General features: G+C 37.3%; 13 protein-coding genes, 1 long non-coding RNA gene and 1 other non-coding gene across 27 annotated transcripts; 11 read left to right on the top strand and 4 right to left on the bottom strand.

Moving 5' to 3' along the window:
• Window positions 1–570: 570 nt before the first annotated feature.
• Window positions 571–5,800, top strand: LOC113115154 (zona pellucida-like domain-containing protein 1). Its single transcript, XM_026282485.1, has 10 exons — window positions 571–676; window positions 1,861–2,081; window positions 2,686–2,867; window positions 2,988–3,060; window positions 3,775–3,872; window positions 4,057–4,137; window positions 4,359–4,530; window positions 4,626–4,731; window positions 5,205–5,234; window positions 5,478–5,800. The coding sequence occupies exons 1-10, from the start codon at window positions 571–573 to the stop codon at window positions 5,609–5,611; spliced, it is 1,203 nt and encodes a 400-aa protein (XP_026138270.1). The 3' UTR covers window positions 5,612–5,800.
• Window positions 5,801–8,148: 2,348 nt separating this feature from the next.
• LOC113115153 (zona pellucida-like domain-containing protein 1) lies at window positions 8,149–12,161 on the top strand. The gene is made up of 10 exons (XM_026282483.1): window positions 8,149–8,316; window positions 8,428–8,648; window positions 8,924–9,108; window positions 9,760–9,832; window positions 9,932–10,029; window positions 10,108–10,188; window positions 10,744–10,912; window positions 11,028–11,136; window positions 11,237–11,257; window positions 11,345–12,161. Exons 1-10 carry the CDS (start codon window positions 8,223–8,225, stop codon window positions 11,482–11,484), a joined length of 1,191 nt encoding a protein of 396 aa, XP_026138268.1. The 5' UTR covers window positions 8,149–8,222; the 3' UTR covers window positions 11,485–12,161.
• Window positions 12,162–23,220: 11,059 nt separating this feature from the next.
• Window positions 23,221–42,138, top strand: alcamb (activated leukocyte cell adhesion molecule b). Of its 2 annotated transcripts, none has more exons than XM_026282481.1 (16): window positions 23,221–23,427; window positions 34,509–34,615; window positions 34,905–35,109; window positions 35,334–35,398; window positions 35,603–35,690; window positions 36,028–36,201; window positions 36,740–36,864; window positions 36,957–37,086; window positions 37,164–37,276; window positions 37,353–37,479; window positions 37,634–37,752; window positions 39,062–39,191; window positions 40,188–40,217; window positions 40,467–40,584; window positions 40,717–40,830; window positions 40,919–42,138. In XM_026282481.1, the coding sequence occupies exons 1-15, from the start codon at window positions 23,373–23,375 to the stop codon at window positions 40,808–40,810; spliced, it is 1,680 nt and encodes a 559-aa protein (XP_026138266.1). In that variant the 5' UTR covers window positions 23,221–23,372; the 3' UTR covers window positions 40,811–40,830; window positions 40,919–42,138. The 2 variants fall into 2 exon arrangements, with proteins under 2 accessions (XP_026138266.1, XP_026138267.1); XM_026282482.1 differs by having other exon boundaries at window positions 23,222–23,427; window positions 40,470–40,584.
• Window positions 42,139–43,912: 1,774 nt separating this feature from the next.
• dyrk1ab (dual-specificity tyrosine-(Y)-phosphorylation regulated kinase 1A, b) lies at window positions 43,913–55,969 on the top strand. 2 transcript variants are annotated; one of them, XM_026282480.1, is made up of 11 exons: window positions 43,913–44,627; window positions 48,732–48,928; window positions 49,129–49,221; window positions 49,462–49,650; window positions 49,854–50,001; window positions 50,094–50,380; window positions 50,481–50,627; window positions 52,365–52,505; window positions 52,604–52,907; window positions 53,017–53,141; window positions 53,228–55,969. In XM_026282480.1, the coding sequence occupies exons 2-11, from the start codon at window positions 48,809–48,811 to the stop codon at window positions 53,816–53,818; spliced, it is 2,145 nt and encodes a 714-aa protein (XP_026138265.1). In that variant the 5' UTR covers window positions 43,913–44,627; window positions 48,732–48,808; the 3' UTR covers window positions 53,819–55,969. The 2 variants fall into 2 exon arrangements, with proteins under 2 accessions (XP_026138265.1, XP_026138264.1); XM_026282479.1 differs by lacking the exon at window positions 43,913–44,627 and adding an exon at window positions 44,667–45,283 and having other exon boundaries at window positions 53,228–53,818.
• A 1,144-nt stretch (window positions 55,970–57,113) lies between these two features.
• On the top strand, window positions 57,114–57,185 carry trnap-cgg (transfer RNA proline (anticodon CGG)). Its single transcript has one exon. It is a non-coding gene; the product is annotated as a tRNA-Pro (tRNA).
• Window positions 57,186–59,002: 1,817 nt separating this feature from the next.
• Window positions 59,003–63,294, top strand: LOC113115150 (52 kDa repressor of the inhibitor of the protein kinase-like). Its single transcript, XM_026282478.1, has 5 exons — window positions 59,003–59,268; window positions 59,798–59,918; window positions 60,064–60,171; window positions 60,785–60,821; window positions 61,098–63,294. The coding sequence occupies exons 1-5, from the start codon at window positions 59,180–59,182 to the stop codon at window positions 62,984–62,986; spliced, it is 2,244 nt and encodes a 747-aa protein (XP_026138263.1). The 5' UTR covers window positions 59,003–59,179; the 3' UTR covers window positions 62,987–63,294.
• Window positions 63,295–65,292: 1,998 nt separating this feature from the next.
• On the top strand, window positions 65,293–72,170 carry LOC113115149 (microtubule-associated protein 6-like). 2 transcript variants are annotated; one of them, XM_026282477.1, is made up of 4 exons: window positions 65,293–66,522; window positions 67,675–67,891; window positions 69,220–69,259; window positions 70,702–70,815. In XM_026282477.1, exons 1-3 carry the CDS (start codon window positions 65,807–65,809, stop codon window positions 69,253–69,255), a joined length of 969 nt encoding a protein of 322 aa, XP_026138262.1. In that variant the 5' UTR covers window positions 65,293–65,806; the 3' UTR covers window positions 69,256–69,259; window positions 70,702–70,815. The 2 variants fall into 2 exon arrangements, with proteins under 2 accessions (XP_026138262.1, XP_026138261.1); XM_026282476.1 differs by lacking the exon at window positions 69,220–69,259 and having other exon boundaries at window positions 65,300–66,522; window positions 70,702–72,170.
• A 1,566-nt stretch (window positions 72,171–73,736) lies between these two features.
• On the top strand, window positions 73,737–78,409 carry LOC113115148 (histone H4 transcription factor-like). 2 transcript variants are annotated; one of them, XM_026282474.1, is made up of 10 exons: window positions 73,737–74,028; window positions 74,272–74,428; window positions 74,538–74,764; window positions 75,363–75,474; window positions 75,555–75,707; window positions 75,831–75,905; window positions 76,572–76,692; window positions 76,788–76,926; window positions 77,584–77,708; window positions 77,797–78,409. In XM_026282474.1, exons 2-10 carry the CDS (start codon window positions 74,278–74,280, stop codon window positions 78,203–78,205), a joined length of 1,512 nt encoding a protein of 503 aa, XP_026138259.1. In that variant the 5' UTR covers window positions 73,737–74,028; window positions 74,272–74,277; the 3' UTR covers window positions 78,206–78,409. The 2 variants fall into 2 exon arrangements, with proteins under 2 accessions (XP_026138259.1, XP_026138258.1); XM_026282473.1 differs by having other exon boundaries at window positions 77,581–77,708; window positions 77,797–78,408.
• Window positions 78,410–78,684: 275 nt separating this feature from the next.
• On the bottom strand, window positions 78,685–99,729 carry LOC113115147 (autism susceptibility gene 2 protein homolog). Of its 6 annotated transcripts, none has more exons than XM_026282471.1 (14): window positions 91,352–91,881; window positions 90,957–90,993; window positions 83,882–84,181; window positions 83,605–83,798; window positions 83,433–83,477; window positions 82,603–82,698; window positions 82,154–82,225; window positions 81,978–82,007; window positions 81,810–81,881; window positions 81,565–81,700; window positions 81,022–81,102; window positions 80,847–80,930; window positions 80,541–80,751; window positions 78,685–79,952 (listed from the first exon to the last, which is right to left on the bottom strand). In XM_026282471.1, the coding sequence occupies exons 3-14, from the start codon at window positions 83,976–83,978 to the stop codon at window positions 78,842–78,844; spliced, it is 2,229 nt and encodes a 742-aa protein (XP_026138256.1). In that variant the 5' UTR covers window positions 83,979–84,181; window positions 90,957–90,993; window positions 91,352–91,881; the 3' UTR covers window positions 78,685–78,841. The 6 variants fall into 6 exon arrangements, with proteins under 6 accessions (XP_026138256.1, XP_026138257.1, XP_026138252.1 ...); XM_026282467.1 differs by having other exon boundaries at window positions 78,688–79,952; window positions 83,584–83,798; window positions 91,352–91,822; XM_026282472.1 differs by lacking the exon at window positions 81,978–82,007 and having other exon boundaries at window positions 78,686–79,952; window positions 83,584–83,798; window positions 91,352–91,848.
• An 11,162-nt stretch (window positions 99,730–110,891) lies between these two features.
• On the bottom strand, window positions 110,892–135,720 carry LOC113115146 (mediator of RNA polymerase II transcription subunit 13-like). Of its 2 annotated transcripts, XM_026282465.1 has the most exons (30): window positions 135,008–135,716; window positions 132,454–132,688; window positions 131,179–131,347; window positions 128,068–128,213; window positions 125,061–125,258; window positions 124,793–124,984; window positions 124,219–124,378; window positions 123,993–124,100; window positions 123,193–123,897; window positions 122,017–122,233; window positions 121,895–121,925; window positions 121,681–121,802; window positions 121,300–121,384; window positions 120,477–120,670; window positions 120,187–120,386; window positions 118,443–119,347; window positions 116,893–117,060; window positions 116,589–116,812; window positions 116,131–116,320; window positions 115,729–116,053; window positions 115,431–115,647; window positions 115,159–115,350; window positions 114,098–114,321; window positions 113,865–114,007; window positions 113,626–113,784; window positions 113,349–113,492; window positions 113,098–113,258; window positions 112,487–112,651; window positions 112,245–112,345; window positions 110,892–111,720 (listed from the first exon to the last, which is right to left on the bottom strand). In XM_026282465.1, the coding sequence occupies exons 1-30, from the start codon at window positions 135,074–135,076 to the stop codon at window positions 111,588–111,590; spliced, it is 6,282 nt and encodes a 2,093-aa protein (XP_026138250.1). In that variant the 5' UTR covers window positions 135,077–135,716; the 3' UTR covers window positions 110,892–111,587. The 2 variants fall into 2 exon arrangements, with proteins under 2 accessions (XP_026138250.1, XP_026138249.1); XM_026282464.1 differs by having other exon boundaries at window positions 113,098–113,492; window positions 135,008–135,720.
• Window positions 135,721–137,946: 2,226 nt separating this feature from the next.
• LOC113115143 (tumor necrosis factor alpha-induced protein 2-like) lies at window positions 137,947–167,664 on the bottom strand. Of its 2 annotated transcripts, none has more exons than XM_026282461.1 (13): window positions 167,378–167,664; window positions 156,650–157,132; window positions 156,070–156,278; window positions 147,800–148,454; window positions 146,502–146,616; window positions 145,954–146,064; window positions 145,356–145,456; window positions 144,221–144,334; window positions 144,000–144,135; window positions 143,409–143,531; window positions 142,901–143,056; window positions 141,027–141,148; window positions 137,947–139,695 (listed from the first exon to the last, which is right to left on the bottom strand). In XM_026282461.1, the coding sequence occupies exons 2-13, from the start codon at window positions 157,108–157,110 to the stop codon at window positions 139,416–139,418; spliced, it is 2,583 nt and encodes an 860-aa protein (XP_026138246.1). In that variant the 5' UTR covers window positions 157,111–157,132; window positions 167,378–167,664; the 3' UTR covers window positions 137,947–139,415. The 2 variants fall into 2 exon arrangements, with proteins under 2 accessions (XP_026138246.1, XP_026138245.1); XM_026282460.1 differs by lacking the exon at window positions 167,378–167,664 and adding an exon at window positions 163,260–163,398.
• Window positions 167,665–168,790: 1,126 nt separating this feature from the next.
• Window positions 168,791–191,819, bottom strand: LOC113115144 (protein phosphatase 1 regulatory subunit 14A-like). Its single transcript, XM_026282463.1, has 4 exons — window positions 191,510–191,819; window positions 171,074–171,154; window positions 170,732–170,764; window positions 168,791–170,117 (listed from the first exon to the last, which is right to left on the bottom strand). The coding sequence occupies exons 1-4, from the start codon at window positions 191,738–191,740 to the stop codon at window positions 169,983–169,985; spliced, it is 480 nt and encodes a 159-aa protein (XP_026138248.1). The 5' UTR covers window positions 191,741–191,819; the 3' UTR covers window positions 168,791–169,982.
• Window positions 172,414–185,138, top strand: LOC113115145 (uncharacterized). Its single transcript, XR_003293836.1, has 5 exons — window positions 172,414–172,654; window positions 173,310–173,364; window positions 173,488–173,527; window positions 173,931–174,029; window positions 184,411–185,138. It is a non-coding gene; the product is annotated as an uncharacterized LOC113115145 (long non-coding RNA).
• Window positions 191,820–195,396: 3,577 nt separating the features above from the next.
• On the top strand, window positions 195,397–201,010 carry LOC113115142 (kunitz-type protease inhibitor 2-like). The gene is made up of 5 exons (XM_026282459.1): window positions 195,397–195,926; window positions 197,146–197,316; window positions 199,512–199,568; window positions 199,704–199,874; window positions 200,183–201,010. The coding sequence occupies exons 1-5, from the start codon at window positions 195,530–195,532 to the stop codon at window positions 200,356–200,358; spliced, it is 972 nt and encodes a 323-aa protein (XP_026138244.1). The 5' UTR covers window positions 195,397–195,529; the 3' UTR covers window positions 200,359–201,010.
• Window positions 201,011–218,027: 17,017 nt separating this feature from the next.
• On the top strand, window positions 218,028–259,194 carry LOC113115141 (uncharacterized). 2 transcript variants are annotated; one of them, XM_026282456.1, is made up of 20 exons: window positions 218,028–218,599; window positions 231,375–231,452; window positions 236,101–236,507; window positions 242,671–242,771; window positions 247,899–247,965; window positions 249,096–249,142; window positions 250,518–250,668; window positions 250,859–250,990; window positions 251,096–251,278; window positions 251,414–251,506; window positions 251,627–251,713; window positions 251,878–251,911; window positions 252,010–252,102; window positions 252,194–252,292; window positions 252,591–252,629; window positions 252,829–252,839; window positions 253,049–253,291; window positions 253,485–255,012; window positions 255,108–256,179; window positions 256,310–259,194. In XM_026282456.1, the coding sequence occupies exons 2-20, from the start codon at window positions 231,404–231,406 to the stop codon at window positions 258,189–258,191; spliced, it is 6,318 nt and encodes a 2,105-aa protein (XP_026138241.1). In that variant the 5' UTR covers window positions 218,028–218,599; window positions 231,375–231,403; the 3' UTR covers window positions 258,192–259,194. The 2 variants fall into 2 exon arrangements, with proteins under 2 accessions (XP_026138241.1, XP_026138243.1); XM_026282458.1 differs by lacking the exons at window positions 218,028–218,599; window positions 231,375–231,452 and adding an exon at window positions 232,842–233,409.
• Window positions 259,195–264,515: the final 5,321 nt, after the last annotated feature.

Genomic DNA, 264,515 nt, shown 5'->3' with positions numbered 1-264,515 from the left:
CACATTGACAATAGCAGCACACTCACTATCAACCCTGATGGACTGACTGAGAGAATAGGCCCTTTAGTCACTTCAGCTGCCGATGAAAACATAATTTCTGCCTTCAAGTCCCACACTGAGCTCAGACATTATTGAGCGATGACAGAGGCAGACCAAGCCATGAGGAGACGAGTGGGAAATCGTAAAAGCTGCTCATGTTTCTGGCTCCATAAAAAAGATTTGTTCAGCGCATTGAGATTGTGATGGATTTTCCCATGTTGTCCAGGACAGCTCTTTTTGTTTAAGACGTCTGATAATGGCTCATTGTTTTGGCCGCTGCAGAGGCCCGTGGTGCGGGTGGCCCTGTGCAGATGCCAGGCTGCCCATTCACTCAGCGACAGCGGGTAGAAACACATGGAGCACAGCACACCTGCAACAGGAGACTGAGGTAAGAGACTCAATCAACACTTTATGCTATTATACTGCCATGTTGTTAAGTCAAAAAGGTTACTTTTATGCCAGTCATTGTTTGAATTTAGATTTTTTTTAAATGGCAAAAATGTGTGTTCTCCTTGCTTTCCAGGTGTTGAAATGGAGTGGATGTGTGTTCCTCTTGTGCTTTTCTGTGGGATTCATTTAGCTTTTACACAGTTCAGTGGATTCAACTGTGATCCAAGCCACCACAGCAGATTCCCTGGTAAGAACAGCCAAATAAACAATGCAGTTCAAAAGTCGGCTAGATTTGTGTGTGTGTGTGTGTGTGTGTGTGTGTGTGCTCTTGTTTTTGTGACATATCAGGACACAACTGTGTATAATGACATGAGTATGACACAGGTATTACAAGGAGAGGGTGACTTATGAGGACATAACCCGTGCCCCCTATTTTCAAAATACTTATAAATCTTACAGAATGAGTTTTTTTGAGAAAGTAAAAATGCACAAAGTTTCCTGTGATGGTTAGGGTTAAGTGTAGGTTTGGTGTAGGGTCATAGAATATACAGTTTGTACAGTATAAAAACCATTACGCCTATGAGATGAACCCACTTTTCACAAAAACAAACGTGTGTGTGTTCACGTGTGTTTGTTTGTTTGTTTGTTTTGAAAGAAATTAATACTCTATTCAGTAAAGACACAGTAGGTTGATCAAAAGTAATAGTAAAGACACAATGTTAAAACAAATTCTATTTCAAATAAATGCTGTTCTTTAAAAAAAAATATTTTACAAATAATCAAATAATTTTTTATTTCTAAATATATGTACTAGAAAAATCAGCATATTAGAAAGATTTCTGAAAGATCATGTGACACTGAAGACTGGTGTTATGATGCTGTAATGTATTTTAATTACAAACAGCCTTCTTGAGCATAAGAGACTTCTTTGAAAAACATAAAAAATCTTTTTTTAATAAAAACTTTTTTTAATATAACTATGTAGGATAATGAAAATATTATATATAGTGGGGTCCAAAAGTTGAAAATCTGGAATTTACAACATAATTTAAATGTTGTTCAATTAAATGTAAGAATATTGAAAAATGTATAACAAGTAACTGTTATGAAGTAAATGATCAAGTAGTATCTCCAGCTCCAAAAGATCAGATACATTCTTTCTTTTGGAGTTTATGGAACGCAAGTGCTGTTGTCATTAAAAAAAAACATTCTGAAATTCATAATTCATATTTCATTTCAGCTTTGCACTTATATTGTCACACTGATAATATAATTTGCAACAGAAAATGTGTAAAAAAAAAAATAATAAATAAAAAGCTTTTTGGACGGTATTCTATTATAAGCCTATGTTTGGTAATGAATGCTGTCTCCAATTGCAACACATATTATAAGCGTTTCATTTACTCATTTACAATTATTTTTTTCCTGAAGGTGAGAGAGATATCAGTGTATACTGTGGCGTTCAGACAATAACACTAAAGATTAACCTGTGTCCTGTGCTGTACTCTGGATACAACGATGCTGACTTGGCACTGAACAGTCGTCATGAAGATGCCCAATGCCGAGGCTTCATTAACAACAACACTTTCCCCACAGCTGTGCTCTTCAGTATCAGCCTGAGCACACTGGAGGCCTGTGGAAACACACTGGAGGTGATGGATACATTCACTTACAAGTACTATGGTATCCGTTTTGGTTTTGGTTTTGGTAAATGAGTTTGCTTTTTCACTGCAGATTTAGCATTAAATAATTTGTTAATCAGATGGATCCTCTGCATTGAATGGGTGCCGTCAGAACGAAAGTCCAAACAGCTGATAAAGCATCACAATAATCCACAAGTAATCCACACAACACTAGTCCATCAATTAATGTCTTGTGAAGTAATTGAAAGCCGATGTCCAGATTCTAAATTTTTAACTTTAAACCATTCTTTCCATTGCTAAAATAACAATCCATCATTTATAATTAGTGAAAAATGTCCATTCCCTGTTGTCCGCTAACATCAAAATCTATGGGCATATTTTTGTGGATTATTGTGATGTGTTTATTAAATGTTTGGGCTCTCATTCTGACGGCACCCATTCACTGCAGAGGTGAGCAAACCAAATCTGTTATGACAGCAAACAAACTCATCTACATTTTGGATGGCAAATTTCAATTTTGGCTGAACTTCCATTATGTAACATAACTGATATGTAATTCTAAAGAACAAATTTGATTATATGAATTTTTAAAAAACTTTGTTTCTCTAATCAGGTTTCTACATCTCAAGGCTTTAATGCTTATGGGAATATCTCCATGGTACGGATGGGGAATATTTCAGGCTACATTGACACCCTAGACCCTCCAACTGTTATCAGCTACCTGCCAGGTCTGGTGTATAAATTCAGCTGTAGTTATCCTCTGGAGTACCTGCTCAATAGCAGCCAGCTGGCAGCGTGAGTGTAATAACATACAACTACAACTCTGCATTCATCAGAATAATCTGTCCTATGCTTATATGTTCTGCTGTGAATACAGTCATAATGTCTTCAATTAATCTCATTCTTCTTTACCAGATCGTCTGCTGCAATATCAGTGAAAGACAACAATGGCACTTTCCTGAGCACTCTCAGTCTAGTGCTTTACAATGTGAGTGATCTCTGTAGTTCATCAAATAAAATGCATTATGGATGTGTAGAAATAAAAAAGTTTCTGAACCACGTTTTTATTACATGTTAATTTGTATTACATATTAATATTAATTAATATTAATATATATTAATTATTAATATATGAACATATTAATATTACATATTAATTTGCAAAGTTCGTAGGTTAGATTAAACTTTATTTTCAGGTGTCATTGTTACAGTGTAACTATATTTTTAAGTACTGAGTAATATTAATGAACTTCACGTATTTACTATATGGTTTGGTTAGGGTTAGGATTAGGGTTTTCCTTAGGGTTACTTGCATGTAATTATGCATAATTTTTTGTTATTATAATAGTAAGTTCATGTAATGTGTAACATGGACACATTAAAATAAAGGGTAACAGCAAGTTACATATAATAAAATTAAAATGAAAATATAAATTTATTTAAAAATGTGCAGCTAAATATACATCAAAATGTATATTTTAGGAATATTCTTAATCCTTTTTAAATCTTAATGGTTGTAAACTTTGAAATGTCATTATATAAAAATGCATTATTATTATTACTATTATTAGAAATTTGTTTGGGAATTTTATTTGGTTTGTAAATAATTTATTAATAATTTCATATTTCATATTTACTCCAAAAAAAAACTAAAATTGACCACCTTTATAGTAGCTAATTTTCTTTGTTTCATATTTTACAGGACTCAACTTTCAGTCAGCAGCTCTCTATACCAATGTCCGGCCTGTCCTTGAAAACTCGTGTGTTTGCTGCAGTTAGGGCTACAAATCTGGACAGGAGGTAAGGGTTATATCGTACTGAGGAATATGTTTATATATATATTCTAAAGTCATTATAATTTCACTACTAGTATAAACTCATTACTAGTCGTGGGTAAATACTTTTTCGAGGCCCTGTTATCTAAGCCCCTGTTGTTGTTGTTTGACTCCCATTATTAGCAGAAATGACTGTGTTTTCCCCACAGGTGGAACGTTCTGATGGATCACTGTTACACCACCCCCTCTGGGAACCCTAATGATGGGATACGCTACGATCTTTTCTTTGGGTAACTTAGTATTTTCTGAAATTATGTGCACATTAGCTCGGTGAGTCCTCATTACCTGCTCAACTATACAATGCAAAAAGGCCTTTTAGAGGACATTCTGTGTGTGTGTGTGTGTGTGTGTGTACATGGTTGCAGTTGTGTCTGGCTGTAGATAATCAATTTATCTGATTTCAGCAAATTTCGAGTTTAAAGAGGCTTTATTTTTGTGTCGGTTTAAATAGGTGCTACAAGGATCCACAGACAACTGTATTTGAGACCGGAAAAAGTCAAACTGGCCGCTTTGCGTTTGAGGTTTTCCGTTTTGTGAAACATAAGAACCAAAAGATGTCCACCGTCTTTCTGCACTGTATTACAAAGCTGTGTCGAGTTGATGACTGCGCAATGCTAATGCCGGTAAACAGTATAATGCTGAAGTATTTTTGGGTTTATCCAGTATTTTATGTGTAGTAACTGAACGAGTGCACTGACTGTAATATCATTCATGGCAGATCTGTGGAAAGCGCAGGAGGAGAGACACTGTGGAGGAACATGTTGTCTCAGGTTCATCCTCAGGGGATGCCGTCATAACCGCAGGGCCCATAATCACTAGGAGCGGTGAGAGCCATCCTCAACTTTTTAATCCAACTTTCACAAGTTGTTGCACAGAGTTTTGGTTGTTAAGTAAATTGAATTATTAACAGTATAAAAGTAAAATCTACTTAATCGTTAAGACATTGTACTGAATAAAATCAACAAGTGAACATAAATTCAAACATTTCAAAAGCAAACCATAAAACCAGACAAACATATTAATATTATTAAATTATTAATGCACCTGTGCATGCATGGGAACACAAACACTGTAATGTTAAGTAGATTCAATATATTTTTATACCTTTGAAATTGACTTTTATTGCTGTAAGAATAAAATTCTTGTAGTTTTGTAAATTTGTACATGCATTTGAATTGAGAACAAATGTAGAATTTGCTTTAAGCTTGAGATGCAATTGTTGTAGTTAAATGTCGAAAGTATTAAACCATGCAACCATTTATCACAAAAACCTCTACATCTTGCTTGTTTTCTGCAGATGAATCTCCAACCAACAACTCACAACTTGGTAAAATATTTCTTTAAGTAGCCTGCTTTTTTGTTTTTATCACCCCACCCCACCGTGTCCATTCTGTGAGACATCAGCTCCGTTTTCACTGAAACAATGGACTCTATGTCAGGTTCTGCAGATGAGATCCATGACAACTGTGGTACCCATTTACAGAGCTATGTCTGATTTTGACCCCACTCAACTCCATTCATCCCCACAACCTCTGCTGACCCCCGTTCACCCCTCTCTGTGCCCCTGCAGTGAGCGGATCCTCGCAGCATCTGAATGCTGTAACCAGTGCCTTGATATCAGGTGTGGCTGTGCTGGGTGTGACGAGCCTGGGCCTCTTCATCCTCTCCCTCAGGCTGCTCAGGAAGCCCAGCCCTTCAGTCTAACAGGAGTCTGGAAGCCCAGCTTCAGATGACCATGACGTCCAAATCCAGAGTGCACTGAAATACGTCAAACAATATTTGGTCACTGCTCTCACATTTGTACACAAAATTGCCATTGAGCAGCTTTGTCAAATGAGTTTTCCCTTTTGAACTATATGAATCTAATAGTGCCTTTTAAAATACCTCAGTTTGTTAACCGCATCAGGGTCTGTGATCCTACAGTATGTGTCTTGAAATTAAATGTAGATTGTTCACATATAGATTGCAGATGATTAGCCTTATGGATTATTGTTGATCTTTTAAATATATATATATATATATATATATATATATATATATATATATATATATATATATATATATATATATATATATATATATATATATATATATATATATATATATATATATATGTGTGTGTGTGTGTGTGTGTGTGTGTGTGTTTGTGTGTGTGTGTGTGTGTGTGTGTGTGTGTATGTGTGTGTGTGTGTGTGTGTGTGTGTACATGTTTTTGTGAAACATCAGGACACAACTTATATGTATAACAACTGTATAATGACATGGGTATGATACAGGTATTACAAGGAGAGGGTGACTAATGAGGACATAACCCATGTCCCCATTTTTCAAAACACTTATAAATCATAGAGAATGAGTTTTTTTGAGAAAGTAAAATTGCACAACGTTTCCTGTGAGGGTTAGGGTTAGGTGTAGGGTTGGTGTAGGGCTATAGAATATACAGTTTGTACAGTATAAAAACCATTACGCCTATGGGATATCCCCACTTTTCACAAAAACAAACCTGTGTGTGTGTGTGTGTGTGTGTGTGTGTGTGTGTGTGTGTGTGAAGAATAAGTGATGAAAAAATATTCCTAGTTAAATAGTAGTTGGCAGCAAAAGATTGAATACCACAGAAAAAAACTACACAAATAATATATATATTTAGTAGTTTTTGATTATTTTCTATTGTATTAAACAGCATTACACAGATGCTGTTAACCTAGACAATTTTTCTTAATTGTTTTTAATTTGCATGATAAAATAGTTTAAAATCTAAATGAAATATATTTAGATGCACATTCATGGTGTTATTACATTGAATAACTGAATAATTTTTTTATTCAGATTGTAAATATGTATAACCTGATGTTTTTCCCGAACAGATTTTGACATCTGCACATAATGGACATTTTTAAAGTGTTTTTATATAAAAATGTATTCAAACTGATGTCTCATTTCACTACTTATTGCTAATTTGTATACCAGATTTATCTAAAATCACACTCTTTTTTTATTCAGCCACAAGAAATGACATTGAAAACACAACACAGAGACCACTGCAGATCTTCACAATCTGCATCCTTTCTCTACGTAATCCCAGAATAATGCAGGTTTTGCAGGGAGCAAAAAGCTAGAAAAATCTGATGCAATGTTTGTTTATCTCCCTTTCGTTTCTTATGTCTTTGTTCTTATGCGTGTCTCTTGCGAAGATATTTCACTGAATGCGTCATGGCCAGCATCATATTATGATGAGGTTTGTAACTTTTTCAATGGTTTTGTGTCCTTGTCAATAGAGGAAGGCCAACACCCTACACTCTGATTTGACCCTAATTAGAAAAGTGTCGTCCTTCCCAGGTATCTCAGCTGACAGGTTCATGTTACAATTCCATTGGTGTTTTCTGTGCAGTGGTCCCTCATTTTCACAGATTTCACATCATTCGCTGTTGATAAGAAGAAAGGAAGAATCCAAAACTCTAGCATTTTTATGCAACCTTACTATTCGAAAAGCTTCAGAATTACTAAAGTGTTGTTAGTCCCAAAGTGATAGTTCACCCAAAAAAATGAATAATTTGCCATTATCTTCTCATCCTTATGTCGTTCCAAACCTTAAATGAATTTCTTTCTTCTATAAAACAGTGTCAACTGTTTTTTGAAAATGTAATGAAAGTCAGTGGAGTCCAGTGTTGTTTTAGATGCTATTGCATTTTAAGACATTTTTCAAAATAGCTTTTGTGTTCCACAACGAACCCCTTCAAGAAATCCCTTTGACCATCATCATCACATCAATAAAGCAGGTGTGTACAAACCGTGGGATTTCAAGCTGTGACCATCACGATTTTAAGGTAACAAACCTTCTTAAAGGCATGCAAGGTCAGAGGTCGGACCTGTTAGACTAATAGGTCCAAACAGAAGATGGGACCTCCCATATATTGTGTACTTCTACAATAGAGTTTGTTCTTACTTTATTAAATTACAAGACAGTGGTCATTGTTTATGGTCTAACTTTAAAGGTGAGGTGTTAAGTTTCAAGGTTTGCCTCAAGGTAATGGTACCTTATCCACAAAAGTGAATTGTTCTTAAAAACCCGAGCAACCATACTGAATGACAAATGACCTTGTTTTGGCCCAATCCTGCGGAAGTCCTCTATAACTAACATCTCCTACTCACACATGCATATATAAATAACAGACAGAAGCAGATCAGAGTTAATCCAGCAGTGACTTTGAGAAGATAAAGGATCTTTGACAGCAAGGATAACTTTGAGATCTTCTCTGGGGTGCTGAGATTCATTTAACAGTCATTTTTGGACATTGATGAAGAGCAGATAGCTGACATGGTTCTACTCAGCCTCTTGATTTTGGGTGCGCTGGTTAAAGGCCACCTGGCTCTTACTGCAAGTGATTGTGGGACTTCCTTCAGGCGTCCAGGTAGGCCTGTTGTACTGCATGGCTTTGTCTCCAATTATTAGCCTATTTAAAACTAAAACAATGAATCAGTTTTAAAGGAAAGACATCAGGGAGCTTGTTTTTGTGTTACAGCGTACACAGACATTGCAGTGTATTGCGGGACCCAGTCTATAAATCTGGCCATCCAGGTTTGCCCGGTCATTTACACTGGATATAACGAGAGCCTGTTGATTCTGAATCAAGTCAGAAATGATCCGTTGTGTCGCGGCACGATGGACTCGACAGTCAATCCTCCAGTCGTGCGCTTCAGCTTCCCACTAACACAATTAGACGCCTGCGGCAGCATCTTCCGCGTAAGTACTACTGCATTTCAAACCACATTCACACTGAATGAGTATTCTCTAAGTAAAATCAAGAATCTTGAGCTTTGGCCTGCTAGAAATGCACCAAGCCAGCAAACTAGCGAGGTTACCAACAGGGGTCAATGTTACTCAACATGTTGAAAAGTAGGTATTTACAAAAAAAATAATAATAATAAAATAAAAAGGTTAATTCCCCCCATTTGCCCTGTATTTTGTACGCTCTCTCTTTAAGTCCATTTCATTTCATTCATTGTCTTAATTTGTAGACCACCAGCGCTCCAGGGACAGGGATCTTCTCGGACTTCTCTAACATCCAGACAGTGAATGTCAGTGGGGTGGTCAGATCTATTGACCCCACAATAGGAACAGTGACCTACAACGCCGAGCTGAGCTATTTTTACTCCTGTGCATATCCTCTCCAGTACCTGATCAACAATACAAAAGTTGATGTGTAAGCACATTTAACTCTCTTAATAGATGATTTCTACTGAAACGATAATAATAATCAAACAATCTTAAACCAGCCTGGTCTTAGTGTCTCAGTCTAGTCAGAGTTTTAGGGAACTTTTGGACTGGTCCATGTTCTGGCTTACCGTTTTGAATCAACGAGAATGAATTTAATTGGAAAAAAATGAGTGTAAAGACATACGATTTCTATCAAATGCTTTTCTTTTGAACTTTCTAGTCATCAAAAAATCCGGTATGAAAAATCTCATTTCCAGAAAAACTTTAAACTGTTTTCACTGATGATGAATTCCATTACTTTAGCACCAAATCAGTGTATTAGAATAATTTCTGAAGGATCATGTGACACTGAAGACTGGAGCAATGATGCTGAAAATACAGCTTTGCCAAAACAGGAATAAATGCAATTGTAAACTATATCAATTGTGAACAATTTTCACTAGCCTATTAGTCACTATTTTACTGTATTTTTGATGACATAAATCCAGCTTTGGTGAGCATAAGAGACTATTTAAATATGAACAAAACAGTAGTTTGAACACTAGTGGAGAGTGAGCAGCTTGTTGACATTCTTAGCTAGTGAATAATTATTTCCTGTGCATCATTTGAAATCTCTAACCTTTGCCTCCCTCTTCAGGTCATCCTCCTCCATTGCAGTGATTGACAACAATGGTAGCTTCATCAGCACTTTAAGCATGCAGCTCTTCAAAGTAAATACACGACTAATGAAAAAAGTTTCGAAAATCTATAGCTTTTTCTATGCTGTGCCATACTGTGTCCAAGACTTCATATTTGACCTGTGTCTCTAGGATATAAACTACACAACTCCACTCGTCATCCCTGCTCTTGGTGTAGAGCTCAGAACCAGAATCTACGTGCAAGTCATCGCAGCAAACTTGACTTCACAGTGAGTAACATTTGATGTTTCTTCTAAGATATGCCTCCATTAGTTAAAGTAGAAACTGACTGATTGTGTCCTCTACAGGTATCGTGTTCTGCTGGATCGATGCTATGCCTCCATCTCAGCCTTACCCTCAAATTCAACCTTTTTCAATCTCTTTGTCCCGTAAGTCTAAAAAAAAGTGGGGAAAGTCATGTTAAAAATAACATTTATAATGTAATCTAATTTATTTTATATTTTACTTATTTATATATTTAAATTTAATTAATAATTAATATAATTAATATAGCTTATCTAATATAATAAAAAAAGAAGAATATATTGGAATAAGAAAGGTTATTTTCAAAACAAAGCCATGCAATTCGTCAGTTAATTTATTCTATATTTACTGTATTTATACTGAGAATAATAAATAAGAAATATAACAAAGTAAATCATTTTAAAGAATATTTCATCAATTGAATTATTTTTTTTATCTGTACAATTATTTTCAATACACATAAGTAAACCATGGAAATGAATTGGTTGTCTCATTTTTTTATTATTATTATTCTTACAAAATAACAAAAATGTAATTCAAATGAAAATGTTATCATTTAAATTTTAACTTTTGAATTTGTTGTTTTAGAGTCTCTACAGAATTATTTTTGTAAACTCAACAAAGCCATGGCAACTCATTTGGTCGTACTTAAAAATTCTCCTTCTCTTCTTTTCTTACAGGTGCTCTCAGGATCAGTTTACCACCATGTCTGAGAATGGAAACAGTCAGAAGGCTCGCTTTAGCTTCCCGGCCTTCCGCTTTACTGAGCAGCAGAACCAGACCATTTCCACCTACTACCTTCACTGCATCACCAGGCTGTGTGAAACCAGCAGCTGCGCACAGTTCAAGGTAACACACACTTTCAAACCGGCCTATCAGACTACAAGGATCAGGGTCTTGACTGAATGAGCAGATAAACGTGCCCTGCTTTATTGTTTAACCCTCATCCGTTTTCAATGCTCAGCAATGCACCAGGAGGAGAAGACGGGAAACACAGACAATGCAAATTAAAGATGGAGTCTCAGACACCACCCGCATCTCCTCAGGACCTATTAGGATTAGAGCAGAAACCCGTATGGCTCTTTCCATCTCACTATCCTTCTCATAATATAGAAACATTTCGAGACACATAAATGTAGCTAAATAATAACTGCATATTGTTCTTTCTTTCAGCTCTCAGCACTAAGGAAGAAGGTAAGCGTCCCTCATCAATGTGATTTATTCACAGTAGAATGCCAGAAGATTTGGTAATAACATGCTGTCCCTTGTATCCCTGTACAGCCGTGAGCAGCCCACAGAAGGACAGTGGTAATGGGGCGTCTACAGGACTGGGCATCGCTCTGGCCGTCCTCGTCATTGTGGGCACCATTGCTGCCCTCATGGCCGTGTCCTTTTACCGAAGACTTAAGATGCTGCGTTAGCTTGCTGTGATCCTATGGCTCTTTTTGTGAACAACAGCACTGGTGAAGATGGGAACTGGGGATCCATTTTATTAATATATGAATTTTTCAATTAAAAAGCTTTGTCGGCATAGAAGACAACACGATTGTCATTTGAAATGCAAATATTGCAACCAAAAATATATGTTATAATATCTTATACACTTAAGGCACAAATATTTAAATGCACACCATTTTATCTTATAAGCAAACATGTACAGAGTGCATTTGGTATGAGAAAGAGGATTACAAAGGGAGCAATGCTTGTGTATCGACAGTGGTTTTAAAAGGATATTTGTGCAGATAAAACATTTTATCTATTTAAAACTGCTTTGCAATCTGTCGTAATGGATTCTTGCTCAAGCTGTGCCACATTAAAGCAGGATTTAAGGCTTTAGGATTGACAGCTTTTAAAGAACATTTAAAAAAGTTGTTAAAGCTGCATGAAGAGCCTGGCTTTGATTTAGCGAGCTTGAGTCTTATTAATGAGGAATGAATCTTTCATTTTGGAAAAGTGATTGTAAGAATGCCTATTTTAATTCAGATGCTTCAGCATATGCAATATATGATAAATTTAGAAAGGTGTTTGTTTATTGAAACTTTTTTTTTGGAGTTTGTACTTTTGTTGCATGCAATGTCATTAATAAAGGCTTGTAGGATTGTGAGAACTGTCTCAGTCACCACTAGGGGGAGCGTCACCATTGTTTGAAAAAGACACATTAGCTAGAATAATGTTTTAGTCGTCTTACAAAAGTGTTTCTTTATGGCTGTCTTACAGTTCATTTTACAACGCACTGTTTTGGGAGATTTTTTATGGATTTATTGCTGCCCCACTTCAAAGAGTCAAAACAAAAGTGGAGTCTCAAAAAGTAGCCTACATTATCTTTTATGTACATATAGGGCCGACATACTTTCTATAATTTCGTTTCTGAATGTTTCAGTAGGTTACACGGTATTCAAAAAATTTATTCTTCTGTTATCCTTATTTTGGATACATTATTTTCAACGTGGAACAACGGTGCCACATTTTAAACATTCTCACGCCAAACGTCTATTTTCTCACGCAGTTAAATATAAAAAATCATCTCGGAGCAAAGAAGCTGATAACGCACCAACATACGAATCAAGATGAATCCTACGATAAGATAAGAAGTCTCATCAGCTCTGTCACGGATGTAAGCCTTTTCTGTGAATGTGAGACACAGTAAACTATTTGCATTTCAAACTAATGTTTTTATGAATACGACAATTAATTAAAAGTAATAACATTAGCTACAACGAAAACAACTAGAAGCTAATGACACCGGAAGCCTCGCACATTCAAACAAATCCCCTTATTAAGCATAACAAAAAGTAAATAAAGGTGAATAATCTTTAGAGTCTATGGATGAATAGCCTACAACTCACAAGATATGTTACTAACAACAACAACAGTATTACGAGTAAGCCTAAATAACTATGGTAAACTACTAATCAAGAAAATAATAAACAATGAGCCAGGACATTTACAATAAATTTCACTTTAATTTAAATACAATTTAAGTTTAAAATAAGTTAAATCATTGCGGTGGAGAATTGTAGTAGCCTATGCTAACAATAGGAGCCTAATACAAGGCTAAAAACTTGTATAATTTATTAATTGATTATAGAACTGCATTTTGCAAATAAATACAAAATGTCAAGAGTATAGGCATAGGGTATTGCAGCGTTTAGATAAACTGTGCTAGGGTCTGTCAAAATGATTATGGTAGACCCTCAGATTATATGTAGGATATTGAGTAACATAACTAAAATCTCTTCATCTTATTTTCAGTTCTTATTACAAATTTGACAATATTTATGCAACTGGAAAATGCTTGGGTGATTTCCTTTTCAGATTATTGTGTTAGCGAGGAGTATTGTTTGATAATTGGTGCCTGTGTAAGCATAGCACTGGCTTCAGATGAAAGCACTTTAGCCATATCCTAATGCAGTTGAATCATATGTCCTGCTGTGTTGTACCAGTACACAAACTCTCTATTCACTCTGAATAAACAGGTAAATTAGCCTAATGTTTGTTCATATCATGCAGCATATCCCCTCAAATTAATTCACAGTTAGTACAGTCAGATATATTAGAGTGATATTAAGGATGTCTTAATATAATGTCAGAGCTAATGCAAATTAAAAATTTACATGCTGCTAACTAGGTCATGATAAATACATAGAAAAATGACTTTCATTATATGGTGATGAGGACATTAATACAATATGAGGAGGGACAGTCACAGTGGGATATGAGAAGTAAATATGCCAGCCCTACAGTGGGTAAATCTCAAATTTTATGTGAGGTTGTCATGAGGAGCAATACCTGAGAAACGATCTCATCTGGTGAGATGAGGCCATGCAGAGGATCTTCAGAGGATGCGGGCGACCTTATTAGTTAGAGAGAACGATGACTTCATTTCAATTGCAACTCAATGTGCTAATTGCAATGGCAAAAGTAACATGTGAGCGGTGATTTATTGTGTCGTAATGGAATTCTCTATGATGCAATTTCATGTAATGTTAAATTGCATGGCAGGGTTAAGCTAATTAATGGAGAAGATATATTTAAAATAGACAAGTAGTGTCATTTTGGGAGATGGAGTTTGCAAGAAATTACCAGACAGGAAAGGAATCATGAAACATTGATGCACTGTACCATATCTAGACAGATGGGCCTTTCTGCCTCTGTCTGTCTCTGGAGACTGTGGGTAAAACATTAGCAGTGAATGAAACACTCAGTCTATTAGATACTGTGCAATATTGCTATGATGTTGGTTTAAGCTTGTTTTTTATTTATTTTTATTTTTTTTTGCAAGATAATGGCAATTGTTTTGTTATGAGTATGAAGAAATCATAAAAAATCAGCTGCTGGAAAATTAACTCATATTGTTTAACCAAACAAAAAATTAAGGGCCAAATCCCCAGACGAAGAGCCCTAGACTAAATAACAATGTGAATTGTGAATGAAGAGTACCCTCTAAAAACAGCCTTTAATTTAAAATCTGTTTGAGAAACCAGTGCTGATGGTATCAAAAGTTTACCGGCTCTTAAAACACTTGGATGTTTTTTTAACCATTTTTTCTTACCATACCATATACCAACATAGTTTTTGCTTTATATTTTGAGAGAACAGCAGCTTTAAATTTTGTTGTTGTCATGACAGAGCATATTGTTTATCATTTTTAATTTCATATTTCTATTCATTTGTTCAAGTTCTTGAGTGCATATACATATAAACATACATATATATATATATATATATATATATATATATATATATATATATATATATATATATATATATATATATATATATATATATATATATATATATATATATATATATATATAATGTCAGACCTAAAACATTAATTGTTCACTACATGTGATCAGTAAGATTTTTTTTTTCTGCATTTATTTGATTAAAATATATTGTAATATTGTGAGATATATTAAGAATTTAATAAAAAAAAACTGTTTACTATTTTAATGTTTTATGAGTATTAAATATATGCCAGTCTTATGTGTCACATGATGAATCAGAAATCATTATAATACGCTGATTTGTTGCTAATTTATTATTATCATCAATGTTGAAAACAGTTGTGCTGCCTCGTAATATTGTGGAAAGAATTATACCATTTTTTCAGAAATATAATTCTATAATAGTATAAAGTTTAAAAACTGCATTTATTTGAAATTAAAATATTTTGTAACATTATAAATGACATTACTGTCACTTTTGATCTATTTAATCCATCCATGCCGAACAAAAAACATTAATTCCCTTGTGAAAAAATACAATCTTACTCACCCCAATCTTTTTTAATGGTAGTATAATTTCAGCAATTGTAATATTTATGTAATGCATTTATGTGACTCTGCATGTGTATAAAAATATACCTTTTCATGGAGAAAGACTTTTTAAAACATTAAAAATTAACCAGGTTTTTTTTCTAATCAAACGTCTTTTTTAAGTATTGCAGTTACAAATAGATAATGCAAAACAACTGAGAAGAATAAATATTCAAAGCTAAGAAAAACTGGTTTTCATCAAGGAGTTGTGTAACTCTATAGACACTCCCATGATTGAAACATGAAATCATGTTTATCGTTAGTGTAGAAATGGGTCTTTAGACAGGAAATGCCACACCGACTTTTCGGCAATCAGCCTTTTTCTTTTGTTTTGATCTTAGATTCCTCTGATTTTGGACACCATCAGGGTGTAGCTTCAGCAGGACAAACTGGACCAGTGGAATGCAGTGCCATTTACACCCCCTGACCCAGATGTACAGGAGAGACCAGGACAGAAGCGCCAGACCATGCATGCAGTATAGGGATGGGACGGTTGAGTGCATCCAGCAAGACCCCCTGTTGAGAGCAGACCAGCTCCGGACACACGTCTCCCGACCTGCTCCAGCTGTAGAGGAGCTGCACATCTTTCATAATTCATTACAGAGACCCGAGACACAATGCAGCTGCCAGCAGCCTGTGCTATGATGTAAAAAGTGCTGCATTATGCATAGGATATGTTATGTTCTCTGCTTCAGACCGAGCGAAGGTCTGGCCTCTGAATCACTGAGTGATTGGGAAAGAGGGCAAATGTCAATTTGTATTGTGGTGACCCAGATGATTTGTGAAAATGCTCCTTACACATAACACGTCATGTCAGCATAAAACTGTATGCTGAATGAGATTTAACCAAATGGATAAAACTTAAAAGCTCTTGATGTGTTGGAGAAAACAAATGTTTAAATAAAAATGATGTCATCATTTAATTTCATGGTGTTCTTAACTTTGACTTTAAAGGAATAGTTCACCCCCCCAAAAATAAAAGTATATTTGTAATATTTGTTTGTTTCTTCATAGGACCAGATTTGGAGAAATTTAGCATGACATCTCTTGCTCACCAATGGATCATCTTGCAGTGAATGGGTGCCGTCAGAATGCTTTTTTAGCAATTTGTACAACTCCATTCCATCAATTAATGTCTTGTGAAGTGAAAAGCTGCATATTTGTAATAAATTAATCCATCATTATGGCGTTTTAACATTAAACCATCATGAAAAGGTCCACCGACATACGTTTATGTTTATAACTGATTTTCACTTGAACGGTCACTTGATCTGTGCAGATTTCTCTCCTGATTCACTTTTTCACTTGGGAAAGCTATATATGAACTCATTTAAAGTCAAAATAACTTATTGATGTATTTGTTTGTTACGAACATCCAGCTTTTCATAAGATGTTAATTGGTTGACTGGAGTGGTGTTGATTACTTGTGGATTACTATGATGTTTTTATCAGCTGTTTGCACTCTCATTCTGACGGCACCCATTCACTGCAGATGATACATTGGTGAGCAACTGAGTACATTTGAGTGAACTCTGATTAATTTGTTTTAGACGAAAGGTTAGAGATGCTTCACATCTGAAATTGTATTAATTTGCATCATTTATACTGCTATTTCCTTACCATAAAGCTGCTTTGAAACAACCTGCATTGCTATATAATGACAGACTGTACATTTCTGAACAAATCTAAACGTAGAACTGTCTTCATGCAAATGTGGCCTACACCCAGCTGACCTCTTTTTAATGGAACATCACATTTTTCGTACATTAAATTAGTCACAATGCTCAAACAGATACATGTTTCTAAGCAGTAACTCATGCAGTCATTGTGAGTCACTCAATACAAGTCTTACCGGTTCACAAAGCGGCTTAGACATTCTTTTATTGTGAAGACTGAAGGGATCTGAGCACTTTGAGTCAGAGACAACCTCTTCATTAAAGATTTATAGCCTCAAGAGACGCAAAGACATTTCAGTTCAGAATACAAACACCAGTATTGTCCAGGGTATTCAGTAAGAATATATGCTCCATATTACTGAGTTTCTTTCAGATGCTGTAGGTTTCCCTCTGTTTGTAGTTTCAAAGATTTAGATACATATACATTCTGCAAGAGGAAATTGTCTGTCTGGATGGACATATGCAAGCTATCTAATAATGATGATGTTTGTAAGAGACTCTCTGAGTGTTTCGTGACTGACAAGTGACAATTGTGATGATGTCTGGGCAGATCTTTTTGGCTGCGGATGTGTTTGGGGTTTGGAAATATGGAGTGGTTTGACCCCGCTTGGAATGTGACCATGTCTGAAAAGCGCAAAGTGATGTTTTTTTGTCTGAAAATCTGCCGAAGGGCTTGTGAAATTCAGTCAATGGCATGACAGGATCTCAAACAGACTTCCATAGTTCCACAACAGAGACGTGCAAAGATTTACAAACCCAACAGGACCAAACATGCTCGGCAGAACTAACATCTGCATCTTCCTTTAATCTTTACTACATTTTTCATGCTATGCTTCCTACCAAGTTGAATGCAGTGTTATTTCTATACTCTTTTATATTTTTATTAATATTGTATATTACATAATGTGACATGTTTCACTATAATAATACAATAATTTGAATTCGCTTTTAATTTTATTTAAATATTTATAGCTTTAATTTATTTCCCGTTATTTTAGGCAACACTTCTAATTTTTCTGTTAAGTTTTTCATCCAATAAATTTATAGTTTCTTTTTTTTTCAGTAAATAACTGTGTATTGTACATCCTCAGATCCTCCACAGTCTCCGCTCTGCTCAGTTTGTGTCTCACTGCAACTTAAAGCATAAAGCAAATTCCAGTCTTATCATAAAGAGTAAAAATGTAGCCTTTAACCTCTTATCATTTTTCATATTTTTTTGACTTTGTTCTGCATCTTGCTAATTGAACGGGAGGAAACTCATAGCATTCATATTTTCTAAGAAATTCTTAAACCTCCCACCATGATGAAATCCATGCCATTAAACAGGAACAACATGCTCTTTAACAAGTAGCTTCTTCGCTTCCTCTGTAGATGCTCGTTTTATTTGTGTTATGACTAAAGCTACTTAATAATGCATTTCAGGCCTTTTTATCTTGGTTTTCAGTGCTTTGCATTTATTGTGGTAAAATGCATGTGGGATAATGGGTATTGCACCCTCTCCCAACAGTAATAGTGTTTTCTGCTTGTTTTTATTAGCTTAGCCACACCCTGTTATTGTCCTATGAGCCTCTAAATGGTGGTTAAACATTTCATTACAAAGTAGTATAACTACTAAGGTTCTCATGTCTAGATCTTTGTGATCAGTGGGCTTGTTGTCTCTTTTGTGTAGGTCTTGGTTTCCGTCACTAAAAAAGTGGATGCTAATCAAAGAACAACAACAACAACGACAGCCTCCAACTGAGACTGCTTTGCATTATTGTTTATTTGGGCCTCGGCCTGTTTTTTTGTCAGATATCTTGATCTCGGTTTCAGATATTAGGTCTTTGTCTGGACGTCTGGTCTTGGTTTGACAGACTCCAGGATTCCAGTTATCAGGAAACCAGAGCATCTCAAATCTCTCGCATGCTTTGATGTACAAAAAGAGTGATAAACATTATCCAGAGTAAATGTGTGGGATCAAGGACACTGATATGTCATCCGAGGTTTTCATTGGAATGATTCAAAAATGGGCTTTAGTGGCTCTGGAGAGTGTTATGAAATGAGTCTGGGTTTTTAAAAAAGGACCAAACTGTGCAGAGATTCAGCACTCCCCTCACACAATGCCTTTGAGGTTTTCTCACAAAATCTGGCTTTTAAAAAAGATAACCTTTTACCTGCAGCTAAACTTGGTTGAAGAAGAAATAGTTAGATATAGGGGGGAAGGGGATAGGACGATTCTAAGGGCCCGATGTTGAAACACAATATCTACTGAAGCGGAGCCCCCCGGGAACGTGATTTATTGAGATGAACGGGGAACGCGATCTCTATGTAGGTTAATATTATGACTAGTCAAGATTATACTACAAGTGGATGATGACTTTCTAGCATCAGAACATCAAAGAAATCAAAGCTTCTCTACATGTGGTCTGCCTCTTAGGTCCTTTTAGAAGTTATCAAATATTTACATGCCCATACCATCATAATCCTCTCATAAAAGGCTCTCATCTATTACTTCACCACAAAAAAACAATAAAAACACGAATTCTTTACCCTTTAGCATTTCACAAAAGGAGTGCAAACTGTTTTATGTTACATCATATCATTCAACCTTTTTTAAAATTCTTAAGAAATGATAAATGACCTCATGAATGTAGTGCAAGTAGAGGTTCAATAAAAAGCCCTTCTTCATTGAAAATGTTATAATGGCACAGTTTGATATGCTACAATCTTTATAGGAGAGAAGAAAGGGGGAAAGGGAACCCTGGGGAAAAGTGGGGTTATAAACTCATATATAGAGCATGAGAAAGTGGGGGCTCTCAGCTGACGCTTTGTGTTAATGGACGCTTTGCATTTGCCGGGTCATGCTAAAGCTCTCACAACTTGCGAGATGGTCCACAACCATTACGGACCACAAATTGATTAATTCCTGTAAGCATTAGGAAGCTTAAATGCCTTCAGTTACTGAAAATGGCACACAATTACTGGCCCTCCTTTACCTTCCTTATGAGTTCTAAAGTCAATACTGTATAATTCACACACTCTCCCTAATGGTGGTTCAGACACATTCATGCATTTGCTTTAGATAACCTCACTCAAGTTATGAAGCCATGTACAGTCCGACCCGATTGTTCCAGGTTGAGTTTCCTCCTTCCTCTTTGAAACACCAAAATATTTTGTAAGCAATATGTTGAAAAATGTCATTGCTAAAAGGAGCATGTGCTCATGTGAGACACATTATTCAAAGCCTGAGGCTGAGAGTCATTCTCGCTGGCTCTCTTTCTGAAAAACACAGAAACTGGAAGACGGCCCAAGGCTGTCGGCTCTAATCTTTGAGATTTGTACATCACCTGGACCAGATCTCGTGCTGGATCAGTCCCTCAGAGCTCACAGCACAACAGCAAGAAATAAAAACAGAACAATTCAACAGCTTATTGCACAGAAGTCATTTTATAAAACTGCCACAGGAACCTGTCATTTTTCCTTTCTTTGAAATAATGTGATTATTTTAAGCTCTCCAATTCTTCAAACCACATTGAAATAAGGAGAAAAAAGAACCAAAAACTCCCTGCCCCAAAGAAAGAGGGGTAAGTAACCTTCATTCTGACTCTCTTTTTTGTTTTGTTTTAACATGTCTCTGCCTCAAAGGAGGAACGATTATCTGACCATAAAGACGATCTGTTTCACTTTTCAGGGCCTGTGAGGTCATTTTCATTTTCTGCAGGATGATGTAATGATCACGTACTGGTTACACCTGAATAGTGTCACAAAAACCTCAGTTTGAATATCCCTCCCTTTATAAACAAGCTCATAAACAGGGTTTTGAAGGCCTGATTTAAGTAAATAAGTAAATCAATAAATAAAGGACATCGTTTCTAAAGATTCATTATTTGAGTTCCTTTTCATTTGGGTAAAATCATCAATTTATTTAATTAATTTAATAAAAATACAATTATCAAAATTGTAAATAAAATATATAAATTAATATGCAAAAAATAAAAAAATATTTGTTCACAAAATAAATTCTTAAATAAAATCAAATAGTCTTCGCAACACTGTGCTATTAAAAGCAAATGTAAAAGACCAAGCCAGTCTTCTGTGTTCTCACTGCCAAGCACAGCTGAACTAATGAAGCATTCATGCATTTGGGTCTGGCTATTGACTGACACTGAGCAGGTCATGAAGGGCACCCACACCTCCCACAGATCTGTAGATTACGTCAGGGTCAAAGTGTCATCCTCCACTCTCGGCCCCCTCCCTCCAATGCATTCAATATAATGAGGCTCTCATTCACACTCTTTGGAACGGGCGAATGTCCTTTGAACATATTGGAGGAGAGCATCCCTCTATCTCACTTTTAATTGCAGATGATCTTATTTAAAGCTCACACATTTTTTTGCCATCTAATTGTTGTTGGTTTGTACTAATTTGAAGCAAACGCTCCTCGTCAGCTTTATTCACCCTATCTGAGGTGTCACCCATCTTTGTGATGACTGTTTCGGGCTTTGTTTGTCTAATGCAAAATTTCATGGGTTTGTTCATTTGCTTCAGGCAAATCTTTACCTTGCAGAAGTTCATGCTCGTAAACTATGCTTTTGACATCAAAATCTAACTTTAATATCAGATGAATGCATGCAATAAAAAAATTCCTATTAGTAAGGGACCTACTATATTAGTGATAAAACTAACCAGTAAAACACTTAAGGATGTTAATGAAAAAATAGTGCCCTGTTTATGAACTCTGTCTGAGCTGTCATAGGCTCTCCTTTCTCCTTTCTCTTTTCTCTGAGAGAGAATCATCATGGTTTGCCTTTGTTCTTCATGCATTCAGTCTCGTATCTATCAGGCGGGCCATTAGGAGGTGTGAGGAAGTACAATACAAACCGAATGAGATGAGGGAACACCCCACCCCGTGAGCCCACCTGCCACTGAGTTGTGTGTGTGTGTGTGTGTGTGTGTGTGTGTGTGTGTGTGGAGGGGGATGTCAAATAATTGGGGCAATAAAATGAAAAAGAGGAGAAAAACTGGCTTGGTGGCTAACAGGGAGGAAGAATAATGGAGGGAGAAAGATGCAAATGATTCAGGTCTCTTCATGTACCAGGTTCAGATTTGATAAGGCTTTGAAAGAGATTCTCTTATCTAAAGACTCTTTCATTACCAGTTTAACCTGTTTGACTCATTTTATGTTTTGCTCATGATTTGATTAATTAAACAGTACGCATATAGCTAATATTATTGGTTCAGCCTCATAGGCACACAAAACTGTGAGGTGTAAAAAGCATGTCAAGACATGTGAAGCCATTGGAAATGATGTTACACTTGTTGGTTTGTCACCTACAAAGTAATAAATAACACCTGCCTAATAAGGAATGTTCTTAGAATCTCGACTTGTTATGAACAAATGTTCAGAGTTACCTGTTCTTTAATCTTATTATAATGCAAAATTATCAAATATGATGTTCTCTTAACATCTGCATAACCATAAAATAATAAAAATAAATAAATAGATAATAAATATATATATATATAAAGAGAGAGAGAGAGAGAGAGAGAGAGAGAGAGAGAGAGAGAGTTTTAAAGACTTCAGATAAAATTAAGAAATAATTGTTTTCAGAACTTTTTGATTTCAAAACATTTCTGTTAAAAGCTGTATACTGACTGTTTCAACAAATAAAACTAATAGTAGCTACTCAGGTATTGCTTAAAAATCCTTAGACTAATGTTTTTCAGCCAATCTGTCTCCACGATTTCCATTGTTTGAGCCAATATTCAAATTTTCACAGTCAGTTTGAAGAATTGCTGGGTGTGGAAAGAAAATTGCTGTTGGATGGCAAATTACTTTTACATGTTTTAAGTCAACATTTTGGCCAATTATATTGCGAGTTTAGTGTTTGAATTAGGTTAAATAAATCTATATAATGTTGCAGCCACCTTGTTAGTTTTTCTCCCTGTAATTAGTATTTATTTTTCCAAGCTGGATTTCATATGAAATCCACGTTGTCTTCCAGGACATCCAAATCAAACATTACGAAAACGATACTGTATAGTAAAGTAGAACCGCAGAGGATCCCAGATAAGATAAGGGATGTGTCATCAAATGTTTTCTAGTAGGTTAAATTAGTTTAAGATTTAACACGGCGCAGGGGAGGGGCTTGAGAACAGACCTATAACCGCCCTGCAGGTCTACAACAGATGTAACACGTGGGGAACAACCTAAAAAGTTTGAATTTACTGACGCATGCTGCGTGCGTTGTGCTTTCCAGAACATTATCCAGCAAGGACGTGCTAACGCAAGGATATTATTTCTCTAGATTGAGAGACCCAGACTGCCGAATCATGTACCGGATCGCCCTTTTAACGTGTCTGCTCACCGTATCACTGATGAATCAAGGTAACAGAAAATTACATTTCTATTTTCTTTTTTTTATTTTATTTTAGAACGTTCGTTATTTTAGAACGTCTCTTCTGACATTTACAACGCGATAGACCAATGAAAGAACTGAGCAGTGTTACTTTTATAATCTGAGAATGATCAAACATGTTAATAAATTATATATAAATTATTTTAAACAAAAAACTCCTGCCACAGTCTCACTCGGAATTCTTTCCAAAGCCTTTAATTTGATGCTGTTATATTATTCAATCTTTATCAGGAACAAAATATAAATTAACGACGGTTTTCTCCGTATAAAAGTAACATTTATTTTTCAGAAACGCTCTCTTTGTCCCCGCCCCTTTCCTTTGACTACCTTTTCCTTGCACCTGTTTCGCTAGTGATTTTTTTTTAATTATTATTATTATTATATGTCGTACATGTTCAACCTTGATACTTTTGTTGTTAAAAGTAATTAATAATCGTTTTGAGGCTGTATCTTCATGCTTCTTTGTATATATATATTGTGTGTCTCTCTATGAGGTGATTTGAAATGCTGAGGCGATATGGTTTTCATAGCGCTTTATCGGAGCTTAAGTAGCACATTCAGGTAATGAAATAAAGGACACAAAAGCCCGTCTGGTAAACATCTGTTATTGGAAGGCACCAGCCAGTCTGTCAATGCAACTTTAAAAGAGACGCATTCACCTTTTGAGCCGGAAGACCAAAAGTATAATGATAGTGTGATGTGCTGAAAGATTGTTGGGTTTGAAGTCAAACTTAAACGTTGTTGTGATTAGTGACTGTCTTTGTCTTGTCCTCAGCTGTGAGAGACAAAGAGTGTGATTCTTTAAACCACTAGTGGACAAGTTTGATTTTATTAATTAAAATAAAAAGTAGCTTATTTAAAAATATTTAAACGTTGTATTAATGTTCAATGCAACTAGTTTACTATCGTTCTAATGAGTCAGTTTTGATGGGCTATAATGGTTATCCTGAAACATTCTTAGAAGATCACGTTGTTTAATTTATGCCTGTGTTTGTTTTCTAGATTGGCTTGAGAGCCAAACTGAGTTTACAGCTAGTAGTTTAGTGGGCATCTGTTTTTTGTTCTCTCAACACCCCTCCCCCAAAACACACCATCTGCAATGTCACACCCAGTATTACTAGTTTAGCTGGTGGGCTTCTTTCTGTTTTCTGCAAAAAACAAACAAACAAAAAAAATCACCCTTTTCCGCCTGAGAAATCTGCGCTTCAGTTGATGACCATTGTTTTGATTACAAATTTTGCCGTTAATGCTGGTCTGCATTTATTTATAGTGAGAAACTTGTCGCCATGCAACTTTTCATTTTTTGCTTTTGTTTCCCAGAAGTAATTTGCATATTGTCATTATTGTGAAATGTGCCATTGCTTGTTCCCTCCTTTATAGGAATATGCAAAAGTGACAATTTTACCCTGATTTCATAAATCTGGTTTGTAATTATGATAGGCTAATGGTATTGCTAACGGAGTAAATTTAGATTATGTAAAGAGATTTTCATTCGTGTTTTAGATATTTATTCAAAGGTGAATCATCCACTTAGATTTACATGTCTGCCCTGTTTTACCATCCAAATCTATTTTAAAGTCCCATTATAAAAGAAAGCAAATATAGCTCAACAAAAGACTGTTTGCTTAGATTAGAGGAACAGATTTGATTCATATGAGTCATCCATTCAGATATTTATTAATAGGCTTCCTTCAGTGAAAGGAATAATGTGGAAATAGAAATACTATTGTTGTCCTCTAGCTTCTCTCCTTTACCACAGAAGCACCTGTATTTCACAGTGGCCTTCATAGGAACAAGTTTATCTGTCATCAGGCAAGACAAAAGAGCAATTGTCTTCTCTAAAGAAGGGAGACACATTGTTTTACAACAGGATAGGAGTGTGTGCTTAGCAGTGGCTCTCAATAGACTTGCAGAAATGCGTCTATTGAGATGCATGAAGTCCCCCATGGCTCCCCGTAACCTCCAGTGCACTTGCTTGGCTCCACCCTGAATTTTGGGACAAAAAGTCAGGTGGTTTCGCTCTTGTTATTCGGCTTCTCCAAGACCTCCTCTGGACCCCCGCTGTCTGTATTGTTCAGCAGGTTTTCTTTAACTAATGCATTTATGATTGCGACATCTCCCACGGACTCTTCTCCATTTGTAATGAAATTCAGCTGTATACTCCCCATCGAGAAGCTGTTATCTCGTCCGACTCCTTTGCATGCCCTTCAGTTGAAAAAAAGACTTTGGGTTACCATATGAATTACTGCAGCGCATACTTCTGTTCCCATCACGCATTTCAATAGCACCAGTGAGACTGAAGTTTTCAATTGTATGTACTGCAAGAGATGTGTGTCCAACCCTGGTGAGGTTGATGATGTGACTGCATTTGATTTGCAAATACTCCTGCCTCTGTCTGCTGTCTACAACCTGAAAACTAATATTTTGAGTTTGAGTAATTTTGTTAGAGAAATTTTTTTGCAGTGCTTTGTTTTGATAGTAGCAGCTGAGAGGAAGCATCTGTACTGTATATGTTCAATTGAAGGCTCTTAATCCCACACTGTTTGCGCCGGGACTCAGGAAATGAAACCAGCCATTACAATAAAGCCGCCGCCTCACCCCCTCCTCTCCCGCCTTCTCCCCCCCTTTCTCTTTCTTTCTTTATCTTGGGTAAGGTGAGGCCAGAGGCAGAATTCTAAATCATTTTTACTCCTGCCCCCTTACTTCTGCTTGTTTCTCCATGTGCACTCCCTTAAGGCTTAACCTGAAGGATTATTGCAGTCGTATTGAGATGTTTATTTTCCATTGCACAATGGAGTTCTCTGATCAGCGGTGGTTTCAGCCACATGTTCCACACTGTTTTTGGTTGCATTTCTCACCAGTGATGTTTGCACACAGGTGCTCAATCAATTATATGGAACCAGATCTAAAAGCAATTAAACATGCTGAGTAATCAGTCAACCTCTTGTTTGATTCTTTCAAATCAAGTCAAATCAAGTTGTGATACTATTGTAAAATTCCAGAAATGTTATGAAGCACCCAGAGGAGAGCAAGCACAGGTTTTTAGAGCTGCTTCAAACAAGCAGACACGGGTGCTATGTTGAGCAGCAGAAGAATGCAGGTCAGAGTATTTTTTTTTTTAAACATTGTTGTCATAAATGTGACATTGTGGTTAAGTCACATTGTGGGTCTTATTTTATCTTCCTTAGCTGGATGCTTTGACAGTAGGTCTTCAGCAACAAGAAATACCTCAGAGTTCATACCTCACATGCAGACATCCTGTGCATTAAGTTGTTTATTTTAGTCTATAGCGGTCTCTTTAGTTTCTGACACTGGAATTTGACAGCCTTTATGGAAGCTAGACCTTCTACAAAGACTTCAAAAGAAGTTATGACAGAGGTCCTGTAGAAACACAGTAGGGTATTTCTTTATTGCATGCTATCACAGTGAAAATGGAGATTGTATGCATTGAGGTATATTCACTTGTGTTTCTGTTTGCAATGATCGCCTGGCTTTATTTTTTGGCCCTTGTGATCTGTGAGATTGCATTTTATCAGATTTGTACCAGTTTATCATCAAGTGGACCGTTTGAATGTGATTTCCTGATTATAAGTCTATTTATCAGTTAAAAAGCAGTTTGTCAAGAGCAGGAGTACTTTTGTACAGTATATCAGCGTGAGCATCAGTTGATGCCAGTAAGCCGTTAAGGTTTAAAACCATGTTTTAGTTTTCCGCCCAAATACCTCTATAAAGTCAACATGGGATGTCAACATATTTACTTGCTTATCTAAAGATTTCTGGTCTTATTGTGAATGATTTGGTGCATGTTATTCCAAAGAAAAAGTCTGTTTGCATTTTATAATATTGTATTTACTAACTTTCTTCCTTATGAAACAACTTCATATATCTGATGATGTCACAGATTGAATATATTGATCAGATTATGTGCAGTAGAAACTAATTAATCCTAAATCTGGGCGAATTCTGACTAATCCCAAACCAGAGCAGAATCTGATAAATATTTATCAGAGAAGAATAGGATTAATCCAAAATCTGATTTGAATCTGATAAATCTTTAATCAGAGCAGAATCTGATTAATAGTGAATCTAAGATTAATATAATAAATCTCGAGTCAGATTTTTTTTTTTAATTACTGATTAACATGGCAGATAACAGCAGCTCTTTTTTTTTTTTTTTTTTTTTTTTTTTTACACCAATATATTACTACTTACAGAACTCAGGTGATTTTTCAAACTTTTGGTAGGCCAGTTTCAATTCTCATATCTGGTACACTGGCTTTGTCTTGTCCTCACTCAATTTAAAGTGCAACACAGCTGAGGTCTTCAGCATTTTTGTCTTCTCTTCCAGATGAACTGAATCATGACGTTCACCGATAGTGGAAAAGCGTTCAGCCCAAATGGTTCTCTTTGCTTAACCGTTCCATTCAGTCAGCATGTATATGGTTTAATGGTTTGGAATGCAATACAAATGTGTCAGTCATTGCCTTGGTAATTCAGGTGTAAAAGAAACAGCGGTATGGACAATGATCAGTTATTCCTGATTTTGGGACTCCATTGAAAAATGTAAAATTGAATGCCAACCCACCGAATGAAAATTCGAATAATTGAATATTCTGATCCAGCCCTTATCTGAGCAAATTCTGATCAATCCTAAATCAGTGCAGAATCGGATTCCAAAAGTAAAGCAGGTTACAATTTGCACTGAATTTAAAAACAAACATCTTCCAGTTCAAAAGTCAGTTGTTTAATGACCCCCACTATAACGTGACACGTGATAACTCGTGCTTATAGTAAAAAAGGCTGGTGCTTTGATTGTGTTTCATTGGAAATGTTTCCTTTTCACCGCACTTCGGTCTCTTTCCCATAATCCTTTGACGACATAACTTTGAAGTTGGCTTTAAAAAAGGAGAATAAACTTATCTTTGGTTTTCTTTCTTTTGTGGGAAGTTTGATGTCATCTGCTTTGAGCTGGCAAGCCTGCACAAGTCACAGTGAAACACAACCGCACCTGTCCCAGATGTCTGTGCTCTCTGTCAACATGAGAGCCAGACCTGGTGGCTTAATTAGGGTATTGTGGCTTCCAGTTCTCGAGAATGCGGGTCAAAGTTATACGTTGTGGATGTGAACGTGGATGACTTTCATCTAAACTGAAAAAAATAAATAAAAATACTGCTCTTTCTGGTTGTCCATCAACAAATACCATAATTCCATTCAAGTAATGGTTTAAAATGTCCCTTTTATTAAGTTCATTCAAAGTCTACAGCATATAAATTGCATTTAAGCTCTATTTTTCAGGTAGATTTCTGCAGATGTAGGCCCCTAGGCTGTAGGGATCATGAAGCAGGAGATGGTTAAAAGCCCTTGTGACCTTTTTTACAGACCTGGCCAGTCCCTGAACTAACAACTGGAATGTGAAACAGATCTGCTCTTTTGTATCACAGTGGAGAGAGAGAGGAAAAAAAGAGAGAACCGGCTCATTAGTAGTGACATACTATCATGTCAGAGATTTTTAAACCCGACATAATTCATGAGAGTTAATCACTCCGATAGAAAAGGCCTTGAGCTCGTACTCCCTAAGTTCGGTCTATTTTTTGTTTCGCTTCCTGCAGATGGGAGTTAACCATTGCATGGCACACACCCTCCAGCCGTGCTTTCTGAAATCAATATTTGCTCTGCTTTTGTTTACACAGCCAAAGGTGGTCTGTATACAGGGCTGAATTGTTATGGGCCCTCTAACAACGTGGGAGGCGGCCCTTTCAGAGCCCAGCCCAGAGAAAGAGCTTATTTAACTCAATACAAGCTTGCTGACCTCTGTGTTTTGGCACCAAATTTGATTGGTATCTCAGTGGGTGCAAGCAAACGCTGGTGCTATGAGCACAAGGGGCCCAACAGGATCCTGTGGAATGCAAATGCCTGGAGCCCCGAGGCATCTGGGAGCAGGGAGACTGGTTTTGGTAGAGATAAAGGCACTGTCTCTGTCTATGAGCCACCTCACTGACTCGTAAAATGCTTTGAGAATATATGTTCAACAGAACGACTTTGATGTTAGGAATGTTGTTAATCAAAGGCCACACAAGGTTTTTGAGTCTAATTGCTTGAACATAAATTGGAAAGATCCAAAGTCAGGACTCTTTGACTGCCACAACGTGCTCATTAGTTTTAGATTTGAAAGTGTCTGTTCATTTTACACAGTGTATCATGCATATCTAACTACGTTTATGCCTTGGTTAACTGATAACCTGGATTAACTTAAGGACTTGGTGCAACAGATGTGACCTATATTTCATAATTGTTACCAGGTTGTAAGTCAACAATGTGACACTTTCTTATTTGTGCCGTCTATAATTTATTCAAAAATACACGAATGCAGTTCACATACATAAGCATGTTTTAATATAATATCTAAATTAAAATTAATTAAAACATTTTTTGGGGGCATAAAGTTAAAAGGTTTTGATGTCGTACTTTGTTGTTTTCAGAACTTTTTTGGAGAAAAATTAAACTGATTACTGAATTAAGTATTATTTATTTAAAATATTATTTAAAGTCATGTGATCTAACCAATATGCAGAATTGAGGAGAGAAAAAAAAAAAACAAGAAATCATATCAGATAATTGACCTTTCTTATGAGAAGCTAAGGTTAATTCTTTCTGATTGTAAATTAATATAATATTTTAAAAGTAAAAAAAAAACAGTAAAAATAATTGTGCCTTAACATGTATTCAAGAACGTTGTTAAATTGTTTTTTTTTACTTGATGATTACATCACATGACATTTTGGATTTTTTTTTTTTTTGGAAAGCAACACAAAAACAAAAAATATATTTTTAAGAACTTTGCATTATTTAAAATATTTTTCCTTTTCTTTATTATTATTATAGGCATTTAGTTTCTGCAGCAGCAGCAGAATGAACAGTCTGTCATAACCTTCAGCTAGTAAATTGATTTTGGGGTTAATGGACCTCCACGGATGCTGCTTGACTGTATGTTGTTAATAGTTCTCTATTTAGTTTAATAGCTGCTCACGAATAGGGGGTCGTCTGTGAATCTTCTGGGTCAGTATTGAATCTGCTATGATCTGCTGTCAGACACAGACATTCTTTAAGGTCCCCAGGAGCCCCTGCAATCAAATACATAATTTAGAACTTAATGATTTCTGAGTGCACTTATCACTTATGAGTCCAACCTGCTTGCTGAGTTTTGTTTTGAGAGCAATTTCAGGCCCATCATAGACTTAATTTATGGCATTTTCAAGGAAGCCTAATGGCGCTTGCATGTTGGAGTGAGTAAAGGAGGACATTTGGTGTAATAAAGCAGGCTCCAAATCAATTCCTGGGATGTCTCTGTTTCCGGGATATTCACCATGATGGTGGACTGTCCTTATCGGACACAGTCACTTGCCCTACTCATCCTCAGGTTAATGGTTTGCGAACATCCTCTCAGCATGTGAGAGACGTTTTGAAGCAATTCACCCATTTTACTCTTTTGAGCCTTCTGTGGCCTTAAGTTTGTCTGCTAAAAAAGTAAGTTATTGAATGATAATGTAAGGTTCATAAGTCTGAAGTAGTGGTCGACTATGTGTGTTTTTGACTGCCGATATCTTGGAAAGCAGGGGGGCTGATAGCCGATATAATGCCGATGTGATTTATTTTATTTTTTTTACATTTATTATTCACAGTTTAAAAGAGTTCAATTCACACGGACCGACCGTCACACAGAAAACACGTGATCATGCTATACACATACACACTTCACAAGATCTCACAGCTGGATTCGAATAAGTTCGCAACGTTTGTGAAATGAAATGTTCATTAGTCATTCAAAAATTTGTTTAAATTATATAAATGCGTATTTGCTTAATGTTGAAGGCAATCAAGAAAGTATTATAATGTTTGCTTTTCTATTACTAATAGGACTAACATAAAAGCAGTCTTTATAATACTTTCTGTATACATTAATTCCTTTGTTTAAACGTTCTATCTGATTATTAGACAGACGTTGACGACAAAATAAAAGTCCCGCCTCGAACACATCGGCCAAGCAGAAAAATGTATCAGCTATTAACCCAAATATCGGCCGATATATCGGTCAACCACTAGTCTGAATCCACTATTAAATTAGTTGCACTTTAATTATATTTTTTCTCATCATAAATTTTACACGTTTAGCTATATTGTTTTATTATTATTTAATAGATTTTTTCCTTAAATTATATTTTCAGCGGAACAATCTCAATTTCAGTTTGTTTTTACATTATCAAAGCCCTAAGACTTTTACAGGTTTAAATTAGATTTTAATTTTTCTATTGTCAGTATTGTGGTCTCAGCCCAACAAAAGACCATCAGCACTGTTTCACTACAGAGCACTGAACTCAAGAGTGTGAAAACAATTGAAAGCTCTGTAGTCCATATGCTTTCAGCAAACGATCTGGTAGCTCGCCGCAGGGCAGGCTGTAGGACGTGATGTTTCCCATCAAGAGTTTCCAGTAAAGAGTTTTAACAGGTGCCTGAAGAAGCTTCTGCAGCAGCACCTGTTCAGGAAACAGAGAGAAGATTCATGAGGGGGTTGGGAGGGCAGTGTCATTTGTTTATTTCACCTGGTGCTGGTTTGGAAGCTCTGAGGGCTCTCTGACACCCGATCCTTTTCTCTTTTAGTATGTCAGCCAGCATCCGTTTGCTTTTTTTGCTACTACTAATGCTCCAGTATCACCAGCAAGACAACATGTTATAAATCATGTGAGAAACAGACAGCTGCTAAACAGAAATCTTATGGGGTAGATCCTCCAGTTGGGTCCAGATATATTCTATTAAATTAAGGAATAATATACAGCCAGTTGGTCACAAAATTATTGTTCAGAAGGCTCTAGTTATATTCTGAAGGTGTTTATTTTTGGTGTTAATGGTCACATATGGTACATTTTTCTCTCCAAATATGGCTACTTGCCAAATAAAAAAAATATATAAATGGAATTTTTTTTTTCTCAATTTATTTTGTGGTTCAAGTGTTACCACTATAGCTGCAGAAATTTTAGTGCAAAATATTTCAAACTGATCTGTCTACTAAATGAAGGTTGTTATTGTGAATGCTTCATCTGTCTTTTTATTATTATTATTTTTTTATATTATTTAGTTTTCCCTATAATTTTTATAATAATGATCAATGTTGTTAGCATGTATGTTAACTTCGAAAATAACAGTCCGGGTGATGTGAAGTAGATTAGTAGTATATCAGTTATTATTCTTTTGAGCTTGTATGTTTTCCTTTTTGTAAATGTGTGAGTTCAGTTTTATGACAGGTAAAGGGCTATTAGTAGGACCACGTGTCACTGAACAATGAGACAGAAATTTATCTTAGCATAATAATGAAGCTAATACCTGTGTGAGCTTTGGCTATAAGCACATTACGTTCTCTCCCAGTGGGCTCATCTGACCCTTAATAACACTGTACACTGAGAAGTGTTTTTAGAATTCATTTTGTTTTTCTGGACACGAGATAGATTACCTATAAAGAAAGAAGTTGCTACAGATTAATTTGGGTTTTACAAACAAACTATAAAAGAGAAATTAAACTGTTGTACTCTGCAGTAATGATAAAAAAAATCTGAGAAGTGAAATCACTCAACTAAAACTGAAATAAAATTAAAGAAAGCTAGTATTAATTTAAAAAAAAAAAGAAATTGCTAAAACTTAAAATGAATCCTGAAAATATAACGGCTACTTCAAAATATGATTAAATACTGTAATAGTATATTAAAAGTAAAATAACTTTTTGGAGATAGTTTATGCAAACAAAATGCTAGAGTGAAACTGAATAAACAAGCTTTCCATTGATGCATGGTTTGTTAGTATAGGACACTATTTGGCCGAGATACAACTATTTCAAAATCTGGAATCTGAGGGTGCAAAAAAATCTAAATATTGAGAAAATCGCCTTTAAAGTTGTCCAAATGAGGTTCTTGGCAATGCATATTACTAATTAAAAATTAAGTTTTGATATGTTTACAGTATGAAATTAAAAAATGTATTTTGAAGAACATGATTTTTATTTAATATCCTTTTGTTTTTGGGCATAAAAGAAAAAAATATATAATTTTGACCCATACAATGTTTTTTTTTGGCCTTTGTTACAAATTTACCCCAGTGACTTAAGACTGGTTTTGTGGTCCAGGGTCACTAATAATCACTTTTAGCAGTGCCAACTAATTCTTTTTTCCCCATTAAACCACAGATTCCTGGTTTTAAATCAGAAATGAGTTGGTTCAGTCAAGCAATAATGTTTTTTTTTTATATACGTTTTCGTGGAATTTTATCAAAAGTCTGTGGTTTTTGTCTCCGTCTTATCTTGCACTACTATTTTCAGTTGACAGTTATCCGTTCCAACTGTTGACGTTCTTTCTCAGAAGTACAGTTGTGAAACAACAACCAGTTTAACTGGCTTCGGTGTTTGTCTAGAAATTGGATTCAGAGCCTTTTTCCAATTTTAAAATATTTAGTTTCAGGTGAAGCTCACTTCAAATTTATGTGTAATAAAAAACCAAATGAATCATGATTGAAATCATGAAAGTAGCTTTGGCATCAAAAATTAGAATTTGTACCTTTTTTAGTTTTTTTTTTTTTTCTCCCTGAATGCACCTATTAGAAATTTAGATTTTAAAGAATGAAAGTTTTTAAGCTTCATTACCTGTCTGTATCATTAAATTGTATCACAAATACTATATTTCTTTTAGTACTGTATTTAGTGACTGTTTGTCAGTGAAGTACAGACCCTGTGAGTGAGTGCTTTGAAAATTTGATTATCAAATCAGCCAGGCAGAATTGATGATTCAAATAATATTAAAATATTGAGGGTCAGAATAAAAAGCTTCTCCAAACACCCTCTCAAGTTTCAATCAAAAAATGTAAATGCAAAAATCAAACCTATAAAAATATGACAATGTGAGTGTACATGTTTACTTCATGCCTTGTCTTCTTACTATGTATCTTATGTTAACTTTACAGGATGTTTTCACAAACACATTGTATTAACATGTCTTTTTATTGTGCGTTTTAGTGAGTGGTTTGGAAACGGTCACCGGCAAGTATGGAGACATCGTTGAAATCCCATGCAACAACGGCCGTGTCGTGGAAACGGAAGTCACATTTGTTAAATGGAAATATGTAAGTTTGAGATTCGCTAATTTTGTCATTTTGAAGTCACAGTGTGTCATTTTTCCAGATTCTTAAAAACAAATAGCAACTATTTCCAAACAGGTTTCCCTAATACTACTGCCACTTCACCTACTGCTATTGTTCAGACAAACTACTCCAATTCCTAGCTACATTTATTCTGTTGGCTAAACCGTCCTGCAAGCACTAAAGAACCACAGTGTTTACACCTAAACAGGAATGTCAGCGTATGAATGGTGTACTTGTACCATTCTCTATCAAACATTTTTTTGCTCACTAGGACAAAGATGGCAACATCTTGGTGAAACATCGGGATCAGAATGCCACTGTTTCCAGCGACGTGAACTACAAGGAGAGAGTCGGTATCAAAAAAGATTTCAGCCTCTTCATCACACAAGTGTCCATGGCCGATCAGAGAACCTTCACCTGCATGGTGGTGGGGACTGCAGACATTTTAGAGTATCCTGTTCAACTGGCTGTTTACAGTGAGTATCATACACCGTAGCACTGACCAGAAATCCAGAATGCTTTAATATTTCTAAAGACAATAATTCTAATAACTGTACTTAAACGGTAAAGTATTTTTTAATTGCTTTGACACAATCTGTATTGTTAAAAGCACAACCTACAGATGACTGGACTAGACTTAAAATGATATATTGGATGCTTTTATGAACTACTGTCCAACAAATGTTACTTTTGTTTGCAGAGGTTCCATCACAACCTCAGATTACAAACCTGACGACTGTGATGGCAATCGGCAAATTAACTACGGTAGGTTGTGTAATCAAGTCCACAGATTACAAAATAGTTTATGGTTTATATATCACAAGCACTATAAACTCAGTTAGAACACAAATATATCAACTTATTACAATCTGAACTATATATGATATAAAATGATTAATTCTTTAATATTTGCATTAATAACCAATTTTCTTGTTCGTAACTGTAGTGTTTTGATTTTTGTCTCATCAGTTGGCGCAGTGTCGTTCTGAAGGTGCCAATCCAGCTGCTAACATCACATGGTTCAAGAATAAAACTCCTCTTATGACTGACGGAGCAGGTAGAGTAAAATACGGCGGAAATGAGTTATTCACTCAAATATTTGCCAAAATTTACACAATTATCACTTCATTCGAAACCTATATGGCACAAAAAGGAGAACATTTGAAGACTATTTTCAATGCTCTTTTCCATGCAAAAACAATAAATGGTAATGACACTTTTAAACTTTCAAAAAGATGAAAAACACCATATTAATATCATAAAACTGGTATAGAACTTGCTCCAATGAGAGAAGAAAGTCATATGGGTTTGCAACATGAGAGTTAGTTTCAAATGATCAAAGAGTACTATATTTTGTTTGTCTTTTATTAATGTGTGTCTTTTTTTTCTTACAGCCATTAAAATCACCACAAATGTGGTTGTTGATAAAGAGACAGGACTGTCCACGACATCTTCTACCCTGGAGTACACAGCAGTGAAGGGAGACATTGACGCCAAGTTCACCTGTCAGGTTCAACACATCAAGTCTGCTAACGTGGATTCCTCACCTCTTGTCTTCACTGTGAACTGTAAGTTCTTCTTATACTGCCATACAAAGTTTTGCCTATTATTATTCCTATATGGTCCATTTTAGCAAGTTTTTAATCTTAATGCTGCTACATTTTCTTCCATAATTCAGTCCAAACAGTGTCGTTGAGCGCAAATGCATTCAAAACTGAAGTGGTTAATTGTCTAATGTTGAGCATAATTCACAGGACTATTCAGAATAACTCGCTTTCCATCTGAAGTAGCAATGAGAAAGAGGCCTTGTCAGAATCAAATGGCTCGTTGAATTTCGTCCAGATAAGATATGTAATTTGGCCTTGCTGGAGCAGGGCGTTTAGATGCTGAATGGGGTTTTGTCTTGCCTCTGGCTGTTATAGTGAAGGTACTAGCCCCACTGCCAACTCTCGAAAGCATTTCTCACCACTAGAGCACTCTCAAAGCCTCAACTCTTGAGCTGAAGGGCCTCTTGTGGCTCATCAGGAGCTTTGCTGAAGTGCTCTTATCTGCATGGGCTCTGGTAGGGCTTGCCCTCCTTGCTTTAAACATACCCTCTCTTCACAGACCCTACCGAGAAGGTCAATCTCCAAGTGGTGTCCCAGGGTCCTTTTAAGGAAGGAGACAACGTGACCCTCAAATGCACAGCAGATGGGAACCCTCCACCTTCTAGCTACAACTTCTACATCAATGTAAGTCTGCTCTGCAACTCTCCATTCCTTTAGCATAAGTCAGAAAATCGAAGGCTGCTTTTCTACTTAAACCACCTTTTTTATATCTGTAGGGAGAGAAAAAGACCGTGAACTCCAACACGTACACCTTGACCAACGTCACTCGGGAGAACACTGGAGAATACAAATGCTCACTAGTGGACCATGAGGATATTGTATCTTCTGTAGCCATCACAGTTGAATGTAAGGAAATACTTCTGCTGCAGTCTGTTGTTTGACCTCTTTTGGATTGACTAACATCTCTTTTTCTTTCCTCAAAGATCTTGATGTGGCCTTAAGTAGCACTGGGAAAATTGTTAAGAAACTTGGTGAGAGCCTTGAGATGACTGTAGATGTTAAAGCTTCAGGAACAACAGAAGTTTCTTGGAAGAAGGTAGAAAATGCCTCAAAAACAAAATAAATGCCTTTTGTTAATTTTTGGTTATTTAAATGCTGAAACTCTCTTTTAGGGCAATGCCAAGCTGAATAGCCTGCCCAAGTTTGACAACTTGATGTACTCGGACTCTGGCGTGTATGAGTGTGTTGCTTCTATGGCTGACCTCAAGAAAACTCTTACATTTGAATTGGTAGTTGAAGGTAAGTTTGCAGTGCTCTTCGTATTTGATTTTAATTAAAGTTTAACTGTTTTTACGATTGAACACAGTCCAAAAAGACCAAACCACTGTAAATCAGAAAAATGCCTTTGGAAAAGGTTTAGTTTTGATGGCTGATTGCAGAAGTGTTTTTGCAGGTTCTCCAGTCATTAAGAACCTGATCAAGGAGCGCGGTTTGGGCATGACCAAGGTCCTGAAATGTGTGGCTGAAGGCTTTCCAAAACCCACAGTACAGTGGAGTGTCAACGGCTCAAATGTAAGTCGAAATGATCGTGCACGTCATTCTTATGAAGATTTTTCAGTGCCTGTTTTTTAATGTTTTATATGCTCATCAATGCTATATTTATTTGATTAAAAAAAGGAATTATGTGGAATATAATTTTACAATTTAAAATAACCATTTTCTGTTTTGAAATGTAAAAAAAACTAAATTTTCTTAATTTTAAAACGTCATTCCCCAGTGTCATTTTTTTCAGAAATCACTCTCAAGTATGGTGATTCAGTGCTCAAGAAACTTTTCTTATCAATGTTGAAAACAGTTGTGATACTTCATATTTTTTGTAGAAACTGACATAATTTTGTCATTTTCACTTTTGAGTAAAAGTGATGCAACCCCCCCCCCCCCAAAATAAATAAATACCAACCACACACTTTTGAACACTAGTGTTTCTTTTGGTTGGTTTTCAAATGAATTTTTAACCAATTTTTGATATTTTGATTTATATATTATAATTAAAAAAAAAAAATATATATATATATATATATATATGTGTGTGTGTATATATGTGTGTGTGTGTGTGTGTATGTATGTGTATATATATATATATATATATATATATATATATATATATATATATATATATATATATATATATATATATATATAAAATCTAATTCAATAGTTAATTCTAATTAACACAATTAAATGTTTTAGAATTGGTCAGATCACCTAATAAAATGCTAAATGTTTTTCAGTTAATATCACAAGGGGACAAGGAAAAATATAATTTTTTTTTTTTTAATGGAGTGATGCTGAGATGAAGGTAGTAAAAGAACCTGAAAGGGTAAAACTCTTTTATATCGAACAAGCCAGCAGCACATTTGAGCTGATAAAGATGTTCTCACAGCGACAACATGCATGTAGGTCGTTAAACAAAGCAGTTCTAGTACCCATTATCATGAAGCACTAGGATGAGGTCACTATTCAAACACATAAGATGACTAGTGTGCCTGAGTGGGTGTGTACAGAGGAAGCTATTACAAATGATGAGGCTTTTACATACTTCGTGTATCATGTGGCTTTGTATTGGTACAAATTGAGCTGTCAGTGCAACTCGTCAGATGTCAGAAGTGCATTACCTCATTGCCTGTGTCTCTTTGTCTAAGCACATGTCTCCTGAAAGAGACTCTACTTGTGCACATAGCAATAGCGCTCTCTAGTGGTGCTTATGATCTTTTACAAAAACGCTTGTATTCAGTCAGCATATACCACATTATAATAGCCATGAATACAGTAATGTTTAAGTGTGATGTCATTTATTGGATGTCACATGCTGTAATTGCAGGATGAGAGTGTTTCTGAGCCTGGCAAAGTCACATACAGCCTCACTATCGCTCCAAACGACAATCTCACTGTGTCCTGCACGGTCTCTAATGTCTTGGGCTCTGACATTAAGAGCATTAACGTGTCCTCACGTAAGTGTAACCTCTTTCCACTCTCTTATCTGACTTCTGAACCCTTATGCATCACAGGATTTCTCTGTAAAGTTGTTTAGAAGCTAATAACAAAATCATTAAGACAAAACTTTTAAAGAACTAAATGTTTGCAGTTGCAAATGTGCTTAGCATCTGAAAAGATGAATTTATTAAATTCAAGTCCATCCCACAAAAATCATGTTTATTTGTTTTAAACTTTACTTTTCATCAAAACTAATCATGCTAACACTTCACAATAAGGTCATGTTAGTTCATGCATTAACTAAAATTACTCATTGTTTTTTAACAGTATTTACTCTTGTTTATGATTGTTAAAATACTGTTCATTGTTAATGTTAGCAACACACATTTAGTACATGTAAAATAATAATAAAAACTACTTTTTAAATAATTTTAGAATTTGTAATGTTAAAAGTAGTAATGTTAAAATTAATTTTAAGATTAATAAATGCTTTTTTTATTGCTATTTCATGTTAACTGTTAAACGAATTCTAAATTGTTAGTATAATAACTATAATAATACAGTAGCTTTTATGTGTTGGCCTTTAAATGTAATTAACTTTTTTTCTAAGAAATAATTATAAGTTTTGTCTTAAGTGATTTGGTTGATGTTAACTTTTAAAAACTCTTGTATCTTTATCTGAGCTCCCCTTTCCTTCTCTTGTTCTGTTCTGTTTGTCGGGATGCTGGTCTGTTCTCTGACTAACACATGCTTTCACTCTACATGACTGAAATCTTTCAGCTAACCCGGGACAAACGTGTTTCATTATAAAACCAAGCACGACTGTAAGCCTCTGGATTCCTGTATTTACATGCATTGCTGTTTCATATAGGGGTTATTTGAGAGAAAGTAAAAATGAACATGCAAATGCATATACATGTATATAATTTCTCCAGTTCTGTATGCAATGGGCTTTTCATTCCATGAGAATTTAAAGCAAATGGAACTTAATGTAATTTTATATCTGATTACAGTTGTTGAGGACGTGAAAATGGACAAACAAGGTAAGACTCTTGAGTTGTTATCTACGATCAGGTCTGGTCTTTGCACAGGAAGAGAGCATATGCCAAAACTCAGTGCCTTTTTATTCATCAATTTAATGAATGCTTTTTGAGTGTACACTAAAAAACACTCAAAGAAAGTGGCTGAGATGCCCAGCATCCTGACAAAGGATAGGCCCTGAGGGTCTCATTTGCTTTTGTTTAGTTTATTGAATGGTTTATGTTCTGAATGTTGTATCTGTGTTTCTCAAGCAGATCAGAAGGATGAGTACAGTGACCAGACGGTAATGGCTGTTGGCATCGTTGTTGGTCTGATGCTGGCGGTTCTGGCGATAGGGGTGGCCTACTGGCTGTATATGAAGAAATTCAGGTACTACTTAATATCCACTTCTCGTGAAACAGTGAAGTGAAGCATTCATCACGTTTTGCACATTTGCGCTGTGCTTATGCAATTCGGATTTGTTCAAAGTGGAATATTATGTAACCCTTAATCTGGATGTAGGGAAGGATCCTGGAAAACTGGAGAAAAGGAGGATGGATCTGCGGAAGAGAGTAAGAAGCTGGAGGAGAATCAAAGCCAAAAAGCTGATGTGTAATATCAAAGGAGCCGATCAGGGTGAGTCAAGATTTCTGAAACTAGCTTAATTCTTGTGAATAGTGTTTTTATATTTATTATGTACTGTCTGTATCTTGTCTTTCCTTAGGATTCATTTGAATGCAATCCCTTTTTCCACAAGAGAAGGAGTGAAAAATTGGAAAAATCTGTGAAAAAAAAAAAAATAATAATCAGAAGCTGTAATGGAGGACCCGAGTAGCTGTGTCAGTTACATCTCCACCATCTCCGTCTGTAACGTGTCTGTGCCTCCCCTATGCTGGGGATTTAATGAATAATGTAAAGTATGTGAATCTTTCGCATTGAGGATCAAGCCTGTTCAAAACCCTTTGTCTGTAAAGTGTTTGGATTTCATGTTTGAAGCCCTACTGTGTTTTGTTTTATTTTTACGTCCCAGCCATTTAGTTGATGCAAATTTGTGTTTGCAGTTTCACACGGTAGACACACTGAGGCCTTTAGTATCTGTATGGGACTTTCCCTTTAGAATTACATGTAGTACCTAATCTGTGGCATGATATGAAGCATGATAGTCACTCTAATACTGAGCACTTGGCTAGTTTTCAGGTTTTAACAAGTCTGTAAGCAAAATTTCATCCCCGTATTATACTTGTTGGGATTTTGAAGACCATTATTTACCAATATTTAGATTTTATATGCAGTTTAATAAAGACTATGACCTACAATTTGAAGTTAAAATATCTAAACCGTATAACCGACATAATGTGTAATTTCTGAATTAAGAAATTAATGCAGGGACCAATGCTTGTTTAATGAAAACCATGCCCTTTGCTTGGATCGTTTACCATTTAAACCATTTAAAATTTGGTTGCCTTTTTTCAGGAAAGTGAAAAGCAGCTCTCAATGTATACTGACACTCACTCATTTCTCAGATTATCGCCCGCTTCTGTATGTTCTTTGATGTTTCATTGTTTCGCCGCAGGATTGTATGTGATCTGGTTTAAGCATTGCTTGTAAATATGGTATACAATTTCTTTTTATTGTTTTAATGTTCTATTTATATTGTTGAGGCTTAGCTTAAATGCCAGTGTTTTGACATTACGTTAGCTAGTTTTAGTACATTTTCCTGAAAATATACCTCTTGCTGTTGAACGGTTTGGTACAATTGATGGTGTTTACTTGCAGCTTTCAGTTTAATGCATCGTGGTTGCTGCATCTCCACACTTGAGTGCATATTACCTGCATTTCATCCACTGTCAAGACCAAAGAGGTTGAATGTGGTCGTGCAAGTATTGTACATACTGACCATTGTTTTGTACTCTTTGTTCAAATAAAACGTACATTTTTAGGAAAGAGTTGGGTTTTTTTTTTTTTTTTCTCACAGTTATGCTGTAATTTTACAATGTTTAAAAAGTTGCTTATGCTCATGAAAAGCTGTATTTATTTGATCAAGAATGCGGTAAAAAGATAAGAATATTGTGAAATGTATGGTTTTCTATTTTATTTTCAAATATTATTTATTCTTGCCATGCAAAGCTGATTTTTCAACATCATTAGTCCAGTCTTCAGTGTCACATGATCCTTTAGAAATCATTCCAATCTGATTTGATCTCTTATTATCCATTTTGAACAGAATTTTTTTGCTGTTTTACGTTCAGATTTACCTTGATACATTTTTTTTCTTCTGATTTTTAAGATGAAATGAAAGTTAAAAAAAAACAGCATTTATTGGAAAACAAAAATGTTTTGTAACATAAATGTCTTTATTGTAAGTTTTGATTCAATATTTATCCGGTAATTTCACAACTGCAATTTTTACAGCATTAGGTTATGGCTGCTCAGCTGTCACACATCACATCAACATTTCCCAAAGCAAGTCACTAACTTTAAAAAGGTCTCAGACAAGGTACTTTAAAAGTAAAATGACAATAAAAATATAATTGATAGAGATTGTAAAAATTGGCCAATAGAAAATATTTAAAATCAGTAAAGGTTTTTAATGTCAAAGCATTCATGATTGTATTCATCCACAAATGTAGATGTCTTTGGAAAAATTACAAGTAGTGAAAGTACTAATTATTAAAATATGAGTAAATTCCCTGCCTAAATGTATTGTACAGTGTTACAAAATTCATACGTCCTCTTTAAAAATAAAGAAAAAATTGGCTATTTGGTTGAAGTAATCGAAATGATTGGGAAGCTAGAAAGAACTGTCCCATACCTTCAGGAACAGACACATCCCATAATAATGCTCCCAAAAGCATCGGAGATAATCCAAACTTCTGAAAAGTTAAGGTATTTTGACATTGTCGTAAGGATGATTTGATGGCTCACAGTAAACAAGCTGGTAAAGTTCACCGTAAACGGTACTGTATCAAATATAAATGTTAGCATGATAGGAATGTACTCCAATAGTTAGCACATATTAAGTCTCCTGGCTACAGCTGTTTTTATTCCTCAGATGTTGCTGTCCATGGTGCTGCAATGGCCAACTCCAGATTCACATACTGAAACTGTTATACAGGTTTGATAAAAACTAAATCAACATTAATATTACATTATTATCACAATCAAGCACATTTTGTCAGATAATCACATGGCTGTAAAAAATGATAAGCCTAACCAATGGTAAATAAGCACACAACAAATCACATTAACCCTAGAAAGTCAGTTTGTAATCCTACATAACGTTTTAATAAACGTTTAATATCATAAAACCAGATAAACCTGATAAAACCCAATTTATAACAATAAACTCGCAATGTCTTCTAGTGTTTTAAAATATGACTTATCCTAAGACCTTATATCATTTGTTATACATTTTTTATTTAGCATATGCAGCATATTTGAGCTAAAACAGACTTGTGTATACATCATTATTGTGTAAACACCGCGTTTTGCATAATATAGTTGATTGTCCACAAACTACGCGTCAGCTGTCAATACATAGTAAAAAGCAGCCCAGTGTTGTTTGAAATAGTTCAGCATTTTGCAAAATGCTTAATTTATTGTTTGTGTAAAGTTCCTTTTACTTGATTGACACATGGCGTGCAACAACCTTTACTGCCCCCCCCCCCCCTTTTGAATCGTCATTTGAACATCCGGGTACTCGGGTGCTTGATTGACAGTTGCCATAGCAACAGCCCAGGCTGTCGCCATTTTGTCAGTTGCTTTTTTAATCTTTCAAATGTTTTCGCTTCCCGCCGGAATAATGCAGTCACGCGCTCGTAACAGTGACAGTTTTGGAAAGGCTTCACCAACCGCGTGGGACTGAAAACGACACCGGGACAAAGAGTCGGAATGTCCGGACTATATTTACTGGGCTAGTAGTCCGTGTCTCGGGCCGGTCCGCTGCGCAGGTTTGGATCGCGCGCCATTTTGTGAAAACTGACAGAAAAGCTTAACGGTTTTTGTTCACCTTTTCACATAGCGCTTTCCATGATATATGCATGGCGTTGGTGTTTTTGTGACTAATTTTGCTTTTGAAAACAATTAATTCGCGTCTCCGCCTCTACATAAGCGAATGATCTTGATTGTGCGTTTCCGAGCGCTAACGTTAGCTGGTTAGCCGCGTTCGTTAAAGTCACTGAGAAAGAGCGCTAACTAGCCGCTAGCCATCAAATCGTCACTTACAAACCATGATAAATATACAAATGAGATCTGACATGGGCAAAAACGCATCGGAAAGACGCTGTTTTACCTGTCAGTCGAAATAGGAAGGCATTTAGCCCCGTCTGGCTCAATATATTAGGGGTGTCTCATCGGAAGCAGCGTAGAGAAACTGGATCAATCGCCTCACTTTACTGTATCTGGGACTTTAAATGAAGATCACACCATCAAAGGTGAGTATTTTAGATTTGTAGAGGTCTAAGTGAATCTTCTGGCCTTTGTTGGTTTGTTTACAACCCGCTTGTTTGGTAGAAGCTACAGGCTAGCTTGATTTGGCCTAACGTTAGATGGCTAGCCGATTAATAACTTCACTCACGTTAGTTAGCGATCTTTGTTCATGCACCAGATAGCTCATCCAATCACCAGTGTCTGCTTTTACACGTCCAAGCCCGACTAGTGAGCATTTGTTAAGGTTTTAGGACAGCCTGTTCGTCGTTTAACAGGTAAGTTAACCCCGTGTAGCTTCGCTAGGTCAGACTGCCAGAGTGTATGTGGGGCTTGCTCAGCCTACGATTTTATATATAACTTAACTATCCGCAGAAAGTCTGCCAGCTGGTGATTACAGAAGTGTATCATCACATCACTGTGATGGGAGTGTTTGGATGATGATGATGATGAAGCCCCATGACTAGCGTGTTGTCAGTTAGCCATCAGGCTGGTTTCCTGTCGGGGGAGGGGGGCTGACATTAGCCAGGGATGTGATGCCTAACCATAGTTATCCAGCAAACATTGCTCTGTCATGTAGTACGGGTTTAGACTTTAGCGTGACGATGGAGACGTTAAACGAGTCCGATCGAGCCCGATGAATGGCTAAGCCATCTAGAGAGAGGTAAGGTCCGCGTTACCTGTCACTGTCACTCAGTTTAACTCTGGTTAGTTTGCTCAGTGTTCAATGGTTTCTCTCAAGTTATTAATAGATAATAGGAAGGAATGGATGGTACGCTGTTTAGAATTATTTTTGTTAATCTGTGTAAGACAAGGCTTTCGTCTTCTTCAGATGGATGATGGTGTCTGACCAGGTAAATACAGGACAGGTTGTACGATTCGCCTCAGTGTCACCTGAAGGTTCAGCTTTGGGGATGCTGTATAAGTTACATAATAAAAGTACAGCTGTTACAGATGCGTTATGCACAGAGAAATGTCTCGTCAAAAATAGGGTCGTGGTTTGCTGCTTCTGTTTGCCTGAGGTTAACTTTAATCTGGAAGTTCATAGGTAGATCTGTGTCAAATGCCATCTTTTTTTGTCCATCACTTCCTCCCACAGCAGTCTAAAAGTGGGATTGACAGGTGTCCTAATTCAACAAGGGCTAAAGTATTTGTTCTTTCCTGTGAAGCTGTCTATTAGTTATGTGTAAAAACCTTATTACAGTCACCCTAGAAGAATAAGTCTGCTGGATATGCAGGAATGGGCCTACATGCACAAGAGGACCAGGATCTGTACTGTATCCCTTTTCTCTCCATCTTATTGCCATTGTTTTGGAGTTTCAGTGGTGCTGAAATCCTTCTGATCTCCTGTAGTATTATTTCAGGGCTTGCTTTTTTATTAGCTGTTTACAAATGAGATTAATTGTAACTTTATGTAACCTAGGGAAACTTTAATGGGGGGAAGTTTTATTTATTCAACACTTAAGTATGTTTGTTTGGCTCAAGCAAAGGTCTGTAGTAGTTGTGAACTTTGGCTTACTTGTAGAAATATGAATTCAGTGTAACCCACGTTTTAAAAAAGCAATCGGAAAATAAAGTACGAACGCATGCTTTACATGCTCAGTTTTGAAATGAGTTGTAATTTCTATAAATTGTTCCTCTTTTATTGTGATGTTTTTTTTTATTATCACAGTTTATTTGCAGCCTTTCTATTCATGCAAGGAAAGTTTAAAATGTGGGAAGATAAGTTAGTTAACACTTATTGCAAGTGAATCAAACATTTTACAGCTAATTAAGATGAAATTAAATGATACTGGAAATCATACATCCAGGTTAGCTGTTTGCATCTGTTCTTGTTTTGAAGCAGAACTGTTGTGCAGTTACTTCCGGTCTTACTTTATTGATTCCTGCGGTAATATTAGTAAATTTGTAAAATGACGGTTTAAGTTGTTCATTGTTTATCATGTCTGCATTTAGTCACTTTGACATTAGTTTGAATATTTAGTGGGTAGCAAAAAAAACAAGATTAAATTTTTTTTTTTTTTTTGTCTTAATCATAACTTGTGTGAAGTTTGTCTCTGTCTGCTGTACCTACTTTTTGTTCTTGTGCTCCACATCAAATAAGTGTAATAATTTCTGGGACATGTAACACATTTTAACTTTGTATTTTGAGAAGGTGTCACTGGCCATCTTAAAAGTCATAAATTACGTGGCGCTGACCCACTATTACACTATAAGTAAGGACCAGTTGTGTTACAGAGCTTTATTGTCAATTGGAAAATGTTTGATGGAAAGCCATAATTGTTCTTGTTGCATGTGCATTCAACATAAGAAGGCCATTTAATAATCACAGTCCCTTACTGTACTGTAGTCAAGGGAATTTATTTCATGTTATTGCATTAATATTTAACTGGCCTAACAATAACCAGACATGCCATGAAATAAAAGTAATTGAAAAGGATCAATTAAATGTCAAAAGCACCTGAGCATAATTTATTATTATTATTTTGTTATTACAAAGCATATATAACTAGGTCTTGTTAGTGCTATTAAAAGCAAATCTTATAATTAATTTATTGACATTATTTAAACTTGATTTCATCCCTTGACACAGGATAATCACATGTCAATAAACAGAAAAATTATTATATTGTATTTCTTGTTTTTTTTTTTTTTTTTGTTTAATCAGATTCAGAAATAAAATGTCAATCTGAGTAGTACTCATGTAAAATGAGTGACAGAATAATGAAATGCACCTCAGAGGGTTTTATTTAATGTTTATATTTGCAGGGCCTTGTTCACATATTTTGTGTTACCAACTTTATAATTTTTAATACAGGCCTATTAATTCATATTTATTTTTCTGAGTTATAAAAGATGCTTATAAATCACTAAAACAGAACTCTAAATGCAGTAAGAGCATCTTCTGTGGTGCAGAATGCAATGTTTTTTGTTTGTACTGTGACATACTTCAGTTTATCTCTTGGTGAACTGCATGCAGTTCTTTACAACATGAATCATCAAGCCGATATTGAGAAATATGCCTTGGTAAAACATAAATACAATGTGCATCTCAATGATGTATCACTGCACATTTTAAAAATAAAAATATAGGCAATTTAAAATGTTTATGTTGGTAAATAAATGTAAAAGTGTTATTTCATAGGCTTTTGTCCTGAAAATCGTTTGAGATGGTTGTGTTTGAGGCAGTAGAAGTGTTTCCATCCTCTGATATTTTGTGGATCACATGAATTCTTTGCCCTGCCTTAGTTAGGTCAGCTGAATCATTCTCCGCTCCTACACCATGAGTGGGGTCTGAGCTGCTATTTTGCTGTCAGGCTCCAATGTGGTGGATGCTTCATCTAAGTGTGCCAAAGTTCAATTTTATTTCTTGTTTATTTCTTGTTTTCTTATTGGAAAATGGGAGCAGCTCTGCCCTGGCAACAAAAGTAGGCTATTTGCATACTCTTCTGTGATTGGCTTGAACATTGATGGGCTTGCCAAATCACACTGTATCTTCTTGGTGATAGGCTATGCTAATTAGGTGCTGTTGCTGGGATTCTGAATAGTGGTGGGATTCTGTGTGGCTGTGGTGCATTGTGTTGCCTGGCAAGAGATGCTGATATATGAGCAAGCTTCTTATAATTATCGCAATTTACAGCTAAAAAAGGACAGATTTCTGACCAAAAATTTTGTACTTGAGATTAAATTTGCACTGTAGTCTTTTTTTCTTTTTATTTAGAAATTGAGAAGAGATTTTTTTTCTTTTTTTTTTTTTTCTGTACAGTTATATTAAATAATTGTCTTTTTTTATTGCTGTGCTTTAATTGTTATTGCCTTTATTTTTGTGGCTTTCCTTTTACAGGGATGTGTTTTGCTATATTCTGAGAAAGATTAATAACAATTAATAATTTGTACATATGTATATATTCACTTTATATCCAGTTGTGTTTAAGTTCTTGTGCTACAAGCCTATGCTTAATTTTTGTTACATAAAAATCTCAGAGATGGTTTTTCTTTCCTAAAACAGAGAAGATGTATAGTCTTAATAATCTGAAAGAGGTTTGCGGTTCAAAAGATCACATGGAGAATTTTGTTATAACACGCACTAATTTAGCTTAAATTTCCTCTAGGGGGAGAGACCTCAGCATGCAAACCCTCGTCTGTCCGGCTTGCACCCTCTCTTTCTTTCCATGCTACTGGTCTTCAGATGGCTGCTCCCATGCCTCATTCGCACCAGCAGTACAGTGACTGTCACCAGCAGAGTACAGACCAGTCTGTCACTGTACTGCCATACAGTGATCAGACACAAGCACTCACTGCCAGCCAGGTACTGGATGCTCTGCTCCTGTTTATGCACTTAGTTTTTTGCATTGTGAATAAACGTGGATGAAGCACGCTCAGTTATTGCACTTTGTGAAATGAATACTTCCTGTTACTTTTCACTTAGACTTTGGATTATTTTACCTCTTAGTCAAAAGTATGTGAATTTGTAAAAAGGTCCATTTGTTTCCCCTTCTTTTATTGCAGAGGCACATGCCCCAATGCTTTCGTGACCCTACTTTAGCTCCTTTAAGGAAGCTCTCCATAGACCTGATCAAAACCTACAAACACATCAATGAGGTAAAATTTCTTGATTTTAATGCTATCCTCATATCTATATTATGTTCCTTGCCATAGTACAGCATAAAATAAAGCTAAAAAAATTGTAGTAAAGTACTAAATTATCATATTAGATCATAAGTATCTGTTCCTCTGGAAAGTCTTTTAGGAAGTTTTCACACCAAGTTATAAGCACAACAATGCACAAGGATTTTTGAATTGAGACAAATGCTGTGAAACTTACTTGATCTCCTGTATTAGGTGTATTATGCAAAAAAGAAAAGACGGCATCAACAAGGTCAAGGTGAGGACTCCAGCCACAAGAAAGAAAGGAAAGTCTTCAATGATGGCTACGATGATGAGAACTACGACTACATTGTCAAGAATGGGGAAAAATGGATGGACCGCTATGAAATTGACTCTTTAATTGGAAAAGGGTCATTTGGCCAGGTATAATATCTAGAGTTTTCTTCAATTGTTTAAGATTTATTTTTGAAAAATTATTGTTGGCTAAATAATTATTTTGGGCTTTGAACGCAAAATCCATGGCTGTCAAAATGATGCACGGTGTAATTGCAATTTCAAAGCAGTTTTAATATCTTATAAGGAAGCAAAAGTATTGTCTTAAGTGAATGTAATTGGCACTTTTTTAGGTTGTAAAAGCTTACGACCGAGCTGAGCAAGAGTGGGTAGCTATTAAGATTATCAAGAACAAGAAGGCCTTTCTGAATCAAGCTCAAATTGAAGTACGGCTTCTCGAGCTCATGAACAAACATGACACAGAGATGAAATACTATATAGGTAAGCAGACATTCTTTGATATAATTTCAAAATCTTTGCATACAGTGCATTTCATTTTAAATATATAAATCTAAATGCATTTCTTTTCTCAGTACACTTGAAACGGCATTTCATGTTCCGGAATCATCTTTGCTTAGTATTTGAAATGTTGTCATACAACCTGTATGACTTGTTACGGAATACGAACTTCAGAGGTGTCTCTTTAAATCTGACACGGAAGTTTGCCCAGCAGTTGTGTACAGCACTACTGTTTCTCGCTACACCTGAGCTCAGCATCATCCACTGTGACCTAAAGCCAGAGAACATCCTGCTATGTAACCCCAAGAGAAGTGCCATCAAAATAGTGGACTTTGGGAGTTCCTGCCAACTGGGACAAAGGGTATTGTAAACAGACTTATTTTTTTTGAATGTGCGGAAAGTGTGGAGATTGTCACAGAATGCTTAGAGTAATTGATTACATATTCCTCCTCCTCCATCAGATATATCAGTACATCCAGAGTCGATTCTACCGCTCCCCTGAAGTGTTACTGGGAATGCCATATGACTTGGCCATAGACATGTGGTCTCTGGGATGTATTCTGGTGGAAATGCATACAGGAGAGCCTCTATTTAGTGGAGCCAATGAGGTAATGAGCTGTTGGTATTAATATTATTAATGATGATTATTATTAGAATAAAATAATTTTCTCGTGTCCTTAAACACAGTGAATACAAAGTTTAATGATTGACAACTACAATGATATGTGTGAATGAATCCCCTAAATTATTGTTAAATGTGTGTACAGAATACAGGAGTTGGATTCTACATAACTAAAACTCACTGTTATAGTGTAAAAAAACAAACGGTCACACTTTATTTTAAGGTCCAATTCTTGCTACTAACAAACCATTTACTATGACATTTCCCTCAAGCTGCAACTTTTCTTCTTATTTATAGCTAGTAAGATAGTTGTTTAGGTGTTGGGTAGGATTAGGGATGTAGAATATGTGCTTTTTAAATACTAGTGCTGGGCAATGATTAATCGTATTCAAAATAAAAGTTTTTGTGTGCATAATGTGTGTTTACTTGTGTGTTTATGTATATTTAAAGAAACACATACAGTATATATTTAGAAAATGTTCTTGTATGTATATACATGCATGTCTGTGTATTTATATATAAATAATACATATACACTAGGGGTGTAACGGTACGCAAAAATCACGGTTCGGTACGTACCTCGGTTTTAAAGTCACGGTTCAGTTCATTTTCGGTACAGTAAGGGTAAGAAATGCAAACATTAAACTGCAGGTTGTTTATTACTATACACTTTTTTTTTTTTAATACTTTTTAATAAAATATATATAAAATAAAAAAAGAATAAGAAATAAAATACTGCTGCAGAGTTCTCCACTAAATAAAATACTCTGTCTTAACTCTCAAACAAATATATAATAAAATATAATGAAAAATATAAATAAATAACTATGATTACAGTGCAGCATTACCAATCCCAACCGCCGACAGACCAGGCTCTTGTCTTCATGACAACAATATCTATACTTCATGTTGAGCATAAATATAAAGCCTACTGATAAAGGACACCGTCAACAGTATTGACGGCAAAATAGATTGTTTGACAGGTGCAATATTTGAAAATCGATAATTATTAATTTATTTTTTAAATTACATTTATATCTGAATTTATGTCAACCTATAGACTTTCAAACATCAAAGTGTCATGAATTAATATGTATTTGTGTACAAAATGACATATAAACATATTTTCCTATTCTATTTTGCCTGGAAAAACTTTCAACATGATTGCGTGTCGCGTGAAAAATAGGAGTTGGTTCTATTTCTAGTGTGCACGCATTTTTCCGCGTGGCTCGCGTGTCACGCAGGCAGTCTGCAAGCTAAAACCTGTTAACATGGGAGTAGAATTAAAAACGGTCACGCCATGAGACGCTTGTGCCAAACATCCAGTGTGTCGCCGGCCTTATTAGAATCAGCTGCAGGGCGGGATTTGCGCTGAACGCGGAGACTTCCGCCACTTAATATGTTCGTTTGGAAACGCGAAAATGTACTTATTTTCCGCACACAAAATATTGCATTCCGTCATTCGGTACACACGTGCACTGTACCGAAAGCCCTGTACCGAAACGGTCCGGTACAAATACACGTACCGTTACACCCCTAATATACACAGTACACACACATATAATATGTACACAAAAACTGGATGCGATTTAATTGTTGCCCAGCACTAATAAAGTATTAATAAACAACATGTATATTATAAATAGGCATGCCAGTAAGCAACTAGTTAATAGTGAAAAAAGTGTTGATTGACAAACTAATTATGTAATTGAAACCCTATCAGGTGGACCAAATGAACAAAATTGTTGAAGTACTTGGGATCCCACCCAATCATATTATGGACCTAGCACCAAAAGCCAGGAAGTTCTTTGAGAAGTTGTCAGATGGGACATGGAGTATTAAGAAGACCAAAGATGGAAAAAGGGTACATGTTACTAATGACAATCTTAGTAGTGTGCGATTGTTGTTTGTTGCAATGCTTGTTAATGTTGCTAGAATGTCTTTCTGTATTTCTGTGAGCAGTACAAACCTCCGGCCTCTCGAAAGCTCCATGTCATATTGGGAGTTGAATGTGGTGGACCAGGCGGTCGACGGTCGGGAGAATCCGGCCACGCAGTTGCTGACTACTTGAAGTTCAAGGACCTCATTCTCAGAATGCTGGACTACGACCCCAAGACGAGAATTCAGCCCTACTATGCCCTCCAGCACAGTTTCTTCAAGAAGACGACGGATGAGGGAACCAATACGAGCAGTAGTGTGTCAACAAGTCCTGCACTTGAGCAGTCACAGTCATCAGGGACCACTTCTAGTACATCCTCAAGCTCAGGTTCTACTATGATTTCATCTGTTCTGGTCTCTAAGCTCTTGGTTGTAACTGACTTGATAGTAGTGTGTTTCTCGATAAAGCTTAACGCAGTTCATTTCCTCTGCTTCAGGAGGATCGTCTGGAACAAGCACCAGTGGCAGAGCAAGATCTGATCCAACTCACCACCATCGGCACAGCGGCGGGCATTTCAGCACAGCCATGCCAGCCATAGACTGTGACAACCTTTGCCCACAGGTGAGCCCACCTGGTTGATCTGGTCAAGAAAAGCAATTCAAAGTTTGGCCTTCATGACTGAACAATGTTTTTCCTTGTTTGTGCAGGCGAGACAGCCTTATCATCCACCAGTAGTATGGCCTGGAATAGTAGGACCAGAACCTGTCACTGTAGAGACTCATCCAGTCCAGGAAACCACTTTTCATGTGCCTCCCCAGCACCCCAAGGCATTGCACCCCCATCACCACCATCATCACCACGGACAGGTCATAGCAACGCGACCACGGCCGCGACTCTACAAATCGCCCACCAACAGCGCCTCCACCCAGGATTCCATGGAGGTGGTGCACGGTCATCTGTCCATGACATCCCTGTCTTCCTCGGCATCCTCTTCCTCCACATCTTCCTCTTCCACAGGAAACCAAGGCAACCAGGCTTACCAGCTCCGCCAGCTTCCTGCCAACACCCTGGACTTTAGCCAAAATGGAAGTTTGAGTATGAGCATGGGTTTGGGTGCCTTCTCAAATCCTCGCCAAGAGACTGGTATGGCTGGACATCCCACGTACCCCGTTGCCACAAACACAGGAACTGGTCACTTTATAGCAGAGGGACACCTGGGCATGAGACAAGGCATCGATAGGGAAGATTCTCCGATGACTGGAGTCTGTGTTCAGCAGAGCTCGATGGCCAGCTCGTGACTTTAGCTGAAATGGGTTTGTTTTTCTGTGTGAATCTTGTTTTTGTTTTTGTTTTGTTCCGTTTCCCCAACCCCCCTTTTATGGTGGTGTTTTCATTTCCTCCTGTTTTTTTCAAAAGGTGCATAGAGAATAAAAGCTGCTCACTTCTGAGGGGAGATATCACTGAACCGCTACAAATTGAAGAGTATTTAAAAAAGTATAAATGTATTTCCATCATTTTTACATTGTCGATTTCTAGATAAGTTTAATGATACTGCAAATACCCATAGTGAATCTGAGACATCCATCTGACGATTCACTCACCTGCATACAGTACTTATTTACCATCTGTTACACCGGAAACTAGGAGATTTGTTTTTATTTGTCCCTTTTTCCTTCAATACAGTGAGCATTTCAGAGCTGTGAGCTGTCGTACAGCTTTTTATATGTAAAGCAATGCAAAACATTTGTTTAGTTCAAACAAGTGAAACATTGGACATTATAATTTGGCTGGTCGTTCTTTCATTTACCCTTTAATCGAAACTTCTCTAAAGAGCTGTGTGTTTAAACCTGTAGCGTGTCAAGGAAGCAGTACTTGCAGTGATATTTCGTGTTGTCGGTATCGTGTAACTCTTGGAGAGGGGGCACATAGCTGTGGAGCGGTGGTGAACGCTGGCCTAGCGGCGAGGAGGAGCTGGGGGTAGACAGGCAGGTGCAGTACTCTTCAGGCCTGGAGTCCTCCAGACAGGACGGCTTCGACTACATACAGCAGCTGAGGAGCGATGAGGGGGGGACAGATCTGGATCCAGGTGGATCTGAGGCTGTCGTCGAGAACCCTTTGGCCTTATGACTTTTGGACCTTGACTGAAAAGGAACTGGACTTTATCATTAAATAGAGATGATGGCTGTCCTCTATTTTTTAACATTTAAAGAGTCCGTAATTGGTTAGGGAAGGTGAATGAGAATGGTTATACAGAGGCCTTTATTTAGCAAAGATTCTCATTTAAGGGACTCCGAATTGCAGGGTCTTGCTCAAACGTCCCTAACATGACTTCCTAAAATAGCCGAAGTGGGATTTCACATAGAAGGTATTCATTCCCATTGATTGGCTTTCTTTCTTTTATTTTCTTCTTTATTTCCCGTCAAGCATGTAGTTCCCATTGAAAAATAACTGCATAAATTTGCCTCTTTGTGTTGAACACAGAAGATATGTAATGAGATTTATGTGACTGCCTTTTTTCTCCTCTTGAATTATGCTGTGAATTTTACACATACTACTTTTTCTTCTTTATTGACCGTCTTTCTTTCATTTGATATACCAAAGCAGTTGTTTTTTATAGCACTAGGTGTCTGTAAGAAATAATGTAGCAGTTCACCACTTCAACCCAAGGTTCATCTAAATCCATTTTAGTCTGTATCCTCGTATCTCAAACTGGAACTTTTGCTGAACTTCATGTTTTAATGGTAACGAAAACTGAAATTGGTTTAATATATGGATAAACCTCCCTGATTTGTTACCTTTTTCATTTGTTTCATCCGGTCAAAGGGAGGGAAGGGACACTGACAGTTACTCTGCAGGCTACAGAGTATCTGAGAGATCACAAATTATTCTGAGGAGAGAAAAGTGTTTTGTTTTTTATTTACCTGGTCTATCAGTCAGTGATGCTGCCTTTTATACCTAATTTGATGAACATGCTAATTTCTACCTTTTTAAATCTAAGTGGCTACTTAAATGTATTTATTCAGGCAGTCTTCTGTAGCTACTATGACCTCTGAGTCTGAGTTTGTTATCAAGTGATTGGTTGGATGTTTGCCTCAGATGTGCTATTCAAAGGGAAACTAGAGGTGACGCGCTGCCACACAGACACTGGGCACATGCATGTCGGTCTGGAGAGGATAAGTGTTTATAGTCACTATTCAGTCACGTTAAGGATAGCTGTGCTTACTCCCCCCACCACCACCTAGCTTCTCACTTTAGGTCTCGTTATCTTCGAAGGAACCCTGTTTGCTGCTTCTCTCGATCTAGCTGTTCTTCACAGACAGTGGGACACTATCCTGCCAGAAAGTGTGTGGTGTTCACATATGAAGATTTTCCTTTCGCAAAGACATCTCTTTGAGCCAGAATCATGTTTGGCATAACTACAGATCTCACAACGGCTAGTGGTAATCGGGGAAAAAAAGGTTTACCTGAATGTTAGCTTGATTTCAAATTGTTTATATATATATATATATATATATATATATATATATATATATATATATATATATATATATATATATATATATATATATATATATATATATAACATTCGAGTGCAGTTTGCTGACGTTGACAAACATTCCAAAAATTCCCAATCTAAAAATTACTGAAACTTTTAAAGAGTGCACCTGTTTCAGCTGTCACTAAATGAGACCTGATTTAGTGCAGTTTTCATGAAATGCAGCCCCTTTTTAATAGTTGAAATAGAATTTATGTATATATTTATATTTTTTTAAATAAAGGAAGTATAGAACTCACCACATTGCTCCTGCTGGTATGTCAATTACATTGCCATGTGTTTGCTTACCTGTTTATTTTATTATTATTTTTTAAATCCTTCTTGTTTCACTTGGTCATTGTACCAAATTGGTTTTAGTAAGAGGCATTTGCCATCACCAGGACAACATTAAAGGTAGGGCTTATAACTTGTACCGAAAGAATCTTTTCACAGGGTATGACGCATGTATGTCCACACTTTTTCTAATGCTCATGGTTTGCTAGGTCTGTTGCTAACTTGCTACCCCTTTCTCTTAAATGCATTATAGGTAAATGTCACTGATACACAAGATCATGGCTTTTAATTCAACATTCTTCTGCCTTTTGGATTGATTTTTATGTTTCTTTTCAGATTTTCTTGACCCTTTTCATGCAACATGCACTATATAATTGAACAGCATGGGGAAAGGATAAGTGTCCACAGATTGTAAGATCGTCAAGACTTTGCTGTGTATATGAAAATGCCCTTTGTATTATAATCAAACAGTCTTATGTATGATATATAAAAAATAACTTAATTGAAGCGTTCTTGGCTTTTTTTCTTCTTTTATTCCCTGGCTTGTTGCTTTAACACTACATCGGTCAAATTTAGAGGACTGTCTGTAACCAGTAACGTTAGTTCTTACAAGAACTTTACAAACGTGTTAAATGAGGCTTTTTATAGATGATCGAATAATGCATATAAATGAATAAAGGTTCCCTTAAGTAAGTAAAATTAGATCATAATAATTAAACACTGTATAACAGTTTATGAGGCGGTATTTCCGCCACGTGGTGCGCGGCTCGTTGGTCTAGGGGTATGATTCTCGCTTCGGGTGCGAGAGGTCCCGGGTTCAAATCCCGGACGAGCCCACACTTTTCATTACAGATTTTATATTTTTAAAACTCGCATCGTTCAATGTAAATCTTCCGTGCTGACTTCTGGACAGAATATATACTAATACATACTGATTACTAGTTAAACGAAAAAATGCAGTTTTCATTTTCTATAGCAGAAATTCCATTGGGGTATTTTTTTTTTCTCTAAAATTTGGTAATCTGTGATTTTAACATTTTATATGATCATATACTCCAACGACTATACGCGTGTTATATACCTGTTAGACTATATGCGTGTTATATACTAGATTTTATCCCTAGACATTGTTCATAATTGGAAGCTGGAATCGGTTCTTTCGAACAGTTCATTTCCAAGAATCGGTTCAGATTAGGTGATTATTTACGTCATGACGTGGTAATGAAATATCGCGGTCCTGACACCCGGCATATTTAAAAGAGCCTTTTGACAATTCATTTCCAATAAATCTGGAGTATTTCGATTCTTACAATGATTTAGAACTTTTTTCTTTTATTACATATGCTACATTGTTGTTTTGAAGACCATATCGTTTTAGGCTCTAAATAAAATCTTGCATATGTACGAATGTTTAATTGATAACGTATAATCATATGAACACTGTTCTCGACGAACACACATTGCCATACCGGTAACGTTATGTTTTGCCAAATGTAGATCAAATGTGGGATAATTTAGGGAGAAAACAAACTTACCCGGAGACAAAAGCATTACAAATTATCTGAAAACTGCGCAGAGACACCAGTGCCAACATATCTGATGCCACAAAATAATAAAACAAACTTGGGCAGATTGCAGAACACTGAACGTTTGGGATTTGAAGAGGAGTTTTTTTTTTTTTAGGAGCTGAAAATGTGTCCGGTCTCTGCTGCCATCTACAGGAGTCAAGAGTGTCAGTGTTCAGTGATAATGTGCTGACTTCAGTTCTGATGGGGAAAAAAGCGAGTTTATTTATTTATGTTTAACACAGTTTACTGATTTCTTTGTGCATTTACATTAAAGTAAGCAATGGATTTTTTGTTTTTTGTTTTCTTGAATATTGAAAATGGCTTTATTGACTCATATAGGCTACTTGATAGATAATATGGACTGACAAACGCCACTCAAATTAAGATTTCATGTCCATATTTATTAATTTAGTATGAGGCAGTGTAAAGCTGCATTATGTAGACTGTGCTTAAAATATCAAATGAGATCACCAAATAATTATCACTAAAAATTTGACCTAAAACTAAGTATAATTTAAATTATTACTTTGTGACTGTATGTTTCTCTTTACTACTGTAAAGCTGCTTTAAAACAATCTATTATTTTTATTCCTTCGATATTGCTATAAAGCAAAACCATACTATGCAGTCATTATTTATGAGTGAAAAACATTTACATCTGATTAAATCGTTTTTAACTGATAGACAATTTAACACATTGTGACATAAACTGTGAAAAAGACATTAAACAAGTAAATAAATAAACAAATAAACATCCTTGAAAATTCTTTATCTACAAAAGGGTCATTGTGTGTTTCAAACAAAAGAAAGATATAACTACATTGAAGGAACATTTGAAATTAATAGTAGAAATAGTTAATTTTTATGTTTATTATGTTTCAACTCAAAGTAAATCATAAAAAAATTGTAAATGCAGAACCTACATATATTAGATCCACAACTTCATAGAATATTGATATGGACGCAAACTATAAATAAGTACGATCTGTTCACTCGAGAGCCGTTTGGACCGAATCAGGTATTGTGAACCGGTTCGAGCGAATCATTGAAAATATCCGACTCAAAGGAAGCGAAGGAATCGCGCTTTCAGTATGGCTGGTGCATTGTGGGATCGAAAGTGCATTGCATTGTGGGTTGGCACGCCATCAATACTACTGTTCACACTTGCGCGCCTTGTTCATTTTTTGCAGGGTTGCAATGACTGTATTAGTGACACCATAACTAATAGAGTGCCTAAATAGCTTTTGAACATTAAATGCACAATGCCAAATTTCTGTGCCGCTCCGAACTGTACCAGGAAAAGCACCCAGTCCGATTTAGCTTTCTTTAGGTTTCCAAGGGATCCGGAGAGGTATGACTTTTTTACGCATCTTTTTGAGTTAATTAAACATAACGACTGATATGAAAGTAATGCTTCCTGAGGATTACTTTCACCAAATGTGTACACCAAATGTGCACCTGCAAATCAGTGATGATTCTCAGACAGCTGAAGTGTAGTTAGTTAGTGCATGTTGACATAAATAACAAGGATTCTCATATTTATACATTTGAATTACTGTGATGCTATGATGTAATTTGCTGTTTTTGGTTAAAAAAAATCCTGTATTTGTTAAAGTTATTTAAAAAACTTATGTTTTTTGTAACATTAAAGATATTATAGAAGATAGTTCACGTGCCTCTGATTTGTATATCTGTTTTTCTGCTCTTTAGCTGAATCTTTTTGTATTAATCTAGATTATATAAAGAAAAAAATAGATCCTTGTAGATGTTTTTAGTTAGAATAATTTAATATGTTTGAATTTTATATTAGTAATAAACTGTAGAGCTTTGTTGCAGGTGTAAATAATAATAATAATAACTTTATAACTTTATTTTCACAGATGTAGGTTGTGGGTGGAGAACTGTCGCCGGGCAGATCTGGAGGAGAAAACTCCCGATCAGCTGAACAAGCATTACCGACTGTGTGCCAAACACTTTGAACCAGCCATGATATGCAAAACTGTAATGCACTTTAATTTGTACTTTACAGTTATTGTTTTAAAAATGACTAGCATTTGAGATTTTTCATATTACAGAAACCTTGATGTTTTGTCATATCATCTAAATAGCTAAAGTTGAATGGGATTTTTGTGACTGTGTTTTTCAGAGCCCTTACAGGACCGTATTAAGGGACACCGCTATTCCCACGATATTTGATTTAACCAGCCACCTCGGCAATCCTCACAGCAGACATCGCAAACGCATCAAAATTCTGGTAGAATATTCTTTTATTTTATTTTTTTCAGTTGTACTCTCAATTGAATTTCCTGCATTTGTTTTTAAACTGCATAATAACTTTTTTATTTTTTTTCTGCAAAGTATCATATTACATATTGTTAGTGATAAGTTAATACATTTATAGTTCACCCAAAAATTTAAATTGTCATTAATTACTCACCCTTATGTCGTTCCAAACCTATAACACCTTTCTTCATCTTCGGAACACAAATTATGATATTTTTGATGAAATCCGAGAGCTTTCTGACAGCAACACAACTACCAGGTTCAAGGCCCATAAGGTTAGTAAGGACATCGTTACGATAGATCATGTGACATCAGTGGTTCCTCATCAATTTTATGAAGCTACAAGAATACTTTTTGTCCGCAAAATAAAACAAAAACAACGACTTTATTCAACAAAGCTCATGGATTTCATCAAAAAGATCTTGATTTGTGTTCTGAAGATGAACAAAGGTCTTATAGGTTTGGAAAGGCATGAGGGTGAGTAATTGGTGAAAGAATTTACATTTTTAGGTGAACTATCCCTTTAACACTATAAATCAGGAGACAATTTATATAGTGACTCTTTGCATTCCTGTTTTCTTCAGACAGATGAGGAGGTTCAGAAAATCAAAGAAAGACGATGTAAGTATGATATAGTCGATTATAACAAATCTCTGTAGTGGAATATTTGATTCTGATTGGTCAGTTAAAAAACATCTCTGTAGTAGAATATTTGATTCTGATTGGTCAGTTAAAAAACATCAGCAGTTTTTAATATTTACTGTTGCCTATGGCAGCGCTGTATATCACTCTGCTCATCTTGGTTACTGATTAACTGATTATACTGATTTCTTAACCAATTAAAATTGTAGCTCTGAATGATTATTGCTTTTAACGTTTTCGTCTCTCTTTCTTTAGTGGAGTCTTCAGTTGAACAACTGCTCTCAAAAAAAGACGGCGATGCTCAGGATGACAGCGAGAACGCCGACGACATCCCTCAGCTCACACCCGAGCAAAAAGACCTTAGAGAGTTCTTGAGGGCTTCCTTTGAAGTCATGGTTTTGATAGGAAGGCAAAACTTTCCCTTTCATTGCAATGCAAGAGAAGATGAGATGCGCTCTGAGGAGGATCGCTCCATAACCACAGGTAACTTTCGAGCGCTAATTGAGAACCGTATCAATGCGGGTGATGAATTTCTTGGGAGGAGATTCGAGACAGCGGCTGTTAATGAGGAGTATTGTTCGGCCGTCCAGCAGAGGCAGCTTCTGGAGGTCTGCGAGAGATGTGTGCGTGAGGAGATCCTTCAGCAAGTCCGAGAATGTCGTTTCTTTTCCATCGTGACCGGCGAGTTAGTGGAGTTCCCAGAGGGAGAGCACCTGCCTGTATTCCTACGCTATGTAGACCAAGCCAACACGCTTAGAGAAGAGTTCATAGAGTTCCTCTCGTTTGAAGGAGAAGAGGTCACTGTTGCTGAGAGGTTGGAGACTCAGTTGACGAAAGGATGGGGCTTGAGGATGGAGCACTGCAGAGGACAAGCGCATGCAGGATCTGGTTTACTCGGCACCAAGATGAAGGTCATCGCTGCCCAGCTCATAGAGAAATATCCCATGGCGGTCATCACACCAACTTCCACCTGTGCGCTCAATGTGCATCTTGCTAATGGCATGCCATTGACTGGAGTGCAAGATGTGATGTCCATTCTGAAGAAGACCAATGCGTTTTTTAAAGCGTCTCCGTTGTTGCAGAGTGAACTTGATAATGCTATCTCCATCCTGAGTCAGGGAAACATCGAAAAGGAGGGCATTCTCAAAGAGGGCTCTCGTTCAACATGGACTGATCTTCATAATGTGTTCGAGATGGCCGTCGATTTGTTGGAGCCGCTTCTGCTGTGCATGGACAGCATACACGACAATGAGGACCTGAAGTGGAACGAGCAGATCACCAGTGACGCTTACGCCATTTCTGAGGCCTTGGCGGACTTTGAGTTCATCGTGACGTTGGTTATTTTAAAGAACGCGTTGTCTTTTACCAGAGCTTTTGGTAAGAACCTACAAGGAGAAACCATTGATGTGTTTTTTGCCGCCAACAGCCTAACAGCAGTACTGCACTCATTGCACGAGGTATCGGACAATCTGGAAGTATACCACGAATTCTGGTTTGAAGAGGCGGTCAGTGTGGCGACTGCAATGGAGATCCCGGTGAGAATCCCGAGGTTGTTCCTTCGGAAGCAACAGGCGCTGGAGACCATGGAAATACAGGCGGAGTCATTCTTTAAGGAGTATCTTACACAGCCGGTCATGGAGTACATCACGCAGGAGGTCAAGGAGATCTTCTCTGAGAATCATCTCGGGGCACTCAAGTGCTTGTCTCTCGTCCCTGCAGTCATGGGACAAATGAGGTTCAATACCTCTGAGGAGACCCATGCCGACATTTACAGGAGCGATCTGCCCCATCCGGACACACTGCCCGCTGAACTACATTGTTGGAGGATAAAATGGAAACACAGAGGGAAGGAAGTCAGCTTGCCGTGCACCATTCACGAAACACTTCAACACTCGGATGTGAAGTTCTTCCCTAATGTGAATGCTTTTTTGAAAATATTAGCCACGCTGCCGGTGTTGAAGCTTGATGGGAGTCGCGGTGAAACCGCACAAAGACGTTTACAAGCTTACCTCACGGACACTGTGGTAAACCAAAGATGCAAGAATCTGGCTGTGCTGAACATCAATTATCATATAAAGACGGACCTGGAAGAAATGGTTCAGTGTTATTTAAAAATGTACCCAGAAGAAAATGAGAGTGATTAACAGGGAAAACGCAAAACTGGGCAGAACTCTTTCTTCAAAATAAGTTGTGTAATTGTTTTGTGTACTACAATGCCAATTGTCATGTCTTTTCCCCCTGGAGAAATATAGTACTATTTTTACATTTGTGAGGACCGTCAGAAAGATTTGTCATGTAAGTATCTGCAGTGTGCTGAGTGGTCTTGCATTTTGTTTGCTTGAATTTTTTTGACTTGACAAATGTGAAAATCAGCCATTAAAGACACGTTTGAGTTTGTATAAACTGGTTCAAAGTGTAAATAAAATGAAAGCACTTTTGATGCTGTCTTTTATAATGGTGTAATTTCTATTTAATCTCACAGCAGCTATTATCTAATTATTTAGTGGCTATAAAAAGATCCCATTAAATAAAAATAAGAAAAACATATTTGTTAACGTTATTTAATAAAAATACAACCCTTCATTAATAGTTCTTGTTAGCTCAGGTCCATTGAATATAAATAGGTCCATAATATATTAACAGATACATTTTTTAATTTAAATAACGCATTAAATAACAAAATAAGCATTAGTTGAGATTAATAAATGCTTTTGAAATATTTTTTATGGTAAGTTAATCTAATGTATTTATCTAGTGTCAACAAATGAAACCTTAAGTGTTGCTATTTACTCCCTGGTCATGCATTTATTACAATGAAAATCAAGAGCTGAAACAGATTGGAACTTCATGCATCAATAGCAACAACCGGTTTAACCAGATTTATTTTAGCCTTGCTCCAGTATATCCAACTTAAAACTGTTTTGTATGAAAATACAAAAGATGCACAGCCTCATGCAGACACATTCTGCCTTCTATTGTATATTTTTTTCCACAGTGCGGTAACAAATACATTTTCATTCAGTTCAATAAGTTCAATGCAAAAACAGATAAACTCATGTTTTTTCATTGTGCATTTTAACTAATGTCAATCAAACCGCAGTTGGGTTATTTTGATTAGGGTAAAAAAAAAGACTGCTAACTAACACAGGAAAACATAATAAAAACATGATGACATCATAAAAAAATAAAAATGTATCTCTTTTTGCAAATAAACTCTTCAAATGCAACCAAAATAGTTATATTTATTAGTTATGTTTATTTCATGCATTGTTTTTAGTAAGTATTTGGTAAATGCAATAAAATCCTTTTGCAATGCAAATGCCAATTGCATAAAATAAATTGAAAAAGTGATGTTAAACAGTGCATAAATAGCATCAGTTGCTCTCTATATTATGTCAATTCCTCTAAGGGCCTCAAGAGAGCAGCATTTGCAAGTATGTATTTTACTATAAAATAATGTCATTTTAAACTACTTCGGTCTCAAGACGGTTGGGTTTGATTATAATAAAAAGATCTATTAAAGAGGGCATTCAAAACACCAAGGAGCTGCTAGACATACATATAGATTCAAGAAGTTTTGTATCCATGTACGTGTGAATTTAAAGCACAAAAAAAGGGAAAATGTACACTGTTGCCATACATACTTTTCATCCCATTACTAATTGGAGGCAAAAGGCAAAAGAGTGGAAATCTGAGGACACTGCACAGCAGGACAAACAGATTGTGCAAGATATATCCTCTCATCCAAAAACTCCAATTAGGTTTCTGCTATCAGGTTTTTTTCTTTTCACTTTTGCCACTCTGAACTCTGCTTCTGGAATTTCTGACATGATATTTTAATTGGTTTGGTCATGCATTGTGGATGCAAAGTCAGATAGATTCAGAGCAGTGGCAGCATCACCAGATGTCTGCACGGAGCTGTGCCCCACCCCATGGTTTGGGTTACACAATGTAACACACATGCACATGCAACACATACTGCCATCACTGCACGCGCCACTAGATGGTATGTGGTACACATGTAAGAATGAAAAGAACAAAAGAAAAGTGGGTGTAGCATTTCATTGATGCAGGATGGGTCCGATATTCACCCAAAATTTCAAAACCATTCACCATTCATAGTATGTAGGACATATGTATGTGCAAGTGTTGGGATGATTTGTATATACATATTTGTGTAAGGTTTTTTTTCTTCTTTTTTTTTACTTTGTGTTAATTACTGTATTAATAAGAAGAATTGTTAATAGTTTATTCAAGTCAATTTTGTAATAATCATTCAGTAATAAATCGCAGAGCACAGACTATTGTCATATTGGCATGCATGTACTCATAATTTTCTAAGACATCTCAATGACACATCAATAATAGACGTAAATATAGCAGTTGTAGCTGTGTTATGAAATGTTTTTTAGGCTTAAGACCCTTAAATGTCATAAATGTTGCCTATGTAATTAGCTGGTTTTCAGATCAACAAGTCCCAGAATCATGTAGCCTAGCGTTTGCAGGCAGAAATGCTGAAGCAGTGGGTGGATGTGGATGTATGTCAGTCTTGAAATGGTTAAACGAGCGGCGTCTCCACCCGATGCTGCCCAGACGCTGACGGCTGCAGGTGATGGTTCACTCCGCAGAACACGAGCATCTTCCGAGGAAACACGGGAGCGGTGTCCAATCATACAGCTGTCAGTGAAGGTGCCTTTTCTACAAAGAAATCTTTAATTTACATTTATATCTGAGAGAAAACAAGCACATCGAAAATACTCTGCTGAGGGAAGTGCGCAAGCGCGAACGCAAAGATACAGTGAATTTCAACACTCCGAAAGGATTTCTTTCACCAGAAGGGACATTTAAAGGAGAAAGAATCGCTGTTCTTATTTAAAAAAGAAAAGAAAAAGATTTTATGCGTTGTGGTCCTCATTTCTGAATCGGTTCTCTTTATTCAAGCCCTCGCCTCGTCGTTATCGATCATGGCATGGCCCTGTATCACCAGGGCTTGCTGCATCAACCGCTTCTGGAGTGAGTTGGACAAAGGTGACATTGCAGTGCCTTTGGTATACACGAAGTATTCAGATGTGGCCGAAGTGCAACATCTGCATCCTCAGCCCAAGCCATTAATATCACAGAAGCCGGTCACCACAGAATCCCAGCCTGCCCATGGCACTCACCAGGAGGCGTCGACCACAGCGACTCACGCCGCCGCTGATGCCGCAGCAGCAGCATCTCAAGACGGCTCAGGCGCTTCTGTGACGCGCGAGGATTTCAAAGCATGGAGTGTGCGTCCGGAACGAAGCTGCAAACCCAGAGACGAGTATCAGCTGTCAAAGGCCCCTTTCAACAACGTGACTCAGTACCAGAAAGATTATAAACCGTGGCCCATTCCGAAAAGAGATCATCCGTGGATTCCCAAACCCACTCCTGATGCACCTTGTAAGGCTGAGAGCAAGTTCTCCAAACAGGAGCAGGCCGCTGCTGAGGTTGAAACCGGTGTAGAAAAATGTGAGATTGAAGAAAAACAGCACGAAAAAGAGAGTAAAGAAAGGAGAAAGAAGGTAGACAAAAAAGAGTATGTGCCAGAGGGGATCAAAATGGAGCAAGATGTTGCAGTGGAAGGAAAGAGGAGGTCAGCTGCAGATGCTCTCAACAGGCAGATCAAGGAGGAAGACACATCTGGAAGTTCATATAGGTGGGCTAAATATATTACAAATCTGCTTCATTTTTATACAGTTAATAACTCAGCCATTTTCAAGTAATCCTGCTCCAATTGTTTGTTTGTGACATACAGTTCTTGCCATTTTAGAGAAACACATATTAGAATGCAATTATGAATTGGACAATATCTAGCTGTTTTGAGATTATGGGGATTGGCTGATTCCCGGCTAACAATTTCTGGTTCCTAGAACGTCCTGGTAAGCTTAGTTTATGGATATAAAAATAAAACTAATAAAATACTATATGTAGGCCTATATGTTATAAATATAAACTTCAAGTAAATGTTAGATAAAACAGCTGTTCTTTTCATTTCTGGAGTTTTGTGTGCATCATTATTTTGCGTTCATTTAATTGCATTATGTATCTGCATTAATTTGTAATCCTGTTCTCTTCATCGCCATTTAAAAAGTCAGTATATGCTCATTTCAGCAGTGTCATTGGTTCTTAAAACTCATAAAACCCATACATATTAGCAGACGAGTATGTCCTAATTACTATGAAATTCTAAAATAGACAATGTACCCAAAATCAGCTCCCTTACTGGGGGCTTTAATTCTGTATTTGCGGGAACGAAACTTAGAGCATAAAACCCCTCATTGATTATCCACCAATCTGATTACTGGGTACTTTTCTATTTTGACATTAAACTATGGTTCAGTATATCAGATCACTGCACTAATGTAGCCTCTGAAACAAAAGATCGATGAACCTTATCTAAGCACAAGATAGAGGGAAAGATTTAGATCCAGTTTTTGAAAATGTCCTCTCTGTGGGTGTCTACCCCAAAATATGCTGAGTCATTCTTAAATTAAATCAGATCATTTTGTGCACACGCACTCTGCATAAAGCTGTAATACAACAGATGCACCTCAATGTCCCAATTAGTTTGCCCTGATTTCTTTACAAGGCGTCTGTTTTGGTTGAGTAATTATGCTGAATATTGACTTTATTCTATTTAAGTAGGTCAGAGCCTCAACATTAGATGCCATCTAAATAAAGAATATTGCCACATGGTTCTGATCTGTTTGTCTCGTTATTGCTTTTGGTCTTCAATGAACCACAAACCATTTTTGAGTATAATTATTTAAGCCTAAGATTAATTTACTAAATCTCTTCGTTTCTCTAGGACGGAGTTTAAGGCTTACAGTGATGTCAAACCAGTGAAACCCATCAAAGCGAAATCTCAGTACAAAATCCTAGTGGAGGAGAAGACCAGCCTGGAGACCAGTTACAGTGCCACCTTTAAAGGAGAGCAGGGCAAACCTCAGGCCACAGATAACAAGCTGCTGGAGCGCCGTCGGATACGAAGCCTGTACAGTGAACCAAGCAAAGAGTCCAGCAAGGTAGGATGCTTTCTCAGGTCACCAGTTTTATTACCAAAATGATGAAATGAATAATTTCATGAAATTCATGAAATTTTAATGCAAGAGTGTGATTTGTTTTTCTGAAATATTTAATTTATATAGGGCAACATCTGTCAGTCTAATGCTGTCAGTTCTGAGATAGCAGTTCTGCCTTAAAAGGACAGTTCATTCCATGCAGTGTTATATTTATTTTTAAACAAGTAAAGTTATTTTAATGTTTACAGGTTTTAGTTTAAGTAGTTTTATGTGCTTGTCAGTTTTTATGAGTTTTTGTGTGTTTATATATATTTTATGTTTGTATATATATAGGAAAAATAAAATAAAAAGATAAAATAAAACATTCCATGCAGTGCTATTTTAGTATTATTTGTAATCTGTTATTGTTAGTTTTCATGTTTTCAGATTTTAGTCTAATTTTATGTGTTTGTCATTTTTATTAATATTTTTTGTTTCAATTTTAGTTTTAGTAATTTTAAAATTTCATTTTATATTTCAGTTAGTTGCCGATGCAGATTTTCTCATATATTTATGTTAATAATTTTCATCTAGTATTTTTATTTTATTTTGTTAATTAATTGCATGACTTATTTTCTTAGAAGACGTTTTAAAGAATTGATTTGGTAGCTATTTGCCATGGCGTTAATGTAAAAATGTAATAAAGATTTGCTAAAAATGAACTCGTCTTCAGGCCATCCAAGATGTTTGTTTCTTCATCAGAACAGAATTAAAAAAATTAGCATGACATCACTTGCTCACCAATGGATCCTCTGAAGTGAATGGGTGCCGTCAGAATGAGAGTCCAAAAAGTTGAAAAAAACATCACAATAATCCACAAGCAATTAACATTACTCCAGTCCATCGATGATTTGTGAAGTAAAAAGCATTTGTAAGAAACTTTCTCTAAATATGTTCCAATAAAAAGAAAAAGAAAAAAAAAAAGGTTTAAATCATGGTTGGCCTATGAGTGAGTAAATGTTACATTTTTGTTGAAGTATTTCTTTAAAAGAATGATTTGTTCATGGATCAGACACCACATTTAAAGAAATCTCTTCAAATAGAACAATTAAAAAATGACGTGAAAAATTAAGATTTTTAGATTAAGGTTTCTGTTGTGAATAGTACATTCTTCAGAATGTCTTTATGTGTCTTCCATAGAAGAAAGAAACACGGGTTTGGAATGAGGATGAATAAAAAATAGAATTTTCTTTTTTTTTTTTTCAAATCACTCCTTTCAGTGTAAAAGCAAATATGTTGAAACAAGGTGCAGTGATGTGCTGATGTAGCCCCTCCCTCTCTCACTCTCATAGGACCGTTCTGACAGTGACAGCAGCTCTGTTCTGTAGTCAGGTGTGTTCAGTGATTCTTTTGGACAGCATGGATCTAGATTTTTTCACCATACGGCTGCACCATCACGGCGATCCTCAGTGGGACAGAATCTGATTAAATCCTCTTCACAATGAGGATTTTCCGAACACTATGCACATTATTATTATTTTTTTTTTTGCATGAAACAATAGTATCTTCACTATCAAGAGGTGCTCTGTTTGGCTTCTACTGTAACTGAATACAAATTATTTCCGCAAGGTTACTTGCTTTAGAAATTGGAGCAGAAGTGGTTGTGTGCCAAAAGATACTAAAGGGCTGCACTCCATTAGTATAAGCTCACACTAATCACTGTGATCATGCTATTGTGCAAGGCATTTGACTGAGGCATTGGTAAAATATGGAAACCTTGCAAAATTGCTGAAATCTTCTATAATTGGAAAGTAGAGGTACAATAGTCACATATTGTATATGGTATATATAAACCTTTGTGACACATTTTAATAGCTTGCTTTAAAGGGCTTGGCTTAGATCCAAGCTGCCATCGAAAACTAACTGCATCTCTTTTTTTGAGTATGCAGAACAAATCACCTTTTCGCTTGAACACTAAATAAGGCCCGAAAATCACATCCTAACGTGTATTTCTGTCATGAGATACTAACTTGGATGCCACAGTACTAATTGAAACATGATTCACATTTTCAGAATGATATTATTGACATCATTTTAAATGTACAGTTTGCACTGGAGGGCCAGTGATTGTGTTTCTACTGTAAATTAATCACTTTTCCTGTTTATTTATTTGTTTATTTAACTTTAGGGCACTCAGAATGTCTGAGTGTTTACCATAAAGGTTTGTGGGTAAAAATGACAATACACTGCTGTCCAAAAACTTGAAGTCTGTAATATTTTGAACGAGGGTTGCATTTATTTGATCAAAAATACAGAAAATTATGTATAATATTGTAAAATATTATTATTATTCAAAGTGATTGTTTTCTATTTAAAATGCAAAATTGCAATGCAATTTATTCCTGTGATGGCAAAGTTGAATTTTCAGCAGTCAATCTTCAGTGTTCAGTGTCACATTCTAATGATATATTTTTTCAGGATTATTCGATTAACAGAAAGTCCAAAAGAGCAGCATTTATTAAAAATATAAATCTTTCGTAAAAAATATTTTTTACAAAGTCACTTTTGATCAATTCATTGTGTCCTTGCAGAATAAAAGTCTTTCAATAAAAAAAGAAATATTACCGACGCCAAATTTTGGAATTGTAGTGTATATGGTATAAGTAATAAACAATTGTTATGTTTATGTTTATTTTTAAAAACAAACAGGAACAGTAAAATGTAGGATATAATATAATATATATGACAGTTAAATATTTAATAGACATTTATTCATGTGTGTTGTTTTGCAGTTTGGAATAATGCACCAAATGTCCCAATTTTTGTTCCTGTAGGCGGAGAGGCATAATATCTCACTTTCCAAGCCAAAAAAGACAACAAGCCATAGCAAAACAGTGAAAAAAGCAAAGGAGAAGCCAATCGCTGGGAGTCAAGCTGCCAAGAAGAAAACCTCAGTGAGCAACCAGGAGCCAAAGCCAGAGGGAGGGGTCACCAAGAAAAGCAAAGAAATGATCAACAGACTAGCCGAGGCAAAAGATTAAGTGCACTTTTGTGTTTGGGGGGGTTGACGAGGCTATAATAAAGAACAGAGGACTCTCATCCCCTTGTTCATGACCTTACTATAGTGGCCTGACTCTGATGGTGTTGTTACCTACGTATTGTAGTGGATCAAGGCTTATCTGCTTGATTTGTCTTGACTGTGTGGCCACTGTCCAGTCTATAATGAATCTATCTTTGCTTTGGCCCTGCGTCTGCTCCCTATCCATATACATCAATAGCTTTCTCTGTGGCAAAGATGATTCACGAATCCCTGTTGCATGCTGCCTCTGAGCAAATGGCAATATGCCTTATAATATAAGCTAAGGTTTTTGCTTTATCTTGCATTGAAAGATATTTACTGCTAACAATAATGCTCTTTTCTTTCAAGCAATCTAATGTGATACAGTCTTCATTTAAAGTATATGGACCACTCTAATTAGATGCACCAATAGCATTCCTCAAACACTAAGATGTAATATTTGTCACCTCACAGCTGGATTATAACAATGTCGTATTACTCACAATCAACAGCGAACACAAGAACGTCTTAACATCTCAGACTGCATGTTTAAAGATTGTGTGACACCTGAAATTAGCAGTTAGGAACCTTACGAGTGCTCAAAAGCACCATGTTTAACAAATCCAGCTTTACTTTTTGAGTATTTCAGTTCTTTCGACACCAGTGGCAGACATTTTTAAACAAATTGAGGCATGGTCTCTCTTAAAGCGTTATTGTTACCTTGTAGTGTAGAGCATTATGCTATGGAGACCTATTTACGCTTAGCTTGCTTTGCTAAAGCATTGTTCAAATGTGCTCTCATATGCATCTTTCTATCTAATAAGAGAATTTGCTGATGTAAACTTAAAACTGCCTACGTTCCTTGCGTATGCTGTAAAATGGATGATTGAATTGGGAAGAATGCTGCTAAGCATACAGCTGAGGTCCATGTGCTTGACAGACAGAAGCATGCCCTTCATAGTCATCTGTATGTTAATCATCATTCTGACCTGCTCTGGTCTGGACCGGTGAGAGCCCTCTCAGAGTAAATCTACAGCCTCTTGGTCCCAAGCTCCTCCTGGGTTGTCCGACACGTGCTGTGCACACCATTCTAGGTGCTATCCTCAAGCTATGCTTTCCGTAACAGTAGTGCCTGTATACTGAGCAACATAGGACCATCAGATTTCCAACTGGTAATTCTAAGTGTGATGTGCTTGTGTTGTGAGCTTGCATTGAATTCAATTAATTAAAATCATTAAAACAATATACTGGCGATTTGATTTGTTACTTTGAACCCTTGACCCTTAAGGTTGAACATTCTCAAGACATTGTGTTTTTAATGGAAAATTGCAGCGTGCAACACATCTTTTGATGTGTCTATATGTCTGTCTGTCTATCTATCTATCTATCTATCTATCTATCTATCTATCTATCTATCTATCTATCTATCTATCTATCTATCTATCTATCTATCTATCTATCTATCTATCTATCTGTCTGTCTGTCTGTCTGTCTGTCTGTCTGTCTGTCTGTCTGTCTGTCTGTCTGTCTGTCTATCTATCTATCTCTCTATCTCTCTATCTCGTGTGTGTGGTTAAGGTATAAAAAAGATAGCAAAACATGATATTTAAAAATGCATCAAGTTTCAGTGAAGTTTGTGTTAGTAAGGAATAAAATATACTAGAATATAAAGTTTGTACAGTATAAAAATCATTACGTCTATGGAAAGTCCCCATTCAACATGGAGACACATTGTGCATATGTGCACGCTTACACTGAATGATATTGCATCAAGGCTGATGTCAGCTCCAAGTTCTCAACAGAAAATGTATAGGCCTACTGTAGAGCAGGAAATATATATATATATATATATATATATATATATATATAGTTCTGAAAAAGGGGTTATTTGGCTTGAGAACCTTTTTTAGATTTGAATCAAGCATAATAAAGAAAAACTGATCCACAAGATTTTTTAAGGAGACAAAATAAACTCTTATGTAAATGCTATTAATAAAACAAGAAGCATTTCACTTCTTGCACTTTAAACACACAATTCAGGATGGTGGTACTGCTGGCCTTCAATGCCAGAGAGAGAGAGAACATTGTAGATGCAGTGGACTCCAAGCAGCGACTCAGTCGTCCTCACAAAATTCAATAAATATTTCAAGTATCAGGCTCTGCATAGTGCTGGCTAATTCAAGTTACTGCACGAATACTGTTTGGGTGTGGTGCAGTGAAAATGAACAATATGGGACAATGTAGCTTCCTAGTAAAAATGTGAAAAGCATAAATGAAACTGTTAATGTATAGCTCACTGAAATGTACAAAATCACAGCTCTAAAGTCAGAGAACAGCATACAAATTTTACATTCTTAAATCCAGCTATTTCTCATCATATCTGAATGAAGATTATAACGAATAGTCTACCCCTTATCATCAATCTTTTGAATATTTGAAAACATGTCCTCACGTGCCCTCCAGTGGTTATTGCGAGTGCTGCTATTTTGAGTGCATTCCTCCACTGGTATTTCTATTTTGAAACACAGGCTTAAATAAAACCAATTAAAATATAACCATTGATTATATTCAATTTAACATCATACCAATAACAAAAGTAGATCATTTAATTTTGTGTTTATTAGCTGTCTAATAACTGTAGAATTTTAAATATTGTTACTTTTAATAAGTTTTTTCTTGTTCTGTCCCATATGCATTCAAATATATTCAATTAGTTAATTCGCTTCCACACAGTTGTAAAACTATATTTACTTTCCTATTTTTTAAAATTTCCAAGTTTCAGACGGGCTTTTATTTTGTCTGCGACACGGAAACACACGTCACGACCTTCTCCGTCGTCCTCTCACACAAACAAATTACCCGCGTTCCTGTCTGTCTTAACCGGTCTCAACCTACATGAAGTTTGAGGTCATTTAATTTCCCGAACAGTGGAGCAGTTTTAAATAACATAGTCAAGTTGCTCAATATATATTTTTTAGACTATATGGATTTCCCTTTACCTTAAAGCCTAAATGTGTGTGCGCGCGCTTCTGAGCATCGACCAGTTAAAAAAAAAACGGAACTAGCAAGTGTTCCTCAAAGAAGCTGACTCTTTAACATCAGAGTAAGTGAATTTAATCATTCATAATCTCTCTGGCAGTATCTGGGTATTGTTTTGAGCTTTGATAGCTTGTGTTTGGTGAAGTAAACAACCCTCAACATAACGAGATTACGAGTTAATAAATGTTTGTTTACATCTCACGAGCTGATTGTCTTTTAGCTGTTTTAAAGACACGTTTAGAGGGATGTCATTGCCAATTGCAAATTCATTCATTTATGTAGTTGTATGCTTTATGCTTTCTCAAAGGTTAAGATGGCAAAAAGAAAAAATGTCTCTAAAATAGTGGTGGCATGCGAGTGGGCTTCATGCACTTTCAAGAGTCAAAGCACGGAGGAGTTGAGTGATCATATGTCTCTACATCTGAAGGAGCATCTTGGGGACGGAGATGCCATGGAGGAGCTGGGTAGGATATTGTAATGCATGCATAAATAGATGAATGAGGCAGATCTTTAATGCAATGTCTATGGCAACATATATTAAGATGGTTGTGTTTGACATCATGTCTGTTATAGAGGATTATCCGTGTCTGTGGAGGGGCTGTGAGTTCCTGGCGATGGGAAACCAAAGCGAGCTGATCGCTCATGCCCATTTCCACATCTTCCACAGCAAGCTGAAATACATTGGTGCTCAGCTCCTTGAATCCCACCCTGAACTGCCTAGCTGTACTCAGGATCTCCACAGCAGCAGTCTAGTCCCTGATGTCTCTGAGGGGTTCGTCTGTCAGTGGCAGCACTGTGATGTTAGTATTGGAGCATGATGACATGATGTTTTACTTTAACCCGAAAAGTGACATTTTGCTAACACTTATATACATATACATGCTCGCCAATGGGTCCTCTACATTGAATGGGTGCCGTCAGAATGAGAGTCCAAACAATTGATTAAAACATCACAATAGTCCACAAGTAATCATCTATAATATTGATTTCTCGAGTGAAAAAGTCGGTCTTGGTTGAAATTTATTCAATAAATATTCAAAGATTAAGCACCGTTTACAAACAAATACAGTTCTAAATAAATACGTTGGCATTAAAAGAACAACAGAGGATGAACTTTTTCCACTGCGTCAAATTTTATTATGGATTATGGACCGATCATTTGCCCAGAACGGGTGGTTTTAAGATAAAGATGAATTTGTTACTGCTTTCACTGCAAAGGATACATTTTGTGAGCATGTGATTTAATCATAAATATCTCCAAATCTATTTAAACGACGAAGCAAACTCATCTACATCTTAGAGTAAATTTTCAGCAAATAACATTTTTTGGTTGAGATATTCATTTAAATTAGACGTTATATAATGAGCTTGTCTGTGTTTTTTTTTTTGCTTTATCAGAGTTCCTTTAATAACCCTGAGTGGTTCTACCGTCATGTTGACATGCACACAGACTGCACTGAGCTCCAGCCGCTTCCTGATCGACAGCAGGCTCTCTTCTGCAGCTGGTCAGGTAAGCACTTTCTGCAAAACAGGAATGTTTCACCAGTGTTTATAATGCTCCTATATGAGACCCTTTTGCTATTTTTACAGGCTGTGATGCTTTTTTTAAGATCAAGTACCGTCTACGTGAGCATCTGCGCAGTCATACACAGGAGCGGCTGGTCGCTTGCCCCACCTGCGGCTGTATGTTTTCCAGCAATACGAAGTTCTTTGACCATATCCAGAGACAAGCAGAACCAGAAGGTCAGTTTATTTCAAATAGTTTCTCTTCACTCGCTCGCTGACAAAACAGCAACCCTGATGTTTAAGAATGTCCATGAAATGTCTCTAAGTCTGTAGTTGTTCCATAAATATGTTTTATTGCAGATTCTCTAACATGTGGACATTGTGACAAAGCATTCGCCAACGAGAGGCTGCTGAGAGACCATGTTCGTCAACATGGTGAGTTTTGAGATTGGGATTCACAATATATCAATACCATATCGGTTACTGGCTGATATTGGAGATTTAAGTTTTTTGCATATGAAATGATGCATGCTCCTTTTACATTACAATATAATTTTCATTATAATGTTATAATTCTAAATTCATTTGTAGAAATTTAAAATATTATTTATTTAGGCCAAATAGTACTATGGAATTTTGATATCAGACATAGCATGAAAATCATTATCAGATTATGATATTAGCCAGAATGTGATGCATCCCTAAATTTCGGATGCTTTTTAAAAGAATGACATCTTCTGAAAAACAGTATTGTTCTTTATAGATGCTTTATGCCATGTTAAGGCACATTTATTTATATACTGCTTTATTCAGTACAGATTGTTTCAAAGCAGCACAGTAATAAAACAGTATAAACAATATACTTTTTGAATGATTTTATTATGGCTTTAAAGTTTTGTTAAATATAGAAAGAAAGAAAAGACGAATTCAAACAAACCAAAAACTGCTGAACTTCCTCAAAAAACTTTGAAAATACTGAAGATAGACATGTAAAAAAAATAAACTATATTAATTTATAAACCAGATTGAAAATAACAGTATTAATAGTGTCTTTTACACCTATAAAGCTATCTCAGTTTCTTTGGTTTTCTTTTTTTTCAGTGAATCATATAAAATGTCCTCTCTGTGACATGACGTGCACGTCCCTTTCCACCTTGAAGATCCATATCAAATTCCGTCACTGCGATGAGAGGCCCTTCCCGTGTGACTTCTGTGAGAGCAGGTGGCTGCCGAGAGTTTTCGTACTGTCCACATACACTCAGTGAAGTACTGAAGAATATATTGCTTACATTTTATGGTTTATCTCCTTACCTTTAGCTTCAAGAACCAGCATGATCTGCGGAGACACATGGAAACTCACAATGAGGGAGCAGCATACCACTGCACAGTAGAGGGCTGTGGATACTCTTCACGCATGGCCCACACCATGAGCCAGCACTATAAACGAGTACACGAGGTCAGCCAGCAGAGGGGGCAGTAACCTCAGCCATGATTCATATTTAAAGGAACGCTTTTGAGTTGGGTCTTTACTCATAGCATTGGATTATTACAGAAAATAATTGACACATCTATACAGAACTATGAAACTTGTACAGCTCAAATCAAAATATTTTTTACTGACTATATTTCTTTAATAATAAACTTAGCATTTTTTTTATTTTTATATATATATATATATATATATATATATATATATATATATATATATATAGTTTTATTATTATTTTTATTATTTAAAATATATTTAAAATGTTTCATATTGTGTAAACTGCCTTTTACACATGCAAAAAAAATAGTGGTTAATATTAGTAGTTTTATATATTTCTTTTTTATATATATTTTTTCTTTTTTACTACCTCATGGAGGTACTGTTGTAGTTAGTATTTTAAGTTAAGATTTTAATATTAAATTTTTTTATTTGTTTAAATTTTAATTGTAAATATCTGTACTTTTTTTTAATTAATGTTTATTTCAGTTTTAATTATTTTAGTACATCGTTAAACCAAAAACGTTGCACTGACAATTACCGTAGTTGGAGTTATAATAAAACTTAAAACTTAGTTAACTATTAGTAATGTCATAAAATAATATGCATGAAAACTGTCTGCAGCAGAACGACATCGCTCCAAGGTATAAATGTCACCTTTGTGACAAGACCTTCTCTTGGTGTTACACACTCACCCTCCACCTTCGAAAGAAGCATCAGCTCAAATGGCCATCTGGACATTCCCGTTTTAGGTATGCAATTAAAAGTATCTTATCATTGAATTAGTTGCTTCTGAGCTGTTAATTTCCCTTCACGTACTAAAAATTGCTTGTTGAACAGGTACAAGAAGGACGAGGATGGGTATCTGCGGCTCAACATGGTGCGTTATGAGACTGTAGAGGTCACGGAAGAGTTGATCAAAAACATGGCTGTAAAGCGCACCCCTCGCAAGGTCTCTGGTTCAACCAGTCACTCCAGGGAACCCATGCTGCATCCCGACAGCGGAAATAGCACTCCCCAACACTCTTCCTCACCCTCCTCTCCTTCCTCATCATCTTCAACTTCAGAGCTCCTGGAGGGAACTGACAGCAGTGGATTTAAAGGCGATGAAACATCTGTGTATTGTGTGTTGGACACTGTGACTGAGGTCAGTGGGGATCCAGAAGAAGTGGCCCAACCTGGTGGGCCATCAGTGGCTGTTAGAGCTCTGGCTGCAGTGGCTAGAGGTCTAGGAATGGATGTGGTGTAATCTCATAGCTATCAAATGCAGTTCTTATCAGAGATAACCTGTTTAACCTCCATAGATTAAACATTTTACATTAGATCAATGTTTTATTAACTTATATGCAAAGCTAAAGGCTGATTTTTTTAAAAGCATTTTAAAGTTTTTTTTACATGATCTCAGGTGTCTAATAGATATTTGCTCTCCATGTAGCACTATGGCTGTTTTTTTTTTTTTTTTTTTTTTTACATAAATGTTACCTTTGATAATTTTAGCTCTGCATTTTAAAACATTGATTTTTGTTTCCATTTTTTATAAATGACCAGGAACAATGAGATAGATTTTTGAGCCTAGGTAACATCTTATTTATTTGTGTTGATACTTGTTGAATATTTTGCATATTGTGCTGTATTATGATTCCATTGTTGCCTTGCTATAGTTGTAAATATGTGTATTTTTTAAGTTTCCTTTAGTTTCAAATATATTGTTAACATTCAGAAAGCACAAATCATTTTTTTCCTCAGAAGTCATTTTAATTGTTTTTTGTTTTGTTTTTTTGACCCCCCAAAAAAATCATTTCCACCACTGTACATTTCGACTACACGTTATTTCACACGAAGTGCTTGATATACATAAGTCCGTCAGTTTCTGATTAAGTCCAGCTCACCGAGTCTCAGTGTCTCTGTGTGGGTATGAAACAGGTCTGTCTGTGAGAGGGGTCATCCGTCTCGGAGACCCCGACCTTGCTGCCAGCATTGGAAAAAGCGGGTGTGGTTGGGCATGTATATAAGCAGCAGGTAGAGACCTACTGAGCGAGGTGTAATGTGGGAGCCCTGTGCTGGGGTAAGCCGCCGCGAAGAGTCCTGGATGTTGTAAGTGAGGATCCAGTGCACTATGATGCATAGCCAACAGGTTGCTACGCTCGCTTTCCTCTCTCAGAAAGGCCATACGCTGCCGTTCCTCCAGTTGACTCCTTTGCATCAAGGCCATGGACTGCAGAAATGGCTCACGGGGGTAAGCAGGGTGACCCATCATGGCACGTTGCAGGGGGTCATTTCTTATTAGGAGGTCCTTGCCCATGGAGTCCCTACGAGGAAGATCTAAGCCTCGGTAAACATTCCGCATAGACTCCCAGTGCTGAGGCGAGTAAGGCAGCCTTTCGGCTCCAGGAAGTGGACCCATTCCCAGAAAAGGTGAGACTAGCCTTGTCCTGTCAAGACCAGAATGGCCAGCTGGGATTCCTATTGGTAAAGGAAGAGTTGAAAGAGGTGAAGGGTTAATAGCAGGGACTCTGGGATCCTGCCATGGTTTTTCCAAAGCTTTCTGGTGTGTTGTAACCTCATGGTCCTGGTTGTCTCTCTTCTCCTCCTTCACCCTCACCTTGCTGCTCTTTGCATGCGGTTCATATTCGACTCTAATCTTCTTCTCAGCTGGCTCCCAGGGTTGGCTATCACTGTTTGGCCGCTTGAGATCCTCTCTCTGTTGCTTGGGTGATGAACTCTCTTTTCCTGCTGGCTTGTCCTCAGCGGGCTGCTGCTGCTCACTTTTGACATCCTTTTCTTTTTTGTCACTTTGGATCTCTTTGTGTTTTGGCTCCTCGGTTTGTCGAGTTTGTTGCGGAAGCTCTTGGGCTTGTGTTTTCTCTCTTGTCTGCTCCTCTTCCTTGGTCTCATCAGGAGAGGAACTTTTGACGGACTCTGTTGGGTGTTTGTTGTCCAGTGCACTGTTCCTGATGGGTGACAAAAGCCTCCCATTTGATTTCTCTTTTGGCTCCCTGCAATGATTGAAATAAATAATTTTCCAATTAAACTCTTAACCAGGAGGTCAACTCTAAGAATTCTTGATCAGGTAGGTTATCTAGCACCAGGGGTGTCCAAACCTGTTCATGGAAGTCCAATGTCCTGCAGTCCTGAGCTTATATACAACCTGTCCCAAACTCACCTGCCTAGAGCTTCCTTAGGTAATCTTTAAGACCTTAATGAACTGGTTTAGGCACTTAATTGAAACTGAAGATACACTTTGCAGGACATTGTCCTTCCCGCGATCAGGAATGGACACCTCTGGCTTAGGCAGTTTGCTCCTGAAACATATCATGGAGGCCTACAAAACTTTAGAAAGCAAACTGATAGCATTCCCAACGGTTCAATAACAGTTGCTCGGCTAGTGCAGGACTCCTTGGAAGTTCCCAGTTTGAATTTTTTTCCAGAACAAAGTCCCCATTTAGCAAATATGGTAGCAACCGGGTCACAAACTTTCAGGGATGCACATGCTGACTAAGGGACTGTCATTGAGGTGAATTCTAACGGACATGATTCTGTCAAGATCATCTTGATCTTGGAATCGCAAAATAGTGGGTACATACCATTCCTTGTCATCTTTGTTGTCTAGGGAATCTCTCTTCATCGCTGCTCTGTCCGGTATAGAGAGAGCTCTCTCAGTTTCAGAAGGCCTTGGACACAGAGGCAGCGTTGGGAAGGATGAGGGTGTCTGGTGCAATCTGTTCCAGGTCTCCAGTTGTCCACTTGAAGTTGGCATCGTTTTACCATCTTTAGTCCCTTGTGCTGAATTTGGTGCTGTGAATGCATAATTATCATCAGTCATGAAAGACAGCATTTTTAACCTACAGCAAAAGCAGATCCTTTCACGTCAGGACAAAAGATATCCTTACTTAGTGATGGGTTTCCTAGTCCTCCAAAGGCAGATGAGCTCAGTGTACTTAGCCCTCCAAAGGTGAGTGGCTTATTAAGAGTCTCTACACAATAACAAGAGATAAGGCAGTTTTGAATTTCAGGAGTAATGTTGGTCTAATATGAATTAAATTTTAAAGTCAGACGTGATCTTACCATGATGGGGGATTACACTGTGGAGATTGTTTGGGGTATGGGGTAAGGGTCCATAGGGCGAAACTGAAGGGTGTGTGGGACCTAACAAGAAAGATACTGTTGAGGACAGTCCTGTTTCTGTCAGACAATCTCTTATAAAAAGCACAGGACACTGCTTAATGTTGACACTGGCAGTACCTAACCCTACCCCAGTCCTGTTTCTTAAGAGCCAACGTCCTGCAGAATATAGCTCCAGCTTGCCCTAAAATACCTGGAAGTAATCCTTTAAGTAATCCTGAAATCTTTAATTAGCTAGTTCAGATGTGTTTAATTACAGTTGCAGCTGAACTCTGTAGGACACTGGCCCTCTAGCAGGAGAACGGGACTACCCTAAAATCAATGGGAAGTACCAGGTGGATAAGAATGCACTGTTAATCCATAAACCTATAATCTAATTGGTTGATGGGATGTTGTTCCAGGACCAACATCTTAGTGATCCAGGAACATCCAATTTGGCTAAATTACAGTCACTAGTGTGGATTTGATCCCTGCTGTAATTTGTACCTGCATTAGAGAGGATTGTGGAGGGACGGGGTAAATCACGTGGCTGCAGTCCCATGAAGCTCGAGACAGGTGATCGATTCAGAAACTCAGGCTTAAATCCAAAATCTAATTTATGTGGCTCAATCTGCATCTGCTTCTGTAACCGCAGAAATAGAAAATGGTTATATTAATTACAGCTTACTATATCCAAAACTGGATATATTCCACATCTTAAAAAAAAGAATAATTATTTCTTTTGCATTTACCTTAATTTTTTGCTGATGATGGTAAACTTGCCATGCAATGTGGACGTGCATTGCACACCACTTCCCAGGTTTCTGAGGAAAATGAAAAAAACAAAACAATGAATGATGGGAAAAGAATTGTGATTTACTAGGTTAATAAAGAGGAGTTGGATCACATGTAAACCTTACTTTTGGTTTAGGACACATGGGGTCAAGAAGCTAAAAAAAACAAACATTACATTTCCCTTGTTATATTTCTTTAATGATAGACAGAACAGCTGTAAATATTTAATGATATGAACATATATGGCTCAGATTTTGACCCATTAGAGAAGCCTTGCATTGGATGCAAAACTGAAACTTACTCTGGAGTCCTTCTGTAAAAGCTGGTGTGGCACAGATCCTGGCCTTGACACCACATCTAGTGGGTTGGAGGCCTGCAAACAGAAAATTTGTGAATACTACGTCTATATTCAATTAAATTATTAACATGATCATGAATCGTGCCCTGTTCTTCCACAGCACACGTTCTCTTTTATATAAGTGTGGCTAATCCAGCCTTTACATTTATTATTCATGGCCTTTAAAAACAGGCTTTGCAAATGTGGGTCTGAAAATAAACACTTTGCAGAATCTCATCTGAAAACTATAGAAAACTGTTCTGTTTTTTCTTTTCTTTCTTTGTGGGAGGTCACCTCAACTCAAGAATTATCATGTTATTATTCACAGGCTTCCTTTAAGCGACGTCAAGGCCTTTTAAGAATGCTGTGTTTCAAACAAAACAGAAAGCTAAGAGACAGAGTGGCAGACAGACCTTGGGCTGAAAAGCTCCCTGGAGAGAGCTGAATGGTCCAGCAGGTGGAACCATAGGTGGTATTCCAGTCATTACTGACGGATAGGACGGGACCAACTGTAGGGAAACAGCAGAAAAATGTCATTACTTTCAGGAAACAAAAGCGTGTTCATGCTGATTTAAGACACAAAAGCTTTTCTGTTTCTGGCCTCTAAAGTGAAATCAAAATTGACCCCATTAAATCAAAGTACATTGCTGAACCTAAGTTTACATCTCACGATTTGTTTTTCAATTCTAATTTTGTGGCATTTCCGCCTTTATTATCAAAGAACAGGTCAGGCCTGAGAGGAAGCGAAGTAGGAGAGAGATGGGGTCCTCTAGTTGGGATTCGAACTCGGGACACCCGTAGCAAAACAGCACTGTATGTCGACAAGCTTCTGCCACTGAATAAAAAATACTAAAGGAAATTGTGACTCAATTCTTCTTTGCTTTCAACTGCAAATTTATATAGATATAGTTTATTAGATATAAGAATTAAAACATATTTAGAATTGTCTAAGAATTGCAAGAAACAAAGTCAAAATTGTTCTGACTTTTTTCACATCCCACAATTGTAATGGTAATTACAACTCTGATTTATGAATTTCTTGGAATTGCAAGTTTATCTCTCACATTTTGAACATCTCAGAATTGCCAAAAAAATTAAGGTTCAGAGTTATGAGATAAAAAGTCACAATTACCTTTTTTTTTTTTTTTTTATTCAATGGTGGAAACGGGGTGAATGAGATGGATGAGTAAAAGAAACATGCAACTCAAATCACTGGCCATGGTGTGCACAAGATATAACTTACATTGTGTCTATGGAAGTTATCCACTTTAGCGGGGTATTTGTCAAACTGTAAGAAAAGAGAAAAAGATATTAACCTTCACTTAGTGAACTGTCAGAATTTCAGCTCAAAACATAGATTATTATGAGCACTGATTACGAGTATTTCTCCTCACTTGTCTGGCAGGGCTACGCACCAGTGGTGCTGCTGGGCTGGGCATGATGGAATGGGGGAACGGAGTGAAGGTGTGCTGATGTGTGTGTTGGTGTGTGTGCTGGTGCTGGTGGAACTCTGTGCGCAGACAGGCCGGGGGAGCTGGAGCACCTCCTCGATCGACAGTCTGGGAGGCCAAGAAGCGAGAGTTTAACTCTTGCCGCAGTAGATCATGATCTAAGGGACACACGACAGAGCGAATCAGAGCACAGCTAACAGATATGGGATTTATTTTTTCAGTCTGTATGGTGCTGCTGTACCTGTGTAAGGAGCTGTTGCTGGCGCGCTGGGCACTGGCAGAGCACTTCCTGTTAGGAGGGGAGGAGGAGGAGCCAGGGCTGTCGTCGGGGCAAACATGTTGAGATGTTTAGAGATGGGGATGATAGCAATGCTCTTCTTTACTTGTGCTGATGCACTCCACGTGCACAAAAATGACTACAAACAGCTTGTTCCTTCAGTTTTCCTTCAGTCCTTCTTGAGTTCTAAATGTCTCCTCCTCGTGGCATTTTGATCATTGTTTTCTGCTTTCGCATTTGTGGTATTAGCAACATCAGCAAGACCTGCAAGTCAATAAAAATACTGAGTCAACACATGGCATACTAGGCCAGACAATTAGAGAATCCATTTAACCAAACGGTGATTTAGTCACTTTGAGTAGAGCAAGGTTACACTGATTGCCTCATCACAATGCTACACTCTGTGCCCACTTCTATCTCTAAAATTATGGTCCCTAAATATAGAGTCATAACGCAAGTTTTTTAAATATTGTTGAATTTTTGATGGGTTTAATTAAGTAATATACTATACATTTGCATTTACAGCTCATGGTAAGTCTGTAAAAGTAAAAAAAAAAAAAACTACTGGAACCAGCAATCAATTCCTGATTTAAATGAACTCATCTCTTTAATTTTTCTGTTAGAAATGTCACATTATGGGGGAAAAAATGGGTTACAGTTCACACCGATATTAATAAGCATTCTTGGACTACTATTTCTTATGAGCAATGATAAAACTGCATAGACTATTTGAGGTAATACTGTAGTCCTTACCAAAAATCTGAAAAATAACATACAGTACCACTGAAATGTTTAGGGGAAGTAAGATTTTTTTTTGTAAATGCTTTTTCAGTTATAGTGCTATAAATGAATCAAAAGTGATGGGGAAAATGACATTTATAATAGTACAAGAGATTTTTCAACTAAATACTGTTCTTTTGAACTTTTAATGTTTGTAATAATAAGAAATGTTTATTGGGCACCAAATCAGTATATCAGAATTATTTCTGAAGGATCATGTGACACTGAAGACTGGAGTAATGATGCTGAAAATTCAGCTTTGCCATCACAGGAATGAAATACCATTATTAAAAAATAAATAAATAAGAGTTGTAATGATATTTTACAATAGTAATTTTTTTTTTCTTTAATGAGCACTTCAGTAAGAGACTTCATTAAAAAACATTTTAAAAAAATGTATCACTCCTATTTTAAGCAAAGATTACATGGGAAAATTGGATACCATTCGACTTGGTATGATGCATCGAATCTAAAGAGACCAGTTTTGTCATTTTTGGCCCAACCGTTCAGAAGTTATAAGCAGTAGGTGGCACAGTGCCGAAACGCTACAGGTAGTCTCAGGTCATGCTTGTTATAACACTCACCAAGATTTGTCTCAATATGTCTAATTGTTGTGGCGATATAGCCTTACATGCATTTTTGCGTGCTGTTCATATAATTCTTTTGCATGTTATTCAAGAATGATTGGACAAATCAACTTGAATTAACTTTAACTTCTTGCCAGCATGGTCTGAAGATAATCTGGTTACATTTTCATGTCAGTCGGTGCAACGGCCTATCGGATACAATAGGTACCTTTGGTACTTGGCCCCTAATAATAAAAAAAAGAGTAGGATATCTCTGTTTTTACAGCATTAGCCTTTTCATGCATTGCCATACCACTGATGATGTCAGTTTCACCGTGACATTTACTGGTCCCTCCCGGGGGGCGCTAATAATGAATGCAAATGTGATGAAGGGGTGAAATCCCTTAGGGATTGGCCCATCTATACAACCTGCAATTACCTCCTTTTGAACAGCACTCATGCACATAAAGCAAAGCAGTAAATCTCTTTTGTGTAGAGCTGTCAATTTGGGCCTTTTCTCCAGTACTGCAGTATCTATAGTGAAAGGTCTTTTGAGAGCCCCATAATGGATTGTTAGCTTCTCCGAGGGGTAGACCTCCTTTGGCGAACACCAGGGGTCCATGGAGGAGGGAAACACAAGTAGCAACTTATTCGCCTGAGCTGAGCTCCAAATCCCTTGTGATGAGCTGTTTGTAGGAGGACACAGGTGCAGGGGTCATTCAAATGGTTGGGAACCGTAAACACGCGTGGAGAAGCGTCCGAGACGTGAATGCCAAGAACGCAAAACTTTATAAACTTCCAGATGAAGGCAGGAGTCTCAAGGGAGGAGAACAGACTAGTCCGCCACATGGCACAACGCAATAGCTGGACCGGCTACAGACTAATCGAGTAAAGCTAAATAACAAGCACACAGAGTCCCTAATAGACCCCCGTAATGGCACTGGTGTTTAAATCTAATTTGCATCCCGTTTAATCAAAGAACAGCATGTGCTGATGTACCCTTCCATCAGACGATGCAATAAGCAAGAAATGAAAAATCTGGCTCGTGTTTATAAGACTGGTTTCGCTTAAACTGCTTGTTTTCAATTAGTGTCATGGCACGGTAATGCTCTATTTTGATGCAGGTCAGGAATCAAGCTAAGCCTCTTTTTTGGAGCTGTCAGGCCACCAGCGAATTTGTCGTCTTGTGTCAGTTGGCAGCTGCCTTCCCCGAGCCATTTTTGTCATTCATCAAGCCCATTACTGGCCTAACCCTTCCAGGCATGCAGAAACGAATGGTCTAATCCCTTCATTCTCACAAAGACAAGATTAGCTGGAGGTTAAACACTCGTGTTCTTTAAATTTTGTCCTTGACGGGGTGCCAGGGGAAAGCTCTTAATCTCGTGGAGGAGCAGTTGGAGGGAGCTTTGTGTGCATACAAAAGTAGACGAGCGTGGCTCAGGCGGAGCGCAGGTAAGCCCTCCTAGAAACTCCTCATAATCTTCCAATCATGAGCATGTTTACCGTAGCCGTCCCTCAGCGGTTTCGTGCTCGCAGATGGCAGGAGACGTCTCATAAATCATCCGGAGGCATCGAGAGGCCGTGTGCGTTATTGCTAAGGCACAGTTGGCAAATGACTCAAACTGAGAAACAGTTGTTCTTGTGTGCTGACAGGTTCCCACGTGTGTGAACGAAGCCCGCTCAGCTAAGGTGCATCTGTTCGGCTGCACCTCTATGACACTTCTGAACAGTCTCCGACGAGAAGAAACCACTTCGCGGTTGGATTTCAGTTGCGTGGGTTTGTATCGCTGAAATATGCTAAAACAAATGCTCAAACTTCGCCATTCAGGATTAGTCATCAACTGAAAACAGCTTAAAAAAGCTCCTACCTCTATGTCTCTGCGCTCTCCACACCCCTGAACCCTGTATGAATCCACTAGACGTGTGGGTTCGGTCGTTCTAGGCTGTAGCTGGCAGGTTTAGAGAGTTGTCTCTGGTACAGCGTTCAGCAGGCGTTCAACAGCTCTTGAATGAGACACAGGGGAACAGTATCTCTCTATTCTCAACTTGCCAGTCTGTCTGCAGGATCACAGTCTGTGGTGTTGGGTATCACACAGACTAAGCGAACACTTCCTTTATGGCAGTGCTCTCTCTCTCTCTTTCTCTCTCTCTCTCTCTCTCTCTCTTCCAGTTAATACATCAAAGCAAAAAGCCAACTGGGTGGTATGCACAGGATTTTAAGCACATGCTTACTGTTATTTTTTTATGGATCAAATCAGTAATTCTATTAACTAGCTGCATGCATATAACTAGCACATTGGCTGTTAGTAGTTCTTATAAAGCACATATTAATGCCTTATTCTATAAGACCATTTTTTACATCCCTTAATCCTACCCCATACTTAAACTAAACAACTACCTTATGAACTATTAATAAGTAGCAAATAAGGAGTTAACTTAATTTTTTTTTATATATATATACTCCTAATTTCATCAGCCATATACAGCATATGACAGAATCAAGGCGTATCTGAGCAAGTCATCTCTTGTTATTATAACGTAATCCCTTCCCAAAGGATGATGAGAAAGGCCAGTTCAGGACACAGACTAAGGATGTATAAATTGCTGTGAGCGAAATGACTGCATTCTCCCCACAGTCAGTACAATAGGCGGCGGTGCTCAGCATAGACCTGTTTCATTATTCAGCGCTCATGTTTCGTTCAGTCTGGGATTAGTGATGGGGATGTAGGCCGGCCACGCACACAATGGCTCCTGATGCCTGTGGGATGTGTTCTACCTCCCGCTTCTGAGAAACCGAGCCCCTGGAACGCCAGTAAAACAATCAGCGGCGTGAAGGACACTAGAGACCCGGATCCTCAGCTCTAACAGACTTAACTGATGATAAAGGGCTCGTTGTGAGTCTTATTGCAGCGGTCAGTCACGGCTGTAACGTGTGTGAGAGCTGGGGGCAAAGTGAGCACTAAAGGTGGATAGTCAAAGTGTATATTTGAGTTGTGCTGAAAGCTCCAAACAGTCAGCTGTCTCGCTGATCTCTCAACAGCGCCGATCTCGGCTATACACTATCCCCCGATGCTTGGGCCCGTCCCGGCTCGGGTTACCTCGTGAACAATACCAACCCTGTTCTGGCTGCCTATCTCACAGACTTCGTTGTACTAACATGTATACCTATGTCTGCAATGGATAGGGGATGAACAGATTATTCTGTGGCCTTGAATAGTTTCACTTCGACTTTGAAAGTGATCATGTCTGTGAAATGCATTTTGGGCCCTGGATGGCATTTAATCTTAACACAGCTTTAACAAGCATCGCAGGAACGTGAAAAAGCCTCTATCCAGGCCAGTCACTGCACATCGGCCAAAACCGTGGGCTGAAGCAAAGACAGCTCTGTGAATAGCGGTTCAGTTATTCCTGGCAGAAACGCATTACGGCGATAAGTGCTGAGGGAAGCTGTCAACTTTTGACAGCCGAGTGTTGGGCGAACAGATTACACAGCTCCTCGGCAAGCCTGCTCGTATTAGCATTAACCACACACACAACCATAACAACAGAAGGTCAAACATAGTCTAGTGCTTATGTGAGGGATTCTTCAGTGAGGGAAATCATCATATTAAAGAAGAAAGCTTCCGAACATTGTAATAGCTTGAAACCTTTTATTGTGCTTTTTAGTTTACACTACTTTGTTTTCTGCTCAGCAATGCTGAATTAATTTGATCAGAAATACAAGTAAATATTGTGAAATATTATTACAATTTAAAGTAGCTGTTTTCTTTTCCCATGTATTTGAATATGTAACTTGTGCTGGCAATGCTAAATCTTCTGCATTCATTACTCATCTTCAGTATCACATGATCCCTCAGAAATCATTTTAATATGCTGATTTGCTTCAAAAGAACAAAAAAAGTTCAAAAAGACAGATTTGGGAACACATAATACAGAAAGATGACAATTTGAAGACAATAAAGGCATTAATTGTCTATAAAATGTCAATAGTTATTTTTTAAGTCTTTTTACCAAATCATTTAATATTTGAGAAAAAAAAAATCATTTAAAAATAATTGTATTTATTAAGCTAATCTTTTTTTTTCTGATTATTCAAATTTTTTTGGCAAAAAACAACCACAAACCTGAATGTTGTTGCTTTATTACCACAAAATGTATCTGTTTTATCTATTTCAACTTTGTATCTGACTGAATAATCACCCATATTCATACACAGCTCGTCTGTAAATGTCATCAGAACTCTATTGCTGCCTCTAAAAACACACACCTCTAAAGGATTAGGAATATGATGTGTGTCATTCAAGGAGGAAATGTCTAATTAAAAACTCAATTCTGAGAAGCATTTGGCAGAACGCTGAGAAATAAAACAGACCCTGAAAGCTGTCTAATCCCCTTATGATTGAGACAAGCGTCCTTTAACTCAATTGCATTAAGATGGCTTAAGGTTTAATAGGCTTCTCAAAACATTGCTGCACTATGTGTTCGCATCCTTCTGTTATCTTAGACAGCCAATCAGATTAGGCCAAAGGAAAGTTATTTTATAAGCAGTGCTAAAACACATGAAATGTTATTGCACATGAGGAGCTCTGTACTCTGTAGAAGCAGTCTGACCCATCAGTGATCAGTCCATTGAAGCTCCAGCCCAGCGATAGTGAACAGACCATGGCCCTTGCTGACAAATGTGCCAGACAAGAGCCTCCAAAGCACCCGCTCTAACATAAAGACGTAAATTCCATTAACTATTGCTGGTGACTCTATGAAAGTAATCTGGTTAAGTTCTTAAGTGCCTCTGATTTGATTTCAGCATGCTTAAGAAGGAAAAACTGCATAAAGGAAATGATGAGGATAAGTGATATAGAGAGAAACAATTGTGGTTTTCATGAATGCTCCATGATTTAAATGTTAAGTGTACCAAATAAAAATAAATGCATGACCGAGAATGTCTTGTTAAATAAATCAGCAAGGCTAAAGTGTTTCTGGGCGGGCTGGCTGGCTGTGGAGTGACTGACCCTCTATCCGATTAAGTGGAAGATTACTAGCACGTACTTGGCCTGAACGCACCCACCTCCTAAGTTATCAAAATGCTAATTGGCTCTACGGATATTGCGTTTTACATCCTTGTACTCAACCCAGAAGATTTTTCATCATGCCATCTGCCCAATGCAAGAACAAAGTATCTTGTAAATGTTTTGTTTTCGTAATTCATCATATTACAGAATGGAAATGTGATGCTTCAAATGTGAAAACATTCTTAACCTTGGAAAAAAAAAGTCATGAGCTGCACCTTTGTAATGACCAAAGCTGAGAATATATAGCAAGCTTAATAGTCAAAAAATGCCCATTAGCGATTTAACGATTCGTTCTCATTGGAATAAGGAGTGATGTGATGACATTATCATTGGATAATTGAGTCTATCTATCAAACCTATCAAGAGGTGTTAGATATAATGCCTGCTCATGAATTCTCATACAGGGAGGTAAATAAACACAATACTGAAGGCAGCTCAATTGGTAAAGCATTGACAAGCGTAAGGTTGGGGGTTCGATTCCCCGGGGAACACATGATAGATAAAAATTGATAGCCTGAATGCACTTGAAGTCGCTTTGGATAAAAGCGTCTGCTAAATGCATAAATGTATTTTTTACATTTTTATTTAGTAATGGTGATGTTATTAAATGTGAGGTGTACATACCTGCATTTGGAAGAGGGAATATCTCTGTCAGAGCAACCTGCAATATTAATACATTTCAGTAAAAATTCTGCTTTAGCCATCACAAACATGTGAACCACAAGAGGACACTGTTTCACCACTGCAAAACCTGACAAGCGGCTTCACTCCTTTAAATCCCAACGCTTTCAAAGGAAATGAACTAAAAAATAATCGTTTTCCCATGCTTCAAAACATGAAACAAACACATGGGTAAAATCAAAAGGCATCAAAAATGTAATTATACAAATTTTTCATAACCACTAATTTCAAGAATTAAAGGCATGTCTCACTTTCGCAGTTTTATCCAAAATGCACAGCAAAAACAATCAACCCATATCCAAATTTTAAAGTAGTAAAACATTTTCAGAAGCACTTACCCCAAAAAAACACTGACGCGATAAGGCAAGAAGACCCTTCTCAATGTAATCCAAAATACTGCCAATTTTTTTTTTCAACTATCCAATGCTTTTCAGAGTACAGTCACTCCAGTATCAGAACACAAAAGTGTTAAAAAGTGGTTTCCTGTAAACATCTAGGAGCTCTGACAAATTGTTTGTTTTTACCCTTTGAATATCAGGGCATGTATGATATTAAACATCCTGAACCAATCCTTTCCAGACACTGAACCGGTATCCAGTAAAATCCTCCAAACACAGTAAACGTGAGGCTCTGAGCTCCTTCACCATCAACAGATTAAGCGCAAATCCACTCAAAGCAGGTTTGAGATCCTTTCCAGAGCGTGTCCGGCTGCACTCAGCTCGGCTCAAGAATGCTCCCTCAGTAGCGAACCGTGCATTCCTGTGATCCCTCCCTCAGCGGACACTCCCACACCTCCCTCCTCAGCCCTGAGAGCGGCACCCCGGCGGCACAACAATTACAACACTCTCCTCCTCTCTGCTCAACACGTACGTATAGACAGTCTAGTGATTATGGCCATCCTCTTAATTACAAGCCCAGAATAACCAGAGGGGACAGGCAACGGGTTCAGAATGCTGATGAGACACTTCCACCTCGCACCGAAATGAGACTTCACCCTTATTGGGTGACGTGGCGGCTCCAATTAATGCTTCTGTGCTGGTATGCCACCCTGCTTCTTTTGTAGGGTGAGAAAAGGATGATATGATTTAATGCGGTGGTTGCATTTGTACCTGTCACAGCTTATTATAAATGCATCACATAAATGTGAATGTCACGTACACGGTGTCGTGGAATTCTTGGTGAGGTCAGCCAATCGCAAGGCTCTTCTTTGGACAGAAGGCTTGTGAATGTCAGTGGGAAAAGGGCACGGCGAGATGATGAATCACAAGACGGGATATTATCACAACAGATATATCACGTAATTTATTAGAAGTGTCAACACCCCCATGGGAGGAGGCACATGAAAGCTCCTGCACTCATCAGCCTCATGTCTTCTGTTGCTAATGCGGTGTCCTCTCTGAACCGGGGATGGGCTCTCTTGGGGAGAAAGCAGAAGACTTCAAAGTCCATGGCCCGCCAGGATCGCGGGGAGGTCCCATTCAGTCATTGCCCCTGTCGGCCCTGAGGGAGTTTCTAATTGCATTTCACAGGCTCTGAACAAAACAAGGCCTTGTTCAAGCTGAAGTTGGTCCTCCTGCTGGGACGAAGCTGTGATTTGCGACTCCTCAGCGGGGTGTGGATCTCCAGCTTGCCAGAAAAACATTTTCTGCTTCCTTCTTCTGACTGCACGCACTGGGGCACCCATAGGCGGATGAATACACGGGTGGCACCGAAACCCTCTTCTCCCCTCGGAGGCCGTTCGATCTATGGGACTGGAGGCAGATGTGTGGGGTCTAGATGAAATATTAATTCAGACCTACACGAGAGCCATCAAATATCATCAAACAGAAGAAGATTAGGGGGTTTTCTTTTCATAATTTATAAGCTCCAAATAAAAGCTTCTAGCTGGGCAAGATGTTATTGCTGTGCTTTACTATCCTGACTATGGCGATATGATATTTAATACAAGAATATACATTATTTATGAGTACTTCAGAAGAAGAGCATTTTGGTAAAATTATTTGTATTTTTTTTTTTTAAATCTTAAGGCGCAAGTATTAAGTGTTCGCACGGAAGCGGCGAGATATATGGCATCTTTGTATGTGATGTTTTGAGATATACAAGCTGCATTCATTCACCGTTCTAACTACTAACTACTCGTTTTTTTGCAACTAATTCTTGTTTGGAACATGACTGGCTACTATAACTATTGCTGCGACTCTAACCTTATCATAATTCAATGCTATTTTTATAAGCATTATTTATTTTAACAAATAAATAGATAATTTTTTTTTTGATATTCATAGATTTTTCTACATCACATGGGATTTTAGGATACGGAAGTTTATAAAGCCACTGCTTTTAACTACATTTCAGTACTAGTCCTAATAGTTAGGATTGGTAATTTGACCCAGATCTGAGTATTTAACAACTATTACATTTTCATCACCAAATAATATCAAACATTAATTTCCCCCCAAACTGTCATAATCTCATTTATATGAAACTGAAAAGAGCAGAACATTTTCACGGTGCCATGACAGTTTAAGCAGTTTCCAAAAAAACATAATCATATATTACCAGCGCACAGCATGTGCAACTAACACAAAATAGTAAATCACTCCGAAACTGTGTCATTATAATCATCAAATGCAGAAATACGGAGTCAGATGTGATTACTGAAAATGAGATGTGAAACAAAGGCTTTTATTAACTCAGTGCTCGTTCTAGTAAATTAATTCTAAAACATTTTGTGTAATTATGACAAAGAATCAGTTTACGATAGCGTATGTACGTCTGTCCCAACGTTACCCACCTCCCAAAGCGCTAAAAAAACGAGAAACGAAGGAAGAATGAGCACACACAAGTTTTCCATCTGTGTTTTCTTAAACACCGAAAGATTCTTGCAAACTCGCCTCAAAGGCAAAGTCATTAGTGCCGACTTGGCCTGATTGTTTTCACTGATTTTCTGTCTGAAGGAGGAGTAAATTGATGCCTTAGCCCTTCAGTTCCAGTCTGGCTATTAATTTCAAAGAGCAGGTTTGGCCCGATGGTCCTTTGAGAGAACGCTGATTTAACTAGATCATTTTTAATGGGGATGGATTCCTTCATACTTGCCCTTTGGAAGAGCTTCTGTCCTCCATAACCACTGGTCTGTAATGGCAAGCTCCTTCTGAGACTATTACTAAGGGCCAATTGGCCTTGAAATGAAATACATAATCTTAATGTACTGGAAGATGTGCGCTCGTGGAATGGAGCGACTCCACACCGCAGGAGTTTTCAGTCAATAAACAGAAATGCTGCGAGAATGTCGCGCTGTCAGATCGACGTAGGCTTCGCAAGCGGGGCGTACGCAAACTCGCATGACAGCCGTTGCTATTTCCAGGAAGAGATAATCGAAGGCATTTGACTTGTGAGAGCCATGGCGAAATAGCAATATTCTTGGATTTCAAAGAGTGTCTAACCACTGAATAGGGTTCCCATACGCCCTTTCATCGGGATGACACAATGTTGCATCTGCTCGGCAAGGGATAAATTAAGCATGTGAAAGTTTTAGTGAAATCCCCATTTTCCAGTTAATCAAATCTCCCATAATCAAATTAGGAGCTGTAATTCCCCAGGATGCGGGTGACAAAAGTGCATTATTCCTGCCTTTGGAGCCACGAGAGAGAAATCAGCGTGAGGCCATTCCCCTCTGCTTCAGTGGCCCTGAATTGAATTGCTCTTCCGACTGACCCGAGCGCAAGAGGCAGGGTCGAGGTAAACTTTGGCAGTGTTTGAGTTCCCAGCTCATTAAAGAGCTGCCTCTGAGGCCACCTCCAGAGACTGTTGAGCCATTCATTAATGAGGGACTTGTGTAATTTTCCCTGGACATCTGTGACGAACAGGCTCTCTTCCCAATGGCGCACAAAAAACACCTCAGACAATGAAGCTCACGTTGATGGCTTAGGGAAACAACCAAGGCAAAACCTCTAAAATAGTCATGCGCTTGCATATCAAATCATTTTCGAGCTTACAAAGCCTGCAGCGATCACCTGTGAGGACTTATTTTCCACTGAATGAAAAGTCTTGGCACATACAGGGAGCACAGAAAGTGGCCTTTTATGCTCGTTTAGCAGGGCGGTAAATAGGCCCATGGAGCATTCGGATGCCACTTATGAAGTGTTCATAACCGATGCGTACCTCGCGGCTTTGCACAACAGCTTCCTTCCAAACCAATTCATATGGCAGCTAATGAATATGCCACTTTAGACTTCATGAATTGTTCCTTTCCGTTCACTGCCCCCAGTGTTAACACCTCTTTATACGATTCTTAACACCTACTGCACTGCCTCTCAAGGTCACTCTGGCTGAACGGAGAGCTGGAGAAAGCCGCACAAAACCTGAGAGGCTCAATTCCTATTCATTTGTCACATTTGCATGCATGCCTCTATACTCAATCACACAAAGGCCACGGTAGCTTAGCCATTGCCCCCTACCAATTACAAATGAGTCCATTAAGCTGTCTGCATCGGGCCCAGCCTCTTCATGGTAATGGCTTGTGAGATTTCCATCATAATCGCCGGGCTCCCACTGCAGTCATGAGTGCAGATGGAGGAGGAGAGTGGGTAAAGAGCTATCAAACGGGGCAAAGTGCATTCCTTCAGCTTTGTTTGTGTGCAGGCGAACTCAAAAGCCAAAGCTTTCTTTAGGAGTGAAGCCTTATTGCAAAATTCTCATGTATTTTAAAGAGCTACATGTGCAAAAATACGGCCCTTGATACTGATCATTATTTTATATTGCAATATATAACCTATTAAGGCATTGATAATTTTTTTATCTAAATAAATCACAAAACAAAAACATCCGTTTATGCATCATAATACATATAATGCACAGTAAGAAAAATGGATATTCATTTTGAGATTTAATTAAGATTGCATTAAAGTTTCATCAAATTATTAGATTTTATTAATTAGATATAGAACTGAACTATCCTTAAGTGAGATGGCAAGAAAGGTAATCCAGTATTGGGTGATATGATAAATAAATAAAAATCTCTATAATGGCAGATATATTGTGCACTGCTAATAAAAGTGACTAGTGCATATGCAATCTCTACAATATTATCCTGAACTATTATTATTAGGATTTATAATTGACTTTCATTTTCAATGTCAATATAAAACAAAACCCAACACAGACTATCCTCATTGGTCACTTAATAAAATAATTCTTTATCATTTTTAGACATTTTCAGATTATTTGTTCTGTCAAATCGAGACCATTGTAGAAATGTGGAGAACACTGAAGCAGATGGGATGTTTCTCGTGGTGTCAAATCATTTTCTTCATTGGTTCCAAAAATAAATCGCAGGGGGTGATTACGCACCTTCTCTATTGGCGATTTTGGAAGAATAATGTGAACAGCTTTTATTACATGCTGGTTGTTACTCTGACACCTAATTTACAAAGTCTGTTAATGTCTAAAGGGAAATAACAAATCATTTAGGCCATACAATCAATCCCATAAACATTCATTTATCAAGCTCATTTGTGAAGCCTGACCTAGTTCTTTCATGTCATATAACAGGACAACTCTATAAAGGTCTATTCAAAAGTGGAGGTAAATCACAGCTCATAAAAAACCCAGACAAGTCTCTGCATTTTAAAGCAATCATGACATATAAAATTTAAATATAAATTTCATTAAAGGATTTCACATAAGCAATATAAGAAAGCAAGTGCACTATCCAGCAGCCTGAGAGGTTTCACTAGTTCACTAAAGGTTTTAAGATAAACAATAAGCAAGTCATGACTAAAATTTTGTTTTGCACCCCATTGACTTTAATAGCATGGGCAGCTGAAACATTCTTCAAAATATCTTTTATTGTTTGTCTTCCACAGAAAAATAAGATATACTGGGTTAGAAACGACATAAAGGTGGGTAAATGATGATACAATGCTCATTTTCAGGTGAAGTATCCCTTTAAAAACCAACAGTTCCCGGGTAACTGATGTTTGTCAACCTTTAACTCTGCAGCTTGTGAACCTGCAACACTATTTATAAGAGTTACAACCATTCTGCAGCAATACGAACCCTTACAACGAAGTTAAAAACGTATTGCTTCACTCAAACTATATTTCAAAGGACTGTAGACTCTCCTCAACCGTTACATGGTGAGAGTGATTGCAGCAGATCACCTTGAGGATATCAAGCTCTAATGTAGTGCCCCAGTAGTGGAAGACCATGAAGAAAGATGATAGGGCTTCAGAGGTATTAATCACCACGACAGCGAGAGGCTCAGCCTCCAGCCACCAAGGGCTCAGGATAAGCTCGTAAAAATTGCACGGCCCTCCACAGGGCGCTCATGTCTTACTTGTTTATGGCAGCGAGTCCCAGAGGACGTGGCAGTGATGTGCTAGCCTCTAAACCCACGCCGTCAGGAATGATGTATGACCATCATTACCAGAAAATATCACTTCAGCCGACCCATGATCTTGCTCCGCTAAGGGTCATATTATCCATGAAGAACAAATTACAGTCCCCTCCGCACATTTAAATTACTAGCAAAAAAAAATGCTAGTGCGGAGACGGTGATATGTCATCTGTGACAATGCCCCCCAGTGTAATGCAGATAAAAACCCACCTGAGAAATCATCATCCTACAGGATGCTAAAGTTCACTCGCGCTCGCTGTCAAGCAGAAGCAAACATACAGGAAAGGTTGTGCACTTTAATTTCCCCCGTTTGAGCAATTAGTATATTTACACAACTAAGACAGTCGTGAAATGGAATCTTCAGATTGTGCTGTTTATTATAAAAGCCTTCTGAGCTTCTATCATTTTTCCTCAGAATTATCTCATTAAAAGCTTTTTTCCTCACAATTCAGACTTTTTTTTCTTGCTATTGCAAAATCTCACAATTTTTATTTATTTATTTTTTGCAATTGAGTGTTTAAAATTTCCTGTCCTTTTTACTGAATTCTGAGTTTTTCTGATCCGCCACAGAATAAAAAAAGGTAACATTGATTTTAATTGAAAAACAATATGCAAGCAATTGCGCTCTTTCTGATATTTTTGTTAATCTTTGCAGTTTTTCAATATGTTTGATGTTTGTATCTGTAAATAATTTATTATATACATCAATATATCAGTGACTTCTCCATGCTCAAATATCATCATTGCGAAGAGCTTTGCCAACTGTGCTTTTCAGTGTAAATCAGTGTTATATATATTTAATATACAGTACATTTATTACAATTATGGATTTGGCAGACACTTTTATCTAAAGCAACATAATGTACTCAGGAGATACATTTTTATCAGCGCTTTCATTCCCTGGAAACTGAACCCATGACCTTGGAATTGCTAACACCACGTTCTGCCAGCTGAGCTACAGGAACACCACTTTAAATCCTGATTATGAAAAAAAAAACAAATAAAATCTTACTCATGATATGCATTATGCTTTCTTTTCCAAATCTTTGAAAAAATATAAATATTTATACATGCTTTTTTGAATGATCTTATGTTTTCTTTTTGCTAAATGCCAACACAACATTGTTATTCATACAATTCAAAGAAAACTCTAATATTTTGGAAATGGTGCATTTGAGAATCAATCAAAATCATATGATGCATATTTAAGATTTCAGAACCAGTAATGGAGTGTCAGAATTTTCTTAATATAAAATACGGATTTAGTTTGAACGGATTTAGTTTGAACACTTTTCTGTACCTGCTAATTTTTATGCAAAACTGAATTTCTACTGATATTATATTATATGTGCGCATTGAATAATATGCTTTAATAACCTGCAGGACCAGACCCTTTGTTGGAGCGCAGCTCCCATGTAATGCAACAGAATGGACAATTAAAGGTACAGCAGCGTGGTCATTTTCTGCATTCTCTTTGCCTTCGGAAAACAAATCCCCTGCTAATTTATAACCGAGGAGAAACAAGCGGCTGATGAATAGTATCCATTATCATGCATCATTTACTGTAATAACAGGCTGCTATTTCCATACAAGAAATGACAAAAATCCTCCATAAATTAGTTTCGAATTTCGCCTGTGGATGTTGGGAAGAGAATAAAGGAGCTTGTGAGTTCTACCACCCAATATCAATTTCAAGGTCCATTTACTTCCTCATCCCTGATCCCTGCCACGCTGAACAGACGGAGACCCCTGAGTGGGCGCATATGGCAGAGGGCTGGGAGTCCACTGGAGCTGGTAATGATGGCAGCGGTGGACTGGTCCATCACCGTGCCAGCGCTGGGGCTCCATTGGCGCAGAGTAATTGACAGCCATGAGCTTCCCTACAGAGCTCAAACACCGCCGCCTGCTCTCTGGCACACACTCCCTAATTCACACAAGCAGTCTTGGCTGCTGGCTCAGCAGGGGCAGGCCATCCAATTTACAGCTCTGTCCAGCACTGCCCCGGGAGCCATCTCCAGCCTGTCCAGCCGGCCCAACAGAGACTAATGAAGGGCTCCTCCAGCACTTCATACATTATGGAGAGAGCAGAGACAGATCAGGAAAACACTGCCAACACACTCCGCTTTTCTGAACGGAAAGAATCAATTGGGTTGTTGTGGGTAACTGCTTCCCCGCTATGACACCGCTCTCCATTACAAGCGGTGGAGAGAGCGCAAACGAGATATTATTTCTGGCGCTCGTTTACTTATGTTCCAAGTTCAAATTTGCTGCACTGCGTGTAAAACCACTTAACTTACCAGCTCTGAAATCAGGAAGATGCTTCACCTTTCCAGGTTATGGTGTGAAACGATCCTTCCTAGATGACCACCTCTCTTTTTCTGTTAATCTGTAGGGGGGCAGGATTCATAATCAGGTCTCGTGTCATTGCGTATACTGCTTAATGGTGGCTACATAGGTCTGTCTACATAAGCATAGAAGGATTTATTTATGATGTAGCTTCGCTTCATTCTGTTCTTGCATACTTATGAGAGCACAGAGCACACCGGCCCTCCGCTGAGCCTGCCTTGGCATGCTGTTACAATGAAACAAATTGTATTCTGCGATGGCTCCGCATGAGTCTTGGCTTCACTAACGTCCTTGGGATGCTTACCATCTGGCAGTCCCATCACTGTGTTCAGATACACTGCATTACAGAGACAGCACAGAATGCAAAAAAAAAAAGAAAGTGTTATCAGGTATTTTACTGAAATGCTGGAAAGTTTACTTATCAAGTTAATAATTCAATAACCATTCACTGAGGTGTTATTTTTGTTTATTTATGGCTGACAGCTACAAAAAATCATCTACTAAAAGCCATTTTTAGGCAACTTTGCTATCGTTAACTATAACTGAAACTGTTAAAAGTATATTTTTGAAATAAAGCAGAAATGAAACAGAATATAAATATTCAATGAATAAAATTTGAAACATTGTTATGCAATATTATTACTAAAATAAAATAAGCTGAAGCTGAAACTGAAATAAAAATAAAGCTAAATCAAAATAAGTCACAAGAGCATAGAACTAAAGCACATAATTACTAAAACTGAAAATATAAAAATACAAGCTAATTTGAAATATAAATGAATACTATGAAAGTATATAAAAATACTTAATAAACCGATTCAGACAATTAAGTCACACTTAAAATGCTTGAATTTCATTGCACTAGATAACAAATCTAGTAATATAGCAAATAGCTGAATTTTTCTAGTTTGATATGTGGCATGTAATGCAACAACATTTATAGATTTTGACACTTACCTTGAGTGTCCGTATCTTTTGGATCACTGTATGTAAAGGTAACATATAAATAGGCTGGTTTCTGCAGACAAGGCTCAGATTAAGCCATGACTGGTTCATAGTTCAATTTAATTAGCTTTTATAGAGGTACCTTAGAAAAAAAATATTATTGGTGTGCATCTTAACACAAAACAATGGCACTGACATATTTTAAGATAAAGCAGTGAAAGTTTATTTTCGATAAAATAGAAATGCAATTTCATCTGGGACTAGTCTTAAAGGGGTCATATGATGAAATTTTAATTATTTCTTTCTCTTTGGAGTGTTACAAGCTCTTGGTGCATGAATAAGATCTGTGAAGTTGCAAAGACTTAAGTCTCAAATCCAAAGGGATATTCTTTATAAAAGTTAAGAATCAACCACACACCCTTAAAACGACTCGTTCTAATGCCCCCCAACATCTCTACGTCATGATGTGGGAAGATTTGCTTAACGCCGTCCCAAATGCTCAAGCAAAGAAAGAAGGTGTAACTTTGATTCTCGCTGTTGCCGCTGACGACACGTTTTGGAGACAGTTGCTGTGTTTCGTTGTGAAAGCAAAAATACTTTGCTTGGTCTTTCAAAAGAGGACACAACTAGAAATCAGTGCTTAAGTTCTATTTACAACACTGTTCCAGAACAGTTTAACCCAAATATTCAGATGTGTGCAGGTCATTTTATAGAGGACTGTTTCCTGATCCTGGGAGAGAAAACTACAATGCCAGTTGTTCTGACTCACAGTCTGTAAGTACTTTTACATATTTAAAGGATTTGCCTTTGATGATTCAAACGTGAGTTTTGAGAAGTGTAGAGTAGAGCTTGTTTGTCATTTCTCTGATCACAAATGCAGACATGTTTTATTTATTTTTTTACACGGCACGATGCAACGCAACACGTAAAAAGACAGTATAAGTCAGCGGTTCTCAAGTCCAGTTCTCGCGCCCCTCTGCTTTGCACATTTTATATGTTTCTCTTATGGCTTCAGATGTTTGTTCTATTCGAGTGTAAACCCTGCGAAGTGGACATCACACGATATTACTCCATGGTTTCAGTTCGACACAAATGTATATGTTCCATTCAAAGTGCACTGAAGTGTGCAAGACGTAAATTTGAATTGTATATTTTTACAGAGGTATATGATGTTGCACTTTTCTGTGTGTGTAGACATTGCATAGAGCAAATCCATTAATGAATGTACCGAAGTGAGGTAAACTTCAACAGATTTTCCTTGCTCAGGGACTAGGGAGCAAAGAATGCTGTGAAGAGACCATGTCAATGGGAACACAGTTCATGCAAGGAGCTCACTTCTAACAAGCTGGTTATCTGAATCAGGTGTGTTAACAAAGAGAGACATGCAAAATATGCAGAGCTGGGGGGCGTGAGGACTGGAATTGAGAACCGCTGGTATTGTCATTATAATCCGCAAATATCTCCCCACTGGATGCAACAAATGCCTCATTTATAGTGGGTTTTAATTGTTTTGTCTCGGCACTCACAGACATTGCAGTATGGTAAGAGGCGTAGCATTTCCGTCACACGCTTGAGGTATTTGGCCAATCACAATGCACTGGATAGCTGGCCAATCAGAGCACACCTCGCTTTTCAGAACAATGACCTTTGTAAAAATCAACACGTTTTGGAAAGGCTGGGCAAATGTACTAGAGGAGAAACAATAATGTACAGTATGTGGAAAATACTTTACTTCACAAACATATTTCAATACACTGAATACACAAAATAAATGTTCTTTTTAGCAACATCATATGACCCCTTTAAGCCTTGATTGTGAAACCAGGGGGGAAATATTTGCATATTAGAATAGATTAGATTAGCTAAAACTGCTTTTAAAAAATCCTCTTTTTTCTCGAAACTGTGATGAATTTCGATGCATGTGTTTTTTTTAAAGAGCCTTGGGAATTAGTAGTTGACTACCATGGTCAAATTGGTCAGAAGGGGAATTACTCAGAGCTGAGTTTGCCTCTCATTAAACAATTGACCCTTATTTGTGCCCATTTTCACAAGGCTCTGCTGCAGAGGTTGGGCCAGGAATCAGCCAGGTTAATCCATCAGCTTTATGGCAGGTGGCAGGGGCTCCTTATGCTCAATGTAGTGGAAAGCAAGGCTTTATTACCTCTGGTTTCTCACTGAGAGAGATGAAGACAAAAGCAACAGTGACAGAGTATAGAATTTCCAAGGCTGATGGTCACGGTTGATGCGTCAATGTTCTCGAAATCTGTTGTTGCGCCTCAGCATTTCAGCCGCAGTGCAGACAAGAATGGTGTCCTTCACAAAAGAAACCCTGTCTGCTCGATTTTATCGGCTCCATAAAATGCCGTTGGCAAATTATTCATGACAGGTGAGAACACCCTGAATATGAGCCAATGTCTTTTGACTTCCGTGGAAGCAATGAAATCCACTGATGACAGCTTACGTGACATTTACACACTCCGATTCCCGTCCTTTAATAGCTACGCTCCATCTCCCTGGGGTTTACCAGCCAGGCCGACTGATAACAAACCTGTCAGGAGGGTTCACGAGGGATATAAATCCAGCGCTGGCGGAGAAATGATGTGTTCAGTGGAGGAATATGGAGAATGACATGAGCTGCACATCGGCTTAGTGACAGATGATTTGTTACACCGTGCGCTAAATGGAAGTCGCCACAACGACTGATTAGGTCTTATCAGGGCCGTTTCAAGCGAGCAACTTTTTCATTTCACCTCTCTCCAAGGAGCCACCATCAAAAGAGATCACAGAGGTTTTCCTCGGCGAGCCTGTCAGCTCAAGGTGAAGCCGAATGGGGGAGGATAACAGGGATGAGGAAATAAACTGCTGTCTCAGATAACATTAATGCTCAAGCTTCACGGCTGACAGTTACCTGATAAAACATTATCTCAGCCAATGAGAGACAGGACAAGACAAACACGTCCCCCCACACACAGTTTTTCTAAAACATTTGGCCAGATTACAGCAAACCGCTATTCTTCTGTGGCTCGTATTGTAACTCTAGAGATCCTTTTTCCTTTTTTAAAGTAAAGGTCACCAATCTCTCATGATTTTTTTTTGCCGTAATAAGTCTAAATGTATTATTGGACTGTGGCTCACTAATGGGGTTGGATTGGGCAATATTTCAAATTAATTTCAATTTAATACTATTATACATATAGTTATTACTATATTTTATATTTATTGTGATATTATGCTTTCAATAAACAAGACACTAACAGTTAAATAAAAACAAGATAATATAGAGTAATTGACATGTTAGAATCCATATTGGCAGTTTAGTTTATCATAAGTTATTGTTTATCATAAGTGTGTGCTGCCGATTTGTTATCTGATTGTTCATCAGCTGGAAGAAATCTTTCTCATAAGGCCCGTACACACAAAGAACAATGACTATAACTATAGGTATGTTTAATTGTACTAAAAATTGAAACGTTTTGCCTTTTGCCTTTGATATTGCTCCTCTGTGTTGTTATTGTAATAGCCGTGATGTGGATTTCACTATTCTAATAAAATTGTAAATGATTATTCAAACTTCTTGTCGTCATTAATTATCATCCTTGCTGTAAACAGACCTTTACTTGCTCCATCAATGAAAATAGTTAAGAACTGATGCAAGTCTCTGAGTAGTAGTGCTTTTTTCATGAAATTCTCCGGTTCAGTGACTGAATGAAAGACTCATTCTTGAATAAATTTGGTTTTGGATCGATTCATTCAGTAACATATGTCACTCGTTTAGTTTCTGAATTAAAAAATGAATCAGTTGAATGAACAATTCAGTGATGGACTCATAAAGACTTGTTGCCACCTACTGGTATAACTACACCACCAGCTAAAGTCATTAAAAAACACTGGGGAAAAAAATGCTTAAAATAGCACACAGAATCACATCAATATTTCAAATGCTGTCTCTAACTGGGAATCATCCTGAACAACCGTGAAATTCTCTCAGAGTGAGCAGATGGCTTTCCTATATGCAACATCATCCATGTATTGACTGACAATTCAATCCAGATGAGACCACATTAGACCACAAATTGACATCTATCACAAAGACCGAATCTTCCTCTTAGTGGTGCAATGATCTGTATGATGGGCCCCTCACAAATCAATAGTAACAATAATGATCTTGTTTCACAAATCCCTATGAAAATTCATGCAAATGCAACTTTTTGGTAGCTTCTGGATCAAGTCTTATGCACACTTTATATCTTATGCACAACAAAATGTAAACCAAGCAGGGGAAATGTGACGAAAATCGACACATTTCCTGGTCTGTTCTCATTAGGACACCTTGGCTCAGTCTACACCCTCAAAGTGTATCTGTTTACCCATGGATCTCATTTGATGAGCCATAAGGCAGTAATTGGATGAGGCTTGTGATCAGATGTTCTCTTGGGGAAGCTAATTCCACTCTTTCTGACCTGCCTAATATTCTAAGACCAAGCTGGGGTTAATGGGCTGCTCTTCCCCCACCAACTGCTGATGGTTGAGTGGATATCCAGACTGCTGTATAGAAAACGCTGTATTAGAGCTCTGCAGAAGGATGTGACAGTATAAGCTGCACAACACGATCCATGATAAAGTAATTTATGCATGAGCACTGGACCGCAAGTGAATAGAAGATACATTTTCATGATTAGCCTAGCAGAGGTCATGCGTAAATGGATATCATATAGCATCCCTTCTGACAAAAATCGTTAATCTGACTGTAATAGTTCCCATTTACTGGAATGTGTGTTTTTTCCCTCTCCACTGGGAGGTTTTTTATTTTAACAGACAGAAACCACATTTGCTGCTGCCTGGGATAGTGTATATGAGATTTTGTTCATGTTCTCTTATTCAAGGGAAGAGGATGGAAGCGCTGGCAATTTAGGAGTGCAGTGGGTAATATTTCAGATTGAATTTAGTGTTAAATACACTCCTATTACATGGTTTTTATATTTAGAGTGATTTTTTGTTAAAAGCTCAAGACAAATAGTTTAATGAACAAAAGGTTAATTATGAGTAACTTACATCTTAAGGTTCCAGATAAAGCAAAAACGATGAGCGATTGTTTCTGAATGAATCAATGTTTTTGAACAAATTGCTTGAGTGAATCATTCAGTGACTCACTCATAAAGGCAGCCAGTTATTACTACCGTTATGATATAGTGCAAGAATTTAAAATTCTATATGGACAAAATTTGGCCAGTTCTAATATTTTTTTGGTCTGTCCCCCTCAATATCTATGTTGATTATGGCCCCGTTTTGTCTAGATGGACATCTTTTGACATTTTTTGGGTAGCACTTTATTTTACAGTCCTGTTCCTCATGTACATACTATGTACTTACTATAGTAATTACAATAACTATGTAAAAACTAAGTACTAACCCTGAACTTACCCCTAAACCTAACCCTACCCCATGTAGTTACCTTGTGTTACCAGAACTTTCTTAGATAAATACACTGTAAGTACACTATAAGTACATGTTAGTACACGTACTGTAAAATAAAGTGCAACCCTTTTTTGTCGTATCTTAAAACACAGTGTTTTAAAAATGTGAGAAAATGTAAGATACCTTTACTTATTTAACTGCCCACATCTAGGGGCCATTTAAACAGAATGTGGATTTGTAGTTTCATTTTTTAATAAATCAATGTTTTTGAACAAATTGGTTGAGCAAATGATTCACTGACACACATTAAGAGTGGCATCTACTGCCATAATGATATAACCGGCACAAATGATCACTGAAGAATCTCTACTTCTAATGCACAGATGATTATTATTACATTATTCCTTTTTTTACATTATTATTATGCAAACACAGACAAAAACGCTGTTCAGCCAATTAAATTCCTGAACCAGAACAGTTTGGAGCCTGACTAATATAAATAACCCAAAGTTTGCTTTTTAAATGTGCTAGATCAGCTCAAAAAAGGGGGGCTATGCTCACCTGCAAGATTGGTTAAAACTATTTAAAACAAGACGGAACAAGGTCCACAAAAAAAAAAAAAAAAAAAAAAAAAGTTGTAAGCTTTTTATATAATATGTAAAAATCTATTGATAATAAAAAGTGTGAAGAATATTCAGTGATTGTATGAAATTTAGTTATATTTAAAGGGGTCATTTGATGCTGCTAAAAATAACATTATTTTGTGTATTTGGTGTAATGAAATGTGTTTCTGTGGTTTAAGATTACAAAAACACATTATTTTCCACATACTGAACATTTTTGTTTCTCCTCTATGACCGCCTTCTGAAATGCGGCGATTTTTATGAAACTCATCGCTCTGAAAAGAGAGGTTTGCTCTGATTGGCCAGCTATTCAGTGAAATTTGCCAAAAGAGTGTGACGGAAATACGCCCCTCACATTACTGTGATGCGTGTCCTGTTCAGAACACCAGCGAGACAAGACAAAAACAATAAAACCCATTACAAACTAAACATTTGTTGCATCCAGTTGGGACATAATTATGGATTATAATGATTTATACTGTTTTTATGTGTCGCGTTGTATCACGCTGCGTAAACATAAAACCATGTCTGCCTTTGTGATCAGAGAAACGACAAACAACAGGCTCTACTCTACACTTCTCAAAACTCACGTTTGAATCATCAGAGGCAAATCTTTTACATATGTAAAGAACTTACAGACTGTGAGTCAGAACAACCGGCATTGTAGTCTTCTCTCCCAGGATCTACTCAACGTGGCGTCAGCGGCAACAGCGAGAATTAAAGTTATGCCTTCTTTCTTTGCTTGAGCATTTGGGATGGCGTTATGCAAATCTTCCCACATCATGACGTAGAGATGTTGGGGGGCGTTAGAAAGATGGGGCGTTTTTACGGGTGTGTCGTTAATTCTTAACTTTTATAAAGAATATCTCTTTGGATTTGAGACTTTAGTCTTTGCAACTTTACAGAACTTCTTTATGCACCAAGAGCTTGTGACACTCCAAAGAGAAAGGGAAAATTCAAATCGCATCATATGACCCCTTTAATTTATATATTTTCAAATATCACCTAGTTTCTGTCAATAAAAGTTTGTAATGCAGAAGCACCAGTCATATCTTGGGTTTCCTTTAGTCTAAGACCTCGAAGTCCAAATGAGAACAGGTTTCAAACTGCCGTACAGTATATTACTTTCTTTTTATTCTCTTATTTAAGAGAAGAGACGTGAAGTGTTAGCGCTACCACATTCATCCAGCAAATTTCCTCGTTTTTATCTCAAAACCGCTAGATATCTTTAAAACCCCCTCACACAATGGCTACTGTCGAGCATGTTGGCAATCCAAACGTACCACCTGCCTCCTCTCAGAGTCCCAACCCTGTAATTGTACGTTGACTTGACAGACAGCTACATTATGATCATATGAAACAGAGCTAATCATGCTTTCCTGTCTCTTTCATCTGCACCAACGAGCTCCTTCCATACGGATTTCAATGACATTTCGCTTCTGCGCCACAGATGAGGAAAGGCCTTCTGTGACCCTCGTTTTTCAGGCCTGCTCACATGCAAAGCAGGTTATACAAGAGTTTTAAAAGAGCATTCAGCAGGCGACGGCAATCACAGGCCCTTATAAGCGTCAGCATGTTCGTTATATTAACCCCCTCTGCCTTTCTATCTATTCTGCCCAGAAATGTGTAGGCAATTAATTAAATTCCCATGTCCTGCCTGGCAGTCATTAGTCTAATATCAGCTTTCAAGGGAGCACAGAGGCGGCGGTCGCAGTGCCAGGTCACATCACGAGAGACTGCGAACCTCTGCTTCCCGTTTGCCCTCTCCTCTTTTTATTGCCATTCATTTTCCATCAGCAATACGATGCCAGCATTATGCTTGACTGATGTGGGGAGACAGAGCAATTTCCTGAGACACTTAACACCAGGTCACATGGGGCTGAAATACGATAGACAGATACAGCCATTCAGAGGCTGCTACTCGAGATGATGCCAACCCAGATGTTATGTCAAAAACACTTTCGCAGAGCTTCGTTTTTCAAGGATGGCAAAATTGCGCCTCGAGTGCGCTTTCAATTTGCCCAAAGGAACGAGGTGAAAGCGAGACCTCGTTCGAGTAGATATTCAAACGCATTCATTCAACCGCCTCGCGGAGGAGACTAAATATGGAAATTAACTTTGACTGCCAGATGTTTCCTCTGTGTAATAGAAGTCATTACCATCACATTTAGCACTTCGTTTCCAAAGCGCCTCACATTACGCGGTGACACGTATTCCTCCGCGAGCTCGGTAACAGTGCATTACGCACAGATAATGATGACTTTGTTATCCTGTGGTCTGTGAGGTCCATTTCCCAGCTTCCCTAACTACAAATGTCAGCCCCGACAGGCAATTACAGGAGTCCGATTACTCCCTTCTCTGCTATCGCTCTCCAATCTCAGAGACCCCTGGCGTGGTGAAGAGCTAAAGGTAATTTTCCCCCGGGCCTCAAACAAGGCCATGAACTTGGCTATTAGAGGCCTAACAGGTTTTGTCCGAGCAGTCTGCTGGATGTCTGAGTGACACCCAGTCGATATCCTCCATCCTCCTGGGTCATCTCAACTGTCAGCGGTCTGAGGGGTGGAAAAAGCTGCACTCAACCGCTGACGACATGAAAAATCAGCTGTTGAAAGACATTATTCATAAGTTTCAGAATCGGTTTACAGAGGTTAAAGGTTTGCTGCATTAGCCGAAACATTCAAAATAAAGTCAAGAAATGCATGTTGTAGAATGTGCTTGAATTGCTTAGTAGATATGAAAGCAAGCATCATGTGTGGACATGTTTTTGGGTGGAAGTTTTTATCAGCGGCTTCAGGATGTAATGAAAGCGCGAGAGCGCCACCTGCTGGACACATACACCTTCACCAAACTTTCCGTGGTGTCTTTATGTCCAAGAACACTTAAATTTAAAAACACTTTCCACACACATAAGTTTACTGAATTCATCCACTGACAATATCTAAGAATAGATATTCAACGTGGAGGAATAGTCGTTTTTTACCAAAGTTCTCCATCACAGTGTAATCTCCACTACAACTTTATTTCGAAGCCTATGGAAACATTTTATAAATTAAATGTCCGACACCTCTGCACTACTAATGCTAATTTTAAAGATAGCTTTTAAATACACACAAATATATATTTATTTTAAGTTTTGAAAACCGTCCAAATTAGTTTGACTGGATATAACCAGACTGTATAAAAAGGATATAACGGAGGATAAAATGTTCTATTAATAGGCATATTGACCTTGTTTTTTTCTCTATTTTCCTAAATCAACACGTCCCATAACTCATATCAAGCTCTTCACGGCGTAAACTAACTTTAGAAGGTGCTTCATTGGGGCAGAATCTTTGGTTGTGGTGAAAATTACTCCAGCACTGAGGGACAGTCAAAACTGAAATACATTTTCACACTTTCACAATTTTCCCGTGTTTTAAGACATAAAACGTAAATTTCAAGTAGTAAAAACTGTACACATTAAAAAGCAAAAACAAATAATGCATGGAAAAAAAAAATAAAAAATAAAACGGTTGAAATCTGTTAGTTTTAATAAAAACCAAGCCTTGGTACATTTAAGAGTCTTAAGTCAAAATAAAAATACTAAATTCATTTAATGCATATAATTTTATGCACATCTCAGTGGCTGCAGAAATGTCACATCTTTCAAACAAGCAATTTCCAAGACATAATGCAGAACAAAATGAAAAAAAAATTTGACTCTACAGATGAAGGTATTTTTATCAGCAGTAGCGCATGCAACTGGTACATGACTCTGAGACAGGAGAAAAAGAAAAAAAGTTATAATAATTCCCCAGGAGCCATAACCATCATGCCAAAAAGTAGTCACGACAATATAGAGAGCGATACAGTGCCTCAATGAACAGTTCCAATACTATTAACAGCACACATTCATAGCTCAGCCTCTGGTTCAGCTCCATCAGGAAACGAGCGCATATGCACAGCCAGTCGCCAACAGGCCTGATGAGAATAGCACCATGTCATTTCACAGGGATTTGAGCAGAATAAATACACAGCAATTTCTCCCTCGAGGGCTTATCATACCTGGAGAGTATGATGAAACCTCCTGCAATATGGCGTCTCATTTTTTTTCCCTAGAAACCCAAGATATTTGTTGAAAATCAAGTAGAATGTACAATGACGACCACGGGGTTCAGGTTTTACACACTTTATTCCTAAAACATTGGCTGCACCATCCATAGCGGCACACAATTGTATGTACACATTTATATACACACACAATTCTCTAAATCTGTGATATAAAATATATAATCCGACAATGTACCTCTTGTCCTCTTATTTGAACACATTAAATTGCTGTACAGGAATTCTGTAGCTATAGCCTATCTTAAAGTCCCCACCACACAAAGGTAAGAACGTGAGCTCCAGTATACTTCATCTGTACACTGTGACAGTAAAAACTGTGGAGAAAATATTTCTCTAAATATTCCTCTAAAAGCAACCTACAGCGAATTCACTTGTCGGTTCTGTAATTAAGACAATTACATACATGACAAACCATTTTCAATTCATTTAGGAAGGCAATATGCAGCTTCCTGTCTTTATATAATATAAAAGATTAAGAAAGTACACATTTAAAAACGTACAATAAATAAGATATATGCAGGCATTTCAACAGGATAAAACCTGACCCAAACGGCACTTTCAGGCCATTATCAGGACTTTGAGTTCATTGAGATGGACACTTGGCATGAACTGGGCAGCCTGGCCTTGCTGTAAGTGCGCTGTCTGATTGAAGTGGCTTTGCCCAGCCTGCGGCGGCAGTGCAGTGATGCGGTGTCTGTTGTGAGAAATCACGGCAACACTTGTGCAGAAGCCCCTAATTTGTTAGAGCATGTTCATTATGAAGTTGTGCATTTGGTTGAGCACAACAAAGTGCACGGGCAGACAAGAGCGCCGGTCCTGAGTCGCTGGGTCACAGGTCAGCCATGACAAGGCGTTATACTGTTCCAGCACAAATCTGCAAAAACAACAAATGTGTATCAAATCCTTTATTCATCTAAAAATGTGGATAGTTTATCTAAAAATGACAATTATTTCATTAAATAAACCTGCACATGTCATTCCAAACACATAAGACTTATGATACTTAAAATATTTGGGTCTACATTTAAGATCTGTGTATTTGAATTGCATATAAAATTTCCATCCATTTGAATTCCACAATTTTACCATAAACTAATCAACTTATTGTGGTGTAGCTATATATGTCAAACACACATACATAAATGAAAGAGGTAAGATTTCTGCACTCGGCACAATATATATATATATATATATATATTTAATGGCTTTAAAAGAAATACTTTCTGGAAAGCGATTTATTCATAAATCAAATCCAGTCTGGAATTTATAATAAATCAGTGGCTCTCCTTGTAACAAGTATGAAATAGCATCAATGAGGAATTATTTCATAAAATGTACAGAAATATATTAGAGACGAGGGAGACAAGGAAGAGTGTCTGTAAGGGTTAAAGCTGATACCTGAGCACATCTGAGGTATGGCTGGAGTCCAGAGGGTGAGAGTGTTTACTGTGCAGCAACTCATCTGACTGCACTGACGAAACATTAAGGTGCAGAGAAGCCTGACAGGAAGACAAAAACATTCATTATACGACACCTCTGCAGCTCTGTTAAACAGATTAGATTGTGAAACATGATTTGGACAATAAAGCTGTAATGTATCTCTTGAGTGAAATGATTATTATATTAACTGAACAGCTTACCTTCAGGAAGAGAGGACATTGGTTCTTTGCCTGTGGGCAGGAGGACCAGAACCAGTCAGGAAGTGGGCCGGCTTTAGCCGTGGACACAAAGTAGCCCAGAGCCATGGGCTGCTGGAGGATGTTGGGAGACTCGTCGTGAGACTCCATCCTGTCTGTGCTCTGGCCCTGAGGACGGGAGAGAGAGAGAGACGGCGAGAGGGAGAATTCAGAGATATGACAAATGACTACAGCCACTTAAGAGTTATATAATAGTATGGATAAAATTCAAAATTATTTCTCATTACTCCTAAACTAAGTTTAGATTTCTATTCCAAATAAACACTGTTCTTTTAAACCTTCTATTCATCATACAATCATCAAAAAAATATTAACCAGCAAAACTTCAGGCCATTTTTTGAGCACCAAATTAGCATATTAGAATTATTTGTGAAGAATAATTGACACTGAAAACTAATGATGCTGCAAATTCTGCTTTACGTCACAGGAATAAAATTAATTTAAAAAAAATAGTATTTAACTGTATTTTTAACAAATAAATGCAGCCTTATTAAACATAAGAGACTTCTTTCAGAAATATTGAGTGGCATTATATGCGGAGCAAATCAGTTTACCTTGCTGCCGTCTCCTCCGTGGTGGTAATGTGAGCCTGGCGACTGTACTGGGGAGGTGGTGGGGGAGTTGGGTAGGATGTTAATGAGATCAGGATCAACCAGGTCGTTCTCCGCCAGCAGGTCTAAGATCCCATCCATGCCGCCCATGCCATCTGTGACATCTGCAAACACAGTGAGAACATATATTAGCCTGCTATACACACAAGCAATAATCAGAAGTGTTTGGTGGGTTGGATGTGAAAGTGTCTGACCGTTGTTGGGATTGAAGGCCTGGAGGCCAGCAGAAGTGGGGAACACGAGGATGTGAGTGCAGGAGGTGTCCTGAGGAGTGTTTAACTGCGACTGCATATTCAGGGTCGTGTTGCGGCCAAACACAGAGCCCGTGGACACGGAGTCTATGGAGAGACAGAACAAGGGAGGGAAGATGATGGACTTTCATCAAATATTCAAAAGGTTCTAAAGGTCTGAAAGGATACAACGAACAAAGGATAGAACAACCGCTCCGTGTGAAAGCGCCACATTAATTACCTGGCATGATGACAAAGGAAGCCTGTGGTTCCATGGCGACTAGACAGGTACTGAGGATGCTGGGACTGTCCGCGGCAGAGATGCCGCACATCCTGCACATTTCCTTCAGTCGTCTGCTGAGAGACTGCAAGTTTCGCCTACTCAACATAATACTCCAATCTGATTGGAGTCAAAACAGCAGTTAGATCAATAACAAAAGGCACATAATGCCAAACACTTGGAATAATTGCAAAACCTACCACGTAACTCCCCATGACCTATCCTTCCGAGCCGGCCAATCACAATGCGCCAAGGAAGTGATGTCATCTGTACGAGGCCCAGGCACCATTCCCAAAGCTTCTGGAGGCCCTGTCGTCGTGCAGAGCCCTTTTTCCTCCGAGCTCTGTGTGAAAACACACAAACGCTCCAGTTAAAAACAGAGGCCCGGGCTTGAGCAAACCAAGTCAAAGAAAGAGAACTCTTGAGTGCTCACCGGTTGGGTACGTCGATGCTGATGATGCAGGTTTCCAGCAGCTCTCCGTACTGGTCTGTGCATGAAGCCAGGAGCCACCTCTGGTCATGTGACAGGCAGTAGGCCACAAACAGCACGTTGTATTTCTGGGCAGCCTCTCCAAAAGTCTCACCCAGCTCTGTCTGTTTGTCCTTCACTGGTGCCAGGACGAACGGCGGTGCGTAGAGATGTAAACACTCCGGTCTCTGAGGAGGGCAAGGACCAAGAGGTCAAAACTATGATTTATTACACCTTATGTATGAAAACTGCACAACTGATCTTTTTTCTGGAAAATGATTTGTGTGTAATCTCAGGTTCAAGCTTCTTTTTTGATGCCACACACCCCAAAAAGAGATGATCCTTTAGAAAAACTTTGTTTTAAAATAAGGCAGATATACGCTACTGGTCAAAAGCTCAAGAAACCTCTCTTATTGTGAATGCTGTAAAGTTTAGGGTGCAAACTTTCGAATGATAATGTCTATTTTCTTGTAAAAAAGTTTCATTCTGTGACCAATAAGAATACAAACTTTTTTTACAGAACATAATATTAAAATAATTGTCATTTTTTAAATAATATTTAATTATTTATATAAAAAAATAAAAACATATACAGTCCATACGGAAAGCATTCACAGTGCATCACTTTTTCCACATTTTATGTTACATCCTACAGCTCAAATTTGAGTGTACATGTGATTTTTTTGTTTTTGTATTTAATAAATTTGCAAAGATTTCAAACATGCTTTTTTTCACATTGTCATCATGGGATATCGTTTGTAGGATTTTGAGGAAAATAATGAATTTAATCCATTTTGAAATAAGGGCCTAAAGTGAAGAGCTGGGAATACTTTCCAGATGCACTGTAAAATATCACAAATACGACCCATTCATTATTAATATATTTTTTTTCCATCTGAACTTTATCACAGACCTTCTAGTACTGCCTTTGAGCCCCTAATTACATTTTTAAAAAGAATGAAAGAAACTGAAATAATAAAAAAAAAAAAGCCTTTGTCTAAGATATTGGCAATTATTCGAAGTACCTCTTTGCTCTGTAGTGCAGTGTCAATGGCCAGGCCGGGGCCGAAGCCTGTTAGCGTTTTGACGTTAGTGGAGGTTGCCAGACGCCGTCTGCACTGAGTGTAAACTGAGAAAGCCAGAGACTTCAGATGCTGTGCATATATATGGCTCTCCTCACTCCAGACCGGCTGCAGTAAGTACTGGCTGGGTATAATCTGGCAGAAGAAAACAGGATGTTTAGAGCCAAGCAATGTGACGTTTAGAGTCAGAAATCACAGATCAGATGGGTTCTTACTTGGACATATACGGCATTCCTGATGTGAGAGGGAAGAGACTGAAGCATCTCTAGATAACAGCGAAGAAGACCCATTGTCCACACACTGGAATTGCCACCTTGGCCTGTCTCCTCATAGCTGAACGGGTTTACGATGTAGATCACTATAGCGGGAGGATAGGTGACAGCATGGGAGTCTCCGTCAGTTGGCACCCCAACCTTCTCTCTCTCCATTGTGCTGTGAGGCAGATAAACCACAGATCAGAGATCACATCTGAGAAAATCAGTAACAAGTTTGTTTGGATGTGAAAGTTGGTACCTCTCTGCAGGCTCAGACTGCACCTGAGGTTGGCTGGTGGCCGATGTGCCATCCCCCAGAGTTCCTGCACTCGGCTGGCTGGACTGCAAGCCCCCGAAAGGAGGCAGTGAGTTGGGCTTGGAAGACGGCATGGTGCCTATGCCCTGAGAGCAGGAGGAAGAGGTGGTGGATGTGGTGCTGGTAGTGTTAGAGGTGCTGTTGGTGGATGGGGCTGCGCTTTGAGCTGCCGTTACAGGGCTGTCAGAGCTGGAAGTTTGCGTAGAGCTGGTTGGGTTTCGTTGGGAAAGCAGTGAGCTGTCTAAAGACTGGGATGCCAGAATGGATGCTGAAGAGATAAGAAATAGTATTAGACCGTTGCATTTACCTTGTCCACACAACATCATAATTTGATTGTGCACATACCCAAGTCTTGACGGCACACTTGTGCGTAGAATTTGAGCTTGTTAAACACCTCGCTGCTGCTGTTGATGGTTTTTGGGAGCCAGTCAGAGAGAGTCTGGTCCGTGAGTCCTTTGGATCCAATATCGCTCACCGTCACAATGCCATCAGCGTGAGACTTGGCGATGGGCCTGTGCTGACCGAGCCTACAGGACTGTTGAACAATAATAAATCATGTCAGGTCGATTTTATTTGTATAGTGCTTTCACAATAAATGTTGTTTTAAAGCAACTTTACTGAAAACCAAGAAATTCATAGATTCATATAATAGTTTCATATAATTAATATAATTCATATAATAATTTTACACAAGTGTACTTTACAAATGCGGATAATGTTGAACATAGTATATATTATTATGCAAAATACACCAAATCAAAGCACAAATCAGATTGCGAGTTCATAACTGAGCACATTCTAACCTCATATACAGCTGTCAAATCTCTGAAGAAAGTTCTGGCTCCATTAAGCAGGGCTTCGTTGTCAGGACACACCACCATGTATCCGATATCCCGCTGAGAGCTGTAGGGGTCCAGCAGAAGCTTCTCCCAGTATGGCAGAGCAAAAGGAGACAGCACCACAAAGTCATACTCATTACCCACCAGTAAGGTGGGGATGGGGAGGGGCTCTGGAGATTCATCTGTGCCTGAGAGAAAGGAGTTGTGTTAATACGCCACTATCATATATAAATGATGCAGAGGATGGTGTGTGTTGAGTCATGCTTACCGTACGATCCCCTGCCAGCCATCTTGTGGAACTGCTGCCAGGTGAGGGGGCCCTGGACTCCCCAAGAGCGCACAGACCTCTTCTTCTGGATGGTGTCCTGCAGGACAGGCTGCAGTGACAGCAGCATCCTCAGCACGTCCTGGGAGAACAGCATGTTCATATCGAAAGCTGCAAGAACACAGAGAGAAGTGTTTTACAAACACCAGATTTGGCTTCAAATAGATTGACTCATAAACCCCTTTAGTTTGAGAAAGCGGTCTGCATGAAATGAAAATTCTCAATATCTGTTTAGATATAACTGGATAGTCCTGGCGACACATGCTGGACTTCTCCAATCATTTCATCCTTTTCTTAAAATCGAATGCCAAGCTCATATTCTGCTCTGTCTTCATCTATTCAAAAACTCATGGACCGAACCAAATCCTGCATGGTTTGGTCGGATTCAGGTCACAAATATGGAACAATTCATCTGTGACATGTCCACATAATCTTTAATATTTGCCAATTCTTGATGATAGAAATGCATAAACACAGTCACTTCTTGAACAAGAACATGGACATCAAAACATGCAAACTTTATTTTAAAGTCATAATGAACAGTTAGCTTATTTAGAAAGATATTGATGCATTCCTCTGTGTTGGTTTATGATTTACCTTATAAATCTGATAGAATGGTGGACATTGTTCCCAGATGAACGTTATAAGCAAGACTCACAACTGGGGCTGGGCGATAAGACGATAACGGTAATTATCGCTATATACTTTTCCTTGATAATACGATAACAAGAGCTTGTTAAAAGTTAAATATAATGTTTATATGACAAAGGCAGAATGAAACCGCGCTACTCTTATTTAATCTTTCAATCTACAAATCTTCATCATTTACCAAGGATTCACTGTAGTAACAAGTGCACCAAATTATATTTTTAATGTAGATATATATTAAAGGAGTAATAGAATATATTTACTGTATTTTTTGTGTTTGTGCAGTTGTACTAAATATATTTAGACTACTGTTTTTCATACAAACACCTGGTATTGAGGTTTTAGCTGTGGTTATTATGATCTAAATATATGATACTATAGAAGAACAACAGTTAATTTTAATAACACTAAAACAGACAGAATAAGAAAATTTCACCATATTAAATAGTAGTCATCATTTTTTTACAGATGTTATTGCTTTTGACAAACAAATTTACATCTGCATGCGAACTCAAGGCACTACTGTCACCTAAAGCTACTATCAAATCATTTCTAAGAGACAAAAAAAAAAGAAAAAGAAAATGTAATATTATTAATACTGCAGCCTGCACTGCAAAACTGTGCTGAAGGTACACCAAGTTCATGATTTTTTTTTATCACTCAATGCAAAAAATAAGACATTGTTTGTTATATTAAGCGATTATTAATTTAAATTATTTTTAGTCATCTTGTGGACCCCGACTCTTTGGTGTTGAACCATTGCTAAAAACCTTGCACTGAATGAGCAGTGTAAAAGTAAAAGAATAAAAAATAAATAAAAAATAAAAAAACCGAGGAAGTCTCACCATTGCGTTTGGCCCAGTGGTGTAAAGAGGAGCTCTTGACCAGCGTCTCATCGACTTTTCCTCCAGACATGTTGTCCATGAACTGTCTGCCGTGCTCCAGAGCCAAGTAGCAGTCACTGTAATAGTCCCTCTCCTCCAGGCGCATGGGGGGCTTGAGACTGGTGCTGGGATGTTCTGGCCTGATGATTGGGGAGAAGGGGTTAGTGCACAGATCCTGCAGCAGGAGGATTAGATCATCCGGGACCTGCTCTTTAATGGCCGCCCCTCTCTGAAGAGAGGCTGTGCGTACAGCCTCAAAGTGCTTCTCAGCCTCGCGTCCGGCATCCGAACCCCGTCCCATGATGTCCAACTCGTCCTCCAGAAAGAGGCCTGCCCCGTTGCCATAGCGTCGGTTCATGACCGCGCTAAAACCGCAGGAGCAGGGGTCCATGCTTGAGTACTGCGAATCCATGTTGGGATCGCTGATGTAGACGCCCACATCCGCCCCCGTAATGTCCATGTTGCAGACGCAGATGCAACAGCTGTCAAAGTTGCAGTCCTTGAAGAGGTTCATGACCGACTCGGAGAGGATGAGGGTGACGTATAGGCTGTGAGCTTCTGGGATGGAGGGCACGGTGGCCGGCTCTACCGAATTTAGAGGTCTGCAGGTGGAGGGGGTAGAGGCGGGAGAGTAGAGGTCGGAGTTCTCGTATTTCAGCGAGCTTTGGACGCTGGCAGGGCCTCTGGGGGTGCGCGGGGTCCGGGGCGTTCGTGGCGTCGGGGCAGAGATTCGAGGGGTGGCAGGGGAGGGCAGGATGCCAGCGCCGCTGTTGCTGGGCGGGGCGCTGTTAGACATGAAGGTGTTGTGTGTCTGAGGGGTGCAGCTCTGGTCCTGCTCCACTGCACTTCCTACACTAGGGATGTTACTGTTAAAGAAAAGGAGAAAGTGTTACAAATAGTGGCTACAATATCAAACCAACTTATTCGGATGATAAATAGTACAAGCGTACATTTCAAGACTGTGTGACAGAAGACTGTTTAGTATTAAAAAAAAAGTATATAAAAAAAAAAAAAGGTATATTATCTAAAATGATGGCCACTTTTTGATCATCACACAGTGGAAATCTATAGTTACCTCCTAAAATCCTCCTTAAGACAAGTTTTTAAAGTGATTCACAGCCAAACTTTCTTTAGATTCAGCATAAAAGCTGCAACATACGTCTACAGTACACTGTCTGGCCAATAGAAACAGATTAGGTAGGTATAGTAAAGTGTTTTTTTTGGATGTGCGCAAGAAAGATTAAATTTACCTACAGTAGCCAACATTTGAAGTGGATCAAAAACTTCATCAAAAGTTAGTTGTAGTTAGATCTAGGCACACATCCTAAATTCTAGTTTAATGCTCTGGACACATTCCTCAATTAAGGCAGCACTATCATTAATACTGAATGTCTATTTTGGGATGGCAGCTGCTTGGACCATAAACAGCAGAGAAGAGTGTGCTCTGCGCTTGTTAAAAACCTGACCTACTTACTTACCCCCACCTGCTAAATATGCACAACCCCCCCCCCCCACTCCTCCTAAATAAGGTAAATCAATCTGTTTAAAAGCCTTTTAGGCTTCCATACATGCCAACAAGCTGATGAAAGCTTGAATAACTCAATGTCTCATTAAAGGTTTGTTTGTTGCAAAAGAACAATCAACACTGTGAAACACTCAAATCTGTTAGGGATGAAGAAAATCCCTGATTTCTTGGCTGTTGTACCTGTCCTTGTTGAGGAAGGTCATGGCTGCCATCGGATGCAGCATCTCCAGTTTGCCGACTGTCCAGCTGGGCCGGTACACACACTCTTCTGGAAGCTTGATGGGAAGCATACACTGGCTGGGCAGCATCTTCAGAGGGGCGTAAAGGGAGCAGCCGACGAGCGCTTGGCAGGACTCTGGTTTAAACACGTAGGAGAAGTCCTGAAGATACGATAAAGAAAGAGTCTTGTGTCACAAAATACCTCTTCCTGAAAATATCCCTGGGAATCGACAGCAGTAATTAAGTCCTACCTTAATCTCTGAGGGTTTGGGGCTGCAGAAACCCTCCTCCACCTCCATCTTGAAGTTCCCGCTGATGGCCCCATCCAGGAGAGAAAGGCCAGCTGCTGATTCTGTATTGCCCATGTTTATAGGAGAGTAGCCCATGATGATGTGCTGCTCCAGTGACGGAGGGGTTGGGAACATCTGGTGCAGGTCAGCAGAGCCTAGATCAATAAACACACAATGAAGGAACAGAATTTTGGCACTACAAACAGAAAATAGGTAACAGATGCTTGCCATTAATGTCTCAGTCTGTGACGACTTGTGCAGCACTAAAACAGTTTTTGTGTAACAAAATAGTATTTCCTAATAAAAATAAAAAACATAAAAAGCAAATTTTTTTAAACTGTTACAATCAATTATTACAGCAGTTACTGTTATAGTTAATCATTAATATTTTGAAATAGCTTTTATTTTAATATGTTCAGTTTTATTCTAATTTACGTTTTAGTAATTTTGCTATATGAAGTTTTGTACTTTAAGTTTTAAAATTTTTAAAATAAATAAAGCAAAAGCAACTCTTTTCCAAGATTTGCATCTAATATTTATATTCTGATATTCTAATATTTAAATTCATTTAATGTTTAAATGATATTTATAATATCCAATATATAAGGCATTTCTACAAATTTAACAGCATAAAGTTCAAAATTTCTAATTTCTCTATGGATAATGAGATCTCATTCTGACATATTCTAAACCAAAGTGCTCACACACTCCCAGTAACAGTTATTAAAACACATGTTTCAGTAATGATGCAGATTCAGCAGGGGTCATGAATTGAGGCACATACAAGGCAGGGGGTCTGGCGCTGCAGGTTTTGGTTCTTTCCCTCCAAATCTTTCCTCTGCTCCACCAGCAGCTCTCCTGGATCCAGGCTGTTTGGAGGAAGACAAATAAATGCTCACTTTGATTGCTCTACTGTTTCCCCTAGTTCAGCAAATAAAGAACTTTATGACCACCTAAAAGTTTTTCTAATGAGAAGGGAAATCATTAGAAAATTTGGCTTCAATTTGAATATCGCCGTATCCAACAGATTCATAACTGCTGGAGCTTCACAAATGTGAATCATACCAAAAAGTGGATTATGATATTACGCTTTAGTTAAGTTAGGACCGCTAGCATTCTCACTTTCCACATCACAGGTAGCTGGCGAGCTCATACGAGTACTAACCGTCAGGTCATCCTCGTCAGAGTTAAAGAGGTTGTCCAGGTCATTAATGGACACGACCAGATCTGTCTCATGAATCAAGCTGGTGGTAGGAAGTGGTTTACTGCCACCTGACCCCTGGGCATCTGTGTGAAAAGATGTGTTCAAGACAACCCTCAGAAACATTTCCAGAAACAACAAATTTATTTTTTTATCAATTTAAGGAAATAATACTCACCATCCGAAGATAACCCACTGCCATCATCCCTCTAAAACAAAATGAAAATGAAAAATAAATAAGACTCCTCACTTTGAGAAACCTAACCTTATAACATTTTTGGATGAAAATCACTGCCGGACCTTATTTTTCTTCCCGATCTCCCTCTCGGCTCCAGGCTTTTTGTCTTTATCAGAGAAAGTAAACTCCTCGTCTCCTTCCACAAAAGCATAAGGATCAGATTCCCGCTCCTGGTCTCCATCGCACACAGCTGCAGAGAAATGCTGGTTTTTCTTTTGCTCGTACATCTTCACCAGTTCTTCCGACACTTTCAGAGGCCTTTTGGAGGAGGACATAAACCTGCAAAAATCACCCCAAACAATGTTACCTCTATTTAGAAAAAAAAATAAAAAATCAATAATAACCGATCAGTTACACCACTACTACTTTTTTTGTATTTACCATGATAGCTTAATAGTTTAATGTGAATTTGACAAATGTGACACTAAAAGACAGACCAATAACTATAGTTTCCTTTTCAAGAAATTAGTACTTTAATACATCCCAATGTTAATTTAATGTTTTAAATAAATATGTAATCTAACTTTTTTTTTTCATTGTAAAATCTAAAACATGCATTTTATATTTTTTATAATAGAATGCCACATCTCAATAAACATATTTACATAATAATAAAAATGATGGTTATAAACCTGCCCTATGGCCAGCCAAAGCCACTAAATCAAAACAACAAGTGTGTAGCCAAAACCTGAAGTTGAACCCTCCTGACGCTGACATAGTCAGTGGTCATTGTTTCAGCAGCTGCTGACTATTTATCTGTTCATTAGGTCACACAGAGTGCACCATAATACAGGGCCAGAAGGAGGGTCCAATTTAACCTATCTGCCACTGCAATCAACTAACATTACCAATTAGTCAGACTGCCTGATGTTATTGACAACCACTGAAGCAAAACGTCTTGCAAAAGGGCCAAAGTAATGTTCTTTATAGAAGCATTACTTGCCTTTTACTTTATTAAGATGTTAAAAATCTGACCTATTCTTAGGCAAGTAAAAAAAAAATGCTTCCTTTTTTAAAAAGGCAAGGACATGTTTTGAACAGCAATTAAATGTTTTTTTTATGAGGATCCATTTCGCCTGCCAAACGAAAGCTGTTGGTATTCAGTTCTACAAAGCCAAATAACTTAACTTATTTTTAATTGCACTTCTCAAGGTAAAAAATGAGTTGTTGGCATTTAGTGCAATAATATCATAATCAACACCATATCACTATTTAGTGCACAAGGCTAGAGAACTCACTCTGTAACTGACACAACACCATCCTGGCCTCCGGCCCTGTTACCGTCTTCATAATGCTTGACCACAGGAAGCTGAGGTGTGTGGAAATCTGCATTCTTCCCACCAGGCACCCTAAAGTACCTCCAGGGGCTATGTGTTGTGTCCTCGTTGGGGTTTATGGCAGAGCCCACATACACAGTGGCTTCTAGGGACTCTGGGTATGGAGGTGGGCAGGGTAAGGGTAATGGGTCTAGTGAAGAATCATCAGGGGGTTTCTGGGGCACCAGGCAAGGCTCAGAGGAAGGAGGGTAGAAGTGTTGGTGCAAGGGCGAGGAGGAAGCCTTTAGGCCGTCGACCGTCTCCTCTCCACGCTCACAAGGGTGAGGGCTGAGCGGCGGGGGCTGAGGGGAGCCAGCCATCTCATCAGCTGAGCTGTGCATCATTGGGGTTTTGCTGGAAGTGACGTCAGCATGATGGAGGCTGGGGTAGCGGCTGTCCTCGTGGCCCTGCAGACACAGTCTGTGAACAGCATCTCCCTGCTCCATGTTGGGCTGCTCTTCACACAGAGAGTTGCGGTGGTGGAAGGGCGTCTGGGGTCTCTTCTGCTGCTTGTCTCCTTTCTCCAGCTTCTCCGCCATCTTGTGTTTGGTAGAGGGCAGGGGAGGCTGGCCAGCAGATGGAGGATGCCCTGGGGTGCTACATGCCCGCTGTTTCTGGTTCTTGAGCCTGGAATGAAAAGCGAAAGCTCAATGTCATCAGCTGGCTACATTCATACATTAATCTTTGTTAATTACAGGTCATTTGTTGCAGCGTGAGCATACCTTGAGCAACTGCACTGTGACCTCTGAGACGACTCTACAAAGTCCCAAACAGAAGCTTTGTCCGTTTCTTCCTCGCCAACTCCGTTAGACATGGTCGAAAACTTTCTCCTGCAAAAATAAACCATACCAAACCCCTGAAGTTGCTTTGTTTTTACTCAATACATTTCCCATTGCCAGGTAATTTGCTCTGGCTGATCAGTCAAGCTGCAAGTTTTTATATTCATACTTGTTCTGGGCTCGGTTCATATTGCACTCCTGCCAGACTCGCTCCACCATTTGGCTGGCTAGCCGGCGGGGGATCTTGCCTCCGTGATGACTGCTGCTGTCCACATTAAAGGCGCCTGACATAGCTGAGAGTTTCACCCATTTCTGGGCAGGCTGAGAAACTGCAATGGTGGGGGGGGGGGGGGGTCATTACAGCTAAATGTTTTGACAGCAGCAGAAAATCCAAGTGCATTGATTGTCTGGTCTTACTATGCATAATTCATAACTGAACATTTTAATACAAAAATGTTAATGTTAAAGCCATGTGAATATAGGCTTTTTACTTTTTCTACAATGGTTTTTTGATGACAAAATAATCCCTGCATCCAAAGAGCACAGATTATTTTTATAATAGATAGATTTTTCTCTGCATCTAAAATGTAATATTATGATGTATTAAGATGAAAATACATAAATCAATCACATAGTGTTAACAACATCCATTAACTCAAACCGAAATCAAGTTACTTATGTCGAACTAAATTGTTTTTCTTTTCTTCATTTCTTCAGAACAATCGAGAATAAAGTGGTGGTACCTGCTTGAGCCTCCTCAGGTGAAGTGGGAGGAGTCAGAGTGACTGAAGAGATGCCAGTATCTCCATGGATCATGTGACTGTGCTGAACTCCTGAGTAAGAGCTCGAGGAGGTGGAAGAGCTCACTGCCACGACCGGGATGTCTGACTGGGCCACCAGCACCAGGCTGGCAGGGTACACCATCCTCACTCCAGCTGCGCCACATGAATGATTACTTGCACTCTTATTACACATTAATTGAGATGACGTTCATCTGTTCAGCTGACTTACCAACAACAACCTCGACAGCAGCCAAGGAATCGTCCTCCCAGTCGAGGTCATCCATCTTGTCGTCCGTGACCTCCTTCGTGTTGGGGCCTATGGGATAGAACTGTTTCCATTCTTCGATCAACTTCTGGGTCGGTGGATCTGACAGCTTGAAGGACTGGCCCGTCAGAGTCCCGCTCAAACCGTACGGAGAGAGGATCACTGGGGGAAAACAGGCAGTATATGAGATAACTGCAAGTGTGACACTTCCTGGTAAAGTCTCAGTTCACTTTGTGGTAACCTAAAAACATGAGAACGAGAATCGCTTAAGGCCACAAAGAAAGCCAGAAAACGAAAGTCAAGAGATCTGTCAATAATTTAGTTCACACTAGATCTGAAGCACGACAATAAGCGTCATGCAACATGTTATTAGATGTTAACATATATCTATACATCTGTATCCATGTGTTATTTTAATATCAGGATATTTTTTATATATATATAGATGACATTTTATTTCAGTTTTATGATAAACATTTTTGATATTTTAAGTTCACATTTTTTAAGTAAAAAAAATATTTATAAGTTATATATATATAATAACCCTGATATAATGAATGTTTAAACTATATTTTAAAACTATGATCCATTTTTCCCCCTATGATTGTTAGATGCATAACATTTCAAAAGAAATGCATTCATTTTAAATATTTTTATTTGTAGCATTTTTAACCTATTTCCTGTCACTCTGTTGATCAATTTAAGTTGTCCTTGCAGAATAAAACTATTTATTTCTTAAAAGTGTAGCTTTAATAGATTTGCGTGCAGTTCTTTTAAAGCTAAACGAAACTGACTGGAACACAAACGGTTGCATTATCTCCACTCCTCCTCCTACAACTTCTGAAGCTTTCCACACCTACAATTACACTTTATTCAAAACTGTGGTGAGATCTGACCTGTGCTGATACAGTGAGTTTCATGACACTTTAACACAAACCAAACACACAAGGCAAGTGAAAATTTGGCGTGTCTCAACACGTGTACGAGCAATTAAAAAAAAATATTCACAATGCTAGAGAGGTCATATAAGTTTATAATAGGCTAATTAAGCATATTGTTAGAAGCAAGAAAGATCACATTGCAGCTATAGTAAAAAAAAAAAAAAAGCTACATTACTGGTTAATTTCCATGTAGATAAGCATTACTTGTGAGGATGTTTGGCTTCATTATTCAAGACAATAAAATATGAAGGGATAAGAAGAATAGGTGCACTTGGCATTCAACATTACTGTTTTTGCAAAAACACATAACAGGAGTCTAACATAAGCGTTAGGGCCCTTGGGGAGACAGTTAATGAACTAACACAAGCCAGACAACTGAGCACAAGCCCTGTGAACGAGCTCTGCCAAAGTCAATCTTCAACCATTAGACTGAGAACAGCTGGAATAAAAAACCAAACGAAATCAATCAATCTGTGACAGTTAGCCACTTACAATGCAGCACAACCAAGCATAAGATAAAGAGAGTTTTTTTCCTCTTAATACAAGTTAAGTCCTACAAAAACCATGGTTTTGACATCAGAGCTCAATTTGTATTTAACCTGGAATAACAGCATTTCTTAAGGTGGATTAAGGACTAACGCTGATCTAACATGGGAGAACAGGCTGAGAAGAAACACAGATGCATCTTGTTCAGGGTAAAACATACTGTTCCAAGCGTTAATGCTAGTCATAAGCTTGTGAACTCAGCACCCTGGAGGGAACGGTGGTGATGTAACAAAGCTGAAAAGCAGAGAAGTACTGAATCTGGAAAACACCTCATCAGGGCCACAGTGGCGCTACACTGAGATAATGACTGCCACGAGAGAAGCAGTGTCTCAGAGGTGTTAACTAATGTAGGACTGTGCCCTTGAGCTGAGGAGAAAACACGTGTTTGCCACCAGTCTGACTGCTGAGGCAACGACAAACCACGAAAAAAGAACAGAACAAAGGGGAGGGCCTTTCATCTTTTCTTTTTCAACACTAAAGCGTAATATTCCCTCTCAAGTCTACTGTCATTATGTGATTCACGGTGAACACTAGACTTTCCGCTTTTTGTATATCAATACAACTGTGGCTTAATTTGAGTCAAAAAAATACAAGTCTGCAAATGAGTTAACTGCATTATTTTCATATAGACACTTAAGTCTGGTCCACATCCTGGTTCAAGTCTGGTCCAACAGGCGGGAAATGGCCATGAATGTTAAAAGTAGAGTCTAGTTGATTCTGAAATCAGAATTAGTTGAACAACTGCAACATTTATTAACACTACCTTTAAAAAAAAAAAAAATATTTGCAACAAAATAAATAATGGTATTGTTTACTGTTTATTATTACTGTAATTTAAGTTATTTTAAATTACAATTTAATATTACTTCTCTATTTTTCAAATTTATATGCAACTAATTTTCAGCATCATGATCATTCTGATCCCTCAGAAATCATTCTAATATGATTTTGTGCTCAAGAACAATTTCTTACTATCATCAATGTAGAAAACGGTAGTGCATTTCAAAACATTTGTGAAAACCATTTTTTTTCTTTTTTTCTGGATTATTTAATAGAAAGTTTAAAAGAACAGCATTTATTTAAAATAGCCTTCCTTTATAACATTAGAAAATGTTTACAGTTTTACAGCCACTTTTAATAAATCTAATGCATCATTGAATAAAATAATGAATTTCTTAAAAAAAAAACCTAACTAATATCAAATTTTTTGATAAATGTAATGCATCCTTGAACTAAGCATTAATTGTACAGCCAGAAAAAAAATATATTTGAGATTTGTCCATTTAACAAATTAGTGCTATTAAAAATTTACTAAGTAAGTGTTAGATAATGGCAAATTAAATAAGTATGATACAAATATAGAATATCAACCAAAAAATATATATATATATATATATATATATTTTGTTAACCAACAAGAAATGATTTGTGTGTGCAACAATCAAGACAGAGTGTAGATGTCTACTGATAAGCAACGCTCCTACCTTGAACCGAGCTGCTGCTCTGCTGGGCCAGAGTCAGGTGCTCCTCACTCAACAGATAGACAGGCTGGTGCTGGTTAATCTCCACGCTGGTGCACACGTTACTGTCTCCATGAACGAAGAACGTGAAGGAGCAGGACAGGTGCTCACTGCAAAGAAGGAGGAACAAATGGAGGATCACTCGAGGGTCTGGAGTTAAAGCCTGAGAGAAAGTAGCTCACTTCCTGGAGGTCTCTGAGAATGGTGTGTTGACAGCTGAGGTCTTCACAGTGTTTTTTCAGGCTTAGTGCTCGGAGAGCTACAGTCAGTGACTGAACCTTGACCAGGAGTACTATGAAAAGGTTTAGGAAATACTACAACATTAGATGCATGAGTCTTCAACTTTGGGGTTTTATAAAGTTTTTAATTAAATCCTAGAACACATAATGGACGAATCGCACTTCTCCAAGTTAACATCTCCACACCTGTGAATGTGTGACCCAAAGGCTAGACTAAACAGCTGTTACAGTGTAACCAAACATCCAGATGATGAGTGATCAAACTCAGGCATTCAGAAAACACCAACCGAAACCACAGTTTGTGTGTTTTTTTTCCAGAAGCCTAAATTCTGAAAAACTGTTTGATTCTTAAAGAGAATCTGAAATGCTTTCATAAGGGAATTAACTATGCAATGCTGTACAGCAAAAACAACAACAGTAAAATATACACAATACGTTATTAATCATTAAGGATAAAAATGTACAGTTAGTCTGTGTGGGAAAACAATTATGTCATCTGCAATGCTTCATGGGAGTGGGCAGCTGCTGATGAGCTCGTCTGCCGCCATTACTGTTTCCATGGTAACAGCGGGATTTCTGCTCAGGATGCTTCTTTTGTTAATAACTCTGAAATCATACTGACTTGAGGCTTCTTCAGAACTTTTTAATGTCAGACTGCAATGGAAATTCACCCTGTCTGACTCTCTAAATGCATGTTATTGATCTTATTTGTGAACAATTCATCAATGCATTACATTTTTGGACCTTGAACATTTAAAATATATATAAATATAAATAATGTACATCAAATTCTAAGTCACTGTTTGATTTCTGTGGCAAATATTCTTATACTACAGACAAACAATGCTCTCTTTAATGGCATTTACAATCGGACTTTCTAGAACTCTACAGTGGCAGCTCTCTGTTTGCATGCCTGAACACAGAAGCTCATTCTCATTCAGAAACACCAATACAGAGAACCATCCCTTCCTGTCTTTAAGCCAACAGTGCATGCATGCTCTCACTGGAGGGATCGAGTGTTGACCCCTGGTAACACCAGAGGGTACAGCGCCAACATCACTCTGTGCAATGCACTGGACGTATAAGAGAACAAGAAAGAGAGAGAAAAATGGGGAAGCCTGCGTTCCTCAAATGTCTGTCGAGCAGTGTCCTTACAACACATCTCCAGCAATCCACTACAAACCTCACACAGACCGATAGCACTCCAGCGCGTATGCACTACCATTCAAAAGCTTGATGTCAGTATGATTTGTTTTAAAGTAATTAATACTTTTTAATTCATTAAAAGTTACAGTAAAGACATATTTAGTAATAATAAAAAACTCAAACTTTCCATTCAGCAAAAGAATCAAAAAGCAGCACAACTTTTTTCAGTATTGAACATTAGACATGTCTCTTAAGCAGCAAATCAGTGCATTAGAATGATTTCTGAAGTATCATGTGACACTTAAGACTGGAGTAATTATGCTGAATTCAGCTTTGCATCACAGGAATAAGTTACACTAAGTTAAAATATATATTTTTTTAATTTATTCAAATTGAAAATGCATATATGTGACCCAGGACCACAAAACCTGAGATTTAATAATCTGACAGCTGAATAGGTATGCTTTCCATTGATGTATGGTTTGTTAGGATAGGACAACATTTGGCCGAGATACAACTATTTGAATATCTGGAATCTGAGGATGCAAAAAAAAATAAATAAATAAAAACATTGAGAATATCACCTTTTAAATTGTCTAAGTGAAATCCTTAGCAAGGCATATTACTAATCCAAAATTAGGTTTTGATATATTTTTACGGTAGGAAATTTACAAAATATCTTCATGGAGCATGATCTTTACTTAATAGCCAAATTACTTTTGGCATAAAAGAAAATTTGATATTTTGACCCATTCAATGCATTGCTGGCTGTTGCTACAAATATATCCTTGTTACTTAAGCCCAGTTGTGTGCTCCAAATATCAAATTTAAAATTACTGTTTTTTCTGTATTTTTCATCTAACATATGCAGACTTTGTAAACATAAGAGATGTTTTTTTTTTTTTTTACTCCCCAAACTTTTAAACGCTAGTGTATCTTCAGAGCTCAGTGTGACCTGACAGCATTAGCAGCACCTATCTGCCTTGTTTATATATATAAAAAAAAAAAAAAAAATCACCAGAAAGCCGTGAGTACCAATGTTCATTCGGAAGAACTCTGGATGTCTGACATCTTTTTAAACTCAGGCAGAGCTGAACAAGTGAAAGCGAAATGGTGGTTCCTGTTGACCTACCTAGTGTGAAACCGCACAGTCAGTGTTTTGTGAGAAGAGTAAGCTCTTCATTACAACTTCGACGGAGGAAGCAGCCATACTTTCCAGCTCTTGCATCCTTAACGGACACCACGTGCACCGTGCACACACACCCACAGCAGGAAGCCATATCCTCCCACCCACAGACACACCACAACACCTCTGCCCTGAGGGAACCAATGACATCTGTTCAAATGAGACAGACAATTAAACGGACCGCATCTTTTGCCCCTCCCTACGTTATTCGAAGGTTTCACTTAAGACAGGCACTTCATTAGGATGACGACATGCTCTGGTGCTACTCTCATGCAAACAAACAGAGCACCCCGGGAGGTTACGCGACAAAATCGCTGGCTTCCAGAGCAGGAGCTCTTCCTCACACAAGAATGCCAACAGCCTGATGTCACTCGTCTGCTGCGACAAACAGCGAGGATCATACTGTGAAATGCTGCAGCTTACAGCATGCATCCGCATCGCTGGGCATGAAAACACACCAGGTTATCAACAAAACGTAAACAGTTTGCGCAATGTCTCCTTTACCTTTTGTTGATGGGCTTCTCATCCTTCTCGTAGGGTTTGACGAACCACTTGCCGATACGAATGAAGGATCGGTTCATGAGGCAGCGCTCCAGCAGGTTATGGATGGCTTTGAAGAGCAGCGTTCGGCACTCGTAGGTCAGGCCGCTATCCCACGAACCGTCCTCGTTACCTGTGAGACACAGAGGACTCGATTATACCCACATGCTCAACTGCTGCTGCCCCAATTAAGACCCTTCACATTACTTTGTAGTTACCCATAATGTATATGGTAAAGAAAAATGTATTACAACGTAGTTCAGACTTTTATTTTAATTTGTTTAATAATAAAAAATGTATTTTTATACAGCAATACAACTGATCAAATGTGAAAGCAAACACTTAAAAATCAAACCGACTCCAAAATGTTTAATTGTAGTCTATTTCTTATTTAATGTTAGGCTAGACAAAAAATTATATTAGGCAATAATGGCTAGAAATCATATCAAGTTGTACAAATGGCACACAGATGATGTCTTTTAATTATATTCTTGGTACACAGAAAAAATATTATTCTTGCAATTATCACCCAAGTTTACAAACAATATTGCATAAATGGTCTGATAGGTGAAGATTTTGTCTACTGGCCTGAATCTCAAGATTTTAGGTTGAGCCCTGCCTATAGCTCAATCTCAGAGTGTTTGTTGTTGAAAGAGTTTTATAAGAGAACAAATAATTCAAAGAACCAGGAAATTAACCCCACTTAGCTTTTTACTGACCAAGTATTGATTGAGCTATTATAGCAATAAAAGGTGGATGAGAAACAGATGTTTTATCTCCCCTCAAACTAAAACTAAAAAAAGAATTAAGCCAAGCCAGCCAATCTAAATAAGCATCGTTAACTTGTCATCATTAACCACAGTTTCCTCTTTCATATGAGAGCTGCTTAGATATATTGAGTAAGGTCTTATTTGTTATGCAAATATCAAGAAAAATAAAGTCTCAAAGTCTCACTGCAGGCACACTGAAAACCTTAAATACCTTTGCTTTGACGCAACTGTTAACAATTAATGCAGTTAGCAAACCTCAACAACTGCAATATCAATAACCGGTCTATGACTAATGTCTGGAAAAACACCTCCAGTCTAACCACCAATTTAGCTACGAAACATTCAGTATCAAGCACAGCTTTACCTCTGACAAGCAAAAGGTTGTCTCCACCTACACGCATTTCTAATGTTGTATGTATATGTTATGGTTTGGAAGGCATGTGTCAGTTTAACAAGCGAGCAGACATACATGATAGGTCATGGTGGACGAGCTCGGCAAAGTTGGGGTCATCTCCCCACCAAAAGATCCAGAGCTCCCGCCGGCCCGGGGTCTGGTGCCTCCGCCACACGCTCAACACGTCTGCCTTCAGGCAGCGACTGAAGCTGCACAGGATGGGGTCCTCCTCCGTCACCGGGAAGAGGATGGGGGACGAGGTGGGGCCCTGCCACACAAAACACTTCCATTTGATCCCGGTGAGGTCAGCCTGAAGGCAAAGAGAGAGGGAGAATGTGTTAGAAAAATCTATCATGTGGGACGGCTCAGCAAACGGTGAGAAAGCCAACAACTCCACTAGGATTAATAGGCAAAAACACAGCCAAAATGGCAATCTAAGTGTCTGATTGTGTAACTTTGATAAACGTAGACAAGTAAGAGAAGTTTTTCTGTGACTAATGCAAGATGACGCCATCTAACACATTGTGAATCAACATATAGGCCTATTTGAAATCCACGGTGAGCATTAAACTCTGAAAAAGGTGGACATTTGCTCAATTGAAGGGTAAGTATCTGAAAAGTTTTCTCATATGCATCATTTGCTTGTCCACGATTCAGTCTACATTCCAGATTATTTCATGTGCATTGATGATAAAAATAAAAACTTCTAACAAAGTTTCTTTACAAAAATCATTTTATGCAACAAGGGAAAGCATATTGTAATCTCACACAATATTCTGTGATTGAAATCACCTTGTTGTCCCATAAATTACAGCTTTTGCAATAAGTGTGTCTTGACTTTAAAATGCGTTTTTAAAAATGTTATAATAAGATTAGCTTTAGTCACATGGGTAATAATTATGCTGAGCAACTAGTAGATGTGTTAACAGTGGTTTAAAATATAAACTGAAACCAATCATAATTTTGCTGAGAAAGCACTGTTTTTACACTTTTTTTTTTTTTGTTGATGTAAAATCGAGCCCCAATTCTAGAATAAGCTGCAAACAAAGATGAGATGACATTTCCATTCATAATCTGTTCAATTTTAATAAATTCACAGTCTGGCCTGGATTAGTTTAATGTAAGTAGTTTATCCAATATGTCCATATAAATATGAACTTTTGGTACAAGAAGGAAGTGAAAAAGAGGCAGACAGGAAGCTCATCATGAAAACTCTGCACTTGTTCACAGATTACTCTACAACTATGAATTGAAGAAAGTAACGTAGGTGTATATAGGAAAATGAGACTTTTATTACCACACATTACATATAAAACGTTGAACAAGCTTTACTAGTATGACCAAGCAGATAATCAGACTAGTTCCTAACAGTAACAAAACCGAAAGCACAATCAAAGCTAAATGGCTATTATGACCTGTTCTTTCTTGACTATGTTTACAAATATCAGGAATTATAATAATGTGACATGAAGAGTAAACCCAACTTCTTTTAACAAATAGTTATCATTTTATTACCCTAGCTGGTTTATCACTGTACTTCTTTTTATTAAAAGTTTCTGAAATGTTATATGTTAAATGAGCCATTATTTAATCAAATATATATGCAAAACAATATGCATACTTTTACAGAATAGAAAGTGAAACTTTAGTTTCAAACACTTGTTTCACTCTAATAACATATTCAAGGTTTTTAACAGAGATTTCTTATTATGACTCCATAAATCAGAAGGTATTGCCAACAGCCAGAAAAACAAATATATTTTCACCGTTTAGGTATAAAATGTTAAATAAACCAAGAAAATGATATATAAACAAACACCTCTAGCTAGATATGTACACAATGAGGAAATGTAGTTATTGTGTCATTGTTTTCATTTTCCATGTAAAAAAAAATGCTATTTTTTAAACTTGGGACAGTTAAATTTGACTTACATAAAATGTTATGATGAAAACAATTACCTGTAAAAAATAAATAAAATAAAAAGCACCCAAAACAATATTTATTTACTATAACCACTGTGTAAAAACCTTCAGAATATAGATAGGAAAAAATGTCAACTTTGGTTTATGTAAGCAAAGTGGAGATTTTTGTCTCAAAAAAAATTTTAAAAAACTTTTTTGGATCAAATAATATATTATAATTAAATCCTACAAGCAAAGATAGACAAAATATAATAAAATAAACACTGAACCTTGAATGTTTTCTTTTCACTAATGTAAAAAAAGACATGTTCTGAAAGTAAACCATCCTATAATCTCAAAATTAGCCATTACATGAAAATGAATAATGGTTTTGCTTTTAGTGTCCTGGATTTGATTGCTGGTGTGACTCTCTCTAAAGCTGGTTTTCTCTTTAAGAGTCACTTCATGCCAACAACTTGCAGCTTGTTCCAGCCAGTTAGTTCAGCAAGTGTTTACCAACGTTAACAAACACAACCTAAATAACACAACAAAGCCGTATCTCAGTCGCCAGCCTCCGTCTACACAACACAAACACACGCCTGGATGTCTAATATTTATTTACAAATCAGCAGCGCTTTAGTTCGTATTAAAATCAACAGGCCTCTGTTTGTTTGATTGACTGGCCGGCTAAAAATGGCTTCTGGCCCTCAGTCAGTTGATCTCTTACCAGACAGAAGAGATTGGAGTGGCAGTCCTCCAAGCTCGCCCCGTTGGGTACAAAACAAGAACTCATCATCAAAGCTCAGTCCGGCGGGCCATCCTCTCTTTCAGATCCCAGGAACAGATAATGCGAGGTGGTTTGGACCGGGACTCTGTTTCTCGGACACGATCAGCAGGACGGCTTCGCGTCCAGGGAGCTAATTAGCTTAGCTCTGCTGTTACTCCGCTAGAGGTTACTCACTTACTAGGAAAAATTGCGCTAAAAACTTCCCGCACGCATTTACCATGATCCGCGATGAGATATTGTTCTCCCCCCAAGAATTGTTACATCATACAAACTGTAATTTCAGCAGTCCGAGGGGGAAGGGAGGTGAATACAGCCCTCCCCCTTTAGCTTAGCATAGCATCGGGCTAAGCTAAGCGAGGCAGCAACAAACAGTTCAAGCCAGAAGAGTTCAGCTTCAAATTTCACTCAAAATCACTCGTTCTTTTCCAGGTCTTCGCCGGACTGTCGTCGACGACCATTCACGGAGACGCTGGTGATGGAAGTAAAAGGTTCTTGTTAAAAAGTACAGTTAAAAGAGGCTGTGCTGTGCTCAGCTGTCTCTCACTGGTTTGTTTGAATACATTGGTCGCATCCTTTAATGGCGGCCGCAGGGACACAACTCTACTCCACTCTACTGTACTCTACTCGGCTTCGACTCGACAGAGCAAAGATTCGATGCCGGATTCATGAAGCTCCAGAAGAGTCGACTCACTAATACAGCCGTCAACTCCATTTGTGATCTTTTAGATGGGATCCTAAAATTTAAAAGCCATCTATATAGTTTATTATCATTATTATAGATATGATTATTAATTTAGATAAATTACTTAAAACATTGTGTAATTTGTAGTTTCTATCAAGTTACAATTTGCTTTTTTAAAATTTTACTTATAATATTATACACACTGTTATATGTTATTTGTTTATTTACTTATCGAATGTTTATTTAAAGTTTTTTTTAATCGCCAATAATGAGATTATTAGTTTAAACCTATTTTAACTTATTTTATTTTCTAAACATTTTAAAGGAGTTCTTTGTGACCCCATGGAAGTTTGAAAACCCCTGGCAGGTTATACTAAAATCTTTACAGTTTTATGCAATGTGTAGACGCAGTATTTCTACAATAAATATGAATGAATAAATAAATAAATAAATCCCACTTCAAACCAAGATAACAATATTTATCATGGTATTGTTATTTTATGTATAACAATCTACAATGATATTATACATAATTTAAATAGGCTATATATAATAGAGTCATAATAGATAGATAGATAGATAGATAGATAGATAGATAGATAGATAGATAGATAGATATTTCCCCTTTTTCCAATGATTTTGATGCTAGTTTTTAATGTTATGTACTGAATATGTGTGAATGACAATAAAAACTAACGGTAATATTACCAGGTAAGGATAAAATAAAGTGGATCAAGTTGTTTTCACTTATTTCCTTTCTACAGTTCAAAACTTATGTCTTTTTAAGGTTAATTAAGTTTGATTTATATAACTGTTTCTATGCTCTACATAAATATTTTGTTTATAAAATCTTGGAAGCGGTATATCTGATTCATTCCAGTTTCACTTGTTAAACCAGCTTCTCTCCTACCTTATGTTTGATTGGTGAGCTGTGTTTATTGTGAGCATGGAAACTAGTCTTTCTGAATCATTCATGAGCGAAGCTGGGCAGGGACACATGACGACATATTGTCATTAAAATCATAACAACTATGTTAAGGCTTCGGTGAATGGGGCTAAAGGACTTTTTAAAGCAGTCAGTAAAAGAGTGAACTGTTGTTCTTTTTCAAAAGAGAAAAAAAACTAAACTTTTCAAATTCATTCGTTTTGACTGACAATGAAAAGTTCACACAATGTCAAGTCAAAAACTGTCACTTAAAATGAAACAATTATGTTTGCCTAAACGTGAGACATCATTAAAGCGTTTTATTCTTTTATGGGGTGTTTTTTCACACCCATTATGGGTTCATTAAGCTGACCCATTCCCACGTTCTTCCCTGCTGTGTGTTTTGACATGCTAAGGGCGCTCTTTTGTGTTTCATTAGGTTCTTGACAGCCTTCTTTCTCTTGAGACATGTCATGAGTTACTGTAAAAAGAAAGTACATTTGTGACAAGGTCTGCTATTAATTACATAGTAAGCTAAAAATACACATTGGTACATTCGAACACGTGTGATGTCAGTGATTTTGTATGCGTCTGTGTGTGTGTGTGTGTGTGTGTGAGAAAGGCGCCATCTAGTGTACAACGCAGAGATAATTACATCAGATGCACTTTACATCAAATAAACGTATATTGATAGAAAATCATTACATGCTGCTCTAGTATGAAAGCTGAGTTGTATTAACGATAAACGTTAATAACTTGTTGTATTGACCAAAGACATGGTTTGATATTTGTGTTCACAGCTATTCACAATTTTATTAAATTTTTCCCTCATTAAGTGTTTTGATCAATAGTTGTTTTGTTTAAATTTTACATTTAGCTAAAAAAGCATGCTGTTAATTCGCGATAATGGTTTTGTCATCGATTTTAAAATCAAACCTATAGTTGGAGCACACAGATGTACAACAAAACAGTTCAGATACATAACAAAGACATAGCATTCTTTAAAAATATGACGGATTACTGTACTCTTCACTGTTATAAATAATATTTAGTCTGTCTAAAGTCCTTGCGCATGCGTCTTTGGACTTGCGCTCAGCACCAAGGACAGCGGAGACCAAGAACACGCGCAACCTGGATGATGATGATGATGATGGTGATGACGTGACGGTCGATGTGACGTCAAAGCCAGCGAATCACAGCAACACACAAGCTCCCAGTGTATCTGACACACTCAGTGGAAGATTTACTCATGAACACACACATAGACAGAAATATCTGATCCTCTGTCATTTATTCATTTGTGATTTAATATGTGTACATTGTAAAATATTTTTCTTCCTCCAACCAAAGTATCAGTTTACGTCAAAGTCTTAAGTCTTTCAGCAACATGCAGAGTACCCTATAAAGTTTACTGAAATTTTCTTTCCATGGTGCTCACACAGCAACATATACAGACTTATCAAATATGATGAAAAGACAAGTTGAATAAAAAAAAAATATATAAAAAAAAATCCTAGACGAGTAATGGCGGAGTAAATGTAGAATCCATAAATGTTGTTTGAAAAGTTCTGTCCATCAGTATGAAAGGTAAACACACAAAAAGCTTCTATGTCTGTATGCATTGAGCGCAGTGTCTCTAAAGTGATACAATCATTCATTCATTAATTTTTTTGGTTGTAGTTATTTGTTTCCCATTGTTGTTGTTTTTTCAGTATTTATTACAGATTAATGAAATTACAGGTGCAATAAATAAGTCTTGCAATACATAAATAGTCCCTCTTGATTTCTTTCACAGGTAAATCTGATCTCAAACAAAATACATTTATCTTTCATGAGAAAATAATAGATGACTGGACCACAAAATTATCCATTTAAATATGATAAAAATAATCGAAAGATTAAAGATAACTGCAACTGCATAGTACCTTAAAATCAGTCTTCAGTCATGTGCAAAAAAAAAAAAAATAAAAAAAATTCATAACTATCAATTAAGATCACAAAAGTCACAATGATAAATGCATTGATTATTAAAAAAACAACAACTAATAATTGCCAAAACCAAGCAGTATTTTGATCAGTAGTTATATATATATTTTTTTTACAATACACACTCAGACCCCTGGAATTTAAGATCCATAAAGACTTTTCATACTATATATTCAGACAATAACATACATCAAATAGAGAAAAGAAAAACATATAGTGGCCCCAAAGATTATTTGGACATCTTTAGATACGCAGAATGTATGAGTTTCATTGTATTAGGAATGAAATGAGGCTAGACATTTTCACTCTTTTTGACTCTTAACCAATGGTTCCTGAGACAATTTGTTGTGATATTTAAGAACATGTTGCACTAACATTTTACAACTACAAAATGTTATTGATCACTTACAAACTACATTAAAAAAAAGTGTTTAACATTTTTTTTTTCTATAATAAATGGCATTTGGTTTGATATTTTGAAATATAATGCAAAGACTATCATACATTTTTAAAAGTGCCAAAACACTTTTGGTGCCACTATATTTCACACAAGCCTTTGCAATGTTAGTTGTGCAAAAACAGTTGTGGTGATGCCAACTGTAGTGTCATTTTTCAGTTTTCTCAGAGAACCTGCAATCCTGTGCATCTGTAAGATGTCCTTACGATATGACAATGGCGCATGCAAACACTTGCTGTGCTGATGGGCTCCAGTGCTCTATGAGTGCTGGGTGACTCCAGCATCCATTTAAGATGGATTACAGCACGTCATCCTGGTTTTCCCTTGCTGGTGTCCTTCTGCGCCGGAACCGCATGCTGGAGAAGAGGGACGAGGCGGTGAGGGCTACGCGGCTCAGGCCTACATTTAGACAGTGTACTTCTGATGTCACCGGCACCTCAGCAAAGAGAGCCCTGTCCCGGGACACCCGCATGACGCTGTCGCTGTTCTCGATGTCTTTCACTATATTCAAGATCTCCTGCCTTTCTGTTTGTCGGGTCATCCCACGGATATTGAGTATGGCGGAAACATGCTTCCTCCTGAAACACAAGAAAGATTTATTCACTCTTGACTCATATATGAGGCATTTTGGTATATAAACAATAACTGTATGGCATCATAATAAGTGGCTAAATAAGTGAAACACTGTATCTATTGCATTAGTTAAACCATAATATGGTAGCATGGTGAGTGGTCAGAGCTGAAACTATACTGGAATAGACCTTCATTAAGTCCGTTTCTCTTTACATGCTTTGCTTTGCATGTATGCGATTGAACGAATCAAATCATTTAAACAGTTGATTCAGGTACGAAACACCGTCATGTTGCTCAGAGACGCAAAACAGTGCCGTGGCTGTGTTTGGAATTAGTTCTGTTGGCGAAATAGATAAAAAAAAACAGGCAATATGGTGTCTATTAATATTAACTTCTTGTTTAATAAAATCACATTTGTACTCATGCTGATTTTTGGAGCAAAAAACAGCGTTCAATCTTTATTCGATATTGTTTAACTATATGAAATGATATTTTCTGCCCCCATGTCTTGAATTTTCTGATCATTCCTCATGCATTTGAATATTGAATCATGCAGTGAAAAAATGCACACATGCACTAGTCACCCTCCTAGACTTCTTTACAGAGGCCTAATGTTTGCGTGCTAGTGTAGGTGTGTTTTGATTAATTTTTGCAATATACTTGACAATGTCAAATCGCACATTGTTAAAACCCCAATTAACATATTATATTATATACATAGCTGTAAATATATATATATAGCTGTTTCAGGGTGCAAAGAATCCTAATTTAACCTTCCCAGAGTTGGCTCCTGTTCATTCAAAGTTTCCTTAGATCATAAAATGTGTGAACATACTGTATGTACGGTAGATGGGAGAGATTCCACACGTTCATCAGTTTAAAACCCAAAGGTGTTGCTAATGTTAAACAATAGCAGCACATCTGGGTCATGTATTTGTAGCTTCAAGCTTTATTTAGCACACATTCCACAAAAGAGAGTTTCCTCTGGGTTCTGCAGCAGTATAGGGCTCTTGATTAGGCGACTGCCCTCTCTAGGTTAAACCGTGGAGCTTTAGGTCAGGCCCTGGCAGGATGCCTGTGTTTTTGCTTTGTCTTTGCGAGGATCCAGAGCTGGGCCACTGTACACCTTTCATGCCAATCTGGGGTAGCCAAACAGCCTCCCATAAAAATCAGGAAACTGCAAAGGTCTTGTTTGCTTTTACAAGCCCCTCTTTGCAGTCAAACAGAATGACCATGTTTTGTCAGATGACCCGAGCTCTCTACTTTTCGACCTTAATCATATCAGGGCTTACAATGTGTCCCGGCCGAGCGGCACGCCGCCCCTCAAGACACTCACCGTATGTCAGGGAATTCCCGTACCAGGACGCCAACTTCCATTTGGATGGAGGGAGTGTCTTCCAAAAGAATGATCTCAGATAAGTGAGGAATAGCACTGTCGAGCCATGAGGCGGAGGATTCCTGGATGGGGACGAACAAAGATAACATCAGATCAGTCACCAGATCAATCTTCATACGCAGCGACAGGAACGTACAGATGAACGTTAAGATTAAACACGACTGCCCGGTACTAAAGACGCTTTCCAAAAATACATTATACAATGACTTCTGACAGATAGCCAAAGATCACAGCGCCCAAATTACTCCAAAGACTATTTTTACCCTCGTCCCTGGAAAAACAAAAACCTAGAGGATTAAGTATAGGAGCACATGTTGTTCCAATTGAGGGTAAATATCTGAATGCCCATTACACCAAGGCAGTTCTTCCTGACTCTCGGTTTGACCTTAAAGGCAAGTCATGACTTCAAAGACCCAGGCCAGGACATTCTTCCATAAACAATGGCATCCTGTTGTCCACCGAGGTGACAAACAGATGTTTTAACTGAAGCAAGGGGCGGACGCTGCACAGGGGAAAGGAGCGTTTGGGTGGGTCACAGAGATGCCCTTTGGAGCCAAAGCCCTGTTTGTCCGTCTGCCCCCATGCCTACTCCAGAAGAACCCATTCTTCAGAATCTCTTATGTTTGGAAATTTGTAGGCTAGAGATGGTGTTTAATTGATTAAAACATACTCCGAATCTAGCTCAAAACAGGACGTGACATTTTGGGAATCTGGGAATAAGGATTTAATAAGAAAAATGCCATACTAATAAAAATAAAATGAGGTTACACTTTATTTTATGGTGTCTTTGTTACCAGTAATGCATTACAATTTTGGGTTACTCTATGAAAAACTACCTTATTGAGTTAGGTTTTATGAAAAGTAACGCAAGTTACTTTCGCATTACTTTTTGTCACCTGGTCTTGGCTTGCTTATATATTTTTTAATAACGAAAGTTTTATTTTTGGCACTTTTTCACATCACAAGTGAAGCCTCAGACTGAAGGAAGAACTCCGTCTCTGTACCTCACTCCCGATTTCTTCCAACACAGGGACAGGAGAGATGTTAGTGAATAAATGGGAAAACATAAGAACTTATTTAGAAAAATTAATTTAGATATTTAATTTAAATATTTAATTGTACATTTATTAATGCATTACTTTACTAGTTAAATATATATAATGTGTAACAATGAAACCATAAAATAAAGTGTTACCTAAAATGATTTGAAAAAAAGAAAGAAAAAAAAAACAATCTTAGAACTGTAATTGTGGTTTTCTGTTTCCCATTTAATGCCATAAACATGAAACAAGTTGACAACCACGTATGTTACTCGAACATGGAAAATGTTGACGTTACTGGATATTTAGGAATAACTGCAAGAAAAAAAGTTCTAGCATGCTTTATAGTTATATCATAACTAATATCATATATCTTGCTGACAACAGGGTTATTGTTAACTAAAACTAAACAAAACTTAGAACTTAGTTAGGTTTATGTAGAAGAACTAAAATTACTAACTGGAAATTAGTTCAAATCTAACGCTAAAACTGAAATAAAAATATATTAAACCTAAAAGGTAATTAAAAAAGCACATAACAAAACTAAAATCTAAACTAAAATTAAACAAAATCTGAAAATACAAAAAATACAAAAAAATTTAATATCTGAAATATTAATATAAATATAAAAACTGACTTTTTTATTTATTTAACAGAACAGGTGTGCGTTTAAAAAAAGGAAAAAAAAGTTCTGTGGTAACCAACCGTTATCAATGCTATCGATGCTTTCAGAAAAAGCCCCCCGTGTTAGCAGGAGAAATCTTTGTGACTTACCAGCTCATTGAAGAGTGTTTTTAGGTGCTTTCCTTCATCACGAAGGCGTCCAGCCATCCTCTTCCTCATTTTGAGCGATGTGCAGATGATTCTTCCCCTCATGATGGCCCGCACATATTCGGTCATCACACGCCGGTGCACCTCCCCAACCAGGACCTAAGAGAACAGATCAATCTTATTTGAAACAGATCAATCTTATTTCACCCTGAAGTGCTTTATATTGGGATAATGACTGGTTGACATTATATAATGGTACATTATCCATGGCTAAATCGACAATTAGACATACAGTTGATTTGAGCTGAAATAGTTTTATGTAAAAAGAAAAGGATGAGAGATCTATATAGGTTTAAAGCAGTAATCGTGCAAAAATATTTGTGATGAACCAATACAATACAATTCTTTATAATTAAAGAATCAAAGCATACTTGACAAAGCATTGAAACACGTTTTTAAGAGTCATTTATGATAAATTTGCAGATTGAGGGAAGAAATCATCTTAGTTTACCTCATAAGGTGGATTGTCCATCCTGCGAAACTTCTTAAAGTGCTCTTTTATGAGCGCCTCGATTTGCTCATAAGGCTCAGTGTTGCTCAGCCATTTTCGTTTAATCAGCTTATCAAATAAGGGCTATGTGAAATGAGACAGAACGATCTTGATTAGAAATGACATACACAGTACACTCTGGAATGTACTATATTTGCCTTCACCAGGATGTTAGTGCTTTCATATTTAGAGTCAAGAGAGTGCGGCTAACTTCCTGTTTGAGTCCCTTCTTGGTAAAAAAGGATGCAGCGAAACTATGTGGCCCATGAGAGCTGGTAATGCCAGTCTCTACAGCAGACACTGAATACTGTTCGGCGTCAGGCCAGAAACATCTAATTCACTAGTGTTTTTCACATAGTGCTGTTATTTTAGTGTCTGAGAGCCAGGGTAGCGGTGCAAAACAACATCCTTGAGAACAGCCCATAGGGGAAATGCTGATAAGATATTCTTTATATTCTTGGACAGGGACGCATGATAAACATAAGGTATTGAAAAATATGCGTGCGTGCATGTCTATGTGAGGAAGTGTGGGGTGATCTGTGGCAGCCTCACCCTGATATGTTCAAAAAGTCTGTCGTTCAGCACTCGCACACTCAAGCTGACTATCCTGTCCAGAGCTGTGTTGGCTCTACGAATCGAGTCCTCGCTGGTCAAGGGGTCACACTGGCCACAACGCTCCACAAAGCTCCTAAACACAGCAGTTTATATTATAAAAACACTAGAATAATTAAAAAAAATATATAATGGAAATAAAGGATTTTGAGGAAGCCTACCTGAATGTTGGACAGCAGTTGACAAGAGCGATGGTTTTAGCGATGTAACCGTCTTCATTTATCTCACAGTTGTTTACGAGCATCTCATGAAACATCTCCACCTTTCTCTGAAAACTGCAGCAAAAACAATGCATTTAAGAATGGCATGTAGTTAGTATGACACATTATCTAACTGAAGAATGAACATTTATTTATCTAACAAATAAAATAAATTTTTAGTCATTGCTAGCCAATCATGGGTTATAATTTGGGCTTCTAACTTGGAACCCCATATAAAGCCTATTACATAGTAAAACAGTAAGTTTGTGAACTATTATGCCTAATAAAAAAGGAATATATTTAAAATACATTTATTTCATACTAAGTATAGTTGAAATATATTAACATATTTACTTAAATATCGATAGAGATTTTAATGAGATCTATAATATGGGTTAATATTTGTGCACACTGGATATTTCTTAATATTAAGCCTAAAAAGTGTTTTAATGTCTTTAAATGCAAGATATTTCAAGTGTACATTAAGATTATATGCCATAGCTCCACTTTAGCATGATCAAATTTACTTTGGTGTATCTTTAGTTGGACTTCTGCACAATTAAACTGCAAAATACGTTTTTCCAATTTAGCACACTTTAAGTATACCAGTATAATATACCAAATTTTAAACTGCAGGTTATTTTTTTTTAAAGTACATACACATGTAACTGTATTTTTAAAATACTTGAAATAGATGTATATTACAATTAAAAATCTATTAGAATATGTGTTGAATGTTGTTTATTCTTTTGATGGCAAAGCAGAATTTTCGGCATCATTAGTCCAGTCTTCAGTGTCACATGATCCTTCAGAAATCCTTCTAATGTGCTGATCTGCTCTTTAAGAAACATTTTCTAATACTTTCAATGTTGAAAACTAAATATTTGCTACTAAATGCAAAAATTTTGTCTCAACTGTAATATTTTTCTATGATTAATATAAAGTTCAATATGTATTTGAAATAAAAACAATAATTTGTAACACTCTAGAATTATTTAGTGCCACTTTTGATCAAGTTAATGCATCTGGCTGAATAAAAGTATTAATTTCTGACTCCAAACATTTGAATGGCATATTTCAAGTGTCACTTTCCCACCTGTACAGGAAATCTGCCAATCCGTTGAGACTGCATTGAGCAACACGTGAACCCAAATCGCTGTTTACGGCTGCAGATCTCTCAAGGTCTTCTTTTAGCCTCTATAATCAAATATATAAGAAATATGTTATTTACACACCAGCAAAAACTAAGTGAATTCAAATCTGTTACAAAACTCTTGAAACATCTTGCTCAATGCTACGTCACTCACCAAACAAAAGAACTATTTTCTGATTTCCATAATATCAATCATGACCACTAGGGTGCAATACATAGCCTGCAAAAACAATGTGCTGTAATGGAAACAAGCTCACAATGGGAAATGTTTGTTTATTTTGCTTCCAGCTAGGAGACGATTTACTTGTTACACGGAGGTGGATGGATGCCATTCGGCAGGTCTTACATTTTGTTCCAACAACAGACCCAGTGTCTAAAACCTGCTGCAAATACTGCAGACGGCCAGGAACAGTGGGCCATTATGCACAAAATCAATACTGAGAAAATGTATTAAAGAAACGTGATATCACATGCTCTGACCCCATTCGCAAGCACAATGTCCTGTTTTATAGAAATGAGCATAAATGGTCCCTGTGCTGACCTGAATAACAGTGTGAGCCAGAGGTAACTGATACTCCTCGACGTTCAGGGTGTCCAGCCATCTCTTTTCCTCCTCCTCCAAAACCTGAGACAGCTCATTGGTCACTTTCCCCTGGAAAACACAACATTTCAACACGCTGGTTATAAGCGTCCTTGCTGTGAGAGGGGACGGCAATATTGGGGCCAGTATTGGGTATAAACGAAACCACAGCATCCATAAAGAAGCAATGCAACCCATATTCAAGACATAAATTTTTAGACCAATGTCACTATTTTAGAGATGGGCTTAAGGATTATTAAAAGACCGTACATTGATGCTGCTTAATGAGAGAAGGAGAAAGATATGTTGTCAAACTGACTCCTATTGTGTAGTGCTCATTGTAGACAGGAAAACCGCGCGTTGACCCTGAAATGCCGTACTCTAATTGACCGCGCAGGTTGCAATGACCAGCCATCTCTTTAAATGGACAGGATGTGCCGTTTTTTCAAGATACACTGAAAATGCTAGAAGATACTTGGGTGACGAAGACTGGGAATTTGGGTTCTTACCCTGACTGAGTTGAGGCAGTCAAGCTGGAGTTTTTCCACCGTCTCGGCCGGCAGCAGTGGGCCGAGCTGCGAGAGGTTAATGGGTGTTGTTATGGTGACTGTTCCAAGGACATCTCTGCAGCAACAACAGGAAGAGCAAATCACAAACTGAGTCTGGACTTCACTCATAAGGAAACATTGAATTATGAAGGAACAGGAATGGGAAGGTACATGAGTGGCTTTCACCTCACTCATATCAACCAGAAGCTATTTATAACAATCTGTTTTAGGTTTGCTGTTGCTGTATGTGGCTTGACAACTGAATACAGCCAGTAATACTTCACAATACAAACTACAAAACAGGTTATCGCTACTGTACATTGCCACCAGGATATACTTTTTTTTGGTTGGTTGGATAAAAACAAAAAACATGGAATCTCTTATTCTCACAAGAGCTGCATTTGATCAAAATTATGAAATATTATTACAATTTGAAATAACTCTTTTCTATTTAAATGCATTTTAAAATGTAATATATTCCTCTGATGCAACGCTGACTTATTCCAGCCTTCAGCGTCACATGATCATTCAGAAATGATTCTAATACGCTGATTTGATGCTCAAGAAACATTTCTTGCCATTATCAGCATTGAAAACAGCTGCTTAATATTTTTGGAAAACTGTTATACATGTTTTTAGGAGTCTTTGATGAATATAAAATTCAAAAGAACATTTATAAGAAATAGAAATCTTTCGGAATGGTATAAATGTCCTTACTGTCACTTCAGATCAGTGTAATGCATCCTTGTTGAATAAAGTATTAATTTCCTTAAAAAATACATATTGACACCAAACCTTTACTCTAAATGAAACAAAATTGTCTGTAAAAATCTGTTCAGTCTTTTTAACTTCACTTCAACACTGACCTGAAGATTGAGATATTTTGTATAGTTTTCCTCCCAAATTTAAACATGACAAAAAAACCATAAAACATATCCATATGAATAAATAGGCTAAATCAAAGTCTTCTGAAGTAATATCGCAGGTTTATACGAAGATCCACCTGAAATTGAGTTGCCAATCACAAATCTTTAACTCTCAAATTTAATTTATGTACATACTAAATTCAAATGTGTGGTTTTACTGAGACGAAACTGTATCAATGGGTCAAACCTGACACGTAATATTTGAATATGTCTTTAGAAGGGACCACTTTTAAAGTACTTTCTGGAACTTGAAAGCTCTTGTTGTCACTCTTTGGTTTCTTTGTATTCACAGTGTTTTGAGGGAGCGATCCTAGTCAAACTGCTGGTGTTTACCTTTTGTAAATGTTGTAGAGCCAGTCTAGCAACGAGTATATATCAGTGATCTGCAGATCCCCATTAGTGATAGACTGGAGACGACGGGTAACAGCCTGATGGTAGCTCTGTGTGTACACTTGGAAGGAGTCATATTCCACGGGATAAACAGACACCACGTTACGCCGAGCCGCTCCGAGGTCCTCCACCATACGCACTCTTAGTTTATCCAGGTAGGCCGCGAGCTCGCCCGCCCGTGCTTCTGCATGCTGGGGTAAGTTTGCATCAGCCAACTCGACCACCGCTTCCCTCCAGCGCTTCTTGAACTCCCTCGGCCGCGGGCCTCCTGGAGCGGCTCCTTCACTCTGAGCCCAGTCCCGATCGGCTTGCTCCTCCTGCTGGAGCACCTGCACCACCAGGCCCAGGTTGGGTCCGGCGGTGGGGCTACGCAGAGACTCCCTCACCACGTCCCACAGCTCTTTCTGCAGGGCCTCGTACAGCAGCTCCACATCTTTGGCTTTGCGCCGACTGCTGTCTTTGCTGCTGGGGCTGCTGAAATCCTCCGTCCCCCCTGCCGTCGGGGATTCGGCCTCCCTACACTCCTGCTCCAGCTCCAGAATGTGAGTGTCGGCCAAAAACAAGTCTCTCTTCGTCACCAACTGCAGGATCTCCAATACTGACAAAACAGAGATAAAGAGTTCATGCAATAGACACACAGCAGAGACTGAATACTTCTTTCAGTAATTTTTTTGTCTTTCTTATGTTGTTACAAACAGTTCACTGATATATTTCCATGGAACTCATAAAAAATGATTTGTAAAAGTATCTATAAAGAATATAAAAACAGTTATAAAGTACAAAAAAATAAAGGTTGCCCTTTATCTGAAAACACTTGTGGATTTAATTATTATATTATATTATATAACAAATAACTCTATAAATATTATTAATAAACAGCATAACAGTATATCATATGGGTCTATTTAGATTTTTTTTATTAATATATATGTTCCAAGTTAAAAAAGGAACATTAAATATAGATTTAGTGACATGAAAAAAATATAATTACATTTTTAATCACAATTACAGCACAAAATTCATGATTGTGATTCGTGACAGGCCTAGCCATAGGCCATATTTGATTTGAGAGCTGCAGGGAAGATGGAAATAATGACAAAATAATGATAAATAAAACATTTTTTGGGGCCAACACTTCATTTAATCTCTCAGTAGCCTCATATTTATGTAACCAATACACCTGAAATGAGCAAATTTAACTTTAAAAACTAATTTAACTACTTTTAGAGAACCTGATAGCTACACAATCAGAGCAGACACTTGAAGGAGGATTTACTTCAGACATTGTTTTGGAGGAACAACACTGATTTGCATTTATGCTTTGATATCCAAAGAAGTTTTGGAAATGTTCTCATCATAATGTTTCACTTACAACGCAGCACATGGTGCTATTACTACTTATATAGTCTGAACATTCAATTTATGATTTATTGTATGTAAATTAGTTATTTCTAATGCAGTATTTCTTAACCAGGGAGTCGGGACCCACTAGGGTGCCTCATCAAACTGCCATTAAAACAAGACAAAACAACTAAAAATCAACCCAATAGACATTTTCATAATGCGTATATGTATTTCTAAATATGCCAAGCTCTTAAATATTTTATTGGGAAGAAATTGTGAGTTAAAAAATAAATAAATTCATTGTCCAGTAAACCATGAAAACATGAAAAACCATAGATCAGTCGAATATAGTTGTGGACAATGTGGGTCTGAGAACAACTGGTGAATAAAAATGAATATGGGAACATTATTTTGGCCAGTCAATAAAGTTCTTCAGAATTCCCCCATTTGTAGATTTCACGCCATTAAAACCTAAAACATAAATGCAATATATCTTCCAGATGGTCAAAAGGACTGCCAATGCACTCGGCTGGCTATAGTCTATGATGATCTCACTTGTGTTTCTTACATGTAGCAGCACTTTTTGACATTCCAAAGAAATCTTTGATGTAGCAGACGGGCTCTCACTGAGGTCAGCGCTCACACCCATCCTTCATCATTTCCAGTCCTTTCCTTTGGGATGAACACATTTACTTGGGCTAACAAATTGGTCGGATTACTAGCGATAGATTTTGGCAAGCTTCAAGTATTCAATCATTAATTTCATACATATTACATATTACATCAGTCTATAATATATGATGTATATACACTGGTGACTGAAAGTTTGGAATAATGAAGTATTTGTTAAAAAACATAGTAAAACCAGTTATTTTGTGAAATATTATTGCAATATAAAATAGCCGTTTTCTATTTCACTATATTTTTCAAAATGTAAATTATTCCTGTGTCATATGACTCTGTCATATGATTCTTCAATTCTTATATGCTCATTTGGAGCTCAAGAAACATTTATTATTTTTTTCAACACTGAAAACAGATTTTTTTGCTTAATATTTTGAGTAAAACGTGATACACTACAGGGTAGGTAAAAAAAAATTCAGCATTGCTATCACAGGAATAAATAAAATTTTTTATAAATTAAAATAGGATTAAAATAACAGCTGTTCAAAACTTTTTTACAATTTTTCACAATATTTGTTTTACTGTATTTCTTTTACAAATAAAGGTGCACATAAATGAACGTCTTTAAAAACATTTAAATCTCTTGATTATTCCAAACTTTTGACCTCCAATGCATATCATTTTAATAAATGATACATATATAATGTACTTCTACTCTTCTGTTCATTTCTTTTAGACCATTTTCAAGATGTATCTGCCACGAATCAGCTGTGCAATAATTGTCCCCTCTGTTGAGTTCTTCCTCAGAACACTGAATGGACCGTAAGGGGCTCATTGCGGTGCTGAGTTGCCCATTTATTTCCTGTGACTTCCTGACCTTTTCTTAGAGGGAAGGATGCGGGGGTGTTTGGTTGGCGCCTGACTCATCTGTCCCTATCCCTATCGAGGATGGACTGTCCTGTAATGCCTCGACAGACCCCACACCCTTCTCAAGCGTCCCGTATAATAACAGCCCGAGTGTGCCAGTCCATCGGAAGGAGATCTAAATATAAAACACAATACCGCCAGGGTTATCGCTAACACAGACGGGGGACGAGGTGGAAAAATTAATGTGCTCCCTGTTAAAAATTCACTTCCTCTGCAACTCATTCACGTGAAAATTCCTCCACCCAAGAAAAACATGTCACTGTATCATCTCATTGACTTTGAGACCCGACTGCTGACGTTCATACCTGAAGGGAGAAAAGGTCAACCCTGCAAGCTTCGGTCTGAGAGGAAGAATTTCAAATTCGTCTCCCTTCTAACTGATGAATGAGAATTTGAACACTATTGACCATGCCCCACAGGAACTTGAATAGGAATTGGAATAACAGGAATTGGTTTTTACTGAATTGCAGTTCAGAGAAACTCAACAGGTAATTGCATTCCGGGTAATAAACTGTCTACACTAGTACAGATATCTATCTGTTTGCATGCCTCAAAACCCTTACATTTTAAGACTTTTTCAAACATTTTAGTTGTAAAATAAGGTTGTGTGTGTGTTACAATATATATGCTTATAAACACTTGTGCATTGCAACTGATATACCATTCAGAAAGTCAGTACGATTTGTTTCAAAGAAATGTTTCTATTTCAAATAAATGCTTTTCTTTTGAATTTAACAGTCATCAAAGACTGTATTAAAATGTACCATGGTTTTTACAAAATATGAAGCACCTCAACTATTTTCAACACTGAAAATTATATGAAATGTTGTCTGCACATCAAATCCTATTAAATGCCTATTAAAATGAAGGATCATGTGACACTGAAGACTGGAGTAATTGCTGCTGAAAATAAAGCTTTGCCATCACAGGAATAAGTTACATTTTAGGATATAATATAGTAGAAAAAGTTATTTTAAACTGTAACAATATTTAACAATAATATAATATATATACAGTACAGACCAAAAGTTTGGAAACATTACTATTTTTAATGTGTTTGAAAGAATTTTCTTCTGCTCATCAAGCCTGTATTTTCTTTCAAAAACATAAAAATAGTAATGTTTCCAATGTTTGTACTGTATATATATATATATGTATGTATGTATGTATGTATGTATGTATGTATATATATATATATATATTTTTTTTTTTTTTTTTTTTTTTTTGTAAAAACACACTAAAAACTACATGGCTTTCAACATCTGGACCATTGCGTTTCCTATATTAAAGGCTATCATTCTAAACAAATGCATATATAAGTATATATATCTATATGCGTTTGTTAAGAATGATAGCCTCTAATATAGGAAACGCAATGGTCCAGATGTTGAAAGCCATGTACTAGTTTAAATGTGTTTTATCCCACAGTCATTAAAATGCGGACCTTTGCCAGTAACTCGCTGAGCTGTGGAGAGGACAACACTAGTTCTTTGTTTCCACAGTCTCACGCACTAAATTCATGGTGTGGAACATGCTTGATTTAAGCATGGACATGCCACCACCCTTTCTTAATGGAAACCACAGGGACTAAACTGTTGCCTTTTAAGGGCACGCATGGCACATATGCTACACATATATCCCAACCACAACTTCCAAAAGGACATAACACTGTTTGCTTTTGGCTGAGGATTTAAAAGGTGGAGGCTGATAAGCAACTCGACCCAAAAAATCTGACTAAGCAAGATATCCGCTAACATAGGTCCAACACACCTGCACAACCAACACCTCTCAGCAGGACCAATCAGCCATAACAAGGAAAAGATTAGCCTGGATTCTAGGAATGTAGCAGAACATGATCTGTTCTTTGTCGTGCCACAGGTTCAGGACCATTTTCCATTAACCCTCTGTGTTTCAGAGTCAAAATCACCCACCTATCAAGTCGGATCAGGAGAAAACCAAAGAACTTGAGAAATGGCAGCTCACATAAACTCCCGTTCTCATTTATTCACTTCCCCTATTTAATGCTCAGCATGTGCAGAGTAGACATATTTTCCCCAGAAGTGAAATATTTAATAAGTGGAGGATGATTGTATTTCCTGCCTCTGCCTTAGCAGCGCAGATGGGTCGAACGATACTGAGCCCGTCCTTTAGGAATTCCACATGCTAAAATTTTGTTTCAATGTCCAGGCCCAGTGAGGCTTCCAAGCGACAACTGGGCTCGCCTGCCACTGGAGACCTTTAGGTCAGGATTTAAAGTGATCACATGAGCCCCTCTCAGGACAGAACGGTCCCACTCCTTCCATAATTTATTTGGACATGGCCAACGTCAACAGAACAATCCTAAATTGGACCATTTGGAAAACGCGAACTCCACCTTACCCTAAGCACTACCCTGCTCTCACTTAATGCTTGTTGGTTTATTTGACATGCATGAACAAATCCTCCTTCCAAATGTTGGACAATAGCTGGATAAGGTGGAAGTGTTGGCTATTCATTTCACAAGTGACTCTGCCAGTTGGCATGCAGGAATATTTGCTATCATAAACGGGAACGCATTGATTGCAAACATTCCACTCAGATACTGATTCCATGGCGGCCATGACAGAATGGTTCACAGCTGTAGTTATGGCTTATGGTTAGAGGTTACGGCTCGTAATTTGGCGAGGTCTGGAAATCATTCACTAGTATGAGGGGTAAACGCCCTTCTATATGGCTTCTTTATCAATTTAGTCATGTCATCTTACACTCTGCCTATCCCAAAGACAACTAAATGGTTTCAGACCTGAGTGATACCAGCCATCTGAATGCAACGTAGACCTTGCTCTCTGAACTCACAGCAAAGCAACAGTGAGGTTTAGTTGCAACATGTTTTGTGTTCCAAGAACAATTGTTGCAACATCATGGAAAGGATAGTATTATTGTAAAAAAAACCCCCAAAAAACACAAATTTATTTGGTATTAAAATTATTAGGGATGCCTTCGACTAAAGATTTTATGGTTGACTAGTAGTCATTAATTTTAAGCATTAGTCGACTAATTGCAATTATTTAAATAATTAAAATAGCCTAATAAGCACTCAAGCACATGCTCAAGCTTGGCACAGTACACCGGCAGAAGTAATGATCATGATTGTGTTAGTGAAAAACAGTAAGGACACAATTTTTATAATTTGATAAACTAGCGCTTTCTTTTTTCTTAGTTTAAGAGGTGAACTCCGCGACACCGCAGTAGTGATGCACCTTGTTTCATACTGATTACATAATCTGAGAAAATTTGTTTTCCACTTTAATTGGTTCATTTGAAAGTAGACATTTCACTCTCTGTAGATATATTTGTAATGTCTATAAGGCAAAGATATAAACAGAGTTTCGCTCTCAAGTTCACAGAGACGACAAAAAGTGTATCCGGTTTGCCTTCTTTATTTTACAAAAGTGCATTTTGTTGTTATTGCGAGCGCACACAAATAAACTTAGAGTCTTATCAGATTTGAAAGATGTATTACACTTATCTAAATGACCAAAAATGACAGAATATTAAGAGGAAGTGAGAGCATGCGGTGCCTTAGTTTATATAAATAAGATCAATTATAAGTTATTATATATATTATAGTCTAAAATTGTTTAAAAAAATGGCACAGGAAGTAATGGCATTGAGAATGTTTTGACAACTCCTACTCAAGTGAAATCTGATCTGGTTTAGCAGAAGTTGACAATTTACAGTTGAAACACCTCCATGAACAGAATTCACGTTCTGTTCTTTGCTCCATTTTCTTGATCTTCTTGGATGTGCAGTGACCGAGGCATGTGTGCCCTTACACATTATCTGAAGCATTACTTTTACATTTCATCTTTCCTATGCCCCCATATGTTCAAATGCATCGTTTGTGAAGATGTTTGATAACATTCTTCAAAAAAGGCTCTCTGTGAATTAAATAATTAAAGATTTGATTATCATTCACTCAGGAATGTGGGACCACTTGAGAACAGCTGGGTGGATGGAGCAATGCTTTCTTTTGTCACAACACTTATGCATGCAAAATAAATGGGAAGAAGGACTTTATTTTTGCTCATACGCAACAACTTTTCTTGAATACTTAGGAAACCACAAAAACAGACTAAACTGAGAAAAAAAGTGTTCATCATTGGCATCTGATCAGTGTGTGAACAAAAATGCTCTTCACCCAAATAACAGATAAATCAAAAAGTGTCTGGTGGTCTCTTCAGCTGAGAGTTGCTAACTTGGAAATCCACATGACTGTTGCGGGAGGTCACCAGAAGATTTCCCGTCAACATAATGTGGCTAAATACACAAATAAAAAATGATTTTTTGCTGTGTCAGCTGGGAAATGCAAAGCAGCAAGAGACACCAACACTGTCCCCCCTGCTGAAACAAAGCAAAGACATGACCAAACATGACACTGTGGGGCACATTCAGTTCCCTTTTGCGCAGATTCCTCTTTTATCATGTTCCATGCAGCATTAACACCAGGAGAAAAGATTGATGGTTTAAATTTGACAGCCCCCTATAGCCCGTATGGTGAAAACAGCAGAAAATTCTTGAAAATCAGCTAAAATGCATGCCACCCTGACAGGCATCTTCCCTGATCTTTCTGCAAAATTTAGTTCCAACTCTAATCAAACACACATGAACCTGTTAATCAGAGTCTTGCTTAAAATGATTGTGTTATTATGTAAGAGCAGGGCTGAAACTAAATTATATAAAGTTGAGCACACAATGAACTCTGTTGACTGTTAAACAAATGCATAAGCAACCGCTAATACTTGTAGAAATGTTTGCAAAACAGTCCAGGCCTGTGACGATAGCAACTACTGCTAACTCGATGTTCCCGATCTTGCCCTTCACATCCTTTATGCCAATATTCTTTAAGCAATAGACCCTGCAAGTTGTTGCTGGTTTTGAACCTTATCTCTCCTTGTCTTGCAGTAAAAAGCCTGAAACCCGAGCATGCAATCATGTGCAAATTCCTGTCTTGCATGTACCATGCTCATGCAGAATAAGCTTAACAATCAAGCTCTGGTAGAGTACAGTTGTGGTCAAAAGTTAAGAAACAAAAGCATTAAAGACTGTACATTGATAGTTTAATTAATTAGCAGATAATTCAATGTTTAATGCCATCACAGTCTATTAAGATTGTTTGTATACTATATACTAAATACTTACACTTACATAAACAATTACAAAACAACTGTTATAAATAGTGTTTACTTATTTTTATGTACCCTGTGAGGAATGTGAGTCTATGAGTTGCTGAATGGTTACTCTACAAATGCACAGCTAATATTCAATTAACTGTTTACCTGAAAGTGGCTCCCTGGGTTTGACCTCAGGCACCTCCTCCACCGGCTCCTCCTCGGGCCCCTGAGATGAATGGTCCTGCATGGACTCCCTCTTCATCTTGCCCTTGCCCACCATCTTCAGGAAGGAGAGTCGGCGACTGGTGGAGTCAGCATCCGTTTCTGAGCACAGGTCACCATTGGTCAAGCTATCCTTGCACTTTCCCGCCATTCTATAGAAGAAGAAAGTTGATGAGGAGAAGCATGTTGAGTGTGGGGAAGTGGGGGAAGTCGTGGCCTAGTGGTTAGAGAGTTTGGCTTCTAACCCAAAGGTTGTGGGTTTGAGTCTCAGGCTGGCAATATCACAACTGAGGTGCCCTTGAGCAAGCCACCGAACTCCCAACTGCTCCCTGTGAGCTGCAGCATAAATGGCTGACCACTGCTCCGGGTGTGAGTTTAACTTATGGGTTAAATGCAGAACACACCTTTTTTATGACATATCCTCAAAAAGGCCAAGTACTGGACTGCATTTATGAAGTTTAATGTAATTACCTCATTAATCAACAGTTAAGGAATCATTAAGAGGAAACGAAAGCCATCATACCGTAGCAAGCTCCCTTCTGAGCTCCGTCGGCCCTTCTTCTTCCTCTGCATGGGTGAGGCTGAACCTATAGAGCCCTGTGGGGAGGGGGCGTCCTTTCCCTTGCTCCTGCTAGACATGCGTAAGTTCTTGCCCAGTTTTCCTAGCGTCTTGAGAGGAGAGACCCCTTTCATGCGTTCCAGGGTGCCTTTGATGGATCCTCCCTTCCCTGATCCTCCACGCCGCACCTCATTAGCCTCATTTTCATCCTCCTCATCCTCAAACGGGTTTCTGTCCCGGGGCACATGCCCATCCAGAAGTGAGCCTCCGTTGCTTCTGGGCCAGTCCTCGTCAGAGCCAGGCTCCTCAAATGGATTGAGGTTAAGACTCATTTTTCTGAGAATGTACTCACTACGTGTAGTCGACAAGTCCACGCTAAACCTGCCTCCCTTCAGCCGAGACGGGAGGTTCTTAAGGACAGGCATGGTTTCGCTGGGAGGATATATGCTGGAAGAGAGATAAAAAAATTAAAGGAATATATTTCAACATCACCACTACCAGTAACAACTGAGTAATGAATTAGAGATGCATTCTGACTCTGTTTATACACACAGGAAATTACTGCCACATGGGCCAGTACAAAGGCATTCATCCATGATGCTGCTATTACCTTCTTTTATTTTTTTTATGAAAATGTTCCTTCAACTTCAACAACAACTTGTGAAACAGTTTCAATAGTGTCTGATATGTAGTGTGGGTAAATGACATATCATCTATTCATTTATTTAAAGTTTTTTGGCACATTTACTTAATACTTAAGTATGGCTTCACATTAATTGGAATATATATATACTTCTGTTCAAAAGTTTGGGATAACAATAAAAAAAATTAATTAATTAATTAATAATTAATTAATTAAAAATAATGAGAGGTTATTGTGACTTTTTATCTCAAAATTGCATGTTATAAACTCAAAATTCTGACTTAGTTTTCTCAGGATTGCAAGATATAAACACGCAAATGCAAGAAAAAAAAAACTTCTGACTTCATGACAAGCAATTGAAAGCTATAGTCAGAATTGTGAAATATAAACTTGTCATTTATATATCATAATTCTGACTTTACAACCAGCAACTGCGAGTATATATGATGCAATTCTGAAAAAAAAAAGTAAGAATTGCGAGATGTAAACAGAATTGTGAGATAAAAAGTCACAAATAACTTTTTTTATTTTTTGGCGGAAACAGGCTTCTTTGATATCAATACTTCTTTATTAAGCAGGAGTACAAAAAAAAAAAAAAGATCAGTAAAGACAAATGTTTTTATTAAGTTAACTCTCCATTCATCAAAAAAGTATCATGGTTTCTACAAAAATATTCAGCAGATATTAATATTAAGCAGAATTATTTTTCTAATAGAAAAACGAATTCCAATAGAAAACTTATTATAAAACTAATTATAAAAATATAATTTACATTATAATATTTAAGTGTATTACTATTTTTACTGTATTTTTGATTAAATAAATGCAGCCTTGTTGAGCATAAGACTCTTCTTATTTGTTCTTTTCTTTGATGAATGACACATGTACCGCACTCAGCCCCATTTAATTTTACTGACGCACATCTACTCAATATCAACATAACATCAGCATAGCAAACAGCATTACACAACAGAGATATCTGATCTGACAGTTTTCTGTGAAGGTGTACTTATTTTATGATGGGTAGAATCAGAAGCACACCCTTTGGTTAATCTTGAAGAGAACCTTTGATGTCGGCTCTGCCTACATTGCCAGTGTAATAAAATATTTGTTAAACTCAATTGGAAGTAAAATAAAACATACAGCCTTAAGAATAAGAACAAACTTATTCTGGCTATAGGACAAGCAACCCAAACTTATATCTGACACGACTCACACAGTGTTATGCCTGAACATATGAAATCTTGTGTTAATAAACAAAAGGAGGCTTCAACTTGATGAACCGAGTCTATTTCAAGAAAACATGTTTGCCTCTTCTTAAAGGCTTCTTGGCTAGAATAGCCCCCTTGGATATTTATGGCTATTAGAGGAACAGCGCTGAATCACTTCCGGTTTACTAATTTGTGTATGCGTGTGTGTGTATACAAGGGGGCCGATACTTAATGAATGATTAACTTTGGGTTAACAGCCGTCTACCTGGCTTCCTCACGATAAAAACTACTTTCTGCCATTTAAAAAAAAAAAAAAAAAAAAAATTATATTACGACATGTTTCTGAGATCAAAATCATCTTCCATACAGAAGCTTGGAGACCAATTTAAGTGTGTAACAGCGAACAAGCTTTAAATTCCTAGAGAGGGTCTATTGTTTGTGGCTTCCTACCTCTTTTAAATAATTATGTCTGCATGACTTTTCCATATGGGTCACCTACCATTCAGGGCTTATTATTTCATGATCATTTACACTGGAAGACCTGTGCATGCATGAACATAATGAAAGTGGCTGACAAGATACTTCACAGAAAATCGGTGGGGAAACAACATTGACAAGTTTCACTGAATGCACAGAAAAGCACAGAAACCTGTTTTACAGAAGAGAGAAAGTCTTAACGATTTGGAACGAAATAAGGTTGGTGATGATGAGAGGCGTTTAATTTTTAACCTGACTTCATCAGTAGGATTTAATTATTAGACAAGAAGGAAATTTACATAGCAAATGGAGTGAATGAGAAATAGAACATAAGTTACACAGCTGCTTAACCACAGTGTTCATTTATGTTTAAACTGTTTAACAGGGGATTAACAAATTAAGTTAATGAGTTAATAAGAAAAGATGAGACAGAAATGTCTCACAGCAATTGAAATTCCACTGGAAATCATCTTCTCTCTAAACATTCCCACTGAAATTCCAGCTCTAATTATAAACGGTACACTGGAGCCAATATGGAACGTCGGGTTAGATCACTGGGTGAGATATAAAAGCCATTCTACCGCTTTCCCAGACCAACTCCTCTTCCTGTCTCATACAGGTAGGGGACAAAAGGGACAGGTCCCCTGCAGTACAGCCAATGGCAGTGGCATTCTCTAATAAGTGGATAACTGGATAAATCAGACAAGTAATCTATATCTCACTGTAAAAATAGGTTGTTAATTTGTCATCTGTGTATTATGGGAGGGCATAATAGTGCCTGTATATTTTTACAACAGACAAAGACAAAATATTAAATATAAAATACTGCAATGAACATTAACTAAATAGAAACTGTAACACAAAACTCTCTAAAGTAGATTACAGCTAACAAAAAAATAAGCAAATTTTACTGGCTAAAGTCATCAATTAGATAGTATTTTACAGTAAAATTATATATAATGTGATATTAAAAGGGTAATTCACCACTTGACTGACAAGGGTTTAAATAAAAGTCTATGTATATGCAGTAGAAACATGATTTTCTTTAAAATCAGTGTTAAAATAAAAGCGAGAAACAGAGAGAAGGGGCTGTGGTGAAAAAGGTAGGAAAACTTCAATGCCCATAATGCATTGGGCTTCATCAGCCTAACCAGGAGCAGGGATACAAAAAATGCAGCAGAAGTATGAGCTGTGGTTTTCACAAAAACTCTAAAGCTGTATTAAAAAAAAACATTTTCAGCTGGATGGCATGTTTGGAGACTTCTCCAGACGGAAGAATAATACACATGTTTGATTTTCTTTTACTACAGACACTGTAATAATGCTGGTTAAAAATGGTTAAATTCAAGCTTTAAGCTTTTTTTAGTTTCTCACTGTATGTGGTAAAGTAACAGTTGGCCAATTATGGGGTTTTTACTGTTGCATTTTGTCCTGGAAAACTATATTCTTGTTTGTACTTTTTGGTTAGTGTCAAATATGGTTTCTGGAGGATGCCAAAATACCAAACTCTTGTGAAATCTAAGATGCATAAACTTAGCCTCACTCTGTTCTCACCATAATCCTCCTCATCTGGATCTACCATGACAAAATAATGCGGAACCACTGCAGTGCCAATACGGTTCAAAGTCTACAGCCATCCTGTCTCTTAGCAGGGATGGGCAGTGAGTTACACTCCAACAGAGGGAGGACTGCTCTTAATATGTGACAGACAGAGGCATTACTTCTGTTGTAGCTTTGGGTTTCAGGCTCTGCTTGAAGGAAAAGCACTGGAATGTTGGAGAGAGCCAAAGACAGCCTCCCAATGACTTTCCCCAAGGTGAAGTTTCAATGCTCCTGAATTTATAGAGTAATGCAAGCATCAGTGTTGGGGCTAGTTACTCAAAAAAGTAATATATTACATATTACATATTACTCTCAAAAATAGTAATGCCTTACTTTACTTTATTACTCCCTGGAGAAAGTAACTAGTTATATTACTAGTTATATTACTAGTTACATCTTTTTTTCTTAATTACTCTATGATTGCCTGAGATGCATCAGATGGAGGGAGAACATACAGAGGAGGAGTGTTCTTTAGGGTCTTTATCAGTGGCGGCTCCTGCCAATTCTCTCAGGGGGGGGGCAAATGTTTGCTCTATTAATGAGGATAGGTCACCCATTCAATTGATAAATTAACGGGTAGTTAAAGATGTAAAGGGAACCGAACTACTGTAGTATTAATTAAAAATAAACTGACATTAGGAATCAATCTCTTGCACTCCTTATTTTTCTATATCCGTGTTAACACTATTCAGCAGCATATGAAGACTAACACCAGGATGTGGTTTTTCCAAAAAATACTTTTTACTTTTCGATTTCAGTTTAATAAGAAATAATTGAAGTCACATAAATCACTGTTTACACAACTCACTTATATTACTGCTCGTCAGTACACCTGTTCTCTAATCAGCGGTTAATTCCATCAGGTGCGTGATTTCACATAGAGCAGCTGTTACTACACAGAGCCGTTATTAACTGAGAAGATGCGCAAATCCACGTTCATTTTCAGCGTTTATTGGCACGGTTGTATGAATATATGGTTCACGCACCTGATGGAATAAACCGCTTTAGAGAACCGGCTTTACTGAGATGCGCATTAACGAGCGGCCGATCGTGATCGGAGCACTCCTACAAAATAATTACTGAATCTCCACCCGTCGAAACTAGCTTTCTGTTGCTGGGAACCTTCCTCTGAAAAAGAGCTTGCCGTTGTTGACGCTTCCATTTTTCCCCATCTGTCTGAGCGTGCCGCTCTGCTGCCGGCTGTCGACCAATCAGTGATGGTAAATGATACCTCGTGCTAAACCCAGACCAATCACTGTTCCATTCACGCCCTCCTCCCCTTCCCTTCTGTTCTCTGTGTTGTGTGCCTTGTGTGTGATGAAGGTGCTACTGGCAAATGTAACGCAAGTAACTAGCTTGGGAAAACTGTAATAATATTACCATTTTCAGACGAGTAATGCCTTACACTACTAGTTACTGAAAAAAGTAATATTATTACAGTAACGCGTTACTTTGTAACGCGTTACACCCAACACTGGCAAGCATGTGATCTCAAACAGGTCCAGTCAAATTTAGAGAACAGATTATAATTGTTTTAATTGAGGAAAAAAAAGATATGGTTGAATTTAAGAAATTTATCGTGCAATGTTACTATTATAGACAGACAGACAGACAGACAGACAGACAGACAGACAGACAGACAGATAGATAGATAGATAGATAGATAGATAGATAGATAGATAGATAGATAGATAGATAGATAGATAGATAGATAGATAGATAGATAGATAGATAGATAGATAGATCGGTTTGCGTGTCACTGAAGCTGTAAAAGTTATTGAGGATGAAAGTGTTAAAAGGGTCCCTCATGTCATCATTCATCACCACTATATTACAGATTAAACAAACACAGCATTTTATGGCTACCACAAGGTCAGGTTACTTGTTTTGACGTAACCAACAGCAAATCTTAGTCGTCCATCTTGACATTGGAGTATGCCCTGCTATAAAGTCTTTAGCTTTTCCAGGACATATTATCTTTCTCATGGGGGTAAATCTTTAACTGTACACCCGGAGAACAATGCTAGATGACCTTATGAGATCTGCTGTGAATGAGGATGGAATCTTTTCTTTTAAATGGGAAGGATAAAACATTTTTCTTAATAAGCAGGAAGAGAAAAGTATTAAGTCAGCTAATTTAGAAATCAGTCTAACCAATTTTTTTTTTTTTTTTTTTTTTTTTTGCATTGTCATGTGACGAGGTTGCAAAAAAGATTTGTAAATGAAGATTACATTGAAGGCCAGAGAGGACAGTACTAACTGCTGACACTGTACTCAGATTAGTTCATATGAGATGTATTAGTTTCCCTAAAAATAAAAAATAAAAAAACCAACAACAATTAACTCGAACAGCTAAGTTAAAAAAAGAAAATATTAGATTTTGTAAGACATATAAAAGCGTCACGCCCCCTTTCCCCCTTTAATTATCTTATTTTGTAAAGAAATATTCAACATAGTAATAAAATACCCTAATATTTCATTCATTTGACACAGTTCTGATCAAATACAGCGTTCTCTCAGTATTACAGAAGTTAAAGTCAGAGTTTAACATGATTACAAAATACACGAGAGCTAGTTAAACTCTGCCAGTTCTGTTAAATGTAGCACTTTATAATAACAAAGGAGAAAAAAAAAAACTTACAGAGTCCATGTCGAACGGTCTTCACGTCGGGAACCAGAAGTAAAAACATTTGAATGAAATAATGAGATATTAATTCAAACGGAGGAACGTCACCTACGCCAGCAGCGTAAACACACGCACAGTTCAGAGCGAGTGATAAATGGAGCTGCGCTTCCAGGACTTTTACTTTTTATTCGTGGGCTGGACTAAGAGAAAACGCACACTCAGCTGCACACACACTAGAGAGCAAGGAAAATAAAAATAAAAATAAAATAAAATAAAATAAAATAAAATAAAATAAAATAAAATAAAATAAAATAAAATAAAATAAAATAAAATAAAATCCATTTATATTTAAATTAAATTATTAAACGTCAAATTATTAATTAAAAACACTTTAGGAACATATTTTTTATTAATTAAAATTTTGTGGCTATTATTGTTATTATTATTGTTGTTGTTTTAAAGAAAATTTAAGAACATTCAAAAGACGCCTTCAGGCTCTCCAAAAAGTTTTCACCAGTGTTTGCCTCAAGTATGTCTTCATTTTTATGTTGTCATTGTTTTAGTTTGTGTGTTTGTGTGAGTGTGTTTAATTGTTGGAAAACAGTATTTTGGCATTCAGGATATCCTTAATTAAAAAAAAAAAAAGTTCCTTAAATGGATTTGTGGTTTATTTAATGGGCCACCGGCCATTAAAATCGATCTGTGACCTCACAACTCTTGAATCCCACATACCCCACCTCCCCAATTAACATTATTATATTTCACAAAACAACCAGGCAGTACACGTGCCAAGGGGAAGTCAGACAAATGCGTACAGTTTTGTCTGAACAATAGAAACGGCCCTGGAGTGCGTCACGGAGTGCACATAGCAATTGAACAAGGCCTGGATAAAAGAAACTAAGCATGTTGGAGGAGTTTGAGCTTAAGCATCTTGGCAGCCCATATAAGTACTGTATTATGAAATCTGTTTCCTTTAACAATATGACAAACAGTACAGAAAAGCTTATTCGCTGATGCATAAACAAAGGATTGCCATGTCACGCCTCCCATGAACCTCAGGGACGTTCGTAGAGGTCAAAAACTTGGCATGGCTATTTAACTCGTATTTCTTTATTTTACAAAACAAGAGTGCTGACCAGTTGGTCCGATCAAATCAGGAGAATCACAATATTGTACTTTCATACTGCACAAAGGTCAGAGTTTCGAGCCTTTTTCTTCTTTTTTTGTTTTTGCAGCTCTCACTTATCTGCCGGACGCACTTTCTCATGTCCACCTTGACCTCTCTGCTAATCCATTATGAGATAAATGCTATATTTTCTAGTTGAAACCAAACAAGGACATCACATACTTGTTCCTGTTGATTGTCAGGGGGCAAAAAGCGCATCAGGAAACTACAGTTGGCGCCACATCTAAGACCAGCACTGAATAAAGAGGGACTGTATAAAGAGAAGCTGCAAACTAGGGTGAAATCTGGGCTTGGGGGACAGGAAATAGTCCCGCATAACATTAACTTTGTCATTGTTATGTGTGTTTCAAAAATGGCCCATGTTTTATTTGACCCGCTTTAGCAACATTTTGTGTTTTTTAGATGGACTTTTGTAAAATAATGTCTCTGTACAGTTATGTCACTTGATGCATTTTCAAGAATGATCACTTTACAAGGAATTCTCTTTCCAAAATATAAAGGCAAACTATAAAGACCCATATAAAATAAAATAATTATAAAAATGGGTAAAATATTTATTTATGTATTTATTATTGTATTATAAAATATGTATTCATAAAATATAATTTACAAAGACCCATATATACTGGTAAAAATACAATTATTATAAATATGTGTCAAATATTATGTGTAAAACATTTACTTTCTATTATTTGTTCTATTATTTGCTTGTTTGTTTATAAAGTAGCACATGATGAAGATTAATTTATTTACAACATAATTTATAAAGACAAATATATACTGGTAAAAATACAATTATTATAAATATGTGTGAAATATTATGTGTCAAATATTTACTTTCTATTATTTGTTATTTATTCTATTATTTATCTGCTATTATTTTATATCTATATTATTTCTTTATTAACACATAAAATATATTTGTTATATAATAAAAAATAATATATCTATTAAAATAATAATTCAATTATGTCATTTTTTTTACCCATCATTAAAAGTACATGCATATTTATTTTATTTATTTTTGAAGCTGTATATTTGTATATTATTTAAAAAATAATTTTGAATTATAATAATTATTAGTGTTAAAATTGCATAATTTACATTATTTTAAAATCTACAAAACTTGTGTATTTAAATGAAACATACATACTGTACATGTTTATTTATTTATTTAAATAATTATTAATAGTAAAATATATGTAAAAATATAATAACTCTATAATTTACACTATTTTAAAATGTGTTTAAATAAGTATGTTACAACTGTTTATGAAATGTCTGTTCATCACATGATTGTACAGTCATTACTGTCATTACAGTAAAACACATCATTCTTGGTTTCTCTCCCAAAGTGGTATGCTTATATCCCTGTTTTTTTCACCACTATTATGCAACATCTTGCTGGCACCTGAGTGAAGGGTCAGCAGGGGACGGTCCAATCACAGCCTGCCTGCATCCTGCACTGGTGCTCCATACAGACCAGAGGAAAAGCCCTCTGCATCTGTGCTGAGAGAAGGGCTCTCTGTCATTCCACTAGAACAGCAGCCCTGACCACAGCGAGCAATCAGCCGCAGCCTTACTGACACACTCCAGCGAGGTGCATGCCAGCAGAGGAACAGGGGTTATCCTTTATAGGGCCTGTTTTAGCTGGTAGCATCCTCGTCCCGTTTCGCTGGAGTGTGGGCATCTGTAAGCGGGAATGGACTGGATGGACGTCACAAGTGTAACCTTTTACATGCAGGTCAGGTTAAAATCTAATTTAAGAGGTTTGTGGGGGATGATATCATTCAGCATTTGAAGAAAGATTGATTATGGCATGTCTTTGTCCATCCCAGGCACGTTATCGCTGTACATGTGTTTTCTGTCATCCGCATGGTCCGTTTACTCTTGGCACAAGTGCTGTTTTCACTCACATGCACACGCTCAGAAAAAGGCAAAAAAGCTGTCGCTAGGGCATTATCCATTAAGTAGGTAAATGTTATATATAAGTACCTTTTGAAATGGACAGCTTTTGTACGTTTTTGAGTCTGTTTAATACTCTATGCATTCATGACTTATTTTGATGGAATATACTACATTTTGCTGCAACATGTAAAAAAAAAAAAAAACGTCTGTTTTTAAAACAAAAATAGAAAGGATGTTCACTGGAACTAATTACCCAACCAGCCTGTCATGGTCTGTTCTGATGGAATAAATAAACAAATAAATAAACAAATTATATATTACCATTTTAATTAAGATTATGTAATATAACTCAATTTAAATAATGTTAAGACTGTTAAGCAGCTCTGGAAGTTTTCTGATGTCCCCTAGTGGGCCCCGGCCCCCTACTGAGAACCACCGTTCTATGGCATATTCATTTGTGAAAAAAAAAAAAAATAATTACCTCAAAAGAGAACACAAAATGAATACATTTTAATGTTTGATTTCAATTATTTGCGTGGTTGTTTTATAACATTTCTAGTATCAGTTGGACAACCACCTTACAGTATGTTCAAAGTCAAATCTGAATTGAAACGTGAAAACCAGCTGATTACAAAGTCTTCTATACTTTTATTTCTGTCTGCTGTTTTGAGACGAGATGTCCAGAGAAAGTGATTTCTCAAAACTCGGTACCCGACACATTGTTAACATAATAACATGGACCATGCTAAATAAATCAAGATGTATTCAGTCATATTCCACATTTATAAAGCTTTTCAGTTTTGTTGGAGTGTATTAATACAAGAAGTGAAGGCTGAAGTATATTTGGCATTCATGTATATCACTGGCACTAAGACCTACACAACATCACTCAGTTCACCATAACATCAGATTAACCCTCTTCACCAAGAGAAACAGCTGAACCCCATCACATTAAACGAGCCTCCACTTCTCATTCCAGCAATTTCGAACCTAAGAAAAGTCAGAAATCCCTGTCAGACCAGAAAAACGTTCCTCTTACCTTGTTTGGCAGTGAAGCGATGGTAAATCCCTAAACGTCTCAGAGCAGGGACATCCCAGAGGTTTGGTATCTGTATATATGTTTGTGTCTTAATTTGTCACTGTCAGAGTCCAACTCAGAGAGTAACTAACTCTACATGTGCTGTCGTCCAACTGAAAGCACGTCTGAAGCCCCGGACTAGCTATAGTCACTTCCTGAGTTGTTTGGGAGTGCAAAAGACGATGCTTTTTCCTCAGGAAGCCGGCCATCCCCTTTCCTCTGAGCTTCCCCACCACCTCTTGGGCCTCTGGGATCATGGGCACTATGACTCCACTAATTGCTCTGGGAATACAGTATTTTTTCTTTTTTTTTTTTCTTTATTGACCGGCATGGATATGTGTGCTTATGACTAACATGGTTGGTCATCATTGGTGTGTGACGTGAGGGAAGAGGATCCGAGTGTGTAGGAGTCCACTGTCCTGCTTGGCTTTTGTCTGAAGCGTGTTTGTTGATGCTAAGCGTCCTAGCACATCTGAAGGTGTTTTCCCAACTGTGGGTTGAAATAAGCAGGGCAGACTCAGTGCCCGGGTCAATGAGTGCACCTGAACCGTCTCTGCGTGGGGTAGTTTGTTTGTTTTCTTACAGCATTGTATTAGACCCGAGGATCTATAGAGGCTTTGATCAGCGCTGTGGTAATCAGTGCTATTTATGTTGTTTACATCATAGGAACAAGCATGAATCTGCTGCTTGAAAGAATTCGCACAGCTCTATCTGAAAAAACAAGGATTCTTTTGGTTTCTTTTTTCCCTTTGTCGACAGGCCTCACCGTTGACATGGTATGTTTCTGATATAGCTTGTGTTTACGAAATGTTAACTTTGTACAGAGTTTAAAGCGACTATTAATGTTTTTCCATCTTTCAACAATCAATATTGCTGATTGATTGACTGACTTGTTGTTAATGAAAGCTGATTAAGAGCTGCTGCTACTAATGCCAGTGTCTGTAAATAATATGATTACAGTTAAGATTTTAAATGATAAAACATTTTTTGCACTGAGTTTTAATCTTAATTGGTTTGCAAGTAAAGTAAAACACATTTATGCTACAATAGCTTGCATAACCAAAACAGATTGATGCGCACAGAAGCATTGCTGCCCTCTGCTGTCTTTTTCACATTTTTTTTTTTTTTTTTTTACAGATTAGCTTGTTAGATACAACCATAATTTTAACATAATTTATCCTGAAAATGTCTATCAAAAAAAAAAAAAAAAACCTTGGATCTGCCATTATTTAAATTTATGTGTCTAAAAATTAAAAGGCAGAACATCAAACCTGCAAAATCACATACAAGTACAAAACTATTGGCATTTATGTAATTTAGTAAATATAATAATAATAATAATAATGAGGATAATAACTAACTGAAGACATACAGTAGATTTATTATAATTTTATTTCACAAAGATATAACAGGCTATACAGCGTTATTTACTTCTGTGTTCTTTACCTTGTGTTTTTGTTTCATTTAAAATGAAAGCATACCAAAAGATAAATAGCCCATTATTACTTTGTTCAGTTTCATTTCATTTTAAATAGAAAAAAAAGATAAAAAAGTGAAACAAGCAAGTAAAACTAAAAACAGTAAAAAAAAATATTTATCATAAAAAAAGTAAGACAGATTTCTGGAAGTCTACCACTGTACAGACAAACATACTGATGCATTATACAAACTAAAATACAGAGCTAGAAGAGAATCAACTCAAGATGTTCTTCAAAATGTGGAGTCTTCTTCAAACATAATAAATTTGAGCAGGTTGAGTAATTCATATAGTAGCAGCAAACATATTAACAATACCTCATGATTTTATTACAAACCAGCCTTCATTTCTTCTGGGAAAGAGCTTAAGCTGTCGCTTTTAATGAAGCATATTAAATTTAGCACTGATATTCAAAACCCTTTTTTTCTGAAAAATAATTTAATCCTGCAAAATTTAACCAGAGACATAAACAACACAAGAGGGGATTACTGTAAATGATTTGAAATCTAAAAAGCCCCTTCGTCCATTTGTGGAAAAACTCATAGGTTCAGCATAATCTAAAAAAAAAACAAGAAATATTTAATGAGAAATATCCTTAAAATGGGTCAGTATTTCTAAGAAAAAAAAAAAAAGGCTGCTATACACTGTACACATTGTTTTCTCAGATGATCTAAAATTCACTAAATAAACTTTTTTTTTTTTATTAAAGGCAAACAAGTTATTTAATATTTCCATATAATCCTGACTATAGTGGGTTATATACTAATGAAAGCAATTTAAGGGATCAGGTATAAATGCTTAAATTAACAAATACACGTTCATTGTGTGAAAGCACTTCTATTGTAACAAACAAGACTCTCATTTATGATTGTTTAAACATTTCTAAATTATAAAGACAACTTTTCACAGGTCCATGCAGTGGTTAGTGGTCACTCAGTGTTTTACTCTGAACAGTAGGCAAGATTTTTACATAAATATTTTTGTAGTTATTTTCTGTTTTGTCACTCTAAATGAATGTGCTGCTGATGCTTTGATATGAATCGGGTTTGATACAGGAGACTGAAGAGCTGTAGATGTTTGAGCAGATGCTCAGTGTCTCTCAGCGTCAGGAGAGCCTTGGCGATCAGGAAAGATGTGAAGCTGCGGATGTTCAATCCCATTGTTGTGGAGATCTTCTTGTTTCTGTAAACCATGAAGTTTATTCACCAGTTCTGTGATGAAGACCTGATGAAGATGAGGAGATAAGCACATCATTACAGAAGAATCTTCAAAGACATGATAAAACGTGTCAACAGTATATGAATAAAAACAACACTACTTAAAGACCTGAATATTTTTACAAGTATTAACTTGTCAATATAAGTTTCTTCAATTTTGTCAACAGAGGGCAGCAGAGGATGGAGCAGTGTTTGTGGTCCGAAAAGTTTTAGCTGGTTAGCATGGCCCATTTAGCCCCTGCTGGTGGTTTGTTGTAACTACATCATCTGGCTTTAGAAAGCATTCAGAAAAAAAAAAAAAAAAAAATCCAAAGAAATTAATTTCCCCTTATTTTTCTTGGAATTATGCCACAGCACACCCATTTAGATAAAGAATTTCGTCTAATCATTAACACTGTTAGTCCCTATTTCCTGCAGTGTGACAGTGAGTCACTTTTATGTCTACACTTGCAGGGGGTTATTTAGTTAAAGATAAAACATCAGAGCTATGTGCAGAAAAGGACAGCACAACTTTGTTTGAAATGAAAGATGATGTTTATTTTCTATTGTTTGGTAGAATTATAACATGGACAGCAGAAGGGAAGCAGAGAAAAGGGGACAGAAAGAGGTAGGTAGACTTACTTCTGTGTTGTTACCGCAGGTATGAAGGATGTCCTACAAGAAATAAAAACCAAGAGATTTATTTAAGAGACTGGCAAATCTTGTCCAAGCTGAAAATGGATTTGAATGGTTTAATGCTGGACTGATTCTTTTATTGCAATTAAAGAGATCTTGTTTTTTAAAGGAATAGTTCATTAAATAATTTGTTCCAAAACCCTATGGATTTCAATCTAATGTTGAAAACAAATAAAGAAATTCATAAAAGCAGTTTATATTATAAACTATTTAGGTTAACTGTTCTTTTAAACTAGTTAAACGTACTACATACTGGTTTCTTCATCAGTAGTTTCAGAAAGCAGATACCTTAAGCTTCTGCGTCCTTTCTTCATCACTCTGTAGGTCTAGTAGCTCATCAATGTTCACTTCCTCAGGCATATCCTCTTCCTGTGAGGAGAGAAATAATCACATTTCACATAATCACCTTATAGATAGATTATAAAACCACATGGGTATTCAGGGACATGTTTTAAAATGGTCTAAATCCTGTCTGTCCTTTACCACTTTGTTTATATAATTGGGGAATATTCTCAATTATCGCTAGTAATGGAGTACTGCAAGGATCTATCTTAGGCCCTCTGCTATTTACTACACCTTGGCAGTATTATTAGAAAATAGGAGAAAAATGTGTTTCCACTGTTATGCTGATGATACTCAAATATATATTTAAACAAGACTAAATTAAATGTCCAAATTATCCAAGCTAACAGTGTGATTAGTGTTAACAGCTAATCGCCACTCATGAAATTTCTGAACAGAATTTTTGCACTAAAAATGTAAAATACATAAAAATGGTCTAATAATAATTATGACAAAATGTTAAACGCAAAAAAAAAAAAAAAAAAAAAAAAAAAAACTATTTTGAAGAATTCTGAAGAGCCAAACAGTTGGTGTCCATGATTTCCAAAGTAGGTAAAGAAATATTTGGAAGTAGTATTGTTTGATCACTAGCGTTCTTCAAAATATCATCTTTTATTTTCAACATAAGAAAGAGGGTAAATATTGTTGTAAATGATGACAAATGATCTATCGTACAAAGCACAAAGGCTGTAATTTGATTTACATTAACGGAAAATCAATTTGGAATATTTGTAAGAAATGTAGTAATGTCTGATTAATTAACTAAATGTTCAGAACAGATTGAGATGAATCATGGAAATGATCAGATTCAAGAGATTTCAGTTGTATGGACCACTATTATGATACTATGAGCAGGTGCTTTACGATTTTTTTTTTTTACCATTACAGTACAGCACTTTTTTTTTTTTTGAGTAACCAGTACAGTTTTTATTTATTTTATTTTTTCACAGAAAATGGAAAGTCAGACAACATGAAGGAGAATTAATTAGCAACAAAATCTTGATTTAAAGGAACAGTTTACCCAAAAATACAAATTTGCTACAATCCCTTCTGGAAAAACTACAATGCATAATAATCAGGATTGGGGAGATATAGAGTACACTGTAAAAAGTGCTACACCCACACAGTAGGTTTTATATATTTTAAATAGTTGTAATCTAGTTTATTTTATTTGTTTTATACTAAAAAGTGTAAATATACTTCCTCTTTACTTAAAATATATCATTTTTTTACATAACAATATATTTTAAGTAAAACAATAGCAATTTATTTGGGTAGCTTTTTGTATGAGTTTGTTGTGTACAAGAAATGTTATAAAAGTGAGTTGAAATACACAATTTATTTGAGCAGCTCTCGATGTGGCATGTGTGTTCATCAAACTTAAATATTTGAAATAAAAAACACATAAAAATTAAGTTGGATTTATCCCTTTTTCACTGGCGGGGACTTTCCAAGGCAGATGCTTCCTCGGCACTTCAACTGTTTGAAAGCTGCAGCGGATCTAAATTTCACAGACTGATTAACACGGTAAGATGTGCAAGTTTTGGCAATTTATTGGTGATGTAAAGTCACGCAAAATCGTTCACTCAACTAGGAAGCTAAAGTAAGGTTTGGAAATTGTACTGTATAGCTAGCTATCCTGCACACATGGCAAGCTAAGTTGGCTACACAGTGCTAAGCAGTGAAGTCTTGTATACAACGATCAAAAGACAACAGCAGTTAAGACCGTGTTGTTAATATGAAATTAAACAAGTGCTTTAGTAATGCCTATTATGTTTTAAGACTACTTTGGCTTTAATTTTACCAATAATATCACTTTTAATCTTTAGTTAGCATTAACTTACCCTGTTAACTGCCATTCACATTTTTGAACATAGACTTGAAAGTGCATGATCCAAACCTATAATTAACGACTGAAAACATTTTGTAACATGATTTTGATGTACAATTTTCATGGTAGATGAATTTAAAATGGGTTTCAAAGGATGAATTTTGAGATTTTATGTTTTCAGGTGATATATAATGTTTTCTAAAGTGTGATGGAGAAAAAGGCAACAAAGAAGATATATATATATATATATATATATATATATATATATATATATATATATATATATTTCAAAGTGCTGTGTACTGTAAATAAAGGTGACTTGACTTATTTAATTTCATCTTAATAACACAGTCTCCGGTGGGGCATGCAGCTGTCGTGGGGTCCTCGTGTTATCAGCAGCAGAGTTGTAAGTGCATTTGATAGCACTGGCTCAAAACCATAAAACTATTTTTAACCTGTTACTTAAATATTTTACATTTACCACTGGTTTTTAAACTTATTCTAACATGCATATTTTTTCTGTCTTTAGGTAACCAAGCGTTTTTGTTACCTGGGGTCTTCAGATACAGGTAAGAAAAACTTCAGAATAGATACAGTTAAAGCTATAATTATTCCCAGGTAAGTAAAACATAGGTAAAATTGCAAACAATAGTGTTGGCTCCATACAATTACATTTCTGAATTAGGTTTTATGTACCAACCACCAATAGAAGGCAGATATGATCACCTTTCTGCCTCCTACTACTGCACTAATAGAAGCTTGATTCATACTGTTAAATACAGCCTACATGGTCAGTTAAATCTCAATTTTGTGAGATGCTGGTGATAGTGTGAGATCTTGTACAGTACAGTGGTAGTGGTGTATGTATAGTACAACCTTTTACATCAATTGCATGGTTGAAATACAGAGGTTCTCTAATTTGTGATACTGTCATCAGGCAGTGAATTTTGATCAGATTTTACTTGTTGACAGGATCCGTCTGGCTATGTGGAGAAAAGGAGAGAAGTGGTACTGAGATGCCTGATTGAGAACATATGGGAGGGAAAGGAAGACCTCATCAGTGTCCACCATGTATGTACTGGGCTTAAAGCTACTTATCTAATTTCTTTCTGTATGTTATTAAGTTGGCTTGAAAAAGCCAACTTACTGATCTACTATTTAATCTTATTATGTTGGCTTGGCAACAAGCCAACATACTGTTATGCTATTTAAACTTATTTTTATTTTTATTATTATTATTCTTCTGAGAAAAAAATTCTGAACGCTACTCCTCCTAGGGCTTTAAAGCCACAAGCCCCAAACTCGGCAGACACCTGCGGGATAGAGGGGTGGTGTGTGCTATATCTTTTCAGAGTGATCAGACTTAAAGTTTTTTTTTTATTAATTTTTAAATGTAAAAAAAAATAAAAAAAATTGCGCCCCTACAGTTGCAATGACATTTAGGGGCGGAGTCGGGTTTCGTTTCACTTTTAAACTGGTTAAAAATACTGCTGCTCAGCCCAGGCTGTCTACACGGAGCCGAGAACTAGCGAATTCATTCTTATTTAAGACCTTTTAAAAACGCGATTACACGCAATCCACACGTTAGAACACACCAAGAGCTAAATTCAGATGTTTCTGAACTGTTTAAAGTAATAACATTATATATTCGCGGCAGCCAACTGCTCGCGAGCTGGCAATGTATTTCTCTGAACACTTGAAGTCCACAGAGAATTTACAGCCTTTCACATTAAAACACTGCAGCGAAACGGCACAAAACAATTAGAATAATATATTAAATGGTTTTAAAGTAGTTTTGGCCACTGTCACGCTGGTCTTAGCTGGTTTCTAACTGAATCATCAGGCTGAACATCACAGCGAGCTCGCCATGTATTTCTCTGAACACTTGAAGTACACATTTACAGCCTTTCACATTAAAACACTGCAGCGAAACGGCACAAAACAATTTGAATAATATATTAAATGGTTTTAAAGTAGTTTTGGCCACTGTCACGCTGGTCTTAGCTGGTTTCTAACTGAATCATCAGGCGGAACGTCACAGTGAGCTCGCGCTTCAGCCCCGCGCTGCGGGAAACAACTGAGCAGCTGATGGCGCGTGTGCACGAGAGAGAGCCGCGCGTATCGCGGACAGGGACAGCAACACTGAAGAGAGCTGTCGTTCAGGACGTTCACTTCCTCCTGGACCTGAACGAACAAATTCAAATCGCAGTTTAAATAAACAGAAAGAGCGAAAAGCAAAAGAGCTCAATTCAGCAGCGCGGTGTTCTGGTGTTCAGGGAGCAAGCAGAGACGCGTCTCAAAGTCTTCTTGCTTTTGTACCGACAACAAATACATACAAAATATGTCGAAATACCCGTGTTGGAAAGTGTGTTCGAATAAATATGTGGTTATGTCTTAAGTGAAAGTAAAGATTTGCAAAAAAAAAATCGGATGTGTATCATCATAATGGATGCGTTTGTCTCTTAAAGGGACCGCGCCTAATTTACTAGCTCTGCTGTCAGAGTCTTTAATGTATGAAAATGAAAGTAAATCACTCACTGCTCTTGACTGAATTACGTTGTAGTACAAGAATTTATCCAAAGTCAATCCAAAAATCAGATAGAATTGTTTTACTAGTGGGTGCAGGCCACCAGGGGCGTAGCAGCCATTTTAAAAGTGGGGGGGACAGCTGTATGGTGATTTGACCCAAAGCTGATGTTCATAATAAATTCTAAATAGAATACCAATTGGCATTTTACTTTTTCAAATTTGGGAACATGACATGATAGCTTACAGGAACCTATTTTTGTTAAATCATACTCGAAATTTAGAAATACTGCAGGACTTTGAGACCAATGGGAGACCATCTATAATTTTTATTTATTTTTTTTTTTATTTTTTTTTATGAAATAAAGATATTTTATGATATTTACAATATTTCAGTTGCACTACATTTGAACAATAACTTTTTTTTTTAACAGTTGGACAAAAACAGGTGTTAAATGAGTATACATATTACATCTACAGTAATTTTATACAACATACATTTTATGAAAAATATGAGACAGATAATCTGTGAAAAAATCAAGCTCCTCTGGCTCCTCCCAGTGTCCTATTGCCATTTGCAGAAATACATCACTCCCGGTAAAAAACCAAAACAACCAATCAGAGCTGCGGTCCGTAACTTTGTTTGTGTTCAAAATGTAGAAGAATGTATATAATAAGCGAGTACAACATGAATCTATTTTCCAAACCGTGTTTTTGGCTTGTCCTGAATCACTAGGGTGCACCTATAATAAGTGTTTATATTCGGACTATTTTAGATTGCTTCGTGGGTACCGCGGCGGAGTAACCCAGATACAAATCTCACCTGTACACATTCTGGAGAGCTTGAGCAACTGCCCCCTCTCTCTGCCAGTGACGTCACAGCCTGCCTTTCCTGCAGACTAGTTAGGACATAAAGTAACAGTTATGAATTAAAAGAATAAAATTTGATAAAGTATTTTAAGATATTCGTTGCAAAACAAATATGATTTATTGTGAAATGATAATTTTACTCCGCGAGCAGCACGTAGACAAACAAAAGACAGCAGAAACCAATAATATTGTTACGTCTTATTTAGCAGACGCTTTTATCCAAAGTGACAATTAGGAGAGCATTTAACACACTGAATCCGGTGCGACGTGATGAAAACTTTATCGCGCGATTCGTGTCATCGCGACATACTGTAACATACTTACAGTGTGTGTTTGAAAAAAGGATGTAATCGTCCTTTACTTTTTTCTGGGGTGCATTTTATCCCAGACGGCCTAATAGCAAAGTGAACAAACGAACGAACGAAAATTCAGAAGTGCAACAAGAGATTTGAAGCTCATAGCAGACGCGCCCAGGAGATGATTCGCTCTGTGATTGGCTGAATGTTACTTCACTCAAATCTAAGTAACAAATCAGAGAACACTACAGGAAATATTCACGCTGGATCCTAAAAAAAAAAAAAAATTAGCAGGGGTCAGAATCACCTGTTTCTAAAAGTGCGGGGGACGTGTCCCCCCCGTCCCCCCCGGTTGCTACGCCCCTGCAGGCCACTAGTTCATTTATGTAAGTGAGTATGGCAAAATAGTGATCTGTGAAATATTATACCCACTAATTCTTCATACAGTAGGCTACCAGTGAAATTTATTAAAAAAAATAATAATTAAGGACCTGCCCATGTTTTGCTTAAGTGTTTCTTTCTTTACTTGTTAATGCAACCTTTTCACACCACAGACTGAACCAAATGAAGCATTTCTTGCTTGGTAACTGTTCAACAAAGTATTGATAGTTGTGTAAATATTGTCATACTGACAGTCTGAAGTTTTGGTTGATTCCATTACATATCTTTTTATCAAAGTTATCCGAAATTATCAAGATGAATTTGTTCTGAGTTATTGTCATATATTATTACCACTTTCTAAACTACAGCAAATAAACTGTGATTATGTGAGAAATGTTGAAGGTGTCTGAATACATTTTGGTTTGATTGTGTATTTTATCTTACAGTGAAGACTATGCAGTGCTATTTTACATTAACAAAAACAAACTTAAAAAAAGTAAACATTATGTAAATAGCACAAATAAATAAATAGAATGAACATACAGTACAAATTAAACAATTTTAAACAGTGTGTAACTGCATCATCTATACAAACCATTGTGCTTGGACCCCTTATGATCTCCTTGATTTAAAATGCATTGTTTCAGTAATCTTGTGTGTCGTTGCCCACAACGCGACGGTGGCAGGACTGTGAAATACATACACGAGAAAAATAGGCATGACTTATTTCACATCCAGCTAGACAACCCTGTCATAGCTGTTATCATAGCCCAGGCTTTTTATAAAAAAAATAAAACAGCAAGGGAGCATGGAAAAAGACTGTTGCAGGTGTATTTTTTTATGGCATTATTATTTGTATTAATTTTGCAGCGGGGCAACTCAATGTTGGGCACACAAGTACTTTGGCTCTTTTGCTCCATGGCCAAGATGGCCAAGCCAACATCAAAGTTAGTTCACTAACTTTTAATTCTAGTTCTTATTATTATTTTTCTGACAGAAATTCTGAACGCTACTCCTCCTAGGGCTTTAAAGCCACAAGCCCCAAACTCGGCAGACACCTGTGGGATAGAGCGGTGGTGTGTGCTATATCTTTTCAGACTGATCAGACTTAAAGTTTTTTTTTTATTAATTTTTAAATGTCAAAATTCATTACCCATAGACTTACATTGTCTGAGAAAAATTGCGCCCCTACAGTTGCAATGACATTTAGGGGAGGGGAGCAGTCAGACGAGAGAAGAATCACTGCTGCTCAGCTCAGGCTGTCTACACGGAGCCGACAACAAGCGAATTCATTCCTATTTAAGACATTTTAAAAACGCTATTGCACGCAATCCACACGTTAGAACACACCAAGAGCTAAATTGAGATGTTTCTGAACTGTTTAAAGTAATAACATGATATATTCGCGGCAGCCAACTGCTCGCGAGCTGGCAATGTATTTCTCTGAACACTTGAAGTCCACAGAGAATTTACAGCCTTTCACATTAAAACACTGCAGCGAAACGGCACAAAACAATTAGAATAATATATTAAATGGTTTTAAAGTAGTTTTGGCCACTGTCACGCTGGTCTTAGCTGGTTTCTAACTGAATCATCAGGCTGAACATCACAGCGAGCTCGCGACGTATTCCTCTGAACACTTGAAGTACACATTTACAGCCTTTCACATTAAAACACTGCAGCGAAACGGCACAAAACAATTTGAATAATATATTAAATGGTTTTAAAGTAGTTTTGGCCACTGTCACGCTGGTCTTAGCTGGTTTCTAACTGAATCATCAGGCGGAACGTCACAGTGAGCTCGCGCTTCAGCCCCGCGCTGCGGGAAACTGGACTGAGCAGCTGATGGCGCGTGTGCACGAGAGAGAGCCGCGCGTCAACACTGAACCGAGCTCTCGTTCAGGACGTTCACTTCCTCCTGGACCTGAACGAACAAATTCAAATCGCAGTTTAAATAAACAGAAAAAAGAGCGAAAAGCGAAAGAGCTCAATTCAGCAGCGCGGTGTTGTTCAGGGCAAGCAGAGACGCGTCTCAAAGTCTTCTTGCTTTTGTACCGACAACAAATACATACAAAATATGTCGAAATACCCGTGTTGGAAAGTGTGTTCGAATAAGTATGTGGTTATGTCTTAAGTGAAAGTAAAGAGTTGCAAAAAAAAAATCGGATGTGTATCATCATAATGGATGCGTTTGTCTCTTAAAGGGACCGCGCCTAATTTACTAGCTCTGCTGTCAGAGTCTTTAATGTATGAAAATGAAAGTAAATCACTCACTGCTCTTGACTGATTTACCTTGTAGTACAAGAATTTATCCAAAGTCAATCCAAAAATCAGATAGAATTGTTTTACTAGTGGGTGCAGGCCACTAGTTCATTTATGTAAGTGAGTATGGCAAAATAGTGATCTGTGAAATATTATACCCACAAATTCTTAATACTGTAGGCTACCAGTGAAATTGATTAAAAAAATAATAATTAAGGACCTGCCCATGTTTTGCTTAAGTGTTTCTTTCTTTAATTGTTAATGCAACCTTTTCACACCACAGACTGAACCAAATTAAGCATTTCTTGCTTGGTAACTGTTCAACAAAGTATTGATAGTTGTGTAAATATTGTCATACTGACAGCTGTCTGAAGTTTTGGTTGATTCCATTACATATCTTTTTATCAAAGTTATCCGAAATTATCAATATGAATTTGTTCTGAGTTATTGTCATATATTATTACCAGTTTCTAAACTACAGCAAATAAACTGTGATTATGTGAGAAATGTTGAAGGTGTCTGAATACATTTTGGTTTGATTGTGTATTTTATCTTACAGTGAAGACTATGCAGTGCTATTTTAAATTAACATAAACAAACTTAAAAAAATGTAAACATTATGTAAATAGCACAAATAAATAAATAGAATGAACATACAGTACAAATTAAACAATTTTAAACAGTGTGTAACTGCATCATCTATACAAACCATTGTGCTTGGACCCCTTATGATCTCCTTGATTTAAAATGCATTGTTTCAGTTATCTTGTGTGTCGTTGCCCACAACGTGACGGTGGCAGGACTGTGAAATACATACACGAGAAAAATAGGCATGACTTATTTCACATCCAGCTAGACAACCCTGTCATAGCTGTTATCATAGCCCAGGCTTTTTATTAAAAAAAGAAAACAGCAAGGGAGCATGGAAAAAGACTGTTGCAGGTGTATTTTTTTATGGCATTATTATTTGTATTAATTTTGCAGCGGGGCAACTCAATGTTGGGCACACAAGTACTTTGGCTCTTTTGCTCCATGGCCAAGATGGCCAAGCCAACATCAAAGTTAGTTCACTAACTTTTAATTCTAGTTATTATTATTATTCTTCTGAGCCAAATTTTAAACACTATCTCCTCCTAGAGCTTTCAAGCTAGAACCACCAAACTCGGGTCAGACCTTCAGACTGGTCTGACTCGGGTTGCTATATCTTTTCTAACTGATTCTGCTTATGGTTTTCGTAAACCAGACTACCAAAACCACCTTAAATCCCATAGACTTTCATTGCGGGGGTACAAACTTTTGAAAAATAAGGCTTATAATATATTTAAGCTGTCTACTACCAAGGCAAACCTTAAAAACTCTCTACTGAGAATACAGCTAAAACCAGCCTAAGCTGATCAGTTGTTTTGGCTAGTCTCCCAAACTGGTTTTTAAGTTGTTTTGACCACTCTCACGCTGGTCTTAGCTGGGTTTTAGCTGGTTTTTACTGAATCCACTGTTTTTAGCTGGTTTTTGCCAGATTTGCATAGAAACATGCTAACAACATGCTAGTTACTCACTAATCAGACTAGAAACATACTTCTAACAAGTTTTAAAGTGGTTTTGGCCACTGTCACGCTGGCCTTAGCTGGTCTTAGCTGGTTTTAGGTGGTTTTCTTTACTGAATCAACTGGTTTTAGCTAGATTATCATAGAAACATGTTAATACCATGTTAGTAACTTGCTAATCAGACTAGAAACATACTTCTAACATGGTTTAAAGTGGTTTTGGCCACTGTCAAGCTGGCTTTAGCTGGTCTTAGCTGGTTTAAGGTGGTTTTCTTTAATGAATCAACTGGTTTTAGCTAAAAACATATTAACAACATGTTAGTAATTTGCTAATCAGTCTAGAAACATACTTCTAACATGGTTTAAAGTGGTTTTGGCCACTGTCAAGCTGGCTTTAGCTGGTCTTAGCTGGTTTTAGGTGGTTTTCTTTACTGAATCAACTGGTTTTAGCTAGATTATCATAGAAACATGTTAACAACATGTTAGTAACTTGATAATCAGACTAGAAACATACTTCTAACATGGTTTAAAGTGGTTTTGGCCACTGTCAAGCTGGCTTTAGCTGGTCTTAGCTGGTTTTAGGTGGTTTTCTTTACTGAATCAACTGGTTTTAACTAGATTATCATAGAAACATGTTAATAACATGCTAGTAACTTGCTAATCAGACTAGAAACATACTTCTAACATGGTTTAAAGTGGTTTTGGCCACTGTCAAGCTGGTCTTAGCTGGTTTCTAACTGAATCAACTGGTTTTAGCTAGATTATCATAGAAACATGTTAACAACATGTTAGTAACTTGATAATCAGACTAGAAACATACTTCTAACATGGTTTAAAGTGGTTTTGGCCACTGTCACGCTGGTCTTAGCTGGTTTCTAACTGAATCAACTGGTTTTACCTGGATTAGCATAGAAACATGTTAGTCACTTGCTAGCCATGCTAGCCACATGCTAGTCACATGTTAATCATGCTAGCAACATGCTAGTTGTATACTAATCATTCTAAAAACATGCTAGAGACATACTAGCAACATGCTAATCATGCTACAAACATGCTAACGACATGCTAGTCACTTGCTAATCATGTTAATAAAATGCTAGCAACATGAAAATCATGCTAGAGACATGCTAGCCACATGCTAATCATGCTACTAAAATGTTAACAACATGCTAATCATGCTACAAACATGTTAGCAACATGCTAATCATGCTAGTAAAATGTTAGCGACATGCTAGCAACATGCTAATCATGCTAGAAACATGCTAACAACATGCTAGAGACATGCTAGCCACATGCTAATCATGCTAGAAACATGTTAGCAACATGTTAATCATGCTACAAACATGCTAGCAACATGCTAATCATGCTAGCAAAATGTTAGCGACATGCTAGCAACATGCTAATCATGCTAGAAACATGCTAACAACATGCTAGAGACATGCTAGCCACATGCTAATCATGCTAGAAACATGTTAGAAACATGCTAATCATGCTACAAACATGCTAGCAACATGCTAATCATGCTAGCAAAATGTTAGCGACATGCTAGCAACATGCTAATCATGCTAGAAACATGCTAACAACATGCTAGAGACATGCTAGCCACATGCTAATCATGCTAGAAACATGCTAGCAACATGCTAATCATGCTAGCAAAATGTTAGTTACATGCTAACAACATGCTAATCATGCTACAAAAATGCTAGCAACATGCTAGCAACATGCTAATCATACTAGAAACATGTTAGCGACATGCTAGCAACATGCTAATCATGCTAGAAACATGCTCACAACATGCTAGAGACATGCTAGCCACATGCTAATCATGCTACAAAAATGCTAGCAACATGCTAATGATACTAGAAACATGTTAGCAAAATGTTAATAATGCTACAAACATGCTAGCAACATGCTTATCATGCTACAAACATGCTAGCAACATGCTAATCATGCTAGCAAAATGTTAGCGACATACTAGCAACATGCTAATCATGCTCGAAACATGTTAACAACATGCTAGAGACATGTTAGCCACATGCTAATCATGCTAGAAACATGTTAGAAACATGCTAATCATGCTACAAACATGCTAGCAACATGCTAATCATGCTAGCAAAATGTTAGCGACATGCTAGCAACATGCTAATCATGCTAGAAACATGCTAACAACATGCTAGCCACATGCTAATCATGCTAGAAACATGTTAGCAACATGGTAATCATGCTAGAAACATGCTAGCAAAATGCTAATCATGCTAGCAAAATGTTAGTTACATGCTAACAACATGCTAATCATGCTACAAAAATGTTAGCAACATGCTAGCAACATGCTAATCATACTAGAAACATGTTAGCAAAATGCTAATAATGCTACAAACATGCTAGCGACATGCTAGCGACATGCTAATCATGCTACAAACATATTAGCAACATGCTAATCATGCTAACAAAATGCTAGCGAAATGTTAACAACATGCTAATCATTCTACAAACATGCTAGTGGAATGCTAGCAACATGCTAATCATGCTAGCAAAATGCTAGCAAAATGCTAATCATGCTACAAACATGCTAACGGCATGCTAGTCACTTGCTAATCATGTTAATAAAATGCTAGCAACATGAAAATCATGCTAGAGACATGTTAGCCACATGCTAATCATGCTACTAAAATGTTAACAACATGCTAATCATGCTACAAACATGCTAGCAACATGCTAATCATGCTAGCAAAATGTTAGCGACATACTAGCAACATGCTAATCATGCTCGAAACATGCTAACAACATGCTAGCCACATGCTAATCATGCTAGAAACATGTTAGCAACATGCTAATCATGCTAGCAACATGCTAATCATGCTAGCAAAATGTTAGCGACATGCTAGCAACATGCTAATCATGCTAGAAACATGCTAGTCACATGCTAGAAACATGCTAGCAAAATGCTAATCATGCTAAAATCATGCTCTCAACATGCTAGAAACATGTTAACAACTTTGCTAATCATGCTAACGACATGGTAGTCACTTGCATATAATGCTAGTAATATGTTAATCACTTTCTTTTTTAAACTTCTTAACTTTTCAAACTTTTACATTTTTAAAACTTTTTAAGCTTTTCAAACTTTCTACATTTTTCTAACTTTCTGGCCAGGCTTTTTCAAGCCAACTTAAAGTTTGAAAACAAACTTTACTATCTAGTTACTATTGTGATGATATGGGGTAATTACTTTGTTCTTGAAATATATTTAATACAGTAATGTGATGACCAATAAGGTACAGGCAAGGAAAATTGCATTGTTTTATTGTAATGTATCCTTTGAACCAGAAAAGACAACACTCATGCTACAGTAGATCATGATAGTATAGTACCAACACTCTATGACATTGTCATGGTAGACTTCACTCTGGTCACATGCTCTAGTCAAAGTATCCATCTAGTATCCATCACCTTAAGCAACTAAAAAGTACAACTTTGACTTTGTGTCGTATCTGTCTTCTACCAGTCTGCTATATTCATCTCAATACCTGTTTGTCTGACCAAACTCTTGATTCTTTTTTGTCTCCTCAATAGAGTCATGATGAAACAGAGGTGCACGCTGAGCTTGGCAGTTCCCCACTGAAAATATACATGCGCCATCAGCCAAACACGATTGGGATTATCACAGTAGAAGGACAGCCCATGGTCAGAGGTGTGCCAAACCTGTAGAAAACCTCCTGTTTGGACTTGTCTATGCCCACAACCTCTAATATCACTCAAATCTGTATACTTCTGAGATATATCACAGGCTCTTTGTGGGATTGGACCCTATTCATACTTTTGTATGTTGTGTAGGCACTGTTAAAAGTGACACTAGCTGACATTGAATAAATTTTATTGTCTTTAATCTGTCTTCCCATCTTTTTCTTCTTCAATTGAATTTGTAATTGTTATTGATAAAGTCTGTTTATGTAAAGTGATTTACTGTACTGCTTAGAATATAGACATTTAGATGTATTTTCTGAGGTAATAGCCAGGACTTAATTAAAATGTTTATTCACATTTGATTAGGTTAAATTTACTATGAGCATAAAGTTCATAAAACCTAACTAAAATGAGTACAGGTTACTTGTAGCAACACATAAATACGTTACATATACCAAGAAAATTAGGTTTATCTAACTGACTAATATAGCACTTATTAGTTAACTCAACTTGATTTTGTTGTGTTTGAATTAAGTAATTTTACAGAGTTTATTATACTTGAAAAAGGCTGCAAGTTGACTCAACTTAAAACATCCAATGCAGCCACTTGCCTCACTTTTTATGAGTTTGATCTAGGTATTACTTTTTACAGTGTACATGTAATGGGGTTATGCAATCTGGATACAAAAATCTTGTTACAGTTACATAAAAATTATTGTATTTAAATTACAGTTACATTTTGTAAAATAAATGATTATTTTGACATAATAATGATATGTAGGCGCTGCTTTATCATAATTCCTGGTTCTGTTGACACTCATGTTGACGCGGTCGCTCATGCTGTTGCGTTCGCAAATAAGATCTGTGCACAATTATTCTCCTCAAATGCTGCTACAGTGAATTAATTAGGATTCAACTTTATTTAAATATGTGATTTGAGGTAATCCAAAAGTAATTAGATTACTTTTCTTTTGAAGTGCTTGGGTTATGTTACTGAATACTTTTTTAATTAAGTACTTTTGAACTGTAACGGAATACATTTTAAAAGTAACCTTCACAATCCTGATATTAATGCTTCCTCTATCCCATGTTGTCCTCTCACTCCAAAATCCAACAACATATGTGACCCTTAAGTGTCAATTTGAGATTTATTTATTATTGAGATTTATACATCATCTGATAGCTGAATAAATAAGTTTGAAGATTAGATTTTCCATTGATGTATGGTCTGTTAGGATCGGACAATATTTGAAAATCTGAAATCTGAGGGTGCAAAAAAATCCAAATACTTTGAAAATCACCTTTAAAGTTATCCAAATTAATTATTATCAATGCATATTACAAACTAAAAATTATATTTTGATATATTTACTGTAGGAAATGTACAAAATATCTTCATGGAACATGATTTTTTATTTGTTTAGAACTCCTGTTTTGGCTTATGCCTGATCTGTGCATATTTCTCTTTTGATTCAGACAGAGGACTTTTTTTTAATCACAGAAGCAGGCAATATTTTGTTTAGAGGACATGTATTTTAGCAGAAGAAATGGTTTGAAGGTAAAAACGCCTTAATGAATTAGTCACAAACACACACCTTTTCTTTTTATATGACATTAATGGAGTTGTGTGAGTTGTGTGGATTACTTCTGGATTATTGTGATGTTTTTGTCAGCTGTTCTCTCTTTTTTTATGGCACCCATTCACTGCAGAGGATCCATTGGTGCACAAGCAATGACAAATACAAACTCATCAACATCTTTTAACTTTGGGGTGAACTATTCCTTTATGGATGAACTATTGCATTACATGATTTGTTATCATGAACATACTGATTACAACTAACTCACAACAGTATAGAATGTGGTGGGATTCAGTGTCACTTAACAAGTTAACACCAAATACTGCAACTATGTTAACATGATTACCAAAGCTTCAAGTTGCCATCAGTATGGTGTACATCCACACAGCAGGTTAAGAGCTGGTCATGCCAGCCAGTGTGTCTCCTGATAAGGTTACGGATGACTACAGGGAACAGGGCTGGCGTGGGAGAACTTTCAAAATCCTGAAACTAACACCACCAATGAAAGGTCAATCAGAAAAAGATCCAAGCTGAAAGCCCTACCAGGGCATCAGTGACCTTTCTTTTAACTCCAAATGCCACTGAAATGCTGTGAAACAAACATAACCCTTTACATGCTGAACGTACAGGGCAAACCTTTTGAATTTGAAAGTTTGTGCTTTCGCTTTAGATTAGTTCCTGAGCAGAAAAGCTTTGCACATTCAACAGAAAACTGAAAAGTAGTGTACCAAATACCTTGAGAATGTATATGTGTAAATATTCATGTCAATTTTGGTTGGTCATGGTTTATTTAAAGCTTGTGAAACATTTTGGTTAATCTCTTAAATATTTCCAAAATGTAATTTTCCCCCTTCTGCAAGAATTTAATTTGGGATTGAAGAGTGAGAATGTTGAACTATCCCTTTATTCAAAATAAGCTAAAAAAAAAAAAAGATTCAAGATTTTATTTTACCCCCTCAAGTGTAAGTCTAGAAAAAACCTATGAGGTACCTTTATTTTGAAAGTGTGGTGTCAAGTGTAAAATTATAAAATGTTATAACCCCAAGGGCATTACATTTTTAACAATTAAATTAAAAATATATTTTAAAATATTTTAATCTGGAATGAAATTGTGAGTAAAAATATTTTGAAAAGTCTTACTCTTTATAAAGTATGAATAAATAAATATATAGTATAATTATATAAAAATGTATACAATATATAAATAAATGAAAAAAGTTGTACATTCAATCTCTTTCATAAAGTGATATATTTTTGCATGATAAACTGCAAATACTACTGCATTCAGTAATCTTACATGCTATAGACAATCTCTGATGGAGCACTGCACTAGCACGTCAGCGCCTCTCATGTCAGCTCAATCCAACCAGAGTAAAATGTCAGATCTTTTTTGCATCAGCTGCCCTTGGGACTCCATAAACTGTGATGTAACAGTACGCCGATCCACATTAAATGCAAAAGTGCATGTGAGATCAACACGGGCTGACACGGTTTAGTCTAACTAATTACATTACATGCCTTTGACAGAATTGGTATCATTTATCCACAAGAACATCTTTTTTCACAAGAAACCCTTTTGTTATTCTTCAAATATATGTGCATGCAGAATAAATGATTTAATGTGTTTATTAGTGACCTCTTTACAAGCTGACCATATTAGGAACAAGAACTCATCTACAGGTCAACTCTAAAAATGTAATATTGTTTATAAACATTCTAAAATGGATCTGTTTTGCTTTTTGGTCCTTGTGATGCTGATATAAGCACTTTCGCTGAATACATCCAGGTGCTTTCAGTTTCTGATCATCATCAGACGTTAATGCATTACCACTTCTCAAACTGAACTGATAATGTACATAAAAAAAGCCTTTTATGCATTAAACATATAACATTTGTGTCCTTTATTGTGAATAACACAATAAATTCCAACTAAAACTGGAGTTACATTAAGATCAAATGGTGACCCAACATGGTACCAAGTACAAATGCAGTCATGGTTTACTTTTCCTTCCATTTCAAAATGCACAACCAACTAATTTGGCTATCTTATACCGAGGGACACATTCATTTGCATCAGAATACCACAGATTATGAGTGAATACATAACCTCTGACATCCACAGCAAGATATACGAGAAGTGGTTTCTCCTTTCCTTTCAAAAGTTGATCGGTCTGTTTATTTAGCAACCCCAACCATGCATGATTATATTTCACAAAACCTTTCCATGTTATTCTTAGCATTTAGCTTTGTTTTATCCATAACAGTATCAGAAAATATTTTTTTAGTACAATTTCTGTAAAATATTACTAATTTTTTGGATTAGATATATGTAAAATCTGAAGTGTAATGTTTTGTGGCTGTTTGGCCCACTGACATGAAAGATGAACCAGCCTCTGGATTATAAATAAACATGAATCTGTCCACTACAGGACTCTAAGCTGTGCTTTTTTAAAAAATTTGTATCTTTAATAGAGCAGTTGACTAATGGTCCTGCTTAATGGGGCTAGGATGCCCTGTCCGTGGACCAGTTGGTACCGGGTAGTCGTTTTTTTGCAGGATGGGGGTGGAGGACAGTTGCAGGAGGGCTTTCTTTGTGCGATACAGTGACATATGGGGTCTTCATTTCTACAGCCCCCATCCCCCTTGCTCATAGGAAAACACCCCATGAGACAAATATACCATCAATCAATCCCAGGACCATAAGAGCAGGACGTAGTTGGGTCTGCTGTCGACAGGAAATGAAGGGGGGATCTGATTACAGCCTCAGTGAAGGCTGCTTCTTTTTAGCACCAACATAACATCATAGAGAAGACTTCTGGGATTTGTCCAGTCATCGTGTACTCTTAAAGAACTGGTAAAAGTTGTTACTGGGATGGTACCCTTTCAAAAGATACTAATATGTAGCATTTAGGTACCAATGTGTAAACTTTAGGAGCTAACATTTACATTCAAGCTACTATTATTTGCTCTTTAGGGTAAATAAAGAACAAAGATGATCCTTTTAAAAGGATAGCATCCTAGTAGCAGCTTTTAGTTGCCTTTTTTCTGTTTGGGTGATATTGTGCCAAACTAGTGTATACATTTTACATGGAACTTCTTTAGGTTACATTTTAACAAATGTGTGTGTGTGTGTGTGTGTGTGTGTGTGTGTGTATATATATATATATATATATATATATATATATATATATATATATATATATATTTAAATTATGCTAATTATTGTTGAAGTTGTCAGTTAAGATTGTTAGAGTAGCTATTACAGTGAAATAATATTTTATGTTAATAGTACTTCATGTTCCTCACATAAATTATGTTTTATTCAATGCAGTACTTGCGGTTTCTTATTTCAATGTAAAATATAAAGTAGACAGTTAAACCCTGTTTTAAAAAAAAGGATTTACATGACAGAAAATATTTAGAGATTAAAATATGCTACTTTAATTAGTAACAGGCAAATTTGTAATTATACAGGTTGTGAAACTGCTGTAAACCACTAATTATAGATGTTGAAACTAAATGTGTTGCCACATTTACCCCCCCCCCCCCCCCATGATCTCCCCTACAAAATTTCATAATTATCGTGGGAGGACGCCATGTCCAGTGTCAGAGTGCAAGCATCTCCCTCCTCACATCCACCATCCCACAAAGCCCACAAAGACTGTGAATGTTTACAGTTTTCTAGACGCCTGCGGGAATCCCGGAGCTCTCCATGTAAGGCAGCGAGCGCACCAACAAGTCTTGACCGCATCTTTAAACATTTAAGGTCGGGCCCCTGATCTTGTTGCTCATGGGAACTGGACCCTCTGAGGAAAAAAATCCCCTTTGTCCTGAAATACCCCAAGACACAGGAATGTAAACTAATAAGATATAAATTGCTAGCATTTCTGCATATCAGACATGTTTACTTGTTTAAAGCCCCAAAGGAGAACAGGATAAGTAGACTGATGTAGCTTTTATGTGTGTTAAATCAGCAGAGTAAAGATCATTTGGAGAGGTAAATCATGTCAAAGTTAGAGGTAAAAATCTTCACAACTTATTTTTGTGTTCTTATATGAAGATTTGCCAAGAAGGATTACATAATTAATTTAGGAGTTACTACCCTTGTCTTATGACATTAAAAAATTTAAAATAATTTAATAAGTGATATTTCTGCTAATATTTATTTTCCATCCTACTGATGGATAAATAAGAAAGAAAGTAACACTTAACTTACAGACTTCATGTATAATGCATTATAAAAGCTGTTTTAATGCATTAATTATGCCTTGTTATAGACTTATAATGCATTGTACAATCTCATGAATGTTTGTGTTCACAGTTAATACATTATAACACTTAGCAACTCATTGTCACTTTGCATAAAAAATTCTGTTATAATAAGTTATGTCTCTCTCTCTCTCTATCTATCTATCTATCTATCTATCTATCTATCTATCTATCTATCTATCTATCTATCTATCTATCTATCTATCTATCTATCTGTCAGAAAACCTCTAAGTGTCATCTGAAATTTTCTTCTTAAATGACATTTGTCTCAGGCTCCTACATTTATATTAAATTTATATTAAATTATTTCACTTTAATGGCAATGAAAATAACTTTGCAATTAAAGTGAAATTACTGAACATACATATGAGAGAATGAGAAAAATGCAAATTTTAGAAGAAAATTTTAGATGAGGGAGAGAGAAACACAAAATATAATACAGACACATAAACACACACACATGTATATGGTCTACATAAACTAAAACTAAACTAAAATACATTGACATATAGGCATATATATATATATATATATATATATATATATATATATATATATATATATATATATATATATATATATATATATATATATACGAAGGACACAAAAGGCTGTCGTTTTGTGGAATGACCCAAGAAAAGGTTCACGCCCTTCTTTATGAATAAACGTGCGGAATAATCAATTTGCACATCAAAATGGACTCAATCAAACATTATTTCGAAACTTACTTGTGGAATGAAAATATTTTATCGTATTTTTCGTATTTTACCGTCTTTGCCATCATACATTTTACATTCCATTCTGATTTCAAATGTGACACCTGCTTCACGATTGGGACACGCAGAATAGGTGCACATTTCCACGTGGATTGTGTTGATTTTAAATCTTCCTCCCACTGATAGAAACTTTCATTATTATTAAATATGATTGCGTCTTACCAATTAATTAATTCCACTGACACATAATCAGCAATCGAAAAGAGATTTATCAGCAACGCCTTTGCTGCTCCCATGTCATTAAATATTTGGCAGAGATTCCATTCCATGGCAGAAATTATTTGAAATTCTTCACACTGAATTTGTATGTGTTTTATTACATTTTATAGTACTCATATTATTCTTTGTTAAAAGAGGACTCACCCTTCCCAAATACAGCTCGTCTAGTCCACAATCTATCCACTTTTCCACATCCAGACGCCTCTGGAGTTCCTTTCTGTTATATTTCACGGTGACTCGTGCTTGCCTCTTCTGCACGCTGAGTCCAGCTTCCCGGCTGGTACCACGGTTCGGTGAGTGGATCTTATTGTTATAACGCCTCCCCACCCGGTTCGCAGCCATCTCCAGACTGACCCTCTGGATGGACACTTGCATCCAAATAATTGCTCTGGAGTCTGGCGGAGTAGGTGTGCTCCTCCAGCACGAGGGAGCGCTGACACCTCGAGAACGCGCCGGGCCGCAGGGTCCTAGCGCCGCGAGGTTACCGGCTTACTTTCGCTCTCGCTTGGGGTCTGGCGAGCACCAGGCGCGCAAGAAGGTAATTTGTAAATAATACTTGAAAATATAACTTAGAGTCCGAACAAATAATAAAAAAAATTACAATAATCCAAAATATCTCCAGTCCACCCATTTGTAAAGTGAAAAGCTGCAGGTTAAACAAATGCATCAATAAGGCATTTTAACATTAAACTATTGCTTCTGGCCAAAATACCAGTCCGTAATCAATGAAGTTTCTTACAGTGATGTTTAACCCTGTTGTTCTTATACATCAAAACCCAATCACATGTTTAGGATTGTTTTGGACTTTTTTCACTTGCAAACTGTTTTTCATCTGGGGATATTTCTCTCCTGAATTATAATTTCTCTCATAAACTCTCATTCTGACGACACCCATTCACTGCTGAGGATCCATTGGTGAGCAAGTGATGTAATGTTAAATTTCTCCAAATCTGCTCTGATGAAGAAACAAAATCACCTGGATGACCTGAGGGTGAGTACATTTTCAGTAAATTTTCATTTTTGGGTGAACTATTCCTTTAAACAAACAAACAAACAAAACAATAAGGTTTATATATTGTGTTATATATTCCACTATTATGTACAATAATATATATTTTAATGAAACTAATTTGGTAGGCTATGTACCCACGTTGTGACTAATTCATTATATGTTTATTGCATTGTCTCATTGTTTTGCATGGAAAGTCAAAAGTGAGATTTTGCAAAAAATAAATTACTATGAATTAAAAAAAGAGCAATTTAAAGTATTGATCTTAAAGTATTATTGTCACAGTGTCTGGTCTGTGTTTCCCTGAGTGTCCATTAGTGGTCATCCCTGTTAATTGCACTCAGCAGTCCCCACTTTCATAGTTTTCACCTGTCCATATAAAAGCCTGTTTTTCGATTTGATTTTTGGATCCCCCATTTAACACTGAAAACTGGATCTCTTTTGTGTGTGCATTCATAACAGAAGGATTCCATCATGCCCAGATCCAGCAGTTCGTATCCATTCCCCAGCCAGCATGGAGGGGCGGAGGGGTCCTAAACTTAATCACCCTCTGTCAAGAGGGGAGTGAGGTGGATGGTTTGGTGCAAATATTTTGGACTATGGCAGTAGGACTGGGGTACAATGATGAGGCACTTAAAGACCTTTTTAACGCCTGCCTGGATGCCCCTGTGTCTGAGTGGGAGATGAAGGGGCTGGAGATCCTGTCTTTTGGGGGTTCACCAGGTACCTACACCATCGGTCTCAGTGGGATACCCCGGCCACACCTGTCTCTGCTGTGCCATCGATCCCACTGTGGTGGGCTTCTGTCTCAGCTGCTTGGCTGTGGTGGTCCTCTGTGCCACTTTGGTGGGCTTCTGTCTCAACCTGAAGGCTGTGGTGGTCCTCTGCACCACCCTGGTGGGCGTCAGTCCCATCTGCTCGGCTGTGGAGGGCTCCAGTTCCGCCTGCGCCGTCCCTGTGGGCTCCAGTCCCACCTGCTCCACCCTGTAGGCTCAGCCCTGGGCCCCTGAATGAAGTCAAGCCACAGTTGAACTTCCTGAACGAAGTCAAGCCACAGTCATTATCCTCCACCAGTCCACCTCTCTCCTGGTCTCTTTGTTCTTTGGTTAGTTCTTGTGTTCGGTGGAGCATCTCCTTAGAGGGGTGGTAATGTCACAGTGTCTGGTCTGTGTTTCCCTGGGTGTCCACTAGTGGTCTCACTTCCCCATAGTCAACCCACTACAGGCACTACATTTCCCACAAGCCTTTGTCCCATTCATCACTGTTAATTGCACTCAGGTGTCCCCACTTTCATCGTTTTCACCTGTCCATATAAAACACTCTGTCTCTGTTTCATGGAGTCCATGTTTCATGTCACCTGGCTTTCTCGTGTTCCCTAAAGGCGGGCGTACACGGTGCGAATTCGGATGGTTGGAAGATCGTATATCCACGCACACGGCATGAGTGAGTTTAGCTGAAAATCGTACGGACGAGATGATATACCACACGATTTTACAACCTGCGAATTCCAGAAGCAATCGCACAAAGTTGATAGACTCGTTCGACTTGAATAATATAACTGCTCTCCCTCTCTCATAACTGCAAATAAAATATTGATATGAGCCGTGACTGTTTCCTACACGTACAGGTTATTTTTCAGCAATAGGAAACCGGGACGTTTGGTTACCCTGTGTGTGTGTTCTTGTATATGGTTTATAAATATCTGAAATGGGTATTAAAATGTAAACATGGTTTGTGAGGACAATTACTGTGCCCTCGTAAACCAAGAGAGGGAGAGAAAGAGAGAGAGAGAACTAAAAAGGCATTGGAATACGTTGCTAGAAACATCATACAGCGCTCGCTGTTCCTGACAGACTTCAGCTGCCATCTTCGTCTTTCTTCTTCTGTGGTTTTCCTAGTTCGTGATTGGTCAACTTCAGATAAATCAACAAATCGGCTCGTTCAACCGCACAAATGGCACGAATTCAAACCGATAGCTCACGAACTTTTTAGACCTGTTTAAAAATGATCGGGAGGTCGGGAAGTGCTCGTAAGCCACTCTGCTCGGCTCGTAATTCATCGCAAATGATACGAGCCGCGACCATACGAGAATACGCGATTTCCACACGATTGAAAAAAATCGCATGCAAACTCGTACGACAGCAAAAATCGCACCGTGTACGCCCGCCTTAAGGTTTTTAATGTTTCTTGTTTTTGGACTGCTTTTGTTGTTATTGACCTCTAGCCTGTTTTTGGAATTTATTTTTGGATTCCACATTAAACAGAGACAGACCGGTTTATATGGACAGGTGAAAACAATGAAAGTGGGGACCGCTGAGTGCAATTAACAGGGATGAATGGGACAAAGGCTTGTGGGGAATGTAGTGCCTGCAGTAGGGTGTCTATGGGGAAGTGAGACCACTAGTGGACACCCAGGGAAACACAGACCAGACACTGTGACAATTATGATATTTATTTTAATTTCTCTTCATTTTTTAATCTAGAGTGAAGATGTATGAAGTAACTATTTTTTTTTTACATTCTAAAATGCATGATTTTTCACGTCATTTCATCTGACATTTTATCTGATGTCTGACAATATCGGTTCATTTGTCATGTGAATTATGAAATGGATGTCATTTAGTAGATGTTTACTGATACATTTACCTAGCCTTTCAAATGTACAAATGTTTCTCTCTCTCTCTCACACACAAACTCTGTTGTTGTATCATGGTGATGCCCACTGCTTTTAGACTGACCTCATGACATTTTTCATTTCCTATATCTAAACCTAAACCTCGAGTAGCTTATTTTTATAGTTTCATTAAGACATCATTTGTGTTTATTACACGGTTTCCTCACGATGATCGGCTGGTCATATGCAGTTGATTTTAGTTCTTGCTTCTGTTGAGGGGACATTTGGTTGCCACAATATAAGCAATCCTTACACCAACTCTTCCAGAAATACATGAGGAAATGATCTGAGTTGCATCGACAGCTCAGCAGTGCTCTGCGGTATGAGAACCTTGTGAAAGACAAACAGTGACGTCACGTAAGAGGAAGTTGTTTGTTGCACAGTAGTGGAGAAACACACCTGCTGCGTCTGCATACACGAGCTAGGCTGTAGAGATAAAGGTAAGCTAAAAGAGCTAGGACAGGTAAACTGAAAGTTAGGAATGGCTCAGGTGTGTTTCACTGCTTCCCTTGTCGGGTTTATGTGCTGTTTGTCGGTTTTAAACGCGTGTAAGTGGGACCCGGACACGGAGCTCGAGCAGGGGCTGGATGTCAGCTCGTTTGATAACGGTGCGTCTCACCTGGCTCACCTGCCGGAGATCACGGACGCTGAGCGGTGTCAGAGAGCCTGCTGTGAGAGAGACGACTGCCAGCTCGCTGTGATCGGGACTCCGGCGGACGACGGCAGGCCAGAGTGCATCCTGGTCAGCTGTATAAAAGACGGCAAAGACGTGTGTGTTTTGACCCAGAGTACACAGTTTAAGGTGCATCGCAAGATCCCGGATAGCGCTGACCCAGAGCCCCAAAACAAGGCCGAAGTTCGCTCTAAACGCGGCACAGGTAACGTTAGACATTCTGTAAAAAAAATTATAGCCTACTAAACCAAACAACAAAATGTACTGGAAACCGGAAAATGACCATATATAAAATGTAAAAATGAGTCCACATTTAGGGAGATTTCGTGGAACATTTATGTAATAAATATTAGTTAAAAAAATTCAAAGACAAAGTAATGAATACTTGTGAGTCATGAATGTATTTTAAAACATATTTAACAAAGATTTTAAGATATTTTACACTTGACCTAAAAAAAAAGTACATTGTCATACAACAGGCAAAACTATTTTATAACAATAATAAAAATATTGACTCATAAACAGTTGGTTTTATAGCTTTCTTCTCACATTACTATACATTTGTGTTAGTTGCATCACACAGACTTTAAAAAAATCAAATATGAAAAATAATATTTTTAAGCCACATAGCTCTTTTTAAAGGCATAACAATAAGTAAATACACCAAACCACAAATGCAGATTTAATCTCTCTCTATATATATTTAATCTGCATTTTTAGTTTGTATCTGTAGTATATAATCCTTTTTTTCTCAATTTGACAAGTTTTTCATGAAGGCTTATGCACTCAACTAACAGTGTACATTTAAAATTATTTGTAACAACATGCCTGATTAACCAAAAAAATAAACAAATAAAAATACTACTTGTAGTAATAACAATAATAATAAATATAAATAATATAATATAAAAATAAGTAACTACAAATAAGTAATGTTTTTATATTATTAGTTCATGTCGTAACTTGTTTGTCCACGTCACGTGTATGTGAATAACAATAAAAGGGAAGTTCAGCATTTCATGGAATATACATGAGGTTGATGCGTAACATTATAATGTTTGTTCACTGAGAAACTGTTAATAATTATCAGTGATCTTAAATGGTTTGAAATAATAAATGTAACGTCAAAGAAAAAGGAAAATTGCTGTAGTTAAACCCTACCCTGTTTCCAGGTAGTGGTGCAGTATTGTCCTTTGCCCTGAGCAACCTGTAGTTTTACAAGCCAGTACTGTAAACAAAAGGCTTAAACTGGAGAAGGGAAGGTAAAGTCCCATAATCCCATTCCTTGAATCACATCATAATCTGTAACAACGATAGGTCTGAGGTCTGCAGTAATATCATGAGCAAATGCATTGGCAATTTGACTGCCATATTAAGGACAGTCAGCACATGTACGCTATATTCCTCTTCTTCTGTCTTATCAGATCACTGCCATCTCCCAAGTGTGGTGGGAATTTGCCGCGCTGCCTTCCCACGATTTTATTATGATGTCACGGATCAGACCTGCAAGCGGTTCATCTATGGCGGCTGTGGAGGCAACGATAACAACTTTAACTCCCAGGAGGAATGTGAGGCTTCCTGTAGTGGGGTGACAGGTAAATAAAAAACAAGATTTGAGCGAGTGTTAACATTTTCAGTTTTATTCAAACATATATTATATAATAGGTTAATTGACCCTAATCCCAAATGAAATTTTGAGGCATATACTTTGAGATATTGACCTGCTGAACTGCTTTTATAGCAATAGTTCAAAAGTTTGGAGTTGGTAAGGTTTATTTAACGATTGTGAGGTTTCCTACGTTCACCAAGGCTGCATTTATTTGATAAAAAATACAAGATTGTGAAATGTTATTGCAATGTAAAATAGTTGTTTTATTTAAATGCAGTGACAAAAACAGAGCATTAGATGACAGGCAAAAGGAATCTTCTGTAATGTGTGGTTTTAAGTTGAGTCATTTTATTAGATTTGGTGCAGCACACAGCTGATGAGTGATATGACTCAAAGGATCGTCATCCTTTATTTCATGACTGGATTTGAATGACTGCATTTCTGGATTACTATATTTATGCTCCACATGGTGTGTCAGCAGCCTAGTTGGGATAAAGTATGCAAGAAATGTGGCAAAATAAATGCAAATCAATAAACATCCTGGATTTGAGAGGCCAGCTGCTGTTTGCATCTTAGTTGATGTTTCCATTGGTTTACACTGTGCCCCCAGAGGAAATGCAGATAAATTTAGTGCGCTTAAAGAAAAACATTGTGTTTTATTGAGGATTTTGGGTTTAAATCTCAAATCATATACACACTGGTATGTGAGGCCCATTGCAATCACCATAAACATCACTTGGAAAGGTTTTTAGAGCATATCAGTCTATGATCTGACATGTCTGTGGTGATGAAAACAGCGGTTAGAGAAAGAGACCAAAATATGAGCTTTGGAAAACCATACGACTTTTATTACAGCCTTTTCCAGTGAAAGTGGGCACAAATCCAGTACCCAGATTGTAGTTTGCGGTTGGCCGTGTGCTCCGAATGGTCAGCGTGTTGGTTCACATCCTGCTATATTTGAATGAAGTCGAGTTGATTTCCACTTCGAGTTCGTAGTAGAGTTCAGCCTGGTAACTTCACATGCGGCCTGTTTTATTACATTACTCTCAGCAAATTCTCAAAGCTAAGCGTGTAGTTGATTTAATTGCATGGGCTGGAATCAAAACTACTTCAAGTCAAAGTCCATTAAGTCTTCTTTTCTACAGTTTGGACAACTTCAGTGAGTTTCAGTGGGTTTATGCTGAATGTCCTAACAAATTGGTTTCAGCTTACTCTGGGTTGTTGAATAACCGGTTTGGTGACCTCTTTACTGATGGATTACCTGTCCTCAACAAAGGCATGACAAACATATTAGCGGTCACTGTTTTTCTTTTACCTCTTTCCTCAAGCATTGCATTTAAACGTGATGGATTTGGACTGAGAAGGAAAGAGGAAAGGAATTAATAGTTTTCGTTAAGGGTTCATTGTGCTTTGTGCCTGCTGTATCCGAATGACCCTTCGTGATCTGTGGAATTACCAGTTTTATGAGACGAGATGATGTTCAAATGGAAAAAGATGCCATCTGCTTCCAATAGAGACACTTAGGCAAGATCCTATCATTGTCATCGGGAATTATAAGAAGGATTTAATTTATTTTGTGTGTGTGGGGTGGGGGGCGGGTGGCGGAGGTTGTTACAAATTGTGCAATGTTCCTTAATGTTCTTTTTCCTTAGAAAACATGGAAAAGTTTAGTTTAGTTTGGTATTTACTTTCGGAATTACTGACCCCAGATTTTTAATTGGAGTGTATTTTAATCACACACACACACACACACACACACACACACACACACACACACACACACACACACACACATATATTATACATTAATACTTTTATTGCATTTTAGCTGATCAAAATTGATTGACTTCTGAGCTTTCTATTCTTCCAAAAAATCCTGAAAAAATTTATTGTCAATTCCACATACACATTGATAACTAAAAAAATTTCTTAGGCACTAAATTATAATATTAAAATGATTTAACAGGATCACGTGACACCAAAAACTGGATTACTGACTGCTGAAAATGTAATAAAATAAAATATATTGTCAATGTTACTGTTTGTGCTCTATTTTTTATCAAATAAATGTAGGCTTGGTTTTAAACCATTTAAGAACAAACACAGATACTGTTGTGTGACTTGATTTCCTGATTGCTGTAAATCGGTATGAAATTATAACTCCATGTGTTTGCATCACAGCTGTTCCCAGCAAAAACAAGGACCCTGACGTTCCCAATTCTTCTAAGAGCTCTGAAGGTAAAATTCTAAGAATCTGTGTCAGATTTTATATTAGCTCTTATGAATTTCTGTATTTCAAACATCGCCAATAAATGGAATAGTGAAGGTTTATACAATATAACCAAACGTTCATTATCATGTAACTTAACACAGAAACCTGTGCTGTGCCGTCCGACTCTGGCCCATGCCGTGCAGCCTTCCCGATGTTTTACTTTGATTCCAGCACTCAGTCTTGTAAGAGCTTCATCTACGGAGGCTGCAAGGGAAACCTAAACCGCTACAACACTGAGGAAGAGTGCATGGCAGCTTGCTCCGGGAAAAACAGTAAGAGGACAACAGGAATACTCCTTGCGGTTTTCCTGGTAGCTTATGTTTCTTTCTCTATAGGCCGCTTTGATGGACATGAAATAAATGTATCATGTTTTGCACAAAAATATTAAGCAGCTCAACTGTTTTCAACGCCGATAATACTAAGAAATGTTTCTTGAGAAGCTGATTTCTGAAAGATCATGTGACCGTGTTAGTGGATTTTTTATCAAATAAATGCTGTCTTGCTGAGACTTCTTTCAAAACCATTTATTATATATATTTTTATTACTAAATTTAACATGCCTTGTGTCTCTCACTCGCAGCCTTCTTCCTAGTGGCCACCCTGGCCATCATATTTGCCCTACTTCTGGTAGGTTTGATCCTGATCGCAGTGCGCAGAAACTATCACAGGAGTCTCTTCATATTTGATAAGGAGGAGTTACTGCCTGCAGAGGAGCAGGTGTCCTATGAGAAGCTGCCCGAGGAAGACACAAGCTAAAGCCAGAGGCCTTTCAGTGTCTGGTACGAAGATCCATCTCATGACACTCCAATGTTCAGCTTTAATAAGACTACTAGCTCCAAGTTAAGAATAAAGCTTGTTTCATTATTGTTTAAATGAGATATTCTACACCATTTTTTTAACTGTAAAAGTGGGATATGTTGCACCAAGATTTGTTGAGTTGGTTGAAATACTTATATTACCGTGGTATCCCCAATATTGTTTTTTTAACTTATGTATATGTATACATTTATAAATGAGAATAAATGATTGAGTTGATTTTTAAAGGCTTATAATTTAACCCTCATGGGACATTTTTAGTGAGAAGTCATTAAATCATTGCCACAGTCCATAGCCTTGTTGTTTGGTTGTAAGCATATACAAAATGCAGTAGATATGAGAAAATAAGAATGCATACATGAGAAAATACAGTATACCATAACAGAATATTTTTTTAATATATATATGAACATGTATTATTCTGTATTGGCAACTGAAGACTTTTGATGACTCTTTGCCCACTAATGAATGTTCTGTTTCTGTGACCTATAACTGTTTAATTCATATCAGCCTGTACTTAATTTTTTTTTAAAGCATTGTTATTTTTAAAATCTACAAAAATAAAGGAAATTTAGGTTTCTTTTTCCAAGTACTTATTTGTTGATATGCAAGCATGTCAAAAAGCAATCGGGGACAGACCGGTCACACAGGGAAGTTGTCATTAAATTTATTTAAATCCAACACTGCCTGTTGGTTTCAAACAACGTCTTTGCCAGAAATTAGGATCATTTTGGGCTTTACCCTTCAAGCTTCAAGTCATTATCGCTCTTGGGTAAATAAATGAACACATTTAAACCATTAAAGCAAGAGTTAACCATATAATGAAGGTCGATTATATCCGGAAGGTCATGGCCGAGGGATTTTTCGTGAATGGCAGGGGCAGGTTGTCATGTGTGTTATATGTTGTAACCTTTTCATCTGTTTCCTGATTTTTTTTTTTTTTTTTTACTGGTTAAATAATGCTTAAAATATTAAATGAATATTTTCTGAAGTAATGGCTGCTGAAAAATTGGCTTTGCTAAAACAATAACATTTTAAAATGTATTAAAATGGAAATTAGTCATTTAAAATGATATTTCTCATAGATTTCCTCGCCAATAGCTCTGAATGTTAATTACATTTAAAACCTTTAAAATCTGTTCCTAATCAGAAATGGACTTTCAATAATGATTACGTAGATATTTTAGGTACATAAACATTTGTTAGAGCAAAAAAAATAAATAAAAAAAAAATAGCCTCTGGTTGTCATTGTCACGAAGTAGCCACTAGGGGGCGATGGTGGATTTAATGTTGGCACACGTTTTTAGGAACACAAGGAAATGCAAAGTCAGTTCTCTATTATTTTGGTCTTGTTTTAATTAATATCACATGTACCACACTCCAATCCTGAAAGTGTGTTTTAGATTCTCAAGTCAGTCTTTTATTCTCGATGAAAACTGTAAATAAAGAGTCACAGACATGAACACTTGTGAGAAAAGGAATAAACCCCCTTAGTATCTAATAAAACAAAATCTGTTTTTAAAAATCGAAGAATGTGATTAAATTACCGTTCTATCATGTTTCTAAAGAGTTGTTGCTGTATGGGGTAGGCCTATGGGCACCGTGAACCCCATTTATAATTTGTTAAGAGCAAGTCTCACACACTGAGCAGCATTTGGAATGTAGGTTCTGTCTTTGTCTCAGGAAGCGTAGAGCTCTGAAATTAGGTCATAAAGACCGAGCGATTAGCTCATTTCCCAGTCATGTAAAATCACCCCCTCCACTCACACAGAACAGGCAAAAAAGGAAGGCAGGAGAGCATTACAAAAAGTTTGGCTAACATGGCCAGCTTACTACAAAGTCATTGTGTCAAGCATTACAAGTTTACCAGGAACAAACTGACTAGGCTAGGATCAATGCACACTGAAAAAATAACTAAAAAGGTCTTCATGAAGGTGTTTTAGAAAACCTGAGAAAGTGGAAGGAATGAGGGGGGTCATGGCTCACACTTATATCATGAAAGTGCAGTGTGGGAAACGCAGCATGTTTACAGAGCCCCATCCGTCTACTGTGGGGCTCCAGGATGTTGTATGGGCCCTTTGTGTTTGAGTGTGTATCTGAGCCTTGGCCTATGTAACCCCTGCATGTTGTCAGTGCCCGTGGTCATCTGGTTTCCATCCCGTGTAAGTGAAATTGTGCTTATTTAGTGTGACACCCCTCCACTCCCTTCTCACCCATCACACCAGCTGCCCGACTAACTGCAGAGATGCTCGGCATTCCATGAATGTGAGAGCGCTAAGCCTTCAAACACACAACCATCTTGAGTTAAGTTATTGAGAGTTTTGAACAGAAATTTCTAAACAGATTGCAAAATCTTTTGTCTGCATGTAACTGTTAAAAGATGGAGGGTTTTTTTTATCTGATTGTGTAATCAACAGAAGAGCAATGCATCAAGGCATTAAGAAGAACACAAACTTTAAAGCTGCTGGTTTGAAAATATATAATATGCTCCACTTTCCCGTCAAACCAGGAGCTTTAAATTTGTTAAGTGTGTTGTATTGCTATTTTGTTGTTCACAAGTCTTCAAGTGTTAGGAATTCGCAGGTCAAAGTTCACCAAACGTGAACTTTGGAATGCAGTGAAATTCGAATGCCCTTGCATTTCCGTTCTCCCATATTTGCATGTTATTTATTTTCTTAAATTGGATCATGGAACCTCTCTATTGCCATCCATTGCGTGGTTTAAACATAAAATTACATGAAACCTGCTCAGTTTTTTTTCTTTGGCACTGCTTGCTCATCGGCACAGAATATTATGAAAGTTTGAGGCATCATGGCCAACTGACATTAAGAAGAAAGCAGGGCATATATATGAAAAACATGTCAATTGAGCAAGTGTACTGTATCTGCTGCCACTGTAGCAGGACATTCTTTTCTGTTTATGGACTTGACGTACACCTAAAAGTTCCATCAGATCTCACATTAAAACCCCTTTTTCATGGTGGTGGTTTCATATGAATATGAAAATGAAGAGAAAAAGGTGCACTTCTAACCCCGCCTCTAAACATAACTGTGACGGGGGCGTAAGCAGGTACAAAATCAAATTAAAGAGATCATAGGAATTTATACGAAGTAGCATAATCGATGCCGATCTCTGGAAGATCGTCTCCATCAGTCCCAATCAGAAGCGGGACTACTGATGTGATCCATGTCGTCAGGCTGCTGTTGGAGAGGCACAGGGAGAAGAACCAGCCATTACAAATGGCCTTCCTCAACCTTGATTAGGCATTCATTGACACTTGCATGCCCAGGGACCTAATCTGCCATTCCCTCCACTCTCATGGCACCCCCAAAGAGTACATACAGTGCAGCTCCTCTACACCAACACCACCAGCATCATCCAGTACCTCGGCGGCCTGTCCGGATTGCTCCCGATCACCGTCAGCATGCACCAGGGGTCCGTCCTCTCTCCACTCCTGTTCAGCCTTTCTTGGACTCACCAAGATCAAGATACATGAAGCCTGTCTCCGCTGGTATTGCCATTTCATTAGAATTGGCGATCATGCAAAAATGGCGAATCATCTATCACCACCTGGACGATGACCGATTGGTCAGCTGACTTTTTCTGGTGGAGGACATGAGTGCAGTTACGGTACTAATAACTAATCACTAATAACTAATACTAATAACAGTTACGGTACCCAACAGTACTGACATACAATTCTAAAGAGTGACTTGTCAACATTAATCCATTTATTGTATGCAATTAATTCAAAACACTTAACGTGTTATCACTAAATGCAAATTACTGATGCACACAATGTTAGCATAATTAACACCATGCAGCACATCAAGGGTGCACGTACCTGTAACCCTGGTAGGTGGAAATTTAAATAAACGCAAGTTGTGTGATAGACTGCAATGAAGAACTGGACAACCATTGAAGCTTATCAGCTTTGTAGTAACATTTAAGTGCAAAACACACCCCAGTTTCTACTGTCAAACCAACACAATATGAATACTTGGTTAAAAAATACTGCAAAAAAAAGGGTGCAATTACTCACAGTAGATTTGAATATATTGAGAACCATTCTATCTATCTATCTATCTATCTATCTATCTATCTATCTATCTATCTATCTATCTATCTATCTATCTATCTATCTATCTACCTACCTAGATCACCTGTGGTGAGTTAGTTGTTTGAATGTGTTGTTTACCCTAGTAAAACGCATAGGTCCTTTCACCCCTGCATCAGTTCCTCCACTGCAGCCCTCCGCACCTCTGAGGCCTGTCAACACGTCTCTAGTGCCTGACAACAGACGACACTGAAAAACACCAGAATACCAACACAAATCACATCTGACTCAAAACAGAGACAGAGAGAGAATGACAAAGGAGAAAGACACTGAGAAGACATGTCATGGATCTGGAAGGAGAAGAAGAAAGAGTGCAGCGTTAGAGAAAGCCACTGCTGATGATGTCATGGCTTTGGCTCTTTAGAGCGTGGACAGGGCCGGGCCTGAGTGCAGTGCTGGGGGGTGGGGGGCTGTGGATTGGGTCTTGCCAGAAAGGGGGACTGTAATTTGAGTGACCCCCCTCTCAAATTGAAAGCAGTTGTGAATTCTCCCGAGGGTAAAGTTTAACAATCCAGACTCAGCTCATGGTTCCCACGACACAGTCCGACCTCCCTCCTCACTCTGTCCCGATGTCCATTCTTTCTCTCGTTTCTTCCTAAAGTCACTAGTCTCCGTGCCTATAAATGGGAAGACTGGTGGCAGTTTCGAGGAACGGCCTTCACTGAAAAAGGCAATAAGGACTCACAGCATCCACGCTTATTAAAAGAAATCTGGAGATTATAAAATGCCTCTGAAATGGAAAATAGTTGAGGCCGATAATTTAAGAGACAGTTGGTTGGCTAGACCGCACCCGCCTTGTTTTTCTTTCTACTTTCTTTATCATTGTATTGCATTCTTTATCTTTCTTAGGAAGGCAAAAGCTCTTTTGTATTATAGCATCTGGGTCAACAATATAGCACTTATTTATTTCTTTGTCAAGATTTAATCATTTAACCAAATGTACATTAAAAATGCAGCTCTCATGCCATGATATAAATGTTTTTGATTTATGAATTCACGAGTTCACCCTTACATCTAATCTGAAGGCAAATAGTAGGCATATTTTGGCGTGCTGTCCTGGGGGAGGGGTCCGGGCCCGGAGCATAGCCCGAACCCAAATAACTCCCCCTATCCCAATTTGGGATAAATAGATTAGAAGTGAGGAGTTGGGGTGGAGGAGGGTTGCCGAAAAACTGTCGTGGGACAGGAGGTAGGAAGACTGGATATATATACGCGTGCGTGCTATAAGATGATTAGCTAAACGAGATGCACCTGTACCAAATTGGATGATTATCTGATCGTGCTTCTCCCGAACTTTGTTAATAAAACCACATTTAAAATTTATGTTGATGTTTTTCAAGGAACATAAAGTCAAATGTCCTGAAATCATCATCATAATAATAATAATAATTATAAAAGCCTTATTGAGAGAAGGAAATTAGTCAAGTCAAGTGAGATTGTCATTCTGACATATATGGAGACAGCCAATGGAATAAAATGTCGTGCCTCACAGGACTACGGTGCCACATATGTAAACGAACAAATGTGGGGAGTCAGGGACTCTCCTGCCTCCCCTGAGCCCATTGAGTTTTAATAGACACCCTAAAGCATGTGGTGGGTTCAGTGGGGAGTAATAGAGAATAAATGGGGAAAAGTCACATGAGAGATGGCAATGCCTCCATCAAGATATGATTGGATATGACTGGTTATGATTCATGGGATAAATCCCAACTCTTGTATTCGTGTGCACTCTGTGTTTGCGAATAAGTCTGTCTGAATGAACAATATAATGGCGGTAATGGGAAGGCTAATTAAAAAAAGTAAAAGTAAACAACTCACACACTTATGGTGAAATTTAAAGTATGACAAGTATTTATGGTATTTTGATGACTGAGTAACAATAAAAATTGTTACTGCCTTGAGTTATTATTTTGGAAAAAAAAATGTAAAATGCTTAAAAACACTTGATGATTTTCATACTTGGCTTTAATAACTATACTATTGATTACATTGTTAATGTAAAAATATAAAATAGAATTGAACTGAATTTCTATTTTTATTATAAGTAATGTTTATAAATATATAAATCTTTATATATTAGTCGATATCAACGATATTGATTTATATTAATGAAATAAGTCTCTTAAAATTTCAGATACAGCACAGCTGTGCTATGTGCGTCCCGAGTTCGAACCCCAACTCCTGGACCTTTCCCGATCCCACCACCCCTCTCCCACTTTACTTCCTTTAATTACACTGTTCTAAAGGCAAAAACACACAAAATGTAAATCTTTCAAAAAAGTTTACACCACATGATATTTTGAGAGTCATTCAATTTAAACGTTTCTTAAAAATGGCATAAGTGTTTTTCAAAACCATAAGTAATGTGTTTTAAAACTATACTTAATTCGATTTTATGTAAGAAGTGCAGATGTGGAGACCTTCTGATAAGAGAAATTAGAGATCTAATGTCATTTGAGTTTCCCAATCCATCCACCCGCTTATAATGAATGTTGTTGTTTCAGCAAAGTGCCGGCAAGCCTAAATCATCCAATTAATTACATTCTTGATTAACTGAGACAGTAAAGCACACCTGAACCATGCAAGAGAAGAGGATTTATTTGGAAAACACTGGCATATTATCTAATCGATGCCTGAAGATTCACCTTTTGGAAAATGAGGATGTTGTGGTAGGTAAAAATAAGGCATTCAACCATAATTTCTAAAATCTTTTTGGCAGCAAAACTGATTGCTGAATGTAAGCTTTGCCCAAGTAAACACAACCGCACACAGAACTGATGGAAGCCTCTGCACTGTCTCAGATGACACACTGCCAACATAAAACTAACTGTTAGCTAAATGCTTCCAGACCACAGCTGTAAGGTTTTTTTCTCGGTTCTATCTATTGTTACGATCTCAGTCCAGAATACCAGTTAGGTAAAATGTGTGCGGTAGCCTTTATGTTGGCCAAGTATGTGTGTGGCAGACTTTATAAGCAATGAATCGTATTTATGGTTCAATAAGAATTACAGGCTTGTGCCATACAAAAATGAGTAATCTTATGCAGAAGGGAGAGGCTTTGGTTTGATGTCAGACATGAGGAAAGTTGTTTAAGGTCATCAGTTTGAGTCTGAAACCTCACTTTCTCTCTCCTTCCCCTTTCTACATAAGCACCATTGTGTTTGTGCATGATAAAATCAGGAGGAAGGAATGTTTGGGGCTGATTCAAAAATGTAAATAGCATTTTAATTTACAGAGATGTGTTACATGTTGACTTGGAGAAACAAGCTTTGTGCGTCTAGAACATTAATTTGTTGTGTAAGAACATGTTTAAGACTGATAAGCTGTAAAAACCGCTTTGTGTGTGAAATATTTTGACAGCTTCACACGCTGTAGCTCTGAAGGGAGTAAATGGATGCTTTGTTATTTAACGGCACTAATTGCGAGTCGTGGTGCGATTTATTTTCCCGCAGTCCTGTGCGTGCTCACCTTTGTGCTGGGTGGGTTGTTCTGTTTTATTAGACAGGCAGTGTCCACAGCTATTTGGATTCAAGCCCTCGGAGACACCGTCTAGGTCTGTAATATCACAAAAGGAGCATGATGAAGTGTTTTGGTGCGAATCAGTGACACACAGAAGGTCTCTTGGATGCATTTATCATCTGAACATTTTCACTCCACCGTTGAAGAAAAAATTGCACAGCTGCTGATAGTCTGGAACTGGAATGTCTTTGAGGTTAAACCCAATCAGCAACCGTTTCCATGTTTGGTGATTGAGCCTGTCTTGGGAAAGAGGTCATGATTGGTACGACCGGCCCTCCTCGGTCAGTCTTCTGGAAGAACATATCTATTCATTTTAGGTTAGTGTTTGTGACAGTGTTATACTATTTATAAATATTTAGAATTACACTGTAAAAAAATATTTTCGAAATTGTAAATTAAGCAAATATAGATTGCATTATTGATACTGGTTAATGCCCACATGACATGCAGGTTAAATTAATAAATTATTTCTTTTTTTTTTTAGTAAGAGATACATTTTGTTTGATGTTGTTTTCAAATTATTTGTTTTAATTTGAATTTTTTTTATGATTTATTAGCTTTTCATTAAACTACAAACCCCAGTTTTATTAATTTATTTATTGTGAAACCTTGATGTAATGTTTATTTTACTATTTGTATTTTTAAATAAATTAAAATTTTGTCCTATTTTAATCAATGTGATAAATGAGTTAGGTCAAAAGTAATCTAAAAGTAATCAAAAGTTATAAATAGTCTGATTATGTTGCATAAAATTTGTAATTTAATGGATTATATTACTAACTACAATTTTTGTAATGTAATTTGTAATCAGTGACAGGCTACAATTTGTATAGCTCTGGATGTATCTAACTATCTGTATGTATGTATCTATCACAGACTTCACTGAGAAGAAGTGCCATTTGACTTGGCATTTGTTTTTGAGATGACGGATCATAACATGCTCAGAAATGAGCTGAAAGAGATGTTAAAGAAACATAAAAACGTTCACTTTCCACTATGCTCAAATGTTAATGTTGAGTGAAAGTGAGAGTACATTTCTGTTATGTTACATATTTTGAAGTGTTTTCCCTTTCACGATCTGCATCCAAATGATGATATACTCTGTAAGAAATGTTTTCCGGTAGTATTTCAATATGATCTAACAAAGAAAACTGTTGCCTGCCAAACAATCAAAACTTAGTTCTCATACAGTCCGATATTCTTCCACAGAGTCTTCCTGCTGTTAGAGGATATGACATCATTAAGTGAAATTACTTCTCTGAGAATATTCCAGATTTAGAGTCATCTAATTTATGAAGGATCAGGCTTTTTAGTAGGCATATCAGACAACCAAAAATAACTACTTGTAGTCAAGTCTGGTAAAGAGTAGGCTGTAGAAATATCTGCTTATGGATGAACATCTTGAGGGTGGAGATCTGGACTGAACAACACAGAAGATAATTGGCACAGGCCTTGTAGAGCTCTGGGTGGCCACTGACTGTAGGCTTCCCAACAGCTGCCCTTACAAAAGAAGGCTTTCGGGATTATGGGTGGACAAATAGGAGATGTGAAACATTAGAGCCCACCAAAGATGCCTATTATATCATTTGGAACATTGGGCTAAATGTTTTTAAAGCAATAGTCCTGGTTCACTTCAAATCAACTTTTGTTGACAGCATTTGTGGTAAATTGTAGAACTAATTTCCACTTGTCCATCCTCTTATTTATTTAGTTATTTTTTTTAAAGCAAACATCTGGGTTACAGTAAAGCATTTACAATAGGGTAAGAATCCATAATTTCTCCATCCTAGAGACGGGACTTGAACTCGAGTTGCTGAAAGTGCAATAGCACTGTATGTCGATGCGAAATGGGACAGATCTGTACATCTTAAAGGTCCCCTTCTTCGTGATCCCATGTTTTAAACTTTAGTTAGTGTGTAATGTTCTTGTTAGAGTATAAATTATATCTGTGAAATTCTAAAGCTCAAAGTTCAATGCCATGCGAGATATTTTATTTAACAGAATTTGCCTACAAAAATCGACCCGTTTGGGCTACAGCCGTCTAGTTCCTGCAGTAATGACGTCACTAACAGTTTTTTGACTAACCTCTGCCCACATGAATTCACAAAAAGGGGGCATGGTCTTGTTATGCTCTGACGGAGAAGAAGGAAGAGCTGCATTTGTGTTTGCCATGTCGTTGAAACGCTGTTATTTTCATCTCAGAGTCCAATCATCTTTGTTTGGGCTTCCCAGGAACGGTGTACTTTGAGATTAATGGTTACAATTTATGTTTAACTCAGGTCCCGAAAATTATAATCCACATGTAAAACTATGTGCAGCACATTTTGCTGAGGACAGCTTCCTCAATCTCAATCAGTTTAATGCTGGATTCGCACAAAGATTTTTCTTGAAAGATGGAGCAGTTCCCTCTTTGTCTGGAGAAGGTGTTGTTTATGGACCACAACCGGTAAGTGTATTTTATTATTTAAGTTGGTGCGTTTAACAGTTTCTGTAACTTACTACACAAAGGGCAACGCTGTTTAGCTTTGTTAACTAGATGTTAGGGCTGTTCAAAAAGACGAATGCGATTTTCATGTGCATCTCGTCAGTAAAAACGCTCTTGTGATTATAAGTACATCTCCAGCACATGCGTTCTAGCCCAATCACATTACCAGGAGGGCAGCGCGCGCTCAGCTTCTGTCGAATCACAACACAGGAACCGCTGGCCCAATCAGAACCCGTTACATATTTCTGAAGGAGGGACTTTATAGAACAAGGAAGTCATCAGCCCGTTTTTGTGACAGTGAAAACAACGGTATACTGATAGGTGAATTGTGTGAAAAATACTGTGTGTTTTTTACAAGCGAAACATGAACACATATTATATTGTAAACTGTGAACACAATCAAAGCTTCAAAAAAGCGCGAATAACTGGACCTTTAAAATTCTTACGGTTTCTATATTCCAGCCAAAAAATGTGAACAATGTGTGAAAATGTGCACTAACATTTTTAGTGTAAAGTAATAACCAGTCTAATGACTTTGTTTAACAATGTAACAATGTAATAAAAATTCTGTTATTACATTATTACTTACCCTCATGTCGTTCCAAACCCATAATGTCTTCATTCATCTTCAAAACACAAATTAAGATATTTTTGATGAAATCCGAGAGCTTTCTGACCCTCAATAGACAGCAACACAACTACCAGGTTCAAACGTAGTAAGGACATCGTTAAAATAGTCCATGTGACATCAGTAGTTCAGAACATTTTTGTGCACAAAAAAAAACAAAAGTAATAAGACAATTTCCTCTCTTCCATGTCAGTCTTTAGTACCACAAGGTGTTTCGGTTTTCATCAAAAATATGTTAATTTGTGTTCCGAAGATGAACAAAGGTCTTACTGGTTTGGAACGACATGAGGGTGAGTAATTAATGAGCCAATTTTCGTTTTGTGTTGAATCATGCTTTTAATGTAATTGCTTTTATAAAATTATAAGCTTTACCTTTTTTTAATGCTTCAAAAATTGGCCACATTCACTTCTTTGTAAAGCCAAAGTATTTTACGAAAATGATGTTTAGCATTTGATAGGTGCAGGCCATATGCACACTACAAAATGTAAATTTTTGGGCTTAAGTGCTTCACTGTGACCACCTTGACCTTTTAAAAGAGGTGCACAGATTTATTTGTCATTTTTATTATTTTTTTTGTTGTAATGACTATTACACCCAAAATTCTGCCAGTTAATTTAACCCAGAATATCCCTCTATACAACCTGTTTTAATAATGTCCAGGCATGCTGTTAAGTCGGTAAAAATGTGCTTTTCCCTTAAATGCTTAAAACATTTCAGGCATCTATTTACAAGGAAGGAAAATGAAGGGACTCAAACAATGTTACTGCCACCAGCTGCAGGAACAGATCGCCAGCCATGCAGCACCTCCCTGTTCCCGTTTGCCTCAGTAACAGGTGTGAAGCCGTCGCCTGCATTTGAAAGAGACTTGTGGTATATAGCGATCAAAACCAGAGCCACAGACAGAACGCTGCTCTCACGCTGAGCCATCACGTCCAGTTCAGAGATGGACAGAGACAGGATGTAGGCCCTCTGTTTACTTTCACAAAAGGCTCCAGCCATTTCCTGTGGGTTATTTTGTTACTGAAAGCAATAGTCTTGGGTTCAGTGGTTTGCAGTTCAGCTGACCATCACTCATTTCAGTTGACCTGTCCCCTCAGAAACAATAAAATTATGTGTCTTCACTTGGCGGACGCCACAAAGCAAATTATAACTTGTTTTGAAGGTGATACTTATACAAGTGAAATTAACGAGGAGTACTGTTTTATGCTTCACAATGAGGTTTTTGTGGATGTATCTGGAGAACCATAAATGTACAAAAATAAGGCTTTGGTTTGTAATTCACCTAGACAATCCTCAGTTTGGTCAAATTCTTCATGAAAACAAAGTCATTTTTTAGTCATCAAGTGTAATTGGTTTGAACTTAAACTGTCACATTTAATAACATTTGACAGATTACAGTAGACTTTGAACTGTAAACCCAGTTAAGACTACTAATCTTTGATTCCCTTACAAGTTGATTAATTGTGGAAACAAAATGATGAGATTTAAGTTGAAAGTCAAGTCAATCTCAACATGCAATTGTCACATGAATAAAAAATGTCAACTTTGGCTAAGTGACGCTATATTTAAGTAGTTGAAAATAAAAAGAAGTAGCAGCAATAATCACACAGGATCCTGTTTCTACCTCAGTGAAATTTAAGTTGTGAGTTTATATTTCGTAATTGCAACATCTCACAACTGCCACTTTGTCTCACATTCGCAACTTAATTTCTAACAGCTGTGACATTATATTTCACACTTGCAACTATAATCACATTTGTGATTATTTCTCAGGACCAGTTTAAACCAGCTCAAACCAGCAGCCATGCTTCAAAACATACCTAACCAGCATATGATGGTTTTTCACAATTGCAACTTTATTTTTTAGAAGTATGACTTTATGTCTCACAATTGTTACTTGATGTGTAACAATATACACAATATACTTTACAGTGTTCCTGTGGCTGAAGTGGTAGAGCATTGTGTTAGCAGCGCAAGGTTGTGGGTTTGATTCCCAGGGAACACATGTTAGGTAAATCCTATTAGACTGAATGCACTGTAAGTCTTACAGTTGCAATTATGTCTCACAATTATTATATTTCATAATTACAACTATTTCTTCTCAATTATAACTTTGTCTCACAACAGTGACTTTATATCTCTCAATTGCAACTATATATCTCACAACGTTGACATTATATTTCATAATTGCAAAAAAATTTCAGAATTGTGACAGTTTCTTGTTCAACACATTTTCAAAACTTTGCCTCTTTTTCTCAAAACTTTACACACAAATCCAAGAATTGCACAAACAGAATACAAAATGCTTCTTGCAAAATGAAGCACTGCATTCAAAATATCACAAACACATCTCAAAAGCAAATATTTGCAAACACATTTGTCATAATATAAATTCTTGGTAGATATGTGTGTATTATATATAGAATTGTAGGTTGTGTTTTGCAAAAAGTGTTTTCAAAGGCCCGAGAATTAGTGTATAGTTTCGCAGATTTGGTGTGTGGTTCAGGTGTGATTTTGTGTGTAAGCAGTTGAAAAAAAAAACTGTAATGTTTCATAATTGCTGTATCATTGTATTGTATAATTGGAACTATTTCTCACAATTGCAACTTCATTTCTCAGAATTGTGACTTTATATCTCATAGCTGTTACTTTATTAGTTATGGCTTTATATCTCAAAACTGTGACTATATCTCAATTGTAAATTTATTTTTTATTTTTATTCCTTGTACTTTCTTCCATCTTAACTGTGGCATTTAACTATCCCACATCTGCAACCTTCTCTCCTAATTGTGACCTTTTTTTTTTTTTAAATAACTCGCTTAGCTTTTTATTTTTTGTACTACTCTGAGGCAGACAGGCTTCCACATGATTCGAAAAGATGACTTCAGATTTGTACAACATACCTTCCATAACGCCACGGATTAACAGGTTCTGTTATAGCTTTGTTGTTGCTCCGCTGTTCTAAAATGACAAACATGAGTGAAACAAATTACATACATTTTCTAATGCTTAAAACCTCCTGTTTTAACCTAGAGAGGCCTATAATTAGCCTTCGCCGAGAGCTCTGAAAGCATGTGCACTCCCATTCACCCTCCCACTGTGTATATGTGAATCATGGATCATTTGTGCAAGCCTGCGGCTTCTTTATGGTGACCCCACCAGGCTCCAATTGACTCATGCTTAAAGGTGACTGTGATCCCTGCCAACTTTGCCATCATTGGCTACCTTTCAGATTGTTTCCCATGAACACACATGCAAGACAGTGATTAGTCAAAATTTGGTCATTAAATGCTCATGCTGAGGTGTGGCGTGGTGGTAACCGGCTGAAAGCTGGCGCTAAGTGACTGTTTCCAATCATTGTGGTTTTAATGGCGTCTCAGGCTAATCAACAGCTCCAGGTCAGAGCCAGTGACCAGGCTGCTGGAATTAGAGAAATATGAGCCTGTGTTTTCTAGTCACGCTCCCCCACTTTAGCTCCTCTCCATGCCAGTGGCAATGCGGGTAGATATCTGTCAATATCTGTTTTTTATATCTAGGTCATTGGGATGTGTGTGGCTTTGGATGGGAGCACAGCCTAATCTATGGGTTTTCTGTAGTAAAATGCTTTCAGCTGTGGTGAGTTTTTTCACCTCTTTACGCATGGATCTTGCACACTACACTAGATCTTTGGATCGCGACTCCCTGCACTTCCACCATTCAACCTGATGTTTTTTGCATCAACTGTGATCTGTCTCTTGAATTTAGGTCTGTGGTGTTTTCAGTCCAAGAATGCAGAGGAGACAGATGGGAACAGCTTCCTGGTATTTAATCTCTCCATGTTGGAGGCCTGTGAAATATATCTAACAACCCCAAGTAGAGCATCGCTGTTTAGGCCATCTTCAGAATAGGGGAGCTATGTTATAAAACTACTGTTTGGCATTCAGCCAGGGACTTCTGCTGAAATGCTGATTCCTTTAATGCGTCTGCTGTTTATTTGTCAAAAGATTTTCATGCTTTCTGTCAAAAACACCTTCGGTTTTTGGTTTCCTGTTTTAGTATAGAGTTCCCTGGTGGCCTTAGGGGACCTTTTGTCAGAAAACCTGCTTGAAACCTTTATCCTTTAAGATATTATGTACGGTAAAGTGTATAGGGGATTCTGAGGCTTTTAGTAATTTTTTTTTTACTTCAGTGTATATTTTTCTGGCTAAAGTACTGTATAAATACATATCTTAAAGGGACAGTTCACCCAAAGATGAAAATTCTGTCATCATTTATGATCATGTTGTTCCAAAGCTATATGACTTTTCCCTTTTTCTGCGGAATACAAAAGATAATTTAAGAAGTGTTTTAGAGTTCTTTTTTCTTTGTTCATTATGAATCAGTATTCTCCAAACACTTACAGAGTCACACAGATTTGAAACATGAGGGGGAGTAAATTACGACTAAATTATTATATTTATGAACTATTATTTGAACTATTTGAAATATATATATTTAAAATAAATACGCCATCTGCAACAACATATCTGTATGATAGCATATAATTGGTTTTGAACAAACTGTACATGATTATGACAAGTAAAACTGCAAAAAATGGAAAAGGTGACTTACAAAAAACCCAACCTGCAATTTCTGATAAAACAAATTTGTTCTGAGAACACAAAGTTTAGTCTGGCCTTATAATATGACATGTGGTGTGGTTTTATTGTGTTCCTAATTACAACAATATGATATTATGTTGTTAAAGAAGTATAAATGTCATAATTTAAGACAGCTGTAAACATGTTTTTGGAAACCAACATAGACAAATAGTGCTAAAGAAAGCAATATTTTATGCAATTGGACTTTAGGATTCAAAACTTTATAGTTACTGTGATGCAGCTCTTGTGACAATATACTTTGTATCACTATTAGATTACTTGCATACTGTATGGATGGAATACACAGTGTCCTGTTTTAGATAATAGACTGGATAGTTGTGAATCTTCCTCAGTAATGGTGTCTCTGCCTATGACTGGGAGTAATTCCACTACATTCTTCTGTTATTGCACAGCCTGTTTACACCGAGACAATTAAACTACAACTGAAGACAAGAATTCCCAACATTGTGTTTAAAAAGCCTCATTCAGACAATGCTCATGGCATTTTTCCTTATCTGTGCAAAATAAACCCATTCCCCATGTGGAAGGTCACGCACCTTGAAACTCTTCCGAACCAACAGTTTGTTTGTCTAGAAGTAAAATGTAATCATGGTTTTCCATCTACTCCTTTCAGTCTTCACTATTGTAAATATTTTGTGCGCAGTTTACCTTCCTTACAAATTCAATGAGTGAGTTCGTGTTTTTATGGTTATCTTAGCAATTTAACTGAATAACATTTTATTAATGAGATGCAAGGGCCTTTTCATTATCTAATCGTTCCTTTTATTAGAGATGATAACATTGTAGTGCAGTAACTAAGTATCAAAAAAGTTAATTTTAGATTGTCTGAAAAGGATTTCATTAAAAAAATAATGTAATTTGGGTAAAATGGATAATTGTTTCTAAAGAAACTGAAGCCATTTTTGTTCTCAATACATTTTTATGGTTAAAAGTAAGTCTTTATGTTTAAAAGTCTAGTTTTTTTTACATCTAGTTTCTTCCAAAATATTTGCTTGATTAAAGGGTGAGGTGATCTCAGAGAAGCATGACAAACTGTTACGGTGATGACTTAAGACATTACTTGCGCTGACATGCCTGAGTATTCCTCATAAATGTAACATAGCTTCATTATTCAAGCTGAATGCATGGTGTGTTGGAGTCTTTTCAGTTTCTAGGAAGTTATTTCGATGACATCTTGCTATACAGGCTTCGTCATTTGATGAGAAACCACACCAACATACTATATAAGGAAGGGAAATTGTAACTGAAAATTTGAGCTGTGTTTTCAGGACTGGAGTCAAATTTTTAATCGAGGAATTTGTCACATGTGTTTTAAAGGTTGCACATTCATTCAAAACACTGGTTTGATATATTTGTATGAGAACTTAAGAACTTTTGACTGTTTAATAGCATAAGTTGTTTTATTTTTATTAGTGCTGGCCAAAGATTAATCGCGATTAATCACATCCAAAATAAAAGTTTCTGTGTATATAATATATGTGTGTACTTCGTATGTTAATTATATATATATATATATATATATATATATATATATATATATATATATATATATATATATATATATATATATATATATATATATATATATATATATTATACACACACAAACACAGATGTATATATTTAAGAAAAATATTTGTGTTTATATATTAAATATATTTATATATGATATTTAAATGATATGAATATAAACATATAGATGTAAATGTTTTCAAAATATACTGTATGTGTTTCTTTAAAGTACATAATGAATATACACAGTACACAGACATACAGTATATTATATTAACAAAAACTTTTATTTTGGATGTGATTAATCGCATTAAATTAAAAAAATTATTTAATGTTTTATATTGTTTTTCATGTTGCATCATTTAAAAAAAAATTTTTTTATTGTTTGACAGTGAAAGCTAAATTTCATTTAGCGACTTTACCCATCCTCAGAAATAGCTCTGAGTAAGAAGTGTGACAACTAGCCCCGGTCTTCCCTACAGTATTGGGGTCTCTATAATGACCTTTAACGCGTTTTAATTGCTCTACAATGTTGATAAACTAGCGCTGTTCAAAGAGACCCCCTCCTAACATAAACGGAGCTTTGTTGATCTCTGCACTCATCCGTCGTAACTGTACTTTTGGGGTGAATGGTCATATTCCCTGAAGCAAAATGATGAATGAGGACAGCAGCAGTAAAGGAGTTAACGCTGACAGGAAGTTCAAGGAGTCTGTGTCCACGGGGGGCACGTCAATACTCCTCTCTCACTCGCGCTCACTTACTTTCAAGGCACATAGCCTCCAAACTCACTTCACTTTTTCTCCACTAGCATTTTCTTCACATGTTCCAATGAATACATTTCCCACACAGTCTAAATGTAGAGTGAGTGTGGATAACGGAGATAAGAAACCAAAAGGAAGATGTTCCAGTTGAGTTTTTGACGCCAGCGTTTCTTTCAGCGTTCGTTCGCACGCACAGAGCGACTGTAGCGAGTGACGCGTGACTCACATATGGGACAGTGAATCCAGAGAGGATGACACCTCATACTCACCGGCGAGACTCTCAAGAAAGTTGGAAACTGAACGCCGGAGCATCCAGCGTTGCTTAGTACATCACACCACGGGAAGCCAAGTCTCCAGACGCGCTGTTTAGGCAAAGCAAGCAGGAATACTCACTGATGCGCACGAGCTGGGAAAACTGCTGATCCTCTTTATCAAAAAGTGGGATATTAGGATTGGAAACGGAGTACGTACATTGGCTGCGTTACTTTTGATGTCTCCGATCAGCACAGCTGTAAAGGTAGGCTATATATGTCACAGTTTTCAATGCGATTTTCTCAGGATCAGAGATAAGGGAAATCTGGTTATTTGCAAACAATCTTAAATAGCCTATGTCAGCATTAACACTTTAAAGAGTTTACCTGTATATTTAGCTAGTTAAAAAAATACTATTTTTTTAGCGTCCTATAACTGGCATATAAACTGATTAGTTAATTAAGCAAAGGGACTGATATAACACACACAGTACCTAATGGTGTATTCATATGTGTAAGCCAAGACGTGTGTGAGTGTCTGTCATCATCATCAACACTGTCATCATCATGTCTTGAACCTGGAAACTCATTGTGGTTTAGTAGTAAATCCTCCTTTTGTCTAGTAATGATTCTTTAGATTTGTGTACTACCTCCATAATTAGGAATGTCACACTATTCCTAATTATGTTTTCATAAAATATGCAGTATGCTTTTATTTCATTGTAGCCTGCGATAAAAAAAGAGAGGCTTAAATCAACCTAAGATGGTTATCTGGTCTTAACTGGTCTGGTGTTTAGAGGGATTTTTTTTAGTTTGTTGCTCTTTTATCTAGTTAGAGCAGCAAAACCAACAAAAAAACACTTGATTGTGAGACCAAATCGGAAAAAAACATTGTAAACCAACAAAGACCAACAAACCGGTTTGGGCTGCCCTTATGAAAAAGAAGTTTATTCAAGTGTGCTATTAGTATACTTCTTTTAAACTATAAATAGGAAAGTATGCTTTTAGTTTACTTTTTATGTACTTCTCAGAAATGGGCTTTATGTACTCCGACGAAATATACTTAAAATGACATTTAAGTATACTTGACTTATACTTAAAAGAAGTCTAACTATATTTGAGCTATACTCCTAGAGTCTGTGTTTTCATTATTATACAGTAGAGGGCGCTAGTACACATCTTCTGTACAGAATTTCCAAAAAAACACAAGTGAAGAAGAAAAAAGAAACAACAGATACTAACACACATAATCTAATGGTCATCGGACATTAAACAGCATCAAAACTGTAACGTTATGGAATAAAATGTCGACCGATGGAAAGGTAATAATTACAGTCAAGCGTTGAGGTGTTGATTGACTTCATCTACGTTTTGATTATCATTCTGATTCCAATTCAGTCTTTTTTCAGCTTTTTGTTAAAAATGGTATTTATTTATTTTTTTATGAAATTGTACATTTATTTAGAAGTATTTAATTAGTAAACTATTATAGTATAAGTATACTAGTTTTAGTATAATTGCAGTACAAACTTAACACATATAGGTAAACTAGTTGTGTACTCAAAGTTTGCTACTGTTATACTAAAAGTATACTTAAAATATTTACATTTTATATATATTTTAAAGTATATACTATACTTTTATATACTAGAAAGTGGGCCAATTTAGAATACTGAAACAGTACACTTACAAGTATACTACTACAACACTGATATTCGTATATTTGCTACATAAGGTATACTTACAAATATACTTGAATTTTAATTAAGTACACTTAATAAAATAAACTTGAAGTATACTACTTTTTGGTAAGGGTGGATTAAGGTGATTTTTCAGCAGGGTTCTAATGTAAACTCTGTCGCTGGTATAGGTTGGTTTAAGCTTGTTTTCCAACATTGCAAGTGTCCAGATCCTTCCTAAAACCATCAAACCAGACTTTATTAGCCACCTTTGGCTGATTTGAGATGGAATAGACTCATTTCTTAAGATATGTATTACCTCAGTCTTAGCTCATAGGCAGCAGTGGAAAACGCGTCAGCATGGGATTGCTTTCAAGCATCAGATCTTTTGTCAGACATTTAAAGTCCAAGCTTTCTCAACCTCTCTTATAGCCCCCCTCTTGCTCAACAAACACTATTTTCTTTAGCAGCTGGAATGCTGACTATTCGGGTGGACAAATAAAACTTCCCAACGAATCCCGTCTGGTCTCAATTTACTCACTCGTTAGTTCAGCAGGGAATACAAACTCATTGAAAAGATGTCAGTCTTTACAAGTGGGAATCTGTGTGTGCAAATATTGCCATTTTAGCCCCGAAATATGTCATTTTTCTATTCAAAGGCTTCAGTCTGGATCAATGAAATCATGTGATTGATTGGACAAAAACGTATGTAATGCATCCAAGGCTATTCTGAATTTCATTATAGTGTTGTTTTGTGAGTTCATGCTGATGTGCTTTATGACCTAAACACACACCACACAGTTTGTCTTTGTCACTTTGTCTGTCAGTAGACCAGTGGGGTCACGTTTATTTTCCTTTCAAACACACAAGACACATGAATTCTCAGCCAGCTTCAAGGTCTAAATTTCTTTATAAATGTCAACACACATGGATTTGAGCTCTGTAAATGCTCCACAAATGACACTTCATTGTTTTTCCAGCTTATTATGTTATTTTGAAAACTGCAGTATATCTCAGGGCAAAACAATATCTTAAATGTCGCCCATTTGGGTCTTCAGGGGGGAAAAGGGTATTGTTTGGTCATTTTCATCATATCAAAGAGAAGAATAGGCTTCAGGATTGGTCATGGAATCTGAACTGAGGGGCAGGAAGTCAGCCAAACCCTCCCTCTGGATGTTTGGACCTTTGAATGTGAAGGTTAACATGCAAAGCTCTGTTTGCTTTGAAAACCAACATCCCCTTTTCACCAATACACTTTTTCACTTGGAAAACTGCCTTGCTAATGCCGGCCTGCTGCTCAGTTTACCATGAATTTAGGAGACAAACCCCCTTCTCTTAAGAACTCGGAGGGAATACGCCAAATCCCCATTTCCTCCCAGTGCACCCCAGCTACAAGAATTTGGGCTGATGAGCTTCCCAGCTCCATGCTCCATGTCCCTTATGGATAGATACGGTACAACATGCATCTGAGGTGTAAAATGCAGCTCAAATTCTGTGTATTGTCTTTCATAATGCCATTATTTTTTTGCTTTTGCTTTAATGCTTACTTTTGAGTTCTTTATTGGCATTCACGATTCCATTACATACCTTTAATATCCATAGAACCCATTACATTGCACTAAAGGTTTTTGATAAAGGTTTTTATAAATTATTAAAGGGATAATTCACCCAAAAATGTTAATTCTGTCACTAATTACTCACCCTTATGTCTTTCCAAACCCATAAGACCTATGTTCTTCTTCGGAACACAAATTCTGATATTTCTGATGAAATCCGAGAGCTTTCATACCCTGCATAGACAGCAACAAACTGACACGTTTAAGGCCCAGAAAGGTAGTAAGGACATCATTAAAATAGTCCATGTGACATGAGTTGTTCAATTTGTTTGCAATTTGTAAATAAAAAAGGTCTGCAACTTGGTGATTCTTGGTACAACACACACTCACACTTAGTTACTTTAGTTATTTGGTTACTTATTACAAACGAATGCTTTTAAAAATAAACAATTGCTTCAAAATATTGTAAGGCGTATGGGTGTGTCTAATTAACGTTGAAGAGCAAAACATCCAAGTATAACCAATTTATATTTCCCACAGACCTTTTTTACTCATGAATTTAAAAACCTTAAAGAAAATCTTGCGTTATCTAATGTACGATTTTCTTTATTAAAATATCCAAAAAACACTAGAACAGTGCTATATATTTTGCTGACTAACACTAAAACAGTGGTATATATTTTGCTGACTTGTGTATGTTTTGAAGAAAGATTAAATCCAGAGAAACAATGAAATTTTAACTAGTGACACGGACTGTGTCCATAGTGTCATTGTGTCGCCTGCCAATGACGTCGTAACCCCTTGACTTTACCCTTGGTTTCGTTTTGTAGAAAATATGGAAACACCAAAGACGCTTGAATATGTTGTGTGTTTTAATAGAGCCATGTGTCACGCTCGTTCAGTAGCCTCGTTTAGCTTTGACTGCTTTCAGCCTCACCCTGCTTCATTAATAAATCATTAACACATCTGTGAACATGATTTCTGTCCGAGTCCCATCGGATTGCGTCCGCTGTGGGGATGAAGACAACAAATCCCATGATTCCACACTCAGTCAAACTACGCCTTTGTTTCTTTGTTTTGTTTTGAATACGCACCCTCTTGCGGCAAAAAATGACATGTCGTTCCTTTAATGGAACCCATGGCAAATATAGCCTTCCGGAATTTGACTTCAAGGCTGCACCACTTTTTTTTTTTTTTGAAAATTTGATTAATTTTGCAGTTTCATTTTCATCTCGAATGCAAATGTTCTCAGATATTCCCAGATAAGAGCATCTGTTCAGCAGATGTCGAGGTTTTGATGGAGGTAGAAATGCAAACACAGACCGAATCCCCCCCAACTCCGACCTCCGAAGCAGTCCCTCAGCAGCCGAGAGCCTGACTTTACGCCCATCTCCCTCAAACAGTGGCATTTCCGACACTGGTGGAGGAGAAAAGAGCTGGAAGTGGTTCAAAGAGATGATGGGTTTGGGAGGGGACGAGCTTGTTGACGGTGGAGTTTGCTGACTCCATCTCAAGGAGTCTTGTGTTTGCAGTGGTGACGGAGCGGGTGCATTTGAGACGGCTTCCAAGTGCAGGTGTGTGCAAACGCACAGATGTGAATGCCGTCCTCTGTCTGGTGACTCAAAACCGCACTGTGTCTCTGCCCGACTTGGATGCGTCCTCCATGAGTAATTTGTCCCCACCCTTCTACACCTTTCTACGGCTCTTAATCACCCCAGGTTTCTGTCTGTTCCTTTGCTGCATTCTTTCATCCAGGTCAAAGATCACAACTTTTTTGCGTCATTCCTTCTGTTTACACTTTGCCCTGCCTGGATCATTATCCATTTGTCTTGTTTTATCTCTTATCGTTGATCTCCAGAAACATTCCTGTTTGTAATATATAACTGTTTAACTCTCCAGGCTTGGCACACTATGTATGACATAGCGCTTGCTTTTCGTGGCTACTAAAAGGTCCATTAGCCGCACTTTTCCCACTGTTTATAAATTCATGGGGCTGTATGCTAGTTTGTCACCTTGAACTTTATGGACAGATACTTATTATTTTATAGACACCATTTGCAGCACAGCTTTCCTTCTATAATTAGTTGCACACACAAAGACAAAGGGAAATTCCCTGGTGGAGCAGGCAAGAACTCAGGGCTACAGGCCCTTTTTTATAGCCCCACTCTTCACTACACCCGATGACACTTTTATTAAGCCTCAGGAACTAGGATGTTTCAGCCCTCTCGGCCAAAACTCTTTCCCCTCACTGTATGTTCTCTGGGGAATGATTTCTTTTCTGTGTGATCACGACATATTTCTGAAAAACCAGGAAAATGGGTGTTTTGAAACATGTTAACTGCTTTCTATTGGTCATTGTGAGGTCACTGGCCTTGTTTCGTCGTGTGAATGGCAGGGAAGCTCTGCTCTCGCTGGCCAGTTGATGATGGCCAAATTTGGATGATCTCACACGGATTGCATTACTGATGCACAGCTGTTTTACTGTGCGCTAATGGGTAATTTCAAAATGTAGGCCAATTTCCCAAAGCTTCAAAATCTGTGCACGAAATGTGTTGAACATTGAGCTCAGTGTGAACATCTGAATTTTTTTTGGGAAGGGACACGTTATAAACCTAATCAGCTTTGCTGGTGAATATAATTTATATAAACTGATAAATTTATATTTCCAGACTAATTGTTACTAGTAGTACTACAACATTTTTTATTTACTAGTTGTAACTGATTGGCTAAAGAGGCAGACATTTTTCTTGTTTTTATGTTTTGTGAGCACATTCTAAAAATGTATTTTAAACATTAGTTTTTTTTTGGTCGTGCGTAGAAGGAAGAAAGTCAAATGTTAGGTTGATACAACTGTACTGATATCAAGAAAGTCTCACTGGTAGAATTAATTTAGAAAAAACATGGGTTTTGAACATTGTTTTTATTATAGATTTTTGTAATTACTATTTGTTGCCTACAAAGGCAAAACACAGGGATTATGACAACACTGAAAGTGCCCAAAATGGCTTTAAGTTCATTCATAATTCAATAATTTATTGTTTTAATATCAATTTCACACTAAATATGAGTGTAGCGGAATCATCTGTCCCAGATCATAGACATTATTCAATCCATAACTTAATTTTGACTAAATTTGTAGTTGCTGCATTTTGGCTTTGTCCAGAATCCACTCCTGATGTGACCATTTGGCAAAAGATTGGTCTTAAAATCACTTATGTATGTAACTAGCTACAATTGTTCTGTTGTCACTCAGACAAAACAAAACTCTTGAAATATTGAAATATGATGATTTTTCCCCACCAAAAAATATTATGGGTGGGTGTGACTCCTAAAAGCAGAAGTGCCATGTCCATGTCTTCTATTATAATTGTTTTTCCATTTCAAGACAATTATGATTTGCTCTGAGAAACAGTTGTGTCATTACCATATTTTACAACCCCCACTTAATGTTGTCTAAGAAGATACGATATTGAACAAAGGCTTGAAACAAAAGGTGATTGAAGCTCTTGTGGCTGAAGACCACATACAGCGTGGCCTGCATTATTGCCCCTCCCTCCTCACTGCCCCCACGCTTTCATGCCCACTACATTTCCTCTCCAGTGCATGTGTAAATATGGGTGACCACCCCAACCGCTTATTATCCATTGTGTTTGTGAAGGCTTTGTTGTCTAACCGAACAAGGAAAAGGCTAAAAAAAAAAAAGAGGTGGCGCTGGCGGTGGGCAGACATGTCGGAGGGGTGGATGGCAGTGCGGTGGTCCAGCTCCAGAGGGAAATGTGAAGGTCAGCTAGAAAAGAAACAATAACCTTCAAAATTCTCAGTGTAAGACAATAGAGCAGCAGGGCCAGAACTGACAATAGTCACGCTTCTGTTTATTTACGTGTTTGGGTGCATCAGCATTGACCTTACTTTGTGAACAGGTCAGCTGTTGAACATCAAAACACATCTTCACCCCTCCACACACTCACATGCACCTCTGTTTATGTGTGTTGGCCAGTTTAAGATAGATAGACGTCGCATTGGGTGTGAGTGTGTTTATAGTAGTGGGATCTGTTTGCAGCATGAAATCATCTGTTGATAATTCTTTACAGTTCAGTGTCAAAAGTAATAGTTTCTAATGCTTTTTTATACTTTAGTTAAAACCAGAAGCTTTGCTTCTGCTTTGTGTTTTTTGGTTGCAAAATAACTATGAAGAAAATGAAGAAGACATGTTCAAGAAACTGTTCAGTGAATAAAAGTTCTTTGTTGGCATCTGTGGTTCCAAAAAGAACCTTTAACTACCATGAAACCTTTCCTTTCACAAAAGGTTCTTAACATTATTAAAAAGTTATTTAGACTAAGACAATGTAAGAGCTATTCTCTGGGGAAACTAAAATGTTTCTTCTATGACATGGCTTCCCAAAATGTTTGTGAGCTGAATCCCTTACACTTGAAAATATTTACTTGAAGTACCCCATAAGATTTTAAGCTAATATTTTAAGTTTGACATGTTTGCATCTTTATGGTTCTGTGATGGTCACAGCACATACAAGTAAATATATTTAAATAAATAATCATTTTTATATATAAGTCTTTTATTTTGTTTAATTGTGCCATAGAATGCATTAATACAATATTTTATATTGTTTTCTGATTTCCCCAGTGTGTATGCGAAGTTTTATCTCAAAATACCCCACCGATATTTTTTATAGCCTCTTGAAATTGCCACTTTTAGGGTATGAGCCAAAATGTTGTATGTCCCCTTTACAAGAAAATGAGCTAGTGCTCCCGCCTCCCTTCCAGTTTTTCCAAGTGGGCTACTTTAACACTGTTGACGCGGGTTGCTTTTTATGTCCGCAGGAGGGTTTTGTTTGCGAAAACCCTTCTCAGACGAGTGCGGAGCTTCAAGAGCTCATGCTTGAGGGCATACCGGTGTTACAGTGAATGTGTTACTGACCTTACACATTGCTTCCAAATGCAATTTTTAACTACCACATTCCTATTCACAATCTTTCTGGTAGCACGTGAAGACAGCATTAGTGACAATGGTAGCTTTAGCAACATTAGCCTTACAGAGAGCCAAGGAGCTCTTTTGGAAAACAAAATATGAGGCGTGATGCCTACTTAGTCTGGAGTCTGGACGTTTGCACAAGAAGCGTTGGTATCGAGCCATCTTTCAGAAGTAATATTTGCACAGCTCCAGCTCTGACCTGAGCCAGTCGAGTCTGGTGTAAAATGTTAGCACAAGTGTATAGGACTTTTTCCGTTTTTTTTTTTTTTTTCGGAACATTTTGGAACGTGAACTCAGCGGTCTATGGAGACTCCTATGTTCATTTTCCCCAAACACACAACACTTTTAATGGCTCTTTGGTGCTGACATTGTGCCTACTAGCTACAGAAAGAGAACAGTAATGGCGGACCGCAGCTTCTCACTCAGGGCTGTGTATATGCTAAAAGGGCAAATAGCATCACAAATGGGCAGGACTTTCACCGACTGTGTCATCATAGTCTGGAACAGCTTGTGTGAAGAGACTGTTTATGATATTTTTAATTATAAAACAATGAGTGAGTGGATTTTTGTTTTTCACGCAATGCAACAGAGTATATACTTATTTAATTAAATTGCTAGATGTATTGCAATTATAGTTTTATTACTATTAATTGTGCAGCCAATTTGCTTATTTTAATATGATACTTGATTTATTGAAATATTAGCATTTCATTATTTTTTCACCACGGGATAAAAAAAAAACAACAACTGAGGCCTTTTGTCTCACAGTTCAGATTTTTTCCCTCACAATTCTAAAGTTACATTTCTCAATTCAGACTTTTTTATTTTTTTATTATTAGTTTACATTTCGCATTTTTTTTTCCTGACATGAAATTTATAATTTCTGTATTTCTGTCTCAGAATTAGGATTTTTTTTTTTTTTTGCAATTCTACAAACTCAAGTTGTTAGATATATACTATGCATTTTGAATTATAAATTTTATACTCACAGTTTTCTTAAATATGAACACCCTGCATTGTATGGCTTGTCTGCCCCTTTTGGAACTTTCATATTTAAGGGTTCTGCTGTGTTTTATATGAGTTTTTTTAATCTTTTATATTACAATACCAGAAACCGTGAACTTCTTCACACTAACATATAATTGTCATCCAGCTCTTCTACCCTTTAGACACGCAAAAGAAAACTCCCCAAAACACACACATGTGCAGGCAAGAACAGGCACACAGCTGTCCAGCTGTGCTCTCATGTAATAGGACTCTGTCAGCGGGTAGTTTTGTCTCTATGACTGTCAAACTGGAGCATACGGATGCACCTGGAATGATGCCACAAGAGATGCAACTGTAATGAAAATTACAGGGTGGAATAAGGCCTCCTGCTCCATATTTTTCATTATGACAAAGTTGCAATTTTGCTTGAGGAGCACGTCAGGGTGTTTGGAAGACGTATGGAGACTGGTTGCTCTGCATTAGGGAGAGTAGAGTCTCGCTAACCTCATTCTAACCTCTGCGCTGGCTAACCAGATGTTGGCTCTCATCCACTCGGCCTCAAAAATACTTGCTGTCCCCCCCAACCCCTCCGACGGAAACATTTATTCGCTATTAAAATCTGTTGTCGGAAAGCGAGTTAATTTTTACCACAATTCCATTTCTGGAATTCGGGAATTTCACAGCAAACAAGCTCTGGAGCCAAAAAAGTGCATGGGGTTTTAACCGCAAATGCTTGTAGTGTTCTACAACCTTCATTCTTGTAGTTACAGGAAGTGAGATGCCTTTAATGAGGCAGAGCTGGAAATGGGCCCTAAAGGACCTGGGGGACTGCAGTGAGAAACACTCTGAAGGACAGTGCATGGAAAAGAGCCAGGGTCATTTTTAATTTAGTCTGGTTATGAGACATCCAAAACAGATCATTACGCTTGGCTCAGAGCATTTCGCTGCAACTGAAGTATGGACACAAACAGATCTGCCTAAATAATAGGAGCTATATAACACTCTAAAACTTTAGATCAGCAGTTGTCGATTATTGGATCGTGGCCCAAAATTTGGTTGCACATCTATTCTGACAGGAGGGACTTAACAATGCTTAATATGAATGATAAAATGCAAGTAGCCATATAATTTATATATCTGTATCTTATAAGAAACTTTTTGCAGTTTTTGTTAATTTACCTGTATCTTTTACCTGTATTTGTGTTCTCCACATTTTAATGTTGTTATGCCTGATTTCACTTATCTGTAACTTATTTAGTAATTTCTTTATAGCATTTGTTTCATTTGTACTTTAAGAATGTTATTCACACAAAATATTTTGTTTACACTTATTTACAGTTGTTGAGTATCATGTAATCATACTGTACATATCAATGTGGTGATGTCTGAATTCAGTCGTGTATAATTTAAAAATACAGATTTTAGTTTTATTTGTATGTTATTGTATTTTATTGTATTTATAATATTTTGTCTGTCTTGTTTTAAGGATTTTTTTTAACAAACTTATTTAGAAAGAAAAAGTCTATATTATATGTATTTCTAATTTTATGGTTATTTTATTTGCGATTAGTTATTTGTTACAGTTTGACCACTTTCCTACTGGGCCTTAAATGGATATTTCACCCAAAAATGATATTCGGTCATTAATTACTCATCTTCATGTCGTTTCAAAACCCAAAATATTTGAAACACAAATTAGGATATTTTTGATGAAATCCAAGAGCTTTCTGATCCTCCACAGACAACAACACAACTGATACGTTCAAGGCCCAGAAAGATAGTAAAGACATCATTAAAATAGTCCATGTGATATCAGGGGTTCAACTGTAAGTTTATAAAGAATAGAAAACAAAAATAACTTTATTCAACAATGTCTTCTCTTTTGTGTCTCGTGAATGCATGTCAAAGATTGACACTCCATTACGAAAGAAAAAATATTTACCAATATATTTCTTAAAATATATTGTGATATATTGTAATATATTATTTTCCCTTTTTATTTTCTAATATATTATATATATTTGAATACATTTAATAACATATTGATGATACATATATTATATAATATATTGCAAAATATACAAATGCTTGCCGCTTTCAATATATTGCAATATATTGGAAAAAAATAAATATTTAATCCCATATATAAAAATATATGCCTGATATATTACATGATATTTTCCAATATACTGCAATATATTTATGTTTCATAAGGGCCGAAGAGAAGAAATAGCTGAATAAAGTTATTTTAGTTTTCTATTCTTTATAAACTTTCAGTTGAACCACTGATGTCACATGGACTATTTTAATGATGTCTTTCTGGGCCTTGAACATATCAGTTGTGTTGCTGTCTGTGGAGGATCAGAAAGCTCTCGGATTTCATCAAAAATAATTTATGTAGCAAAGATGAACAAAGGTCTTACATCTTTGGAACCACATGAGGGTGAGTGATTAAAAACAGAATTTTTATTTTTAGGTGAACTATCCCTTAAAGTGAAACCTCTTTATTGAACTTCATAAATCAAAGCATAGAAAAGGAGCAGTGTCAATTTTATTGTAAGACATCAGAGCAGAACGAGTATGGAGAACTTCTCCCCTATGCTGTGAACTGTTTCTCTTTCTTTCTGAGTTATGGAGGGTGGCTGGATAGTTGACTCTTTCCCTCAGATGTTGAGCTCTCCTGCTGGTGTTGTCCTCTGAGTGACGGGCAGCAGGGAGCCTGCGGAGTGAAGGCCGGGGCAGGTGACACGAGAGACGGCTTGTCGGGATATGATAAACATTAACACATCATAGAGGAGCCCTGTCTATTCCGATTGTTTCCTTTTCCTGAAGTTCCAGCACCAATTGCGCTGACAGGACACATGCTCAACATTTGGGAAAGAGAGCTGCGGATTTTTGTGTTTGTGCCAACCATTACATACGTTTCATTTTCTCTTCTTTTGTAAGAGAGAGAAAGTGCGAGACGAAACCCTTCGGAGCAAGGCTGCAAGCTACACCCCCACTCTTTCTCAAACAGCGTCTATCAAGTTTCAGCTCTTTAATTGCTTTGGCTCAGACCTTTGGTATTTTTTTCCCCTTTTTTTTTTTACTGTCTTCCTCTTTCGTGAAAGAAGCGGAAGGGACTTTCACACTGATAAAGAAAGAGCCGGTTTGCTGTGGTTTTTCTCAGTCTAAACTAATGGGAGTATACAGTACATTTGTTGAGTGGTTATATTGTTTCTGACTTGTGTCTGAGTTCACTGTGTAGGACATGGTTCTGTCCTAGAGATGTTTCTTTTATATTTATATGTTTTTATATTTATTTTATCTTAATATTTTTTATTTTATTTTACAAATATAACCTTCTTGTTGTGAATTACATTATTATTTTATTCTATTTAATTTTTCCAAGCACACTCTTGCCACAAAGTGACAGTGCTACATAATGACCTGTTTGATTTTATTTTATTTTATCTAATTATTATTATTTTTATTTTATGATATTTTACAAACAGACCTTCTTGCTGTGAGGTGACAATGCAACCCAATATTTAATTTAATTTAATTTAATTTAATTTAATTTAATTTAATTTAATTTAATTTAATTTAATTTAATTTAATTTAATTTAATTTTACAAACAGATGTATACAGATATATAATTATACAGATATATTATTTTCCTTTATTATTTTATATAAACGTCTGCTCAGTGACAGTGTTATTTTACTCTCAACTTTCATTTTACTAATATTTTAAGTTTTAACTAAACTTTTTGAATACATTTGAATTTAATACATTTTCATGAACTGAAACTATTTTGTTGTTTAACGCTTTGCATTTGTTCTGCAGGTTTCAACTTCCTGTGATATAATCACACCATGCCTGAGGGAGCGGGCCGCGACAGCCAGAAAAAAAACAGCCACCAAGGTCAGATGCCACTCAGTTAATATCAATGTTTGGAAATCTGAGCATAATTATGTAATATTCCAGTGAAAAGTCACTGACAGGAACTGCCCGTTCATGTGCTTGAGTTCAAAACCACAAACAAGAACCCTGGGAAAATGACGAAAGATATCTTTTCAGAGATACTGCACAATTCTCAATGGAGATAAGCCATCAAGCATGCCCAAGATAAGAGTGTCTATCAGGAATGAAATGCTAACAGTTATCAGGTTCAGATTTAGACGGGTGGTCTCCATCTTGATATTTTTGGACCTCTGCCTCTTCTACTTTACAAAGAATGGTTGCTTACATTATCAATTCAAACAAACTGAACAAGACTGTTGGAAATGTGCTGACAGTCACAATTGTTTAGGGTTGGTCACCTCTCTTTGGATTGGGCTCTCTAAACAATTCATGATTGAAATAGTTCAGACCATGCAATACAGACCAAGTGGGACATTTATGTTTAGAAAGAAATTTGAATGTCATATAGAATCTGGAATATGTCAAGTTGCTGTCAATATACTACGCATCCCAAAAGAGCAATACATATACCTTCAATTACATGTGGCCATTTTCAATAAAGATCTCATAATACAAACATCTTAGGCTTTTGACCCAAATCATGTCATCCAGACCTCAGCTGGCAAGAACCTTTGGAGGGAACTACTTGTATTTGGTTTCACCACTTCCTGTGACGGGGCCGTCAGGTGCAGACTGGTACGGCGTACAGGAAGTATCTCAACAGATGGATGAGCACTCAAATGCACAGATACAGATAAACATTCACCGCTTGAGCTCAGCTCCATCTTGTACTGTTATTTTGTGAGTCATTCCTGTTTTGCAGTACCTTTGAGCTCTTTTGAATTTAAGAATGTATTTCTATAATTAGGAATATTAGACTTTCAGAAACATTCAGTGGTCAAGCTCAGGCACCTAAATGTTATTTATTCTGGCTGTTTATTTGCATTTCCTCCTTCTCAAATTTGGGGCCAATTCTAACTCTACACAATGGAAAGAAAATAGGGTATAACTTAACTAACTTTAATTTATTCATTTATTTTTTGGATACTTATTTCTGGTGTTTTCAAAGCTGCATTTATTTAATCTAAAATAAATGATTATTATTGCAATTTTAAATAATTGTTTTTATTTAAATGTATATTTTAAAATGTAATTTATTTCTGTGATGGCTAAAGCTGAATTTTCAGTATAATTTCTCTAACCTTCAGCGTCACATGATCATTCAGAAATTATTCTAACATGCTGATTTGCTGCTCAAGAAATTGATCAATGTTGAAAACAATTGTGCTGCTTAATATATATATATATATATATATATATATATTTTTTTTTTTTTTTTTTTTTTTTTTGTGGAAACCTGTCCATGGCATGTCCAGATCATATTTATTTTTAAAATCAAATCAAATCAAACATCTTTTGGAGATTTTTTTCAGGATTATCAAGTTTGTGTTGTGACATAATTTCCCCTTCCAGATTTAATTCTCTTCAAAAAATAAAACAAAAACTTTATTTTAAGGTGAAATGCTTTCATCTTAAACCAGTGGCTCCTTGTATTGTCCTTTTTCTCAAACACATAAATGCTCTTCAGTATTTGAGTTTGGCAGCTCTCAATGGTTTTGCGGTCTGTATGCTAATACACACCTAGACAGGAAATCTCTCTATGAGAGAGAAGTGTGCAACAAGCCCAACTCACGTTTTAGATGCACGTTAGATATGGTGCATAGTTCCTGTTTGCTTTATGACTGATGAGGTCCTTTCATTCTCTCCTAGAATAAGATTTATTTTCCGAAATCATTTGGATACCCAATGTCATTTGGCAGCCATTTGCTTCAAATTAGTTATGAGTACTAACTAAACTTCGGTGATAAAACCACATTGGTGGTCATTCCAACTAATGCTACAGGGTCTTGCGGATCAGGTATGTGATCTCTTTCTCTTGGCTTTCACTCGTCTGGCCAAACGATCTCCACAGACTGCCGTGATCGATATAACAGGCCTGATCCTCTGTTAGGTGAGCCTTGTTAGGCTCTTTATTGGAGTATGAATGGCTAACAGTGTGTAGAAGATTTATGATGAAAATACCACAATTACTGGAACTCATAATAAGTACGTATCAATGACTAATAATTTATAGCAATTATGGACACAAAGATGTCATTATGAAAAATAGGAAATTAGCTCTAATGTATTATTTCAGATTTCTAAAACAGCTGCACAATTTATCAAGTCATTCCATTTTCCATTAAGAATCATATAATTATGAAGAACAGTGTATGTGTGTTGGCTCACTCACATGTTCATCAGTCTTATCTAGAGATGATTAGATTTTCTTGGACATCCTGACCGATTTATCCACTCTGATTCGTGCTTGGAGGCTCTTTAAAGTTAATGTTGGGGATAACGAAATCCATAGGGATGAGATTTTGGGTGAAGAACTCCCCTGCTGATGGTTCTTCCATACCACATGAAAGCTTCTGACTTCATGCCCAAGTAGTGACGGAGAACGCTGTCTGTTTGCCTTTGTTGCAGAGGATGTGCTGGGTTTACTTTGTCACACTTCATGCATCTGTCTGACTGAGTTTATGCTGCGCGTTGTGCGTTCTCCTGAATGCTTTAGCACCCAGTTCTTGAGATCTTGAGATAGGCATCAAATGAAAAGCAAAAGATGGTCATTTTGGTGATGTACGTCTGGCCATGGAGGATTTTACAATCAGATTTTTCATGTGCGACTGCCGCCATAGAGGTGCTGATCTTGGACTGGGGCCAGCAGAAGATAAACACATGGCTTCATGTACTTTATGAGTGCGTTTAAATCAAATTCAGGCAATCGATATTACCGGAGTGCCTTCAAACCTTGTATGAACGGGAGAAAAGGCCGCAAGCAGCTTCAGCTAACAGTCAGTTGGAATGCTAGATGGGTGATAGCCAGACTTGGCGAGGAAGGGAGTGTAGAGGGCAACAGTTGACTGTGTCGCCCTGCCTGCTAGGTCAGAGGAAATGAAGGATTGTTCATCTCTGCCGGCTTGTGCTCTGTAACTGGGCCACCATTGTGACAAGCACAGCCCAGCATTCAGCCTTAAACAATGGCAATCCTCACAGCGCTCCGTACCGACCGGTGTTCACTAGCCTTTACGACCAGACTGTTGTGTTCATTTTTTTTATATGGCTCTTCAGGCAGAGCGTAACTGTTTTGTTTTAGATGTTCTGGTCGTCTGAGGGCACGGCTGATTGAATGACTTCTGTGTTTTCAGGTTTAATCGTTCATCAAATTGCAGTCAGGAAGTTGTGATTTTTGTTTCCTGTCTATACAGGGCGTGCACTGCACCGTTAGATTGACTTCTGTGGGTTTGCTGCAAACTAATGTGATGTAGATTTGCACAGTAACACCTTTGAGGCAGGCAGAAAAGTATTTGCAAGAAACACATTGTGAGTTCTTAACAGTTTCTCTTTGTACTCAACTGTTGGTGTGAACCTTACCTTGAGTAAAAAAAAAAAATTTATATATATATATATATATATATATATATATATATATATATATATATGTAACTTGAAACAAATAAAACGTTAAGTGATACACAATAAACTTAAAATTGGAAAATACTAAATTAACAAGGCTAAATAAACTAAAACATTTAAAATAATATTTAAAAAATATAAACTATATATATATATATATATATATATATATATATATATATATATATATATATATATATATATAAATTATTTAAATTGTTAAAATTGCTTTTGAATTTTATGTTAGCATAACCAAAATAAGGAAACCAAGAAAGAAAAAGAAAAAACTAGAGATTACCAGACCAAAGACAAGTAAAGATAAATAAAAAGTAAATGTGAAGTATTTGATGAAAAATAATAAGCTTTACTGATAATAAGAAATTAAAGGTGCAGTAGGGAACTTTTGTAAAAAAATATTTTTTACATATTTATTAAACCTGTCATTATGTCCTGACAGTAGAATATGAGACAGATAATCTGTGAAAAAAATCAAGCTCCTCTGGCTCCTCCCAGTGGTCCTATTGCCATTTGCAGTTACAGACCGCTCCCGGTAAGAAACAACCAATCAGAGCAGCGGTCTGTAACTTTGTTTGTGTTCAAAATGTAGAAAAAAGTATATAATAAGTGAGTACACCATGAATCCATTTTCCAAACCGTGTTTTTGGCTTGTCCTGAATCACTAGGGTGCACCTATAATAAGTGTTTATATTCAGACTATTTTAGATTGCTTCGGGGGTACCGCGGCGGAGTAACCCAGTACCTTTGTGATTCTTCATAGACAGAGAGAAGTAGTTCTGGCTACGATGTTCTTCCGCAAGACGCAAGCAGTTCTGTTTATTAACCACTAGAGCGTCAAAAGTTCCCTACCGCAGCTTTAATATGAATTAAAATCTTAGATTTTTGCATGAAGTAGGAGATTTAAGCCAAAGTTAACATTTACTCTTGTCTTGGAGAAAAAATTGAAATATGAAAGAGATCTCATTTGTGGTTTTGCATTATAGTTCTTAACATTGTCTTAAAGTCAAAAGTGCTATATTATGCAGTGGTCATTAGTGTCTTCAGACTCTGTTTCTGTTTCTCTCTGTTGCAGCTGCCAAGCGCCCCTCCTCTGTGTCCTCGCTGAGTGGGATTGTGAGCCGTATGGCCTCCTCAGGGGGTGCGTCCCGTGGGAGCTGCACCTCTGTTAACACGGTGTGCTCTGACAGTGACCGCGGTGCCAGTCTCAGCTCCTCTGCCTCATCCGCCTCACTGCAGGATGGACACTCTTCCTCTTCCTCCTCATCGCTGCCCTACGGAGCCGTGCCGGCATACTCCGGGCCACAGCGCAATGGCTCCGACATCAGCCTGGACCTCACCCCTCTCTCCCTGCTGACGGGAGCCGGTCCCCTCCCTGCCTCCGCATCACCACTGCCCAAACTCACTCGTCTGGAGAGGGTGGCGCTGGAGATAGTGGAGACAGAGCAGGCCTACGTGAGGGACCTCAAGAGCATTGTGGAGGTAAGGACCAGACACATGCTGTTTTCTGTTCCTACATGTTTCATACTGTAACACAGAAACAATGTTGAGTCCTCAAAATTGAATGAGTGTGTAGATGACACGAAGCTACATTAAAAACAGATGGTCACTATTGAATGGGTTTCTACGGAGACGGGAACATAAGAGCATCCAATTGGAAGTTAGAATTCATAACGGCAGCGCTCTTGTTACTCAGGAAAAAGATCTGTACCACTGTCTATGCTGTTAATATGACCCAAATAATACAATAAAAACAGAAAATCACTTACTGATCTGGACGGAATAATTTCTATATCTTTACTAAGAAGAAGTTTCTTGCTTGAATGCTGCTTTCAAATGCTCTTGCGTGAAGATACACGTGGCGTATTGTGTGCGGTCACTCAGGACGGGGTCTCTGCTAATACAGCAGTGTCTGTCAACAGTAGTGGGCGGGGCCTGTAAAATGTGACGTCACATTTTACAGATTTTGCAAACGGAATGTTCGGAGACACTGCTTATGATTTATGGGGATTAAAAAAGGAGCAGATGGATTTTTATCTTTATAGGGTGGTAGTGTACAAACATTGCCAACACACATTTATGATCAAACAACATGTAAAAGGGAATTTTGCATAATAGGTGCAAAATAAAAAAATAAATCTCAGAATAACTGCGTAATGAATTCTATTAATTTTGCTGGTCCAAAGCCACCCAGGTGGTGCTGCATTCTTTTGAGCTCTAGGATTGCTCATCCAGATCTGCATTTCTACCATCTCTTCACCTTCCGCCCACCCTGTTTGTAATCCAGGACTCATATAACAGATCATATAAGAACCGAGCCCTTTCCCTTTGCCAGCGGCGATTTAAAATGTGATCATTGTGAGATTCTGTTGTGCCATTCATCATACATTCAGGTGGAGCAAAGGAGGTCATGGCACTGGATGAAAGCTGCAATAAATTCAGACTGTCACTTCAAACACATCTCTGAACTGCTTTTCACATGCACAGCACTGATCTGGGACAAAAAGAAGGCTGTTGCTCAGCATTTCAAATGCATACACACAATTCAGAGCGTGCTGTAAATATCTCTTTGTGGATGCTTTTCAACACATTCATCATATTTTCATGCACAGGTCGCTGGAAGATCAGACCTCAGCGGTGACCTCCAACGTGGGGTCATGGACGTGCACCAAGACATGATATGCTCTCTTCACATGGGCAGGCAATTTTATTGACACTAGTTGCTGTTTTTTTGCATTTCCTTTTTCTTAAATTTGGGGCCAATTAAATTTTTGTTTATTTATTTTTGTTTAGCAAGGATCCATTAAATTGATCAAAAGTTACTGTAAAGTTACAGATTTCTATAGCAAATATATCCTGCTCTTTTAAAACCAAAGAATCCTGACAAAACGCAATGGTGGTTTCCATAAAAATATTAAAGCAGCACATCTGTTTTAAACATTGATGATGATAATAAATATTTCTTGAGCACCAAATCAGCATATTATGATTTCTGAAAGATATGACCCTGAAGATTGAAGTACTGAAAATTCAGCTTTGCCATCACAAGAATATATATAATTTAAATATATTAAATAGAAAAACGTTATTTTGAATTAATAATAAATTAATAGTAATAATATTTTTTGCAGTATTGCTGTTTTCCTATGTGTTTGATTAAATCAGCCTATTTAAACAAAAAACTTTAAAAAACATAAAAAATAACAAACTTTTTTAACGGTAATGCATATTTTTAGAGCATTAACTTGTTAATAAAATATTTTAATATCACTTCAAATGTGTATTATTACGGTTTTATTTTGTTTTCTAAAGATCCAAATTATAAGAATTATTTGCAATATTCATATTATTGACAACACTTATTATAAATATTATTAAAAAACGTTTTTCTGTCTTAAATGTTTAATCCTCTAACATTAATAGCAAGCAATAAATCAATCAATCAATAAATAAATAAATAAAACAAAATAAAAAAGATGTCAACTTAATATAATGTAAATATTAAATAACAATATAAAACACGTTATTAATTAAATAATTTTATAACTATAAATTGGATATATAACCAATCAAATTTCATCATATTTTGGGGTCCTTGGCATCAATTTTATTTTATTAAAAAAAATTTAAACCTGGATTAAAACATAATATGCAGGTTTAGCTTGATTGGTGCTGCTGCACGGACCCGGAGAGAAGTGAAAGCGGTCTATCATGAGTGACAGGGTCATTGTGAACAGCCTTTGAACTCATGGGAATATTGCCAGTGCCAGCCATCAACAGGTGTGTGTGTGTGTATGTACTGTATAGTACTGTATGTGTGTGTATATTATCCTTTGTATCTGTGACTGATTGATTGCAGAGGCTCATGGGTACATAGGCCGGAGGTTGGGGAATGCCTGAAATGTTACTCCTTTTCCCTTTTGCTGATGGTTTATTTGAAGCTGAGTGTTTCATAAGCCAATAAAAAGAGAAGGCATGCAAGCTTATGCTGCTTTATGAAAAGATGCCTTCAGATCAAATAGCCATCAATTGGTTGTTGAAAGACGCGGATCATGCCGAGGAATGCTGCTGTTTTATCAATCTGTGGTCTCAAAATGGAGGCTGAGTGGTGGATGGTTTTGGGGACATAGTGCTGACTCTGGGATATGTGTGTATGATGTCTGACTGGAGTCATACCGAGCTGGGCTCAGCTTCTATTAGTAAGAGCGGTCTGGTTTTGATAGAATGCGTTACAAAGAATTATGTCAAGCTAGCTGGAAACGAGATGAGCGTGAGCTCACAGTGCATGGCTTTGCTGTTTGGGACTGTTTTGCCTGGTATTGTTTGGGTTATTATTAGTTTGTGAAGTGTTGTTTTGTTTGGTGACATTCATGTGTGCTGGGTTCAGCTCTAGTGTGTGTGTGTGTGTGTGTGTGTGTTGATGTGGGGAGTGTTTAGGGGAGTAAGAATGAGATATACCCCCTTTTAGTTTCAGCTGCATTTCAGCCAAATAGGACAGGAAATTGGGGGACGAGGGGGGCTTGGCTGTAGCCCCCATTCTGGGGCACAAGGGGAGATGGAGAGGGGCTGCTCACGAGAGAAAGGGACCGACTCCTGTTCCAAACTCCAAACTGACCTAGTTTCTCAGACAAAGACTCTGAGAGTGTGTTCTCTCTCTATTGTCTGCCACCTTTCCAAACTTCCTCTTGTAGATAACATTTTCTTTCTTTCTCTTTTCTTTCTTTCTCTTTGTTCATCAGTCTGTCTTTTTCATCTGTCTATTTTTCTTTTTGTCTTTTATCTTTTCTTTTTTCTTTTCTTTTCTTTTTCTGTCTTCCTGTGTCTTTCTTCTTTTTCTCTTTCTCTTTCTGTCTTCCTTTCTCTTTCATCTGTCAGTCTTTCTTTCTCTTTCTTTCTTTTTATCTCTCTCTTTCCTTCTCATCTCTATCTATCTATCTGTCCATCTATCTATCTGTCTGTCTGTCTGTCTGTCTGTCAGTCTCTCTTCTCTTCTCTTCTCTTCTCTTCTCTTCTCTTCTCTTCTCTTCTCTTCCTTGTTTCCGTGTTTTCTCTTGTTCGAGACCATATCTCAAACGTGAACATTTATGTTTTTCTTTTTGCCAGACTGGCTATCATAACACACTTCATGTGTGCTCTAGTAAGTCATTTCAGTAAGACAGCATCTGCCAAGAAAATGTGCACATAACTTATGGTTCCTTTGTCTGTGGCTGGTCCCGTTTGTCTCGCACACTCTGCTTTCATAACTCAGAGTTTAATCCTCAGATTTCCCCTCACCTCCTGGATTTTCACTCTTCCTCGAGTAGCTGTGTCATCACTCATCTCTTCATCTAGTGCTCCAGTTTTGCCATCTCATGAGCGCCGTACCTTCAGGGGTATTCTCTCCGGTCTACAGCTGTGTAAATCACCATAATAACAGTTTCTGTGTTCCCCCTGCCTTGTAAAGGTGCTGCATGCACCAGTCCCTTATTTTCTGGCTCATTTTGCCCCCACCTCAGCATGTTTGCCTTCCAAGATGCCTCTGGAAACAAACAGAAGAGGAAAAAAGACCCAACGTTTACAGCCCAGGAATGCAGAGGCAGGGAAAGATGGAGGGTGACAAAAAGAGCCCCTTATAAAGCCAGACCGCTGTCTTACAGGACTCATTTGGTCTGTTTATTTGCACTTATTTATTGTAGCGGTTCAGTTTGAGTCTTTTTTTAGTTTGTTTAGCCCGGTGGCCTTGTTTCGTTGGCTCCGTTGTCTGTAGTTTCTCTCAGGAGATTGTAAATGCCACTCTTGGCACTTTCCCATACTTTAGTCCGTTGCAGTCTGGTGGAATTTGTTTGTCTATGTTGGCTTGGTGGTTTTGGTCCCAGGGCTTGGTTATTAAGGGTTAATGAGGCCAGGCACTGATAAACAGACTTGATAAATAGCGCTTTTTAACTCCGCAAGCCCAACAGCCAGGAACCAGACCACTCCTGAGACCATTTGCCTCTGCTCTATTTGGGTTTCTGGCATCTGTTGGACACAAAATAGGCTGTAAAATATGATTAACTTTCTAATTTAATGCAAAACGCATTTTACTCATTAAGGCAAGAATGTATCTTCTTAACGGCCACATTATTATGATTATAGAGTTGGAAAACCATTTCAAGATGGAAGTCTTACAAACCAAGGTTGTTGGTGTAGTATAAATGATAGCTAATTATTAAGTTATGCTATACCGGTTTTAAAGAAACATTCTGAATTTAGTACACGTTAAGTTCAATGGATATTGTGGCATAATGTTGATTATCAGAAAAAATAATGTAGACTCTGTTATTTTCATTAAGAAAATGATGACGCATTTGCAGTGGATGTAAATATAACTCCTTTTTGAGGATTTAAAAGCAAAAAAATTATAAAAATTAAGCATTTTATAAAAGCACCAACATTGTAAAATGTATGTATTATTTTAACTGTAATTTTTGTATTTTTTGCAGTCATTTTAAGTTGCAAAATTGAATAATTACCATTATAAATTGTGTGATCGGTAAGATGTTTTTTTAAACAAGAACTTTCTTATGCTCACCAAGGCTGCATTTATTTGATAAAAAAATACAGTAAAAATAAGTAATATTGTGAAAGGTATTACAATTTGAAACAACTATTCTTATTTTCACTATATTTTATAATGTAATTTTAACCTAATGTAAACCTGAATTGTTAGCAGCCATTACTTTACTTTACTTTAATTTAGGTGTCAATTTTTTTTTTACTGTAATGATTTACAGTTTATAATTTTTATTGATAAAACCACTTTGGTGCAATGTTACACTACTATTCAAAAGTTTATGGTCAGTAATATTGTAATATTTTTTATATTTTTGCATAAATCATTCTTATGAACAACAGTGTAATGCAGAAAATGTTAGTTGATTACAGTAAAATCATGTTAACATGCATATCAATAGTTTTTGGCAAAACTATTGAAACTATAATAATTTTGATGTCTCGTGTTGGCTCTTTTCACTTCCATTGTACGTTTCTCACTGTGATCCATATCTTCCTTAAACTTCAACCCCGTGGAACTGCTTCCCTTTAACTCCGTGTTAACCAACCGTATCAAAACCGAGAAAGTTGCTGACCCTTATTCTCTGTTCCTCAGCAGGCGGCCCAAACCTGCCTGTATTTTACGTGGCACGATGATCAGCCAGTTTTCTCATGAGACCAGCCTATGACTTTTTTCAAGGTCAGAGGTGAAAGAGCAGAGAGAGAAAAGATAAATATTGTTAGAGGGGCTCCTTTTAACCACTGTATTAGTTGCATGCTTTGCCTTCCTGCACCGCATTGTATGTTTACTCTGAAGATCACTGAGGGGCTCAAGTGTGGCGTCCATGGTAATTACATTACAGTCATTCTTGGTGTCGAGAGAGATCATTCAGGGGTGAGAGTCACGTCCTGCTGTGTCGGAACCATTTATAGTCTCTTTTTAGTCCATGAGTTATGAATCATCTCAGTGTTTGCTATGGGAAAATGTAATGGAATAGAGGTACTTCACCAATTTCACAGGTCTCACAGGAGTTTTCTAAATCACTAACAAGCAAAGCAAATTCAAGTGTGAAAATGCCTAGAATGATTTCTGTGAGGTCATCCACGCTCATTTTTCTCACTTTCTCGCTCTCAGGACTATCTTGGCTGCATTATTGACTGCGGCGACTTGCCTCTCAAACCCGAGGAGGTCAGCACCCTCTTCTGCAACATTGAGGACATCTATGAGTTTAACAGGTGGGTGTCTTCATTCTTGATGTCTGTCTGCGTGGCAGCGGTGTCTGTTGAATTTGTCTCAAAGACAATGACTGGCCCGGGTCCTGGTCTTGGGACAATGTGCAGATGTCTGCCAAGAGCGAGTGTAAGCCATTTCTGATGCACTCCAGCAGACTGTCCCTGGACTGCTGTAGTTGATCTGGAATAATCTTCAGGAGACGTTTTCTCAGCCGTCGTCATAACTTAAGCCCTTTTTAAAAGACGTGCAGCATATGGTTTATTACACCGCGAGTTCACGCATGGTCCACCAAACAATTTAGTCAAGTCTTGTTATGTGTCTGTTTCACACTGTTTATTGCAAACGACTCTCTGTGTTTATTTCAGACTTGTATGCATGGTTTAGCCCAGAGGTTTTCTGTTGTTGGGTTGCTGCTACTTGCCACTCATACATCCTGTTTTTACATAATTCTCTATCTTGGTTACCCTCCACTCCAAATCATCCCTTTAATGACATTAGGCAGTTGAAATTGGACATGGCGCCTTACTGCCAGCTCTTGTGGGAAATGATCTTGGCTGTGCTGAAAACTGAAAATCTTAAAGACTCTTGGGTGTCCTCATGACCTTATTTAATATAACTTCCTTTAATAAAATGGTAGGAGTTTTCTTCCCATTGCAGCTGCTTTTGGCCTCTTCTTGAGATTATATTGGCGTGTCATGAGTAGAGTGAGTTATTTGTTTTTATAAATACCATTCTTAAAGTGATAGTTCACTTATAAATAAATGATCTTTCATCATTTACAGTTTGTAGCATCCACAGGCTGTCAAACTTCAAAAAATGACAAAGAAATCACCATGCAAGCAGTCCATATGACTAAATTACTTTTTAAAAGGTTTGGGGTGGGTAAGATCATTTATTTGTCTCTAAATGGCTCTTTTTTGTAGGTGATTAAAGTGTCTTATACTCAACAAGGCTGCAATTATTTGATTAAAATTACAGTAAAAACAGTAAAATTGTGAAATATTATCGCAATTTAAAATAACTGTTTTCTTTTTGAATATATTTTAAAATGTAATGATTTCCTGTGATGGCAAAGCTTAAATTTACTGAACTTAATATTTTGGTTTGCTTAATATTTCAGAGACTGTAATAATGTTTTTTATTTTTTTATTTAATTAATAGAAAGTTCAAAAGAACAGAAATTTTTATACATAAATCTTTTTGTAAATACATTTACAATACATGTACATTGTAAATATCTTTACTGTCACTTATGATCAAGTAAATGTTTCCCACTTGAATTAAAGTATTTACTTTTTTGTAAAAAATAAAATAAAATAAATAATAATACTTTTTTTAAAATATAAATCTTTTTTTTAACTTTGTAAATATCTTTACTGTCGCTTGTGATCAGTGTGTCCTTGTGGAGTTAAAATATTAATTCTGTTGTATAAAAATATCTAAAACTTTTGAACAGTAGTATGTATATTCCAATTCATCTGAAGCCATATGCTATAGTAACATGATTAATAGACTGAAATTTAAGTCACTCTAAAATTAAATCAAATCATTCATTTAACTCCGCATGCCGACCACAAATCATATGAGAATGAATGATGGCTGAAATTTGGTCTGTTCATCCCACAAAGCTTCATGTTTATGAAAAACAGGGAATTGGAAATTATTCAATATTTCTTTGATTGTGTTCAGAGAAAAATAACAGCATGAGGGTTTGGAACGACAGTGATGGGGAGTAAATGAACTACCCCTTTAAATCAGCTCTCGTGCCTTTGTAGTTGTTAAGACTATAAAATGAATGACTGACCTTGTTTTTTCCCTCTTTCTTATGTAGTTTAAACACACAAAGACTCTCTCTTTGTCTGTTCTTACTCTTAAAAGCTCTGTATATAGACTTGATTCTACTTTCTTGGCACCGGTCAGAGCTTTAGGACACACACAGATGTCGTTTTCCTCTTAGCCAAAGCAGCCGGGCTCCGAGGTGGAGCTCAAGCCCCTGTGGTGAACGAGCCACACATGACCTGTCAGAGAGTGAGGGTGCAGCCAAGCGAGCAGTGCATCCTGGGACAGCAGACAGGACTTATTTTGTTCCCACAGAAATCTGTCCAGTTATAGTGGAGCATAGTAAATTGTGCCTTTGCACTGGAATGCTGCATTTGTCTTTTACAGCGACTACAACAGAACAGGCTGTTTTTGCTGGCTTGGGAATCTCCTCTCTATTTTTGCAGTGATGAAAACATTCCATTGCTTATTCATTCTTGTTGTTTTGCAATAGTTGTTTTAAAACCTTATTATCAGTCCTTATTGTTCTAGGTTTATTTTAGCATGTGTAATCTCACCCTTGTGTTTTCCCCCCTTTCTGATGGCTTTAAATGGGTGTTAAAACTTCAGGGTCATGGCACATTGTCCTCAGTGACTCTTCAGAATAGACCTTTTTAAAGCCATGCTAAATACATAAGAAATATACACTTTTGATAAATTGACAGTAAAGACATTTAGGATGTTCCAAATTTTGGTTTCAGATATATATATATATATATATATATATATATATATATATATATATATATATATATATATATATATATATATATATATATATATATATATATATATATATATGTGTGTGTGTGTGTGTGTATATATATATAAAATAAATTAAGAAGAACTGTTTCGGACACTGATAAATGTTTTTTTGAGCCCAAAATAAGTATATTACAGTGATTTCTGAGGGATCATTTAACCTTAAAGACTAGACAGTAAAAAAAAAAAATCAGTTTTATCATCACAGTAATAAAATATATATTAAAATATTTAACTAATGGGTAATAAAAGATTTCTAAAATGGGACACCCTATAGCAAGAACACAAGTGTGCCATATCAGCCAGGAGGATTGAGATGCACTTTTAAATGCCCAGACAGATTTCCTCCATTAAGTGAGACAGCAACAACCTTTACCTCATTTGTGTGCTCATATGGGATCACGGCCTGTCAATTTACTTCATTTTAGATTAAAATACATCTCAACACTGCAAACACTCACTGTTCATTTCCTAATAAAGACTAATCTGGTTTTCCCTAAAGCACACATCTGTCCTCGTGTCTCCCCACTGTCTCACTTTGATCTCGTTTGAGAGAAATAATACGTGTAGATTTGTCCTGAGGATTTGTATGTTGCATAAAAAAAGAAGAATGACTTGTGTGAATTCCCCCCACTATATGATGCTGTGTCTCCAGCAAAAATAAAGGCTTGACTGCTGTGGGAAATACGAGTTAGATGAAAGTGAACTTCTGTTGGAGTTATACACACAGTGTTAATGGATAAATGGTGGGAGTGGGACAAAAGTAAGGGGTGAGATGAGGAGGAGAGTATGAATCGAGACAAGACGTCAACTTATGAGTCGAGTTCAACAAACAGAAAGGGTGAGGTGAAGACTGAATGAGTCTCTCTCTCTCTCTCTCTCTCTCTCTCTCTCTCTATATATATATATATATATGCAGGGCATCTTGCAGGTAACTCAATTCAGTTCAATTTCAATTCATATTGCTTTATTGGCATGACATACTTGAGTACATATTGCCAAAGCAAACTCCCTGTTTTAGGTCATATGAAAATAAATTATTCTTGGACTTATTTATTTTTTTGCTGGTGTTTATTGTAGTTTGTTGTATTACATAGATTCATAGCCAATTCCAACATGGTCAATTCACCAATCTTGAGTCTTAAATTTCTCATTTTTCCTCAAGTAATACCGCAAACACTTTTGTATGTACTGTACCTGGCAAAGAGGAACCTGGGAAAGTATTTAGCATGCACGTAACACACATATTTCAAATCTCGAACTATTGGTCCGCCAACACTTTCCTGGGATTTGAGTGAAGGGGCCAAAACCTCACAAGATTTGCCAAGATCTAATTGAATCCAACTTATCTACTACATTTCGGACTAGAAAGCAGATACTTGTGGCTTTGAATCGACAGTAAAGTCTTTATTGTTTTGCAATTTCAAATTACAGAACCATGTGTTGTTATTATCCAACACCTTTTAAGACAATCAAGTCATCGTTTGGGAACATCCCATCCCTACAGGAACCTTAGACACAAGGCTCTTTGGACAGTTCAAGAAAGCATGCATGAACTCAATTCAATTTCCTTTATAACCACAGTGAAGTCCCCCTACCACAAAGGTCAGCCACTAAATGAAGTTCGTCTTCGGAGGGGAAGAGAGGATGATGAAGGCTGGAGTGCTGCGGTTTCCCTCCGAACTTTTCCCCTCAGCCACATGAAGTAAAGTCCATAGTGTTTAGAGAGTGTCACGTTGTTTTCTTTCACGATATAGAAGGAGGGTTTCCCTTGAGACTGACCAGCCTGGCGGTTTGGGGGCCTCTTGGGAATGTCAGTAGGAGTTTCGCTAATGGACTGAATGAAATACAGCGTGCCTGGTCGAGCCGTCATATAGCTTTCGTTCAACTCTAGCTTCAAAACACAGTCAGGGAATGTCAAACCACTCATCCTCGGTTGAAAAAGTCCCACCGGCCACAAGAGATATCAACTCAATAACACTGAGGGGAAATCCATTTGATTCCATCTCGTGTTGGAGTTACAATAGAGATTGTTTGACTAAACCAAGCCCAAACTTCCTTTATGGCATTCCAGACACTGTTACTAGCCAATATATTTAAAAATCGATGTTTTCCATTGATTTACCACCTGAAACGAGACTTTTCCCCACTAGAAGAATGCACTGCATAAAGGTCTTCAATTTTGACTGTGGGGATATTGGGGTATGTCTGGAGAAAATCGAGCCAAAGTGAGAAGTATCCCATCTGTTTGCATTTATGCAATGGCTTGGTCTAAATGATAAAAAAGAAATGAATGCTGTTTGGAAACGCAGGCCGGAGTTGGAGCCCGTTCCAGTCAAGAGTGTCCTCTTGAAACTCCAGTCCCAGATGTTTCCTCAGAAAAGGAATAACATAGTTTAAACAAAGGCATAGTCCAAGTCTTATGTCAGAAAACGGGTCTTGATATGCCACTCAATTAATCTGTCATATTAAAAATGCTTTTGTGAGAATATGTGAGCAGGAATATATGTGTCATGCACCAAAACTGACTCGATTCTTGTTTTTTACAGTGAGCTTTTAGAAGATCTGGAACGTAGCCCACATGCAGCAGCCATAGCAGAGTGCTTTGTGGAGAGGGTAAGCACATGACTTAGTAAAATATACATTTCTTCCTGTTCCTTCCAAACGATGCACACATCTCAAAACAAGGAGTTTGTGTTTTAATGCACGTCATTCTTGAAGTGTTGTCTAAGGAAAATCCAGTTTTGTTCATTTGTAATCTTGGGGCCTTCGCTTGGCCATATGGCGGAAGCATACAGATATGTTTGGGCCAAAAAAACAGATGGACTCTGTGAAACGAAACCTAAACATATCAGCAAACAGTGTTGAACTTTTAACACGTGCACATTTAGCTAAGTGCATTTGCAGATACTTCTTGTTCTTGTCTCCTCACCACAATGACACAACAATGAGCTGACCAGGCTGGGATGGGAACCAGACAAGGACATCATTGTTTGAAAGTTCTAGAGAGATTGAATGTGCTCGTGGCTCTTTCTGCAAAGATTTGTTTCATGGTTTGGAAGAAGGAAATCATTCTTTACCTTTAAATCGCCTGTGGCCGTGTCTCTGTCTCTGTCTCAAGCAACAAGACCCAATGTTTACCTCCTGTTGAAACGGCCACTGTTAGGATCAATTAGCGCTGGCCTAGGAAGCAGAGAGTACATTCAATTAAGCTATTACCGGTGGGTTATTTTGAGGGTATAGCTCAATTGAACCTTCTCTAATGTTGTCTCAAAGTCAAGTTTTTTTTCCCCCATAATCTCTGCAACAAACTGGTTCCAAATCAAGCAGTGCCTCTAGACAAGACATCAGGCTTCAAATAGAGCAGAACATATTAGATGTGTTTACATGCCCGTAGTTCAGTGACTGTAACTCTGCATCTGCTGAACTGCCCATATCTGGTCAGATCTGGGTACATTGGCCATTGCCAGAGAAGATGATGGGGTTCACTTGATTGGCTTGTTTTGGTACTTGCTTCTTTTTTTGGTACACAAACAGTGGAAAAATCTCCGATGTACTGCCAAGTGAATGCCAGTCTAGATTGTGCCATTTTTATTCGTCTGTTATATTTTTGTCTGGTTTCTTAACTCTCTGTATATTTTTGATGTCCATAGTTAGCAGTGTACTTTTGTTCATAGAATGAAAGCATTATGTTTGAAGTCATTGTAGGAATAATTTATTTTTTGTTTTTTTCTTGTTTCTTTTAGAGTGAAGCTTTTGACATTTACACCTTATACTGCATGAATTACCCCAAGTAAGTAAATCATATTTCTATTCATTTGATATGTTTATTAAAGTACCATTCAAAACTTTGGAATGTGTGTGTTGAATAAATACTTTTATTCAGAAAACATTAAACAAAAATTACAGTGAAGACATTTATAATGTATTTAAGTGTATTTTATTTCTATAAAAAAAAATGTATCTTAGATTTCAACATTGATAATAATTAGAAATGTTTCTTTGGCCCCAAATCAGCATATTAGAGTTATTTCTAAAGGATCATATGAAAACTGAATACTGGAGTAATGAAGCTGAAAAATTGAGCTTTGCCCTAACAGGAATAAATTACATTGTGAAATATGCAATATTTTGCAGTACGCAAAAATAAAGTTTAAAAATAAAGGTGTTCCACAATGTCATAGAATAACTATTTATGTCTAAATGGTTCCATAAAGAACCTTTAACATCTGTTTCACAAAAGGTTCTTCAGATTATAAAAGTGTAAGAAAGCGCAGATTCTGTAAAGAAACTTTGACTGAATGGTTCTTCTATGGCATCGCTGTCAAGAACCTTTCATGCACCTTTATTTTTAAGTGTATTACTGTTTTCACTTTATTTTTGATCACTTTGTTGAGCGTAAGAGACACAAAACAAATGACAAATTATTTAAAATGTATATGTAAAACTTATTTTAACTGTGAACATATAGCATTTTGAACTGACGAAATAGTGAAAAACCTGAATTGCCCCGCAAGTATCCCTGAAAACTCTTTTGCATAATGATAAAAGTATGTGGCATTTTTGTGGACAGCCTAATTAGAATCATGTGATGTAGATGTCAACCACAGTGACGATCATGTGGTTTTAATTAGTCCGTGTTAGCTATATGTCTAGTAGAAAAATTAGACATATCAGAGGCAAACATGCCTGGGTGATGACTACTTGGAATACTTTTCAGCCGCTCTCTTGGTATTCCCATGGGCCTCTGGTACAGCAGCAACAGATGTTCTCCTAGAGCTGATTCTGATCCACTTTTAGAGAATTAGCTGTTAATGCAAATAGCTCTGCAGTTACTCAGATTCTTAAAATAATATTTATTTAAATAATTATTATTAAGTATTTTATTCTACATTTTTATAAGGCAGAACATATTATATATGCATCGAATGGTGGTGAAACAAGCAAAAGAAAAAAAAAAACATTTTATGAAAATGTAAGAAACAGGAGGTTGCACAAAAACAAATATTTCTGAGTTGAATTTAATATTCGGAGACCCAGCAGCTCCAGCTGAATGCATTACTGCAGGCCTTAGGATAAGATGAAGTGCTGTCAGGCAAAGCTGCCAAACTGATGAGTCTCCCAGTAGACCGCCCTACTGAAATGTCTTCCTCCCTGTTTGCGTCCAGCTCAGTAACAGTTCTGCGGGACTGCATGAAGAACGAGAGCCTGGTGCGCTTCTTTCAGGAAAGGCAGGCTACTCTGTGTCACTCATTGCCTTTGGAGACTTACCTGCTAAAACCAGTGCAAAGGATTCTTAAATATCACCTCCTGCTGCAGGTCAGTGGAGTACAATACCTTAAATCTCATCCTCTTTTTCTTTTATATATATATATGTTTTTTGCTGAAAGATGGCGTAGCTTTGACATCTGCTAGCAGGGGCAAATGGGGCCATGCTAGTAAACTTTAAAACAGATGTGTAACACTTGTCAGACTCTACATCTGAACTGCTGTCTCCCTCTTGTGGTAGGAACTATCCAAACACTTTGATAAAAGTGATCCTGGGTACGAGGTGGTGGAAGATGCCATTATTACCATGACAGCAGTTGCCTGGTACATCAATGACATGAAGAGGAAACAGGAACATGCAGTCAGACTGCAGGTAATCCCAGCCACCAAATGCTCCCCATGACTTTTGACAGAATCAGATATTCTGTAACTCTGCAATTAGTTCTGTTGTAAATGCAAATGTTACTTCTTTTTATAGGAGATTGAGAGCTTGTTGCTGAACTGGGCCGGGCCTGATCTCTGCGGTTTTGGAGAGCTGGTACTTGAAGGCTCCTTCCGAGTTCAGCGAGTGAAAAAAGAAAGAGCATTCTTTCTTTTTGACAAAATGCTTCTCATTGCCAAGAAGAGGCTGGATCATTTCATATACAGCACTCACATCTTTGTAAGTCATAATCATTTGTGATCAGATTTCAGGTCTAAATCTACTATATATCTGCAGCTGGAGTGTAGCATTTTACTTAAAGGATTTATGATTCGCAAAACTCATGTTTTCTCTTTCTCCCTCTCATTTTTGAAGTGTTGTAATCTGCTCTTAGTGGAGAACATGAAGGATCCCCTCTGTTTTAAGGTGTCTGACCAAACGATCCCTAAACAGCAACACATTGTTCAGGTAAAATATTCAGACAGGGAATTTTATTACTTGAACACTTTGTAGTTGCATTACTTGTTTTGTGTTAAAAGAAATGAAAAAGGCAATGAAAGCTAAAAATCTTATGATACTTCTCTGTAGGCTAAAAACCAGGAGGAGAAGCGGCTGTGGCTACATTACCTCAAAAGGATGATAGTTGAAAACCATCCTGCATCCTTACCCCAAAAAGTAAGAGTTGTTTTTTTTTTTCTTTATGTCAAACTATGCATCATTGTGTTAAGGATAATGCACAGTCAAAATTGACCAACATTTTGAGTTCCGCTAGTTCAGTTAGGAATTGTTTACAGATGGACACCAGAGCACTAAATATCTATTTATAACATGTTTTCCAGGCAAGGCAGGTTCTTGGTGACAACTTTTGTCAATGTAAGTAGGCTATTATTTGAATTCTTGTCTTTATCAACTATCACTTGTTGCAATGAGTGTGACTAGTTGTGGATTATTCATGTTTTGTGCCATACTAGCACCACAGTTTGATCAGGAGCCAATAAGAAAACCAATGCCTTCTCCACGAATGGATGATGTTCAAAGCTACCACAGAGGAAGAAGGCAATCAGGTCTGGCATGTAGTGTTCATTAGAATTCTTTAAAATGCCAAACCGCGCTATTTCAGATACTCATAAAAGTGAACTGCATAACTCCTGACAGAGCCACCAGAGTTCATCTACACCCCTGAGAAAGCCAAAAAAAGCCTTCCCCTCCTCCTAGAGGGTAACCTGCCATACAAGCGAGGGAGGAGACAGTCTGGTGAATATAATCTGATCTCAGATTTTTTACAATTCTAACAAATATTAAAATATATATATATATATATATATATATATATATATATATATATATATATATATATATATATATATATATGTATATATATATATTTCATTTATTTATTTTTTTCAGTATATTTTTCATTGTATATGTTATATAGGTTTAGTATTGATTTAGTGTTGTTTAAGTTATATTAATGCTGGCATCAATTTACAACTATTGTAAAGTTTCTGAAGTTTAAAGTCTAAAATCTAATATAATCTTTATATACCTCAAGCACCTGCCAAAGATATTGAAGCTGCGTTCCAGCAAAGTGGTGAGTGTAGACTTTAGTTCTTTCACTTTCTATAATTCTGTAATCTTGTTGACAAAGCCTATATATATATATATATATATATATATATATATATATATATATATATATATATATATATATATATATAAAAAGTAAAATAATTTTTGTTTCTATCTTTCTCTTTCTGGTCTGCCATGGCTTCACTGTTCATGGAATCCAGGTTCTTTAAAGGTGTGAGAGGATTTCACTTTCTTACATTAAACATTATATATTATATAGCCTTAATTCTATAGTTTTTGCCACGTGATGCAAACTTGTAGCAATAGGTTTTGTTTATACTTTTGGTATCAAAGCTGTGATTAAATGTTGTTCTAAGGTCCAAAATGACATGCATATAATATTTGTATATCTATGCTTCTGTCCATTTGCTGGGTTTCCAGGCTGGCAGTGAAGAGGAACTGTGCCCACAGGCTGATAGCATGGGCTCATCAGGGAGTACCAGCACTCTGGCATCCTCTGTCATTGAAGTGGAATCTGGCCGTGATGATCTGGCTTTATGTCATGACGAGGTTGACATGACCCCACTCCCTCCACCTCCAACACTGTCCATTACTGAGGAAATCATGCAGTTCATTAATGAGAGCCGTGCCCGACAAGGCATGGCAGAGTTAACATCTGAAGTGGTACATATAGAACATTTTGACACCTAAAACAATATGCCAAAACAGTAACTCCTTTAGTAACTCAACACAATGCTTCTTTGCTATTGGTATACACATTGACATCAGTGACTTTGTATTAATAACGCTGTTAATGTAAGCTTCTAGTTATAAGGAAATTTAATTGTATTATTTTTTTTGTTTTCCAATGTGCCAGTTGACTCCAGAGTCCCCGGAAGTCCAGTCATCAGAGCCACGGCAGTTAGATGAATCTGAACCACTAATAGCTGAGGTGGATGAAAATAAATATCAGACCAATGATACCGAAAGATCAGAACCAGAAGAAATGCTGGTAGATGGGTCAGACAAAGAAGACGACAGCCATCCATCCTGTGAAGCAAATGTTGATCCAGCAGAGGAGCTTGAGAAATCATCATCACTATTGCACAGCTCCGAAAAAGTGAATCAATCAGACGAGTTGGCATTACAAGAGCCCAGTCATATTGAATCATCAAAACCAGAAATGGTAACAGTCACAGATGAAAAAGGGGGAAAAGACACTGAGGAGGGCTCCGTTAGTAAAAGTACAGAACCTCAATTATCTGACAATTTGGACAAAGCCACCAATGACACAGCATTTACAGCTAAGTCAGTTTGTGCTCACATTTCTACTGCATTAAAAGCAACGGACAGCTCCCTTGTCCCCAAAGCAGAACCTGAGCAAAAACTTACCAAAAGTGACAAGCAAATTATTGAGAAGATACGCAGCTATTATGAGGCAGCAGAGGCAGGTGTCGAGGAGGGTCAGACACCCCGAAGAAATAGCTTCTCTCATATTCCTGCTGGATTAGTGAAAGATTCAGTCTCTCGATTCAATGTTTGTGTTCGCCACGACAGTCTACTTGAGCCTGAGAGTAGCCGCTCAGACTGTGTTGAAACTGATGCAGCATCTTTATTACTCCCAACATCAGACCAAGTTGACCAGAATTTTAACCATGATGAATCTGCTGATACAGCCATTTCTATTGCACATTCAGATGTTGTCCAAGAACAAAAAGAATTTTTAAACATCAAGATCGCAGATAAAAAGGATAAGGATAATTTTGAGTTCAGTCCCTGTATGGAACTCTGGAAAGAGAAAGAAAGAACTTGCCAAGATTCTCTGAAAGTCCCTTTCCCAAAGGAAAAGGTATGTGGTGATGAAACAATAGCTTCTAATGAAAACAAGACATTCCAAAATTGCGCAATAACCGAGATGCAGCATAAACATGATCGTTCACAATGCTATCCAGACACTTCGGACACATTTAAACTGCAGACAAAAGAGACAGCTGATAAACCTCTTCAATATGGAAGTAGATTAAGTGCTAGGATGTCCTCTCATGGAAACCTGGATAGCCTTCCCAGTCAGATTAAAGTTGGCCGTTGGTCTCGTCAAGGCAAGGTGGTAACCTGTAGTCGTACCCTTTATGAAGGAATGGAAGAGGTATCAGATTTAGGTTTTTTTGATGGTGGATCAGTCAATCAATGCTTGGTAGAAAACTCAGAAAAGATTCTTAATAAAGTGCAAATGCTTGCACGCATGTACACAGCAAAAGCAAGCAGCATGAAAGTACCACTACACCAGAAGAGAACACGAGTGAGTAGGGGAGCCTTGTCAGTGGAGGGAAAAGGGAGCACTTCTCCTAAGTCTCGGCAAGTACAACTACACCAGGGGGATATAAGGGACCTTAATCAGCCCATGGGTGAGTTCATAATCCATATATAATTAAATTATGATCTTGTTTGATATTATTCTACTCATTATTTTAAAATGTTGCCTACTGTTTTGTTGCAACAGAATCTTCAGTATCAACACCTGTTGAACCTTTTGGTCACATCATTTTAAGGGAGAAGCTGTCTACAACATATCACCAAGAAAATTATTGTAATCTCATTGGGCCCCCAGACAAAATGTCAACAAATGGATCTAATTCACTGTATTTTTCATCTGCTGAATCCTCTGCAACTTCAGTTCAAATATTAACAACTGTTGTGGAATCACAGATTTCTGTGATATCAGATCATAGAGAAAGCTCCTTAGAAAAATGGGAGTCTAACCTACATGAAGGAGATCACTCCTTGTCAGCTTGCGCTGAAACTCAAGTCCAAGCTGAGCCTGAAGTGCCATCCAAACTAGCCAGATTACCATTGGACGAGCATGCTGACAACGTACTACAATCCGTTCAGAAGAATCATTCACATGCTGTAGGCAAATCCACTGCAATAAATAGCACTGAACAAGGACCGATATTGCAAGAGGAGAACCTGGCTCTTGTGAGCAATTCTGTACCAAGTAGTGAATTTTTTATTGACTCAGTAATCATTAAACATTTAGAAAAAGAGACTCACAGTGTAGAGGAGAAAATGGGCTTAACTGTACAGCACTGTGGAAGCATATTGTCCATGAATGATAAACAAGATGAAATACATACAGGACATATGAATTCCAAGCAAGATCAATCTGATATTGAAACCACTAGCATGGAGGAAATAACGCCTGTAGTGACCTCTGTTAGTGAAGTTGATGCATGTCCCCAATTACAGCCAGCACCCTGTGTTCTAAACTCTGAAGTTATCTCTGAAGGATCTGACCTTTCGTACCCTGTAGCCCGGGATGTTACAACAAGCCCTACACAACTGATGCCTTTGATTGGTTCATGCAGCAAGTGTGATCCACTGGATGTTAAATCCAAAGGAGACTTAAGCAATAATTCAAAGACAATGAGCCCACCATGTACACCCCCTTTAGGTGGACCTCCTTTGGATGAGCTTCCAATGTTTACTAGCCAAAGACCTTCCAATCTACCCTCCACCACAGGAAAGAGAAGTTCCTTCACCAATTGGAATCCATCATCTCCAGCAACTCAGAGGTAGTCTGCTAAGCATGCCACAAACCAAGCTGTAGTTATAGGGTGTATCCATTTGATATTTAAGTTATGATGTTGTAGTTTATATTACAGCAGTCTAAGTATTTGATTTCTGTCTTATCTTGCCTTTTAGAGTACCACATACTTCATTGCAGTTTGAGGAACAGATCCAGGATACTTCAGCTTCTGGCCTTTCTACACACAGACAATCCTTTTCCCAAGCTACTAAGGATAAACCTTCAAACATTCCTTTCGGTTGTGTAAGTCCCTTAGACGCAAAACAACAGTCTGCCTTTAGCCCAAAATTGCGAATGCGGTCACCCTCTCCAATTAGAAGTGACCAGAACTCCAGATTGTCATCAACAGCCTCAGCTCTTACAAAGTCTCTTGCTGCCTCTTGTATTAGTCAGACAATTTCCCAAACCATGGCCAAGAGAGGTGCACATCTTCAGACTGCGTCCCCACCCATAATCTCCTCTCCTCCAACATCTTCTGTAAGGCTACGGTCACCATCACCCAAACCCATCACCTTCGACTCAAGTGCAGAGTCAGGTTTTAGGAATACATCCAGCACCGGGGTTGGGAGTCAACCCCTAAGGTCTTGTCCTTCCCCATTCAGATCGAACAGTCTTCAACCTAGTCCAGCAACAGTTCAGACCCCTCCTCCTTACCGTAGTCAACGCTCAATATCCCCTGCACCTCCAGTTAGCCTCCATTCAGCTCCATCTCCTAACAGCCTAAATTCTGCTGCTCTTGAAAAGCCTTCTTACACCAGTTTAAATGATAATAATAACAATAACAACAGCTTAAGTAATAACACCTGGGCCACTAACCCTAAAATAGCACCACCCTCAAATATGGGTGGATTCCCTCATTTCCATGATCCTCAAAGAAACACCTTGCACAACAGGGTTGCTCGTCCCTTTCCATCCTCTGAGCCTAGCTCCCGTGTACAGTCCCCTTCTATTTGCCCATCTCCAGTCACCAGAATCTGCTCCCCTCCACCTGCTCCAATCAACTCCGTTCATCTTGTAACAAAGCCACCAAATCCCAGAGCCCCCAGGCAAGGTGGCTTTTTTACCCCTCTATCTTTGGAGATCTCAAGATCAACCTCAGCTTGTTCATTATCCCCCTGTGAGAGCCCCAGAATCACTTCTCCACCCCCTATTGGCATTCCTACAAGTGTATGGGGTTTTGCTAATCCGCAGCCAAGAAATCCCTCATTAACAACTGCATATTCTCCAACAAAAGTGGAAGCAAACTCTACACAAAGAGGCACCAGAATCATCTCTCCTACCCCAATGGGAATGTCTTCATGTTCAGCAACCAACTCTCAGAGCCAGAGGAGGCTACGAGGAGCCAGTTTGCCCTTTGTTGCTCTAGGGGATAGACCACCCAGTCCAACTAGACACGAACGCAGGTCTTGGGCAGAAAGGGGACGATGGTCAGTGGGTTCAGAATTGGGGTTAATAAGTCCTCATGGGGGTTCATACAGTGGCAGCCCATCTTCTATCAGCCCTGGCCCTCTTTCACCCGTTAGACTAACAACTGAAACGACCACTCTTAGCGGAAAACCTTTCACAAGCATCACCTGGCCGGATGTACATGATATGCTAACTAAACACAACACAGAGCCCAGTACTGAAACTGTTGTTTTGTCCTGCACAGAGACAGAGCAAGATGACATAGAGGTTGCAGAATCGACTTGTCGGAGCACCCTGATCTGTCCATATGTTGCTCCAGCTAACCCAAATTTGAGAGAGAGTCCCATTCAGGGCCCAACCGAAGGCAAAACAGAAGAAAGTATTCCTAATCAAGGGTCCAAAACAACTTTAAAAAACAGTTATGCCACCACTGTCAACTTGCAGATTGCCGGAAATGGGAGGATAGCATCTTTTAGCAATGCACAAGTCAGCCTAACTCAGACACTGTCCCCTGTAGCAGACAGTCAGAGCAGGAGAAGGGTCAGCATAAATAGCTGCAACTTCTCAATGCAGGACTGCAAAAGGCTTTGAGTGGTGTGCTCCTGAGGTCTGGTATGGTGCCTTGTTCTTCATAGACACTTTATCTGGCACTTTAGCATGAAGCAGAGGATTCAGCTTAGAGATCCATGTTCACTTCACACAGACAAAAAAATAAAAATAATTATGGACTATAAAATACGGGTGTCAGCCAGTTGATGCTATGGTCAATTAATTTTTTTTAACCCTCAACCCTTCTTCCTGGCCAGGATACCAGTAAAAAATCAGTAAAAGACTGCTTTGCTATATTTGGCAGTGTTCATTTTATCGCTTTTAAGACTCTGTCATATACAAATTTATTATATGTAATATAACTAAAGCCTGTGTCATTAAAGGCTTTCAGTTGGCTGTGATATATATCAAAACTTATTTATGAAGTAGTTGTTTTCTGGCACTTAACTTGTTTCTTTGTTTTGCACATTTGTCTCGAATGTGGTCCAGACGTGTCTGGAAAATAGTGTTTCAGACAAAACATTCTTGTGTATGTTAAAATTATTTTTTATTGCCAGTGTTCTATATGGATTTGGTTAATAATACATTTGAAAACAAGGGAACACGAATCGCTGCTTTGATTGTTGTTAATACAAACATCAAAACATCTGATCTGATATTATGCATTGATGAAAATGTTTGCTGTACACAATGAAAAAGCATTCCGTCACGCCCAAGAAAAGTATTCTGGTGTGGACTAAGAAAAGGCCATGCTGATCAAATGGATTCTTGATTTTGATTAAATTTTTAGTTTATTTTTAATGTAATACGTTGTTGATTTCTAAAGGAGATTTTCACAATCAATGAATGCTTAAGTCAACTGAAACTATATCTCAAATTTATTTACAGAAGGCCTTTATGCTTCACACAATGCCTGCAAAAAATGGTGCAAATAATACAAATGTTCACACCTGTTATCTGTACTTGAGGTCTAAAAAAAAAAATTTCACACTGTATGGAAAATGTGTTCTGTTATTTGTACCTAAATAAAACCTGCATAGTGTAATTCTGATTGAGCCATTATATTACCATTACTTTATTTTTAGATAGAAAATATGTATTTTACAGTGACATCATGATAGATTTTGTATGGGTCTAAAGGAGGGGCCTGAAGAAAAAAAAAAGCCTAGGGCCTGAAGAAAAAGAATGTCACATTTTTCTAAAAAGAAGTAGTTCATAGCATGTCAAACTAAAGAAAATCTGAAAACTGCATTTACAGACAAATAAATAAACATGTACAGTATAGATAAAGTTGCATTAGACTACATAGCAAAGGCGGAACCATATTGTTTTAGTGCACCAGTATTCGGCTTATAGGGGTCATATGATGCAATTTCAAGTTTTCCTTTCTCTTTGGAGTGTTACAAGCATAGATAGGATCCATTAAGTTACAAAGACTAAAGTCTCAAAACCAAAGACATATTATTTATCAAAGTTTTCTGCCACGCCCACATAAAACTGCTCATTCAAACACTCCCCCACATGTGTAAATATTTGCATAATGCTGCCCAAATTTTCGTGCAAAGAAAGAAGGCATGGTTTCAGTAACCGCAGTTAGTGTTGAAGCAGCCATGTCAGGGAGATGCTGTGTGTTTCTTGGTGAAAGCAAAATCACTTTATTTGGCCTTCGGAAAGTAGATGCATTTAGGAAGCTTTAAGATTACTTGCAGCAGAACAGTAACACATTTTATGGATGACCGTTCTGTGAACCTAGAAAGATTACTTACAGCAGAACAGTAACATTTTATGGATGACGGTTCTGTGAACCTAGAAGAGGAGGTCATTCTGACAATCTATAGACAATCTGGCTATATTTTTTTATTAGTTTAATTATTTACCATTGACTGTTCAAATGCTGAGTTTTGCACATCGTACGTGCATGTGTGTATGTGTGTGTGTGTGTTTGAGAGAGAGAGAGAGAGAGAGAGAGATAGACCACTGTCTGTCACTCCACTCCCCTTTCGAGCTTGAACTGATGTAAAAATTAGGACATTATTCATTTATATTTACAATTATTTTCAAATATGAAACTCGCAATTATGGAAAGGGGTGTTACATTCCCGATTAGTGCTTGTGGCATTCGGCCAATCACAATGCACTGGGTCAGTCAGCCAATCAGAGCAGACTTTGGTTTTTTTGGAAGGAGGGACTTTGTAGAAAAGTAGTGGCATAGAGGACCTACAATAATGTATAGTATTTGAAAAACAATGTGTTTTTTTTAACATTAATGCATGTCAACATATTCTTTTACAATAAATACACAAAATAATGAAAATAAAGCATCATATGACCCCTTTAATGCTGATTTCTACTCGACACGTTCGATTGGGTGCGTGCGGAAAATATTACGTTCTTTTACGCTCTACATAATGACGTCACTGGCGATGAAGTAATGGCATCAAGTCAAACATTCATTGAATCAAACATTAAAATCATTAAATCATTAATCATTAATCATTAAAAGCTTACAATTAAGTTTTGCAACGCACCCAAATACAGTAACAGCAATAATTTGCATATAAGGATTTAAAGGGAACAAGTCGAGAACGAGTCTTTTGTTCGTTATATGGGTCGGCTCGGTGTTCATCTTCAGTTCTCTCTTCACAGCAGTTCAGTCAGTGTACTGTTTGAGTAAATGAATTACTCAAGGATATTGGTTTGTTTGAACTCAGAGGGAGTGTCAGCCATGTTAAAAAAGTTAACATGCGAACCGGTTAAAACGATTCAGTTCGATTTGGTACATCAAAGATTCGTTCGCGAACCGGATATCACAAACTGCTTTGTTTTGAACTCTCTCTCACAACAGACACGGAAGAGAAGACAATGCTAAAGTCATAGTTTTTGCTATTTTTGGACCAAAATGTATTTTTGATGCTTCAAAAGATTCTAAATGACCCTCTGATGTCACATGGACTACTTTGATGATGTTTTTCTTACCTTTCTAGACATGGACAGTATACCGTACACACAGCTTAACCCTCTTGGCGCCACGGTCGAGTTTACTCGACAAGATGCGGCACTGAATAAAACGGACTATTTTGTCAAATATGGTGTCAAATTTCATGCAACCTCCCCTGCACTAGATAGCAGACATGTAATACTTCATCTCTGACTGAAAAAAACGCCATGCTCCTATACAAAATCTTCGAGATAGAGTGCATTGAATCAGTGCGATAAAAAGCGGAGCTTGTGTGAGAGTGAGCCATTTTATCTTAACAATATTGTCAACGTCAGCGAGTATTGGCATTAGATTATTATTATTTTCATTATTATTATTATCTAGTGGCATCAATAAAGTTTCAATAAAGCCGCAATGAGGTGTTGGAACTTTTATTCGCGGACACTGATTCTGAAGGGGAATATCTGCATTCAGAAGATGACGGTGATATTGAAAGTGAAAGTATAGCCCTACACCAAGCACAAACGGTGAATCCTTTGCCCAATGTGAATAAATGGTCATTTGCCAAATGTCAGAGGTGTGAACAATGTTTGCCAGGGTCGGAGTGTTCATCGTGAAATTAGCAGGCAAGTTTTTGTTGCGGGGACGAGGCGGGAGATTTTTACAGCGCTAGACATGTATATTTGTCTTCTGACCGCACCTCTCCGCAATCGCGGCGACAGTATTGTAGTGGAGACTTTGTCTAATGCCTCTGGGTATGTTAGACGAGGTCGAAGTATTCATAGGACCGTTAGGAGGCAAGGTGGGGAGTCGCAATGACCCTGACAGTAGCACATTCAGCGCGTGCGCGAGGCAGATCTGGCCGCGCTGCTGATAGCAGAAGCAGAGGCGATGCGACACGGGGCATAGCTTTTGAACTAAACAGGTCTTGTCTACTTGTGTTTGTGTGTCATATGAGTAATATATATGTGCCCCATACATGGAATCAGAGTGCCTGCTGCATGTAGTAAATTGAAAATCCCAACCGCTACATGCATTCGGTTTGTTTCTACCATTTATTAGTAATGATTTACAGTTTTTTTATTGCTTACTATTTACCTGAGCATTCAGTATTGTGCAATATAGCACACAGAAGGTGAGGGAAATTTTTTTTGGGGAAAGAAGTGCTCCATTTTATCATTTAAATATGTGACTTTTCATGAAAATTCTATAATTCAAGATGACCACCCCATATGACGTCATAGTATGCAAATTAGATGGGAAAATAAAATCCCTACATAAACATTGGGTCATCCTTAATATTTTTATAATTGACAGAAAGTCTCTATCTTTTATAAATTTTAAGATATAGCCTTTTGAAATTAAGATGTCAAAATCGAACGTTTTAGGAAAAAACCTCTGGCGCCTAAAGGGTTAATGGAGGGACTGAGAGCTCTCGGACTAAATCTAAAATATCTTAAACTGTGTTCCAAAGATAAACGGAGGTCTCACGGGTTTGGAACAACGTGGGAGTGAGCTATTAATGACATAATTTAGATTTTTGGGTGAAATAAACCTTAAAGTCTTGAAGATATAAAGTAAATAAATTAGGTGTCATCAGCGCAGAAACCATGATCCACTTACTATACATAATCCATTGCGATGTATTTGTTATTAAATGAACCTACGTTTTGCCAGATTCATTCAAGCCCCCGTTTTACCCCCGCTCATAACATTAGCACTGAATCAGTTCAGAATCAATCACTAAAAGAACCAGTTCGGTTCAGACGCTCTGTGTCATTCTGCTTCACGCTGAATCACGCATGCGCAGTATCATCAGCTCCTCGGTTCTCAAATCGGACGCGTCCGAAAGAAACAGGGGGGCAGGGTTTCATATTTTATTGAAGCAGCCCTGGGCGCCGCCATTGGCTAGCGGACCCCCACCTGCTGTTAACATTCCATTGACTCCCATTCATTTTGGCGTCACTTTGACAGCGAATAACTTTACATCTGAGGCGTTTAAATACTCAATTTGTCCATTAATTATTTCTAAAGAAACACAAAAATTTAAATTTAAAAATTTAAGTAAAACGGTTAAACAGTTTACTGATGATCCGAAAACCGATGACACCGGTTATATATAGTGGTGGGCATAGATACATTTTTTTAATCTAGATTAATCTCACTGTGATCTTGAAATTAATCTAGATTAAAATGGCTCATTCGAATCCTGCCGAAGGCATTCAGAATATGTGTGTTACCCAAATAAAATTGACAAATGGTAAGCCTTTGAGAAGGGGTTTATCAAGCTAGGTGGTGCATTAGAAAAGGGGCTCATCTCCTGTTTCCAAAATGCATCATAAAGTGCTTGGAAAAGCTGTAAACTAATTCCTTAAACTAATTCCTTAACAACCTTACGCCTGTTTCACACATACTTCGTCTGCAGTGCGTATGCGTTGCATATTTTTTTACGCACCCATGTTAAAGGGATACTCCTACTCCTCATATTAAACTATGTTTTTCCCTTACCTAAGACAAGTTGATACATACCTCTCTCGTCTCAGTGCGTGCACTCAATCGCTTTGGCGTGCTGTGACACTTTGAAAGCACTTAGCTTAGCCCATTCATTCAATATGGGCCAAGCAGAGAAGCTACCAAACACCTCCACGTTTTCCCTATTTAAATACAGTTACTCGTGTAGTGTAACTCGACCTAGGACGGTAACACAAGACAAAACGTTGTACTTTTCTAAGCGTGTAAAATGGATAACTATATTGTGTGGCGGAATACCATGGCAAGTGCTTGTAAGCACTTCGTCTTGGTGCAGTAATATCTTCACTAGAGGGAGCGGGGGCCGGTGAGAGGATTTTTCACGGACATACTAAGGACACACAGTGCATTAACATCTGTTCCCACATCTCACTGAGAGAAAATGCAGGAAACACCTCTCTCACATATGCAACACTTCCTTCTCATCCCATTCCTTCCCTTCACAGAGCTCACTCAGAATGGTCAATAGTAGAATATAATGGTCTATATTAATGCAAGTGATATTTACAGTCATGTTTGGTGTCATTTGAATTGTCTCAATGCAACTGGTACAATGGTCCCAATCTTACAAAAGTAGATTAAAAGATAATTAATTTCCTAAGAATTAAGAGATATTTTGCCTACTGTAATGGGAGGGAGTGCCCCTTCCCAGGGTCCTCCATGTAAATTACCTTCTGTTCCCTCTGAGGTGTAAACTACCCTGGTCTGGGACCTGAGTTAATGCAAATTCCAATTGTTAGTTCCTGTCTCCATCTCGGGGGATGTTTGTCTTGGTCTGATGTATTTAAAGGACTGCACCAAAAGGATCGGGGCCTTCTGTAGCTGGAATGTGCCGATAGCATGAAGTGTGTCCACACACTTCATACTATGTATTTTTCTAAAAGTCAGGTATTTTTTAC

The sequence above is a fragment of the Carassius auratus genome, chromosome 15 (genome assembly GCF_003368295.1).
Source record: "Carassius auratus strain Wakin chromosome 15, ASM336829v1, whole genome shotgun sequence".
Taxonomy (NCBI): Eukaryota; Metazoa; Chordata; class Actinopteri; order Cypriniformes; family Cyprinidae; genus Carassius; species Carassius auratus.
This window is presented reverse-complemented; position numbering and strand designations above follow the sequence as displayed.

Coding starts and splice junctions, on each gene's coding strand:
- LOC113115154 (XM_026282485.1), top strand. CDS start 571: ATGGAGTGGATGTGTGTTCCTCTTGTGCTTTTCTGTGGGATTCATTTA. Junction 677..1,860: donor CCACCACAGCAGATTCCCTG/GTAAGAACAGCC, acceptor TTTTTCCTGAAG/GTGAGAGAGATATCAGTGTA. Junction 3,873..4,056: donor GCTACAAATCTGGACAGGAG/GTAAGGGTTATA, acceptor TTTTCCCCACAG/GTGGAACGTTCTGATGGATC.
- LOC113115153 (XM_026282483.1), top strand. CDS start 8,223: ATGGTTCTACTCAGCCTCTTGATTTTGGGTGCGCTGGTTAAAGGCCAC. Junction 8,317..8,427: donor GACTTCCTTCAGGCGTCCAG/GTAGGCCTGTTG, acceptor TTTGTGTTACAG/CGTACACAGACATTGCAGTG. Junction 11,258..11,344: donor TCTCAGCACTAAGGAAGAAG/GTAAGCGTCCCT, acceptor ATCCCTGTACAG/CCGTGAGCAGCCCACAGAAG.
- alcamb (XM_026282481.1), top strand. CDS start 23,373: ATGTACCGGATCGCCCTTTTAACGTGTCTGCTCACCGTATCACTGATG. Junction 23,428..34,508: donor CGTATCACTGATGAATCAAG/GTAACAGAAAAT, acceptor TGTGCGTTTTAG/TGAGTGGTTTGGAAACGGTC. Junction 36,865..36,956: donor GCTACAACTTCTACATCAAT/GTAAGTCTGCTC, acceptor TTATATCTGTAG/GGAGAGAAAAAGACCGTGAA.
- dyrk1ab (XM_026282480.1), top strand. CDS start 48,809: ATGGCTGCTCCCATGCCTCATTCGCACCAGCAGTACAGTGACTGTCAC. Junction 48,929..49,128: donor AAGCACTCACTGCCAGCCAG/GTACTGGATGCT, acceptor CTTTTATTGCAG/AGGCACATGCCCCAATGCTT. Junction 50,002..50,093: donor AGAGATGAAATACTATATAG/GTAAGCAGACAT, acceptor TTCTTTTCTCAG/TACACTTGAAACGGCATTTC.
- LOC113115150 (XM_026282478.1), top strand. CDS start 59,180: ATGCCAAATTTCTGTGCCGCTCCGAACTGTACCAGGAAAAGCACCCAG. Junction 59,919..60,063: donor CAGCCATGATATGCAAAACT/GTAATGCACTTT, acceptor TGTGTTTTTCAG/AGCCCTTACAGGACCGTATT. Junction 60,822..61,097: donor GAAAATCAAAGAAAGACGAT/GTAAGTATGATA, acceptor CTCTTTCTTTAG/TGGAGTCTTCAGTTGAACAA.
- LOC113115149 (XM_026282476.1), top strand. CDS start 65,807: ATGGCATGGCCCTGTATCACCAGGGCTTGCTGCATCAACCGCTTCTGG. Junction 66,523..67,674: donor ACATCTGGAAGTTCATATAG/GTGGGCTAAATA, acceptor TCGTTTCTCTAG/GACGGAGTTTAAGGCTTACA. Junction 67,892..70,701: donor CAAGCAAAGAGTCCAGCAAG/GTAGGATGCTTT, acceptor TTGTTCCTGTAG/GCGGAGAGGCATAATATCTC.
- LOC113115148 (XM_026282473.1), top strand. CDS start 74,278: ATGGCAAAAAGAAAAAATGTCTCTAAAATAGTGGTGGCATGCGAGTGG. Junction 75,475..75,554: donor TCTCTTCTGCAGCTGGTCAG/GTAAGCACTTTC, acceptor CTATTTTTACAG/GCTGTGATGCTTTTTTTAAG. Junction 76,693..76,787: donor TGTGACTTCTGTGAGAGCAG/GTGGCTGCCGAG, acceptor CCTTACCTTTAG/CTTCAAGAACCAGCATGATC.
- LOC113115147 (XM_026282470.1), bottom strand. CDS start 83,978: ATGTTTGCCCCGACGACAGCCCTGGCTCCTCCTCCTCCCCTCCTAACA. Junction 83,799..83,881: donor AGCAACAGCTCCTTACACAG/GTACAGCAGCAC, acceptor TGTGTCCCTTAG/ATCATGATCTACTGCGGCAA. Junction 80,931..81,021: donor CAGTGTAATCCCCCATCATG/GTAAGATCACGT, acceptor GTTATTGTGTAG/AGACTCTTAATAAGCCACTC.
- LOC113115146 (XM_026282464.1), bottom strand. CDS start 135,076: ATGATGAGTTCTTGTTTTGTACCCAACGGGGCGAGCTTGGAGGACTGC. Junction 120,387..120,476: donor CCAAACCCTCAGAGATTAAG/GTAGGACTTAAT, acceptor TCGTATCTTCAG/GACTTCTCCTACGTGTTTAA. Junction 111,721..112,244: donor CATACCTCAGATGTGCTCAG/GTATCAGCTTTA, acceptor TTGTTTTTGCAG/ATTTGTGCTGGAACAGTATA.
- LOC113115143 (XM_026282461.1), bottom strand. CDS start 157,110: ATGCCTGTCCTTAAGAACCTCCCGTCTCGGCTGAAGGGAGGCAGGTTT. Junction 156,279..156,649: donor TCAGAAGGGAGCTTGCTACG/GTATGATGGCTT, acceptor CTTCTTCTATAG/AATGGCGGGAAAGTGCAAGG. Junction 141,149..142,900: donor AAACACTCTTCAATGAGCTG/GTAAGTCACAAA, acceptor GTCCCCATCCAG/GAATCCTCCGCCTCATGGCT.
- LOC113115144 (XM_026282463.1), bottom strand. CDS start 191,740: ATGCAAGTGTCCATCCAGAGGGTCAGTCTGGAGATGGCTGCGAACCGG. Junction 171,155..191,509: donor ACGAGCTGTATTTGGGAAGG/GTGAGTCCTCTT, acceptor CTCTCCTCACAG/GAAGAGGATATGCCTGAGGA. Junction 170,765..171,073: donor AAAGGACGCAGAAGCTTAAG/GTATCTGCTTTC, acceptor TATTTCTTGTAG/GACATCCTTCATACCTGCGG.
- LOC113115142 (XM_026282459.1), top strand. CDS start 195,530: ATGGCTCAGGTGTGTTTCACTGCTTCCCTTGTCGGGTTTATGTGCTGT. Junction 197,317..199,511: donor TTCCTGTAGTGGGGTGACAG/GTAAATAAAAAA, acceptor TTTGCATCACAG/CTGTTCCCAGCAAAAACAAG. Junction 199,569..199,703: donor TTCTTCTAAGAGCTCTGAAG/GTAAAATTCTAA, acceptor AACTTAACACAG/AAACCTGTGCTGTGCCGTCC.
- LOC113115141 (XM_026282456.1), top strand. CDS start 231,404: ATGCCTGAGGGAGCGGGCCGCGACAGCCAGAAAAAAAACAGCCACCAA. Junction 251,507..251,626: donor AACAGCAACACATTGTTCAG/GTAAAATATTCA, acceptor ACTTCTCTGTAG/GCTAAAAACCAGGAGGAGAA. Junction 252,103..252,193: donor CAGAGGAAGAAGGCAATCAG/GTCTGGCATGTA, acceptor AACTCCTGACAG/AGCCACCAGAGTTCATCTAC.